The sequence below is a fragment of the Pleurodeles waltl genome, chromosome 2_1 (genome assembly GCF_031143425.1).
Source record: "Pleurodeles waltl isolate 20211129_DDA chromosome 2_1, aPleWal1.hap1.20221129, whole genome shotgun sequence".
Lineage (NCBI taxonomy): Eukaryota > Metazoa > Chordata > Amphibia > Caudata > Salamandridae > Pleurodeles > Pleurodeles waltl.
The window spans coordinates 458,773,277-459,035,796 of record NC_090438.1 but is presented as its reverse complement, the minus strand read 5'-3'; the positions used below and the strand labels follow the sequence as shown (position 1 = coordinate 459,035,796).

Below are 262,520 nucleotides of genomic sequence, written 5' to 3'. Positions count from 1 at the left end.
CCCCTTCCCAGAGAGTAATCCTGTGCACTGGGTGATCTGCAGCTACAAGGGCTTCTGTGCACATTTCCAAGGAATCCTACATGCACAGCCGAGTCTACGTCCCCAGCACTCCGTCCTGCTATGCTCAGCTCCCTGAGCTGATGTCCGGTGTCGCGGGACCTCTCTTTGTAGTGTTGAGACGACTGCTGTGTTCAGATTTCTTGAACCCTTGTTCAAGGACTTCTGCAGGTGCTTCCTTCCTGTTTGAGGGCTCTCAACATTGCTGAGGGGCCCCTCTGTTTCCTCTCCCAAGTGGCGACATCCTGGTCCTTCATGGGCCCAGGCAGCACCCTTATTCTCCAACCACGACTCTTGCAGCTAGCAAGGCTTGTTTGCAGTATTTTGTCAAGGAAACAACTCTGCATCCTCCAGCATGCCGTGGGACATCTTCTGCATGAAGAAGAACTTCCTACCTCCGTTCGTTGTTGCAAAACCTGCAGCTTCTTCCAACCGGAGGCAGCCATTTTCACCTTCATCCAGGGTTTAGTGGGCTCCTGCCTCCCCTGGACACTTTAGCGACTTGGTCCTCTTCCTTTGCAGGTCTTCAGGTCGAGGAATCCGTCTTCAGTGCTTTGCGGTCTGTTACAGGGTGTCCAAAGAGGAGTTCAAAGGGGCTGTAGCACACTCCTTTCTGGGGTACCTCCCTATAAGCAAAAAGGAGGCATGGCAACAGGACATCCCATCTCCTCCTGAGTTTTTCAGGGAGTCCCATGATCATACCTTTGAGAGTTTTGTTAAATCTCTCAACCAATCCATTTGTCTGTGGATGATAATAAGTGGTGAACTTATAGGTAACACCACACTCCTTCCACATTGCTTTGCGATATGCAGACATGAAGTTACTACCTCTGTCTGATACCACTTCCTTAGGGAAGCCCACTCTGGAAAAGATTCCTAGGAGGGCGTTTGCCACTGCAGGAGCTGTAGTGGTCCTTAAGGGTATAGCTTCAGGATACATAGTGGCATGGTCCACTACTACTAGGATGAATGTTTCCTGAAGCTGTTGGAGGGTCAAGGGGGCCAACAATGTCAACCCCTATCCTTTCAAAGGGCACCCAACCACTGGAAGTGGGATTAAGGGGGCCTTAGGTATGCCACCAGTCTTGCCACTGGCTTGGCAGGTCACACAGGAGTAACATAACTCATTGGTGTCCTCTGACATATGAGGCCAGTGAAACAATGGAACAAGTCTGTCCTGTGTTTTACTTTGGCCCAAATGCCCAGCCAAAGGAATTGTCATGAGCCAAAGTCAGAAGAAACTCCCTATAATGCAAAGGGATGACCAATCTCCTGGCAGCTCCAGATTTAGGGTCCCTTGCCTCAGTATAGAGAAGGTTGTCTTCTCAGTAGACTGTGGGTATCAGTGACATCCCCATTTTGCTGTTTGACAGCTTGCTGTCTTAGACCCTCTAGTGTGGGACAGGTCTGCTGTGCCACACTCAGCTCTTCCCTTGCAGGCCCCCCTGCACTCAAAAGCTCAGCAGTGTCAGCTGCCAGCTCCTCTGGTGTAGGTTCTGCACAGGGAGAGGATTCCTTTTCCTCAAAAGGGCAATCTTCTGGAGAGAGAGGGACAGTGGGCAAGGATTCACCCTTTCTACCCCTAGCTTTTGGGAGCACTTGGTCCATTTTTCCAGGACCAAGTTTCACTGTCCTCGTTGCTTCTGGGCCTGAGCCCTTGTGAGAGCAAAGATATACCCTGGAATGCCCAGCATTGCTGCATGAGCCTCTAACTCCACTTCAGCCCAAGCTGATGTTTCCAAATAATTTCCTAGTAAGCAGTCTACAGGTAAATCAGTGGCTACCACAACTTTCTTTGGGCCACCAACCCCCCCCCCCAGTTGAGATTCACAACAGCCATGGGGTGGCTAAGAGTGTTGTTATGAGCATCAGTCACTTGGTACTGCTGACCAAGTAGGTGTTGTTCAGGGGCAACCAGTTTCTCTATCACCATGGTGACACTGGCTCCGGTGTCCCTGTAGACCTCAACCTCAACACCATTTATTAGGGGTAGTTGCTTGTACTTACCCATATTAAGGGGACAAGCAACTAAGGTGGCAAAATCAATACCACCATCAGAGACTAAAACAGCCTCTGTGGTCTCCCTAACTAGACAAACCCCCACTACATTACCAATGGTGAGCCCAGCTACAACCTTTGTCTGGCTATTTGTAGTGTTCTTCCCACCACCACTGGTATTACTACGGGCACTAGTGGACGCAGTTAGGGTTGAGGTGGTGGGAGCCTTGGTGTTTTTCTTTGGACAAGTGGGATCACTTGCCCAGTGGCCTTTACTGTTACATAAATAATACAATGGCTTCTTTTGATTGTGTGAAGAGGATTTGGACCCACCTCCCCCAGAGGATTTTTGTGGGCCTGATGAAGACTCAGAATAATTTTTGTCTTTGTCCCCACCGTTGTCATGAGACTTACCATCCTTCTTCTTGCCGGCCTTGTCACCCCCTGTATGAGCTTTTCTGTTCACTCTTGTCCTGACCCATTTGTCTGCCTTCTTTCCCAATTCTTGGGGAGAGGTCAGATCCGAGTCTACCAAGTACCGATGCAACAAGTCTGACACACAATTATTCAAAATATGCTCTCTCAAAATTAGATTATACAGGCTTTCATAGTCAGTCACCTTACTGCCATGTAATCATCCCTCCAAGGCCTTCACTGAACAGTCAACAAAGTCTGTCCAGTCTTGAGAAGACTCTTTTCTGGTATCTCTGAACTTTATCCTGTATTGTTCAGTGCTTAAGCCAAATCCATCTAAGAGTGCATCCTTCAAAACCTTGTAATTGTTGGCATCACTCTCCCTGACAATAAGGAGTCTGGCCCTACCTTTGCTAGTGAAAGATAGCCACAATATAGGAGCCCACTGCCTTTGAGGGACCAACTGTACCATACAGGCCCTCTCAAGAGCAGAAACCCACATGTTAATGTCATCCCCCTCCTTGTAAGGGGGGACAATCTTGTGCAGATTTCTTGAATCTGTTTCTAACAAGATGATTATCAAGATTGCTGCTGTTGCTGCCACCATGGGGAACTAACCCCAACTTCTGTCTTTCTCTGTCTACATCTAAGGATTCCCTATCTAAGGCCAACTGCTGCTGTCTTAGCCCCAGTCTGGCCTCTTCCAACCTCAGCTTTCTGAGTTCCCTGTCTAGGGTGTTATCCTCAGGGTGGGAGGTTTGGGAATTCTCTGATACAGAGCTAATGTGAGAATGGGCAGAAGTGGACCTTTCTCTTACTACCTGAACCCTAGTGACCTGGCCTTTTGGAGTGAAAGGTGTCCTACTGCTGCATGACCCCCTCCCACTACCAGCTTCACTAGGTGGCCTGATAAGTGAAAGGCATTTGAAAGTAACCTCCCCAGAGTTCTCAGGACCCTCCCCTGAATCTATCTGGGTACCCCCTCCTCTACCCTCTGATCCTGGGTTTGACCAGTCTGACTCTGGTCAATTTCAAGGAGAAGGTTAAGAAGGAGATCCTTAGTAGGGGTCTTACCAATCCCCAAACTTCTTTCTATACAGAGACCCTCAAACTTTTAAAGTTTAGATTATCATAAGTTGTCTTCACAACTTTGGGAGCAGCCTCTACCACAGACATGGTAAAAAGAAAGAGGTTAGGGGTAAGAGAAAAAGTTTTGAAAACTTTCAAAGAAAAGAGAAAAACTTTTTCAAACTTTTTAGAAAGTTTTAGAGTGAAAGTAAGACTGTTAAGTTTACTTGTGTATATTTCTATGTATTAGGAATATGGTTTTCTTATGATAAGCACCAATGACAAAGTGGTAAAGCAGTTACAAGTACTTACCCAGCCGCTGCACTACCAATGTAGGAGGCTGGCCTGGCTTGTAGTGGGTACCAATGGTACTTACACCTTATCCCAGGTCCAGTTATCCCTTATTTGTAGAGTGAATAGTGTTCTAGCTGCTTAGGCTGACAGAGGAAGCTATAGCAGAGCAGCCAAGACTGAACTAGGAGACATGCAAAGCTCATGCAAAACCACTTATATCACATAGGTACTATATCATAAGAAAGACAATACTCATAGTTACTAATAATAAAGGTACTTTATTTTAGTGACAATGTGCCAAAAATATCTCAGAGGATATACTCCCTTAAGGCTTAGGAGGTGAGTAACATAATATACACAACTAACCAAATCAGGTAAGTAAAACAGTCAGAAAGTAGCGCAAACACTGTAGAACACAATGGGATGCAATAGGCCTAGGGGCAACACAAACCATATACTAAGAAAGTGGCATGCGAACCATGAATGGACCCCTAGGCTACTGTAGTGTGTAGAGGGTCGCTGGGAGTGTAAGAAAACACTAAGGGTGTAAAGGAGACCCCACCCAAGACCCTAGAAAGTAGGAGTAAAGTACTACTATTTCCCCAGACACACACTAAAGTCGTGATAAGGGATTTTGCCAGGACCACAACAGACTGCAAAGCACTGAGAACGGATTCCTGGACCTGAAGACCTGCAAAGGAAGAGGACCAAGTCCAAGAGTCGCTAAAGAGTTCGGGGGGTGGGGGGGCAGGAGCCCATTAAACCCCGGATGAAGGTGCAAAATGGCTGCCTCCGGTTGGAAGAAGCTGCAGGTTTTGCAACAACGAACGGGGGTAGGAAGTTCTTCTTCGTGCAGAAGATGTCCCACCGCGAGCTCGAGGATGCAGAGTTGTTTCCTTGGCAAAATACCGCAAACAAGCCTTGCTATGTGCAAGAGTCACGGTTGGAGGAAAAGGGTGCTGACCGGGCCCAGGAAGGACCAGGATGTCAACACTGGGGAGAGGAGACAGAGGGGAGTCCTCAGCAACATAGGGAGCCCTTGGACAGGAAGGAAGCACCCGCAGAAGTTCCTGAACACGGATTCAAGAAGTCTGAACACAGCAGTCGTCTCAACACTGCAAAGAGAGGTCCCACGACACCAGAGATCAAACTCAGGGAGCTGAGCATTGCAGGACGGAGTGCTGGGGACCTAGGCTCGGCTGTGCATGCAGGAATTCTTGGAAATGTGCAGAAGCCCTTGTAGCTGCAGATCACACGATGCACAGTAATACTGTCTGGGAAGGGGAGGCAAGGACTTACCTCCTCCAAATTCAGACAGTTGGACCACTGGACAGTCTGGGTCACTTGGGTCTACCACCTGTGTTCCAGGGGTCACACTCGTCAGGAGGAGACGGGACCCAGATTACCGGTGAAGATGAAGTTTGGTGCCTGCTGAAGCAGGGGGAAGATTCCGTCGACCCACGGGAGATTTCTTTGTGGCTTCCAGTGCAGGGTGAAGGCAGGCAGCCCCCAGAGCATGCACCACCATGAAACAGTCGAGAAAGCCGACAGGATTAGGCGCTACAAAGTCGCTGGTAGACTTCTGGTGTCCTGGAGCAGTCAGCGGTCGATCCTTGGCAGAAGTCGAAGAGAGAAGTGCAGAGGAACCCTGATGAATTCTTGCAAGTCGTTATCTGAGTAAAAGCCCACTGGAGAGACCCTAAATAGCCCTCAGAGAAGGTTTGGCCACCTAGTCAGGTATGCGCCTACCAGGAGGGGTCTCTGACGTCACCTGCTGGCACTGGCCACTCAGAGGCCTCTAGAGTTCCCCCACACCTTTGGAAACAAGATGCCAGAGGTCTGAGACACACTGGAGGAGCTCCGGGAACCACCCCTGGGGTGGTGATGGACAGGGGAGTAGTCACTCCCCTTTCCTTTGTCTAGTGTTGTGCCAGAGCAGGGACTGGGGATTCCTCAAACCGGTGTAGACTGGCTTATGCAAGGAGGGCACCACCTGTGCCCTTCTAAGCATTTCCAGAGGCTGGGAGAGGCTACCCCTCCCCAGCCTTTAACACCTATTTTCAAAGAGAGAGGGTGTAACTCCCTGCTCTCAGAGGAAATGCTTTGTTCTGCATTCCTGAGACTGGGCTGCCCAGACCCCAGGAGGGAAAAACCCTGTCTGTGGGGTGGCAGCAACCGTAGCTGCAAAGAAAACCCCAGAGAGCTGGTTTGGCAGTACTGGGAGTCCATAGTGGAGCCCCTAGGATGCATGGAATCGGCTCCCCAATACCAGATTACAATGCCATATTCGGAATTACCATTGTGAAGCTACATATAGGTATTGACCTATATGTATTGCACACATGTAATGGTGTCCCCGCACTCACAAAGTCTGGGGAAATGGCCCTGAACTATGTGGGGACACCTTTGCTAGTGCAAGGGTGCCCTCACACTTAGTAACATTGCACCTAACCTTCAGCAAGTGAAGGTTAGACATATAGGTGACTTATAAGTTCCTTAAGTGCAGTGAAAATGGCTGAACGTGTGCGGTATTGCAATGGCAGTCCTGTGTAAAAGTTTGTCTGAGCTTCCTATGGGTGGCAAAAGAAATGCTGCAGCCCATATGGCTCTCCTGGAACCCCAATACCCTGAGTACCTAGGTACCATATACTAGGGAATTATAAAGGTGTTCCAGTGTGCCAACTGAAATTGGTAAATGTAGTCACTAGCCTATAGTGACAAATTTAAAGGCAGAGAGAGCATGAGCACTGAGGTTCTAATTAGCAGAGCCCCAGTGACACAGTTAGGCACTACACAGGTATACACATTCAGGCCACAAACTATGAGCACTGGGGTCCTGGCTAGCAGGATCCCAGTGAGACAGGCAAAAACATCTTGACATACATGTAAAATTGGGGGTAACATGCCAAGAAAGATGGTATTTTCCTACACCTACTACAGGCACACTTCCAAGATGCTACATCTCACTCAGTGCTGATAATGCTGAGTCCCCTAGGAAGGCTACTACCGCAGTGCCTGTTAGCCCTTCGCAGGCACACTAGCTTCACGCCTCCACTGATCACAACAACCCTTGCTGTCAACAGGGCACACATGCGTTTCTTCTCTCAAAGAAAATTTAGACTTCAAGTTGCTCTCCATTCCAAGCTCTTTCAAGAAGTAGGTTTTAGATTATATTTTAAACGTTAGAAATGTTAATTTCATTCTCATTGCTTACAACATACCTTCTTGCTGTTTTAATGATATCACGTGTAGTTGTTTTAGACATACTGAGAAACAGTTTATTCCTTTTGTAATAAATGCTAATATTTTAACAGTGGCTATTCTTCTTAGTGCAGTGTGTGTATGTAATATTGCGAACAATTAAATACGTTTTTTTCTGTTTTCCCAGTGTCCCTTATCCCTTCATAGGGATTGTTATAAACCTAAAAGCAATACATCTATTTCAACAATGAATTGGATAGGCTTTTGTGGGTCTACAATAACCTGTCTCCACTTTCAGCACTGGTGCACTGAACTTGTGTCATCCATGGGGGAGAAAGCAAAGCTTGTAGAACTATGCCTAAGTCGCAACACAAAACTGCAGAAGAGAGTGGCTAGAATCAAGTCATGGTTTGTTTAATGGCAGCTCATCCTGCTTTGAAAGTAGCCCGCTATGCCAGCAGCCCACTGGGAAATGCGAAAGTGGCAGAATGTCCCATCTAGAGTTTCCCAATTGAATGGTAACATGGCATGTACTGAGACAATAAAGGTGCTGTATGTAAGTACAAAAGTGTGCAACCAATCCACAATCAGCAAACCATCCTAGCTAATTTTCCCTTGTCCCTAGCAGATTCTCTAGGTTTTTCATTTTTTGGCTGAATTTGTGGGACTTAGAGGCCCCATAGGCTGTTAAAGCTGAAGATCTGGTGCTTGTCAGTGACACTCTTGGTGTGCCCTAAAGAAAGAGTACACAAAAAAGTGATGGATGGAATGCCTTAATTAGTCTCAGCCACTGATAATTACTCAGGCTGCATCCCAACCCATCGTTATTTTGTGCATCATGCCACCTCAGTGTGGACATGGCCATAGACAAATCAGCCTTGCCCCTGCTCTAGTGGCATCAGTCAAGTCTGAACTGCCAATCCAAGCCCTCCCTGAACCAGAACACAAGCAACCCAAGACCTTTTTCACCCTACTTTGGGCTCATCAACCAGGTATAGCCTAGTTCCAGTTCTGGGAGGACCTTGCCTGGTAATTCTGGATGGACTTTTCCCATGAGGATCAGGGTCAAGACTGATTTACATATGGCTGGGTCCAAACTGAGGTGGCATGTGGGGTGAAAAACAATGGATTGGATGCAGCCCGCACGACTGCCAGTGGCTGAGATTAATTCATATAATCCCTAAGTGCACCGAGTATGCCCAAATTTGGGTCTCTGGCTGACTGTGCTACTGAAACCATGCTTTACCTAGCTCAAGAGCCCTTACAAGAGTGAAACCAGTCCTGGGTTGCTTGTGTTCTGGTTCAGGGAAGACCTTGCCTGGAATTTTGGGCTGGATCATTCCTATGAGGAACACGATCAAGAATGATTTGCATATGACTGGATACAAACTTAGGTGGCTTGGTGGGTGAAAAACTATGGATTGGGATGCGGCCAAAGTGATTGCTGAGATGAACTGAAGCATTCCAGCTATCAACGTGATGTTTGTGCTAAAGAAAGGGAACACCTCCCCCACGTGTACTCTGACGTGTACTCTCAAGGCAATAGCTGCGTCTTCAGCCCGTTGCCGCAAACCTTGGCAGGGTAGCAGGTGATTAACTTGTTTTGAGGTGAATAGGTGAATTTAAGTGGTGCCCATGGACAGGGAATAGTGTTTAGTGCTGTGAATAAATGTAGTATATGTATTTCTAAATATTATGCAGTCTATTTGGTGTCACCCTTCTTGGAAATGAGCGTGTTTGCATTATAAAACAGGGTTGCAAACACTGCCAGCTACCTAAGTGATGTTCACCCATAAATATTTGTGAATATTTATCATAATATATGATTGGTGTTGTGCAAGATAGAGGAGGGTAACCTCACCCGGATTTCTGCTTCCTGCTATGCTTTTGTGTGAGGTAGTCTTCAGTGAATACATAGGTTCTAACCAGAAAAGCCCCTAAAATGTTCACCTGGAAACCTAGCATATAGGTAGAGGCTCCCTCTCGCCATACTCGTCTCTGAGATGGATATATTAACCCATCCTGATTAGCTGGACCCTTGCTCTTATTCAATGCTCCGAGCAATGATTTAGCATAGAGCTTCTGTGAACTAATCTACATTTTGTAGGGAAAAATGGAGCCACCCAGCAACTCACTGAACGTTTCTGAGCATTGACCTGCGTGGAACACTTGTTGCTGAACGGTATCCAAAGTGTGGAACTTGCATTCTGCCCACTTCCACATGGCTAGGACTCAGCAAGGCCCTACTGAAACTCTGGTTGTCTGTCCAGCATGAACTACTCAGCCACCCCAAGGAGTACTGTGCGAGAAAGCTTGAGGTTTCTCTACCCTCACTGCAAGGTGCAGGAGGGCGGTTGATGATTCAACCTCATCAGACACCGGAGGGTAGGTCTGGGTTGTTTGCAGGCTGGAAAAAAGACCATACGTGTTGTGCAGAGACTACTCCATGATCTTCCCATGGAAGGTCTTTTGCATCAAGCCCAACATGCTAATGCTAATCTGGAATTAGTGAGGTATTTCCTCTATTCATATGTCTTTGACGACAAACTGACAACATTCAATTGCTGATCAAATGTACGTTATTACCCTTGCTCAATTACTACTACTATTGATTTGTACTGTCACTATTGAAGGCCTAGTTGTTTTAGCTTTGATAAAATTAAGATTCTTTAGGCCTTTCAGTCAACCTATGTTGTTTCTGTATTTTTATCTTATGGTTTTGAGACTAATTTACGTGATCTTATCATTGCTAATATTGTATTGTATTGTATTGTAATAGTATTTATATAGCGCATACTACCCCTGACGAGGCGTCGAAGTGCTTTTCGGCGAGTAGCACGCTACTCCGGAACCCAACAAGAATTAGTGATGGATTAGTATTGGGAAATATGAATATGGTTTTAGCATTACTATGCGTTAATTTGAGCTGCGGATATGAGAGTTTGTTAGTTGGACTGGAGTAATGGAGGGGAGGAGGAGGAAAGAAATCCAGAAGTGTTAATTGGGAGTATATCCCTCATTTACTCATCCGAAAGGCTTGGCATGAGTAAAGGGGGATGGAGGAGGGAAGAGTCTGTGGAAGGGTTAGGGAGATCATAGTAGCAGGGTGAGATAAATGAGGGAGAATTTAGTAGGATTGTTTGGGAGGTTATGGTAGTAGAGTGAGGTTTGGTGAGTTAGATGTGGAAGCAGAGTGAAGAGCTTAGGCAGAGTTATTTAGGAGATAAAAGTAGTAGAATGGATTTGGGATGAGTCAGAGTGGGAATGGAGGATAGATTGATAGAGACATGACATATGATGATGGGTAGATAAGTGTGATAAGATGAGAGCAGGGATTCATAGATATCTAGTATAACAACCCACCCAGGAGCCAGACAATGACCCACGAACATGCCAAGCAAGAACAACATACACACATACATACATATATATGTACCTATATATATGTATATATACATATACATACACACACATATGCACACATATATGTACATACAATACATAATTAGAACCATGGCTAAATATACTTAGTCAAACAGGTTTAAAGAGTGTGTGTGTATTTTATTGTTATGACATAGTAGCAATACATATTTTCTAAAGAACTATACATAACTAGAAATAGACACATAATCAGAAAAAATATTTATCAACATAGGCATATGCAGTCCATAGTTGTTTGAATATGGTGGTTATGAAGGAAAGAGCCAACTTTTGAGTAGTTTTCTGAAGACAAGAAAGTTATTGGTGGCTCTTATAGTTGGAGGTAATGAATTCCATAGTTTGGCCGCTTGAACTGAGAAGGATGTACCACCTATAGTCTTTTTCTTGTATGGTGGTGTTCAAAGGCGGGTTGCCAGTCTTGAGCTGAGGTTTCTTTGTTGGATGTATTTGGTTATTTTGTTTCTGATAAAAAGCGGTTCTGTTCCATGTATAGCTTTGTGGGTGATACAAAGCAGCTTGAAAGTGCATCTTCTGGCAAAGGGTAACATGTGTAGTGCTCTCAAGGCAGGGGAGATGTGGGCTTGCGGCTTTACATGTAATAGTAGCCTGGCTGCGGAGTTCTGAATACGTTGTAGTTTTTTCATAATAGATAGAGATGATCCATGGTAGAGGCCATTGCCATAATCCAGTTTGGATAGTACAAGCGAGACAGTAGCTTGCACCTTGTATGGAAATCCGACGTGGGGGAAGATGCGTCATAGAGTCTTCAAGGTGATGAAGCTTGTTCATTCTAATTTGTCCACTTGGGCATTCATAGTTAACTTGGAATCCATGGTGATTCCAAGGTTTTTAACTTTCTTGGATAATTGAGGAGGTGGTCCGAGATCGTCAGGCCAGACGCACAGACGGTCATAACTTTTCCAGTCACCACAAATGAGTACTTGTGTTTTGGAGGTATTTAGTTTGAGATGGCTCCAGGTCATCCACTGATCAACGGCTCTGAGGCAACTGAAGATTTCTGAGTTTTCAATGTTTTTGGGGCATTCTAATTTAAGTAGTATTTGTGTGTCATCTGCATAGTTGTAGCATGTGAGATGGAAATCATTGATCAGTTCTGGTAATGATATCATGTAGATGTTGAAAAGCAAAGGTGAGATGATAGATCCTTGGGGAACCCCTGCTTTTGTGAGGTAGGGTTTGGACAAGAAGGGGGGCGAGTAGATGATATTAGATCTTTTTTGAAGATAGGAAGTAATCCAGTCGAGAGCATTCCCTTGTATGCCGGCTTCGTGGAGTCTTTGAATTAGGGAGTCATGGTCAACTGTACCAAAGGCAGCCGAGAGGTCCAAGAGAAGTACTGCAGCAACTCCATTGCGGTCGACTGTGTTTTTAAGATCATCCCAGATTGCTATGAGTGCCGATTCAGTGCTTCTTCCTGGGCGGAATCCAGTTTGGAAGTCTGAAAGTATAGAATTGTCTTCAATGAATTGTGACATCTGAGCGAATTCTGCTCTTTCTATCAATTTGCCCAGGAAAGGTCCATTTATGATAGGTCTGTAGTTGTTGGGGTCTTGCGGGTCTAGGTTTGTTTTCTTTAATTACAATCGTATGTATGCCTTTTTCAGGTCTACAGGAAAAGGTCCTGTAGTTAAAGAGTTGTTGATGATTCTTCTTACAGGTGTGGCAGCAGAAGTAGATAGAAGAATGTTCTTGAAGATTTGTGGTGGGCAAGGGTCAGAAGGGCAACCAGAAGGTCTGCTTGCTTTGACCAAGTCCATAAATTCACCTTGGGATATTTGTTGGAAGGACTGTAGAGGCTGGGTTGGTTTATTCTTAGAGGGTATTTTAGGAAAGGGGTTGGTGCCGATAGTTTTCTTCTGTTTTAAATAGGAGTCCAATGTGTCTGCCTTGGTTGTGTAGTGAGTTACCAATTTGTTTGTGAAATCTTGAGTAGTGGGATGACTTCCTTCCATGCATGTAGGATTTTGAAATTCATTGAGAATTTTATAAAATTCCTTGATTGTAGATTGAGCATTTTGAATTCTGTCTGAGTAGTACCTTTTTCCAGCTTTTTTGATTGATGATATGTACGTATATTCTGTTAAGTTTGTGTAGCTGCAGGTTGTCTTGACTGTTGTTTGTTTTGAGCCAGGTCCGCTGCAACTTTCTGATTTGTTGCTTTATCTTTTTAAGTCCTGTGTTTCTCCAAGGTGTTGGTTTTCTTTTGTCGTGTTTAGTTTTTCTGAGTGGTATTAGGAATTCAAAAGCTTCCTGTAGCCACTCATAAAGTTTTGGCACAGAATTAATTGTATCTAGATCTGTGTTGGCTGTTTATGGTGTTTCTAAGTCATCCAAATTGAGTTTGCTCCATGGTCGATAGGTGCGTGTATGTAAGTAGTTGTGGGTGTGTTGATTTGTGGAGTTTTATGTCAGAAAGTTATCAAATGGTGGTCTGATCAAGTGATTGGCGTGGTGCTATGAACGGTAACTAGTTTAGGCTTAGCAAAAATGACATCTAGGATGTGTCCAGCAATATGTGTGGGATTGTGCACAATCTGATGTAGGTTCAATGTGACTAGGCCAGTGGTGATAGCTTTTGGATGGGGTATATGCGGTTTGTCAAACCAAATGTTCAGATCCCCAAGAACGCATAGGTTGGAGTATAGTGTAATAAGGTTTGAGACTGTATCTAGAAAGGCATCTGGGAATGTGGAGTTGTTGGGTGCAGGTCTGTAAAGGAGGAGAGAGTTACAGGAGGAAGTTGGAGTAGGGTGGCATGTGGTAAAGAGGGCATCACAACCTTGTATGGAAATGTCTGTTTTTTCTGAGATTTATTGCCTGTTTGAATATAATAGCTAGTCCACCTCCTCTCTTGCCTATACGGTTTTGTGTGATGGTTTGATAGCCCGGGGGAAGTGCTCCGTGCAACACTGGAGCCATGTCATCTCCCAACCAGGATTCCGTTATGAATAGTAAGTCTGGTTGTGTGTCTGTGAACAGGTCGTAGATGTGGTGCTTGTTTTTTTAGAGGGATCCAGCATTTATGAGCTGGCAGTATAGAAAATATAGGGAAATAAACATTTTTAGTTATACTAAAATGTGTGGTTATTCGTGGCCGAATGGGTCATGCAGTGTACAATTACTGACTCTAATGGATTGAAATGTTCACTTATGGTGATATTTATGTGATGTCATGGTGTGACCATCTTAAACGAGTCAAAGGGTTCATTGGCCTAAGGACGCGTCTCCTTACTAGTTATTATAACTAAACAGATAAGGCTTGACATGCTCACAAGGCACATAGGTCTGCGCTGAGATAGGTTGGTTGGTGAAAAGGGTCCCAAGCAGATTGGTGGACAACCGTGATATACTACTGGTCTAGGGATATAAGCAAAAGGGAATTTGGGATTGGATTACTTCCTGTTTTGTAATTAAAATTTGTAGTTTTGAGTCACATTTGAGAAAAAATGAAAATTTTCAAAGCATTAAAGAGTGCACTAGGGGGATATGAGTATATTCCAGCTAGAGTAGGAAAAATTTGGCCGCCAGAAGGTACTCCAGCATACATTGTAATTGAGGAGAAAGGTACCGGAGTATGTCTTTGGTTACAACATTGGTGCCTTGGACCAATGGAACCTTTAACTTGAGAATATTACAGAATTTGAGACAAGTGCTGTAAGATGTAAAACCTCCACCTAGACCAGCACTATTTGAAGCATAAGCCATTTGGGAATAAGTGGCCAAACAACAAAAGAAATTAAAGTTTGACAGAAGAATGAGAAAAGAAGAAAAGGCTTTAGCAGAAGCTAGATGGGACAACAAGTAAAAAAAAATGGAGAACTGAGACTTTACAGGGAATTAAAATGTTTCCTGCAATTACACAAGAGACAGAGCAGTGTCAAACAGAGGGCTAAGACAAACAACAGAGACTCTTCAGAAGAGGAGGGGTCGAAGTCAGCTGAGGCTAGAAAATCATTGACTTATAATGAAGATTCAGAGGATGAGGAGTTAATATTACAGTTACTGAGGAATCGTTCCCCCACCATATGCAGAACAAGAACCACTGCCAAGTACTAGTATTAATCTAAGTGCCCTGATGCCACTGCCGCTTCAGGGGACACAGAGGCAAGTTCAGGTTACAACTAATATTCCTGCTATAACGGTTACACAGACACCAGTGATGCAGACAGTTGAGCCGCCTAAAATGTATTCTACTATTCCGGCTGTAAGTTCTGAGACAATTATTACAGTACTTGTGGTACAACCACAAGATTACCAGAGGCCAGTGACAGTCCAGATGGAGCTCATACCTAGATCACTGTCCCCAGTACAGGTCCAGAATATTCAGAGATATGCTCAGATTTCTGTATCTCCAGAGCGAGTTCAAAACATTCCAATTTATACACAGGTTATGAATCCACAACCAAATCCTTCAATACTGATAGGCCAGAGTTCAGGACTAATTTACCCAAGAAATCAGAATGTTCAGACAAGTCCAGAAGCATTAACAGTACCAGTAACAATTGGTCCAGTTGTTCTGTTGTTTTCCCAGGGAAATAACAAAAATAGCGTACAGAGTATATTCACTTCAAACACAGAAATGGAGAGATTCAATGTTCATACAGGAGTCATAACTCCACAGAACCAGACCCCAATAATCCCAACCTCTATGATCCAAACACCAGCAAACCAAGCTTTTGACAGGACAGGTCCACTGATTGATTTGAGCTGCTCCAGGTCTCCACATATTCTGGAAACACCAAGAATCACACCTCAAAATATATCCGGGGTAGACAGTATTAACATTTAATTACAGGAGATGACAGCCCAACAATTGAAAGATTGGCTAGAAAAGTTGAGCGAACCCAGGATGAGGACACTTACTGAAAGGGAGAAATCAATGAACATGACAATGCTTAAATACGAATTAGACTAAATCATTGAAGGAGGGATCGATGTAGGTAGGATATATAGAGACATTGAAGATGAACTACGTTAGGCATGCAGAGTGATAATACCCATGGCAGGAGAGACTCTCAGAAAATTAACAGATCTGGCAGAGAAATATGATGTAGATCTTGACAAAATGAAGCAGTTGAGGAGACGTTATCGATTAGAATTTGACTCAAAGGATTTCGAGAACATGAGAATACCAGGTATGAAAATTCATATTAAGGAATTAATTCAGTGTATCCAACTATGGGGAGCATAGCTAAATGGGAAGGCAGACGGGTGAAGAAGAGAGACAAAAAAGAAAGGGGAGCCTTTAAGGACGAATACACCCTTGAATTCAAAAGTACAACAAGTAGATAATAATTCAGATAGGGTGTTTCCGATTAGAGAAATTCCAGGAGGAAATTTTGTACATGTCTCTTGGAGCAGAAGTGATATTTTGTCATTTACAAATGACAACCCGAGATTGAGAGAGAAGCCAGTGGAGTGGTACCAGCAAACAGATAGGTTTGTGAAACTTGCAAAGTGTCTGTGGGAGGACCTAAATACATTATTGGAGATTGTGGTTCCAGCAGACCTGTGGGTCAAAAGTAGAAGGAGTGTAGATTGGCCAACAAAAGAGCCTCTATAAGATCCAGTTACAGGTGCATTGTCACCTGAGGTAATGAATTAGTACTACAGAGTGATTGATTGGCAGAGAATCAATAGGACTGCAAAGGAAGCGAAAGAGTCCATAAATGCTTACTATGAGAGATTGCTGCAAATGCTTAACATTTTAGTAGAACCAAAACAATTGATCCAAAATACATGATTCACTTTGTGTTCAGATTTGTTGAAGGTCTCAGACATGAAATTAGCCAGATGCTTAAAAGTCATTTGATTTGTTGGCAAGCAAAACCAGTTTGTGAGGTGTTACAGTTTGCGAAATACTGTAGTGATGAGATTGAAATGAAGTGGAAGAAATTGAAGGAAAAGGATATAGTAATGCAGATTAAAGTGGCACAATCAGGGATGCAGAGACATTTTCCACAGCAACAGGGAAACATGTTGTTTCAGAATCAGGCAAGAGGTAGAGGTCGTGGTGGAAATGGAGGTGGTAATCACATTGGTTCGAATGTGATGGTCAATTCAATCGATATGCAGGCAATTAAAAGAATGTTACCTTGTCACAGTTGCGGAAATTTTGGGCATTGGAAGAGTGAATGTCCAATGATGGTGCAGGATGGTGTAATTACGCAGATGAATGAAAGCAATCTTTTCCCAAATTTGAAAGGTCCGAGAATGAGGGGTCAAAATTTTAATGTCCAAAGTAATCAGATACAGATTCCTCAGTAAATGCAAGGTCCCTAACAGATGCAACCAATGGAACAAATGCAGATGCCACATTATCAGATGCCACAGACACAGTCAATGAAGCCTCAGGTACAAATGGTACCAAAGCAGCAAATGCAGATACCTCAAGCTCCTATGGTCCAGCAGCAGACAATGCTTCCTCAGTAGAACATGGGTCAAAAGTTAAATGACCAAAATCAAACAGCACACCAGTTTACACTTCACAGTGAGGATGAGTTGAATAATGAAACGATGAGGGAGAGTTCGCATGAGAAAGTGTTGGAAAATGGGTTATTGGTAAGGGCAGGTAGGTACCTACGCTTAGCAATAGGCCACTAACCTCCACTAAGGTCCAGTTAGGTCTCAGTAAATTAAACCCAGCTCAACCCTTGGTAGCTTGGCAACGAGCGTCAAGGCTTAACTTAGGAGACAGAGTGTAAAGCATTCAAATATCACAAAACAGTAATTAAATAAACCACAGGAAACAGTTTAAAAATCCCAAACCAATTTATACAAATAGATTATATTTTTATCTTTAAAATGACACCAAAACGAATAAAATCGGATAAGGAGAACCGGAGATATGAATTTTGAAAGAATGTTTTTTTTTTTCGCGCCTAGAAACAAAAAGCGCCAATCGGGTCATCTGGTTGCACCTCAACCGGGGCAAAGTCAAAGTTTCAGGCCGACCGCGATGGAGCCCTGCCCTACAGGCCGCGGGAGGCCTCGGTTAAAAGTTTACCTTCACACTTAGGGGGTCATTCTGACCCCGGCGGTCTCAGACCGCCGGGGCCAGGGTCGGCGGGAGCACCGCCGACAGACCGGCGGTGCCCCGCAGGGCATTCTGACCGCGGCGCTTGGCCGCGGTCAGTGCAGGAAAACCGGCGGTCTCCCGCCGGTTTTCCGCTGCCCGTCAGAATCCTCCAAGGCGGCGCAGCATGCTGCGCCGCCTTGGGGATTCTGACACCCCCTACCGCCATCCTGTTCCTGGCGGTTCGCCCGCCAGGAACAGGATGGCGGTAGGGGGTGTCGCGGGTCCCCTGGGGGCCCCTGCAGTGCCCATGCCAATGGCATGGGCACTGCAGGGGCCCCCGTAAGAGGGCCCCGCTTGTATTTCACTGTCTGCATAGCAGAAAGTGAAATACGCGACGGGTGCAGTAGCACCCGTCGCACCTTCCCACTCCGCCGGCTCGATTACGAGCCGGCTTCATGGTGGGAAGGTCGTTTTCCCCTGGGCTGGCGGGCGGCCTTTTGGAGGCCGCCCGCCAGCCCAGGGGAAAACTCAAAATACCCGCCGCGGTCTTCCGACCGCGGTACGGTATTTTGGCGGCTCCCGCCGGGCGCGTGGTGACCGCGCCCGGCGGGAGTCAGAATGACCCCCTTAGTCTCTTTTTCGAAGATTTTCTTCAGCGGGACGAACCTGCCAGTCCAATCCGACCTCCTGGAGCCCTTCTCCAGATACGCGATGCTGGAATCCTCGGTGGAGATTTTTACCTTCAGACTTAGTCGTTTTTTCGAGGTGAAAATACTTCGACCAGGGTAAACCTGGATCTTGATCTGACGTCCATGGAGCCCTCCTCGGATACGCTGGCTGGGAGGTCCCGGTCAACTTTTTACCTTCTGACTTAGTCTCTTTTTCTGAGATTTTCTTTACCGGGACGAACCAGCAAATCAGGCCGGGTCGCGGTTGAGGCAAGCCGGCTAGAGTTGCCGCAGCGTGTCGGTCCCTCTATGGAGCTTTTTTTCAAAAGTTGTCCAAACTTCTCCAAACTTCTGGGGCTTCTCCCAGATGTCCTTTTAATGTTCTTTTGAGGTCCACAGCTCACCCCAAGGGTCCAGAAGTTCTGAGATGGTCCTTGGGGGGTGCAGACTACAACTCCCAGAATGCACCTGGCGCAAACTCCTTTTTGGCCACTGGACAGTGGTCAGCTGGTCGCTTTCTTCAGGAGTTGGTGCAGGGGACTCTGGTTAGCAATTTTTCACCTGTAGCAAACAGGGAGTCCCTCCTTGAACCAGTTGAAGCCAGGCAAAGTCCTTCCTGTGGTGAAGACCAAGTGTGCAGCTGGTGCAGTCCTTCTGAGTGCAGGTTCCAGGTGCAGGCCAGGGGTCCAGCAGGGCGGTCCTTCTTCTTCTGTTGTTCTTCCTTGTTGGATGTGGTAGGGAACTGAGGTGTGGGTGCAGGTCTGCCAGTTTTATCCTTTGCTCCTGGGTGAAAAGCAGGGGGGTCCTGGTTCTCCATTCAGGTGCAGGGTCCTTCCCCCTGTGATGACCACTTCCTGGGAAGTGTGGCAAAAATCAATCCCAGGAGGCAACATTCTCTAAAAATCCATCATGGCTGAATCTGATTTTTGGAGGTTACATCTGGCTGAGCCCACCCACTGGTATGGCTAAAAATCATAAACACACCCCTCTCCTGCCCTCTCCTAATCTAATCAAGGGGGCACCTAGTTGTCTGGGGTTGCAGGATGTGGGGGTGTTGCTGGGTGCTCCAAATGTCCTTCTCTGACTTTGAAGACCAGTTTGGCAGCCCTCCCCCTTCCTGCCTCACCATCTGCTGAGGGGAGATTCCTTCCCACAGGCAAATTCCTTTATGTGAAGCCAGGCCACTTCACACCTCATCAAGGCAGCTTGGCCAAGCTGCTAGAGGCTGTCCAATCAGAGCACAGCAGCAAAAACAATGCAGGGCTGAAATTGGCAACTTTTCAGGTAAAGTTTAAAACTCTTTACTTGAACAAGTTATATTAAATCCAACAACTGGAAGTTGTGGGATTTATTACAACAATTAATTTGATACCAAATTCTTGGTATACATAATTTAAGGAGACTTTAAAAATTAAAATAAAGTCTCCCCATTCTAGCCTATGAATGCCATTTACTACTATGAGGGAAAAACCAATTTGGCTGTTTTTACCTCAGCAGGGCTTATAAAACTATTTTTATAAAGTCCCTGCTTATAGTTAAATGGCACCCAGCCCTAGGGGCACATATGGCACACCTTAGGGGTGAACTATATGTAAAAATAAGGTAGTTTAAGACTTTGGAACTACTTTTAATTCTAAAGTCGAATTTGCATATAACTTTAATTTAAAAGCAGCCAGCAAGGCAGGCCTGCCTTTAAAATGACACTGGGCACCTCAGCAGTGCACCTGTGGTCCCTAAACCTACATGCCCTACCATATACTAGGGACTTATAGGTAGGTTAACTTAGCCAATTATAATTAGCCTAATTTGCATATTGATTTTACACAGAGCACAGGCCATGGGACTGGTTAGCAGTACCCAGGGCACCATCAGAGTCAGGAAAACACCAGCAAAAAGTGAAAAATGGCGGCAAAAAGTTAGGGGGCCTCTGCAATCAGCCCTGTTTTCTCACTCAAGCCCCCCCCCCAGCCCACACGCCCAGGAGACTCAGCCCAACCCTGGGAGAGTCTTCCTGGCTTGTTAGGCGAGGAAGACAGTGACGAAAACTGTCTGTCCCTTTGCAGGGCCTACTCTGCCTCACATCCTCCTGCCATGGTCACTCCCTCTGGGTAGTGAAGCCATCCCAACAGTGAAAGGACCCATCTCAAACTGAAACTTCCCTCTAGGGGGGTCTTCCTTCTCTCTCTCTGCCAACGTGGGTGCCCACCTCCCCTACTCCTAACTTTGCTAGGGCAACACCTAGCTTACCCAAAGAGGTCACCCAACACTTGAGCAACCCCACCATGACCAACAGGGTCAGGGGATCTACTTTGCTACTGGCACTGGGGTCTGCCTCCCAGGCCAAGTACAGTGCTGCCAGGAAGGCTAGCACCCAGTAGAGGCTACTGACAGCTGTCAGTACCCAGAACCACACCCTAAGCTCTCCACTGACAGGTGGCTGAGCTGCTTTAGGGGCAACTGTGGGGTCCTGGCACCCCTCTTGCTGTCTAGAGTGGGGGGCTACCACTTCCTGTGGCAGACATCCTCCCTCCACTTTCCCTTCTGTTAGTGCAGGGGCAACACCTTGCATCTGGACAGCTGCCTGACTACTCAGGACTTCCTTGGGGTCAGGTGAGGCCTCACCAGTGCCAACTCTGGGCTCACCCCCTTCTGGGACAGAAGGCCTTTGGCTCCCTGGAACTCTCTTTAAGAGTAGCCTACCCTTCCTTTTCTTCTTTCCTTTTCTTGGGTACCCCTGTCTCCTAACTGTAGGGACTGACTCCCCAGGACTTTTGGTTGGGGGGGTGCCCTGGGCGACTGCCCCATTTGGGACCAGACTCACCTCTGGGAGGTCATTGCCCAGGATACAATCTAGGGGGAGGTCAGCACTGACGACCACCCTAAACCAGTCAAGGATACCCTCCCTCTCTAGGGGCACTATGGCTACAGGTTTGGAGGTGACCTCCCCTGTGGCTATCCTGACTTTCCTGGTCTCTCCTGGGACATACATGTCTGGGGTCACTAACCTGTCACTCACTATAGTGTGACTGGCACAGGTGTATCTCAGGCCAGTGGTAGGGATCCCATTCACCTGGATGGGGTGGAAGTGCCTACTCCCACCCTCACGGATCACCAGCTTACCATCTGGTCCTGTCTCCCAGCTCAATGCTAGGAGGACTTCATCATCTGAGGAATCCTCCTCCATGGCTACACTGGACAGCCCAGTGCTAACCACCTTCTTTGGACAGGCTGCATCTCCTCTGAAGTGACCTGTCTGCTGACAGTCAAAGCAAGCCTTACTGTCCAAGAGCTTTTTTAACCCTGGGTCTCCCTGTCTCTGCTTGTCAGAGTGGAAGTGGGATTTGCTCTCCTCCTTCTTAGGGTTCTGGGGTACAGAGGGAGTCTCTGTGGTGGGCTTACCACCTCCCTCCTTAGGATTTTGGAGACCTGACCCCCCCTTCTTGGAGTCTCCCCCCTGGGACTTGACAACCAACCTGGTTCTCAACCACTCATCAGCTGCCTCCCCTAGCTTTCTAGGTTTGGTCTGCTTAGAGTCCACTAGATGCTGGCGTAACCTTTCTTGGGTACAATTGGTCAAGATGTGCTCTCTCATGATCAGATTGTATAACCCCTCATAAGTATTTACTTTGTTACCAATAATCCAGCCCTCTAGTGCCTTAAGTGAAGTGTCTACAAAGTCAACCCAAGACTGGGTACTGAACTTCTGGGTGTCCCTGAACTTCATTTTATACTGCTCTGGGGTTAGACCAAACTTCTTAGTTAAGCACCTCTTCATACTAGGGTATGAATCTGCCTCCTCCCCCCTTAAGGTTAGAAGCCTATCCCTCCCTGAGTTGGGGACCAACTCCCACAAAAGGGAACCCCAGTATTGAGGCCTAACCCTTCTCATTTGGAGTGCCCTCTCAAAGGCCTCCAACCACTTGTCTATATCATCCCCCTCTACATAAGCAGGAACCACCCCCTTGGGTAATCTGGGGGCAAAAAACCCCACCCATGGAAACCTCAACTTCTCTGTCGCTGCCACCATCTCTTTTCTCTCTCTTTGCCCACTTTTTCTTTTCTAGGGCCAGCTTCTGTGCTTCCTAAGCTATAAATGCTAGCTGGGCCCAGCTCTCTTTCTCTGAGGGACAGGTTCTCTCCTCCTGAAGGGACCCCCTTCCTCCAACTAGCTTTGGGACTGCCTGTAGTGACTGTATGTAATGAGGACCGGTCTTCCTCATCCTTACTTAGGCTCAGATGCCCTCCCTCCCCTGAGTGGGGAGAGCTAGAATCCTCCCCTACTTCTCCCTCCTCTGGAGCTTCCTCTGGGTCTACCTCTTGGGCCTCAGCCCATGCTGTCAGGGATTTGATCAGGGCATGCTTCCTGAGGTCAGTGGTTGCAGGCAACCCTATTTCAGTACACAACCCCCTAAGCTGGACTACTGTCAGTGTGGGTAGCCAGATCAAGCTCCATGGTTCCCTAGTTTTGTGTCAACAAAAACGTTTTGCAAAAATTGGAAACAAGAATTTAGAAAAATCACAAAAATTCAATAATTGAAATTAATCCAAATTAAAAATTAAAAACAATTTTTGCACTAGGACAATGTAAAGGATTTTTAATTTGTTTTACTTAAAACTGTAACGTGATACTGAACACAAGTACAGGATCCCACCACTGCTCACCAAAAATGTTGGAAAATGGGTTATTGGTAAGGGCAGGTAGGTACCTACGCTTAGCAATAGGCCACTAATCTCCACTAAGGTCCAGTTAGGTCTCAGTAAATTAAACCCAGCTCAACCCTTGGTAGCTTGGCAACGAGCGTCAAGGCTTAACTTAGGAGACAGAGTGTAAAGCATTCAAATATCACAAAACAGTAATTAAATAAAACACAGGAAACAGTTTAAAAATCCAAAACCAATTTATAAAAATAGATTATATTTTTATCTTTAAAAGGACACCAAAACGAATAAAATCGGATAAGGAGAACCGGAGATATGAATTTTTAAAGAATGTTTTTTTTTTTAGCGCCTAGAAACAAAAAGCGCCAATCGGGTCATCTGGTTGCACCTCGACCGGGGCAAAGTCAAAGTTTCAGGCCGACCGCGATGGAGCCCTGCTCGGCTACAGGCCGCGGGAGGCCTCGATTAAAAGTTTACCTTCACACTTAGTCTCTTTTTCGAAGATTTTCTTCAGCGAGACGAACATGCCAGTCCAATCCGACCTCCTGGAGCCCTTCTCCAGATACGCGATGCTGGAATCCTCGGTGGAGATTTTTACCTTCGGACTTAGTCGTTTTTTCAAGGTGAAAATCCTTCGACCGGGGTAAACCTGGATTTTGATCCGACGTCCATGGAGCCCTCCTCGGATACGCTGGCTGGGAGGTCCCGGTCAACTTTTTACCTTCTGACTTAGTCTCTATTTCGGAGATTTTCTTTACCGGGACGAACCAGCAAATCGTTCCACGTCGCGGTTGAGGCAAGCCGGCTAGAGTTGCCGCGGCGGGTCGGTCCCTCTATGGAGCTTTTTTTCAAAAGTTGTCCAAACTTCTCCAAACTTCTGGGGCTTCTCCCAGATGTCCTTTTAAGGTACGTTTGAGGTCCACAGCTCACCCCAAGGGTCCAGAAGTTCTGAGATGGTCCTTGGGGGGTGCAGACTACAACTCCCAGAATGCACCTGGGGCAAACTCCTTTTTGGCCACTGGACAGTGGTCAGCTGGTCGCTTTCTTCAGGAGTTGGTGCAGGGGACTCTGGTTAGCAATTTTTCACCTGTAGCAAACAGGGAGTCCCTCCTTGAACAAGTTGAAGCCAGGCAAAGTCCTTCTTGTGGTGAAGACCAAGTGTGCAGCTGGTGCAGTCCTTCTGAGTGCAGGTTCCAGGTGCAGGCCAGGGGTCCAGCAGGGCAGTCCTTCTTCTTCTGTTGTTCTTCCTTGTTGGATGTGGTAGGGAACTGAGGTGTGGGTGCAGGTCTGCCAGTTTTATCCTTGCTCCTGGGCGAAAAGCAAGGGGGTCCTGGTTCTCCAATTAGGTGCAGGGTCCTTCCCCCTGTGATGACCACTTCCTGGGAAGTGTGGCAAGAATCAATCCCAGGAGGCAACATTCTCTAAAAATCCATCATGGCTGAATCTGATTTTTGGAGGTTACATCTGGCTGAGCCCACCCACTGGTGTGGCTAAAAATCATAAACACACCCCTCTCCTGCCCTCTCCTAATCTAATCAAGGGGGCCCCTAGTTGTCTGGGGTTGCAGGATGTGGGGGTGTTGCTGGGTGCTCCAAATGTCCTTCTCTGCGTTTGAAGACCAGTTTGGCAGCCCTCCCCCTTCCTGCCTCACCATCTGCTGAGGGGAGATTCCTTCCCACAGGCACATTCCTTTATGTGAAGCCAGGCCACTTCACACCTCATCAAGGCAGCTTGGCCAAGCTGCTAGAGGCTGGCCAATCAGAGCACAGCAGCAAAAACAATGCAGGGCTGAAATTGGCAACTTTTCAGGTAAAGTTTAAAACTCTTTACCTGAACAAGTTATATTAAATCCAACAACTGGAAGTTGTGGGATGTATTACAACAATTAATTTGATACCAAATTCTTGGTATGCATCATTTAAGGAGACTTTAAAAATTAAAATAAAGTCTCTCCATTCTAGCCTATGAAGGCCATTCACTACTATGAGGGAAAAACGAATTTGGCTGTTTTTACCTCACCAGGGCTTATAAAACTATTTTTATAAAGTGCCTGCTTATAGTTACATGGCACCCAGCCCTAGGGGCACATAGGGCACACCTTAGGGGTGACTTGTATGTAAAAATAAGGTAGTTTAAGACTTTGGAACTACTTTTAATTCCAAAGTCGAATTTGCATATAACTTTAATTTAAAAGCAGCCAGCAAGGCAGGCCTGCCTTTAAAATGAGACTGGGCACCTCAGCAGTGCACCTATGGGTGCACTACCGATGCTGTGGTCCCTAAACCTACATGCCCTACCATATACTAGGGACTTATAGGTAGGTTAACTTAGCTAATTATAATTAGCCTAATTTGCATATTGATTTTACACAGAGGACAGGCCTTGGGACTGGTTAGCAGTACCCAGGGCACCATCAGAGTCAGGAAAACACCAGCAAAAAGTGAAAAATGGGGGCAAAAAGTTAGGGGGCCTCTGCAATCTGCCCTGTTTTCTCACAGAAAGAATGTGTGTTGGCAGCTTCATCAGAAGTGGATCAGAAAGGCCCCTATGTGAACTGAAAGGTTATGGGTCATAATGTCTCATTTCTAGTTGATACAGGAGCTCCACAGTAAGTACAGCAGAAGTCCCGAATGTACCTCTTTCTGGGAAAATGATCCAGATTGTAGGAGTAGCAAATCAGTTCCTGACGACCCCGATTACTAAACCAGTCCCTTTCAAAATTGGAAATTCTGAGGGAATGCAATGCATTTGTAGTTTGTGACTTAAGTCCAGTCTCTTTGCTAGGAAGAGATCTATTGTGCAAAACAAAATGCTCAGTCACCTGTTCAAATGATGGGATTGCAATTCAGACAAAGAGTGATTATGACGATGATTCATCTGTGCAAACCAAATATGATTCAGTTAATGAAGAGTTTTCATTGATTAGTTTCTATCCTGCTTTCACAGTAAAATATTTGCTGACTGATTCACAGGCTACAGTTAGTTTGAAAGTGTGGGACCGATCTGGAAAAGATATTTGTCAGATCAAAGGAGCTGATCCAGTCAAAGTCACAGTGAAGCCTAATGCAGTTTTCCCACAAACCCCACAATATAACATGGCACCAGATGTAATAGAAGAAGTAACTCCTGTAGTTGAGGATTTTGAGAAACAGGGAGTTCTAAGAGAAGTGCCGAGCAGACCATGTAATTTGCCTATTATGGGTTTGCGAAAACCAAGTGGCAAATTCTGAATTGTTCAAGATTTGAGGTAAATTACTGACATAGTAGTGCAATGTTGTCCAGTGGTACTGAATCCAGCAGTGATTCTGTTCCGGATTCCATGTGATGCAGAACGGTTTACAGTGGTGGATCATTCACAAGCATTTTTCTCTGTGCTTCTTCATGAGGATAGCCAATTTCTATTCAGTTTTAAATTCTGTAATAAAGTCTACAGTTGGTGTAGGATCCCACAAGGTTTTTCAGAGTCACCGTCAATATTTAATCAGGTGTTGTTAAAGAATTTGGAAAACATCTACATATGGCGCTAACAAAAATAATCGGTTTGCTTCTAAATGGGAAAACATTAAAGAACCTGGAAGAAAAACAGATACACATTTTTATACCTGTCCTTTATTGGGTTCAGCAGGTGGCGAGGATTTTCTTCAGCAGAGCATCTTCACGGACAACTTCAGATGGGCAGTGACATAAAGGAAATGGCTCAGTAAAAGTGAGCTTAAAGTACCTGAATCATCAATGGCAGTAAGCTAAAGAATAAACATCAGGTAAAGTAGGAAGAAAAAGATTTAAACGCAGTCAAGAAAAGAAAAGCCACCGAACATTAGAAGGGCTGAAAGACAACAGTAAGTAACTGCAGGGGTTTGAAAGATAGAAAGACAACTGGAACAACTGAACAGAAAGCTGAGCAGGAGCTAGAGAGACTGAGACTGCGAGAGACGGAGAGTGAGCGAGACTGACCTGCCTCCTCATCACTCAAGGTTTTTTATTAACGTCTCAGAAAATATCTTAATTGTCTGCCATTGGACAGATACCAAGGTGACTAGGAAAGAACCAATAAAATCAAATAAGTTTCATAATGTAACAGCTTTCTTTGGTGGCATATTCTCAGACTCCTGTTCTCTCACAGAGGTTGTCACCAACTGCTTCACACAGTGTTCAGAGTGTGCAGACTGTACCCCATATTCCTCCACTGGCACACTATCAGCTAAGAAAGTTACAAATATGTTGCAGCTAAGGAACATTTCTCATGTGCTGCGCCATGCTCTGGGAAAGAACAAGATATCATCTTCCCTTCACATCATAAATACGAAACCTTTTCTACATGTCGAGTTAAACATGAGTTTTTGCTGAAAGAAAACACACATTTAAAATGTGCAATATAAACATTTCATAAGCTCTAAACTAAAACATCTTTTTCACAAAATCATTAATCATTCAAGGTGCATAGTTAGTAAAATACGAAATACATTTCATAATGTGTTTATTTCAGTAATACATTCATGTAAAATTGTGCATTTATTAGTAAAGTGTGGGCCACATTTAAAACGTGTGCTCATGTTATTTCATTTGTGAACTGTTTAAACATGCAAACTATATAATTAGTCACACAAGTGGTTAACACAAAATTACGCTCTCTCAATCCCTCCTCTGATAACTAAATATGTCATCACAAATGTTACGTCAATTAATACTTGTATTAATTCTCATTAGTTTAAAATGAAGTTTCTCTAAAATCTCCATTATTTCTCTCATTCATCTTTCTGTTGTTAAGTCTCAAATCGCGATAATGTTTGCTTCTCATTTTTTCAAGTCATATCTCCTCCCTCCTCAGATAATTTCTCGCCCATTTTCTTTTAATCAGTTTGAAAAGATAATAAGATCCTGTAGCACAGATGGCACAGGCAATCACAATCAAGAATGAGGTCAGTATTTTCCCTAAGATTCCCTTTCCAAGGTTGCTTAGCCAATTTTTCACACTTATAACACTTTTTACAATTTTCTCCCAAACTCCAGGCTTTTTCAGATCCTTTAAGTCAGTACTTATATTTGTCAGGTTCTTAATAAAATACCCAATCCCCTTACTATTGTCAGGGATATATGACCAGCAATGTCCAGATTTTAACAATTTACAGACTCCGCTCTCCTTTGCTAAAAGGATGTCTAACCCAAGGCGGTCTGAAGAACCATTGCCTGTACAGCGGCCATTTCAGTATTTATCAACGCTTCAGCTCCAGTAATTTTCGTCAAGATATCATTCATAATAGTAGACAACTTTCTAATGTTTATGGAAATCAGAACAACTCGCACAGAGGGAATTATTGCTCCAAACATATCCCCAATTATCCCAGAAGTACTTTTCCTTTTCGATCTTAGTTTCTGGATTTCCTTCAAATTTGGTTTGTCATCTATTTTGTCAACCTGATATATCTTTGGGAATACAACTCCTAAGTAACAAGTCCCATACCATCCTTTAGTAAGACGATAATAGGCATTTTACCCACAAATATAGTAAACACCAGGAAGGGCTGCATCCTGACCACTAAGCATAAAGTCCCATGTATTCTGAAAAAGGAATACATGTCTGCATTCACTCGTTCCAACAAAGGTAGTATCAGTCTTCGACTGTGGTCTAAATATACACAGCTTTCCTACGTGTAGGGCATCTAAAGCAAGCTTCCCTTGAGTTTTGACTTCCAAATAAGCAAAATCATTCCTGTAGGTTCTCAACACTAATCCCTTCTCTATCTTCTCCTTCAATGATTTTCTCTTGTCATCAGTGTGATCTAAGAAAGCCTTTTCTATTGGCGAAAGCAAGTATGTTGAGTTGTTGTGATGTGCATAAGCTGTCCCAAATGTTTGCGTGGGCTCAAAGGAACCTCCCACTATATCTATCTTCTTCTCTTTTCCCATTTTACACAAGTGCGGGTTAAATGGAAAATAGGAAAAAAATATATTTAGGTTAGAACAGAAATACTGAATGTATTCCTGGTTATAGAATCTTGTTAGTAAAAGACTGCAACTAATACCATACGAAAAAGGAAGACTATGATAGGTAACTCCTTCCTGGACAGAAGAAGGAATTTGCGTGCACACATATCACTCTTTCGCCTCTATTGTTTCAACATATTCATACAGCAAGCAATAGAAAACATTAGAAAGGTCTCCTTGTGAATTGTCTACGAAAGGTCTCCTTGCGAGTTGTCTACGTGTAAGTATCTCTCATCCCTGTTAAACTTCCCTATCTCTGAAAGTCTAATAATTTTGGTAGGACTAATATAAATATTTTCGGGTGTATAATGAACAATCATACTTACAATTATTAGTAAGCACACTAACATGCACACAATTCCCAAAGCAATAAACACACATTTACAACATTCTTTAGGTTTTGATCTAGTTGGTTTGCTATCCATCCTGTAAACAATCAGAAAGTTGAAGTAAGAAAAAGAGAAAAATTTATGCTTTGAAAAAAATCAAAAACAAAAATATCTACTTTGCGAATATTTACAGCTCCTAGCTTTCAGTTCTATTCATGGGCTGTCATCAAAAATCAGTTCAGCAGCTTGTCAAAGTCAGTTTTAACTTGTTAAAATCAGGTCTCAAAGTGTCTTTCTATAGATCATAGTCTTTCAAACAAGAACTTTCCTTTGCACCTGTAGCATCGTGTAATGATATTTGTGGTTTCTCCACTGACTCCCAATTGCACTTAGCCTAGCAGCACAACGTCACATTGGTGACCACTAGCTTCATTTTGCCTATTGACTTTATTTTAGCGTTCGGCACTGCCACGTTAGAGGTGCAGATGTTAGAAGTGCAGAAGTTGCAAGAGCTGCAAGTATTTTTCCGTGCCCCTGTTATGCAATATGCTCATGTTTTTATTCTATGTGTCTGCCTGTTCTTTCTCATCAAGAGCTAGAGCAAAACATGAGAGAGGCATGGAGATAAAGAGGTACTAGGATGATGTTTATGGTACAGAAGGGAACGGTTTGGTTTTGGGAGAGCACCTTGGAAACCTGGCCAGTTCCAACGTGTTCCTTTCAAAACTGACCTGAAGTAGCCAGTATTTTTGAACAACAACTTGCGGAGCGGGAGGAGTTTTCTATAAATCTCCTCTCTGGCTTGTTAAAGGTATATAAGAGACCGAAAACCGGATTGACAGTGAAGTGAAGAGCAAACCTTTGGCCGGATCGGGACACTCAGCCTGTCATCTTTCCTGCGAGGGTAGATCTCTTTCTCTTCACGGTCGATCTTGGGGTCAACGACCTGTTGCTGGTGGGAGAAAGATGTGGTGGATTCAACTGTGCCCCATGGTGATGAATTTTTAACTCTTATTATCTGCTTTGCATTGTGCATGAATATATATATATATATATATATATATATATATACAAATGTGCACTTTCAGTTGGACTGACCTTTCGTTATGAACCTTGCAGAGTGATTTAATAAATGTATTTCCTAGACTAAGAGTTGCATACCAGAGATTCTTTTCAGTGTGCGTGTTTCATCTCGGTCAGTGTAGTGAAGCAAAATACTTAGGCGCGTCTGAAGTCTAAAAGGAGGTTGAAGGTTGAAAGTGTATGATTTAAAAGTGAAAATATGTTTGGCAAGAAGTCAAAGGCAGCACCGCAAACCATTTCTGAAAATGCATGTGAAATTAAAATGCCTTGCAATGTCTTGGCAAATGCGTTTTCTTGTTTATCAGGACTTTCTGAATTTTGGGACGGGTGCCTGGGTAAAACAGAGCTATTGAATGTTCTTATATGTTTAAAACATTTGCTTTTTGAACTTAATGATGACCCTTTTGTTCTTGACAGGAGGGGTTGGATACTCCTCTCTGCAATCAGGAAAATGCATGAGGGTGCATGCAGTTAGAATATGAAAATCAGCAATTAGAGAAACAACTTGTTGACACAAAAAACACTGTAACCATGCTGTCTCATCAAAATAAGTTATTACAAGATAAGGCTGATATCTACCAAGTCGTCACAGGAAAATATGATTTTTCACATTCCAGTGGTGAAGAGGTTAAAAAAGGTGGAGGCCAGTGTGAGCCAAATGAGCAGAATGTAGTTTGTGCTCAGCCAATAGTTAGAGAAATAATACAGAGTAACCCACAGAATTTGGCAGGATTCTCTCCTTGCCTCTTGCGCATCAGTTGTTGGTACTCTCAACAACGCATCTTCCGTTTCTTCTACCGGGTAGGTTTTTTTTCTCCTGTGGCTGGCATGAATCCAGTTTGGGATCCCTACGCACTGCACAGCAGTCGTTGTAACAAGGACAACTTGGTGAGGCCCCTTCCACGTAGATTCCAGATTAGTTTTTCTAATGTGCTTCTTGACCACCACCCAGCCGCCAGCCCACATGTTGTGACACTGGTCTTGTGGTGAGGGCACGTTTGTCACTTCCAACATGCCAAAAAGGCAAAAGCCAGAATGCATCAGTTTGTTGACTGAAAGCGGACCCACAAGGTGCCGGCAACGAGGATTCTTATCCTCACCCTTCACGCCATCTGTGCGTTCAGACTTTTGCATTCTGCGACTTGTAGTTCTTTTCCAATTTAAAGTACGTCACTTACTTCACAGGGCCGCCTGGTTGCTTTGTGGCCTCAGTCTTAGTTCCCTCTCTGTGGGTTATGAGACATTAGGTAAGAACTCACTAGACACCATGATGGGGTCACATGCTGGCCTCACAGACCCCTTTATTGGCTTTCTGGGATGGGAAACGTGCTGGGGTCAAGGCCTGCCCTTACCCCCATCTGGCAGGACCAGGCCTTTTTAAGACAGGTGCCATTCACAGCACTGGGGACTCACAACATTACATTCCTGGAATTCCCAGGGCTGGCATCACTGTAGCTCTTCAAGGGCACAGCAACAGCAGTGGAGCAGAGTGACAGCTGAGGCCACAGGCACCCCTCTGAAAATATGTTCATTCCTCTCGCTCAGCAAAAGACTAAGGGGGTCATTACAACATTGGCGGTAAAAGCCGCCTACCGCCGTGCAGAAGACCGCCAATACACCGCGGCAGCGGCGGGAGACTGCCACAGCTATTATGACACACATCAGGGATTCCGCCGAAATTCAGACACCCACACAAGTCCGCCACACCAAAGGTCAGCGATAAATATGCGGAAACAAATCCTCCACCTCCACGCCAACAGAAACACGCCCATGCTATTACGACACACGAATCCACGCGGCGGTCATTCAACAGCGGTATTCCATTGGCGGTACACACCGCCGCGCTCAAAATACACACACAGCTCCAAAACACCGCCACATTGGACAATTACAAATACACACACCTGATACACATACACACACCACTCCCACACACCCAACACAATATAAAACACACACCCACATCACCCACAAACCCCTACGACCACAAATTAGAGACGAAGGCCAGAGAGAGACAGCACAGAATAGATAACACCATCACACAGAGGCACACTACACCATCACCCACACAACATCCACGCACAAAACACCACATACCACTACACTAACCACACTCATCAACACATACACCACCCCACACATCACACACAACACCCCATGTCACGCCAAAGACACCCCCGCTTCTCCGAGGAGGAGCTCAGGGTCATGGTTGAGGAAATCATCAGGGTAGAGCCACAGCTATTTGGCTCACAGGTACAGTACACATCCATAGCCAGGAAGATGGAGCTATGGCAAAGAATAGTCGACAGGGTCAACGCTGTGGGACAGCACCCAAGAAATAGGGAGGACATCAGGAAGAGGTGGAATGACCTACGGGGGAAGGTGCGTTCCACGGTATCCAGGCACCACATCGCGGTACAGCAGACTGGCGGCGGACCCCCACCTCCTCCCCCACAACTAACAACATGGGAGGAGCAAGTCTTGTCCATCCTGCATCCTGAGGACCTCGCAGGAGTCGGTGGAGGAACGGACACTGGTAAGTCAAATCTTCACTATCATATCCCCCACCCTACCTGCATGCTATCACACCCCCCCACCCTCACACCCTCCCCTATCACCCTAACTCCTCACTAATCTACCCATAACACCAACCACCCATCCCAACCCCAAGACCTGCATGACACAACTAAGCATGGACACCCATCACTAAAGCATGCCCACTGCACACACCCACAACACCCCCCAAACATCACCACACAAGACCCCACACAGGAATGCCTGCACTGGGGTTCACGCACACCCAACCATTGCACACCATGAAACACACACATGCAATAATCATGTACTTATACCCCCGCAGGAACCCAAAGGAACGTCACCACACCAGAGGGTCCAGACAACACCACTCCACCCCCAGAAGAGGCCCACAGTGACGACAGCAGCTCTGCCCTACTGGATCTTGATGAACAGCCCGGACCATCGTGGGCCTCAGGACAGTCGGTTCCCCTTGCCCAGCCACAGCCCAACACCGAGCTTACACCCTCTGGTAACACCAGCACAGCACCCACCCAGCGGGCCCATACCTCCCTACCCAGGACAGGTCAATCAGCGGTGTGTCCACCACTACAGGGCACCCAGGATAACCCACCACCCCAACAACAACAGGGACCTGGGGGCAGTGGTAGTGGGCACACGGTCCAGTGGACGGAGGCACAGGAACACCGGGGAACTGGGAGGGCTGCTGTGCGACAGAGGGAGGACAGGCCAAGGGAACCTACTCTCAACGAGGCCCTATCCTCCATCATGGGAGCATACCACCACTCCCAGGAGACAATGGCAACGGTCCTGGACAAGTTGGAGGAGATCCTGCGTCTGCAGGAGGAGCAGTATTTGGGGTTCAGGTAGGAGCTCAGGACCATCGCCTCCGCCCTGGGCACCATCGTAGGGGTGCTGACGGACATTCAAAAGACCTTGAGGGACACCGTGGCACTCAAAGGGGCCCCTGACACTAGCCACGATGATGAAATGCCCACCACCTCCGCCGGCACTAGTGGACAGGACGCCCCACCACAGGACCAACACACCAGCACCCCACCCCCTGCAGACGGACAACCACCACGAAAGCGGGCCCTGAGATCCAGGAACAGGACAGAGCAAGATGGCAAGACCCCCGCCAGGAAATAAGACCACCCTGATTGTCCCCCCACTGTACCACTTTGTTACCCTGTCCAGCTTGGAACTGCCCCAGCTCCACTTCCAATGGCCAGATGTGCAATGTACCTGTGAGACTAATAGACTGGACTCTGCCATGGACATTCTTCCACCATGACCTCTCCCCATTTCACATCCCCCCTACATTTTTATGCACTTCAATAAACACCCTTGAAACCTCAATAATATTGGAGTCAGTCAATGATTGTGAACTTTGTATTGTCAATTACAGTGTTAAAAAAGGTTACCCATTGGAAGGTCAACATACCAATGTCACACATCACAAGCCTTTCAAGGGTGCAAGCTGTTGACACGTAGGTTACCACATTACTGAAAAATAAATGGAAGGAGACAACTCAGTTACCAAATAGGGAGTGAAATGTAGGTACAGGATAGAGGTAGACGTGTGAAATGTAATATGATGTGAAACATGAAATTGTACTCACCTGTGTCTCATTGAAAATATTGCTGTATGACTGACTCCCTGTTGTCGTTTTCATCTTCATCAGCTTCATCCTCATCACTGTCCACAGGCTCCACAGGCTCAACCGCTGCAACAACACCGTCATCTGGATCATCCTCCTGCAGAAAAGGCACCTGGCGTCGCAATGCCAAGTTATGGAGCAGGCGATGATGATGTTGCACACCTTCTTCGGTGAGTAGAATAGGGACCCACCTGTCATATGGAGGCACCTGAACCTGGCCTTCAGGAGGCTCGATCACCCTCCTAGTCCACCCATGGGCCTCATTGTACCGTTCCTCTGCCCTGGTCCTGGGATTCCTCACTGGGGTCAGTAGCCAGGACAGGTTGGGGTAACCAGAGTCCCCCAATAGCCATACACGGTGCCTCTGGAGTACACCCATCATATCAGGGATGCTGCTATTCCGCAGGATGTAGGCGTCATGCACTGAGCCAGGGAACATTGCATTTACCTGCGAGATGTACTGGTCTGCCAAACAGACCATCTGGACATTCATCGAATGATAACTCTTCCTGTTCCTGTACACCTGTTCATTCCTGCGGGGGGTACCAGAGCTACATGGGTCCCATCAATGGCACCTATGACGTTGGGGATATGTCCAAGGGCATAGAAGTCACCTTTCACTGTAGGCAAATCCGCCACCTCAGGGAAAATGATGTATCACCTTACGTGTTTCAGCAGGGCAGACAACACTCTGGACAAGACGTTGGAAAACATAGGCTGGGACATCCCTGATGCCATGGCCACAGTTGTCTGAAAAGACCCACTTGCAAGGAAATGGAGCACTGACAGCACCTGCACGTCAGGGGGGATTCCAGTCGGATGGCGGATTGGTGACATCAGGTCTGGCTCCAACTGGGTACATAGTTCCTGGATTGTGGCACGGTCAAACCGGTAGGTCACGATGACATGTCGCTCTTCCATTGTCAACAGGTCCACCAGCGGTCGGTACACTGGCGGATTCCGCCACTTTCCAATATGTCCAACTGACGGTGCCTAAGAAGGACAACAGCCAAGAAACTGTCAGCATTCCTCCAGGTATGTACCCACAGTCACACACAAGACTACAACAGACAATTAACCCATCCGGGAAAGGTTTTGAGTGTAGGCCTCGGTATATGTGACGCAGTAGTAATTGAAGCCATGTGGGCCCCTGAAATGGCGGCTGCCTGACCTCTAAACTGGGACATTGGAATTGTGGGGTAACTGCGCTGCCGTTGTACACCGTCGCGGTAGGCGGTCGTAGAGCGTGGCGCAATGCTGCATTGGTTAACATTGGACCCTATGGGTCCCAGGAGCCAATGAACAGGTGCGCTGGCAGTGATGATGCGCACCGCCGCGGACGTCACCACCATTTTTTATCTCTTCAATCACTAGATACCTGACCTTCGACAGGAGAGGACCTACACTGCGAGTGCTGCTGTGACCTCGGTCTGGAAGCGACGATGGCTGCTGCGTCTGGGGAAAGGGCCCCTGCCTTCACTGCACAGGAGTTGGAGAAACTTCTACTCTACGGTCCTCCAGACCAACAGGTTAGTACACAGGGAGCACGTTGTATGGGCTAGGCCTGGGTGGAGAGGGCTGGGTGGATGAGGGAAGGAGGCAGAGTACATAGAACAGTCATGCATGGGGATGAATGGGCCACAGGGATAGAGTTGGGAGGGGGCCAATTCCAACGACGGTGCTGTAGGTAATGACTGTTTCTCTTTCCTTGTGCATGTCATGTAGGTCAGCGCCCACCAGAAGAGGGACATTTGGCGTGCCATCGCCAAAGAAGTCCGGACCCTGGGGGCCCACCAGAGACGGGGCACCCACTGCCGTAAGAGATGGGAGGACATTCGCTACTGCAGCAAGAAGACGGCGGAGGCTCAGCTGGGGATGGCCTCCCAACGTGGGAGGGGTGCCCGTCGCACCATGACCCCCCTGATTTTCCGGATCCTGGCGGTGGCCTAGCAGGAGTTGGATGGGCGCTTGAGGGCATCACAGCAGACACAAGGGGGTGAGTACAACCTCATTCTGCTGACTTTGCGCGTAGTGGAGGAGTCTGGGTGGGGGAGGTGGGCTGTGGGTGTCCCTAGGCCAGGACGAGTTAGGTAGGCAAGGCCCCTCAGTAATGTAGGCCATGTGGCACTCTACCCCAGCTAAAAAAAAAGGCAAATTGATGTATAGTTGCCCCTTTGCCATCCATGTGGGCAGATTTCTACCATTGCCATGTAGGCCATATCCCAGAAATTGCATGTGCAGAGGGCAGGAGCACGGCGTAATGCAGGGGGCGGCTGCGTTTATCTTGTCCGCCAACGGTAGCGGTATGCCACGCACTAAAACTCTCTTTCTTCTGTCTCCACCCTTTTTCTGCTCTCCCTGTCCATCTGTACATCAGCGTCAACAGGCGGAGGTACAGTGGCACCGGAGCACGAGGGAGCTGCATCCCACATGGCCATGGAGGGCCACACCACAGACTATGAATTCACCAGTGGGACGGAGGGCGAGGGGAGCTTCACGTCGGCCACAGGATCACCAAACAGTGACACGGACTGGTCCGCCGATGTGAGCTCCCCTGTGGTGGCGGCACCATCTGTGCGCCCCACTTCTACAGGTACAGCCGCCACCTCCCCTACCAGCACAGCCCTCCCAGCAGCCCCTCAGCGTTCGCCCGTGCCCGCTCACCCAGGAGGGTGGGCATCACCTTCGTCCCAGGCACCTCAGGCCCTGCCCCAGTCACCCCAGCTGCCCTCAGTGAGGAGGCCATTGACCTCCTCAGGTCACTCACTGTTGGGCAGTCTACCATTGTGAATGCCATCCAGGGTGTAGAACGAGAGTTGAAACACGGTAATGCATTCCTGGAAGGCATTCATTCTGGTCAGGCTGTCCTTCAGCGAACCCTGCAATCTCTGGCCTCAGCACTGATGGCAGCCATTGTCCCTGTGTCCAGCCTCCCACCTCCAACTTCCTCCACCCAGACCCAATCCCCTGTACCCCAGCCCATCCCAAGCACACCTACAGACCAGCATGCAGACAAGTCTACACACACACAAGTAGCTCAAGCAAACCTAGGCACCACACACACCACAGGCACTCACATAAGCATCAGACCCATACAGACACAGCAACATCCACTGTCTCCACTGTGTCCCCCTCCTCCTCTTCTCCCTCCTCCCTCCCAGTGTCGTCTACACACACACCTGCATGCACCACATCTACAGAAACTAGGACTCGCACCAGGACACCCAGCACCACAAGCCGCTCACCTGCACTCACCACCTCCACTGCCATTTACACGTCCCCTGTGTCCTCTCCCAGTGTGTCTGTGACGCCCCCTCCCAAAGTACACAAACGCCGGCAATCACTCACCCAACATCCATCCACCTCACGACAGCCTCCAGTACCTGCACCTGCACCCAAAACAGCTAAAGTGACACCTCCTACAACCACCTCCTCTTCCTCCACTCCCAGAGCCCCTCCAGCTACCCATCCCAGTGTACGTCAGAAACTGTCCTTATGTCAAATTGACCTTTTTGCCCCCACCCCCCCCTCCAATTCATCAGTCCCGTCGTAGCGCCTCAGCCAAAAAGCCTCCAGTACCAGTGGTGCGTGTACCAGGTTTTTGGAGTGCCCCGTCCACCAGGGCAGGCAGTAGGACCCGGAGCCAAGGCACTGTCAGCCCACCCCCTGTAAAGGCCCCGAAATTGGAGAGTGGACGACGGAACCGTGTCAAGACTGCTGGTGGGACAAACAGTGACATGGGATCCAAGGCGATTGGTGAGTCATCTGTAACTCAAAAGAAGGTGGGGAAGGTCCCAAGGAAGTCTCCCCAACCTGTTGTGAGTGTCACGGCGGAGAAGTGCGCCATCATTTCTGGTGGTCCAGACACAACCGCCAGCACCGTTGTTACTGGTCAGGAGACCACCGCCAGAGTCACAGCCCAGGAGGGCTCAAGTATCGTTACTGGTCAGGAGACCACCGCCACCGCCGGAGTCACAGCCCAGGGGGGCTCAAGTATCGTCACTGGTCAGGAGACCACCGCCAGAGTCATAGCCCAGGAGGGCTCAAGTATCGTTACTGGTCAGGAGACCACCGCCACCACCGGAGTCATAGCCCAGGAGGGCCCAAGTATCGTTACTGGTCAGGAGACCACCGCCAGAGTCATAGCCCAGGAGGGCTCAAGTATCGTTACTGGTCAGGAGACCACCACCAGAGTCATAGCCCAGGAGGGCTCAAGTATCGTTACTGGTCAGGAGACCACCGCCACCGCCGGAGTCATAGCCCAGGAGGGCCCAAGTATCGTCACTGGTCAGAAGACCACCGCCACCGCCGGAGTCACAGCCCAGGAGGGCTCAAGTATCGTCACTGGTCAGGAGAACAACGCCAGAGTCATAGCCCAGGAGGGCTCAAGTATCGTTACTGGTGAGGAGACCACCGCCAGAGTCATAGCCCAGGAGGGCTCAAGTATCATTACTGGTCAGGAGACCACCGCCACCGCCGGAGTCATAGCCCAGGAGGGCCCAATTATCGTTACTGGTCAGGAGACCACTGCCAGAGTCATAGCCCAGGAGGGCTCAAGTATCGTTACTGGTCAGGAGACCACCGCCACTGCCGGAGTCATAGCCCAGGAGGGCCCAAGTATCATCACTGGTCAGGAGACCACCGCCAGAGTCATAGCCCAGGAGGGCCCAAGTATCGTTACTGGTCAGGAGACCACCGCCAGAGTCATAGCCCAGGAGGGCCCAAGTATCGTTACTGGTCAGGAGACCACCGCCGGAGTCACAGCCCATGAGGGTCCAGAATCCCACAGCCCCGCTGGGCAATGATGGAACGTCAAGCCACACACCAACGTCCAGTGTGGAGTTCGTCATGCCACACACCAATGTCCAGTGTGGAGTTCGTCATGCCACACACCAATGTCCAGTGTGGAGATCGTAATGCCACACACCAATATCCGTACCAGAACCGCCATGGCAAAGCACCGCTGAACAAGGCCAAGACTGCCATGGTGAAGACCGCTGAACATGGCAAAGACTGCCATGGTGAAGACCGCTGAACAGGGCAAAGACCGCCATGGCAAAGCACCGCTGAACAAGGCCAAGACTGCCATGGTGAAGACCGCTGAACAGGGCAAAGACCGCCATGGTGAAGACCGCTGAACAGGGCAAAGACCGCCATGGCAAAGCACCGCTGAACAAGGCCAAGACTGCCATGGTGAAGACCGCTGAACAGGGCAAAGACCGCCATGGCAAAGCACCGCTGAACAAGGCCAAGACTGCCATGGCAAAGCACCACTGAACAAGGCCAAGACTGCCATGGTGAAGACCGCTGAACAGGGCAAAGACCGCCATGGTGAAGACCGCTGTACAGGGCAAAGCCTGCCATGGCAAAACACCGCTGAACAAGGCCAAGACTGCCATGGTGAAGACCGCTGAACAGGGCAAAGACCGCCATGGCAAAGCACCGCTGAACAAGGGCAAGACTGCCATGGTGAAGACCGCTGAACAGGGCAAAGACCGCCATGGTGAAGACCGCTGAACAGGGCAAAGACCGCCATGGCAAAGCACTGCTGAACAAGGCCAAGACTGCCATGGCAAAGCACCGCTGAACAAGGCCAAGACTGCCATGGTGAAGACCGCTGAACAGGGCAAAGACCGCCATGGTGAAGACCGCTGAACAGGGCAAAGACCGCCATGGCTAAGCACCGCTGAGAGACTGTGGCTTTGCACTCCCCAGGATGGCACAGTGGGCAATCCACCCACTGTAGAGACTTGAGAGACTGTGGCTTTGCACTCCCCAGGATGGCACAGTGGGCAATCCACCCACTGTAGAGACTTGAGAGACTGTGGCTTTGCACTCCCCAGGATGGCACAGTGGGCAACCCACCCACTGAAGTGACTTGAGAGACTGTGGCTTTGCACTCCCCAGGATGGCACAGTGGGCAAGCCACCCACTGAAGTGACTTGAGAGACTGTGGCTTTGCACTCCCCAGGATACATCAATGGTCATGGAGCCCCGTCGTGGATCTGGCTTCGCATTCATCTGGCTGAGGTGCCCCCCCTTCCCTTCCCCCTGAGGTGCCTGTATTGTTTCTATCTGATGCCCCAGCAGTGTTCTCTCGGATTTTGGTCAGGTATCTATTGTGGGCGTCGCCCATGCATTTTTGGACTGTTGGTGCACAGACATTGTTGTGTACATCTCTGCACTACTTCTTGTATTGTACATTTATTTATGACTGATTTAGTGAAATATATATCCGTAAATTTTTTGATGAGTAGTATATTGGCACAATACAAAGTTTCACCGCTATTCGCATTGTCTTTGCATTCTTACGGGGGGACTGTGGGTTGTTACTGTGATTTTTGTGACTGCATTGGTGCGTATGTTGTAATATGCGAGGGTGGGGGTGTTTGGTGGGTGTCCCCGTAACTTTTGCCTCCCCGTGTAGTAGGTGCTGTAGTCACCGGTTTGTTCTGCGCCTACGTCGCTGTTGGTCGTAGATGAGCAGGAATGCAAGGGCAGGTAAGATTTGTAGTTCCGGCTCCATGGTGTCCTCGTTCCTCGTGGGATGTGTTGAGGTGAGCGTTTTCCCATAGCACAAGCTGTTTCCGCCGTGTTTTTATCCACGGTGAATCTGCCCCGGAAAAGGTGGCGGATTGGTGTTTTGTGATAGTGTGGGCGGTACATTGTCCTCCGCCTGTCTGTTGGCGGTGACCGCCGCGCTGTTTGTCTGTGCCGCCGTGGCGGGCGATGTGTTAAAGTGGCTGTCTTAGTTGGCGGTTTCCTCCAGGGTCGTAATTCCCTTTTTTTGTCCGCCGGCCTGTTTGCGGTATTACCGCAGCTTTAACACCGTCCGCCAGGGTTGTAATGACCACCTAAAGCCCTTTTGCTTGAGCAGGCTGCATTAACGGTGTATATCTGTCAACTGTCAAGTGATATAAGCGCATTTGAGACAGTCGTGGAATTTCAATGATCAGCACTGTGCATGATGGGACTTTTAGACTCATAGGTATAATGGGAAAATCAAAACTACGATTTCCAGCATGCTCATTGCTGTTGGTAGGAAAGTTCAGGATTGGCTGAAAATCCCCCTCATAACATGGGGTCATATGACACCTGTGAAATTCGTAAGACATGTTTTATTAGATACTGGAAACACACACAAAAGAGGGACACACACAACATAAAGTGATCTGATGGTGCCATGTCACCACAACACCACTTATCCACTCAAGCCACACGTATCAGTGCATCATTTACATCCCACTCCTTAGATATCAGTGCATTCTAGGAGTTGCAGTCTTGGTTCATTTTCCTTGAGCCCACTGGAACAACACATTTCATAACAATGATATGTAAAAGCAAAGCCCAGTAATGGAAAAGTGGTGTCTGGTAAGATGGAGTAACCTGGCCACCCTAACAAAAAAATATTTCTAGGAGAGGGTAGGCGTCCGAACTCTCACACCTACACAGTAGGTAGCAAGACTGCTATGGGCCCTGGTGCAAGCAAGGAAAATGGCCTCTTTGACGGCTGTTGTGGTAGTAAGTACAGCAATTATCAGGTTTCAACTGGCCCACTAGCCTGGTGCCACTGCTCCTGCTGTGCTAATGGCAGCTTCGCCTCTAGTGACATTGATAGACAGAGGGCAGTTTGCCAATGACGCAGATTTCCCGAAAGGAAGTTAGGGCCTACGGGGTGTCCATCACGTCAGGCTCACCTGACATTAAAAGGATCGAGCTGTAATGACCCCCAGACACAGGCTATTTCATTCCCTTGGCAGCCATCAAACCTGGAAGTTCCTTGTTCAAAAACCATCAGTGCTTAATTTGTAAATGAATGAGAACCGATTCTTAAGCCTCTTCTCAGAAGCCAGCACCGAATAACAAAGTTGTGTAGTTTTAAATTCACCTCCCACCCCCTTTATCCTCTCTTACTGGTTCCTGCTTTCTTCCTTTTTTTAAATAGTTTTTCCATCTTTCTCTACCTCTGTCTTTCCACTTTGAGCATTTTTAGGTTGAGTGCGCAGGTGCTTTGACCTACTGTAAGTATTGTGGGCTTTTAACCATGCCCACCACATGCCCATCACTTTCACTTGTTTGTGGATTTGCGTTTCAAAAATCCTTTGTTATCATTGGTAAGTGCTTTATGTTTGTCCCTCCTTGGGGCGGTTTTGTTACCGCCTTGCAGACTGCCCCTGTTACATGGATAACTGCATGATTGTCAATACGTTTGACTGCGAGCAAACTTATTTTTCTTTTTGTGTCCCTCCTTCGCCCTCAAGCTCATGGCGGCCATGGAGCTTTGAAGTGGCTCGCTTATTTCAACTGTTCTACATTTCATTTTCAATTTATGTGGCAAGAAAAAATAAGTTAGGAATTTACAATTCTAATAGCTCTAACTCGAGCAAATGTGACACCCATTGCATTGCAAATGCTTTTATTTTTTTTTACAGGAATAGGAAAATGCCCGTAGAGGCTTGATGGGCAACAAGGCTGAAAAGCACAGGGAGATACACCTATTGTTGGTGAGGTGCTTAGAGCTCCTACAACAAGATTCTAAACTTAATATTTGTGTGGGTAGCTACGTGGTGAAAGAGTAGATTGTCATCACCCACTTCTCACATTCATCATCCGAGTCTTTACATTCTAAGATTTGATTCCATCATGAGAGAGGCCATGAAAATGTCTCTCAAAAATAAAAGCCAACTCTTCCTCCTCAAGCCATATCTCTGTTTCACGATAAGCCATAAAGGAGGGCCACCCCCAACACATCCTATATTTACCCACTCACTGTTGCTAGTACGAGGCCTAGTCTGAGCCAAGGTCACATTGTTTTGAATTGAACTAGACCAAGGTAATTATTGCTAGCCTTACTGAGCATTAGTACTTGCCTGGTTTGATTAATTTTACTTTGCTACCTGCAGGACTGTGCCTTTGGATGCACAGCCCAAAGTAATCGGGACTGTCAGGGCTGTTTTCTGCGGCTGACCGTAGTTGCCCCATGAGCTGCCTTTTCTCCAGATCATGGGGTAGTAAGGGATTACTTGACACTACTTTGTTTATTAACTGCTGTTTATCACCATTCATTGGATACCAAGGCCCAGATTTATGTTAAAGTGGCGACGCGTGGTGCTGCGCCAAAAATAGCAGCGCCGCACTGTGCCACTTTTGAAATGCAGAGGTGCGCTGTGTTTAGAGGAATATGGTGCACCCCTGCGTTTCCCCCTGTGCTGGCACTGAATTAAGCTGTCAAGCGCCAAGGCAGGCATCCTTGCACCATAGTGCAAGGGTGTCTGCGTTGAGGGGATAGATTGTTTATGTGCAGAAAAGTGTCCCTTCCTGCACATAAACAATCTATAATGGCAATTTGCCACTTCTATGTGTGCTGCAAAACGCAGCACACATAGAAGTACCAAAGTGTAATTCTGAATTATTGTTTATGTGCAGGAAGATGTCCCTTCCTGCACGTAAACAATCGTCCATGGCATTTTGCTTCCTCTATGTGCGCTGCAGAATGCAACACTCACAGAAAAAGCAAATAACGAGGAGGAATAAAAGCATTCCTTCTCGTTTTGCCATGCTAAAGCCACCCCTGGGCTGACGTTACTTTTTGGCACTGCCTCAGGTTTACAACAACTCGTAAATCTGAGGCAGAGTCAAAAGCAATGGGTGGTGCGGTAGAACGCCCACCACAACACCCATTGCATGCCCCTCTGGCGCAGAAAACTGCATTGGAAAGGCCCATATTTACAAGAGGAGTAACACCACAAAAAAGTGGCATTACATCTCCTTGTAAATATGGAGCAGTGCTTAGCACCACCGAGCATCATGAAAAGTGACGTTCTGGTGGCACTAGGGACTCTTAAATATGCCCCCAAGTATTCCTATTTTAGTGTTGACATTCAAAATAGTTGTGTGGTTGGGCAGACAAATCTCACTCTCAGATGGCGATGAGGGTATGGAACTGAGACACTACATGAAACCAAACAATAACACAGAATAAATGTCACTATCTAGCCATACCTATACCTTTGAATGACAATGGCTTAATATACAAAAGCAAAATATAGGACCATTCTTCACAGCTGAACTCTGTGAAGAAGCTGTGTTGTTACTCTGTGACGTGGAGACTGTAGAAGTGACTAAGGCCCTCATTACGACCGTGGCGGTCGGTGATAAAGTAGCGGTAATACTGCCAGCAGGCCGTCGGTATGTACCACCAAATTATGACCATGGCGGAAAGATCTCCGAAAGACAGCCAATGTACCACACTGACTGCCATGGCGGAAACAACAGGCACCAAGGTGGTAGCCGCCTAAAGCCTTGCGGAAGTCAAAGTTCCACCCACCATATTATGACCAGACAATCCACCACCTTTTCTGGGGCGGTACCAATGCTATCAAAAGCCTGGCGGAAACAGAGCACAAAAGTTAAAGGACTCACCATTGAAGACACAGGGAAGAACCACGCCGCCATGGAACCAGAACTGCCTGTATTTCCGATTAGATTCTACGTTCTGCTCCACCACGAATACCAATGCCAGCAAAGACGACGACAGTGAGTACAGCTGCCTAGCACACAAGGGAAGGGGGGAGGAAAAAGAGAGTGACACACACACGCACAGCACACACCCCATACGCACAACCAGATGCACCAGGAAACCAGTTAATCCACCTAAATAGGCTGAATAATGCAAGGGCAACACAAACTTACTAAAGTGATTGTAATAAGATAAACACAGGATAAAAATAATTTAGCCATTGTTACAGATATCTACAAATGTACAGAAAAAGGGACATTGCCCATTCCTCAGTTCGCGTGGGCCACATGGCCACAGCGCAAAGTCCAAGGCCCTACTTGTCACCTGCATCAATACAGAAAGAACACTGCAGGGGCATCAGTTGGCAAATAGGAAGGCACTTCGGGGGGGACACCTCAGCTGGGAGCTGAAACACGACCACTGGTACGGGAGGGGGCAACATGCCCTGTGCTTGCTTCTGGGGATTGCAAGGCCACAGTCTCTCGAGTGGGTGTCTTGCCCACTGGATCTGGAGGGGGCAACATGCCCATTGGTCTTGGTCCTGGGGCATGCAAGGCCACAGTCTCTCGAGTGGGTGTCTTGCTCACGGGTTCTGGAGGGGGAAACATGCCCATTTCTCTTGGTCCTGGGGAGTGCAAGGCCACAGTCTCCCAAGTGGGTGTCTTGCCCACTGGTTCTAGAGTGGACAGGCCGCCCAGCAGACCATGGAGGCAGGATCACATAGCATCCGCCGGCGGTGACAGCTGCATTATGGTGGTGCTGATGGTGGTGGTGGGAGGCTCCTGCACAGCCCTTGTACCCTCGGATGGCTGCACTGTGGTGGTGCTGGTTGTGGTGATGGGAGGTTCCTGCACAGCCCCTGCACCCTCAGATGCTGCACTGTGGTGGTGGTGGTGGGAGGCTCCTGCACTGCCCCTGCACCCTCGGATGGCTCCACACTCATGGTTGGTGGTGGGGGCTCCATACAAGGTGCTGGTGCAGGCTCCTTGCTCTTCTTGCATGCTGGTGCAGGTTCCTTGCCCTTTCGGGTGGCAGGTGCAGGCTCCTTGCCCTTCTTGCCTGCTAGTGCAGGCTCCTTCCCCTTTCTGGTGGCAGGTGCAGGCTCCTTCCCCTCCTTGCCTGCTGTTGCAGGTTCCTTGCCCTTCTTGCCTGCTGTTGCAGGCTCTTTGCCCTTCCAGATGGTAGGTGGAGGCTCCTTCCCCTTCAGTATATGTGGCCTGGAATCCTTTCCACCACAAGTAGGTGCGAATAGAACTGGGCCCGTGGACTGTGTGGTTGAGGTGCTTGGCTGGGTTTGTGATACCCTGGCCATACGTGCAGGATGGGGGGAGGGGTAGGGAAGAGGTAAATGGTGGAAAGGATACGTTTCTTAGGGATATTGGGGCGGGAAGAGGGAGAAGGAATGGGAGTGGAGGATGAGGGAGTGGTTGTTGGAGGTGTTTGTCTGCTGGATTTGGGTGCAGTTGCATGGGCTGTATGTTGATGTGAGGTGGATGGCTGTTGGGTGTCTGAGTGCTTGTGTTTGTGTACTTTAGGAGGTGGGGACAGACACACTGGGAGAGAACACAGGGGACGTGTGCATGGATGTTGTGGAGGTGTCTGTCAGTGAGGTCAGTGTTCTGCTTGGTCTTGTGATGATGCAGGTAGTAGCTGATGATATAGTGCATGCAGGTGTGAGTGTGGACGTAACTGGGTGGGAGGTGGAGGAGGAGGAAGAGGGGGAGACAGTGGAAATAGTGGATGTTGTTGTGTCTTCAACTGGATGATATTTGTGTGAGTGCTTGTGGGATGAAGTGTGGTGCTTGTGTTTGCCTGTGACACTCTTGGGTGTTGTGCTGTGTGCATGCTTGTCAGGCTGTGTACTTGGGATGGGTTGGGGTTGAGGAGAATTGGCCTGGGAAGTGGATGTTGGAGGGGGGACAATAGAAACAGGGATAATGGCTGCCATCAGAAAGGAGGCCAGAGCCTGAATCGATCTCTGTTGGGCCGCCAATGCAGTGTGAATGCCCTCCAGGAAGGCATTAGATTGTTGCATCTGGGCTGCCAGACCCTGGATGGCATTCACAATGGTTGATTGCCCTACAGAGATTGATCTCAGGAGGTCAATAGCCTCCTCACTCAGGGCGGCAGCGCTCATTGGGGCAGGGCCTGAAGTGCCTGGGGCGAAGGAGATGTGGGTGAGTGGGCACGGGCAATTCACTGAGGGGCTGCTGGGAGGGCGGTGCTGGTACGGGGGTGGTGGCTGTACCTGTAGCTGGGGTGGTCACAGAGGTGCCCGCCACCACCAGGGAGCTCCCATCAGAGGAGGTATCTGAGGCCCTCATTACAACCCTGGCGGTAAATCCCACTTACCGCCATGCCGACGACCGCCAAGATTCTGTGGCCGCGGCGGTAATCTGCCACGGGTATTATGACCCACACTAAGAATACTGCCACTATACAGACACCCACACAAGTCCGCCACACCAAAGGCCAGTGATAAACTAGCGATAGCAAAACCCACACTGTTATGCCAACAGGAATACGCCCACAGTATCACGACCCACGAATCAACGCAGCGGTTTTTCAACCACGGTAAACCATTGGTGGTACACACCGCCGCGCTCAAAATACACACACACTTACAACACTACACCACATTGGACAATTCAAAATACACACACCTGACACACATACACACACCACACCCACACACTCACAACACTACAAAACACACACCCACATTACCCACAACCCTTTCAATGAAAAAAAGAGACCAAGCACAGAGAGACAAGCAAAGAGCACACACCCAACAGAGGCACAGAACACCATCACTCATACACCATCCACGCACATTTCAGTATACATCCCAACACATCACCACACACATCACCTCACACATATCACTCACACCACATCCATGGCACCTCAAAGACACCCCAGGTTTTCTGAGGAGGAGCTAAGGGTCATGGTGGAGGAAATCATCTGGGTGGAGCCACAGTTATTCTGATCACAGGTGCAGCAGTCGTCCATTGCAAGGAAGATGGAGCTATTGCGGAGAATCGTGGACAGGGTCAACGCCGTGGGACAGCATCCAAGAACCAGGGATGATATCAGGAAGAGGTGGACCGACCTACGGGGAAGGTGCCTTCCGTGGTTTCAAGACACCAGATTGCTGTACAGAGGACTGGCGGTGGACCCCCACCTCCTCCCCCACAACTAACAACATGGGAGGAGCAAGTCTTGGCAATCATGCATGCTGAGGGCCTCGCAGTAGTAGCATGAGGACTGGACTCTGGTAAGTCAAATCTTTACTACCATATCCCCCACCCTACCTGCATGCCATCACACATCCCCACCCGTACCCTCACATCTACCCTACCATCACAGCCCACACATCCCAATACCAAGCCCTGCATGCAACACCAATGCATGGACACCCATCACCACAGCATGCCCAGTAGAGAGACTCACCCAGCCCACACAATCAGCAATCACACAAGGCCAATGCGACAGGGAAACCACTATTATATAAGGGAAACACACTTATTGCACAAGATGGCACACACAGATATAATAACAATGCATTTGCATCCCAACAGGACCCCTACCCAGTGTCACCGGAGAGGAGGTGCCAGCTACATCCAGCCCCCCGCCCCCCCCCCAGAAGAGGCCCACAGTGACGACAGCAGCTCTGCACGCCTGGATCACAATGACCAACCTGGCCCATCAGGGACCTCTGGACAGTCGGTTCCCCTGCCACAGTCCCAACCCACCACAGAGCCTCCCCCCTCAGGAACCACACAAGCACAGCACCCACCCAGCGGGCCCATCTCTCTGTCCCCAGGACACGTCAATCAGCAATGTGTCCACCACTACATGGACCCCAGGCAACCCCACAAATACAGGACGATCAGGGACCTGGGGTCAGTGGTAGTGGGCACACGGTTCAGGGGACAGAGGCACAGGACAACAGGGAAACTGGGAGGACTGCTGTGTGACAGGGGGAGGACAGGCCAAGGGAACCGACCCTCCACGAGGCACTTTCAAACATCATGGGAGCATACCACCATTCCCAGGAGACCATGGGCACGGTACTGGCCAAGTTGCACGAGACCCAGCGGCTGCAGGAGGGACAGTACTTGGGGATCAGGGAGGACCTCACAAAAATCTACACCATCCGGGTCACCATAGCAGGGGTGCTGGCAGACATGGGGAAGACCATGAGGGAGGTAGCGGAACAACAAAGGGCCCCTGACACTAGCCAAACCGATGAACAGTATTCCACCTCCACCGGCGCTAATGGACAGGAGGCCCCGCCACAGGACCAACAGGCTACCAGCACCGCACCCCCTGCAGAAGAAGAACCACCCCACAAAACGGTCCCTGCGATCCAGGCAGAAGAACATTGGCAAGATCCCTGCAAGGAAATAGGACTCTCCTGATTGTCACCCTTCTGTCCCACTATGTCACACTGTCCACCTTGAACTGCAATTACTCCCCTTCCTATGCCCCATTAGACAATGCACCTGTGATACCAAGAGATTGGACTCTACCATGGACCTTCCTCCACCATCACCCCAGCCCCTTGTACATACCCCCATACTATTTGGCACAAAAATAAACCCACTGAGATATAAACCATACTCGAGTCAGTGTAATGATTCGAAAGATGTCTTCCTACAACATTCTCAAAGCGTTGCAACATCCATGTTCATTGAATAATAGCAATGTATGACAGTTGGTGGGCAGCAGTACACATAGCAGAAGCCAGAATAGGGTACACAGATCTGAAAAAAGGAAACCCAAAGGGAACAGTCAGTGGCCATACACAGAGGGTAAGAGGCTGCCATGTACAATGTCCTAAAGTATACTGAAATGTGAAGAGGAGTTACAGTCTCTTAACTGTGTGTCACTGGAAGTACTGCTGGATAATGTTTGTTCTGTTGTCCACATCTACTTCTTCTGCCTCCTCTTCCTCACTGTCCACAGCTCCACTGCTGCCACAAGACCATCACCAGGCTCATCCTCCAGCAGGAAACGCACCTGGTGTCTCAATGCCAGGCTGTGCAACATACAGCATGCCACGATGATCTGGCACACCTTTTTGGCTGAGTAGTACAGGGATCTACCTGTCAGACAGAGGCACTGGAACCTGGCCTTCAGGAGGCTGACGGTCCTTTCAATAATCCTCCTTGTTCGCCCATGTGCCTCATTGTAACATTCCTCTGCCCTTGTCCTGGGATTCATCATTGGGGTGAGTAGCCATGACAGGTTGGGGTAACCAGAGTCACCTGTAAATGTCGAGGGACAATTGTGAGACACACACTAACCCTTAGGGACAACCCTATACCCAGACACCTATATATACTGTGTGGGGACCTTGGGCTCACCTATTAGGCACACCCAGTGCCTCTGGAGTTGGCCCATCACATAATGAATGCTGCTATTCCTCAAAATATAGGCGTCATGCACAGAACCAGGATATTTGGCATTCACATGGGAGATGTACTGGTCCGCCAAACACACCATCTGCATGTTCATCAAATTATAGCTTTTTCTATTCCTGTACACCTGTTTATTTCTGGGGGGGGGGACAAATGCCACATGTGTACCATCAATGGCAGTAATGATGTTGAGGATATGTCCCAGGGCATAAAAGTCAGCTTTCACTGTGGCCAAATCCTCCACCTGGGGGAACACGATGTAGCTGTGCATGTGTTTCAGCAGGGCAGACAACACTCTGGTCAACGTGTTAGAGAACATTGGCTGAGAAATCCCTGATGCCATGGCCACTGTAGTTTGAAAGGTGCCACTTGCCAGGAAATGGAGCACTGACAGGACCTGCACCAGAGGGGGCATTTCGTGGGGTGGCAGATAGCTGACATCAGGTCTGGCTCCAATTGGGCACACAGTTCTTGGATTGTGGCACTATCAAGTCTGTAGGTGATTATAATGTGTCTGTCCTCCATTGTCGACAGGTCCACCAGGGGTCTGTACTCCGGAGGATGCGGCCATCTCAAATGCTGCCTCAGCGGTCGTAGCCTATGGAGTAGAACGGTGAGCAGAAGGTCATTTACCACATAGATAGCACAACTGTGTTTGCATTAATGTCACAGAAGCAGTGTGTTTAATCTAGAGTCAGTATATGTGCCAATATGTGCTGTGATGCAGTTAGATGCCATGCCATGGCCCCCTCTGAAATGGCGTCTGCCTGATCTGTGAGGAGGGACAAGGGGAAATGAGGTAACTGCGCCGGCGTTGTGCAGCGTCGCGGTAGGCAGTTGAAGATCGCTGCGCAACTCTGCATTGGTTATCATTGGGCCCTATGGGTTCCAGGAGCCAATGGTGATGTACGCTGGAGGTGACAGTACGCACCGCCGTGGACGTCACCGCCATTTTCTACCTATTCACTCACTTGCTACCTGACCCTCAGCAGGAAAGGATCTACACTGCAAGTGCTGCTGTGACCTGAGTCTGGAAGCAACAATGGCTAGAGTGTCTGGGGAAAGGGCCCCTGCCTTCACTGCGGAGGAGTTGGAGAAATTGGTGGATGGGGTCCTCCCCCAGTACACGTTACTCTACAGTCCTCCAGACAAACAGGTGAGTACATTGTACATTGTGAGCATGATGCATGGGCAATGCCTGTTTGGAGTGGTGTGGATGTAAGCCACATGTTGGGGGGTGCTAAGGCGTCCTGGCCTGAATGCTGCATGCAAGGTGGTCAGTTTATGTGCGTCAGGTTATGGGAAGGAACTGGTGGGCAATGAGTATGATGGTCCGGACGGGTGAGTAATTACATTTTCCGCTGTCTTATCCATCTAGGTCAGCACCCACCAGAAGAAGGGTATTTGCCGTGCCATCGCCAAGGGGGTGCGGACCCTGGGGTCTATCACAGGTGGAGCACCCACTGCCGCAAGGGATGGGAGTACCTGTGCCGCTGGACCAAGAAGACGGTGGAGGCCCAGCTGGGGCTGGCCTCCCAACGTGGAAAAGGTGCCCGTCGCACCATGACCCCCCTGATGTTCCGCATCCCGGCGGTGGCATATCTGGAGTTGGATGGGTGCTTGAGGGCATCACAGCAGCCACAAGGGTGTGAGTACAGAATCTGAATCCAGATTTTGAGCGCTTTGGGAGGTAGCTGGGTGGGGGATGTGGGCTATGGGTGGCCCTAGGCCAGGGTGATCATGCCAGGGTAGGTCCCTTGGGTGCAGGCTCTGAAGCACCCCTACCCCAATGGTACAAGTAGCCAACTACTACTGGGCAGGGTCCTGTGGGTGTCAGGTGGGCAGGTGCTGGCGTTAGGCATTGTACTCCATGGGCTATTGACTACCTTAGTGAGTGGTTGGGCATGGCTTAGTGCATAGGGCAGCTGAGTGTGTGTTATGTACGCCAACGGTAGTGGTGTTGCTGGCACTGACCATGTGTATCCTCTGTCTATCCCCCCCTTCTTGTTTTGTCACCCTCTCCTTGTGTGCATTAGCATCATCTGGCAGAGGAGCAGAGGCACCGGCGACGGAGGGAGCTGCATCCCACATAGCCCATGAGGGTGAATCCACTGAGGGTGAAGGCACCAGTGGGACGGAGGGCAAGGGGAGCTCCACGACGGGCACAGGAGGGGATCCCAGTGACAGTGACTCCTCCTCTGATGGAAGCTCCCTGGTGGTGGCGGACACCTCTGTGCCCACCCCAAAAACAGGTACAGCTGCCACCCCCCCACCAGCACCGCCCTCCCAGCAGTCCCTCACCGTGTTTCCCATGCCTGCACACCCAGGAGGGTGGGCATCTCCTTCGCCCCAGGCACCTCAGGCCCTACCCCAGTCAGCCCTGCTGCCCTCAGTGAGGAGGCTATTGACCTCTTGAGATCCCTCACTGTTGGGCAGTCAACCATTCTGAATGCCATCCAGGGTGTCGAGAGGCATTTGCAACAAACAAATGCATACCTGGAGGGCATTAATTCTGGCGTGGCGGCCCAACAGAGAGCATTTCAGGCTCTGGCCTCAGCACTGATGGCAGCCATTGTCCCTGTGTCCAGCCTCCCCCCTCCAACTTCCACTACCCAGATCCAATCCCAGATCCAATCCCCTCTACCTCAGCTTATCCCAAGCACAGCTTCAGACCAGCAGGCACACACATCAACACACAAAAGTGGCTCAGGAAAACATAAGCACCATACATCATCACACAGGCACTCACACAAGCACCATACCCATGCACACATACCAACATCCACTTCCTCCACTGTGTCCCCCTCCTCCTCATCGTCTACCTCCCTCCCAGTAGCGTCTCCACTCACACCAGCATGCACTACATCATCAGCAACTACCTCCATCACCAGCACGCCCATCACAACACACTCCTCACGAGCAATCACTACCCCCACAACCATACACACGTCCCGTGTCCTCTCCCAGTGTGTCTGTGAGCACTCCTCCCAAAGTACACAAACGCAGGCACACACCCACTCAACAGCCATCCACCCCACAACAGCCTCCAGCCCATGCACCTTCACCCAAACTCAGCAGACGTACACCTCCTACAACCACTACCTCTTCCTCCATTCCCACACCCTCTCCATCTTCCCGTCCCAGTGTGTCAAAAAAACTTTTCCTGGCTAACGTTGACCTCTTCCGTACACCTTCCCCCCGTCGTTCCCCTAGGCCCAGGATGCCTGGATCCCAGGCCAGCACCTCAGCCACAAAATCAGTATCCGCTGTGGTCCCTGCAAGTCCAAGAGGATCGAAGGGGGCACCCGTCAGGGGTGCCAGTGTGCCATCTACCGATGCTAAGGACCACCCGATTCCGGCATCTGCCAAGGTTAAGAAGGGCCCGGCATGCAGCAGGGAAAAGACACACCACCCACCCAGGCCTCATCCAAAACCAAAGAGGACAGTGCCAAGGTCCCAGCAGCGATTACATTAATGGTGGGGAAGGGAAAGTCACCTCAGGGCACGGAGCCTCCTGGTGACCACCATTTCTCCTGACAGGCCAGCGACTTGTACCACGGTAGACACCGCTGCAACGACCACCATCTGCACCGTCACCTGCACCACCCCCTGCACCACCGCTGCCACAACGACAGTCACCAGCATCCTCCCCAGTGGTCAGCCATTCGAGGCTGCTGGAGACGGCCTGGTGTCTCCCTCCACTACTACAGACACCTGCACCACGGGCAGCACCGGCAACATGTCTGCGGCAGCTACCACCGCAGCCACCACCACCTGCACCGCCATATGCACCGCCACGTGCCCAGCCGGTGCCACTACATCGGACATCAGCAGTATCCCCAGTGGACAGCCGTCTGAGGCTGCAGGAGATGTCCTGGACCCTGCACACACCACATGAGGCACCACCACCAGCACTGGCACTACCAGGAGGTTGCAGCCTAAGTCGCCGCAGGATGGAGTGTGTCTCTGCTTCCATGGAGTATCATGCTACCTGTTCCCTGTTCGTGCCTCAGACACCCAGGTGAGGGAATGGGAAGTGCCCCACCCCAGGTGCAGCATCACTGGGCACAAGGCCCCCTCCAGAACCAGTGGAGAGATGCACCCACTAACACAATCCTTGGTAGGATGAAGCACACTGCGCACAAGGCCCCCTCCAGAACCAGTGGAGAGATGCATCCACTAACCCAATCCTTGGCAGGATGAAGCACACTGGGCGCAAGGCCCTCTCCAGAACCAGTGAAGAGATGCATCCACTAACCAAGTCCTTGGCAGGATGAAGCACACTGGCTACAAGGCCCCCTCCAGAACCAGTGGAGAAATGCATCCACTAACCCAATCCTTGGCAGGATGAAGCACAATGGGCACAAAGCCCCCTCCAGAACCAGTGGAGAAGCCATCCACTTGAGAGACTGTAGCCTTACACTCCCCAGGACCAAGCAGTAGGCAAACTACCCACTAGAGAGACTGTGGCTTTGCATTCCCCAGGACCAAGCAGTGGGCAAACCACCCACTTGAGAGACTGTGGCTTTGCACTCCCCAGGACCAAGCAGTGGGCAAACCACCCACTTGAGAGACTGTGGCTTTGCACTCCCCAGGACCAAGCAGTAGGCAAACTACCCACTAGAGAGACTGTGGCTTTGCACTCCCCAGGACCAAGCAGTGGGCAAATCACCCACTTGAGAGACTTGTGAGACTGTGGCTTTGCACTCCCCAGGACATCGCTGTGGGCATGTTGCCCCCTCGAGGAGCAGTGGCGTAGTACCATCTTCCGGCTGAGGTGCCCCCCCTCTCCTTGCCCCTGAGGTGCCTGTGTTTTTTGACCTGATGCCCCTGCAGTGTTCTCTCCGTTTTGAGGCAGGAGTAAAGTGTGGGCTTAGCCCATGATGTTTTGGCCTACTGGTCCACGGACATTTACAAGAGACACTGTACGGCCTTCTGTAAATATTTGTATATACTGATTTTTTTTAATTCATTTGCTATATCTGCATGTTCCAAAATATCACTGATTGAACTCAATTCCTTTTGTCCTTGCGTTCTTCCAGGTGGTAATGGGGTGTATCTGTAATGTTGTTGGATGTGTTAGTGTGTATGGTGTTGTGGGGGGGGTCTTGCGTGTGTATTTCACTCTCTTTTTCCTCCCCCCTCCCCAGTGTGCTAGGTGCAGTACTCACCGTCATTGCCGCCACCTTCTTTCTATTTCCTGGTGTACTAGTAGATACACCAACATGGGGAGGACCTGCAGCTCGGGCTCCATGGCGTCCTGGTTTTTCGTTGAGTGCTGAAAGGTGAGTGATTCCCCTTCAGTGTACTATTTCCACCGTGCTTTTGATGTCGTTGGTACCGCCCCGGAAAAGGTGGCGGATTGGCCAGTCATAATACAGTGGGCGGTACATTGTCTTCCGCCTGTCTGTTGTCGGTGACTGCTCCGGTGTTTGTTGCTACCGCCCTGGTGGTCGGAGTGTTAAAGTGGCTGTCTATGTTGGCGGTTTCCGCCGTGGTCGTGATCCCATTTTTTTTACTGCCGGCCTGTTTGCGGTGTTACCGCCGCTTTAACACCGACCGCCAGGGTTGTAATGAGGGCCTGAGTCTGTATTGTCCCCTCCAGTCTCCGCCATGGTGCTCCCCTCGCCCTCCGTCCCACTGGTGCCCTCAGCGTCGGTGGACTCTGCCTCCTAGGTCCGGTGGGATGCAGCTCCCTCCATCACCGGTGCCTCTGCTCCTCCGCCAGATGACGCTAACGCACATAAGGACAGGATCACAAAACAAGAAAGGGAGGGAGAGAGACAAAGGATACACTGGGTCAGTGACTGCACACCACCACCGTTGGCGTACACAGCACCCTCACACACAGGCAACAGACCTACGCACTATGCACTGCACTACCAATGATATTGCTAGCCACCAAGGCATAAGGAGGGGCACACACCGCCAACTGCAGCACACTTGAGACCTACGCAGCCCTGGCCAGTAGTGAATGCTAACAAGCTAGGAAGCCATTATTTCCCCTTTAGACCCCTAGCCACCAGAGGATCTACGCTGCTATGTCTGGCCTGGCCTAGGGGTACCCACTGACACACAACCACCACCCGGATAACACCTCACCAGGCGTAAGCTGTAATGATAGCCTCTGTACTCACCCGCTTGTGGCTGCTGTGTTGCCCTCAAGCGCCTATCCAGCTCTGGATAGGCCACCACTAGTATGTGGGCCATCAGGGGGGTCAGGGTTCGACGGGCACCCCTTCATCATTGGGAGGCCATCTCCAGCTGGGCCTCCGCAGTCTTCCATGCCCAGCATCTCAGGTCCTCCCACCATTTGCAACAGTGGGTGCTCCACCTGCCGTAGACCCCCAGGGTCCGCACCTCCTTGGGGATGGCACGGTCATATACCCTTCTTTTGATGGGTGCTGACCTGCAGAGGCAATACAGACAGGAGAACACCATTAGACAAACAGTCCAGCCTGTCACACACATGGCCCACCATACCCCTTTCCATCACCATTGGCACATAAATAGCCAGCTCCCAACATGTACACCGCCAACAGATAATCCCCCCTTACACAATGCCTTCACACACATCTCCATGCATCCATGCCACATGCATGTGCCCACAGTGTACTCGCCTGTTGGTCTGGAGGCCCATACAGCAGTCCATACTGGGGTAGGACCCCATCCACCAGTCGCTCCAACTCCTCTAAAGTGAAGGCTGGGGCCCTTTCCCCGGTCACACGGGCCATGGTAGGTTCCAGACACAGGTCACAGCAGCACATGCGCATCCTCTCCTATGGAAGGTTGGGTAATAAGTGAGGAATATGATAGAAAATGACGGTCACGTCCGCGGCGGTGCATACCGTCACCGCCGGCGTAGATCACCATTGGCCACTGTAACCCGTAAGGCCCAATATTAACCAATGAGGGCTTGCACGGCAGTTCACGACCGCCTCCCGCCACAGCGCACAACGTCAGTGGAATTAGCTCACTTCCACCTGTCCCTACACACAGGACAGGCGAACGCCATTTTGGGGGAGGGGGCAGCCCTATGGAATAATGCTGCGTCACAGGAGAAATAGGCACATAATGGACAAATCACATTGACCCATTACATGTTTATAGAATGCAAACTACTGTTGTGGCTCCATTGTTAAGTTTGTGACAGGCTCCTCACTCTTTTGTCCCATAGATTCCTACTGCTGCGGATGAATAGAAGATCGAGACATACCCCTGTGTAGAGACCCCTGGTGGACTTGGCTACACTGGAGGACAGGCACATAATACTCACCTATAGACTGGACAGGGCCACAATCACAGAGCTGTGTGCCCAATTGGAGCCTGACCTGATATCTGCTATCTGTCACCCCACTGGGATCCCCCCTCTTGTGCAAGTGCTATTAGTACTCCATTTCCTGGCAACTGGTTCTTTCCAAGGGACAGTGGGCTTGGCAGCAGGAATGTCACAGCCAATGTTCTCAATAGTGCTGACAAGAGTATTGTCTGCCCTGATAAAACACATGTGCAGCTACATTGCATACCCCCAGGTTGAGGATTTGGCCACTGTGAAGGCTGAGTTTTATGCAATGGGACATATCCCCAATATAATTGGGGCAATTGATGGAACACATATTGCATTTGCCCTCCCCGCCCTGCCAGAATGAACAGGTGTTCAGGAATCGTAAGAGTTTCCACTCCATGAATGTGCAGATGGTGTGCTTGGCACACCAGTACATCTCCCACGTCAATGCTAAGTATCCTGGGTAGGTGCAAGATGCCTTTGTCCTAAGGAATAGCAGCATCCCAAATGTGATGGCCCAATTATAGAGGCACAGGGTGTGGCTTACAGGTGAGCCCTGGTTCCCACCCAGTATATGTTGGTGTATGGGTATGGTGTGGGCCATATAGGATAGTGTGTGGCTAAATGTTGTCCCTCAATAATTGCAGATGACTCTGGTTACCCAAACCTATCACGGCTGCTGACCCCTGTGAGGAATGCCAGGACAAGGGCAGAAGAATGTTATAATGAGGCACATGGGCGAACCAGAAGGATAATTGAGAGAACCTTTGGCCTCCTGAAGGCCAGGTTCTGCTGCCTCCATCTAACAGGTGGATCTGTGTGCTACTCACCCAAGAAGGTCTGCCAGATAGTAGTGGCATGCTGCATGTTGCACAACCTGGCCCTCAGACACCATGTACCTTTTCTGCAGGAGGAGGAGACAGGAGATGCCCCTGTGGCAGCAGTGGACCCAGTGGACAGTGAGGATGAGGAGGCAGAGGATGAAGATGAGGACAACAGAACATCTGTGATCCGTCAGTACTTCCAATGACACACAGGTAGGACAGTGTAACTTTACATTTCAATGACTTTGGTTGTATTCTGTGTGGTATTGGCATGCTGGTAATTCCCATCTCAATGCCCACTTACTGTTCCCTCTGGATATTCATTTTGCAGATGTTGGTGATATGACAAACACTGCTGGTGTGATCACTACAGCCAGCTACAGTTCATTAATCTATGCTCATTCTATGTACAGTTCATTTTCAATGGTTTTACCTGTTTCAAACAATACATATTTGATATACATGACATACTTGAAATCGATTTTTGGCAAAGGGTGTTTATTGAAGTGCTAACATATTTGGGGAAAGTGCAATGGGATGGGGTGATTATGGAGGAAAGTCCAGGGTATTGTTCCAGTCTGTTTGTGGCACAGGTACATTGTCCAAGGGGACATAGGAAGGGGAGCAATGGCAGTTCAAGGTGGACAGGGTGACTGAGTGGGACACAAGGGTAACAATCAGGAGAGTCTCATTTCCTGGCGGGGGTCTTGGCAAGTGTCTCTGGCTTCTGTCTGGATTGCAGGGAATGTTTACGGGGTGGTTCTTCTTCTGCAGGGGGAGTGGTGCTGGTGGCCTGTGAGTCTTTTGGCGGGGCCTCCTGGCCACTAGCGGCAGCGGAAGTGGATGGCTGTTCAGATGAATGACTAGTGTCAGGGGCCTGCTGGTTTGGGACTGCCTCCCTCATAATGTTGGCCATGTCTGCAAGCACCCCTGCTATGGAGATCAGGGTGTTGTTGATGGCCTGCAAGTCCTCCCTGATCCCCTGGTACCTGCCTGTTCTCCTGCACATTGTCCAACATCTGGCCCATTGTGTCCTGGGAATGTTGGTAGGCTCCCAGGATCTCGGAGAGTGCCTCATGGAGAGTCGGTTCCCTGGGCCTGTCCTTCCCCTGGTGCACACAGTCCTCCCAGTGTCCCTGTTGGCCTGTGCCTCTGTACCGTGTGCCCACTGCAACTGACCCCAGGTCCCTGATTGTCTTGGGTATGAGGTGTGGCCTGGGGTCCTTGTACAGGTGGACACACTGCTGATTGATGTGTCCTGAGGACAGAGGTGTGGGTACGCTGGGTGGGTGCTGTGGTGGTTTCCTGATAGGGGAGGCTCTGTGGTGGACTGTGACTGGGCTTGGTTAACTGGCTGTCCAGAGGTCCCTAATGGGCCAGGTCCAGATCCTGAAGTCCAGAGTCACTATCATCAGTGTGGGCCTCTTCAGTTAAGGGACTTGATAGTGCTGGCATCTCCTCTCCGGTGACATTGGCTGGGGTACCTGTGGGGATGTAAATGATGTGTTATGGTTTATGTGTATGACATATTGTACATCCCTGGCTTCCCCTCTAAGGTTGGAATTGCCCTGCTAGCTTTCACTTGTATATGTTAATGAATGGTGGAATTGTTAGTTCTCTATGGTGTACATGCTTTAGTGATGAGTGTCCATGCAGGGGTCTGAGGGGTGTCCATGCATTGATACAGCATCCAGGGCTTGGCATTGGGATTAGTGAGCTGTCATGGTGGCGTGTGTGGTATGGAGTGGTGTGATGGGAGTGAGGGTATGTAATGGCATACAGGTAGTGGGGTGATAATAGTAGAGAGCTGACTTACCAGAGTCCAGTCCTCCTCTGACTCCGGCCAGGCCCTCAGGATGCAGTATTGTCAAGACTTGCTCCTCCCATGCTGTGAGTTGTGGGGGAGGAGGTGGGGTCCACTACCAGTCCTCTGTATAGTAAGCTGGTGTCTTGCTGCTGTGGAATGTACCTTCCCCTGTAGGTCGTTCCACCTCTTCCTGATGTTGTCCCTTGTTCTGGGGTGCTGTCCCACAGCATTCACCCTGTCCACGATCCTCCGCCATAGCTCCATCTTCCAAGCTATAGATATCCTCAGCAGCTGTGCTCCAAACAGCTGTGGCTCTACCCTGACAATTTCCTCCACCATGACCCTTAGCTCCTCCTCTGTGAAACACGGGTGTCTTTCTGGTGCCATGGGTGTTACGTGAGGTGTGTTGGTGTGGGTGTGTTGGGTAATGTTTTGGGGTGTGTGATGTGGAGTGCGTGAGGGGTCTATGGGTGTGAGTGGTGTGTGGCTATAGTTGTGTCAGTGGTCTTGGTGTAAGTCTTGTGTCAATGATTTTTTATTCGCAAAGGGTTGTGCCTACTGTGGGTGTGTGTTTTATAGTGGTGTGGGTGTGGTGTGTGTATGTGTGTCAGGTGCGTGTTGTTTGAATTGTCCAATGTGGTGTTATTTTGTCTGCGGGTGTCCATTGTGAGCGTGGCAGTATGTACTGCCAATGGTTTATCGCCCTTGAATGTCCACTGTGGTGATTCGTGGGTTATAATGTGGTGGGCGTTGTTCTGTTGGCATAACGGTGTGGGTTTTGATACTGCCACTTTTGCACTGATCTTTGGTCTGGCGGATTTGTGTATGTGGCTGAATTCTGTCAGATTGGTGTGTGTGTGTGTGTCATAATATGGTGAACGGATATCTGCCACCTCCGCAGTAAGTTGGCATCCGTCAGCGTGGCAGTAAGCGGCATTTACCGCCAATGTCATAATGAGGGCCTGTATCTTGTTGCCCACTGTTAGTGATTAAGTGGTGACCAATGTATGGCATGAATTTTCATTCTTTGTATAGTAGCAATCATTTTAAGTGCAGCAGGGTAAAGTCTTGCTCAAAGTGGTTGAGAACAATGACCCTCTACTGCCCAAGCAGTACCTGTCTCCGAATAGAAAGTTGTTTCAACTGGCAAGGCAAAAACTCCAAACAAATTGATCCCCTCTTCTTTCTCCTACCTTGAAAATCAAACTACAAGTGAAGATTGGATACCAGGTGGACTCAACATTACAAAGTTTACTTCACAAAGTCAAAACCCAACTCATCTCCACTGCAAGCTGCACAAACTCAGGTCGATCCAAGGGTGAATAACCTTTTTAAATGCAACCTCACTCCCAGAAGGTGCTATTCTGTTAACTCACCTTATATTACCCGAGACAATGTCCTCTGCTGATCCTGTTCTGTACCTGTATCCAAAGCTTTCTGGTAAAATAAAGGACAAATCATACCCTTTAAAATCCATTAAGCAAAAGCAAACAAACCTATTTTTTAAAGAAATATTCTAAGCTATTTTCAATCTGATCCTAAGACATAAAATTGGTCTATTTTTTCTCTATCAAAACAAGCAGATAACTAAACTAGCATTCTATTCGGTGTCTGTTAGGAATTTAAGAATATCTGCAGAACTTCTGTTGGCAAATGAAGGTCTTGAATTGGTAACTGAGGAAGCCCCACCTCAGAGGAAACTTGAGCAGGCCCTACTTTATCACTTCGGCCTCGTAGAAAAACTAGGTTAAATTACATTCTTCAAAATAGCACATTGATGTTAGCACCTAAGTGGAATCCATTAGGGATCAAGCCCTTTCACGTAAAAGAGGTTGGGATCCCTTAAGGATTGTGTTGAGAAATGTAATCTATTTAGTTGTTTCAGGCATTGTCGCTGAGGAAACTTTGAGAGATTTAGGGATTTGTAGTTCTAGCCAAGAATGCAACAATAAAATTGTAGGAAGACCATTGAGTGATGTATTAAGTCTACTATTTACCAAATATTAACCCATCTTTCCACCTGGAAACTAATTGTCCCCGGGAGCTGTTATGGGTTGCCACAGGTGCTTGCCTCCATTCCCATCCACCTCTGGTCATGGATAATATTAACTGCCATCCTACCCCTTATTCAGGGCATTGTCTCTCAGGATATTATATGTGCTGCATAGCAGGGGCCATGCCTCCCAGGCTTTTGGCTGTCAACTGTGTGCTGCACAGTTGTTACAGCCCCTCACCACCAGTCAAACCTATCCCCTTGTGGGAATCTCAAAAGCTGTGGCCGTATTCCCTATCTAAGTGGCAGGCCACAGTGGGATTTGATGATCTACTGCAGGATTCAAGGATCTATCACATAATACAAAAACGTACTGCAGGATTTGCGGATCCCACAATCTTTAAAAACCACACCCAGGGCATACCCAGGTGCTTAGCTGTTCTCCCGGTTGATGAGTAAAAGCCTCTACTTGGGCCATACTCCTCATTTGTGTTCCTCTGTTTGAGCTCAGTTCTTCACCTCTGTTTCTGGATCTAAAGGCAACATTATCTTCAAACCATATGTCAAGAATATCTTCCCAGAATTTTTCTATTTTCAAAGCTTCTTGAAATTTCTTCTGTGGCATCATCTTGAAGACCTTCCTTGCTTCCTTGGAATTATTGCACCTCTTACAGTGCTGTCTTTAGAGGCATCATCTTACTAACAGCTAGGGAGAGTCACATATTACTGTGTGGATTCTGAGAATCCTATTGGGCTTCTATGGTGTCCCTTGCACCTACTTACTGGAATTCTATCACACTGCCAAAGTTGTGCTGTAACAACCGTCTTCTGAACCTCTACAGTATTAAATGCTGATTCTGTGTGAACCTTTGTTCTTAATGGTGCCTCAAGTTGTGAAGCATTACCAACTGCTAAAGGACATTGGAACAAACCTAGTTTAATGCATGGATGTCAATTAGGGGTCATCAGGGCTCACAGCTGCGACCCCTGGCTTGCTCCTTGCACCATATAACACAAAGCCCTTTTTTTTTGGAGTGCTGGGATAAGGAGAGAGATTTTAAATTTAGGGCAAACATTTGTGCTCTCCCTTGCAACAAATACACACCAAAAAACAAACGTGCCCATAGCAAATGTAACTCAGCTTAGAGACAAATCACCTCAGTTTTGAGAGACTTCTCTGTTACGGGTGATATGTCTATTCCAAAAAGCCATAGGTAGGACCCAACAGACATTCGCTTAAAAAGAACAGCAATCCCTCACACCCCCCCTGCGTGTCTTGCTTCATCCTTGGCCATCTTGTGCTCACCTAAGCATACTTGAATGGTGGGCAGTCCTCGTCAGAAGGCTGAGTGGATATGCAGGGAATGTCCAGGGAAAAGGGAATCTAATTAAAAATCCCTATCACCCGTATACGAGAAAAAAATATATTTATTGAAGAGATGCCACAGTGATGATTAAAATGCAAAGTGGGACATATGAGGCTTGACTATGCTGCTGTAGTCCTGCTCAGGTCGACATGTTTCAGCCCTAGGTAAGTTCTCCATGGGGCCAGACCACCGGGGCTTTCTTCAGGACCAGAACCCTATTTGACCCTATTTATATCCCTGTCAGTGATGCTTATACACACACTCTGTGCACACGCATGCATACAATACCAGATAACTAATCTCTGGTTGAGTCAATCAAGATGCCTTTTATTCTTAATAAAGGGATCCAATGTAGAAAACATAGAAAACCTTTTAAAAATGTTGACATTACTGTAAAACGCAAATGAAATGCAGAAAAATAACATAAAATAGAACAAATACATTTTTTATGCATTTCATTTGTGTTTTACACTAATGTCAATATATATAAATGGTTTTCTATGTTTTCTCCATAGGAGATGTCCCACTTTTTATTTTAATCATCCTTTCAGCACCTCTTCAATAAATAAAGATTTTCCTCATAGGCAGGTAAAAGGGATTTTTTATTGGATCCCCTTTTCCCCGGACTTTCCCTTCATGTTCCCTCAGCCTTTTGACGAGGGCCCACCCGCCATTAGAGTGTGCTTTGGCGAGCGCGGGTTGAGGCCATCCGATTCTTTTTTAAACAAATGCTTGTTGGGTCCTATCCGTGGCTTTTTGAGCTAGACATATCACCCATAATAGAGGATTCTCTCAACGTTGAGGTGATTTGCCCCTAAGTTGGGGTATATTTGGTAAGGGCAAGTTTGTTTTTTGGTGTGTAATTGCCCCTTGTAACTTTTGGCACTACCTTTGCAACCCTTGGCCTCAGGGGTGGCAAAATCAGTGCCAGACAGGGGTAGCTCGTCCTTATGGACCATGTTTGGGGCTGAATGTTCCTTGTTTTCTGTCACTGTTTTATTACACTAATAGTGAATAATAGCATATTATTCACTATTAATGTAATAAAGCATAGAGCACAATTAGCTGGAATATGACTCTCCCTGCAGTGCTTAACTTGTGCTTGTTGTTTCCGGTGCAGAGCACCAGCAGTTATTTTTCTGCCTCAAGCAAAGAAAGACAAAGGAAGAAAAAAATGAAAAAGGTCACAAAGGAAGGAAGCAGAAAGCTGCAAGAGTGAGCCGAAGGGGTAGGGAATGGCTTTAAATAGATTGAAGAGGCCCAAGATGGCTTCAGGATTACGCTGCATCAGTATTCCATGTTCGCACATTTAATTGCAACAGCCGCGTGTTTAAGAGGAGGGCTTTGGGGACCGGCAGGTTTTTATTTACAAATTAAGCACTGTCTCCCTGTCATCTGGGGTAAGCAAAATGCCTCTAAATGTATGTTGTGGGCATGCTTACAGGTGAGAGTGTGCTTGTGTGAGAGACTGGCCTATGTGTGAATGTATGTGTAAGCATGTGTGTGTGAATGAAAGTATATCTTAAATGGCAAGTGATGTTACTTCCGCTACCCCTGGTATTTTGGCAAAGTAACATAATTCTTTTGTATCTAACATGATATAGGTAATGCGCCACTGATATGTCACCAGAGTGCATCACTTACTAGAGTAAATCCTGGTATGTCAGATTTCCTGTAGAATGTTACGACAAACAAAACCAATATAAATTAAAAACCTGCATTTATTTAAGTTGATGTATAAGCAGAGGGTAACAGTAGTTTTGTGTTCTGTTTAACACAAAAAGCTATCACTCCTGAAAGTGTGCATAAAATCCCAGAGAACATTTATCTGATGAGACAAGATGTGTGACTACAAGCCAATGGTGTCTCTTGTATATTTTCTCTCATATTCCAATCCTCATAATACTTCTTCACTGTCTGCCCTGAGTGCAGTTTTAGACGCATTTGGCATTGCCAACATGGAATGAGATAGGTGGGTTCCATGTCGTTGTTGCAGAAACATTCGGACCTACAGGTTTTAATAGTAATTCTAGTGTACGAGTCGGCTGGATGTTAGTGGAACATTCAGGCCTGGACCGCTGTTTCAGCCTGTGGACCGTTCCCCGGAGGTCTAGAGATACACTTCAGCATCAATAATGTTGCTGCGTGAATTTCTGGGCACCCTTCGAGAGGGTCCACCATTCAGTCCTGTGGGTAAATCACATAAATGGGCCATCCCACAAAGTCTGGTTAGTGTTTTGCAAGTTTTCTATAAAGATAAATGGATCCAAGTGGAAACTGCTCTTGATGTTCAGCTTTCACAACACATTTACATCAATAATGGCCTAAAGAAGCAGTGCATTTTGGCCCCAGTTCTTTTTGCTCATTGTCTGGCTGATCTCCCGCAAGCAATGCAAGAAAAATAGTCATTTTCTACAAAGATGAGATGTAAACACATCGGACGCTTGCTGATGATGTTATCATAATGGACTACACCCACTTCGGGCACCAGTGCACGCTAGTGCCATTACAAAGTTACTACTCTTCAAATAAACTTATGGTTAATATCTGACAGGATTAAAACTATGGGCCAGATGTACAAAGAGAAGGATAAGCGAGTTCCAAATAGCGATTTTATCCAAATCGCTACTCCTTATGTATGAAACATTTTGGGCCATATGTACGAACACATTTTCCCATAGACACAGAATGGGTAAAACGGTTTGCTACATCTGGCCCATTTGTTTCATACTTGCGATTCCTACTGGGTCGCAAATCGACTTTCCTCATGAATACTAATGAGGTAGGTCACAGTTTGCGACTCATTAGGAATGCCTGCCCTCACAGGCATGGTGGCCTGCTGAGGTCAGCAGACCACCATGTCTGTGATTGCCTAAAAATAAAGGTTTTTTTTAGGTTGAAAGTCAACCCGTTTTCCTTAAAGGAAAACGTAGTGCATTTCAACAATAAAAATTAAACGTTTTGTTTTTATTTTTTAAGAGCAGGCAGTGGTCACTGCCTACTCTTAAAAAATGTTTTACAACATTCACAAAGAGGAAGGTGATCCCATGGGGACCCCTTCCAATCTGTGAATGTATTACCACCAACTTTGAGTTGATGTGACTTGTTTAACTTCGCACTGCTGGGGAGTAAAGATTCCTATCTCTATTTTATAAAATTATCAGAACCCAAAAATATTGAAGTACATTTAGAGAATGCAGTTGGGTATCAATAGCATTTGGTCAATGTTTTAGTTATCTTCTCATATCAAAGCCCAAGGGAACATGTATATTTGTGGAATGAATATAAAGTCTGAACTCAGTCACATTTTATAGGACAGCTTTATGTTCTTAACCTTATGAAAGAAATGGTTATGTCCTTCATTCATTAAATTTAGTATTAATAATTGAGAGGATGCTTCAAAGGTCGCTTGTAATTTCACTGATAACTCCTGTGGGACAATTTTTATGCAATACAAGAAAACACAATGTGTATTGATGAAAGTAATTATATAAAATGCTTATAATACACTTTGGCCCTCATTATGAGTTTGGCAGTCAGAAAACTCCAACCGAAAAACTCGCGGAGATAAGGCAGCCGTCATACTGGCTGCCTCTCCCCGGTCGTATTACGATGTTCCCGCCGGGCTGACCAGCAGGAACATTGTATTATGACATTCTGGCCAATCAGACCGACGGGAACAGTGCTACAATATTAGTCTTGGCTCCCTTAGGGAGCCAAGGCCAATACCATAGCACTACAGCACCCTCGGAATGCACACTGTCAAAGGTTAACATTGCCCGTACACTACCATGATATTCTGAACCGCAACATATTACTGCATAAACAGGAAAAAGTTTTGGGTCTCAGATTGACCTTCTGGGCTTTGTTACTCAGTTACTAAAGGCACCAGATGTAATGCTAATATTTATCTATTTGGTGATAGGTGATAAGTTTGAATCCAGATAGCTGAAAGGGAGTCAACAAATCTCAAAATCCTAATCCCACCCACCAAAAATGAACTGGGATTCCAAATCATAGAACTGTTTTTTTCATAAACTGGTTCACAACTCAATGTCCTTGTGTTCATTTAGCAAGGATATCTGGTGGTCGGTGACAGGAGGGGAAAGAAGTCGATGTTGAGGAGCACCAGACTGCACCCCCACTAGTTCCCAAACCATTGGTCTAACAGGGCAGCTGCTGAAAAGAGCCTTATTATATAAGACAGGCTCCCTGGGGGCACCACACTTGAGGGACACCACATTTTGGGGCTCAGATCACTTAAACAGCAGGCCACAGTTGAAGCTGTCAGGTGACTCGAGCACCCATAGGATAGGGGGTACACACAGGGCCAGTGGTTGCCTCAATGCAACTGGGATTTAGGGCCAGAGTCCAGCTGCACCTTTGAAATGTCACATATTTACACTGTACACAGATCGTATAAATGGAATGGTTCTAGGGAGGAAGAAAAAATACATGTGCAATCTTGTACTTACAATAAGGCAATACAGCCCCCTTCACAGTCAGAGAGGTAAGGGAGGATTGAGCAGCAATACTGGCCAACCACAAGTGTAATGCTTGAAAGTGTCTTAAATGTTTTTTTAGGCCACTTGGATGTTCAGGTGTTTCTTAGGTTGTTCAAGGGCAACTAGCACACTATATCCTTTTGAATCCTGAGCAACGTCTCTTCATTGAAGTCTTCAGTCAGCTGAGCGTTGTTCCACTCCCTCTGAGACAGGAAAGCTCTTCTCCTGTTCTAGCAGTCCAGCAGCTCTTCTTCCAGTGCAGAGCACAGTCTTGGGGTGGCGCCATTGTTCTAGGTTTGGCTACAGCCTTGGAAAAAAAAGGTAACACAGGGTTTATTTTTTTGGGAAAACCTTTTATTCATTTTTACAACCATGGTGCATTGTTGTCTCACATTACAAGTATAGCATATAGCATTAGCCAATTTTATCAATATTCATCCATTAGGCGGAACTAGAGTGAATTTCAAATCTATGCCTGCATTCCCCTACCTCGCTCCTACACCAGGCCCCTCCTTCCCATGTCAACCCATAATGCATATGTGAATCCATGGTATGTCTTGGCAAGGCTCCAAGTGTGCCTCTAACCTCCACCCTTCCCTTCCATAGCTTGTATAGTTTCTTTGGGCAACCTCTTGCTTTATAAATGATAAATGGGGGATTCCATGCACATGCAACAATCCATGCCTTTAGCCCAATCTCAACCGAAGGAGCAACCACATCCTTCCAAGCCTTTGCAATGTCTCTATTGGCAACTATTAGGTCTAATCATAGGAGTGCCTGATGATAGCGTGTACCACCCAGCTCGTTTGTTACATAAAGCAGCACAAGCCTAGGATCTCTTTGAATTCCCCACCCCAGCACCCTCTCCAATACCTCCAGTCTCCCAGAACCCCTCCCAAAAATTAGAAAGAAGAGGACACTGCCAAAACATGTGGGACAAGTTCCTGGGGTAGCTCCAGCATCGTAAGCACCCCCCATCTGGTATCAATCCCATGCGGTGAAGTCAGGCCCTGGTGTAATATACACAGTGGAGCAGCTTTAGATGGGTGTGCCGAAACTGTGAAGCTATCACTGCCTCCCTAGTAGCCTCCTGTGACTCCCTCCAGTTGTCGTTGTCAAGTTCAGACAGCTCTCTCTCCCAGGCCCTTCGTATTGCCACCATAGGATCTGGTACATTCCTTAGCAACATCTTATACATCTGTGACATCTTGTGCTACTTGATGTTCGTATGGAGAAGCTTAGCTTCCAATGATGAGAACTTTATCTCCTCAGTTACCTGGAGCACCGGTGTTAGTGCATGACGGAGCTGCAAGTACCAGAAAAACTGCATACGATGCAAAGCGTACTCCGCCAGTAACTCTTGGAAGGATTTAAATATCCCATTATGAAGAGCATCTCCCAGGTAGAGATGGAGATAGTGTCCTATGCTGTAAAGCCCCGAAGAGCTACGATCTGAGGGAGATATGTGCCCGTCATAGTGGAGTCCCCAGCGTTAGCCTATCCGTCTATCCAGTGGCCTTCTTGGCTGCCACCCAAGCCTCAAACACCACCCGAGTTGTTGAGGGGAGAGACCTGTACGACGTCCCCATGTAGCAAATGCAGAAGGCCCAACACAGGGTGTCTTGATCATGCACCTTCTCTAACCAGCAGATCTCGTTCTGAGACCAAAAATAGTACAACAAAGGGACTTTAGAGGCCAGGTCTTATTGACCTTTGGCAACCATGGACGGAACCAATGGAAAATTAAATGGTTTGCATTCTTCAAACAGTATAACTCTGGCCAGTTACTGCTGGGCACATGTTCATAGGCAGCTCCACAAAGGATGACATCAAATTAATAATTCATCTTTATTGAGGAGGGCAGTCTCCTCGGCTGGACTCTCTCTTATTCCTAAACAGCTGTCTGCTCCTTACAACATGAAGGCCACATGTGGTCCTAGTGGTGTGTAGTGAACCCAGTACAACTCACTGGCTTCAGCACTTACAATGAATCGCAAATCATTAGCTGACTGAAGGACTGAAGGTAATGGGATTCACTGTTGTCAAGGTTGTAGGCCAGTTTGCATATGATTATTGTAGGCATGGTTCCTGGCAGACAGAAGGATCTGTCTGTAGGCAGTTGCTTGTGTTGTAATTATCTGTAAGCCAAAGCAGCCTCTGAAAGAACCAGTTGCACTGCCCTTTGCTAGGCATAGGGCAGGTGAAACTGATATAGCCACAAATGCATATCTCAAACCGTCTCCCACAAGACCCGGACGGCATCAGTCAGACTGCCTTCGTACTGGGTCCATTTGAACTTCCAATTGAATTGTAGAGTCCACTTGTTCCACCTAGCATAGCTGGCAAGGAGCATGGCAAGTCTCGGAGCTGCACTTACCAAGATCTTTGTTAGAGCCTGAAACATCAGGATCATAGTCCAAAAGTCCTGGACTCGTTGCAGGAGATGGAAAGCCCTGAACTCCACTGCATCCAGGATTGCTCCAATGAATAGTAGCTTCTCCATGGGAGTCATCTGAGACTTTGGTTTATTGATAGTGAACTCTTACTATATTTACCTTCGTCTGGAAGTGGTTGATTGTGGCGAGCCTGCTTTCAAAAGCCAGTCTTCAAGGTATGAAAAAATGAGAATCCTCCTACCCCTGAAAATAGGCAGTGACCACCGTTATCACTTTTGTGAGCACCTGATGGGCGTCCATGGGTCAAAAAGGGAGCACAGCGAATTGAAAATGCTCATGGCCTACCTTGAACCATAGACAATATCTGTGGGCCTGCAGGAAGGGAAAACTGTGCGCTGCAGGTCTAAGGACACATTTGAGTCACTCAGGTACAGGGTACAGGCCTGACAGAATCTGGACCAGTGTCAACATTTTGAATGTGTCCTTCCACAAAAAGGTATTAAGAAGCCAAAGATCCAGAACAGACTGAGGTCTCTGTCATTATTGAGTGAAGAAATAGTGAGAGTATTCTCTCTGAGGGCAGAACTCTCTTGATAGGACCCGGGGAGAGCGACAACGCACTCCCTATATCCGATTAGACAGTTGCTCATTTTAAATTTTCTCTGGTGTGGGAGGGCTAGTGTACGGGGCAGAAAGAAAATGCATAGCTATTTTCACCAATCTGTAGGTGCCATCTCTCTGGTGTGATTGATCCTGCCCCTACCCGTTGAGTATGCATCACTAAGGGCACACTAAAATTGTTGGGTTGGTGTTGCAGCAGATGAAGAGGAATTGGAGGACAGCTGGCCCTGCTGGCCCACATGCTGCCTGCCAGACCCATGTCCATGTCCTTGAAAAGACTGGGTGACTAATGCATCACTGGTTGGGAAGGTTGTCTCTGCCTATATGCCAGCCTTCTGAATAGCCTTTAAACATTCTGAATAGATGCAGGAACTGTTTGGAAGGTGGTTAACAGCCGCAAGGAGTGCACCATAACTATGCTGTTATTAAAGTGCTTCAACACAGAGGTCTGTACACTGCCAGAAATTATTGTGGAATGCACTTATGTGAGTCAACGAAGGACAACACTAGTATTGATTGCTCTACCCAGATACTCTGTTAGTATCCAGACCACGCTGAATCTTGTCCCACATAGATCGTCTGGGTCAAACAAATCAAAGAAGCCCTAAGGTCTTCTGAGACTGCTGGAAAGATCGTACTTGCTTTGTTCCAAAGGGCATGTGTGTAGCGGCCAAGAAAACAAACATCATTACAGGACACACTGCTAAACTAGCTGGAGAAAACATCAATCATTCTGGAATCCCTATCCAGAAGAGTGGTAGGAAATGATTTTGGGTTTACTTTACTGGTAGAGGCCTGTACAAAAGGACTCTGTGGAATTGGGAGCTTAGTGAGAAAACCCAGGTCACCAGGCATCGGTCTGTGATGTCTAGCCATCTGCGTTTTCACAGGGCAGCAGGAAGAAGGCTTCTACAAAGTGGCCAACAGAGTATCAAGGAGGGCATTGTTAAAAGGAAACAGCAGCTCAGAAGTCACTGTTCCAGGCTGCAAACCTTCCGTTAGACAATTTGTTTTAGTCTAAACTTGGGGTAGCTATAACTCTGGTGCTTCAGCTGCCCTCCGGCCACCACTGCAAATAAGGCACTCTCTCCCATTGGTGGCCCAAGTGGGGAGTCAAGCTCTGCCTCTGCTGAGCTGTCCAGCCCACTGGCATTTTGTAAATAATGTATAAGGCTTTGTCAGTGCAGAGAGGGTGAATCAAGCCATCCCCACCACTGTTGTCATCATCATTATCAACATCTTGGGGTGCTCCCTGCTCTGGTATAGGATCAGAGTCAGAACTACAAAGATAATGGAGCCCCTGTGGTACAACATGACAGAGGCATGGGTTAGAGTCAGGTTGTCGGTTTCAAAATAAAGTCGGTTTGAAGTCTGACACTGGGGTTAGCAGCAGGTTATCTTCTAGCACCTGCAGTATTGTCACTGGTGTTGGGGTAGCAGGGGCCGATGTGGATTGTGGGGCTGGAGTGGAAGTCTGTACCAGTGTTGGTAAGAGCTCTGTAGTGGGTCCCAAGTGGGACCAGGCATGGGCCTACCAGCGGTAACCTGACTGGAGTCCCCTGAAGCTCCATGGTGCCCAAAGGTGCACCAGAGGGAGCCTGATGCACACTGAAAATTTGCAGCATTGCCTCTGTAACTGAGCCCGTTGGCCGCTCGTCCCTGTTCTACTGAAATGAGTGAACTCACTTTACGAAGGGTTAACTGTGGTTTAGGTCAAGTATATGTGTGACTTGGGTTACAGGGTGTTCTTCCTTTCCTTCATTCACTGTGGTAATTGTCTTTTCTGTTTTTTTGTCTCCCCAGGTGGCGTTGCTGTCAGAGTAAGTCATACCTCGGTGGAACAGTAAATAGGAACATGGAATCAGGTAAGTGCTTTCTGGATTTTTAGGGAAAAGAGGTAGTGCTAGTGAGGAAAAAATAAGGAAAGGGTTCCACTGTGGTGATGTTGGACTTCTTTGTGCTCCCCAGTGTTTTTATTAAACAAGCTCCAGTGTTATTGGGGTGCGCTTCTTGCATGCAACCTCAGTTGGTCCATCCCCCTTCCCCCTCGTTTCTCCCACCCCTTCCCTCTCCCTTTCCTCCCCCCTAAGAGGGTCTGTACCTTGGACAGTCACGTTCCTCCTGGAACGGGGCTGGGAGTGCACGTCTGTCATTCCCCTTGTGTCCGTTCAACTCTTTCCCTTGCTCTGGCCTCTTGCGGATAGCGCTTCCGGACCTGGATTGTCTCCACCTTGATTCCTGGCTCTTCTCCGGTGTTTAGTCTCCTTGCTCCTTCTTTCATGCTCCTCGTCCCTCCACCTCCACTTTCCTCGCCGTTCTCCCCTTTCCAGTCTTTAACCCAGAAGTCGTAGAGATTTCTGGGTGGTGAACTCTTGGGGTTCCCCCGGCGAACCAGTGAAGTGGCCCATCCTCAGATGAGGCTCCCATTACCGTGTAAGGACCCTGCCACCTGGCTTGGAGTTTATTCTCAGAGGTGGGAAGAAGTATACATACTTTACTGCCAGTTGATAGATGTCAACCTGCTGTTCCTATCATAGTAACGTTTCTGTTGGTCCTGAGTTTTTCCATATTTTGGTGGACCTCCCTCCAAAAAGTGTACATATTTTATCTTTTAAAGTCCAAGTGTATTCTAGCAGGGTTTTCGCTTCATCTTCTTCTTCCTCCTCCCAATGTTCAGCTGCCATGTCTAGTAAGGTTCTGGGTTGCCTAACGAACACTAATTTGAAAGTACTATGGCCGGTTGAAGATTGCACGTGAGTACGCATGGCATACAGGATGAGGTGCAGTTTTATGTCCCAATTCCGACTGGCTTCTGAAGTGTTCTTCTTAAGCAGGGTTTTATTTGTTTTATTATATTCTTCCACCAAACCATCTGTCTGTCTGTGGGTAGTAGACGGAGGTCAGGAGTTGTTTTATCCCTAGTAGGTGACATATTTGTACCATCAGTTTTGACATAAACAGAGTGCCCTGGTGGGTCCGTTGGTCTTTCGGGAACCCTCACCCTGGAAAAGAACTTAACCATTGTTGAGCCACCGTTCTCGTTGTCATACTTTTTTAGAGGAATTGCTTCCAGATATCGTGGTGCGTAGTCCACCAAAAACAAGATGTATTGGGAGCCCTTCAAGGAGGTTACCAAGGGTCCCTCTAGGTCCATGCCCACCCAGGTGAAGGGTACTTCGATAATAGGGAGGGGTTGTAAAGGTGCTTTCAGAGGAATGTGTGTACTAACCAACTGACATCTACTACAAGATGTGCAGTACTTCCGTATCTCAGAATAGACTCTGGGACAATAGAAACGAGAATACACTCAGTCTTATCCTTACCATAACACCCCCCCCCTGTTTGACTGAGGGCTAAATGGGGCACTTGCATCCGGTAGAGTGTGGGGACTACCAGCTGGGTCCAAATTGAATCCTGGACTTTGGTATTCCAATACAATAAGCCATGCAGCACAGAAAAATAAATTCCTACCTTCTCTGGGTTGTCGTGAATGACCTTAGCCCTTGCATGTTTTAGGCATGGGTCCTCCCTCTGACAGGCCCGAAAACTTCCTGGGTTTTCTTTGTCAGGGTGGACTATAAAAGAGAGAGAAAATACATTAACCTGGTGGGTTTGGTTGTATTCTGGAGTTCTCTTTTATTTTCAATCTAGCTTTTGGTTGACACATTTTAGTGTGACCCGGGTCTGATTAACACCCTCCGGGTCTACCCTTCAAGGGGCTGAGTCTTTGTAATAGTAAGAGGAAGTCCCCATAGTCTTTTCCCAGCACCAGGTCTTCAATCAGGTAGGGTATGACTGCCACCTCGAGGGGCTCCTTATATCCCCTCCACTCCATCTCTACCCAAGCTACTGGATATATTTGGTTTCCCCATGGACGCAGGTTATCATTGCCTTTTCACCCTCTACCACTGATCCGGGAATACCAATGATTCTTTTATAACTGAATGTCTACACCAGAGTCCAACTATGCTGTAACCTGTCTATTACTGACTTGGATTCCCAGTGAAAAAGGGGTTCCACAAGTGGTTGTACATCAAACTCTCCCTCAGAAAAGACCCATCTCCATGGGTTTGGCCCTTGACCCTTCTGTGGGCAGTTTTGGGCGTTATGGCCCCATTCCGCACAGTGAAAACATTGTGGAACTTGTCCCATCTCCCTTCCTGGCCCCTGGAGGTTTTCATGGCATCTGCTAAATTCCTAGGAGAACTTTTTGGAACTGCACTAGCTTTCTGTATGGAAGGGGTTAGGGATGACCCACGGGGAAACACCCCCATTTTTTCATTGAGCGGTGGTAAGCACAGGCTAAATCAATTGCTTTGGGGATGGTCATGTTGGTATGCTGTCTCATCCAAGTTCGGGGAGGGTCAGGAAGTGCTTATAAGAATTGCATCTAGCAGTATTTTATTAATTACTTCCTCCTTGGTTGAGACATTAGGCCATAGCCATTTCAAAACCATGTCTTGAATTCTATAGAAAATTACCTTAAATGGTAATGCTCGGAGTCACACCCAAGTCTCTCCTGAATCGCTTTCTTTACTTCAGTATAGGGGTTATCACCCCCTGGATTAGTGGCTTGATATGCTGATTGTAGTTCACTGGGTCAGTAAGGGGGCTACGTACTGACCCCACATGTCTCGAGGCCATGTGGTAGAGGTAGCTACTCTTTCACAATTAACAAAAAATGAGCCCGGATCTTCTCCAATTTAGTATTTCTGGAGCACTGAACTGGGTATGTTAGGATCTACCTTTGAGCTAGCGATAGTCTCTGTTACTTTTTGTATGGCCGTCTCGCAAACAAGTTTGGTTATTGGCTATGATTGTGGATTGGGATTTCAAAGCCTAATGTATCTGCTCTCTTTCTTTCTGGGTGGTTCGAACCTGTTCATCCATCACCAGTTGTAGATGTCTTTGTCCCTCGGCTAACTGCCTTATGAAACTGTCAAGAGAGACGGCATCTTCCATCTTCCTGGTAAGCTGTCAAACTCCTATCTGGCTCGTCACTGTACTTGAGCCCGTGGCTACTTGTCCCTATTCTACTGAAATGAGTGAACTCACTTTACGAAGGGTTAATTTTGTATTTATTTGTTAACTGTGGTTTTGGTCAAGTATATGTGTTTGGTCTCCTTGCTCCTCCCTTCGCGCTCTTCGTCCCTTCACCTCCACTTTCCTCGCTCTCCTCGGCGTTCTCCCCTTTGTGGTCTTTAATGTAGAAGTTGTAGAGACTTCCAGTGGGTCATCCTCCTGGTCCGACGCTTCCAGATTACAGCCTCCTTAAAGGCCTTGATCTGCTCCAGGGTCGATGATGTGTCTTGTCTACAGCTTCATCAGTTCATTATGTCATGACACTTATTTGTCATTATGCTATCTGGATGAGAAGCCACTGTGTCATATTATCTGATCTGTGTCTCAGATTTTGTAACATGACTGATTTCAGTGTCATCACAGAGCTAGGTGAAGTAATTTTATTTACAGGGATATCCGCAATATGATTATTAGCAATTTTCTAACTTGAAAAATTAATCCTCGCACACATCTCTAACATGAGCACCAAAAAAAAGACAATGTCCTCCAATCCAACTCCTGTGCTACCCTATTGCCAGAAGCCCCGGACTAGGTACACAAGGCCCTCACACAGCACTTCCAGAAGCTGGGTAAAATCCCAGATATTCGAGAACAGACAGACCCCTAAGTACAAGAGAAAACAGGGATTTCCCTGTTGTGATTCCACATTACTGGACCGCTTACACTAAGCCTGGCCAGTGCAAAAGGCATGAAAGGAAAAAAATGAATTCATTGTGTGATCCTCATTTCTCATGTTTGGCACCTGAAGTCTGTGAACCCTAGCTCCTCACACCTGGCAGACACCACAAAAAGACACAGGAACAGGCAAAGGATCAGCTAGGTTGGCTAGATTGGCAGCCAGACTTCAGGAATATACCTATACTATTGAATTTTTGCAAGGCTGAAAGAATGTTCAGGCCGATTGTCTGTCTAGGTTGTCATTATATTGGAAAAAGATGGGGATGGTTGCCGGGTACTAAGTTAGTTCCGGCTTGGTTGAAGGAAGTGTTGTGTGCCCATGCGGGGGTCTGGGGTCATGGTGGTGTTAAGTGTCTTAATAAAGGTGAAGTACATGCCAGATTACGGGTGGAGGTAGGAGACTGGGTCAAGGTGAAATCAGGTAGGATCCAGGGAGGTTTTCCCAAGTTCAAGGGTCCTTTTGGGGTTCAGCGAGTTGGTGCATTTTTTGTGGTTTTGGAGAATGGGGAGGGATGGAATTTTCGGAATGTGGCCTTGTATCAAAGGAATGGTATGGCTAAGGAGAATGTTGATGAATGTTGTTTGGGAATGATGCTTATGAGTGATGATGAAGTTGTTAATGGGAGGAGTGCTATGCCTCTAGACGATTGTTTTGTACACAAAGGGGTTGTGAGAGGAATGGATGGTTGTGGCAATGAGTATTGGAATGATTCTGCTCTGGGAAAGAGGATTAGGATGCCGCATTCTTATTTGAGGGATTTTGTTATATAGTAAACTTATTATCATTATTTTTAATATCTTGTTTTTCCAATCCAGTTTCTTGTGTGTTTATTTTCCGCTTTGTGTTTCCTTTAGTTGTTATTTGTTAGTGAACAGGGGAGGATGTGTTGATCCAGGATCATAACACATCCAGGATCATCCAGGATTCCAGGGTTGCCAGTTGATCTGGAACCTCTGGAGAAGCCTGATGCCAGGTTGTGTTGCTCCCGAATAAACTTCGGAATATAAACTACGTCCTGTCCGACCATTATTCTCAACAAACTTCTCATCGAATGGTGAGTGGCTATGGAGAATGAGCTAAAACAAGAAAATAGAAAATATTTCATCTGCTTAGATTTGCATGTGGCTATACACAATTCTCTTCTCCCCTGGGTGCAGTGACATTGCCTACACCCTATTTCTGTGTACAGTGTTCAGTAGTTCCTTGGCCATAACTAAGTTCATTCCTAATAATAATATATCAGTAACATTGACATGCAGTGCCAGCTTCAACCCTTTCACTGCTAGCACCACATTCCCAAACTGCTAAGCCTTTTTTGTAGGGTAGTTTGCGCTTAGGCTCCCATAACTTTTTGTCCACAAAAGGTATGCAGGCCAAATTTGCATCATTTTTTTTCCAACACCCTGGGGATTCTGAAAGTGCCCAGGGTTTGTGGATTCCCCTGTAGGGGACCGAGAAATTAACCAAAATACAGCTAAAATTGGGGTTTTGGGGGAAAATGGGAAAAAAGTGCTGCAGAAAAAAACCATCTGTTTTTTCCCTGCAAATGTTATCAACGTAGGGTTTGCAGTGCTAAATTCACCATATTCCCAGCTTTCAGGATCAGGCAGACTTTAATCACACAGTTTTGGCATTTTACTGGTAGATAGCCCATTTTCCAATTTTTTGAGCTTTCAATCTCCTTCCAGTTAGTGGTAGAAATTGGTGTGAAACCAATGGTGGATCCATTTCTGATATGGTGTAGGGTGCATGTGAAATACACTACCCTGAACTCCCCCAGATGTTTAGTTTTCAGAAATGTATGGGTCTAGTAGGTTTTTCCAGGTGGCAGTGTACCCAAGTCCAAAAAGTGCAGCTGCACACGCAAGTGGGACGATATTGGGAGTTAGCCAAGCTCTCTTGGCTCATATGTAAAATCAGAATCCAAAAGAGTAAAATGCCCTCTTGCTTGCCATTGGGATAAGATGCCTTAGTCCGCAGGGGTGGCTGAAAAAGTGTTGCCTCCTTCAGTTAGGGTGGGAGGCATAACCATGCCCATAGTGGTAGGCAGTTACCACTCCTCTATTTTTAGACAAATGCTTCCCTGGTATCTAGTGGGCTTTCTGCCTGCCCTGGAGGGCAGACTGTGGCTAATAATCCCCATATGCCCCCCCTCAGGTGGGGGGGGGGGCAGAAAGATGTAGCCATTCATTTTGGGGGTGGGCACTGCCATGCCCATTCTAGGCTCCTACCCCTACACTACCAAATAAACATCCTTGGTGCCCAGTGGCTGATTTGGTTTTTTTTTTATGGGGGGGGGGGGGAAGGTGTGGGCATTGCATTGCCCATTCAGGGCAGCTCCCACCACTAGCTGAATAAAAAAAATGTCCCGGTGCCTAGTGGGCAGATTGGGGGCTGTTGCTTCCATTCCCTCCCAGAAAGACTGTGCTCTTTTTTTTTGGGGGGAGGGACATTGTAATGCCCATTCTAGTGAGCCCGCATCCCCAAATGAATCCCTGGTGCCTAGTGGGCTTTCTGCCTCCCGCCACCCCCCCCCCCCCCACACTTGGGTGGGCAGATCAGGGTATATTGCCCCCATTTGCCCCCCTACAGAACCCCCCCTGAGGCAGAAAGACTGTGGCAATTTTTGGGAGGGCAGGGGCATTACAATGCTTATTCAGGGCAGCCCCCACCCCTAGATATTTATAAAAAAAAGAATCCCTTTCTGCCCCCAGAAAGACTGAATATGCCCAAAATATAAGGAGGGGAGCAAAAGCCTTTACCCAAGGGGTGCTCCCTCCTCCCTGGTGTCTAGTGGGTGGATCCCTGCTTGGGGATCACTCTCCTGCAACGATCCCCAAGCAGGGATCCGCTAGGGAGAGGTACCATTGGAAAGGAGAATGTTTCCCCTTTGCAATGATACCTCTCCCATCTGCCTCAGTGCTCAGGGAGCTGAGATAGCCCCCTGAGCACCGAGGCAGTGATGTGAAATGAGCCGATCTGTTCATTTCAATTTTGTTTTCAGTGAAATGACATCAGAGTGGCAGCACGCTGATCATCATTTCACTGAAAACCCAGAACAGCCATGGGAGCTGGGGAAGCTATTTTGGAAGAAAGGAAATCCCTGTGGCACCTGCACCAGAGGAATTTCCAGTGCCTTGTGCGCGAATGACTGGGAGCCATCTGACGAACACAAGCACTGTTGCGTTGGACAGTTCCCGGCCGCCCGATGCTTCGACGGAGTTAAGGCAGTGCGACAGGTGCTGATGCACCAGGCACTGAGCTCAGGGGATCCTGCATTCTGAAATATTTTATGGGTGTAAAAGCACTGTTTTAGAGTTCTTTCCTACCCTATTTCTGTGTACAGTGTTCAGTAGGACCTTGTCTTTAGCTACATTCATAAATATTAATCATACACAATAATATAGCAATGATATTGATGTGCAGTGCCATCTTTAAGGCAGTGCAACAGATGCTGTTGCACCAGGTACTGAGCTCAGACGGTGCTGTTTTCTGAAACATTTTATAAGATGTAAAAGCACTTCAGAGTTCTTTGAGTGCGCAGCAATTTTGAGGAAATAATACAAATGTGAAGATACCTCTGGTAATTCATGTACCTGCTATAAGAATCTGAGTTTTGTATAATAGAAATTTTGAATCATCATGAAGTAGTGCAGAGGGTTAACGTGCTTTCTGCAAAGCATGTGTACCACGCAGATCACAAAATTGTATTATATGTAGATAGCTCAGCGGGTTACTGCTTTTGTCAAAGAGATCTTTTTTTGTTAATTGGAATTTATAAATTACAATCTGTAAGAAATTGGGTTATTGGTTGAGACGGATGGAAGCCCTATTCAAGCAACAGGTACCAACTACAATCCTTGTCAGGTTTTTAACTTAGAGGCAAAGTGTAAAGTATTTATGCTGCACTCAAACTATAATACAGTGAATGAAACACAATGCAAGAAAAATACCAAACAAAGTGAGAACTGTGGTGTATTATACGGTATGCTTATATGACCTTACCATGTAATACACTCACAAAACTCTCTTGGGTCCAGACAGGCTTGTTTGTAAAACGTTTAGGTCCATTGTAGGTAGCTGTGGCTTTGAACAGGGTTAAACAAAGAAACGAGTGTAAACCATTTGGAAGCACCTAACTGTGAAATAATAAAGTCACACAACACTAAAGAAATCCAACACCAATTTATAAAATTAGATTATATTTTTATGAATTTGTAGTCACCAAGATGGGCAAAATCCACTGGAGGGTTCCAGAAATATAGATTTTCTAAATAAAATGTAAATCTCGCTTTTCAGTCCGAAGTGCAAACAAGCATTAGTGACTGTAAAGTTTGTAACATTTGAAAAGTTTGAAAGAGATGTGTTCAACTACTCCAGGCTGAATTAACAGGGAAAAGGTCAGGGGAGGCAATAAGGTGTATTTGGACAGTTATCAAGTCACCAAAGCATCTCAAGTCCAGTTCCACACTTTAAATTAGGACTGCTATAGACTTCAATGGAGTGGTCCTAATGCTGTGAATATAGGATGTAGAAAGGTGCTCTGGGTGCTATGCAGGCAATGGGGCCTTCCAGGGGGTTATACCTTGATCCTCGGATAAGCTGGGACGACTTTGTCCACAGGGGTCGGAGTCCCTCGAAGCCAGTAGAAGCTCAGCAGCAGTTGGACTCCCAATCTCTAGTCACAGCAGACCTAGCAGTATTGTTTGGTGAGGGTTAGTGTCCGTCTTTGATGACCAATCCATACACTGACAACTCAGACACAGGTGCAACTTTTGAGACCAGAATTGTGGTCTTCTTGGCTGTACGTCAGCAGTTAGTCATGATTTATTGCAAGTGGATACTGACTGGCCAACATGAGCGACTTCAGCTTTTGTGGCCCTTGTGCTGGGACAGGGGGTCACCCGACTGACCCTAGGGGTCACGACTTCAGTCTGGGGCTCAGGAGCAACTGTTCCTCGAGCCAGGCAGCAAAGACACAGTCTTGCTTTGCTAGCCCAAAAAGCAGCAGTCCAGCAGTTGGTGCAGCCTCTCTTGTGAGGTGCAGGGGTCGGCAGGGCAGACCTTCCTTGGTTCTCTCTCCAGTCCGAATGTTATCTGAGGTTCTGGGTGCCAGAAGTGAAGAATTTATGCCAGAAAGTGCCCTCGGGGTGATGCAGTCACTAGTCAGTCGACTACTAGGATCCACCCCATCCTATGACGACTTCCAGCTATGTGTGGCATTTATCAGACCGAGAATGTATTATTATTCTCACTCTCAAGATGCCTGAACCCTTCCGTGGATGCTATGACCTTGGTAGCTCCCCCTGCAGGTGTGGCTACTTGTGGGCTACACTTTAACAGAACAAAGTTTGGCAACTGTTTTCCTCTCCCTTTTCCCACCACCAGCCCAACTATCTGAACAAAGGGGTAGCCCTACTTGAGAGTGATCATCATCTGCCCACCAAAGGTGGCTTCCCTTTTGAAGTTCGCCTTTTGGACCAACACCCTAGTTTGCTTCCTGCAAGGGGGAGGTAACACCTCCCTTGGCAGCAGGCCTCTATTGTTCTTGAGCAGGGGAGTCATTCACACTCTTCCCCAGGAGGGCAGAAGGCTGACTGGTGGTCAGCAACTGTGAAAGGCCACTGGATAAACTAGGCAAAAGTTACATTAAATTCGACTTGGGCATCAAGTCGGGTTAAATTCCACAATTAATTTGATACCTTGAAGTACCCTTTTTAGTACTCACATTCAGAAGTTAGCAGGACTGAGATGCCAGCCTAAGACTCCGTATTAGCCAATGGGGCTACTAGCTTTTCCACAGTAAAGACAAAACTTTGGAAGTTTTACTGTTAAGGCATATTAAAGTATGTGCCCCACTTGATAATATACAGCACCCTGTTGTAAGGCTTAATAGGCCTTCCTTAGGGGAGACATATATATTGTTAAGGGAAGTGGAGGCTTTGTCATTGGTTTAAATAGCAAAGTTGAACTAGCAGCTGCAGTGGCAAGCTGGGAGCCATTTTGTACTTTGTCACATGCAGGGTAGCGCAATCAGAGCTGCAGCCTTGGGTGGACACTCTAATGTACATGCCCTGGGTGACCTTAGTACCATATACTAGTGACCTATAAGTAAGTCAGTTTATGCCAACTGGAGATAGCCAATTCAATGTACATTTTGCAAGGGGTTAGTACTTTGGCACGGAGGCCTGGTTTGCAGGCCTCCAGCACCAGATGCTAGTAGTCCAAATAGGGGAAAATAGTGTGTGGGGGAGGAAGAGGGGCCTGGGGGGAAATCTGCAAAAAAGCCTTTAGCCTCACACAAAGCAATTCAGAAAATCAAGTCAATTTCAATAACTAAAATAATACCAGACCAACAGAAATCCACTTAGTAGAACCAGAGATGAGCACTTTTTAGTTTTAGTTAAGTACAGCACCTAAAAGCACAAAGCGTCACAGGTGTACATATGGTTGTGCAAAACAGGAACCAGGTTAGTCGCGCTGAAAGAGCTAGCTTCTCAAAGTCCAGCACAAACAGTTCAGTTCGAGGTGGAGAAGGCCAGGAGGATCAGGGAGAGTGCTGCAGATCGTTGCTGCTGTAGCGCAAAGAGCTGGCCTGGTGTCGTAGATGGTTGTTGCTGAAGCGTGGCGTTGGCAATCACTTTGGGCTATTGTTGCTGTAGCATGAAGTGGAGATCACGTGTTGCTTGTAATCATTGTAGTGAAAAGAGTTGGGTACACCTAATTTTCACATTGTCTGAACAGGGCTGTTTGTGGCTGCGAAACACCCCGCACTTTAGAATTTTTCATTTTATTGAAGAGGAGTATACTCAGCTACCAAGGGTCCAGGACCTTGGGAGGCAACTCTTGGGAATCAGGGACTCCCTCTAGCAGAGGCATACAGGGCTCACACAGGTCCAGCGGCAGCAGGATAGCTGAGTAGTTGTAGGGAGGCCTCTGGAGATAGTTGTGTCCCTGTAGTTCAGAACAGGTCAACCAACTGACACTTGTAGTCACACAGGGTAACCTGGAAAGGAAAGAGGAGATTCAGACTTCCTTCTCAGACAGCAGGTCAGGCCTCAAGCAGCAAGGCAGACCTCTGGGGGACAAGGCAGGCCTCATGAAACAGGGTAGACCTCTAGTAGCAGCAGGACAGTCCTCTGGGGAACAAGGCAGTTCTGCTTCTGTAATACCCTTAGTCCCAGGAGTGTAGTGATTGGTGGCCCTGTAGGTCCAATATTTAGCATTTGAAGTGGAAAGACTCCATATAATACCACACATCTGGTTCTAGAAAAGTTTTTTCCCCTTCTCCAGTCAAGGCTCCAAAAAGACTGGGGTGACAAAAGACTAGTGTCAAGTTCCACTGTATGTTTTGGAGCAAGCACTTTGAAATGTAAGTAAGACAAGTAACAGCTCCACCCCAACCATCCAGGCAGGATAGCTCATCCGGCCACATCCAGTTCATTTTGTCTCGCTGTCTGACAGGAATAAATAAATCCTAACATCAGAGCCATTCATTCATTTGACCCAGGATACTGATAGAAGGCACAAATGTTTAGAACAAGTGGAATTTTCAGAACTGAGACTTAAAATCCGACTATACAATTGAAGAAGATTTTAAATTACAATTCATTTGAGTCTAAACAGTATGTCTCTATTTGATCCCAATCAAAAGTTATCACTTATTAAGTGGAATAAGGCAACCCCTTGTTAGTCAAAGGAGAGATGGGCCTTACAGTAGTGAAAGACTACTTTACAAGTTTTTCACTACCAGGGCATGCAATACCTGAATCCACATGTCCTCCTCTTTCAATACAAGGCAACTTGCCCTATGTGTCTTCAGCCCCTACCTTAGAACTGACGTATATGTATGAAAAAGGAAGGCTTAGGCCTGGCAAAATGCTTACTTTGCCAGGTCGAAATGGCAGTTTAAAACTGCACAGCAGGCTGCAGAGGCAAAACTGAGACATGTTTTTAAAGGCTACTTTAGTGGGTGGCAAAATGAGTGCTGCAGGCCCATTAGCAACATTTAATTTACAAGCCCTGGGTACATGTAGTATACTTTACTAAGAACTTTAAAGTCAATTATATGTGCCAATTAGGTGTAAGCCAATTTTACCATGTGTTAGGGAGAGAGCGCTAGCACTTTAGTACTAGTTAGGAGTGGTAAAGTGTGCAGAGTCCTAAAACCAATAAAAACGAATTCAGCAAACAAGAGAAGGGACGGCAAAAATGTTGGCAGAATACTAGGCATGGATGTCAGGTCTAACACAATCCTTTTATGACAGTGAGCAACCAAAAGGCATCAAAGAGCTGCATGTAAACTGCACGGCATAAGTTTAGAACTTTATGCCCCTCGACCCCCCCTCCCCCAGCCTTTCATTATCTTAAGGTTGCTTAAAAGGGTTTGTTTGGGTAGAAATGAATTCCTATTAGTAAAAAACAGAAAGCAGAATATGCTGTCCCTATTTACAATCCAGGCAAACACCACCAGTGTACCTAGATGGAATACAGGGTGTGTGGATATTTAAATTTCAGAGCAAGAGCCTGCCCCTACCAACAAGGTTGGCACACTTCATCATCAGGCAGCCCTGTGTTGGGCCGGTGCTGCAATGCCCAATGGGCCCCTAAAAGGGGCTCCTTGCCAGGGTTCTTTTACTTGTCTAGTCGTTAATGAAGATTACTTGAAGGGGAAAGGCTTTTTATGAGCTTAACATTTTGGCTATAACGTTATCATCATAGCCAAGACCTTGGATATTATCCATGGTCGGTACATTGTATAAAGGTAAAGTTGGTCAAAGTCAGATTGTAGGAGGCTGGCCCTCTATGTAGTGTGCAAAACTAGACACACTATGCAGGGGGTCTAGGCAACCACACGTTGGTTTCCAGAGGTAAAAATGAGACCACCTAATGCTCCAGTTTTTAAGGTGGCTGGTCGAGCAGTTAGGCTAATCCAGGAGATGTGCTTAGTATTTGCTGCACTCATAAATCCAATCATGCACCACACACACTCAATGAATACCTCGAGACCAGATTTTATATAAATACTTCAGACTTTTATATACATTTTAAGACCAAGATCTTTAGAATATGTTAAGTACTTTTTGAGTTATGACTTTTTGAAGTTTTAATAAAGTTAGTCCTTCTGTACGTAATGGCGCACCATTGGAATCAGTGCACAGTCACCTTTTAAAATGCATTAAAAATCGTACATTTGGGTTGCCAGTCTCTTCTCTTGCAGGGTGGCCAGAGTAGTTGGTGGGCACACTGTGCCAGCTGGAAAGCCTTGGGCGGCTCCAGGTTCCGGCAGGAGCAGCGTTAGAAGACCTCTTTGCACAGGGCCACCTGGAGGGGCCACTTGGAAAAGGAGCTGGTTTGCAAGATTAAGGTGGGTGCTTAGGGGTCCCCTTGGGCTGTAGAGGTCGCAAGGGGTTGGGGGCCCGGGCACACAGCAAATCCTGCGATGCAAGGCTCAGGGCAGCCAAGTGAAGGGCATTTTGGAGGTCTTGGATGCTGTGTGCAAAGGGACTCTTTGGAGCTGGAGTTGAGTCTTCTTCTTGGGGTCTCACAGGACGTCGCAGGCGCTCCAGTGGGAGGTCTGGGGTGTCATTGAAGTCCCTCGACTGGGGCTTCCTCCTGGTCCAGGTGCAGCTATGATGGATCTGTTGTTGGTAATGTCCGACGTGCACTTATCAGTACCTAGGGTATTGCCACAACTCGGCCACAGGAGGGCGCTGTGCCACCAAGCTGGACACAGTTGCAGGTTACGTCCGGGCTGTCGGTGTGTCGTCGGGTACAGCTGCTACTTCCAGTTGCGGAGATATCATCCCTGGAGTGTCCCTCCCTGGTTTGTAGGTTCTCTGTAGGTTCATGTAGTTTCTTGAGTGGTGCCTCCACTCAGGAGGGAGATCTTGGGCTATTTTCGAAGCCTGGAGGTCCTCTGGGTCTTTTGAGGTTCGTCCAGTGGTCAGCTCCTCTGCATAAGCAATTGTCGGGACACTGGTGCAGCAAGCAGGGGTCTTGGAGACTCTTCTGATGCAGCAGGACCTCTGTTCTCGTCTTGGTGGGTCCTTTGGTGCTGTCTTCTTTTCTTTCAGATGAATCTAATTTCTTGGTCTAGGGGAGCCCACTAAATACTGAATGTAGTGGGTGTTTCAGGGGGAACCTAGTAGTGTCCAAAAGGACACTTACCCTTGGGTGGCTACACCCACCACAGTGACCACTTCTCTAAACCCTATTGGATATTTTCCTACCATCCAACATGGAGGAAAGTGAGATGGAGGGTCCACTTCGCCTGCAAGCCCATAGGGGTGGTGCACGCTCAGTGAGGCCACTCTTCCTACCCTTTGTCTGGTTTCCCACCAAAAGTGGGGGTTTGCCAAGGGGAAGCCATCTGCTGCTAGCAGCAGGCCTGGGGGCTCGAGTTTCAGGGGCAGTAGCCCTTTGAAGCTCACCCCCATGGTGTTGCACATTCCTGAGGGAGGGGGTGTTAGCTCCTCCACCCAGGAGGGACATGGTTTTACAAACCAGAGCGCCATGGCTCTCCCCCAGGTTTGTATATTGGCCGTCTGGAGTGGCAGGCTGGATGGAACCAGTCAGAAACTATGCCAGTTAGGTTCGCTTTTGCAGGGGGCACCTCTAAAGTGACCCCTGGGTACATTTAGAATTAAATCCAACACTGGTACCAGTTTGGATTTAAAATTCTGAGTTGCTTGACATCAAACAACCCAGGGTACAGAGTGGTCATCATGTAACTGGGGAACTCATGTTTGACCAGTGTCCAGTACATGTACTTATAATAGCTACTTTGTTCACTCACTATTTCCCAGGTCTGGGAAGGACACAGTGGGGGCACATTGCTCATGCAATGATGCCCTCACATATAGTATGCCGTAGGGCTGTTAGGCCTACTATAGGGGTGACTTACCGATAACATATGTAGTATGGGATGGACAGGGCACACAGGGAGTGTGCCATCTCGAGTCTGACTTTTTAGGTTTGCCCCAGTACACTCAGCCTGCATTGGCAGTGCTGAGGGTATCTGGGTGCAGGGGCCTAGAGGGTGGCACAATCAGTGTTTCTGCCCTCAGAGGCCTACTCCTACTATCTCATGCCCTGGGTACTGGGGCACCCATTCACTAGGGTCTTACAGGGATATGTAAGAGTGTTTCCAATTGTGCCAAGTATCACAACAGATTTACGGAAAGAGCTCTGGCCCAGGGAACCTGGTTAGCAGGGGCCCTGGGCACTACCAACTTCTAGAACACATCAACATCAGGCAAAAAGTGGGGGTTAACCATGCAAAAAGAGGTCTCCTCTCACACAGATAACCTCTTAAAAATAATTCTCAGATTTCTTTGGTCCCAAAGCTGAGCAGACGGGGAAATAAATATCTGCAATTGGAGGGACAGAGGGTAAGTAAGAACCTACATGCACACTACCAATCGTATCAAAAATGCAGAAAATGCTTTTGCTGTTTGTACTCCAGGTAAAAAAAACTCTGATAAAGAGCCCCTTACAGGGGCACGTTATGCATTGCAGGGCCAGCCCAGTGAGGAGCTGTCTGATGATGAAGCTGCCACCCTTGTTGGTGGGTGGCTGGCTTTTGCTCTGAAAGTTCAATATTCTCACTGACCTGTATTTCACCTAGGTACACTAGTGGTGTTTACATGGAGTGTAAATAGGAACAGCACTGCATTTTTGATAGCATTGGGAATGTGTATGCTGGACATTCATTACTCCCTTTCCCTACAATTGTCGATTCTTATTAGTAAAGTCAACATCATCCTTTGTATTACATTTTAAATCCTGAGTTTGTGCTTCTCAAGACCAAGCTCTCTTAAAATATACTGCTTACCATTATGGATGTTATATGCCTCCTACACCTTGAAGTCCTTATTGTCATATATAACATTTCCTATACATTGTATATACACACTTGTATGAGTCATTGTCTCTGGATAATATGTGTGTGATGTAAAGCGCTCTGACACTCTACATTGGTAGTGCTATAAATGAACTTAAATATGAGTGAGAGGGGCTCTGGAGAGATGAGGGACACGCTTTGAAGATGGTAGTGAAGGAATCAGTGGAGGAAGGGTCAATGGGGGCGCCAGCAAAGATTGTTGCACTGGGTGCCAGCAGTGCTAAAGCCAGCCTTCTTGGCATGCATTTATAAAATCAAACCAAAATCTTGACCTGGTCTTTAACCTGGAATATATATAGCCAGAATGGGAATAATAAATTATCCCGCCACTTTTATGTTGATGATAAAAGAGTGCCCAGTAATTTGATATCAAGTGTCTTGGTGCTGAGATGATGACTTTTAAGAGTCTCCCCAATCCCTATTTTTCTGAAAACTGCATGCCAATTGCTCCTAACCACCTGGAGCACAGTTGCCTCTTATTAACTATGCCCGCCCCTGCGCCTGCTCTCTGCCTGAACTTGCTGAGGTTTACTTTAATCTAGTGCAAGCTGCACACACTTAATATGGGTACATCCATTTAACAAATTAAAAATTGTTGCTTATTTTATTTATTTGTAACAATTAGTTGCGCCTTTGAAGTATTTTTTGGAACCAAATCTAATGTATTTTCCCGTTACATAAATATAATAATTGAAATGCTTAGGTCAACTGAGTGCTTTAAGTCCAATTTTGTTGCATTTTTGAGATCGTTACTATATTTTTCATATTTGCAATTCCATAAATCAGCTTACAAGAATACAATATAAACTCGATCACAAACCCGAGTTCCATATTCCTCCAACCACATTTGACATCTCTCACCAGCGGTTTAAAGACTCAGTCATTCCCAAATAACTTTTTTGTAAATTTCTCTTTAATGGGTTTACACATATATTTCAGGCATTATATAACAATCAGGTTTGGATTGGGGCCACAATTAGACCCGGGCAACCAAACAAATATGGCCCACAAAGCTTATAGTGCTAGTACTTAAATAGGAAATTAATATTCCTATTAAAAAATATACTTTAGAAGCACAGAATTATAAAAAATTATAGGAACCCACTTTCAATTGCTTTTTTATTTATAAGTTTGCTGTGGATTGTTTTTATTAATGCCCCCTAAAAAACAGGTCATGGCATAGACCTAGAGTGCCTTTTACACTCACCCTTGGCTTTTCAGATATTTATTATGTTTTTTTACAGTACTTAAGAGAGGCCCTCCAATGCTCAGAGGCTGGTGAAAGGTACATCTGTTTTTTCTGTTTTACTTGCTGCTAGCATCAAGTGCATGTTCCACAAAGGAATTATATTAATGTGTAAATGGAAAAATAGTGTCACTTTCCTCACATGCAACAGTTTTATATAGCACAAACCTGGGCTAGACGCATTGGATCACTTTACACGAGCACCAGAAAAGATTAGAGGTCATATACATTTATTAGGCTCAGATAGATTAAGGGATTTGCCAAGAATCACAGGAAGTTGAGCTGACATTGCAACTTGAACCTGGTTTCCCAGATTCAAAGTTGGCTAAGACCACAACCTCTCCCTGTTGCTGCAGTAATTGATATATGGGAGACAAGGGAGAGGAGTAGAAACTGATTTATCTCTGCCTGTTCAATGGAGAGAGGGGGAAAAAATAACTTGAGGAACTCCCTTGCTGACCCTCACTAACCCTCCACCACCCCTCCAGTCTCTCCTCTGCCTGCCTGCAGTCCCATGCAGAGCAAGTGCTATTGGCTTCCCAGCAGCAGCTCTGTTGTGGGTACACTCGCTGATCCAAGAGCTCGAATACAGTAAGATGCTGTTGCTTGCAACATTCAGATTTATTTGGGTATATTCATTACATCGTTGAATATCAAGTTTGCAATAACCGATGCCTGTTAAATGTCTCAATAACCAATTCCTGTTGAATATGCACATTGTATCCCACCTGCTGAACTTGTGCCAACTCTAACAGCCAAAGCGTGCTCTTCACAATGTGATCTATATTGAACAAGTGCCACAATAAGGAGGATAATTGCTAATTTCCTGAACAAGCAATCAACTGTCAAAAGGCCCATGTGCACATTTGACTATTTAAGGATGCTTGTGAGTCTGAGGCCTTGCTTGGCTTCGTACCTATTGCTCTGCTCACCTATTTCCAGTCAAGTTCCTTGTCCTCCAGCCTGCCTTTAGACGAGTTCCAGAGCATGTCAAGTTCCTTGTTCTCTACCCTGCCTCCAGCTGAGTTCCAGTGTTCCTCGTCCTCCGACCAGCTTCCAGTAAAGTTCCAGCATTTCTCGTCCTCTGGACAGCCTCCAGTAGAGTTCTGGCGATCCTCGCCCTCCAGTCGGCTTCTTGCGGAGTCCCGGCTCTCCTCTTCAGTCTTCTGTTGACGATCCCGTATTTCCTGTAAAAGAGAGAAAATAAGAAAGGTGAAAAAACCCGGTCTGGGTTCATCTGAAGTTTTCAAGCAAGTAACTTCATTTCCAGGTAAAGAAAGATTATTCACTTAAATCAGTGGTTCCCAAAGTTTTTTGACCCGCGGCTCCCTTGACCTATTGGCCACTGGCCACGGCTCCCCATTATGTTACTTTTTTTTGGCGGGTGGAGGGATGTAAGCCCGGCCTCTGGAGTAGTTTCTTTTTTCACTCTAAAAAATAATTGGGATGGAGCCGATGAAGGTACCATATTCATAAATATAACAACAACAAAAATGTAACAATTGTTTGATTAAAAAAAAACAAAAAAACTTTAATTTGTAAAGTCAGAAACAATACTCTTCAACACTTGGGTGTACATTTGGATTTTTTTAAAACAATAGACCCAAACTGGGCCTAAGAATAGTGGCTAACATGACAGAGGAATTTTCTCAGTTGAGAAAAGCAGATTGTTACCCATGCGCAGGAATGGGTTTGCTCAGTGAAAAACATAAAGGTGTTTACACAGAACCTGTGGGAAAATCTATGTAAGCAGTTTCCCCCTCAACCGGCAGTTTGCCCACATGCTGAGCATTGGAATAACCAAGTTCATTAGGTAATAAATAACCAACCATGCTATGTATATCATACAGAAATAAATGAAGTAGTTTAACATGAAATATTCAATCCCTTTCCAGTAGGTGGCGTCGGAGCCTGTGAAATGCTGTCTATGTAACTAGCGTAGTCCTCAACCTCTGACTTAAATGAAAGAAAACAGAGCTCTGTCTGTTAAATAATTTATGACAATAAGAACTAGCGTGATTTATCATTTGGGTGGGAATCCAAGATACCGCTAAACATACATAAGGGAAAGACGTATTTCTTGTACCAAGCACTCCCCTGAGAATTAGGAGATTGGAAATAGAGCAAGTTTATCAAAACTATTATTGGCAAGAGATTACGCCAGGACATAAAGAAGTCTTTTAGTCAAGTTGATTGTCAAGTTGATTGTATTTGAGTTTGGACATTGCTTTAGAAACTCTGAAAGTATTGTTAAAAGAGGAAGAGACTTGTTCAGCCTTATAGAAACATATGCACAATGTGTCAACAATAACTGACATTATGCAATGTATAATAGTTTATGCAATTCAATGTATTAATGAAGTAATTCTGTTGCAGCCCAGAACCCTAAAAAACCAAGAACCAAGTATTTTGAGAAATCAGAAGTCCTAACAACCAATATGACATACAGTCCAGGGTCCAGCAGTCTGATTTTGCAGTCCACGAAGCAGACACTGGTGTTTTCTCCTTTTCTCTTTGTAAAACTCCCTTCCCCTTCAGGACTTGTGAGAGGGCAATGTACTCTTCATCGCAGTCATGTTAGTCCTCAGCGGGATTGGGGAACTGTCATCGCCCCATCAGAACACCTGGAATTCAGGTGAGTGGCTCACACAGAACAAGCTCTTTGAGGTCTCGGTCACACCTGGAGGAAGCCTGGAGCAGACACATCTCTTGCTGTGATAGATGTAGATTCTGAGACTCCTTAGTCTCATTAGTAGACAAAAAAACAAAAGGCCTACTAACTGGCAACACAATCTGAGGCTGATAACGATACATTGGCAGTGCCCCACAAAGGGGGACCATATTGTAGAAGTAAGAGGACGGCGTGAAGAGCAGTAGAGAGAAAACAGACTAGCGGGATGCAATTGACTAGTGAAAGCTTTGTCGGGGAGCACGTACTACATACACCATGTATCACAAAGGCAACAGAGGGAGATAGGTGGCCCATGCTGTGATTACCGTAGGTCTTTCAGCCATGTGTCTCATGCATCTGAAAATATTGTCTTCAGCCTGGGCCGATTTCACAAGCTCCAACCTTCAAGTTACTACAGATGAAGGGAAACAGGATTTCCAACCAATTGTGATAGCACGTTTTGGCAAACACAAGGCAAGGTCAATAAAAGTACTGTGGGCCCTGTCAGATTAGGCATGGGGTGTTAAACCTAGGATGGCACGTTCTGGGTGTGTAAATGTGCTGCCTGCTTCTCAGCTGAGACACCAGTTTGCACGCACTACTTTACAAAGGTCAGAGGGCGCTGCATGCCCAGGTCATATCGTAGAAATCTGCCTTATTTCTGCCACATCTAGGACATCCAGGCAAAACCTTTGTGAATAATCGGTGTAGTGTGGCTGGAGTGAGGTATGTTCAATGCACGCAGTTGAATCAAGGGCGACTCCTCCGCAATGAAGAGGGCGTCGCCTCACTGGCTGAGCCAGCAGCTGTAAAATAAAAAATATTTTACAACTGTTTTATTTTTCAGCTGTTGGCTCAGCCAGCATGTGCAGGGAGGGGTGGCGATGGGTCATGGGAGGGAGGAGGAAGAGGAGTGGCGTGAGTACACTAAGGCGGTCATTCTGACCGCGGCGGTCGCCGCCCGCCATGCGGTTCCCGCCGAAAGACCGCTCCGTGGTCAAAAGACCGCGGCGGCCATTCCGGCTTTCCCGCAGGGCCGGCGGGCGACCGCCAGAAGACCGCCGGCTGGCCCTGCGGGACAGCCCCTTCAACAATGAAGCCGGCTCGGAATGGAGCCGGCGGAGTTGAAGGGGTGCGACGGGTGCAGTGGCACCCGTCGCGATTTTCACTGTCTGCACAGCAGACAGTGAAAATCTTTGTGGGGCCCTGTTAGGGGGCCCCTGCACTGCCCATGCCAGTGGCATGGGCAGTGCAGGGGCCCCCAGGGGCCCCACGGCACCCGTTCCCGCCATCCTGGTTCTGGCGGTGGACACCGCCAGAAACAGGCTGGCGGGAAGGCGCTCGGAATCCCCATGGCGGTGCTGCAAGCAGCGCCGCCATGGCGGATTCCCTGGGCCAGCGGGAAACCGGCGGGAAACCGCCGGCTTCCCTTTTCCGACCGCGGCTTTACCGCTGCGGTCAGAATCGCCCAGGAAGCACCGCCAGCCTGTTGGCGGTGCTTCCGCTGCACTCCGCCATGGCGGTCATGGACCGCCAAGGTCAGAATGACCCCCTAAGTGTGCATGTCAGTTTAGTTGGCTGTCTTAGGCCGGCCACACTGACATGCGCACTTAGGTTTCTCCAACCCGGACGGCTGTGTTGCACAGCTGGGCTGGAGAAACTACACAGACTCCAGCGCACTGTCTGAGCGACAGACCAAGCCACTCAGACCAATACTGATGATGCGGCATGAGAGTGGTGCCTGGATTGCATGGAGAGCCTGTGCTTGTGTCCCAGGGACTGCTGGTACTCGAACACCATTGGAAGAGGAGCAAGGTGGCCGGCGACGTCAAGAACAGTTAAGTTTTTTTTGTTTTTAATTATTTTATTTCCCCCTGTCCCACCCTGCACTCCCCACCAAATCCCTCCCCTTGAGATTTGCAGCAGCGGCCGCTGAGTTGAACGGCAGTAATCTGAGGTGTGCGTTCTTGGATCCCTTGCATATATGACAAAGAAGAGTCAACCAGTCCCTGTGAACTAATACAACCTCAAAATCTTGGTTCCATTTAGCTTTGAGACCTATGAATCCCAGGTTACTTCATCTGACACATGTCATATTTTTGAATTGTGTACAACTCTGGTATTTTTGCTTTCTGTTCCAATCTATGTCTGTTGTTGATGGTGGTCATTCCAAACAGGAAAATATACATTTTAAGGGCTAGCTGTACTTTTTATTTTTTATTTTGAATTCCTTGTTTTTCTGTAGTCTATCATTTCCTTGATATTGTGATTAGGGGTGTAAGCAAAAGTAGGTTGCTGTTGAAGAATCGTCTGAATTTCTTCATCATTCAATACTATTTACAGTTTTTTAAAATGTTCCTCCTAATATTGTAACCTTATATAGAACATTAAGAGTTAAATGCCAGACAATCGTGCTTCTTTTTCACAGTGGATACAATGATTTAGTCAGAACCCTCTTTACCAATTTTTTTTTGCAGTTTGTTTGGTCATATAGTTTTTATTACATTTCAACATAGCATACACCACCACCTCAATTCCATGTTTACCACATACATTGTATGATTGATTAGCTGACAAATCCCCCAACTCGTTCCTCCCCCTGTTCTCTATGGTCGCCGTCATACTTGCACCCTACAATTTCAATAATTGCAACTATCTTTATTGAGGGCCGCCCCAGTGCGTTTGTTCTTAATGCCCCCATATGAAGGTGGTCCCAAGTAGTCAAAGCCGGCAAGAGTCCCCCTGCCACTGTGAATTTAAACATTCAGTTTCTCCCATCACTCTTAAGCTGTTCAGTGATTACATCTTCACGGTGGCTGGGAATCAGGGTGGGTCCCTCAGTGCATCTAACATGGCCGCCCATGCTTGTAAATCATCCTCAACCTTGCTGTCACATTTGGTCTGCTTCATATGCACCTCCACCGCCACCGCCCACTCCAATATGTCCTTGAGCCACTCTCCTACTCTGAGAGGGTCCTGAGCCAACCACCTGATAGAGACCTGCTGTTTAAATAAAAGCAGTCCCACAAGCTTAAATCTCCTGCTCGGTGTCCGTCCCATTGGCTTCAGGAGCAAGCCCAACAATATCGATTTGATGTCCAGCTTAAGGTTCCACCCCATGTTTCCCTGAAGCAACCCTCTGTACCTATTTATTGCTTCATTCTACACTACCTTCAGCTACACCAATTTCTTAAAGCGCCCAAACATTTTTTTCTTGTTTTGTAATTGCTGGTGTTTTACCCGACACAATAGGTTTTTCCCTCTGAAGTCTTAAATACGGAAGACAGTTAATTAGAATTTCTTCATGAAACCTAACGTACATTAGTAAATTATTACAATATGTACGTGTTATAAATTAAATAGTGCTCAATTTTTTATCCTTGATTCTTATACTGACATCTAAGTGAATTTTATCCTCCCAGGGTCCTATATACCACTCTATCTCTCTGCCTCTGCAGCCCCCATCCTAGAGACCTAGGAGAAGAACTCTTGTTAAGGTTAAACAGCAACAAAGTTCTTCTACCCTGTTTCTGGTTGCAAGCTACAGGCTTATCAGACCCTAAACTGTAGTAGACTGGACTTCTTCCACTGATCTGCATGGATGCATTTAACATTTTGCCAGTAGTTGGTGTTACTAGTTTGCTGCAGTGGAGTGGGGGAAATTCAAGGCCCTAGTGTCTCCCAGATCCACAAGCTTTCCACCCACATTCTTGGTGTGGATGCAACACGCAGCACAACCAGACAGCAAAGCTCTAGGGACACAGCACACAGCATCTTCAAGTCTGTCCAGCCATACCGATTTCCCAATCATTAAAAAAGAGCTTCATGTTGCAACATGATTGTAACAGGACTGTGTTTCCAGTTAATCCTACTGTGGAAAGATGGATGTGACAGAGCTGGGTATCATTTGCTTTGAGAAAGTAAGTGAAATCATGAACAAGAGCGCTCAGAATATGTTTTGGTTACTGAAAAAGGTAGTGAGTCTGGAGACTAAAAGATACCATTAAAATATAATGTGGGAGAGTTGGCCCGCAGCCTGCTTGCAGGCATTGTGCAGACACAAGAAGCATGTGACTATCTTTCCATTTTATTTTAGGAAAAAGGTATATATATGTACGGCAATTTTGAAGGCTCTCTAAATTGCCAAGCGGCTTAAAGTTCAGCCCCTAAAGGAACAACACTGTCTGTCTTTTCCCCACTGTCAAATGAAGATGCAAAAACTTTTCTTTTGATGACTTAGGCCCTCATTCTGACCCTGGCGGTCGGTGATAAAGCGGCGGCCAAGCCGCCAACAGGCCGGCGGTCCAAAATATGCAATTCTGACCCTGGCGGGAACCGCCAACACAGCCCGCCGCATTAACACTCCGACCGCCACGGCGGTACAAACAAACAGCGCGGCGGTCCCCGCCAACAGCCAGGCGGCAGACAATGTACCGCCCACCCTATCACGACCCACCAATCCGCCACCTTTTCCGGGGCGGGAGCACCGCCGATAAAAACACGGCGGAAACAGACTACGAACGGGAAAACGCTCACCTCTACGCACTCCACGCGAGATTCCGGCAGTATGGAACCAGAGTTGCAGGTCATCCCCGCACTCCTATACCTGCTCATATACCAGGAGCACGCCCGGCGGCGCGGAAGACATCGGTGAGTACTGCACCTACGACACAGGGGAGGGAAAAGATTACCGGCACACACCCACCCACCCATACCCACTACAACACACACATCAATGCATTCCCACAGATCACTGTCACAACCCACAAACCCCCCCCTCCGAAATAATGCAAAGACCAAAAGAAGAGATCATAAACGGGCAGATATATTGAAATATGGACACCAGTAATCCCAATAAATAAATAAACTATGTACAAAATATACACAGCTACTAAATGTAGTCCAACCACTGTCCGTGGACCACAGGGGTCCTGTGCAAAGGGGCAAGGCCCAGTCCCACGACAAGAACTCCACGGAGAGAACACTGCAGGGGCATCAGAAAGAAAATAGGACAGGCACCTCAGGGGGAAGGGAAGGGGGGGCACCTCAGCCAATTGAGTACACGACGCCAGATCCACGAGGGGACTCCATGACCACTGGGCCATCCTGGGGAGTGCAAAGCCACAGTCCATACAGTCCATACAGTGGGTGGCCTGCCCACTGGGCCATCCTGGGGAGTGCAAAGCCACAGTCCATACAGTCCATACAGTGGGTGGCCTGCCCACTGGGCCATCCTGGGGAGTGCAAAGCCACAGTCCAAACAGTCCATACAGTGGGTGGCCTGCCCACTGGGCCATCCTGGGGAGTGCAAAGCCACAGTCCATACAGTCCATACAGTGGGTGGCCTGCCCACTGGGCCATCCTGGGGAGTGCAAAGCCACAGTCCATACAGTCCATACAGTGGGTGGCCTGCCCACTGGGCCATCCTGGGGAGTGCAAAGCCACAGTCCATACAGTCCATACAGTGGGTGGCCTGCCCACTGGGCCATCCTGGGGAGTGCAAAGCCACAGTCCATACAGTCCATAACAGACCCCACTGCCACTGGAGGAGGCATGTTGGCCAGAGGACATCCTGCAGCCCTGCCCGAGATAGATCCTGCCCTGCCACGTCTGCCAAAGGGCCAGCGGTTCTTGCCTGGAAGGGCCCAGTTCAGCGCCTCATGCCTTGAAGGGCCCAGTTCAGCGGGTCTTGCCTTGAAGGGCCCAGTTCAGCGGTTCTTGAGACGGCGGGCCCAGCGGAGCGGTGCTTGAGACGGCGGGGCCCAGTTCAGCGGTTCTTGAGACGGCGGGGCCCAGTTCAGCGGTTCTTGAGACGGCGGGGCCCAGTTCAGCGGTTCTTGAGACGGCGGGGCCCAGCGGAGCGGTGCTTGAGACGGCGGGGCCCAGTTCAGCGGTTCTTGAGACGGCGGGGCCCAGTTCAGCGGTGCTTGAGACGGCGGGGCCCAGCGGAGCGGTGCTTGAGACGGCGGGGCCCAGTTCAGCGGTTCTTGAGACGGCGGGGCCCAGTTCAGCGGTTCTTGAGACGGCGGGGCCCAGTTCAGCGGTTCTTGAGACGGCGGGGCCCAGCGGAGCGGTGCTTGAGACGGCGGGGCCCAGTTCAGCGGTTCTTGAGACGGCGGGGCCCAGTTCAGCGGTGCTTGAGAGGGCCCAGTTCAGCGGTTCTTGAGACGGCGGGCCCAGCGGAGCGGTGCTTGAGACGGCGGGGCCCAGTTCAGCGGTTCTTGAGACGGCGGGGCCCAGTTCAGCGGTTCTTGAGACGGCGGGGCCCAGTTCAGCGGTTCTTGAGACGGCGGGGCCCAGCGGAGCGGTGCTTGAGACGGCGGGGCCCAGTTCAGCGGTTCTTGAGACGGCGGGGCCCAGTTCAGCGGTGCTTGAGACGGCGGGGCCCAGCGGAGCGGTGCTCGAGACGGCGGGGCCCAGTTCAGCGGTTCTTGAGACGGCGGGGCCCAGCGGAGCGGTGCTTGAGACGGCGGGGCCCAGTTCAGCGGTTCTTGAGACGGCGGGGCCCAGTTCAGCGGTTCTTGAGACGGCGGGGCCCAGTTCAGCGGTTCTTGAGACGGCGGGGCCCAGCGGAGCGGTGCTTGAGACGGCGGGGCCCAGCGGAGCGGTGCTCGAGACGGCGGGGCCCAGTTCAGCGGTTCTTGAGACGGCGGCCGGTCTATGGCCAACTGCTCATTGCCTGGTGGTGCCCTCCTGGGCAGCGGGGATGGTGCTCCTTCAATGCCCACCTGGGCTGTGGGTGGTGGGGCCCTCCTGGCCAGCTGGGCTGGGTCCTCCCTGGGCAGCGGCTATGGGGGTGGTGGGCTCTCCCGGGGCAGCTGTGCCGGTACCTCCCGGGGCAGCGGCTATGGGGGTTGTGGGCTCCTCCTGGGCAGCATGCCTGCTGCCTGACCTCTCCGACTTGCTGCCCTTGCCCTCCTTAGTCGTGAGTCTGTGGCCCTTTCCTCCCTTTGGAGCTGTGGCTGGTGACTGTCTCTGGGTGGTGTCCGGGGGGGATGTAGAAGGCGGGCTCCTGCGGCGCCCCTTCCGCCTTCTGCTCCTCTTCCCAGGGGGTGGGCTGGCTGTCCCCTTGCTGCTGGGCGACGATCCAGACATGCGGGCTGGCGGGCTCCAATACCCCTGCACCCTTGTCAAGGGGGCTGCAGGGCTGGTGGTGGCTGAGGTGCTCTTCTTACCCCGACGAGAAGGAGGGGGGGGGCTCAGGGTCAGGAAAGAAGTTAGCAGTGGCGAGGAAGAGTTTCTTTGGACAATGGAGAGTGGTAGGTACAGTGGGAATGGGAGTGGAGGGAGAGGATGTGGTTGTAGGTGAGTCACGTTTGCTGTCTTTGGGTGCAGGTGCAGGAGGGATAGGCTGTCGTGAGGTGGATGGCTGTTGGGTGGGTGGGTGGCTGCGTTTGTGTGGTGTGGAAGAGGGGGTGACAGACACAGTGGGAGAGGACACAGGGGACGTGTAAATGGCAGTGGGGGTGGTGACTGCACGTGTGCGGACTGGAGTGGAGGGTGTGCTGGTGATGGAAACACTGGCTGATGGTGAGGTGAATGGAGGTGTGAGTGTAGACGTCACAGGGAGGGAGGAGGGAGACGAGGAGGTGGGGGTCACAGAGGTGGTAGTGACTGTTGGCATGTCTGCATCGGAATGTTGCGTGTGTGAATGTCTGCGTGATCTGTGGTGCTTATGTTTGGATGAGCTTCTCTTGGGTGTTGAGGTGTGTGCAGGCTGGTCTGATGGTGTGGGTGGGACAGGCAGAGGAACAGGAGACTGGGAGGAGGGAGTTAGTAGAGGGAGGCAGGAGACAGGGACAATGGCTGCCGTCAGTGCTGAGGCCAGAGCCTGGAACGATCGCTGATGGGCAGCCTGACCCGAATGAATGCCCTCCAGGTACGCATTGCTGCGATGAACCTCCCTCTCCACCCCCTGGATGGCATTCAAAAGGGTAGTCTGCCCAACAATGAGCGTTCGGAGGAGGTCAATGACCTCCTCACTGAGGGCAGCGGGGGTAACAGGGGCAGGGCCTGAGGTGCCTGGGGCGAAGGAGATGCCCGGCTTCCTGGCAGAGCGGGCACGGGCGAACGCTGAGGGGCTGCTGGGAGGGCGGAGATGGTGCGCTGGGTGGCGGCTGTACCTGTAATGGCGGGGGGCACGGATGGTGCCACCCCCGCAAGGGAGCTCCCTTCCGAGGACGTGTCCGTGTCGCTGCAGGGTCCAGTCGTCCCCGTCGTGGAGCTCCCCTCGCCCTCCGTCTCACTGGTCCAGTCTGACTCTGTGGCATGGCCCTCCTGGGCCATGTGAGATGCAGCTCCCTCCTGCCCCGATGCCACTTCTCCTCCGCCTGATGATGCTGATGCACACAAGCACAGAAAGACAAACAAAAAGGGGGGGGGAGAGAGAAATAAAGGGATATTGAGTACATGGATCTCCGGTACAGTTAGCGGACATGACAGACACAGATGCCCCCTGCACTAAGTTGCGCACTTGTGGTCCGCTACGCATTCCGTGGAACATGCCCTACACGCCTAGAGTTGACAACTGCACCCATGGATGACACGACCCAGGGATGGCTGTACTGACAAACTACTGAGGGTGGTGGCTGGGGACACAGGGGCTTACGGGGGTGCCCAGCCTACAGATATCGCCCTGGCCTAGGGAGACCCACAGCCCTCCTCCCCCACCCAGACACCTCCACTGCGCGACAACAGAGTAGATAATGCTTGTACTCACCCCCTTGTGTCTGCTGTGCTGCCCTCACGCGCCCATCCAAATCAGGGTAGGCCACCGCCAGGATCCGGAACATCAGGGGGGTCAGTTGACGGCAGGCACCCCGCCTACGTTGGGAGGCCATCCCCAGCAGAGACTCGGCGGTCTTCTTGGTCCCGCGGCGGATGTCCTCCCACCTCTTGCGGCAGTGGGTGCCCCGTCGATGGTGGACCCCCAGGGTCCGGACTCCCTTGGCGATGGCACGCCAAATCCCGATCTTCTCATGGGCGCGGACCTATGTGACACGTACAGGGAGGGAGAAATACCACGTTCAAGTTTGTCTGCATTTTCCCTGCCAGTGGCCCAACGCCCCCCATCCCCGCCAGGCCCCCCGCCAGGCCCAACATGCCCCCCATCCCCGCCATGCCCCCCGCCATGCCCCCCGCCAGGCCCAACATGCCCCCCATCCCCGCCATGCCCCCCGCCAGGCCCCCCGCCAGGCCCCCAAGCCAGCCAGTGGCCCCAAATCCAGATTGAATTGAACTCACTTGTTGGTCTGGAGGACCGTAGAGTAGCGCATACTGGGGGAGGACCCCATCCACAAGTTTCTCCAACTCCTCGCCAGTGAAGGCAGGGGCCCTTTCCCCAGGCGCAGCAGCCATTGTCCCTTCCAGACCGAGGTCACAGCAACACTTGCAGTATAGGTCCTCTCCTGTGAAAGTTCAAGTCGCAAGTGGATTAGTAGATAGAAAATGGCGGTCACGTCCGCGGCGGTGCGTACCGCGGCGGTGCGTCCCGCCACCGCCGGCGCCCTTCGCCATTGGCTCCTGAAACCCATAGGCTTCAATGTTAACCAATGCGGCTTCGCGCCGCGGTCTTCGCCCGCCGCCCGCCGCGGTGTGCCACGCCAGCGCATTGACCTCACATCCCACTGTCACACTTCACAGGTCAGGCAGCCGCCATTTCCAGGGCCCACATGGCTCTATTTCAACTGCGTCACACAGGCCTAGGCCTTGCATAGCCACTCAGACACGCCATTCACTGCATAGAGAATCGTTTACTGTGCTAGCTGTGAGTACGTACCTGTGGGTTGCTTGACTGTGTGCTCCATGTTGTCCTTCCTAGGCACCGTCCGCTGGGTTTGGCGAGGAGACGGATGAATCCTCCCGTGTACCGACCGCTGGTGGACCTGTCGACAATGGAAGAACGCCACATTATCCTGACCTACCGTCTTAACCGTGCCACTATACATGAACTGTGTGCCCAGCTGGAGCCCGACCTGATGTCCCCCATCCGCCAACCCACAGGGATTCCCCCTCTGGTGCAGGTCCTGTCAGTACTCCATTTCTTGGCAAGTGGGTCATTTCAGACAACAGTGGGAATTGCTTCTGGGATGTCTCAGCCCATGTTTTCGAAGGTGTTATCCAGAGTGTTGTCTGCCCTGATGAAATCCGTGAGGAGCTACATCATTTTCCCTGAGGTGGGCGAATTGGCTACAGTGAAGGGTGATTTCTACGCCCTTGGACATATTCCCAACGTCATTGGTGCCATTGATGGGACCCATGTGGCTTTGGTTCCCCCAAGAGACAGGGAGCAGGTGTACAGGAACAGAAAAAGTTACCATTCAATGAACATCCAGGTGGTGTGTTTGGCTGACCAGTACATCTCGCATGTAAATGCCAAATTCCCAGGGTCAGTGCATGACGCCTACATCCTAAGGAATAGCAGCATCCCTTACGTGATGGAACAGCTAGAGAGACACCGTGTATGGCTAGTGGGGGACTCTGGGTACCCCAACCTGTCGTGGCTACTGACCCCAGTAAGGAATCCCCGGACAAGGGCAGAGGAACGGTACAATGAGGCCCATGGGCGTACTAGGAGGGTGATCGAACGCACCTTTGGCCTCCTGAAGGCCAGGTTTCGGTGCCTGCATATGACAGGTGGATCCCTAATGTACTCACCTAAGAAGGTGTGTCACATCATCGTGGCCTGCTGCATGCTTCACAACCTGGCTTTGCGCCGCCAGGTGCCTTTCCTGCAGGAGGATGGTCGAGACGGTGGTGTTGTGGCAGCTGTGGAACCTGAGGAGAGTGACGAGGAGGAAGACGACGGGGCTGAAACAGACAACAGGGACAGAATCATTGAACAGTACTTCCAATAGGACACAGGTAACAATTCAAAGATAATTTAGTAAATGTGAACTACTCTCCTGCATCTCTGCTGCCTGTCTATTTGCCCCAGTGTATGATGACTGAGTTGTGGCTTTTCCCTCCCTATTTCAGATCTGGGGTCCCCACTACGAGTCCTGTGCTTCGTTTCCCCATGGACTACAGCTTTGTGGCAGCTGTTTGTTGACTTCACCATGTACAAGGACATATTTGCACTGTCATGTCAATTACAATATATTGAAATCACAGCCAGACTCCAGATAGTTTTGTGCAAAATAGGTGTTTATTGAAGTGCTCAAAATGGGATGGGTGGTTTCAAGTGGGTGGGGGCTATGGTGAAGGAATGTCCATGGCAGAGTCCAGAGTAACAGTCACACAGGTGCATTGTCCAGAGGCCTGTGGAGAGATGGAGCATGGGCAGTTCAAGGATGGACAGGGTGACAATGTGGGACAGTGGGATGACATCAGGTGGTATCCATTGCTGGCGGGGGTCTTGACATCCTACTCTGTCTTCTTGCGAGATCTCAGGGCCCTCTTGCGGGGTGGTTCTTCTCCTGCAGGAGGTGGGGGTCTGGTGGGCTGCTGCTGTGCGGGGGCCTCCTGTCCACTAGCGCCGGCGGAGGTGGTTGGCTGTTCTTGGTCCAGGCTAGTGGCAGGGGCCCTTGGGTGTTGTTGAGTGTCCGCCCTGGTGTTGACGAGGTCCTGCAGCAGCCCTACCATGGTAACCAGGGTGGAGGTGAGGGCTCTGATGTCCTCCCTGTACCCCCGATAGTGTTCCTCCTGCAGTACCTGGATCTCCTGGAACCGGGCCAGTACCGTCGCCATCGTCTCCTGGGAGCGGTTGTATGCTCCCATGATGGTGGTGAGGACCTCGTGGAGAGTGGGTTTCCTGGGCCCGTCCCCCCCCTGTCGCACAGCTGCCCTCCGAGTTGCCCTGTTTCCCTGGGCCTCTGCCCCCTGGCCGGTGTGCGCACTACCACTGCCCCCAGGTCCCTGTTGTTGTTGGGGTGGTGGGTTATCCTGGGTGCCCTGTAGTGGTAGACACACCGCAGATTGACGCGCCCTGGAGACAGAGGCATGGGCCCGCTGGGTGGGAGCTGTGCTGGTGTTCCCAGAGGGGTTTGGGTCTGTAGTGGCCTGGGCCTGTGTGAGGGGAACCGACTGTCCAGAGGTCCCCGATGGTCCGGGCTGGTCATCGGTGTCCAGGTCGACAGAGCTGCTGTCATCGCTGACGGCCTCTTGGGTGGGGGGTGTGGAGAATTCTGGGCCCTCCGCGGCGGTGTGTTGACGGTCGGGTCCTGCAGGGGTATAGAGGTATGGTTATAGTTTCAATGTGTGGCATATGGGTGTATCTGTGGGTTCCCGTGTCCCCAAGTGCTGGCATTCGTGTGTGGGGGCTTTGGTGAGGGTGGCTTGTGGGGGGGATGTGTATATGCATTGGGCATGCTTTGGTGATGGGTGTCCATGCTTAGTGGACGCATGCAGGCCTAGGTTTTGGGATGTGTGGGTTGTGATGGTGAGACATTGGCGGGGAATAGGTGTAGTGGGGGTGAGGATGGTGGTGGGGGTGAGGATGGTGGTGGGGGTGAGGGTGGGGGTGAGGATGGTGGTGGGGGTGAGGATGGTGGTGGGGGTGAGGATGGTGGTGGGGTGGGGGTGAGGGTGGGGTTCGAGGATGGGGGTGAGGGTTGGGGTATGATTTGGCATGCAGGTGGGGGGGAAGCAGTAGTGAAGCTTCAACTTACCAGTATCCATTCCTCCGCCGACTCCTGCGAGGCCGTCAGGATGCAGGATGTTCAAGACTTCCTCCTCCCATGATGTAAATTGTGGGGGTTGAGGTGGGGGTCCTCCGCCAGTCTTCTGCACGGCGATGTTGTGCCTGGATACCATGGAACGCACCTTCCCCCGTAGGTCGTTCCATCGCTTCCTGATGTCTTCCCGATTTCTGGGGTGCTGTCCCACAGCGTTGACCCTGTCGACAATCCTCTGCCATAGCTCCGTCCTCCGGGCAATGCTGGTGTATTGGACCTGTGTGCCGAACAGCTGGGGCTCTACCCGAACGATTTCCTCCACCATGACCCTGAGTTCTTCGTCTGTGAAGGGGGGTTGTCTTTGGGGTGCCATGGGGTGGTGTGTATGATGTGTGGGGTGGAGTATGTGTATTTAAGTGTGTTGAGTGTGGTGGTGTGTGTTGTTTTGTGTGTGGATAGTGTGTGGGTGATGGTGTGGAGTGGCTGTGGCTGCTAGTTTGTGGATGGTGGTGTCTCGCTCTGGCCTTCTTTCAGAATTTTTTTGCGTAGGGGTTTGTGGGTGATGTGGGTGTGTGTTTTATATTGTATTGTGTGTGTGGGAGTGGTGTGTGTATGTGTATCAGGTGTGTGGGATTCAAATCGTCCAATGTGGCTGAGTTTTGTTCGTTTGTGTGTATTCTGACCGCGGCGGTGTGTCCCGCCAATGGAATACCGCGTTTGAATGACCGCCGCGTGGATTCGTGGGTCGTAATGGCATGGGCGTATTTCTGCTGGCGTGGCGGTGGAGGTTTTGTCACCTCCACTTTTCCGCCGACCGCTGGTCTGGCGGTCGGTTGTGGCTGTCGGATTTTCGGAGGTTTGCCTTCTGCGGGTCAGAATGACCGTGGCGGGTTTCCGCGACCGCGGCGGGATTATGGAGGATTTATGACCGGCGGTAAGTGCATTTTACCGCCGGGGTCAGAATGACCCCCTTAATCTGTTTCTCCTCTGGGCAGCTGCCTTTCATGTTTCTCTGCTCTAGCTGTGGATGAGTTGTCTTTCCCTTTAATCACCTTATGTAAATTATCCATTAGTACAGAAACTGTCCCTGAAATCTGGAAACACACTAGAGTTTTCCCACTTTTTAAGAAAGTTCTATATTGTGTCCCATTTCTTGACTGCCTGTACATTTGAAAATACTAGAAAAAACGATTAACTCCCAGCTCTGAAACGTCTTAGAGCTGAATGGCCTACTTGACATATCACAATCTGGCTTTCGTGTTAACCATAGCACTGAAAAGGCCTTGGTAGAAGTAATGGGCAGCTTGCCTAAGATTTGAAACCAAAGACGATATGCAGTGTCCACAGCTTTGGACCAGCTTTCTTTCTCACTGCTTGAACACTGGCAGTAACTCTTACCTCTTTCAGCTTGGCTGCTGTCTCTGTGGTCCACGGTGTACCTTAAGGCTCGTCTCTGAATCAGACGCTTTTTAATGTCTATATGTCTTCTTTAGCGGAGTTGGTTCACTCCTTTGGCTTCAAGATACTGTCATACACGCATGATACACAGATCACTGTCGCCATCTCCCACAACATGACTGCTATTCAGCCTAACTTTACAGCATCTATAAGGGCAGTGGCACCCGGAAACTTTCTAATTGCCTTCAATTAAATTCAGATAAAACAGAGGTTTTCCTGTTTAGTAAACAAAGACATATTTGGAATAATGAGTGGTGGCCAGCAGAATTAAGAGGCTCCCCCATTCATGTCTGCTAGAAACATGGAAATCATGGTGGATTGTGATTTTCTAATGGCCACCCAAGTGAACCAAGTAGTTGGAACACAATTTTCGATCCTGAAAATGCTGTACACATTTTTTAAGGTTCTTTATATTCAGACACGCAAAACGATCAATCACGTCTTGATTGTATCCAGACTAGATTATAAAATGTCATTGTACGTGAGGTACTCAGAAGGCTTGGTGTCCAAGCTTCACATGGTTTAAAATGCGGCCGCCAGACCGGTCCTTAAGCTGCCTACAATAGCACACATAACTTCCTCATTAAAATCACTTCTCTGGCTTCCCACCCATAAGAGGACTAGCTTCAGATCTTTATGTTTAGCACACATGACCTTGCATGGAAGGGTCCCAGATATTTGACAAGGACGATTGCTCCTTATCGTCCTAGAAGTAATTTTTGCTCCGTAGATGCCTGCATGCTCACTGTACCAAGGATACCACTTAGTAGGGCAGATAGCCGTGCTTTTTACTGCCTTGCTCTAAGAAAATGGAATGACTTACCGAACTCTATCAGACGTGAGACTTGCTTTTCTCTCTAAAAAAAACAAGACCTAGCTTTCTACATTTGTAATTCAGCTTTTTTATGCAGGGCATGCAGCTGAACTGCCCATAGAGCCGGGGGACCTTATCTTGGATAGCAGTGCGCTTTATAAATACTTTCAACATAATATAAAATAACATAACTTATTGTAACTATGGAGTTGTAAGGAAAACACAGTGGTGTGATGGTACTGTGTCAAGTACGCCAGCAAGAATGATGAAACAGGATAAAAAATCATAATGTATCACTTTTCAAATGCAGAGCCTCTGCTTCTGTTGACAAGTTTACTTGTAAAGTTTGGTTTCAATGGATATTGTAATGCCACATAATCTCTTTCAAGCTTTGTTATCAAACAAACTGAGTTCCTGAAGATTGGGAATGTAATGATAGGTACATCTTTTTTCAGTTTTCTTGTTCTCTTTCTGACAGAAAAAGAAGATCTGAATAACCATGAACCAAACAACATATGTACTTAATAGCTATATATTGTACACACACAAAATAAGTATGCTGTGTCTCTGTTTTGCCATTTAGTCTGTTCAATGTGCCTTTTATTTCTGCTGTGCCTCTAGAAAACAACTAAAGAACTGAATATTTCTTTTTTCTTAACAAATGTTATCACCATGTCTTCTCTCTAGTGGGTATTTTCACCTCAATATCCATAAAGTTTAGACCATCACCCTCAAACAACATCCTGATCATCTTGTTCCAAATTACCTAACCCCTATCAAGTTATATTAAAAAATCTCAGATTTTTATTCTGCACAATCTGTTAAGACATGCGCATCCAACTCCCTATCCACACTCCTCCACGAAGGTTATTACACTATGAAAGCTCCTACATCATATCTTCGGACTCCTAATTGTATCCAATCAACGAGAACCCACTTGATTTTTTAGCCTCTCACTGTGTAACTTCCCCGTTTCCATTGTCCTTGGGCATCTTTAGAAACATCCAACGCGGTTCAAGAAGTGATGTTCCCCTGAAGCTCTTGTGGATATCTTTTCTACTCCCATCTCCTTCTCCAAAAGTGCTTCATTTCAGTTGACGCAAGAAGCACTTTTGGGACATGTGATATTTTTCTCTTGCCAGTGACAAGCTAAATGTCAGAGAATTAACCGTTTTGTTGTACTTCTTTCTTTTTTATTAACATTATTCAAATGTATCAAAATTCAGAAATAAAATGAAACCACATACAACATGTCTTCTGATGTCTATAGGGTACCTCTGTGTAATCTTGCATTCTTTCAATAGTTATTTAATTTTTACTTTGCACACTTGTAAAATGAATGACACCAGAAGACGTGAAAAGGTAAGACCCACGATGAAGTACTTCTCTGCATGATTTTTACTGTTTGTGATTCCTCCAGTTATACAGTCTACTTCCAGATACCTAAACAGCGGCCACTTCTCAATCGTGTTCAGCCTTGTAACACGTAAGGCTCACCAATACTATTTTCATCTTTGCTTGCATTGTATGTGGAAAGTATCCTTGACCATCTCTACACCAACATGCACAGAGTTCACCTCTCGAAAAGCAGCACCAGTTCACAGTGGTTTGTGTGTGGAAACATATCAACTGGGACGGCCATCTTTAGAGTAAAAGGTTCTCCAGTGAGCTTTTTGCGATCATTTGTAGGACAACACAGCCTGGAATCAAAGGTAATCCAGAAATGTTAGTTTTTCTATGTTCAACTTCCTTTTGTAAATATTTACAACTGTTATGTAGCTCAGCATACTCATAGTGAAATCCAGTTACTTAAGGCAACTGTGGAGCAATTTGAAAAATAGAAAGTGATACTGACTGGAACATACTTGGAAGAAACAAGAAAAGGAAGACATAGGAAACAAATATGCAGACAGTGAATTAGGAACACTATACACTGAAAACTCAGACTTACCCTCATAGGGGCTCGTGGAAAGCGGCAAGACCTTCTTCGCAAGGACAAGGCAAAACTACAGATGACAATACTGAACAGCACAAACACAGATGAGGAGGGAGGTCAAAAGACCCAGTCAACCCCATCTACGGAATACCTCCAACAGGGAGACTCACAGCCAAAAGGCAACCATTATCACAGTGACAGATGATTTGTGAAAGGCTGTAAGTACCCCAGAATACAAACCAAGTGAAAACCTTAAACAATCATGGCCCGTACTCACAATGGCCAAGTTATTAGGTCAAAAGCCACTGTACATCCCATAAAGAGCCAGTCCACTTGCAAAACACAAAGCCTGCAAACAATAGTCTATAATCTGAGATTCCAGCAATGCCAAGAAGCCATGGAATCCAAGGGCACTCCATCAAACGTTTAGCAAAGACAGAGTGACAAAAGACACCAGAGTTGATTCAGATAGATTATAATAGTTTTAACATGTATTTTATATGGGGCACGCTGCCCCAGTGTCTTCGAAGCTAAGTAACCAATAGCTCTGATATGCAACTCATTGATGCAGGAGAGAGAACTTATGGAGATATGGAGGGAAGGAAGCAGGCGTGGAAACATGAGAACCTAGCAACACAAACAGAAAAAAATATTGAAAAAAAGGCCTTACTCCAACAAATTTCGCATGGCTTCTCCTTGAGGCTTACAGGATACATAAACCAGTGTCCTAATCCTCCTGCAGTTACGGATTGCTCTTGTTACACGATAGTCTAAAAAAGAAGTGTATAACTGACAGTTAATTTCCAAGAACAATCTTATGGAAAACGTCTTGGCTAGTTCTGCGATTCAGTGTGAGGTGTTAACTTGTCATCTATTGTAGGATTTCTCAAACACTTCATGGGCATAACCTAGTTTGCCTTTGGTAATCCACGTTTAACAGTGTCTTGATCCTGCTGGCAATATTTTTACCATTTATAGGTTGGTCATGATGTATAATTAGTTGATAGTATTAGTTGATCAATTTTACGAGGTTAGTTTGAAGTTTCTCTGTTCCAAATCAAACGCTCCACATTTAAATGGTTAAAGAATTACTGTTTGAATTGAGAAGCAAATTGGTTCGAATCTTTTGGTTCGGATCTACTTTGGTTTAAATACATTTTCTGCACAAAAATGTGGGTTGTGCCTCATTAAACCAGTTTTTTCGTTCTTGCTCGTTATCATCTTCCAATTCAGTACTCTTTCACTTTTGCTCTATTCATTTTTATTTTTTACTAATTCCCTCCTACGTCTGTGGTTAATCTTTAATAAATGGAAAGTGGCCCCAATACATCATGCTTTACACTGTACACCCTTGCCAGCTCCATCCTATGCACTCACCCTCCACTCTGAGCCTATTTTCTCTGTCTAGCTCTCTTTTACCCTACTGCCCTTCTATGTGCTTTCAAACATTTTTTCTGTTGGGTTATGTTTTCAAGTCAAATCATACTTAATTTCGACCACAGGTCATAAAAGTTACACATAAAATAGTTAAAAAAAGAAAGTGTTTTCGTTATTATTGTGCTTTCACACTGGCTTAAAATAAAGTTTAGGATAAAAAATTGCTTCTCTAAAATCTTCAAATACTAGCAATAAAGAGTCAATCATAGGCCATGGCCTAGTATAGACCACCATTTTTCCCAGTACATAACTTAATATTTAGATGCCAAGGTTTCTAAAATGTCTGCATCACAATGTTAAAATAATACAAATATTTAAAAGCTAACAAAACAGTGAAAGGTGGTTACAGATTCAAATAACCCAGATAATACCATCATCAAGATAAAAACAAACAGTCCAACCCAAGATTTAAAGTGCTAAGTTGATGTTATAAAGTGATAACAGTTTCGTAATAATTTAAATAACATACTTTGACAAAGAGAGCCTACTACCTGCACAATCATATAAGCAAATTTAAGCACTGTCAAATCATTAAAGACACATGAACAGTGTGATAGAAAGCTTAAATCATAACTTAAAACAGATATCGGATTCATGTTAAAATGGCACGAATACCAAACAAGTACATAAAAATAACTCTTTGCGGCTAAAACTCGTGATAAGATAGTAGAAACACAGGATTATCCAGATACTGTCTGAAAGAAATCTATTCCAAAGCCCTGTCCAAACCACATGGTCAAATAGTTCTTTACCCATGATGCGGGCTAAACCTGGTACTGTAATAGCCCTATGGCGAATGGACCAAACTGCTGACAAATATTTAGTAACCGCACTTACTACCAGTGTGGACGGGTCATATTTGCATATTGTATGAGCATTGGCACAATCGCATAAAAACAAAGCCTTGCACAAAGGAAGAATCCATTTTTCCCTTGGACTCTTATATAGGAGACAGAAGAAAAGCACATGTTCGGTTGACTCCACGCATGAATTGCAATTTATGCATTTATTGGCCTAAGAACTATTCTGCGACCATCGAGCAGTAAAATGTTAACTGGTAGAATCCCATATCTGAACTGAAGGAATAGAGCACGAGCATGTGCAGGTATTGGGAGATCAAGGAATTGCTCAGGCCATGGCTCCTGTTTGACGAGCAAAAATTCTGATGTTAAACGGCACACCCCATTACTATGAAGAATCTGCTCGTTGGCCTTCTCCCAACATCTCAGTTTGACCAGTGAAATAACGTTAGCTCAGATCGACTCGGGCCTCTCCCAAAATTGGGGAAGCCCAAATCATCCCAGACTGATTTCATCTCCCTCAGCCAACTGAACTTTTTCCAACTACATTGATTCCTTATAAGGTCTTTGCCTCCCGAAAAGGTACCAGTTCCTCTGTTCTCCAAAGGCGGATCCAATCTAAGAGAGGCCTTAAACCCCCTACATCTTTAATGCTATTTATCCCAAGATCAAGTCTAAGGGGGAACATCAGGGTACCCTTCCCCGTCCTGGCTATATATCTAATAAAATTGTTCTCTTTAATTTGTAGGACATCCAGCTGTCTTTGAAAGCCCCATGCATACAGTGCAGCACCCCAGATCTGAGCTTTGTAGATTTCTGCAATGAGGTTTAATGGGGGGCTAACTACACCTTTAGCTTTACGTCCCAAAGCCCCTCCTCTTTGGCATAATATATGTGTCCATCAACCTAATCCCCAAATAATCAAACTCATTGACCCTTTTCAATGGAATAGAATTCATTAATATACTAGCTTTCACTTTCTTGTTTCGTGAGCTGCAGACCATAAACTTAGTTTTCCCGACATTGACTTCCAGGTCAAAGTTTCTACAAAATAAACAAAATTGGCCAACCAGATTTTGCAATCTCAGGGGTGATTTTGCCAAGATGATGGTATCATCTGCATAAAGCAATCATGGGATTTTCTTACCTGCCAGCCTAGGTGAATCGCTGTTACAATTAGTTAAATACATAATACAGTTGTTTATAAATAAAAGATAGAAGAAGGCAATAGCCTTGCCTTACTCCTCTCTCAATAATAACTGGATCTGTTAATTTACCATTCTTGCCACTCCTGATTCGGGCAAAAGTGCCTTTATGAAGTCAGACAATAAGGTTCAAAAGACCTTTAGGGACTCCCATTGAGGTCAGTAGCAGCCATAATGTATTCCTGGGTCGCAGGTCAAAGGCCGCTCGAAGGTCAATGAAGTGCACATATAGGTTTCCACCTCCGATATCCACAGTCCTCCATTTAGTTGCCAAAATCCTCAGGACTTGATCTATTGTGCTAACCGCAGGTCTAAAACCTGCCTGTAAATTAGAAATGGTCCCACTCTCTATAATCCACTCTTCTAAATGGAAAAAAATTTGCTTCGTAAAAAGTTTTTGAAAGTTGTCGTGTAGGCTTATTGGACGATAATTAAAAGGGTTGCAAGGACTACCTTTCTTAAAAAGGGGACCTATCTCAGCTCCCCTCCATGTGCAAGGAATAGGTGCTCCTGTGGCAACTGCGCTACAAACCTTGTTCAAGTAGGGGGCCCAGATATCGCGTTTTGATTTGTAAAGATCGCCAGGTATTTTATCGAGGCCCGTGGCCTTTCCCCACTTGAGGGAAGCTATTGCTGCCTTAGTTTCGGCTAGGGAGAACTTGATTGGAGGAACACCAATTTCCCTAATGCTGATCAACTGAGTAAAGTAACCCAAAATGATTTACCCATACTGTCGGGAGAAATGAAGTATCAGGCAAGGGCCAGGTATCACCACTGTCATTTGAAATCAGCTTCCAAAACTTGGAGGCATCATTAGCTCTTGCGGCCTCCAGGAGAGCAGCCCATCGATTCTACTCCCAACTTCTTTGTGCCTTGGAAAGTTCCCGACTATAGTTCTCTCTTGACTGTCATCCTGGCTATCTGATCCCCCTTCTCAGGTCCCTCAATAATTTGTGCTTGGCTTCCCTGCATGAATGATTGATCCACCTTTCGCTACACCTGTTTCTTGTTTTAGCGACAGCTTTTTTAGTAAAAAGTTTTTTAAAAGAGTTGAATTGTTCCATATGAGCAACCAGGAGCCTATTATCATCCACAAGTTTATTATTGGTCATGGTAACCTGCTGCACATAGTCCTTGGAATTAGGGGCCTCTACTGTGGGCAACAGACCCCTGATAGATAGAATCAACGGGTCGTGGTCGCTTTCTTCATGTTCTTTTACCATCATATCGACCATATGCCCCAACAAATGAATTTCTAATATAAGGTAATCAATATAGCTCCTATAGGCTCCATGTCTGAAAGTGGGACAAGGTTTAGCATCTGAGCAGGAGCGACCGTTACAAGCGCAGAGACCATATACAAGTGTAGTATCAACAATTTGGTAAGCCATTCTGCTCATTCTGGGACTTTTATTCATTGCTAATTGCGAGATACCCCCAAAAATGTCCTCTTCTTGGTAAAGCTCTTGGGCCAGAAAAAGTAGCATTGAAGTCCCCTGAGATTAAGATGTAATGGGTAGTGGATCTACTGGATAAAATATTATCAAGAACAGTTAAAGCATCAGACTCGCAGTTACTGCCCACACTCCTGCTATATATATTCACCAATAGTAGGGGTTTTTCTCTATGGGTGAATAATGTTAAACCTTTGCAAATCAGCACAACCCATGGCCACTTCCTCAACCTGACACTTGAGGGAACTGCTAACCCTTGTAAGTAAACCACCCAAGGGTCTTCCAGAAGTCACCTTACGCGTTGTGGCCCAAAAACTCTCAAAACTGAATCTGTGCTTGGGCTCCAGGGCCCATGTCTCTTGCAACAGGCATATCTTGTGCTCATCTATAAAAGAGCCCCAGTCTGGAATTAGTTTTTTGGACTCCAGCCCGGCTATATTCCAACTAAGGACTGTAACCAGCGCATCATCCTGGGCTTGTGGTGCATCATCCTGGGCTTGTGGTGCAATCAGTGTGGGGCTCATAGAGTTCGGATTGCCCATTAGATCTATCGCTGAACTACCCACTCTAGGTCCCCCAACTTCTTCATCTCCAATGGTATCGCACATCCCAGTGAATTCAGAACCGGCCATGTTCCAACCAAGCACACAATGGCCGGTGTATCATTTTGGGCTAGCAGTACAATTTGTGTAGGACCCATGGAGTCCACGTTTGCAATCCGTTCTTCTCTCAGGCTGCTTACTCTAGGTTCCCCAAGTTCCTTACCTCTAGAAGTAATACACCCAGAGTGGTTAATCTCTCCCCATTATCCCAGGGATACCCGGTGTAACTTTGACGATGTGTCAATCCACGTCTGGGAGGGAAGATGGAGGTTGCCTACATTCAGACTGTGATACATGGTTCACAGGGAAACAAGAGGGACCTCTAGAGTCAAATGTCAAGCTACTTGGGGCAAGTTCAGATACTGGGAGATAGAAGGTTGAGAGTCTACACAAAGAAACACCTCCAGCTAAGGGGCTAGCTCAGCAGGAGTTTAAGAAAATCTGTTGGACCAGGGCAGGTGAGTCAAAGTTAATAACAATACAATCTCCCTCTCCAAGCTTATTCAGCAGGCCCACCCATCCCACCCTCCTCACCATTAATATTGAAGGTACCATAAAAAATGCTAATTTAGCATTAACATGCTGCCAATGGATGACCTTATTTTTCAACTCTATATAAGTCTCCACTCTATTTGTTCGGAGCCTGGGAACATTTGTAATTACAAGCACATATGGGCAAGATTCCGGGGGTAGATGTAAAACTTCTAACTGAGCCCCATCGTTATCAGGTCTGGTTGTGCTAGACTCCAGGTCCATCACTAGAGGGCTTACTAATTGATGCTCGTGGATATTGGAAGCTATAGGCATCTTAGACACTAAATTAGTTATCAGAGCAGCACCACATATTCCCCTATTAGCAATGTCTACATCACTGGGACAGTCTTCAGCTAGATTACGGCCCAGCCTGACATTCTAACCCACCTCGAATTGACAGGAATGAATACAACAACCCTTAGGTGATGTTGGACCCTCAACAGAATTTGAGGGAGCCTTGCCACCAGTGCCAGCAGATTGTCCCAGAATTGAAGAATGGCTGTGGGGTTCTGAGTTAGCTCGAGGGGTGGTGTCGGGCACACGGGTCTGAGTAAACCCCCCTAATTTCTCTTCAATGGCTTTTAAATGGACTTCAATAGGACACAACCTCTTAGTGAGCTCCTCCATTATGTACTCAAGAGCCAGTGGACTAATAGTAATCTCCTGTGGTTATTTGGACCCATCATTACCAGGTTCAAGTCCGGAATTAGTTGAGCTCATTGTACGAGCTTGTTTGTTTCTTAAGTTAATATCACCACGCTTTCCTTTTGGCTCAGGAACTGGCACACTAGCCAAGGGGCCCGGTGATGACAATGCAAGTTCTGTTGCAGTGGCCTCATCCAGGGCCGCAGGGATAATCTCCCGGGAGTTGTCTGAATGGTTGGCTGGTGGGAAGGCCAGATTTAACTGCGTGTACTGGGGCAGTGGAGACTGAAAGCTGTGGGGGTAATTGTGATTGGGGTGGAGATAGAGAAATAGGAGCCGGTGATACCGGGGTAAATAGGCGACGCTCAGCCATCTCAATCTGTTTGTCTAAAGCTCCAACAGCCTTTTGTAGAAAGACGTCTAAAGTTTTGTTGATTTTAAGATTATCTTGGGGGAAACCACCTTCCGTCTGCTCCTTTACCCTACTTTATCCCTTATCCTGCTCCTACTTGCCCTTTATATCTCACCCCTTTGTACTCTCCTCCCTTGTACTCTCTGGACCCCCTCCTCCTCCCGCAAAGGGTGCAACACTCACTTTTGCATCCAACTGTTGCCTCCAGCTGTCCACTCAGTATCCACTTACTCTTGGAAATATTAAATTATTGAGTTGGGGGGCTCTGGAAGCCTAACAGATTAAGATTCGCTAGCCAGCACAAGGATCCCACCAAGAGAGGCCGCAGATATACTTCCTCCTGCTGAATTCGCCTTGTGTGCCCTTGCGCCAATCGGCTCAGAGAAGAGTAGATAGAGAAGAGGGAGTGGAGAGGCCAGTCTCTAGGTACTGCCAAGACTTTACTTGTGGATTCCTCTTTCCCCCACCTGGGAATAAAAGGCGCGCAGAAGGCACATGGAGTGGGCAGGAGCCCATAAAACACTACATAAACCGGTGAAACACTCAGCTCAGCTCATCAGATGAGGCTCATCAGATCCAGCTCCAGCACATGAGGATCATGCCAAACACAGGACGTTGATGCTTAAAACAAAACAGTGCAGAAGATGGACAGGCGGATGCTGCCCCCAGGGCTACTGCTGCACTCTGTATTCTGTACTCTGTACTCTCCAGCTGCACCCTTCCTGCTCATCACAAAATGGGGTGGGTTGGATTGCCAACCACTTGCCGCTTACAGTCTGTTGCAGTTGCAGCCACAGTCTACTGCGAATTGCCGCTGCTTACCACTATTGCTGCCGCTGTCAGCCACCGCTGTTTAGGAGGCACCCATTTTCTGATGCAGATCTCACGGGAGCCGGGAACTGAACCCGGTCAGCACCATGCAGCTTCTTTCTGCAGCTCCTCGCTGCCCACTCCCCACACAGGCACCAGCACTTAGCTTCTAGGTGCCAGGTCACACTCAAGGACAAGTACGGGGGTCAGAGGAAAGGAAAAGCCTCCAGGTCATCAGGCCTTTGGCACTTGGAGCATTCAAATCACCATGCCATGCTCCAAAGCGCTAAAAAAAGTGCTCCCCCTGTGACCTCCTGCGGGCTCCAAGATACCGGGTACCGGGAAAGAAACACAGGGAAACACAGGGAACCACCGTGCTCTGAGGGTTATGTTTTACTAATTGTATTTCCGGATTTATAGCTAGAGCTACTTGTAATTCACACCAAACAATTCAAATTATTCACTAAGCACCGGTGCAACTGGCCCCAACAGGATAGAAATATTTTTCTATAGGGCGTAACCCAGGAGAAAAGAAGCATTCTCCATGCTCATTTACACCAAATCCATACCCATGCATTGCCATTTGGTAATTGTTTGGAAACAGATGGCCAAAAAAAAAAGTAGTGTAATACTTACGCAGTCCAGCCCTGGATGGGTTCACCACAGCAGTAAAAGGATGGTTTCCTTGGAGCGTCAAAAGTAACTCTGGAAGTACCACCTCTGCTTTCCCAGAGTGGAACTTGCAATTAGAGATCCCTGTACATCAAAGACACAGCAGTCAGATAAATATTTTGCTCTAGGTCATTATCCTTACAGAGGATGAGTGGTAACATGAGCGGCAGCTTTCCAAGAATTCAAATATACTGCCCAATACCAGGTACAGAGCAGTGTTTGGACAAAATATTGAATTTTAAATATCGACATACAGAAATATCGGGAACAAAAATATTGTGATGCAGAACTATCATTGACCAGAATATTGATTGTTTTTTAGGTAAGTAATATCGTTTTCAAGAATATCTGCGTTGTTAATATCGCTTTCAATAATATAGTTATAAAAAATATCATTTTTAATTATCTTTTGTGTTTTAGTTCATATGTTAATTTTGTAGGTTAACTATTGTTTCGACAATTATTGACAGTATTTTTCAATATAGCTTGGAATTTTAAGTGATTTATAATTTTTAATTTAATTGTTAACAGTAATGTATATAGTTGTGGCAGGTTTTGAAGTTTGTAGGGGTACACGGCGGAAAGTTAATTTATTATAATTAATTAACAATGATTATTTTATTATTAATTACTTAAATGTTATGTAAATTGTGTAGTTATATTTTTTAGTTACATATTAGGTGTGGGTTGCTGGGTCTGCAGGGGTATAGGGTGAATAGGTAATTAGGTAATAATTATTCATTAATTTATTAATCATTATTTTACTGCTTATTAATTATGTAAATTGTGTAACTGTAATAATGTTTGTAGGGGGTGTACAGCGGGAAGTTAATTATTATTAGATTATTAATTATTTAAAGGATTGTTAATTTTCTAAATAGTGGAAAAATTATATATTGGGTTCGGATTGTTGGGTTTGTAGGGTTATAAGGTGGGAAGTTAATTAACTAACTGATGATTAATTAATTTATTAATTTATCACTAATTATTTAACTGATTGCTAATTATGTAAAGTGTGTAATAATTAAATATTTTTAAATTATATATTAGGTGGGGATTGTTGGGTTTTTAGGGGTATAGGGTAGGAAGTTAATTTAATGATAATTAATCAGTATTTATTAATTATGTAATTATTTGTTATTAATTATGTGAACTGTGTAATTATATTTTTTAAGTTATATATGAGGTGAATGCTGTTGTGTTTGTAGGAGCATAGGTTGGGAAGGTATCTAAGTACTAATTAATTAACAATTACTTATTCATTTATTAATAAATATTTAATTGATTATTAAATATGTTAATTGTGTTATACTTATTTATTTTAGTGAAGTAAGTGAAGTACTTTCCCTACTGTTGCACAGACTGAAGTGGGAATAGTACATTTTACACCTCCGACTTCCAACACTGTCCCTACTGTTGCACAGACTACAATGGGCATATCAAATTGTACCCCTTTAAAGTCCAATGCTTTCTCTACTGTTTAGGAATGGCATGTATATTATTCATAGACTTCTAATATTTTTAAATATTGTTTAAATAGATGTAATATTATCTGATTATTTGTTCAATTTTTTATATTATTTGTGCATATATATATATGTGTGTGTGTTGCATATAAATATATATATATATATTTATAATAATATTTTTAGTGAAGGTGTTTTTATTTTTAATTTTTAATTATTGTGATAGGTTATTAATGTTTTGTCTTTGATCTTGTTAAGTTTTATGAATTATATATTTATGTATATAAATATATTTGCGTTTTTATAGTAGCAAATTGGAAAAATAATCAAAACATAATATAATGTAAATTATGTATATTGAATACGAGTGGTATAATATATATATATTTTTATTTGTGTATGTTTCTATAATTATATATTTGTATTTAATATTAAATGTTACTTACTTTTTTTAATATACACTAAATTAATGTTACATTTTAAAATATTTAAGATTTACTATTTTAATATATAAATTGAAAAACGATATTTTTTGTAGCTTGTTAATGATATTAGTGTGAAACTATTTTTTTGCTATAATTGTACTTACCATTAAAAGCATAGGGAAACACTATTTGTGTCATCTAGATTTTTGACACAATATATGTGTATCACAATACTGCCTTTTTGCCAGACATGTGCTATAGAAATACCTTATAATACATACAGAAAGACCGACTACTGTATGATGGTATGGCACAACAAGAAACCCGAAATCTTGCTAACTTGTCCTTTCTATGTAATTACTACTTCTTTTCCCTTTTGGCACACCAACATACCAAATAAACGTTCAAATGGCTCACAAAAAACAGAAATAGCTCGATAAGGGATTACTGAGCTTTGATTTCAGAATTGAGTTGTGCATTCTAGTATCCATTCTCATTAACCAGACATGCTGCTAAATGTTTAACAAATCTTTTTTCTGTTTTTTGGGTCATTTTTTGAAACGGGATAGGAACATCCTGCAACATAAGAGTGCCAGTAAGCACTAAGGGTATTTATACATTCATTCATTACATGCTCTCTACCAACATCCCAGCGCTGTTGTCAATGCGTTGCTTCTCTCCTAAAACGACTAGCCTGGTGACTTCAACAGTTCATCTTCCAATCTACCCACAATGGCAAGTCTATGTGCTTTGAAATCACGGTTTATGGTACTGCTTTCATAGGTTTCCGCAAATGTGCAACAGTTACATTACAGAGTGTTCACAATTTGGCTGCTAATTTTCTGGTGAACACTGAAAGTAAGTACCATATTACAGCACCTCTCTGCATAACTCAATGCTTGTTGATCGAGCTGACTGTACATTTTAGAAGTATGCACATGATCCAAAGAAACATCTGCAATATGGTTCAGTTACAAAGGGCCTGATTTTGCCAAACTTCTGACAGCGAGGCTGCAGCCATACTGGCTACCTCCCTGCCAGGCCCATTACGACTTTCCTGCTTGGCTGACGGGCGGAAACCAAGGTTTCTGCCCGTCAGCCCAGCGGGAAAGTGGTGGCAGCATTGTCGCCTGCTCATAATCGGTTTCCGCCCATCAGCCCAGCGGGAAAGTGGTGGCAGCATTGTCACGGCTCATAATCAAGTCGACGGCAATGCTGCCACCTGCAGGGTGCACCACCACCCTCGCAATGCTCACTGTCTGCAAAGCAGACAGTGAGCATTGCGAGGGTGGTGGGCAGTGGGATCCTTGCACTGCCCATGCCAAGTGAATGAGCAGAACAGGGGGGCCCCTTTAGCCCCCTGCACCGGTTCTCCAACTGCATTTTAATGGTGGTAAAAAGGCCATGAAAAAGATGGTGGAGAACCAGATTGTAATCAGCAGGGCGGCGCTGACTTCAGCGCCGCCCTGGTCGATTGCGACCTCCACCACTGTCAGCCCATTGGGAAAGAACATCCCGGCAGAGATGGAGGTAGGTTGGCAGGGCTGCCTACCAACCTCGGAATGTGGCGGTCGGACCTCCACAACCGCGGGGGTCCGAGGACCTCCACACTCGTAATCAGGCCCCTAAACTTTGTTACTGTTAGTCTGTAGGCTCTTTTTCATCAGCAACTTGTGGGTATTCCTACCGTCTACTGTTGGAATTGAAAACCGCTCTGCTTACTTTTTAATATAGAGCTATGGATGCCGGTACCATGTTTAGATACATCATATCTGACATGCCTTCATCCTTCCACATATGTGTGATCTCAATGTTTTGTTCTATTTTAAAAAAGGGGGCTGGTCATAAGTGACTTCTTAGCGATTGATGAGGGGTCATCAGGAGGATGTTGATAACAGGAAGGAATCTACAGACTAAGGATAACCAGATCTCCATATGTTTAAGACCTGACTCTTTCCCATTACCAGACTGTAGAAAGATTCCACTGCTAATGCAAATCAGAAAACAAGGATAAAGACAGCAATGAACAGTTCAGCACACGCAAATAGATTTTGAAGACCTTCAAAGTAAACTTTTGCATTCGTCAGAGAGCAAGCCTCAAAAGTGTAGTGTAGAGTGTGCAAAATTTGTTTGGGATATCCCATGTAGCCGCATGGCATATATCTCTGACTTGAATAAGCCCGGAGAATCCACCTTAGCTCTGGTGGAGTATGCCTTTTTATGGAATAGAAGATGAATCTACCCAGATTGTCACAATGGATTATATATATTACTCTTCTGGCAGTGGTGGACTTAGTAGATGTTTGACCACATCATTACTCCCAGAAGGTCAGAAACCAATTGGTTTGGTTCAGTTCAGATACAAATCTCACATGTGCTTCATGTTCAAATTCTACAGGAATTCCTCATCTGAGGATGGATGGGGAGTTGAGAAGAAAGAACATTCTCTTCATTCAGATGGCACTCAGCAGTTTGGGGATAAGGAAGACCAATTGTAGAGAAGGAACTCCCATGGCCTAGTCTGATGGGCCACAGAGGCTACAAAAGATGTCTTGAAGGTATCCAGCTTCACACCTATTCCATCAAGCCAAGAATGACATCGCACCATCTACCAAGCAAGTCAATATTTGATGTTCTTCACTGTGCCAGAGCCAGTCATTTGCCCTTTACACTGTGCTCGAGTGAAGGACATTCTAGCATGCACCAGAACATTCAAATTCTCTCAGGACAGTCCTCAGAAAACATACACTGAAGCGGAGTGATGGTGCCACATTCTCCCTCCTTTTAAAGACATGAGGTCTGTTCTCTAGCAGAGGCCAAAGTACTCCCTCGGTGGAAGATGGCGAGGCCTGTCCCACTATGCAAGCACCATGGGCTCCACCTGATTTTCTAGAGCACTCAAAACGACAGGATCATTGGAAAGGCAGAAAAAACTCCTGCTGTACAATGTCAGTCCATTCTCTAGAGAACAGGGCCCCCAGCCTAAGCAAGGAAAGGACTGATCAAATTTAAAGTTGAGTTGTGTTTTAAAGGTGTCTACAAAAGTTCCATGCCAGGCCTCTGAGACAGAGTTGAGGGCTTTCTGGAGGACCTCTCACTCGTGCAACAAATTAAGAGGCCAGTTTAGGCTGTCAGCTCTGTCAATCAGTGCAAAGAGGGGGACCAGCAAGGACATGCCTTGTTGCACTGTCAATTCTCACAGAGCTACAACCACTTGACAGAGCTATTGGAAGTGTGTTTCCAGTGATGCAAAAGGGGGCTTTAGTATTGACCTTATAGGCCACCACTACTTCCCTGTCTCTCCGCTTAGACGCTCCGGTTATATACAAGGACACATCTGATTTATTGAATGCAACACTGATAGAGAGTTCCTGGTAATGTTTTCCCCAAGCATACTCTGAGAAGTTAGTTGTGATCATGAACAGTGGCGCTGCAATTCAGCAATAGCTCAGGAAAGTTTGGAAATTGGGATGAATAGACTTTGATGATTTCAATTGATCTTTTGCAATTGGAGCTATTGTTTTACCCAGCAGAGTTTTATCTAGTGCACGTGAAGCCTGGAGAGGGTATCATACTTATATAGGGTGCTTGGAGTCCTGATAGCCTTTATCCCTTCTGAGGGAGGGAAGAGCTATTTCAGGCTAGGGTGCAGAATTGGCCCTATGAGCTACATCCTTTTGAAAAGAACCTAAAACAACCAATAGTGATTCACTGTACAGGGTTTCTAGTGATAAGCAGCGTTAATATGAACTCCACACCCTCCCAGGACGTCACTCAAAGGAGACAACTGTTTAAGGATGGGTAACAGTTACCTGCAGGTCAACACAGAGACCAGGATCTAGATAAAGACCTGGGGAGTAACACTGACATGAAAGGCACAGTCATCTTTTGATACTTTTCTGTGTTCATTGAGGGCAGGTATGAGGAAGTAGAACTTCCATACAGCCTTCCTTTACTCTGCAATGCTGCTAATAGCTGGGCCAAAGTCATCAGTTTGATCCTATACAGGGAGAGGCATTGGTTTAGACCACACACCTCATCTAAATTAGGAACTAACTTGAATGATCCACAGTACAGGAGCATATTTGCCACTTGAAGACAACACTTCCTGGAATGTGGACTGGGCAGAGATAGCAAGGGAGCTAGTGGTCCTTGCGGCTGCAGTGCAAAGTCATTCTACACTACTTACAGGATTAATGCCGGTTTGATACTTTGGAACCATTTGTGGTATTGGAAGTAAAGCCATTCATCCCCACAGGCATAGAGTAGACCTTTTTTTAGATGATGAAGAGGAGTTTTGTAGTCCAAGGAGAAGTCACTGGTACTCCTTGGTGTCAACTAAGGCTGGGGAAATGGCCTTCTTCTTGTCAATGAAGCATCTTCACTTCGCCTGCCTGAGGCTTGGGAAGTGAATGCATTCATCCCCAGGAAGGATCTCCACTTGGCCTGCCTGTCTCTTGCAGAAGAGGAGGCTAATGTTAGAGTCTAGGACAGTATGAGAGCAAATCCTGTAATACGAGAGGTGAGGCCACTTCTGTCCCAAGTGCTCCTCGTCTAAAGGATCAGATAAATCATTAAAGGATGGGCATTGAGAGGATGATCCACTGTGGACTGTGTCTTGAGAATGCTGATATAAGGACAGTCTCTTAAGGGACCAACAGCTGTGCTGGAGAGAGCAGTGCCACGTCTTGCTCCTCTAAAAAGTAGACCCCTACAGCAGGTTGAAGAGTCACATACTCTGTGGCATGGTATGTCTCAAGTGTTTAAGTGACTTGTCAATGAGACTGGTGGAGATGATGTCCAGAAATGCTAGAATGGAAGGGGCTGATGCTTTCCAGTGTTTTCTTTTGTATTTCAGAAGAGACTTTATATGCATCCAAACACTGAATGAGGATATTCTCATGTCCTCTTCCTGACCTAGGCTCTCTCCTCATTGCCTGGGGGTGCTTCCCTTTTCAACTGCCATTTGAACAGCACAGATGCTGGGCTTAATAAGAGGAGTAATGGGATTGGGAGTGTGACAGAAACCACCCACAGGAGAAGATTGTCTGTTGTGTAGCTGCAGAGGGAGGAATCCTAATGTGTTGGTCTATGCTCATGGAAGACGGAGTCAACCTCCTGGTGACGCAGATTTTCAGCACCACAAACTCAACCCACTGATGCAGTGGATGCTTGGTGGTTCTGAGCCAAGATGTGGAGCTGAGCTAGACCTGAAGGTGCAATGGAGTTTCAGGTGCAGAGGCTGATCTAGATGCCAAAGGATCCTCTGATCCTAGGCACTTCACATAGCTTTCCTGAACTATGACAACATGGTCTACCTGGAACAAACCCTCAGGTACTGGAGGACAGATGGTCTTTAAACCAGCTGTTGCCAGCTTGTGACGCCTGCTTCCCTGAGGCTTCTTGCACCACTTGTACAGACATGACCTATAGGCAGGAGATACCTCACTGAAAAAAGGTACTTTTCACCACATCCAGGGGCCAAAATACTGTACTTAACTCTTGACAAACTTGTGCACCGATGCTTAGCTTGCATGCCAGTCAATTTTGGAGTACCAGATAGCAATGGTAGCAGAAAAAGCTTACATACATAGGAAGAATATTAACTACACACAAGATGCAGGGATTAGGTGGGTTAGCTGTTGTAAATGTTTGCAGGCACAGCACACATGAACTGAATCAGCAGCACTGCAGCCTAAGCTATCTGATCTAAAGGAAGGAGATGGAGGTAAAAAAGTGAAAAATAGTTCAAAAAGACAGAAGGTATGAGGGTGAGGCCTAATGTAGGAAACTGACGTATCATGAGAAAAGTAGGTTTGAACCATACTGTTGAGAAGAAAAAATGAGCAGGCGAGGGTGCGCATACACAGGGATGACTCTGTGGCGTATATGACAATTCCATGTGTTTGTGTATGTGGTAATGAGAGCATTACATTTTAAATCACTACAGAAGCAGTTTCTGGACTAGCCACTAGGTCTTAGTCATGCCAACAGGTAAACTCCACACGTATGTTTTCAAATGTTGCATAATAGTTGCATGATAATACTCACACAAGATAGTAAAAGGGTGAGGACTCTGGCGATATCTGCTTATGTGAGTCCAGCATAACATTAAAGAATGAGTCATTATATACATAGATATGGGATGCTGTCTGTTTAGTAACTGGGTTTAATACATTTTCTGATGAGTTCCCAGTAGACATAAGTACAGTTGTAATGAAGACAAGTATGGAGAAATGTAGTACCAGATGAACATCTACAATTACACCAATGCATCGAGATGGTTTGAGGAAGGCTATTAAAGCCAAAGTGCACATCCGGAAAGCATTTTTGATTTTTGGAGGGCAGTGACAGCAAGGGATTTTACAGTCATTAAAGAACAAGCAGCAGAAAAAGTGTGTGGTAAAGAAACAAGCAGCTATTACTTCTGAAGACACATTGATGGAAAAGATTGATGTTCAAGATGCAAAATGGTGTGCAAAACACCAAGATGGTCACCTGTAAAGACTGTATTCAGTTGTCAAAATATCATCATTATGATGGAAAGGCAAGGAGCCACCTGAGGACCATTGCTGCAAGAGGTGATAGCAATGAACTGAGGAGAAGGATTAGACAAATCAGGATGTGTGGTGTGGATACACCTATAGAAGTTTTCTGTGAGACCGGGTGGCACACCATTGCCCAGTTTTTGCTTCAGTGCAGGTCAAGTGCTGCAAGTGGGGTAGAGGCAAAACTGAACTGCAATAAAATAGTGCAGGAGATGGCCCAGAGCCAATGAGGAGAATCAGAATACAGAAGATAATCACCCTTAGAGTTAGAACCTGTATACTTTTGTTGCAGTTCAGTTGCAAAAAGACAAATGTGCAAAGTTTATCCAAGTTTGCCCAAGCTAAAGAACAATTCCATAAAAAAACTCGAGGTGATCTGAAGCCCGAGAGCTGCAATAGTGGAGATTTAACACACAAATTAAATGATAACTTATCTGCTGAAACAACATTCGGATATTTTGGGGTGTCTATTGACAAATGCCTGGAAAAGAAATGGAAGACAGATTCTCTCGAAGAAGAAGAAGGCTGATCCCCCAAATTTGCACAATGGTAGGCAGATTTTGATGGGGCATGGTAGTGGTGGAGACATCCTGTGAACTGCGGGATAATACATAAAGACAAACACTGACCAGTGAAGGCAATTCTTGCTGTAGTGGAGAAAAGTGCACTATACCAGGAACTGAGAGAGAAGCCATCACAATGAGAAAACATAGACCCAGAGAAGGTAGGGCTATGGAGCTGTCTGTGCAGTGAAAGCGCTATTTGAGAAAAGTAGAACCCACCACTAGCCACAGAATGATGGTAGCCCGCCCTCTCACTCATTCTAAGTAGTGTGGGTGATCCTAAAATAACACATATCATATCTCAGGAAAAAGGTCGTAGCCCATATCACAAATAAATGGATTCATTTTACCAGTAGTGAAATAAATTAAGGCTGATTTGACTTTGCTGGCATTTTAAGTAGTGACTTCCAGATATTCTAGGAAGCCTTCAACAACTTTAATACAGGAAGCAAAGTACATGGTTGATAAAGTAGAAGGGCTAAAAATAAAATTTTTCAAAAGAAATGAATAAAAACTGTTCTTGAGAAAGATAAAAAGCATGTGGTGTAAACTTATGAACTGATCTTTGGCCCAGAACTAAAAGTTCAATTAGCCTAGCAAGAGCCTGGCCCACCTTAGGTCACCCAAATCTGAAATCCTGGCACTATGCCTTTTACAAGGTTTGCCTTAACTATTGAGGGTTTATCGAATTTGGCATTAATTGTACTTTTGGGGTATGTGATGTGATATACAACCTATGAGACATGTACAGCTCAAGCATTTTACTGAGAGAAGGAGGAAAATATCATCTCTCAGATAAGGGCAAAATGACAAATCATGTTTTAGGCAGACACAAATATAGTGACTTTAACACATCTGTGGGAAGATGCATAAATGGTGGAGAAGGTCACTGATTGATTTTGTAAGTTACATTATAGAGGGGGAGTTTTTAAAATAGGTTAGCTTTGTTGAATGCTGTGCATCATGAACAAGAGATCACTGTGACTCAGAAAAAGGCATATACATCTGTGGGATATAAGGACAAGGGAATGAGATGCAAATTCCATGCTTTTATCATAGGCCATCAACATTTTATTGGCAGACCCTTTGCTGTTTCAGCTTAGGTGCTGTCCTTAGGGTCCCAAACTATAAACCAACATCTTTATGAAAATTCATGAAAAGAGGCATTTCAAACTTGTGCAAAGTTAATTGACTCAAGGACAGGCAGTTCCTGATTTATTACTTACCATTGAAAGATGCATTCCACTTGGCATCCTCAACTGCATTTTCTATCAGTTCAATCCCCAGCACCTCTGACACCTGGTTGGCCATTGATAGGCCAATAGTACCTGATAATACAAAACACAATACAATCTTCAGGTTTTATGACTAAAAACAGAAGAACTGAATCATATCTGCTCCAAGAAGATGTACTTTAGAGTGATTTTATGAAAAACAAACTTTGCACCTGAAAACCTGTTTTATAATTTGCGGCAATCAACAAACTACTAGATCATGTGTGGAAAGGAAACAGAATAAAATACTTGGGCCATGCTCAACTGTTAAAGGAATTTGGAAAGGATCCAGCCTACTAAAGCAAGTGTAAGAAGAGGAGAGGAGAGCAACATGTATACACTGAGGATAATGTGAGATCGTGTCTGATAGCGGGCAGGAGTGCCTGTGGCTTTGCAATGTTGCTATTAGGAGGAAGTCCTTTGCGTACAGGAGAAAGCCTGGTGACAGAGGAAACAAAGTAATACACTTTCTAGTAGCGTAAAGGATATGTGGGATTCTTTCCTCACCAGTTCCACAGCAGACATCAAGGAACACTGTATTTCTGCTGACATGGCTCAGTTCTGCAATGGTCTTGTACAGAACTTCAGCTCCTGCTGTATTGACCTGAAAAAATGCATCGGGAGATATACGGATTTTTAGTCCTAGTAATTCCTCGAAGATGTGTGGCTCACCATGAAGAAGTTGATAAGGGGACTGCTCATGGGTGCAGCGGGTCATCGTGCTGGAATGAGAACACAAAGTAGAGTGAATCTTGGATGTTCAATGTTTGAAAAGTGGCTTGAGATACCACAATAGTTAAATGCAGTCACAATTTTGTCCGCCTCTTGATTAGTTTATCTAAAAAGTACCTAGGTTTAGGCATAAAAATCATTTACGATTCTAGCATTCTGACAAATATTTGCAGTCAGGATAAGTGGGACTTTATAACTGAAAGGTGCACTAAGATGGTGGAAAATCCACTGTTGCAAATTCTAGATTGGGAATCCGGAAAGTCAGCCAGGGAACAATCACAGGCTCCTGGGCCCTTGGTATTCAAAAAGATCTTGCATGGCCATTACCACATGTAAAGTTACTTCTGAAAATGTTGACATAACTTTGCTCCAATGCTGGGACTGTATATGGAATACCACCAAATTTCAAGTTAATTTAGGAGAAGGGCTTCCTCTACAGGGAAACACAACTTTCGTATGAAAAAAAGTAAAAAGGTGAAGTTACTCATGTTGAGTTTAGACTTAGCTGAAAATAGCCAGGAGTCAAAATAGCCCTGTACGAATACTTATGGAAATGTATGACTTTACATTGAATTGAACTCTCACAAATACTTACGCTGAAGTATGTTTTTTAACACATATTTGCAAAATCCTATACATATATATATATATATATAATGAATCAATAACAGTCATGCAATTACACATAAAAATATACTTATGTAAGGACATTTTCTAGGATCTGTGTATTTCTATGTGCAGGAATGACATGGGCCTTTAATAAATGCTGATATTTCTGCATTGTGACACCCAGTAGGTGTTAGCAGCTAAGTGTTAGCTGAGCGATCCATGCAAGTGAAGTGAATGCCTTTCATTCACTTCTCAGCACTTCTAAACGTACACCTAAAAACATTTCAGTAGTGGCAGGATAGTAGGCAACTGCAAGGCACACCTCCTTTTTCACAGTGGCTAGAGGCAAAGACAGTAGTTCACATTTTATGTCAGGAATATTAATAAAGCGTGTAATTCTATTTCCAGGCTCTCTGGATTTTGGAATCAAATAAAAAAAATTACACCCCATGCAAATGCATAATTCAAAATATGGAGGGATTTATGATTTTCTTATTGTCTGGTTAAAAAAATCTTTCGTAAGATTTTATTTTATGTTCTTGGATGATGTTACACAGTATGGCTAGAGCCCAAACTATGAATGATTAAAAACTATGGAAATTATAACAAAATACTTATAATAACAACAATAACACATAGTTTACTACTTCCACAATTGACACTGCTCTACTATCAATAGTATTACTAATAATGCTGATGAGAATGGTAAACATAATTGTAACTACAATAATACTAATAATGATGATGATGATAATAATGATAATAATAATAAATAAAAATAACAGCAACGCATTTTACCTAATGGGGGATTTGAACTAACCGCGTTTCTAAAGTTGCCTGATCTGACAAAATGTTTGATTAATTATGAACTTTTTAATGTTGTACCACCAATTTATGGTGAGCGTTATGCTCATACATGCACTGTAAGATATTCGACACACTAAACAACAAAAAGGGATTATGACTGGGCATGCGTAATGAGGAATGTTTCTGTCCACATGAGGTAAACCGTGCTGGTCCAGTTATGATATACTACTTTCTTTTTCTTAGAGAGCCTGAACACAGAGTCCTAAATATCGTGCTACAGAACTTTCCTAGCCACAATATCATCTACAGAAATACTGTGAAGATTACTATGTGTGGGTAAGCAGGGACTGATTATACTTATCCCCACGTATAAGTACCCTGATATTCATTTTTAAGGTAGATAAATGTGGAGTTGAGAATATTAAATCTATACGTAATATTATCTTGGTAGTCGATGTTCTGCCTATGATATTTTTGCAGCACAAGCTTTTTGTAATCGATATTGTGGTATACAGCTGCTTAAACATTTATGGTATGCAAGCACTTTACCAAAACTGTTGCTCTTTATTTTATTTTCTCTACAGGGATCAGTTTTTAAAAGCTACAGTGAAATTGCTAAAGCTGAACGCAAGGACAGAAAACAACCGGTTTCCCTCTGTAGCAGTCGAGTCTTACCACTAATGGGACACAACAAGTACTTGAAAATGGGCTTCTTCAATTACAGGACAGACCACAGAACACACGTGAAATGCAGCTGCTTGTGTTCCACAAACCAGGCATGTAAAAGTATTAATTTACAAACTCGTGCGGTACAAACAAAAAGGAGAATGTATTAAAATAGAGCACTACCAACATACCTTCCTGGCACATAGGAAAGACGATTCTTCTTGCACATATATTAAAGCAACAATCATCAATAAATTAGACTAGAGTATTGCAGTGACGCAAAATGTATCGCACGCATACAGGGATTGGATGAAAATGATTGAAAAAGTGCAAATGTAGCAATACCTGTTTTGACTGCAATCGGGCACAAGTGACTTTCACAAAGGTGAAAATAACGCCCTTCTGCAAACCTACTTAGAGACCCTATATTGTTACGCTGTACGTCACTTGAAAAAAAAAGTGCTAGTAAATAAAATGTTTTGTGATTTTAGTAATCAATGGTTTCAGCAGTTTTTTCAAATATGAGTTGGACCACCAAGTCTTCCTTGCACTCTTACGGCATAGGAGCTTCTGGATATCAACCTCCTTTTCCTTTCTAGAAAGTTCAAAATGGTGCCATGTGCATAAACTGAACATCTTCATCCAATTACATCACCTGTCAGCTGAACGTTTTGCCCCCAGCTATGGTAAGGCTGCTGTGCGAGTACAGTATCCTCCAGAAAGATGTGCCTGTGTCTTTGTGGATAGAAAGTAATACAGACCATAATAACTCAACAGAGTTTGGCAGGCGGCAGAGGCCCAGCGGGAAATTACCCACAACATTGACGCTGGCTCGTACTCGACAATGATGTGGTGCGTCGGGTGCGACAGCACCCGTCTCGCTTTTCACTGCCTGTAATTCAGACAGTGGAAGCGCAACAGGGCTGCCCAAGGGGGCTCCTGCTCTGCCCATACCAAGTGTGGGGATCCCCAGGGGGCCACCCAGCACCCCGTCTCTGCCAGCCTTTGCGTGGTGGTGGCAATGCCATACAAAAGCTAGTGGACACATGAGTTGTAATTCCCAGGGCAGTGCTGGTCTGGTGTATTAAGACTGCCGACACGGCCAGGCCGGTGGCTGGCGAAAAAGTGGAAGTGCCGGCAGTCGGACCGTGGCTCTTTCGCCACGGTCATAATGTGGCTATTGGACCACCGTCCAACCGCCATTGCGAGTCTGGCGGTCCAAGGACCACCAGACTCGTAATGAGAGCCTGAGTGTTTACGGAGCTTGTTGACCTGGAGATTTTTTTTTCTTTACACACTTGGGCATTTTTAAAAAGGCTTTTCGGAGTCTGTACAGTAAGTCTCCTGTTGTACTCTTTTATGCATTCTTACATGCCTTTTCAATTGGCCCTAAAACATCTAAAATGGGAGTATTCATATACAATTAGTAGAAATACAAAAGTCTGTGCCCTCTTTGTAGCTTTTACTAATAGGGTGTTCGTGTTTCCAAGTCCTACGTCCATGTGCTGATTCTTCCTTCTCCTAATATTGCAGCACTCATTTGCCTGACAACAGACCTATCTAACACCCTCAGGAACATTATTCATGCACCACACTAGTTCATAAAGTTATTTGAAAATTTAACAGGCTAACTTCAGGTCCCATAAAAAAAAGCCACAGGCTTGCTCACCTACCTGCACCATATTTACAAACTACAGCATTGTCTATAAGGTAGTCAGCAATAGCACCTTACCATTCCTCGAAACCAAGATCAAGAAGTCTGGAGGCCTTAGTAATATGTGCAGAAGCAGCATCACCAGAGTGGAATCCAGATGTCCACACACTCCAGACACCCTCCCATTTGCAACCAAGTTAACGCTATAGTAATCCACATACATACATGAACAGAATATCTTTTTATTCAAAAGAACTGCTGTTTGTGCAAGACAAGAGTTGGGCACTACAGGGACATATCTAACTCTGAAGTATATACTTATTATAATTATGGCACATGCTGAGAAGTGTTGGTGCTGCTTCTCTACAAGCAAAATAGCCAGATGGAGAAGTGGAAATGCTCTCCTGTTAAAAGCATGACATCCTCTTCTAACTTGTGATTTTGCAGTTCCAAATTAGGTCTCAAGAAAGAATTGGAGCTTGCTCATTTTAGGTGGAGCAAATCAATCCAGCTGAGATGTGCCAGTGCACCCCTATTCAGTGTCCCATCCCTTGAAAGAAAAGCCTGTAAGATTGCTCTGCTGGAGCAGCTGGATTTGGGAAGAAAGTCCGTAGAAGGACATTGGAATAAATTTTGGATCAGTTCTTAGTATAACTCCTTCATCTGTGAATCTGAGAAAGGGCTGTTGAGTTGTGAAGGCCTGGATCACACTCACCCTTCTAGTGGACGTCAGCGCCGACAGTGTGGCCACCTTCTAGGTGAGGAATTTTAACTTTACTTTGAGGATTGGTTCAAATGGTGGTCTTATTAACTGAGCGAGGATGACGTTCAGATGCCATTCTGGAGGAGGTGGTCAGACTAGAGGGATAAACATGGAAATGGTCCTTCATAAATTGCTTGACTATCCTTGTGAAGCAAAAGAAAGGAACTTGCGAAGAGCATCTATATCTGGATATTGCTGCGAGGTGTACTTTCACAGACGCATGCACTAAACCTGAGCGAGCCAGGGAAAGGACATAGGGCAATATTTGCTCTGGAGACACCTTCAGCAGGTACAAGTTAGTTTTTTGACACCATAGGCCGAATCATTTTTATTTCAATCTGTAGGATTTGTTGTTGAGTCTGCTCCTGCAAGGATATCTTTGCATTCCTGAGGAATATTTATATTCTGGAATTAATGGAATTCAGGAGCCATGCATATAATCTAAGAAACTCTGGATCCGGGTGAAGAACTTGGCCATGGTTCCTCATCAGGGAAGACGAACCGGGTTGGTCTCGGACAGCAGGAGGAGTTCTGTGAACCACTGCTGCCTGACACACCACGGGCTATCAGGCTGCACTTCTCCACCTTTATCTTTCTAAGCACCCTCAGTATCATGGGGATGGGAGACAAAGCGTATGCAAATATCCCAGACCATCTTTTTAAAAAGGAAATCCCCCGTGATCCTGGGAGTGGGTGCTGACTGGCATAGAATCAACATTTGTTGTTCTCGTTCATGGCGAAGAGGTCTAGTTCTGGTTTGCCCCAAAGGTGAAACAATTTGTTCATTTCTTCTTGATCTAGTTCCCAATCGTGGCGCCCTTCCAGTGATCTGCTGAGCATGTTTGCCACGGTATTGCTTGTCCTTGCTTCATGTTCTGCCTTCAGAGTGGTGTTGTGGGCTGTCAGCCAGTGCCATAAGTCATGTGCTTCTTGGAGGAGAGCCAGTGACTTTGTACCTCCCTGTTTGTTTATTTAGTGCTTGCTTGTGGTGCTGTCCGTGTGTACTAACACTGAAGATTCTTGTACGTGAGGTAAGAAGGCCTGGAGAGTGAGAAAGATGGCATTGAGTTCTATGTGGTTTATATGCATAGAGCGGTGAGCGGGGGACCATTTGCCTTGGATTTGCAGTTCCTGGAGTTCTTCCAGAAAGGCATCTATTGTGATGGTGAAGTCTGGTATTAATGGTAGGAACATGAGTCCTTTGGAGAGATGAAGGATGTGAGACCACCACTTCAAAACTTGAACCATTCTTGGTGTCATCTTGATGAAGTCCTTGAAAGACCCTTGTGACTGAATCACTTTTCTTGGAGTTCCTCCTGCAAAGGTCTAATTTTCAGGCGTGCTAGGTGAATAAGGTTTATAGCGGAAGACATCATCCCTAGTAATGATTTGCACTGATGCACTGAAATTGACTTTTTTCTGGATACTGGCTAGCCGGGTTAATTTCTGCTATCTTTCCAGGGTAAGACCAGCTTTGTCCTGTTTGGTATCTAGGATGGAGCCTAGAAACGTTATCTTTTGTAGAGGTACAGTAATTGATGTTTGAAGGTGTATAGTAAGCCCCAACCTGTAGGACAAATTCACACAATACCTTGTCGCTTTGGTCACTTGTATGGGTGTTTGTGCCTTTAGCATCCAATCGTTCAGGTATGGGAAAACTTCATGACCTTAAGTTCTGAGGGCTGCTGCCACAGCGGCCATACATTTTGTGAAAAATGCTGGGTGCTGATCTGAGGCCAAATGGGAGGACTTTGAACTGGTAATGGGTGCAAGCTACAGTACATCAAAGGTATTTGCGATGTTTTGGAAGTATGGGAATGTGGAAATATGCATCCTGTAAGTCGAGAGTGGTCATAAAATCTCCATGGTTTAGGAGATGCAGGATATTCATTAGGGTGACAATGGGGAATGACTGTTTTTTAGAAATTTGTTGAGCTCTCTGAGGTCTATAATGGGTCTCTATTCTCCTGATTTCTTTCTCATCGGTAAAAATGCGATAAGAAGCCTGTGCCTCTTTGACTGAATTGTATTTTCTTGATTGTTCCCTTGGGGAGCACTGTGAGTGCTTTTTCCCTCAATAAGTGAAGATGAGGGAAGGGGGAGAGCAACTTATAGTGGCATGTTTTGCAGTTTCTATATGAATTCCACGTTATGACCATAGGTGATCTGATCTAGTACCCATTTGTCCAAAGTTATTTCCTGCCATTGCTGGAGATGGTTCGAAATATTTGCGCCCACTGATATGGTCAGGTGGTGGTAGCTGGCGCCTGATTGAAATCATTGTTTAGGGGCAGCATCCCTGGGTTGTGCGGATTGTCTTTGTCGCCCTGCCTGCTTGGTGTAGGTCACTGATGGTGGTGGGTGGTATGATTGCTGCTGATAAGGAGGTCTATATTGACATTGAAAGGGCTGATGGTAGCGATGGCAACCTTCCCTGTAGGTAGATGACATTTACCACCTGCTCTCCAAAAGGGAAACCTACGGAACTGCAATGTGCCTAAAGATTTTGCAGTGTCTGTGTCCGTTTTAATGGCGAGTAATGCATCGTCATGTTTTCCAAATAGTGTCTCACCATCGTATGCCATCGAGGATTTCTGATTGCACCTCTGGCCTAAAAGATGTTGATTTGAGCCAGCCTTGTCTCTGGAAAACAGCAGCTCCTGCCAGTTGCCAAAACCACGTGGTGGAGATATCCACTGTACAGTCTATTATCTCTGAGGATGTACTTTCACCTTCTTGTAGTATCTTGCGTACGTCCGACTTCTTGTCTTCAAGCACTAGGTCTAGCAGAGCACCTCTATCTGACCACATTTGCCTATCAAAGTGGCCCAAAATGGCTAAGGAGTTTGCTGCACGAATTATGATGGCCGACATACTGGAGAAACACTTTCTAATGTTGTCTAGGTGCCTCGCTTATTTGTCAGGTGGGGTAGAAATCAGGAGTTTTGGAGCGCCTTTGCGCTGCGTGTGAGACCATTGAATCCGCCGCAGGAGAATCCTCAGGACCTTGATACTTCTTATCGATGCGTGGAACCACTGGCTCCACAGTTGCTGGAGTTCGCATTAGTTTGAGGCATTTTTCCCCAAACGTGATCTATTATAGGAATAGCTCTAATAGACTTCGTGTTTGTTCCTTGAAGTCATAAAGGAAACAATCTGAATGTTACACCATAATACGTAAGTCAAATTTTGCTGCAGCTCTTTCCATTAAATTGTGGAAACCCCTGATGTCCTCAGGAGGGGAATCTGAGGGATGTGGTGCTAGAGAACATGGCGTGAGAATGAGATAATCATTCCATTTGTCTTGGGGTGGATGGGTGTCCTGTATCTCACCCTCTTCCCTGTCATTGTCAGATGACGAAGGGTCATCTCTTGGTGGACCTGCAACTGAAGAAGCCGGAGTCATACTTGGCATTCTTGGTGGAGAGATAGGCCTTGGTGTCTCAGGGAGTACTGGAGGAGGAGGTGGTTTCTCTGATGATTCCAGAAACCACCTACCGGAGTCCTGCAGCATAGCCTGTAGATCGTGAACCAGTGAAAGTGGCATCTCTACCTCGTCTCGTGGATACTCTGTGTAGGCAAGGCAGGGTGGATATCCATGAGTGACTTGTGGGGTGTAATATTGTTCATAATAGAAGTCACCTCCTTCATCGTCATCCTCCTGATATTTTACTTGCAGCTCAGGGGGGCTGCAAGCGGGGCGAAATGGTCCTTCATTCTCAGAGTCTTCCAGACCATGCAAGGTACTTGGAGGATATGGTGACACCTTGCTGGGTGAGGTGCCCTTAGGTCTAAAAAAAAGTTTTGCTGACTTTAGTGAAGGTTAAAGGTAACGTAGATGAGGGAATAAATTGCAATGTTGTGGCCGTCGTCAACAATGGTGGCATTGACGTTGATGTTCTCATCAATGATGGTGTCGATGATGTCTCATTGACAGTGTTGTCTTTGTCAACGAGGGGATCTTCGTTGATGGAATAGGCGTTTCAACAGTTGTTGTTGTCGTCATAGTTGAGGGTCCCATCGACGACACAGTAGTTACTGTCGTTGTTGTTGTCATCGACTACAACATCGTCAATGGAGAAATTTACGTTGACGGTGTCTGAGTTTTTGAGGTCGACGATGGGTCAAAGGAAGCTTGTTTTGTAGATTTCACAGAAGGAGTGGCCGGCCCAAAGGAGACACTTTTATGGAGACTTTTGAAGCTTTCTCTTTTTTTCCACTGTCTGTGAGAGACCTATGATGAAATCTCTTTAGTGTCTTTCTGTCTGCCTCAGAAGTCCCTTTGTTGTGGAATCTTGACATCTTGTGAGAGTGAGTTGAACTGTCGTTCTCTTCCTCTGAGGGAGTATCTTTTTGTGGTTTGGTCTTTTGCAACTACAAAAGAAGTCTTGCTTCACTGTCCTTTAGAGTTTTAGTAAAAAAAAGTTCTGCATACCTTACAATCCTTTGCTTTGTGGTCAGGATAAAAGCAGTATAGGCAGTCTTTATGTGGGTCATTCACATGTAATCTCTTCTTCCCACAAGATTTGCAGGACCTAAAGAGCCCTTTTTAAAAAGTATTCAACATCTTGATGCTTTAGAAGATGAAGTAAGGAAAAAACTGAGTAGAGCTCAGGAAGACTCCCTTCACATGACTTGCGGTAGAAAATTTGAGGGAATCAGCCTCTCTTGGGAGTGTTATAGAGAGTGCTGTCACCTGATTGGTCATAAGTCAAGTGTGGCCTTTTTTTAAAAAAGGCCATGGATTTGTTATTAAAGAGACTGTTCATTGCCATTGGGGCCTATGGTAATGATGTATACTGCTGTGTTAATATACCGTGGGACTCCCACTTCGACGACGGGGATGATTCAAGCATGCGCATCTATGAAAGAACCAATACTTCAGAATATCCCATTACATGCCAAGTCGTTAGAGGTGTGTTGTGACTGTTTCGCAATCGTTTTTCAGCCCAATAAATGCATAGAAGCCTTCCTGAAAAGTGTTGCACTTTTCGGTAAAATGTATGGCAGGCATATTAAGAAATGTAGATACTGTCTGATTGCAGGTATTGCAGGCAGGATGTGATGTGCCTGTATTGTTCTATTAAAAATATATGCTGAACTAGTAATGCACCACTAAAAGCACAACAAGCTTGCTCAACATTGTGGGTAAATGTGTAGTGGCTCTGCAAAGTCCCCCAAAGGAGGGTATAGTGCATTGTTATAAAAAGCAGAGACAATGTAAAAGATGTTTCATATGCCCTGGTAAGGTAAAACAGACAACATTGTTTTTTTTCCTATTGTAGTGTTGCAAGCCCCACAGGCGAAAATGGGAAGGCTTTACTAAACTTAACAAAAGTTTAACTTTTGATTGGAGCTAGCAAGACATATCATCATAAGTATCAAAATAATGGTTACAATAATGCCAACAACTTGCCAAGGTTGGATTTATTACAACTATTACAGGAAAGTAGTTTTAGAACTTACTATCCTGAAGTTACCTAAAGCAGCCCTGAAGCAGACTCGTTTGTTGGATTAGCCTTTTACAGCCTGAGCCAAGGTGCTCCCTGAGTAGGTGTGAAAAGGCCTGGGGCTGCAACAAATAACTATTTGGTGGGAAGAGATTTACTTCCTACAGAAACCAGGGAGAGGTAGGGGGTAGGTAAATAAGCTAGACATCAAAGACAGGAGCCTCTGCAGGATAGAGATGTCCCTGGAACCACAGCATCTCCACTTCCTTGACCACTAGCCAGACGGGAGCCCCTAATTGGATTGGGAGAAGGCTTGAAGGAAATTTGGTCACCTGTTAGTCACAATTCTTTGTTGGGGCAGAGAGATGCACACACCAAGAAGGGAATTTTTCCATTTAGATTTTTGGAACAATAGTGCATTCTGGGTCAAAAATATGACCCACTTCACAGGAAGTTGTCATAGTAGGGGGAGGGACCTTTACCACTACTGGTTGGTGTGTTCCCCAGCAGCCCAGAATGAAGGATAATAATGAGAGCTGCAGGAGCTCCTCAGATCACTGCTTGAAACATAAGAAGAAGGAGGACTGGCCTGCTGGACCCTTGGCTTGAACCACAGAAAGCTTGCACTCAGAAGGACTTCATTTGCTACACTCACAAGGCTCCACAAAGAAAGGACTGTGCCTACCTCAAAGGAAAAGGAGTGGACCACCTCATCAACAACTGTACAACACAGCTGGAAGAAGTCACCTACCAAGCCAAAGAGAGGATCATCACAGCTGACCAGCTGCAACTGGATTTCGTAGACTGTGCAGGTGCATTGTGGGAAATTGAGTCCTAGAGGCAATCCAGAGGTTACGAACCCTTGGACTGAGCTAGTAGACACTTGTTTTTCCCAAACGAATCAAGAAACGTAAGGATTTAAACGTTTGGAAACTATCTGGAAAGTTTTGATGAAAAGCTCCACGAAGAGACCGACTCGATGTCGAGAGTCAAGCCGCCATTGGCTAATCGCGAAAAGGCCTGCTCGCACTGGTTTGACCCACTGAAAGCTCTGGATCTCCTCGCCTTTGAGGACAAAGACTTCCAAAGGCTCGCAGAGGCATTGATTTACAGCAGGATGCCATCGTCGAATTAAACTTCGGATCTGAAAATCACAAGAACCTGCTGCTGAAAGAAAAGCTCCAAGAATAGGTCTAAGGGCCTGACTATGAGTTTGGTGGTTGCATCACCGTACAGACTTGCAGCGGTCCCAAGAAGACTGCTGAGCCAGTGGTCTCCTGCCCACCATATTACAATGTTACTGCTGGCCCAGTGGCGAAAGGTACTTACCTAGATTATTTAGTCTTTATTCTTGGGGGGGGGGTGGAGGGCCAACATCGGGAACTGAAGGGAAAAGAAGGGAATGGGATAGCTACACCCAATTTCCTTTGATTCTGCCATCTCAAACCAGGCAGTCTCCCCACCACAGTTGGCTCGACAAGAAAGCACATTGTGATTTTGACGGCGGTCCCTTTGTCTGCACTACCTTCTGACAGCTGCTATTCACCAGCTGCCATCAAGTAGGTCGGCATATGGTTGGCGGTGTTGGCGGTACTCCAGCAGTTTCTAGTTCAGCAAACTGGCAATATTGTAATTCGGCTGGTGGACCACCTACTCAGTGGTCGGGGGTTCCGACACTGCTGTGAAGGCTATGACAAGACCGCTAAATTCATAATCAGGCATGAAGTCTGAAAGTAAACTTTTGACTGGAACATAGCCATCATCCTGTCCGACACACGCTCCATTGCGATTGACCTAAAACTTTGCCTTAACCTGGTCCAGTGAGAGTAGAGAGCTGTGAGTGGCGCTTTATGCTTTTTGGTGCTAAAATGCGCAACTTCTGAATATGGGGCTGTTTTAGATATTGGCGGATGAGTTACTCCATTACAGCGGTGATGGATATCCCATCTGCCAATATCTAAATCCCATTGTAACTTATCGGATTTAGATTTCGTTGGATGGGATATCCGTCCGCCAATATTTAAATCCCCATAATCTTTAAAAATTCATATCTCTGGTTGCCTACATTAGATTCTTGTTATTTTGGTGTTGTTTTAAATATAAAAAAACATTTTCTATTTTTATAAATTGGTGTTAGATTATTATGGTGTTGTGTTGTTTACTTATTTATTGTTTTGAAGATATTAAATGCTTCACACATACCTGTCTAGGTTAGGCCGGAGTGCTCCTTTGCCAGGCTACCAAGGGTTGGGCAAGGATTATTTTATTGAGGCTTGACTGGACCTATTAGTGATTGTGGTATTATTACTAGCTGAAGATGAGTACCCCCACCTACTAATGACCCACTTCCCTATAGATACCTAGGCAGGCTACCAAACTCTGCCATTCTAGTGGAACTGTTATATCTGTTGCAGGAAGATAACCATTGTTGGCCCTTTACCTGGTGATGTTTGAGGAACACCTGAGGGGCGTGCAGGCAGTAAGATTCAAATGGAAAAGGGACAGTGGTGTATAACTGTTAGACACAGAGTAGAACAGGCAGAAGGTATGCACAGAAAGCATCAAGTGATATTAGATTTCAAATGACACCCTTCAAATATTTAAACTATTTACACAGATCCTACTTGACCCAAATGGCCTTGACAAGGATATATCACACAAGGTCAGGAAGTCTCCTGAGATGCCAACTAGAGGCTGTAGATTGAATACCTATGACTTGTTCACGTGGAGTAGTACAGGTGGTCTGGGTACAGGTGATCCCATATGGAGGGCAGTGTATAACCAGATAGAACTATACCTTTAATGATGGATTCTAGGTCTGCATCCGAGCATGAATAAAATTATTTCCGAATGGTTGCTCTGGGTCTTCCTTTGACAATGACATATGGCAGTCCACTGAAGGCCCTGTATTTGATCTGTGTTGTAGAGACATGCCGGAATAGTATGTAACAGAGAAAATCAGGGTAAAAATGTTGAGAACAGATCTCAAATTGGATGAAGACATGGGAAACTGGAGGGAAATTGTCAGCATGTTTCAAGATGAAGCTGAACCTGTGGCTTCCTCATCCACAGAATGAGGTGAAATGGCTTATTCCTGTTTATAGAACTTACTTAACCCATAATACAATGACATCAGAAGGGACAATAAAATCCTAGCACATGACACCAGGTTAGTTTTGATATAGTACTCAAGTTAAACTTAAAATGCTAATAAAATATTTAAACAACTTTAAAAAGGTAATGTGCTGTTAAGCTTTAAAGAAGCACTACTGATAACTAATGTTCGACCCCCCACACTGGTCATCATCATGTGTCGTGCCTGTTGAAGATGGTAAAGGTGATGATGAAGTGATCTGAGACACTGTAACCAAACAATTCTTGCCCTGTCTAAGACTGCCAAAAGGTAATACTGAGGTCTGTCTATGGCACTACACACCATAATGTTTTAGGCGCTCCAAATTGTTTTCAGATATTGGAACTGAGGCACATGCCAATAATATAATTTTATCAGATCAAACACTGTGAGTTAAGATCACACCGCAGGAGTTTCACCTAACCAATACAAATAAATAATATTCTTTTATGCACCTTGTGTGTCAACACAAAATACATCTTGACACACACACACACACACACACACACACACAAAATGTATCAATTATAAATAAAAAGATAGACCAGTTGATTGTGTCAATGATGTCATACCCCCGTGTTCGTATCTTTTTCCCTTCCCATTTTGCATTTCCTAGTCAACTGTGTCAAACGAGGTGAACCTTTGGTGACTTCATATATTTGTATCTGCCAACTGTTAATAACAGATAGGAAATGCAGAGCTGAAATGGATACACCCAGGAGGAGAACATGTTCTATTATACAACAAAAATGAAATGGTTTCCTACAGCTAGCTTGAAGAACAAACTCTTCTTTGGTAAATGACTTTTTTAGACCCCATACAACCACTTCTTTCACATATACACCTAAGGGCAGAGTAGATCTTAGTCTTTCATTTGTATTCTGCATTATTCCAAAATAAAAGCAGTTAATTTAAATGGCAAATGGTCACCAGAAATGCATCTAATTGCCAGAATCATATGGAGGGACCTACAATATGGGCAGTCCCGACCATGCCAGACCTCCCGTCACCACCTTTGCTACAGATCTGTTTGTTGGACTTCTACATTATCTTGCTGTTTGTTTACCCTCTCCAGGGCCTGTGAGCGTGCACCAGCTATTATTGCTTTCTACCAGCACTGATATATGTAATTCAAAGGAAGCTAACCCCTTGACATCTCACTGCATTTTCGACTTTTGCCAGGTTCCAAAATACCAAGCACTTACATCTGTGCCTGTTTAAAAACACGAAAACACAACCTGGTAAATGGATCCATCAAGCCTTCAAATTTCCATATGGCTTCACTCTTGTTTTTTGTCCAACTGAATCAGTGTCCAGAGCTATCACCTGATCAGGCCAAAGATGCTGTTGTGTGAACAAAAGGAAATCTGCTTGAAGAATGTCACAGTGGATGGGTCAGAAAAGGGACACATTTCTCATGAAATTAGGCTTTTTCAAATATCAATTGATGCTGTTTGGGTTATGTATTGTTCCTGCCCCCATGATCGTAGTATATTTGTGCTGCAGTGTACAATGATAATCTGGTTTAATATGTAACCATGAAAGAGCATATTCAATTCAAATAAGCTTTATTTCGGTAACTAGCACCATAAAAGCACTAGACATAGAGATAAAAACACCACATTTCATATACATAAAAATAGATTCAAACTAAAACAATCCATACAATAATAAATATCACTGGGCCCAAGTCCTAAGATATGAGGTTTGCACACAGATGAATCTAGCACCATACACATAAAACTAAAATATTAAAAGTTATAAATCACTGCAAAGCGTAATAGTTTTTTTCAGAGGTCAACGCCAAATACAGAACTAGAGAAAAAGCAGCAAGCACTTTCCCAGATGATTTACAAAATTGTTTACAAAATGTTCACAGTTTAGGCCACAGATTCAACATAATCAGTTCGCAGCTTCTTTAGCCAGAATGCAGTAAAAACAGTGATTTCTTTCCACAAGGGATACAGTTATCATGTAACCACCAGCTGCTTCATCTCCCTTTTTAAAATTAAACAGAAGGTCTTAATTTTGTGACAAAAGCTACAAGAACTAAAACAATAGACCCCCTCTGTAAAAATACACAACAGCACAGTGGTATTATGAATAATGCACTAGTTAACAATTCATTTCACGGGAATGGGCTAAACCACGTTCATCATCGTAAGAGCAGTCTGCAATTATATGAAGCTACTCATACAAAGCAGTTTCACATAAGTGAAGATAACGTTTTTGCTCTGTTGGTCCACATGGCTCCAAGAAATTTAGCAACAGCAGTAACCAAGGCATGGTGAGTGTCCAACCTAAGAATTCGAAGAGCTATAGCGTTCCTGTGGACGCCAAGCAGTCTACAGGCAGGAGCAAGCCACTTCCTGCAAGGAACTGCATAGGCAGGACAGACAAATAAGACATGGGGCAGGTTTTCAATAGGAGCGTTACCAGCTGGACAGACAGTAGTACCATCAGATGACCAACTGCTAGTAAATGATCTTAATGTTAGGGTTCCTACACAAAACTGAAAGTACAGCTTCCTGTCCTTAAGGGTTGAAATCATATCCCAAAATGCCTCATATCTGTGTGCATCTTTCAAATCAGCAAAAGCATGTTGCAGCTTGGAATGAACTGCTACAGGCAACTCCTCAGAATCTACAATCCTCCAATACTTTATTTTTAAAGTCAAGCTTCAAAGGAAAGGCAGCAGTAGCTGGGCAATCCCAAAGCTTGCACCAGCCAAGCAAATACAGTGATTCCTTAACATATTTTAGCCAAGGGACACTAAGAGAGCAATAATCTTCAACTACTGCCGGAAGGGCTGCAGTATATGAGGCAAGCTCGGGAGTAGTCAAGAGCCGTCTCCAGTTCAAGAGAGGACGCAACTGGGCTCTGGGGCCTATTCCCTTGATACCCAGATCCTTAAAAAGGGGGAATAACCGGGTGTTCAGTGGAAGAGAGACAAGTTTCCTCAAAAAGGTATTTTCAACTATAGATATTTCTTGAGCTTTAACATGAACCCATAGCTCTGCACCATAAGGGGCGGAACTAACAGCCTTAGTCTTGTAGATCTGAAGTACCGGGTGAGTCGGTTTAGTATATGAGGCGCCAAAGTACTTCACTAGGACCCCAGTGTACTGCTTTTGCTTCAACACCATCTTGGTGATATGGGATTTCCAAGACTGGTTCTCTAATATGGTTAAGCCAGGGTAACCAAAAGATTTCACATTTTCGAGTGGCGTGCCTCCAAGTACTGTCTTCCCTTTGAATGATCGGTTAAACATCATCAGTTTAGTTTTGGGGGTATTAATCTCCAGTCCCTGAGAGAGACAGAATTCCTCAAATCACTTTAGGAGTTTCTGTAAACCACTCAGGGTCTTGGAGATTAGAAGAGTTTTGTCTACAAACAACAATACAGGGACTTTACAGGCACCTATAAATGGTGCATCTGCCGCCACCTTGGCTAAAAAGGAGACAATATCATTGATAAACAATGAAAATAAAGTTGGAGCAAGGACACATCCTTGTCGTAATCCACTTTGCACTGGGATTTTGTCAGTAAGTTGACCCTGATTGCCCCACCAAACACGTGCATAGGTGTCCTCATGAAGACGCACTAGTGAGGAAAGAATGTAGGGAGGCATTGCCAAGTCAGAGAGAACTTCCCACAACTTGTTGCGAGGTACTAAGTCAAACGCAGATTTCAGATCTACAAAAGCAACATAATGATTTAGATTTAGACCGTTTTCCAATATAGAAGCAAGAATCTAAAAAGCTTGGTTAATAGTAGAATTTTTTATGCGAAAAATGGCTTGCAGTGAACAAAGGATATCATATTTAGATATCCAATCCTGGATCTTCCCCAAGAGACAGTGGCAGAACATTTTCTGCACACAGTCTATTAAACTGATAGGCCTGTAATTACAGGGCAAGGATCTATCGCCCTTTTTATGGATGTGTACAACAACGGCACCCTTCCACGAATCAGTAATTGGTGCCACCTCCCCCATTGCGTTAGATATGATAAGAATGTATCTGGACCAGGCGTCTATGTCAGTCAAAAACAAGTCCGCCGGAACGCTGTCCTGGCCAGACGCCCTATGACGCTTAAGTGTGCCTAATGAGTCCACGACATCAGAAAGGGTGAACAACTGTAAGGTTGGAAGATTGGGCTCTTGGTCTGTAATAGCAGGAAGAGCCCAGTTCTGCACATATGTCACACTAGAATAATTGGCGGAGTATATTTGACTAAAATGGGCAATCCACTCCGATGGAGCAATGTTCTTTTTTACACGCAATACACCATTATCAGGGGCTTGCGTGGCCAAGGACCAAAATTTTGCACAATCCTTGTCAGATGCAGCTTCATTCAATGCAGTCCACCATTGCTCGTCGTGCATGTGCTGGGCTTTGCAGCTAGCCGCCTTGTATGACTTCCTAGCTATGCGGCTAGAGGCTATATCCTTGGTTTTAATAGCTTTAACCAGCAATTCATTTGCAGCCTGACAGTCCTTGTTATACCAAGGATGTTTCCATTGGAGTCTTGTGCCACCAAAATTACTGCCTACCGTGAGATAGGCCGCAATACTTTTGAAACAAAGAACATGAGATGTTATCAGCTGTGTGTTATTAGTTGTGGAGCCCGCCTCTTGTTGCGCCAACCAAGACCTCAAAACAACATTGACAGAAATTAAAGTATCAGGCCAGGCTGCTACCTGATGCCACTTCAAATGTCTTTTGTCGTTGGTCATACTGATGTCCGTTAGTGGAATAATGAGAATGCTAGACATAGGCAATTGGTTACATACAGCAAGCATTTGGGCAGAAAGTGGGTTATGATCACTCTCTATCTTCTCAATAACTATCATATTGACAACCAAAGCCCACAATCTCAAATCAACTAAGCAGTGATCAATTCTGCTTGTATGAATAATTTTATTATACGTATGACAGCCCTTAGCATCTGATTTAGTTCTGCCATTAAGTGCTCTAAGCCCCAATTCCATAGGCAGCATAGCTACTTGTGACCACCTATTGATGGGAGGGATGTCTGGAACAGACCACATTCGATCCTCCTCATACGGGGAGCAAGATCATCCCAGTCTAAAGCTGGTGACATTGAAGTCGCCTGCTACAATGATTTTGAAATACCGAAGGCACTGCCTAAGAAACGCTTCCAACACTAGGAGCGTACCAGAGGACAGCCCGACCCCTCTTGAATAAATATTAATAATGATTATTCTGGACTTTGGCCCTAATCATAACTGAATTCCCAGTATGTCAGGAGAGTTGATGGATAACTGTGACATACGATAGTTTAATGTTGTTCTGACCCATGTAGTTAAACCACCAGAGGGTCTTCTTCTCTTGCTAGGAAGTGCTGGAATATGGAAATTCAGGAAACCAGACAAAAAAAGCAGATCCACTGCCCATGTTTCCTGAAAAAGGCAGATATTATAACCCTCAATAAACTGATTAAAAGCTGGCAAGGTGGCAGTAGATCTTAAACCTGCCACATTCCAAGAGACGTACCCCACCATTATGAGATTCTGGGTGCAGCATAGATGTAATAGTAGCACCATTGACTGGACAATTAACTAACTGGTTTTGAGACACCTGGCAAGAGCTGTCGGAGGTAGACGGTCTAATGGACTCAGAGACAGGAAAGGAGGAAGCACTAGTGCCAGAACCAGCTACATCAAGCAAAGCAGGAACAAAAAGTGAATAAACTGAAGGGATCTCAGATGATGCACTGAGCCAGTCATTATCATTTAAACCTGATCTGATGAACTACCCCGGGGCAAGGGATAAGTCGAGCGTTATGGTGTGTCGAGAGCCTAGGGTATTTAAAATGGAAACGGGAATACCTTGGTGGACATGTTGTAGCATCTAAAGCCACCAGATTATCTGCCATATCCCTTGTCCCTGAATGTCAACTCAATCATTTCATAAACTGTAGTAGGATCTGGTCTCCTGACTGCCCTAATTATGTCCACACGGATCACAGAATCACAACCTCTCACGTGACGTATCCAATGAATCGCCTTGTTTTAATGGTTTCTCTGCCCTTCCTAGATACAGCAGGATGTGGCTTAGGTATGTTGACCATCAAGACGGTATTGGTAGATTTAGGCCTGTCAGCAACAGAGCCATCTGTGCAATTGGAGGTACCATTATCCACAGGCATAGAAGGTTGACAATAGACTCTAGGTTCCTTGACCATGCCTGTGCCACTACAACTGGGAACCTGGTAAAGATTCCCTGACCTACCACCTGCTGGCCATTGGCCAACACATAGAGCCAGACTAGCACTAATGGGGACGGATGAGGGCGTAAGACTCTTTACAGACTGGCAAAGGGAAGTTAGGCAACACGGATGATAGACCAGGGGAACTAGATGCAAGGCCATGAGCACCAACCAAGGTAGTCAACACATCTGATGGAATCATCTGCCTGACCACAGAGATTAAGGTAGAAACCATAGATTTAAGTTCAGCCACCTTAGTCTTTAAATCTCATATGTAAGAGAGATGTTGGAACTCAACCGCAATGGGGGTGACAGTTGTAATTATAGTCTTACCTGCCATAGTTTTGGTGACAGGATCCATGTGTAGGTCTAGGATGTCTCTTAAGAGACTGAAGCAATTACTGTAAGGCAGAACACTAATGCCGTTGATTGACGGCGTGTTCGCCCGTGACGGTGTGGAGTGAGTGACATGACCCCCCTCACCTCCTTCCCTTCATGTGCAGACCCCTGCAATTCTCGTGTTTTAAACATGTCAGGAATTTTCCTGCGTTTAACCCACAAATTTAAGGGGGAATACACACTCTGGGTAGTTTTGGGAACATTATCTAGGGAGGTCAGTATTTCCTCGCATTCAACTAGAAGATTATCAATCCTTGTCAGTACACGGTTATCTGCTGCATGCTTCTGACTTTTACATTTTTTTGGTCTGCACTATCCCAGCTCCCGCCCTCTGCAGCCTTTCTTTTACCCATATGCAATTTCACTTTTAATGGGCAATAAATAAATAGGCCCGGGTCAGACCTGCTGGGTCAGTAACTCCCCCCTACCAAAATATAACAGCAGTAGCCTATGAGGCCAGTTTGACTGAACAAAACCAAAAAAACAAAAATGTTAGCTTGGTGGCCCAGCACAGCCTCCTTCAGGCTCCGACGGGCAAGGACAGGCCTGCCCTTGGCCTGGGCTTTGCCAGGGTGCATCCTGCGCAGCAGTGATCTTTCTAGCGCTATATAGCGGTCGTCATCAGCACAAGTGTGAGCAGCTGAGCAGATAAGATGGCCACCTCCATGTGGGTCATTCAACAGTGCCTTTGTAAGCAATGTTTATGCCTCCTGAAAAAACTGTGAATTCCAGATGTCGTGGGTGAAATATGTAGGGTTCCTCCTTCTCTCTCTTTGAGAGGAGTGCAGATGGATCCAAAGAAAGTTCAAGCAATCCTAAAGTTTCTGTCTCCAGCCAGAGTGACATAGGTTAAGAGGTTTCTTTGCTTTGACAACTTTTATCCCCGATTTATAGAACGTTTTTTAGTAATGACCTTTTCTGGTTTCAATTTATATTTGCAATGCATTCCACTGCAAAAGGAAATGCAGGAATAGAACATTCCTATTTCAATTTCTATTTGCAATGGGATGCATTGCAATAAATATCAGACAAAGCAAAGGCTTCTGAGCCATTTTTTGGCAGGGACAGATACAACAACCTAGCTGCTCCACTTGTGACAGCCTTGAATACTGGACTAAAAACATATTCACCAAGTTACATTTTGTGATTTTCACTTATCATAATGTGTGCTGGATTGAGGTCTATGACAGGGATTAACCCTATAATGGTTATTCCTTAATGGTTACTTATGTTCATTACCTGATCTCATCCATGGCTATAACCTGACTTTACAATTACATGCAGACAACATCCATACCTAAAGCCAGCTGGACAGCCTTCTGTCTTTATTGTGGAATCGCTCATATGTGGTGTGTCAGATACACTCACTTTTGAACTGGTTCCATTTTTAAACCACATCCATGAAGATAAATACCCTTGCAATAATTCCTCTTCTCTTCTCTGCCTGACCTTAGTCTTTGTAGAACAAATACACCATGAACTTGGTTGCGCACAGGTATTTTAGTTGTACTTTCTGAAAAAAAGAAAATCATCATCATTGTGTGCGTAATGAATATGTGAGCACACTAGGAAGTATTGTTAAGTTGGACCCATACTATCCATACTATGACATATGTTAGAAATGGGGTCTTTAGTTGGCAGTCAGGTTGCCCCCTGTCCAAGCAAGGACCCTCACTCTAGTCAAGGCAAAGGAGAAACACACCCGGTTAACTCCCGCACACCCCCTTGGCAGCTTGGTACGAGCAGAAAGGCTTAACCCAGAGGCAGTGTGTAGAGTATTTGTACCAACACACCCAGAAATACAGTGAAAACACACAAAAATAGAAACCACACCACACCACACCACTAAATCAAACAAGACCAAAACAACAAAAACCCAACATACACAAGCAAAGTTATGAATTTTCAAAGATTAAACTTCAATATAGCAGTTAGAAACACAAGTACTTCGATTTGGTAATATCATGGCATCGTGACAGATTTCACACGGACACCCAGGTACAGTACCTTGCAAAAATTGGAAAACAAGCCGGTGTACGGAGTCGGGTATCGAGGCGTCAATGGATCCGGTGCAGTGCTGGTTCCGATGCTGCAGAGCGAAGGATTCGGTGCAAGGCGTGAGATCCTTGCTGTAGAGGTGGGGTAGTGTCGGGCAAAGCGTTGGATCCCCGCACTGCTGGCAGAGTCAATATCCGGTGGTCACTGCGTGGTGTTGCAAAATCGGGTGTCACAGATGTCGGTGACATGGTGCTTCGGGACTCATAGAGCCGTGGACTTCAGCGAGGCTGTGACGCCGTTGAGACAGCGCGGTCATCGCACTCCAGCGAGGACCATGGCTCCAGTTGCGGGTAGCGTTGTGGGATCCCGCAGTGGCGTCAGTTCCGAGTCGTCCGAAGTTAGTACCCTTGGTTCTTCTTGGCTTTTCACAAGCTTCTCCTTTCATCGCCCAGGGCCTGAATTAGGCACCATTTGGCAGGGTAGAAGTCCCACCAGAGAGTTCAGGCACTGGCAGAGGAAGTCTTTGATGGCCCTGAGATTTCTGAACAGGGGGCAAGCTCAGTCCAAGCCCTTGGAGATACATCTCAAGAAGGAATGTACCACAAAGCCACGTCTTTGTCTCCTGTCTCTGGCAGAAGCAGCAAATGTAGGATAGCCCAACAAAGCACAGTCACAGGCAGGGACAGCACTTCTCCTTCAGCTCTTCTCCTGGCAGAGGTTCCTCTTGAATCCTCAAAGTCATCTGAAGTCTGGGGTGATGGTTCCAATACTTACAGTCCTTTCTGCCTTTGAAGTTGCCCAACTTCAAAGAAAAGTCTCTGTTGTTTCCAGGATCCTGCCTTGCCCAGGCCTGGCCCTAGACACCCACCGGACCCACAATTGGAGACGGATTTGAGTAAGGAAAGGCACAGCCCTTTCAGGTGTAAGTGATCACTCCTCGCTCCACTCTAGCCCAGATGGCCCATTAGGATATGCAGGTTACACCCCAGCACCCTTTGTGTCACTATCTAGTGGAGATGCACAAACAGCCCAACTGTCAGTCTGACCCAGACAAGGAATCCACAAACAGGCAGAGTCACAGAATGGTTTACGCAAGAAAATGCCCACTTTCTAAAAGTAGCATTTTCAAACTAACAATCTAAAAGCCACCTTCACTGAAAGATGTATTTTTAAATTGTGAGTTCAGAGTCCCCAAACCCATAATTCTATCTGCTCTCAAAGGGAGCCTGTACTTTAAGGACATTTAAAGGCAGCCACCCCAAGTTAACCAATGAGAGAGATAGACACTGCAACAGTGAAAACCAAATTTGGCAGTATTTCACTGTCAGGACATGTAAAACACATCAATACATGTCCTACCTGTAACATACACTGCACCCTGCCCAAGGGGCTCACTAGGGCCAACCCTAGGGATGCCTTACATGGAAAAAAAGGGAACATTTTAGCCTGGCAAGTGGGTACACTTGCCAGGTCGAATTGGCAGTTTAAAAACTGCATGCACAGACACTGCAGTGGCAGGTATAAGCCATGTTTACAGGGCTACTCATGTTGGTGGCACAATCAGTGCTGCATGCCCACTGGTAGCATTTGAGTTTCAGGCCCTGGGCACACAGTGCACTTTACTAAGGACTTATTAGTAAATCAAATATGCCAATTATGGAAGAGCCAATTACACATACAATTTCACACAGGGAGTACTGGCACTTTAGCACTGGTCAGCAGTGGTAAAGTGCTCAGAATAACAAAAACAGCAAACACGGATTCCAGCACACATCAACAACCTGGGAAGTAGAGGTAAAAAGTTAGGGGAGACCACGCCAAGGATGCCAGGTATAACAACATACATAAGTGTACTAGTATAGATAAGACAAATCCTAGCTGAATGTATCACTATACATCTCTGGACCAATAGTTTATATGATTTACAGTTGAAATTACGAGCATGACTATGTTTGAGTGTTAAATTATCAGCTAGCGAGCAGTCTTGACATCTTATGGCTACTTACATAGCAGTAGATTTGCAAAATGAAGACAAGTTAGTCCAAGTTTATTACCCATAAGAGAAGTGAGGGTTTATATTCATCCTCGTTCCCCTACTGTCTTTCGAGAATCATCAGTGCAGCAGTCGGAATACAGCTTAAACTTCGGCAAGATTATCATGGCTTAATATGGAAGACAACCATGCACTCAAGCTATAGGTGTTTGGAAATACTTGGTCTTTAACTGCACGGAGATACTACAATAGGCAAAGTTAGTTAGCCAGTGGTAGAAATTGGAAAATTAAAGGTTGTTTTCCTCTTCCAGTTCAGATTACAAAAGATCAGCAAGGAGAAAAAGTTACTTTCATCTAGCAAATCTTTCTGGTAGATACTCTTATCTACCTGCAGATTCTGCATGTTTAGAATAACCCTAGATATTAGTTTGGAACCAAAAACTTCAAAGCTTTCGTGTCACTGGTATGGGTCCTGGGTTTGTACAGATAATGGAAGTGGTGTCATGGGATGTCACTGAAGCCATATAGGGCCCTCCCTGGTGCAACAATGTCAGTTTGCATCCATTTTTTCAAGCCTTTGAGGTGGATGGGCTGACATCCACAGAGTAGTGCAATGGCAAAACATATTTTGGGATCTTATTAACTTTCCCTACAGCAATTCATCAAATGAAGAGCTGGTCATCCAGGTGTGTATCCCTGGTGCAGTCCAGGTAGTGGTTGACTGTCTGCCTAGGATCCAACCTATTCAACTGCTCCTCCTCCTTCAAGGGATGGGATGGGGGACATAAATTTGAAAGAGTGATGGACTGATCTAGATGGAAGGGAGTAGCCAAGTTATGCAGGAAAGCAGTCCTGGTCATCAACATCAACTTGTCCAGGAAACAAGGTGTAAATGGAGGAAGAGAAATACGAGCCTGTAATTTGTTCACCTGTGGAGCTGAAGTTATCATCAGAAAAAGAAAAAAAAATTCAAAGTCAATATCTTTAAGGGACAGCTATATAGGGGCTCAAACAGAAACGCTATAAATAAATTAAAGTCCAACTTTGGAACAATAAAGGGGGATGAAGGATACATATTAGTGAACCCATTCCGAAAACATCACAATTTGAGATTTGTATAGGGGTGACAATTCTAGCAGACTGAGAAACACCAACAGTGCAGCTAGGTCCTCCTTTACAGTACCAAACGCACACCTTCTGGGCCAAAAGTGAGAACTGCAGTACCTAAGACAACTTGGCCTGCAAGGGGTCTTTGTTGCTGTCCCGGCGCCACAAAACAAATTTGCTCCATCTGCTGGAGTACGCTGACTGTGTGGAAGGGTGACACATGGATAGCATAGAATCAACCACCTCAGATGTCCCTGCTCAATCTCCAGGCATGTATGTGGAGCCCTCAGACACTGGCTTGCTCCACCATCCCTTCCGACTGGGAGAGGAGGTCTAGTCTGAATGGGAGCTTGAAGGGACGGGGGCTTATGGAAAAGTGCAGAAAGTCCACATACCACAATGTCCACATACCACAACCTTATTGGCCAATCCAGGGTGATGAGAAAGGCACAGTTTTGGCAAATTGTCCACAGAACCCAAGGAATCAAGAGTGTGGGGGAAACGTGTGATGCAGCTGAATGTTCCAGCTCAACTGAAATGTGTCTCCCATGGCTACCCTCAATGGATGCTGGAGGGTGCAGAAATGCTGTCATTGAGCGTTTTCTGAGGTGGCGAACGAGTTGACCTGAGGAGTGCCCCACGGGCAAAGAGTACTCTCTGGCAGAAGATCTCACTCAGGATTGGCAAGATAAAGCTAACTCTGGCTGTGGGCTCTGACTTCCAGAGACCTGCTGGCCTGGAGCCAAGTTCCTTGGCGGTATGTCCAAGACCACAGTCTCAACACTTTCATGTGAAGGAAGTGGGATCCCACAGTCACTTGCTGTTGTGTTGTTCAGCAAGCTCTGGATAGACTGACATTGGATGGAGGGAAGGAAGGCCTTGAGTGCCAGCCGAATTACGCACAGTTCCAACATGTTGATATCAAGACACTATTCTTCCGGAGACCTAGGTCCTCTGATCTCTAGATCCTCCAGGTGAGCTCCCTATGCTAGGGTGGAGTCAATCACTTCTGTAGCTATGGCTAGGGAGGTGGGGAAGGAAAGGCCATCCCCACAGGTCAGACACATTTCGTTCCCCTACCAAAAGCACTTTCGCTGCATCGCCTGGGGGAGATCACAATGGACTTTGCCAGGTGTCTCTCACACTGAAGCCACTGCCTGCAGAGGCACCACTGCAGTGCCCTCATTTGCCAATGTTTTCGTGTGTGACTAGAAGAATACAAGAACCCAGCAGACCTAGGAACCTCAGGATCTTCATGATCGGAAGTCATTCACAATGTGGAAAGGACGGGCTCATCTCCTGAATCTCTGCAATCCTCTGGGGTGGAAGAAAGGAAAGGAAAAGGGTGGTATCTAGCGCTGACCATATGAACTGGAGTCACTGGGACTGCCTCAGTGAGATTTTGGCTAGTTGACTAAAAAACCCAGGCAGACAGAAACTGCACTGTTGACTGCAAATGTTGCACGACCCTCGCTGGCGACCTGGCTTTGTCCAGGTACCTGACCTTCTGGGACAGACCGCGACCACTGCCATCATCTTCGTGAAGACTCAAGGTGCTGATGTCAAACCAAATGAAAGCACAGCAAATTGGTAGTGCATAGAACCCAGTACAAAAGTGCAAATATCTCTGATGTGCCTGCAGAATGGAGATGAGGAAGCATGCACCCTGCAGGTTGAGTGACACCATCCAATCTCCAGCTTCTAGAGGCAGTAAAACTTGAGCCAAGGTAAGCATTTTAAACGTGCCCTTTCTGAGGAAGAAGTTCACCTCACTGAGGTCCAGGACCAGAGGCAAACTACCATCTTTCTTAAGCACAAGGCAACAACAGAAAAATCAATCTTGGCCCCTTTCCTGCTAACTTCACAGTCCCTTTCTGCAGGAGTGCTGCCACCTCCTGCTGCAGGATGATAAGGTAATCCAGAGTGGGAGAGGACAATTGGGGTGGGAAGGAGCTGGGTCCCAAAGGAAGGGAAGGGAATAGCCTCTTTCCACTATTTGGAGGACCAACAGGTCCACGGTAATGGCCTTCCAGGCTGGCAGAAAGAAGGCCAGTCGCCCTCCCACAGCCTATATATGTGTTAGTGGAAGAGAACTAAGACTGTTTTCCTGGGAGGTGGCAGGGGAGGAAAAGACGAGGTGGCTGGCTGGATGGATATGTCCCCCTTCCCTCTGCCTCTACACTTGTATTGATGGATCAAATGGTTCTGAGGTGTGTTGAGCTTACCGCTGGTTGGGTTGCCTTTGCCAAAAGGAGAATCCCCTTGAAAACTCCCAAAAATTAAGAAACTGCCTATAGTCTTTTTGGAGCTGCAGATGTTGAAGACCTAGGGATAGAGACTGTTGCTTTACAGGCCTTGTACGTTTCTCAGCCTGTATCCGCTTTTCTCCGAAAAGACAGGCACCATCGAAAGGTAAGTCCATGAAATTGGCCTGTACAGCGCTCGGGAAGCCTGAACTCCTAAGCCAGGTATGGCATCTGATGGAGACTGAGTTACCCATTGCTCTTCTCACCAAATCTGTTGTATCAAGGCTTGATTTGATTTTGAGTCTGGAGGCATTCTGCCTCTCTTATAACAATTCTTGGAAATTAGCATACATTTTCAAGACATGCACTGCAACTAGCTGTCCCATAACGCATGGGTATAGAGAGCTAGCAAGCAATTAGTAATTAATGATTTAAGGGCCATACTACCAGCTGAGAAAAGCTTCTTCCCTAGAGCCCTGAGTCTCCTGGGTTCTTTATATGAGGGGTCTTTAGGTAAAGTCCTTTGCAACTGTCTCTCTCAGTCTGACTCTCTAACACTCCACATCCTGCAACCATGCATATAACATTCCACACTGTCATGAAGGCACCTTTACACCTGCTCACTCACCAAAAACACCACCGATATCTGGTACCTGCTGCTCGACGATGCCCCTGACTATATTTTCTTGCAGAAAAGTGGCTGAACCCTGCATTAGCACATGTCATTGCCAGAGCCCTACCCCTTGGCTACAGGAGTGCCAGGCAAGACACACTTCAGAAGCCCAGGGACAGAATCGCCATCATCCACATTAACACCATCTGCTGCATCACATCCATGGACATGCCATCCTCTAACCAGGAACACCTGTCGTTCAAGCTCCACGTCGCAGCCAAATTCACCCTAAGTGTCACTCATTTACAGACCTCCTGGCCTTCGCACCAACTTCATCAACTCCATCACAGACTTCTTTGCACCACTCGCACTCAGTGCTTGCAATTACTTCCTGCTCGGAGACCTGAACTTTCACCTGGAACACCATGCTGACCCCAGCTCAAGATAACTCACTGAAGGAAGTCCTTGGAAGCCTGGGCCTCACCCAACGAGTAAATGGGACCTAACCACGTTGCCAGACACCTCCTGGAACCTATTGTCACCAATTTCTACAACACTGGAGTGGACTATCCCAATGCACATGTAGCACTGCCAGACCAGCCCACTGAAACTGGAACAGCATCACTGACTAGGACTGGAATACCACTCTCAATACCCACCTACTCAAACACAGCAACAGCATCCCCAAAGCCATCAAGAATTTCAACAACTGGATCACCTTCTGTGCAGACTCACTGGTCCCCCTCAAAGACACAAATATAACAAGATCCAGACCCTAGGCCAAATGGTACATGGAGGAACTCAGACTGATGAAATACCACTGCAAACAACTGGAGCACAAATGGAGAATGAGCCAGGATAATGCAAATAGGGTTGCATTGATATCTGCCCTGAGAAGCTGCCACCAAATGATGCAGACCACCAAATGTGCCACTCTTGTGCACCGCATCGATGTCAGCACCAACAGAAACAGAGCACTCTTTGCCATTATGAAAGATTTCACCTCACCATCATCCTCATCCAACTCGATCACTCCCTCGCAGGACTTCTGCAACAATCTCTCTTAATTCTTCAGCAGTAAAATCATAGCCATTTCCAGCAACTTAAGCCCACAGCCGGACCCACCAGATATTGCCAAACCCCACTTAATCTTATCCAAACAACTAATGCTAACCACATTGCCTATCACCCCAGAAGAAACTTCTGCCAGCATGAAGTCCATCCACTCAGGAGCCCCATCAGACCCCTGCCTTCACCACGCCTACCAAAGGGGGATACAATCCATCATCGCCATGCTCACACTCATTATGAATGCCTCAACCTCTTTCGCGACCTTCCCAGATACTTGGAAACACACATCTGTCCTTGCATTGGCAAAGAAACCCTCTGCGGACACTTCAAAAGTCAGCAACTACAGACCTATCTCCCTGCTAACTTTCCCAGGAAAGCTCGTAGAAAAAATAATCAACAGACACCTCACTGAATACCTCAACAACTACCATTTAGTCTGGTGTTAGAACCAACCACAGCATAGAAACTGACCTCATTGCTGCCATGGATGACATTTGCTTGACTCTGGACAGAGGAGACGCAACAGCCCTCATCCTCCTGGAGCTCACTGTAGCATTTCACAGTCTCCCATTGCATCCTCATCCAATGACAACATGACACTACAATCAAAAGACACACACTTCAATGGATCTGCTCCTTCCTGACTGGAAGAATCCAGTGATCCCGCCTGGCACCATACAACTTGGGTGCCTCATCTGCGGAGTTCCACAAGGATCTTTCCTGGGCCCGATCCTCTTCAACGCATACATGCCTCCTCTAGACAACATCATCCACTCTCACAATATCAATGTCCTCTCCTACACTGATGACACCAACTCAATCTCTCCCTCACAGACAAGACCCCCAGTAGCCAGATCAAGTTCAGTACCTGCATGACTGAAATGACTCACTGGATTAAGATTGACTGTCTAAAACTGAACACCGACAAGACCGAAACTGTGATCTTTCATAAGGGCACACCTCCATAGGACTCCACCTAATAGCCAACAGAGCTAGGACCTACACTCACCCTCTCGAGCATCACTGACAGCAAACTTGGCATGATCGCCCAAGTCAATGCCGTCACCACCTTATGCTTCCATACTTTTAAGGTGCAGGAGAAGATTTTAAAATGACTTCCAATCAGCACCCAGAAAACCGTCATGCTCACCCTGGTCACCAGCAATCTAGACTATGGGAACACTTTCTATGACAAGATCAACAAGAAACTCAACATAAGGCTACCGACTATTCAGAACTCGGCAGACAGAATCACCCTCAACCTCCCACACTACACTCACATAGTACCACACCAGAAGGAGCTCCCTATTTAGAAAAGAGCATGATTTAAAAGTCCTCACCTACACTTTCAGGGCACCAATTAACACTGGTCCAGCATACCTTGATAATTATATCTGCTTTCAAAAACCTTCCAGACACCTCTGCTCATCCCAACTCCTACTTGCACATGTCCCACGCATACAGAAAACCAGATCTGGAGGTCGAGTCTACATCACTCTTAAAGTGTGGAATGACCTGCCGCTACACATGAGCCTCCTGCTCACTTTTTGAATTCTACAAGTGTCTGAAGACTTGGCTTTCTGAGTAGTCCCACTGGGCCTGAGGTGTAGCTATACTCACACCTGCTCAGCGCCACGTATACATATCTACGTAACATAATATAACACAGGACAACATAACATGACATAACATAATAACTGAAATATATTCCATGGTGGTGTGGCTAAATGGTGATCTCTTGGCTTGACTATGCCAATGATTATTCCGGTCAGTATGCCAGCATACTAATTTATATGACTTGTGTAGAAGTCAGAGTCACTGTTAGCATGTGCTGCTTCACATTCAAATACCTGAATGGCTTAACTAACTTCTATTTCAACGACAATATCAAACTATATTATCAGCACATGCAAATCTTACACAAAAAGACTGCAAATACAGTAGGGGCAGCCACTAATCCTATATCAATTCCACCTCCAGAACTGCCTCACAATGCACACATACTGGGCCCCAAGTCTCCGGGAATTTAGATTAAACTGTAAATACATTTTGTCTGAGATATGTACGTGCTAATGATAATCCCAACCAACTAAATAACAGCAGGCCGATATCATGAATGCTTTCCCCCTGGCACTGGTTGTCCCATTTACATAATGACTCATCATTGATGACTGTTTTTGTTCATTTCCATATAGAGGTCCAAAAATTGTGTATGGATGTAACATAGATACATATACACAAAAAGTGAATAACACAATGAATATTAAATTAACAAAACTCAAAGTGAGCTATAGCATGCTGCACGATGCACACTTCGAAAATGGAAAACTGAACAGTCAAGAATGAAATACCTGTTTGCACGGACTAGCAACCAACACAGGGCTTTCTTTAGAATCCACCCATCACTTAAGCCGGGGGATAATGTTATTGCCATATGGCACATGTATGTTTCTGATCATAGAAAGATGTCAAAAACAGAATAGGTTATGAATCAATATAATCAATTTTTGGGAAGAGTTCACAGTCTCTCTGCTAACAGACAGTGTCTTCTGGCAGCGTTTTTTATAGAAACTATTTTTATTATTTTATTCAAGTTAACAACAATGTGAACAATTGCTCCTCTGAGGTAGGAATCATATGTGTGGTATCCTCCCTTCCCCAAACCGCATTCTTTCCCTCAGGCAGGCACTCAAGTCTGAACAGTCTCAGCCCCATCCATCCAAGTAATAGTATGGCCACCATTTCCTCCAGAGTTTCTAGGACTTACGGGGACAACCCCTGACCGCATGTAACGTTTCCTCTATTTTGGCACACTAGTCCATGCCATTTGTCCATGCTATTATAGACGGGGTTCTGGCAGCAATTTAAGTTGGACATTGGTCTACTTGACCTGCAAAAAGTGAAGCCTTCCTTTCATTTAAAACACGAATGCGTTTGCTTCACAAAACCTTCTGGAATCGTCAAAGAACTCACAATATCTTTGAACAATGTTGTCAACAGACTAGTTTAAATGATATGTTTATTGGTACTGCAGTTTTCCCTCAGGGCTTGTAACTAGATGTGTTTGGTGCAGGGATGATATATTTGTGGATAGATTGTAACTAGATGTGTTTGGTGCAGGGATCATATATTTGTGGATAGCTTTTCGGTTGTGCATATTAGATGTGACCCATGATCAGTTTACCTGAAAGGCCTTTAGCCAATAATGCTACCATTTCAGCCCTGTCACCATGATTAAAAAAAATGTTTTTATTTTTTTCGTCTGTAATGTAGACATTACATACCAACAAAGCCATAAAAAAGACAAACATTGGTCCAATACGGTTCCAGCAAACTTATCCAAGATTCTTTGGCAAAATCATTCAATTTAGACGGTACAGAGCGTCCACTGGGGCCCACTGATGTACTGTTAGGAGCAGCACAACTCCACTCCCTTCTCATAGGTTCCTTCGCCCTTTGCAGGTTCTCTGTACTTGGCTCTGGGGAAGTTTTGGGTTCAGACCCTGTGTCTTCAGTCCATTTCTCTGAGTGAGTGCCCTCCAGGGTCCTCAGACTTTCTCTGGCTTGCATGGCCAACCTCGGCATGTGAAGACTGTTTATTCCGCCTCATGAACTAGCCTATTGTTAGAAATGGGGTCTTTGGTTGGCGGTCAGGTAACCCCCTGTACCAAGCTACCCAGTGGTGAGTGGGAGCTAACCAGGTGTGTTTCTTCTTTGCACTGACTACAGTGAGGGTCCTTGCCAAGTCGAATTGGCAGTGCAAGATTGCACACACGGACACTGCTGTGGCAGGTCTGAGACATGTTTACAGGGCTACTCATGTGGGTGCCACAATCAGTGCTGCAGGCCTACTAGTAGCCTTTGATTTACAGACCCTAGGCACCTCTAGTGCACTTTACTAGGGACTTACTAGTAAATCAAATGTGCCAATCATTGATAAACCAATCAACAATACAATTTACACAGAGAGCATATGCACTTTAGTGCTAGTTAGCAGTGGTAAAGTGCCCAGAGTCCTAAAGCCAACAAAAACAGGTCAGGAAAAATAGGAGGAAGGAGGCAAAATGATTAGGGATGACCCTACAGAAAGGGCCAGGTCCAACATCTATGTTTTGAATCCAGTCTTCCCCGCTCAGTAGCCCTGGACTGCCAAACAGCCTAATTGTGTATCTTTTTGCCACAATCAGAGCCGCGTTGCAGAATAGCAGTGTATATCTTGGCAGGGTCATCTCGACCCACAGTTCCAGAGAGACCAGTGCTGGGGTCATGGCAATGTTTTCTCCCACCAACCACGTGATCACTTCTTCCACTTGCCCCCAGTTTGATTGCATCTTCCGACAATCCCAAATTGTGTGCAGCAGAGTACCCGTTTTACTGATGCACCTCAGACACTTGTCGCTGTCTTTATTCTCGATGTGCAGCAACCTAGCCCAGGTAAAATAAGCCCAGGGAGAATCTTGAACTGGACCAGACAGAACCCGGCCCTAATGGCCACCTCTCTGGGGTATTGTCATGCTTCATTCCTGCTCCCTTCTTTTAAAATCCTTTTCCCAGCTTTCATTCAGTACCACCAGGCTGGGGGTTTAGTGTGTGCTATGTCTTGTATACCTGGGAGACTGCGTGCGTCCTCAGCGGCCCTGAGAGCAGTCTATATTCTAAGGGCGTCTCCTCCGCTATGTCCTGCAATTTATCCTCATTATTATATTCATTATTATACCCACGTAGGTAATTTGAAACGCATATGTTTCTCATGAATTATCTCCAAAATATTGAGACGCTGTGGTGTGGTTGCCCATAATGTTTTCTCTTTCTATTGACTAAGGGTCTTCCGTATCATGCAAACTTTATCATACGTAATATAAATTTTTCCAGCCTATCAATTTTTCCAGCATTTGAATCGCCTTAGTATGTATCTATATTTAACAAAGGAGTTACTGCTTATATGAACCTTAATGTACTGTACATCTAGGAAGCGACCAAATGTAAAATAGGTGCATCGCAGTCATCAATATCCTGCTGTGATTACCCATTTTGTTTTCAATATGAGTTAGAAAAACGTAGATTAGGAAAGAGCAAGTGGTCAAGTGCCTATTCCTACCAGCAGTTTTGAAGGCCTACATCCATGTTAGCCAGCAGCAGGAATGGATCAGAAATCAGGAACAATAAAACATACTGTTGCAAAAAAAATTACAAAAAAAAAAAACGTATTTTAGACTTCAAAACAAAAAGGCATATTCTTGCACCAGCTATCGCAGTGAATAAAGAAACGTATGGGAACTGTGATCCTGAGTACAGTGGAGGTGAGGTCAGCCAGTGTAGGAAGCGGGATCTGAGACGTGGGCTAAAAGAAGCCAAATATTCTCTATTTTAAAGACCTTTCAATCTTTAACCTACAACTAACTGCTTATTAAATATAATAATGTACAAGCCTTCAATGAAAAATAAATGCAATTTAGTTTTATCTGTGGGAAATGTTTTTTTGTTAAGAAAGTTCAGTTGGGTAATGCAATCACTCCAGGTGTCTGTGGGTGTAATGGGGTGGACTCTGATCTGAATCTGTCAATGCACTGGGGAAATAGGCACATGCATATATAGTGCTCAGAAGCTCACACCTGTGACAGAAGGCTCTGTGAACATGTGTCCTTAGTTTAAAAAGTATAAGTTTGCACACAGTATCAATAGGCTGTCACAAAAGGCGCAGAAATATTGCTAAAATGCTCACAGTGCTTTCAAAAGTTGTGTTTTTAGTAAGAGGCTGACTGTACCTAGTGTAAATCTTTATTATAGGTTTCCATTAGAGGATACATACTAAATCTTATCAATTAAAATCTGTACTGGACCCCAATCAGCCTTTAGATTACCCAACTGCACACATTCACATTTCTTTCAGGTGGTGAGCACCCTGAAAAGCAGGCTTCTTTATTCTTCAGCTGCCTTGGCCTTCTCTCACTTCATAGTAGAGCAAAGGAGACGCACCTTCTCCCCTTTCAAATAACGGGAACTCAACCATTCAGAAACTTTTTAAAATAAAAATAATGATAACTGTTGTGTTCAAATTAAAAAAGCTTGGGAATGTCGTTCCCCTACCCACTTCCATCTCTGCTTTGTACCTATGCATAGCAATCGTGTGAAAACCTTGCATTAAAATGGGACTTTCAGGTCCTCGAGGTAAGCATTTGTGAGCTAAAACCTTCTGTTCCGTTGAGTTCAACTGCATAGCCACTGATACAAAGTACATGCAGTCTGGAGTACACACCTTATACCAGTGGTCTTCAAACTTTTTAATGCCGCGCCCCCCCCAGTTGAAAAATAAAAATCATTGGGCCCCCCTCAGAATTTTTCACAATTATTTTAGAAAGATGGCAATGTTTAAATATGTCTAAACCTATTTAAACATTGCAGTTAAGTACTGTTACCTTTTTAAAACTGCAATAACATGCTTCTGCTTAAAACAAAGGCAAGCTATCTGTATAACATTTCTTTTGGCCAGAGTTTGGCGCCCCCCCTAGGATCACTTAAGGCCCCCTAAGGGGGGCCCGCCCCCCAGTTTGAAGACCTCTGCCTTATACCATGAAAAGTGTACGTTACCTCTCCTGGAAATAGAGGGAGGTTAAATTGCAAACTGCGCCTGGCCCACGGGTGAAAAATTCCTTCAAAGATTCCTTTTGAAGACAAAGCTCCTCCTGTCAATGAGAGGACACAACAATATATGAGTGATCACCACAGCTCTTAAAATGTAGAAATTACTGTTGGAACTTGGTGCCTGGGCCCAGTACCACATTGATGTCCAATGATTACGTTGTTCATTGTAAGCATAATATGCATGAATGTAGAAAACATCCGAAAGAAAGCATGATTTGAAAGAAAGAATAAACATCCCACAGCTTCAAAGCAACAGATTTGCACTGCAAAAAAAATATATAGGGACAGACCATATTCCACTGAGATATAAACTAAAGAATGTATGTAAACTGAGCAAAAATGCAGAAGAAGATGCACTTGTGTAGAGATAGTAAGAGATGGTTCAGAAGACATGAAGAAGATAGGTGAGCAAGGAAGGCAAAGACTAGAAGGGATGGTGGAATACCAAAATAATTTTAGAGGGGAGGGGATATCCAGTCTGGAGGTGGTTTGTGTATGTCGTGGGGATGAATGGAGGGTGAGGCAATGCAGACATGGTTTTCAGTTAGCTATGGATGGGGCAGCTCCTTCTGCTGCCACTGACTATGCATATGTTCAATTGACAAGGCAATGCTCCTACCTGGCTTAGATCCTGGGGATGGAAAGTAACGATTGCCATGGTGTCTCCGGTGCGGTTTGTGCGCACTGTGATTTCACGCCAGTGCCCACCCTGATGAAAAAGTAAGCAAGCATCCAGAGGCGAGAGCTTGATATACTCCTCATATAGCTGTGAGGAAAAAAGATAAGCACAAGCAATAAATAATGGTGGACTTGAAGTGATATTCTTTGCTCTTAGAGAGTAAAGACCATGTTCTCTGTATATAGTTGTTTTTCTGTAGTTCTATATATAAATACCTTCTACATTCAGAGCTCTGTACCCCTTTCTATCCTTAAGGCAAGCTCATATTAACAAATGAGGCACGATACTCGTTAGTAGTAGCTTCAGTAGTGTTCTTTCGCTGTTGACTGAAGGAGCCATTCTCTGATCCCTCATTACCACACATCTGAAATGCCAACTCTCTCAATTTAAAACTTATATCAGTAAGGGATGAAAAATCCATTTTTTTAGCTAAGCTGCTGAAAGATTTCTTGTAAAAAACATACGATTAAACAGCACAGCCACAAAGGGCACGCAAATCCTTGTTCGTTCTGACAAAAGGTTGTCGCTTTCTTTGATCAGTTCCTCTACCTTTCCTTCTCGTTCTGCCTGTCTGTTGGTCTCTCGCTCTTCCTTTCTCTCTCACTCTTCTGTCCCTTGGAGCTCCAGAATCAAGCACTCCATTTATAGAAAGGTTGAGTCAACCTTAGATTTCAAATGTTTTATACTGGGTTTCCTTATTGTAACTTTTAATGTTAAATGGAACTGACAAGCTTGTGTATTCCCAAGACGTGCGCTGATGGCACAGCCCGATTTGTGAGCACAAACGGAATTAAACCCATTGAAGTAGTGCTAAACATTTATAAATACAATTCCTTTTCACCATCCCATATTGGAGTTCACAGTGTGGTTTGAATGACCCCCTTCGCTATTCTTTACATGGAGAATGGCTTGGCATTAAGCACTACCAATGTTCTCACTTTTTTCGTATCATCAAGGATTCGCATTTGGTTACATTTCCGATTGTGTGTTACCCCTTAATTTGAAGGCTAATGGACAGATCTATGTGGTCCTGGTGAAAACCAGACCTGACAAATCATGCCTTCTGTAGTCCTATATGGCAAAATCTTTTCTGTGAATTATTCTACTAAATGACATTTACAAAGCAGCAAGATCCCACCCCTCTTTCATCCACTGTTCTGGTAAACTTTCTTGGTGGAAACTGTTCAAGCCCCGTCTCATTTGCTGAACTTCCTAATCTCTTTGCCCACATCTTTGCCAGCTTTCGTCGTTATTTCCACAGGAGTGCCCAATCCTGCCCAACCCCATCAACGCCTCCCTTGCATGGCCTGACATCCACCACAACACATTTCCACTTCTGTACCTGTCCTTCTTTCCCACACTTCTCCATCTGTGAGACTTCTCGTTCCAAACTGTTTCTGCCTTTCTCTGGCACTACTGTCTCTTCTCTTCACCCACTTGGTGCAGCAGAACTAGAATGAAATCAACTGCGGCCTTGATGGTTCCTATGTTTCCTATATTTTCCGGAGTTAAACTATCACAGGGCTTGGTCGCCCCACTCACTGCTGCCGCTCCTGCCTGCCTTTGCCGCCTCCTGCCTGCAGATTCCTTCGCTCGCTGCTCCTGGGAATTTCCCGCTGCTTCTTGGTATTTCCTGCCGCTGCCTCCCTGCGGCCACGCCCCCCTGTGATTCCATTCGCCGCCCCGCTCCCGCCACCCAGCTGCTCCTCCCTCCCGGCTCCTTACTTATGACGCCCCCAGAGCGACCGCGCAGCGGACGCGTGCAGCGGGAGCACCGACTGAGCGCCGAAGGTGCGCCAAAGGTAAGCCTGTCTGCACCCGTCCGCGCCTGGACCGCGCCCAGCGCCAGACCCCCTGGTCCTCGCCCTCGCCAGCACACCCTGCACATCTACGATGCCAAAACCCTCCACGCACTCAACGCCGGCCAAAACACCGCCTGCTACCGAGCCACCCCAAGACGCACCCACGGACCCTTCACCTGCCTGACCTGCCGCTTCACCAGCCTCCGACCCAACACTGCACCTACTAAACCGAGCCCCAGCAACAAACACCTGATGTGCATCCTGCTCAACACCCGCTCCGTTCACAAGCAAGCCGTCGAACTCTGGAACCTCCTCGACTCAACAGCACCAGACATCGCCTTCCTGACGGAAACCTGGATGAACGCCTCCTCAGCGCCCGACGTCGCCATCGCCGTCCCAGAAGGCTACAAAATCACCAGGAGGGACCGCGTCAACCAGACAGGAGGAGGCATCGCCATCATCCACAAGAACACCATCCGCATCACGACCAACTCCGATGACACCTTCACCTCCGCCGAACACCTCCACTTCCAGATACACACCAACCCCAAGACCACGCTCAGAGGCACCCTCATCTACAGACCACCGGGACCACGCACACAGTTCAGCGAAGACATCACAGACTTCGTCAGCCCCCACGCCATCAATTCCACCGACTGCATCCTCCTAGGGGACCTCAACTTCCACCTGGAGGACGACAAGGACCGCAACACCACTGCTCTACTGGACAACCTGGCCAACCTCGGACTCAAGCAACTGGTAACCTCCCCCACCCACCACGCCGGCCACACGCTTGACCCAGTCTTCTCATCCAGCAAATACGTCACCTTCAGCCACTCCACCAATCTCCAGTGGACTGATCACAGCTGCGTCCACTTCAGCTTCAGTAAAACGACGACCCACCACCACCAGCTCAACGGACCCCAACGAAGCCGCCAACAACCTCACACAGTGGATCACCAACTGCGCAGATGCCCTCGCACCACTGAAGAAGAACCCCCCCAGCAGACGCAGCAGCAAGAAAGCCTCCTGGTTCACCGACGAGCTCATCACCTCCAAGAAGAACTGCCGCTCCCTGGAGAACACCTGGCGCACCAACCAGACCACAGACAACATGACGGCCCTCAAACACGCCACCCGCAAACACCACCAACTGATCCGCGCCACAAAGAAGACAGCCTTCAAGGAACGACTGGACAACAACACCCACAACAGCAAGGAGCTCTTCAGCATCGTCAAAGAGCTCTCCAACCCCGATGCCGGAAACAATGACATCACTCCCTCGCAAGACCTCTGCGACTCCCTCGCAGCCTTCTTCCACGACAAGATCGCCAACATTCACAACAGCTTCGGCCCACCAACCACGAACCCCACCACCGAACCGATGCCCCCACCGCCACCCTCCGCACCTGGACCCCAGTCAGCACCGAAGACACAACACGCACAATGAACACCATCCACTCCGGATCCCCTACGGACCCCTGCCCACACCACATCTTCAACACGGCCGACCACATCATCGCACCCCACCTCCGCGACATCGTCAACGCCTCCTTCAACACCGCCACCTTCCCGGAGTGCTGGAAACAAGCCGAGCTCAGTGCCCTGCTGAAGAAACCAACTGCAGACCCCTCCGACCTCAAGAACTACCGCCCCATCTCGCTCCTCCCGTTTCCTGCCAAAGTCATCGAGAAGACCGTCAACAGACAGCTAGCCGCCTTCCTCGAGACCAACGGATCCCTCGACCACTCGCAATCCGGCTTCCGAGCCAACCACAGCACGGAGACCGCCCTCATCGCAGCCACAGACGACATCAGATCCCTAATGGACAATGGGGAAACTGCGGCCCTCATCCTCCTGGACCTCTCCGCAGCGTTCGACACTGTCTGCCACCGCACCCTAGTACAGTGCCTGAACAACACCGGCATCCAGGAGAAGGCCCTGGAGTGGATCACCTCATTCCTCGCCGGAAGAACCCAGAGAGTCCGCCTCCCCCCGTTCCGGTCAGCGGCCACCGAAGTCATCTGCGGCGTTCCACAAGGGTCATCGCTCAGCCCCACCCTCTTCAACGTCTACATGAGCCCCCTCGCAACCATCGCACGTCAACACAACCTCAAGATCATCACCTACGCCGACGATACCCAGCTGATCCTCTCCCTCACCAGCGACCCGGACGCCGCCAGAGCCAGCCTACACGAAGGGATGAAAGACGTCACGGAATGGATGAAGAACAGCCGCCTGATACTGAACTCAGACAAGACGGAGGTCCTCATCCTGGGATCATCACCCTCCGCCTGGGACGACTCCTGGTGGCCCCCCGCCCTGGGAGCCACCCCCAAGCCAACGGACCACGCTCGCAACCTAGGCTTCATCCTGGACTCCTCTCTCTCGATGACCAGACAAGTCAACGCCGTCTCGTCTTCATGCTTCAACACCCTGCGCATGCTTCGAAAGATCTTCCGGTGGATCCCCACCGAGACCAGGAAGACGGTCACCCAGGCCCTCGTCACCAGTCGGCTGGACTACGGGAACGCCCTCTACGCCGGCACCGCCGCCAAACTCCAGAAGAAACTCCAACGGATCCAGAACGCCTCAGCGCGACTCATCCTGGACATCCCCCGACACAGCCACATCTCCGGACACCTGAGAGACCTGCACTGGCTCCCCGTCAACAAAAGAATCACGTTCCGACTCCTCACCCACGCACACAAGGCCCTCCACGACCTGGGCCCCAAGTTCCTCAACAGCCGCCTGACCTTCCACAAGCCCACCCGCCAGCTCCGCTCCGCCAGCCTCGCTCTCGCCACCGTCCCCCGCATCCGCAGAGCCACCGCCGGAGGAAGATCCTTCTCCTACCTGGCAGCCAAGACATGGAACTCCCTCCCCATCCACCTCCGGACAACGCAAGACCATCTCGTCTTCAGGAAGCAACTCAAGACCTGGCTGTTCGAGCAGTAGCGTCCTCCCCCCCCCCCCCCCCCCAGCACCTTGAGACCCTCCGGGTGAGCAGTGCGCTATACAAATGCCTTTGATTGATTGATACCCTTATATACGGTATCACAATAATAGGCTTAGTAGCAGTGCTCAATTTGAGCCAGTAGTTAAAGGTGAGCCCAGAGTACTCATTTGCAGGGCCCCACACACATTTCTCCTCATCAGTCTTTGTTACAGAACAAGAGAGAGAAAAACCCAAAAGTGACACAGGAGAAAGAGAAAGATGGCAAAGAAAGAAACAAAGATGAAAAATAACCTGCAAGAGTGAGAAAAAGCACAGGGAGTGCCCTGTGGTGGGTGAAAGTGGCACAGAGGAGAATCAGGTCTGGGTAGTCTTGGTATTCGTCTCTCACAGCATTTGAAATTGCCAAGTATAGGGTCCTGAGCAAGTTTTTGGGCCCAGGATTTATTATTTTACAAATTAAGGCCTACTTAGTGGGTTACACCATGTTACGCTGGGGTGCGTGACTGGTAAGTCACAGATTCAGTTCCCAAAATACCATTCCTTCTTTCTGAGTTAATTGTGTACAATGGGTTGGCAATAGTGCTGCCTTACAAATGCACTGCCACACACCTGTGCTACACTAAATAAACATCCAATAGTTATTGTTACCATGCCATATTGAGCAGTTCCTATATAGCTAGCATATTGATCCGTATCCATGCAGGAATGCACCAGGTTGTTATTGATGAACTCTGAAAGAAAGTTGGCAAGTAGGGAGTATTATGGCGCAGAGGTGCCAGCCTCGATGGTAGAGGTCTAGCTGGAATACAGATGTAAAGTTATTTGTGTAGGAATATTGATACAATTCCGGTAGAGATGAAAATAATCAAAGGCAAGAGAGAGGTCAAGGATAGGCATTCTTGTTCTCCACCTGAATCCACTGCAGTGTTTAAATCATCCTGGGTGGACATCAGTACAGCTTTTGTGCCACAGCTATTCCAGAATATGTTTTGGTATTCAGAGAGGTGGTTACTTTCTTCAATCAATGTAGATTTTTGTCTTGATACCGATCTTTCAATCTTTTTGGCTAAAAACAATTGTCTATTGACCATAAGTTAGAAAGAGCCTTTGTTTGAAGGACTCTTTGTTTTAGATAGTTCTTTTGGGAATAGACCTTTAGCCAAGGAGTTGTTGATATTTCTGGGTGGATTGGCTGCAGAGCTATTATTAAGGATATTCTTGAATACATGAATAGGACATGGGTCTGCCAGTGTTCATGCTGGCCTACAAGCTTTTGCAGCCTTGATGAAGTCCTGTGTGGTCATGAGGCTAAAGGGGAATAACTATGGTTGGTTTCATGATTTGTTTTCTAGTAAACTGCACAGCACTGCTGGAATTGTAATTAAGCAATGGGGAGTAAAGCAGGGGGGTCTAAAATTATTTGGAGGTTAGGAAGACATGTAGTTATCCCAGGCACACAGAAAGGGCAAGCTTGTGAGGCCTCTGACTGTGCTGCCAAGGCATCAGGATGTCCAAAGGTACTGGCAATTCAAATACGGTGGTTGGAGGACCGTTTTTCCTGTGAATTCTTGCAGCATGTCTGTTTTTGTGACCTTGAGGCCCATCATCAGCTCTCCTTGTTTAGATCTCCTATCTTATGTTAAGGTCTGTTGACCACTGTCTTCTCTTTAAGACTCAGGTTAGCCTTCCAGGACATAGAGCAGGTTACTCTGAAGCAAGGCAGCCATCAGGTCTCATGGCATTACTAGCTCCAGTCAGGTTTTCCTGCTACCCACTCCTGGGCTGTTCTTTTGAATAAAATAAAAATAAATATCCATGCTGCTCACATATAATAGTTGAGCAGTGGCTATTCCTGTAGGTGTTTGCTGTACAGACATGGCCAAATATGGGAAAGATTATATATTTAGTTCAATGACTACACGTCGAGGCACAAATGTGCATCAGTTTAGTATCCGTGTAATGATAGATTTAATAGAGTCCACTAAACAATATAAGGAGTGAACAAACCATAAGTGTGCCCATATTAATTGAAGACAAATATAATGTTGCATGAATATGCTCTACTAGATAGGATACATTTTCCGATAACACCATTGTGCACAACCTAGCTCCTTGTAGTCACTGTCATCCCCTTACTAATATTTCAGTGAATCAAAGGCAGAAAGGGTGCAGATAGGAACTGTACAGGATTATTGGCAAGAATTGAAAACAATGTGATTTTGAATAAAGCAGAGTGTAATAAGACCACTGCACTGCTTCTGTATGATGACTAATACTCTGCAACCATTGACATAAATTCATGCGTCCGCCTGGAAAAGTTTTTTTTTTTTTTTTTAAATCTGTTTATTAAACACAACACACGAGCGGCAGTACATATAGCTTGAGTTAGTAAGAGAATAAACATTTTTCCCTTTTCATGTGTCCTTGCACGTACCTGTAATTCCCATACAGTACGGTTACATTTTTAATGTACTGGCATGTAACTTAACTTGATACATTTTAAAACAATAACAATAGGCATATCTATGGTTTTATTTAAGTATATCTAATGGTATTCTAAGTGATTACAATAATATTCAACTGTATAGGCGTGAAATATGTTATTGCTTGTTTACATGCTATATAGTTTGCAATGGGGCAAAGGCTGGGGTAGCAGGGCTTCGGGATCTTTTGTCAGTTTGTATATTCGTGTCTGGATGAAGTTGCGCTTGTTATCCAACTATATATTTCCGGGTTGATATGGCGAGGCTGGCTGGGACGCTACTACGGATATGATTTATTACTTATCGTGGTTGCTAAGTGTTTACGTGTAGGTCGTTCTGTACGTGTCGCGTGTTTCAAGGGGGGTAATCATCATCTCTAGCCTCTATTTGTATTACAAAGTGATCCCACTGTGTGGCTCCCTCCTGTATCTGGCCTCTGAGTTGCAGCTGTCTTAGAGTGTGTGCCTCCGCTAGTGTGGAGCTGTGTAAGGCTGAAAGCCAGGTGCGGAAGGGGGGGGCGTTAAGGGCCTTCCAGTGTGTAGCGATCGAACGCTTGTATATTATAAACGCAAGATCTATAAACTTGTGAGTGTGTTTTTCATTCTTGTCCCGGCGACGTATGCCCAATAAGCAGGATTCTGGTGTGGGAATAAGCGCGTTTCCTATTATGTCTGCAACCGTCTCGGTGATGCGGCACCAGCCAGTATGTATTGTGTGGCATTCCCAAACCATATGGTAGAAATTAGCAGCAGGGGTAGCGCATCTAGGGCATTCTGGCTTAGAGTTTGGGTATATTTTGTTGATGCGGGACGGAGATAGATATGCTTGATGGATATAATTGAATTGAGTATATCTTAGTCTAACATTACGGGATACAGATTTAATCGTGGTGAGGGCAGCTTTCCAGGATTTCTGATCAACTGGTGTGGGGAGGACCTCATCCCAGCGGCTCTTAACTTGGGCCAAAGCAGTGCAGGTATCTGTTAGGAGTATTTTATATAATTTAGTAATGCAGCCCTTAATGTTTCCTATAGTGAGTAATGAGGTGAGTAGGGGGGATTCATCAGGCTCGTTTGGGTTGCTCCCCCAAAAGTTTTGTAGAAGTTTGTTAATAGCATTAAATGTTAAGAAGGCCCCAGGTTGCATGATACCAGCAGTCACGAGCTCTGCGAAAGTGCTTGCTTTAGAGTTCAAGTACAAGTCTCCCATGTTCAGTGCCTTGGTTATCCGTATATCATGGTGATGGGAAAGAGCTCGGACACCTGGTACCTGAGCCAAAGGTATTGCAGGTGAATAAGGGGGAGTTAAGGTTTTGCCCTGGACATATCTCCTCCAGCAGTATCTAGCCGTTACTACTAGGGGATTTCTGTTAGATGGGTAAGGAGGTTTGGACATAAGTGATGACAGTATCGTTTGTGGTGCCACACAAGACATTATCGCTGTACACTCTGGGGTGGGTGGGTCGCTAAGCCACGTGGCTACCCATTGGAGTTGGGCTGCTGCGTAGTATAATTCAAAGTTCGGCATGCCAAGTCCGCCTTCCTCCTGTGGATATTGTGTAATGGCTAGAGCTACTCTTCGTCTGTCTCTGCCCCACAGCAAATCAGTCAGCAGAGAGTGTAGTTTATGAAAGAATGAACGTGGCAGGGATAATGGGAGCGCTGTAAAATAGTATAAAAATCTGGGTAATATTAACATTTTTGCAATGGCCGTGCGGCCCATGGGTGATAGTGGGAGGGAACTCCAAAATGCCATGGATCCCCGAGTTGAGCGTAGCAGCCTATCGAGATTGCCCTTGCGTAGGTCTGTCATAGAGTGGTAAACCTGAATCCCCAGATATTTAAAAGTCTGATATGCCCATGTCAGTTGATGGTAGTGGTAATACCGATTGCTGTTCCGTAGGTATACGAGTGAGCGGGAAAATACATGATTTCGCCCAATTAACACATAAACCAGATGATAAAGCGAAGTTATCCAGGATTTGTATAACTTCTGCGAGGGAGGAGGTATAGTTACGCAAATATATTAGAGCATCATCTGCGTATAGGGAAATAATATGGTATGTGTTGGATTCTAGGATGCCCCATCTGCTTGCCCAGCTACGAAGTTTAATTGCCAATGGCTCCATAGCTATAGCAAATAATAAAGGGGATAAAGGGCAACCTTGTCTGGTGCCTCTGCCGATGGGGAACGCGTCTGATATCATTTGGCCCGTTTTGATGCGAGCTATTGGTTTAGTGTATAGAGTGGCAATCCAGTTAATGAAACCGCTTTGAAAGCCGAACGCCTTCAGAGTGCGGAAGAGATATTCCCATCCGAGCGTATCAAATGCCTTCTCTATGTCCAATGCCACAGCCACTGCCTCAGTTTCTGTGGTACTGTGTAATATACGTATTAGGCGTCTTATATTTAAAAAAGTGTTCCTCCCTGGTACAAATCCAGATTGATCATGATGAATTAAGTCTGATAAATAAGGGAGTAGCCTATTTGCTAGAATTTTCCCCAGGAGTTTACAGTCAGTGTTTAATAGGGAGAGTGGTCTATAGGATTTGACATCAAGTGGATCGCGTCCTGGTTTTGGTAGCACCACTATCAATGCTTCGCGCATGGAGTCTGGCAGCTGCTTTCTATTACGTGCCTCGTTAAATACCTCGGTCAGGGGCTGCAGGAGATGAGCAGATAGTGAACTGTAATATTCCGTTGGTAGTCCGTCTGAGCCAGGAGTTTTGCCGCGCGCCATTTGAGAAAGAGCTAAGCGTAGTTCTTCGATAGTGATGGGACCGTCCAGTATGGCTGCGCTGTCAATGATATTCGTATTTTGGGGAATCAATGAGAGGAGTTCAGAAAGAAGTTGTTCATTTGGAGGGTGAGTGGGCTGATATAGGGAACGATAATACATATGAAAGGACTCATTGATTCCGGCTTGTGTGTTAATCACTTCCCCTGAGTGTGTTCTTATCGCGCCTATGGGTGAGGACTGTAATGGTTGACGGACCAACCATGCCAATAGCTTGCCCGATCTATCGCCTTCTGCGTGTTGACGGGTTTTAAAATGTCTATAGTCATGTCTGCTGAGCCTGTCATCCGCTTCTTTGTAGTCAGATTTCAGCGAATTTAGTGTTTCTAGTGAGGACCCGCTAGTGGTGGTCTCGGTCTCTGCCCTGCGCATTTTTAATTCTATCTCTAGTAATTCCTTATTAAGCATTCTTTTGACCCCCAGCGAGGCTGCAAGGCAGTGGCCGCGTATAACCACTTTATGAGCGTCCCATTCCGTGGCGCGCGCTGTTGTTGTGTTTTTATTTAAAGCAAAGTAATCCGATAAGCACTTAGCTAGTTCAGCATGATAAGGGGGATCTATGAGGGCATCTGGTTGTAGACGCCATGTGGGAATGCACGTGTGTGTGCGGCCCGTTCTCAGGGTAGCTTGAAGCGGATTATGATCAGATATGGTGCGAGCCAGATAGCCTGATGTGGTTATTTTTGGGATTATATCTTTTGACACAAACATCATGTCTATTCTAGTGTGCAATTTATGCACAGGGGAGTAGAAAGAATATTCACGGTGTGTGGGGTGGGCAGTTCTCCAAATGTCTCTTAGCCTATTGTTGGAGGCCCACTCTGCAAGTTCGAGTGAAGCACGTTTAGCTAGGGTATTATCTAACGGAGGGATAGAGCGATCTCTGTGAATGTCTAATACGCAATTAAAGTCACCGCCCCAAATAGTATCCATCTCCGGATCATTAAGTTTACTACTGTTAAGTGTCTGTAGGAATTCCCATTGATTTGAATTGGGGGTATATATTGATGCTAATGCCATGGGTTCCCCGTCTAGGGCACCTTCCAAAAGGACATATCGGCCATCTGGGTCACATTGTATGCGGGACATAACATAAGGGACCCCGGGGGCTATCCAGATCGCCGCTCCCCTAGCATATGTTGAAAAAATGGTACCATATAATTGCCCCTTCCATTTTACTTTTGTGTTCTCCAAAGAGGACTTAGCCAGGTGTGTCTCCTGTAACATGGCAAAATGTATTTGATGTCTCCTGAGGTATGCGTGGATCTGTTGTCGTTTACGCGGGGATGCCATGCCCCTTATATTCCATGTGAGTATTTTATATTGCGGGTTATACTGTTGTCTTTGGATTGCCATGGAACTTTTGTACTTGTATGTCTAGATTTTGTGGGTTTGGTGGGCCCACTCCTTTTACAACTATAGTGTATTTCACGCCCATTATGCTTGGCCAATTTATACTGCAGCTGCCTAGTATGTACTTATCATTAGCAATCAAACAGCTTTTACTACGAATACTATAATCTAAATTATGCCTCATAGATATGATTCTGCTAATTAAAACAATAACATTAACTATATCTAACAGTAACTGTGGTTGTGGCAAGGGCGTTAACGATACAATACTTGCCAACCAGATAGAACGTTCCATATGGTGCGGGGGTGTTTCAAGTAAATAAGTTCAAATCAATGCTGGTTCCGACCCGTTATGTTCTTGTTGAAGCTGCTACTTTCTGGGACCAGCCATGAGTCTTTTGCTGCGGTCGGGGGCAGCAGTGCGGCGGAGATGAGGTCAGCGTAGTAGACGATTAGTGACTACTTCTGTAGGATGTCGTGTGCCGTTGTGTCCGAGATTGGTATATATTAGCAGATGTCGTCTGCTGTTCGTGGAGTGAGATTGGGGGCACAGGCGGAGTCTGTAGAGTCAGAGAGTATCCCAAGCTCGGATTCTAATCCCGAGTGCGACGATACAGACCCCGGGGATGCATTGGCGAAAAGGGATGTGGTTTGCAATAATAGAGAGCGTTCCACGCGAGACTGTTCAGGAGTAGGTTTAGTGTCTGTTTGCCTGCTGGGTTTGCGTTTGCCACTAGGAGGGTGATTTTTATCTTTGGAATTTCTTGTATTGGGAGGGTCAGCGAGTCCCTTGGCATGTAGCCAAGTCCATGCATCTTCTGGTGAGGTGAAAAAGAAAGTGCGGGTGTCGTCCTGTATTCGAAGTTTGGCCGGGAACAACAGAGCGTATTTGATATTGTGGTCTCTTAGTCGCTCTTTGACCCGAAAAAATGAGTTACGCTTTTTCTGTACCTCTGCTGTAAAGTCTGGATAGGCCGATATGATTGCCCCTTCGAAGCGCATTGGGCCTGCTTTTCGGAACAGCTGCAGTACGAGGTCCCTGTCACGGTAGTTGAGGAGTCTTGTTATTAGTGGGCGAGGCTGAGTGCCAGGTGGTGGGGGGTTTCCGGGAACCCTGTGGGCGCGTTCTATTGAAAAGAATTTCGGGACATTGTCCTTCAGTACTGTTTCTATTAGCCATTGCTCAATGAACAGTTCTGCACAAGGGTCCTCAACGCGCTCAGGAAAGCCCACGAAGCGGATATTATTACGTCTTGACCTTCCTTCTGCTTCTTCAGCTTTGCGCCTCAGTATCCCTAGTTCAGCTGTTACAGCCCCCATTTGCGACTGGAGTTTGGTTATCGCTGGTGAGAGGTGTGACGTGTCTGCTTCCAAGCCTGCGACCTTTTCAGCTAGCGTATGTTGGTCTGCACGCAATATGTTAACGTCTTCGATTACCGAACCTATTTTTGCTTCCAGAGTAATTTTGGTGTCCAGTATGGCTTGTAAAATCTTTTCAAATTGCGTTGTGTGCGTTTGGAGTGTTATTTCCATCTTTTGTAGTGCTTGTTGTGTGGTCGAGGCCTCCGCAGGTGGGGGTGGGGCATCAGAATACATATTCCCAGAAGGTACGCGTGGGGTCTTTGGTTTGCCCATTGATTGTTTACGTGACGGTATTGCTGTTAACTATTGTTTTTGAAGTGGCTTCGATTGATTAGGACTGCTGAGGCTTGTTCCTGAAAAATAGAAATCTTGCTGCGTATCAGGCAAAGAAGTTATACCGCTTACGGGTTCTAGGGCACCGTGACCGTCAGGATTTCGTGTTGTTTGCAAAGAAGCAGGGCCCCTAACTTGGGGTCAGCAGCACTGTTTGGAGTAGTGAAGATAAGATAGCAATACTTTGTTTGTGTGGTGTATCCTCTTTGTAGTGGAGAGCCTCCGGGCTTTTATGTCTGGTGAGAGCCCTGGTGGAAACGCTGCGGCTCGATTAGCGCCGCCGGTGCAGTGCCGCAGGAGGATATACTGTAGTGCCCTGTTATACGTATTATTTTCTGAAGGGGTCCGTTTTATTGCTGTGTTGCTGCTTGGAAGCTGGGATTGGTAGGGCTCAATTTACTTGAACTTTGGTGGTCCCAACTCTTCTTGTTTCTTTTTTTTTTTTTGTTTTTGTTTTCTTTAAATTGTTATTTATTTGCTTTCCCAATTGTCTCTCCTCCTTAGTACTTGGTTATTTGTTAGCCCAGGCTTAATGCGCAAGGAAACGCCTGTTCAATGCCATCCGATTTGTTTTTTGGGGGTGTAGAGCCAAGATTCAAGGGCAGCCGGTGGGATCCCCTCCCCTCTCGCGGGGAACGCAGCTCCAGCCCGCACGGCACCCCCGAGTCTCAATGGTGGCCGCACGTCCCAGCGGTACCTGTCATGTGGAGCCAGCCGGCTTCACACGGGAGTGTGGCCGTATCGGGCCGAGCGCATCGGGTCGAACGCGGCCCCCAGGCGCGTGGTCCCGGAGCAGGGGATCAAGCGCCTCCTCACCTTCGTCGGCGCCCGCCTTCCTGCCCCGGGAGACGGGTCAAGTCCCAGCGCGTCGGGAACCCGTCCGTGTCCCGCGACGCAGCTGCCTCGGCACTAAAGGTGCCGCGTCGCATCGGCCCCGGCAGGAAAAGTCCAGGCTCCACGGGCCTCGTCGGCCGCACCCAGGACCGCAGCCGACCCCGCGGCACCCGGAACGCCGCGGTCGGATCCAGTCAGAGCAGCGCCGGCATCTCAGGTAGAGCATACGGCGTCTCGCACAAACAGTAGTGCGGGCGCCTGTTAGAGGATATTTGACACGGGCCGGGATCAGAGCTACGATCTATGCGACCAGCCCGGTCGCCATTTTGGCCACGCCCCCGCGTCCGCCTGGAAAAGTTAAGGTATTTTCATAGTGTTGTGATGTACTTTTTAAAAGCACCGTAGTTAACGCATGTGTTCCAGAACATCTGAGATTCACATTTTTGCTTTTTGGGTCTGGATGCACATCGCAGTAGTCACAGGACCATATGAAATCAGCAGAAAAACATCTTCAAGTAGCACACCTTAGAGAGGGGCTTTGTCTCCGCACACATGTTGGTTACCTTGAGTACAATATTTGACTGTGCTGTCATTGAGAAACAGTGCTTGTTGTACTCCTGTTGGATACTGAGGGGAGTTCAGTCACCTAAGAAATGTAATGATGTGGCAGCCTGCAATGGGAAGACTCCTTTCCTATGTGGTAATAGCATTAGCTAATAATAATCCTAAAGCATCATGACATGCTCACTATGTGCATTAATCACACTGTAGACCATACTTTTATTGACAGGCTAACACTACTGGAGAAGGGGTTTTTATTGAGGATGTTCCCTCACTCAGAATGGCTGTGTCATCCACATAAATGCTGCAAAAGTGTCTGCAGACGCTTTTTTCTTCTGCATTTATGCTTGTGCTATGAAGAATAAGCAATTGGTTCTACCCTTCCATCCCAGTTCACCAAAGGGCATGCCTGTTGCTTGAGCCCCAACATGCCTCATGCTGATCCTTCCTGCTGCATCAATGCACTGTCTCAGTTTGCTCTCCTAACTGCGGCCACCTGCACACGTGCCGCTCCCCAAAGCCATGGGAGACAGATTCACAGTTATACAGTTATTGGGATAGCCTAGACCACGAGGCTCACTTTTGACTATAAATTGGGAAAACGTACACATAGGTTAAGAGAGTGACAGGCTTAGCCACTTTTTAATTATACGCAATTATAGCCATTTCATGATTAGACAATGCTTTTATTTCATTACGAAATCTCTGCTCCTGTCCTTTCAGCAGAGAAAGTGTGCACTCAAGCCTTAACATGATCCCTATGCAGCCTGCAAATTCTGCTCATTAGTGCAGACTAAAGATCTATATGAGTGGTGGGGTGTGATGCTTCCCCCAAATTCAAGCAAGGAAAACACGTTAACAGATTTCTTGTAGGTGGTTTAAAGGGGAATGGGCTTCTCCTCTTAGAATTTGTTTTAAACCTTTTGGGTCAAATTTGCTAAAACTCCCCAGACCCTTATAAGACATTCATGAAATATTCCAATACTTTCATGGTGCACCAGGGAAGCCTGGTCTTTCCTAACAGTAGATCCCATTTTTTATCAAATATTGTAAGTCACAAATGACTTCCACTATACCAAGGTCAGCATTTGTTTCATGAGTGAGTTTCTTTCACCAAGGAGTGGGTACAATATGACAGTGCCAGAAATTTACCATGGATATTTCAGCCATAGTCATGGGTACCTGTAAAAATTCCCTCCAGTATCCAAGGGTAAGCATTTTGCCATTGACAACTCCTATCAAATGAATACAGGAAATCTCATGCCAAGAATGACCTCAATTATCAGTTCCAACATTTTGCTATGGATCCACCACATACGCTGAGAATTACGTGCATCATGTCAGGGACTTTCGCCAGGTGTGGTGTTGCATGTCCTGTGTCCCTGCTGCTGGGTATGACTGGGCTAGCAGCTTTCTCAGTTAGACAGTTTGAGTCTCTACAGCCAATAATGGTGTCTTAATAGCAGCATGTCAGGGAATACAGGTTTCAAAAGGTAAAACCCCACACACATATGCTATTAGTGCCCATGTCCATAAGGCAAGAATAACCATTAGTCAATCTGCTTCTATTGTGCTAGAAAAGCTTGCCCTGCTCCGTCTGCTATTCCTGTCTTGCCTTTTAGTGAAGCTTAATAAAAAGATATCCCCTATACACTATTAAATAAATAATATATTGCCTTGTCATTATTTCTTACAAGTACAGTGTGAATGGAAAGTGCACTTCCTTAAAATAGCTTTACAGTTACAGAATCGGAAATAACTAATCCACTTTCTAACATGTAATATCACAGCATCCAACTGATCTTATGAAATGCTTGAAGTCTTCTGCAACCATTGATTTTATCCAGCAACATTTTGCATTTTGGGATTTTCAGACCCAACTTACAATGTAAAAAAATCTACATGCCCTGGGATGAAGTATTGTGGTAAATGGAAAGCCAGGCCTGGCTGAAGGTGTCACATGATCCTCAAACCATCACTATAGCCTAAAGCCTCGGCCCTATTCTCTCCCCTTGTGCTATCCCACATTCTCAGTCCACTCTCCCCTCTTGCACCAGCCCTCCGCTGCAGCTAGAATTAAGTAGGCATCTAGTAATACAGAAAGAGCAGGTATTCTCTGGGAACCTTTGTAGCAATATGTGTATATTCATTAGAGTTGTGTATTTTTTACATGTGCAGAGTAAGAGGTGTGCTCATGTAAGTGCTGAGTGAAGGTGAATAGTGTGAGTGAATGGAGCATGGAGTGGTGTGAGTGTAGGGTGAAAAATCTGCCGATGTGAGTGTCGGGTGAGCTGCATGAATGCAATGTGAGAGGAAGGCCCGCGTGAGTGTTGGGTGACAGTAGTGCATGCAGAGTGAGAAGAGTGAGTGCAGGGGGTTTGTGAGCAGTGTAAATGCAGAGTGAGTTGTGTGCCTACGTGTGGTGCAGGATGAACGGCAAGAGGGAAGGGTGATCTATGAGAGTGACTAGTGAGTGCATGGTGAGAGGAGTTAGTGGAGGGTGATGGTGTCCCCATGAGTTCCGGCAGACTACTGTCCCTGTGTGCAGGCAGGGTGAACAGAGTGTCTCTATGAGTGCAGGCTGAGAGGTTTGTAAGTGTGGGTGTCAGGTGAGAGGAGGGAGTGCAGGGTTAGTGGTGTGGCTCCAGGGTGAGTGATGTGCTTGTTTGCATGGCGTGAGTGCAGGGTGAATGCTGTGCCCATGTCAGTGAAGCGGAGCTGCTTGAGTGACAGGAGTGCCTATGTGCATGCATGGTGAGTGATGTGACAGTGTAAGAGTAAGGTGGGAGGAGTGACTGCAGGGCGAGTGATGTGATTGTAAGAGTTTGGGTGCAGGTGAAAGTGCAGAGTGGTGCATGTTTAGTGATGTGCTTGTTATGAGTGAGATTGCAGAGTAAGCAGTGAGAGTGACAGGTGAGTGAGTGAATAAATAAATAAAAGCAGGAATTGTAAAGCGTGGCAAATCACCCGTGAGGGTCACAAGATGCTGAATTGTAGGCACAGAGAGATTAAGTGATTTGTCCAGAATTAACAGGATGTTTAGCTGACACCGAGACTCAAACCTGGTTCTCCCAGCTCCCAAGTTGGCAGCTCAGGCTGTTATGCCACATCTTCTCCTGAAGTGTCACATCAGTGTTCCTGTGTGACTCCAGGGTGAGTACAGGGTGAACAGCGCAAGTACATGGTAAGTGGTGTGAGTGCAGTGTGATCACTGTGAGGAGGGTGAACAGCATGAGTGCAGTTTGGTCTCTGTGAGTGCAGGGTGATTGCCCCATCATGTGAGCGCATGGTAGGAGGAGGATGAATGGTGTGAGTGCAGGAGAAAAGCGTGAGTGCATAGTGAGCAGTGTGAGTGCAGTGTGATCACTGTAAGTGTAGGGTGAGAGGAGAAAGTGACAGGTGAGTGGAGTGCCATTTTCGTACAGGGTGAGCGTTGTGCTCACGTGTAGGAGGAGGGTGAATGACGTGAATGCATGGTGAGCATTGTGAGTGAGGGGTGAGCGGTGAGAATGAGGACTGAATTGTCTGAATGCAAGATGTATTCCCAGACACTTGAAGTAACTCAGCATGTTACTGACAGCTGCGTAGGGTTTTAGATATATGTTAAATTTAAACCATTGCTATTATAGCACCAATCAGGGATGGAGGGTAGGGGAAACAAATAATGTGCTGATCCTGCAACAAATTTTCAGTCTCCAGATTAGGGTTGCCAGCTAAGTATTTTGATGTCCCAGCCTGGCATTTTTAGCACTTATCTGTGCATACTTCAAACAGCAAATACAAATAGCAAGCACTTTTAAATGTGTTCTAGGACTACATTAATGATCCGTGGCTAATAATTGAAGGCAACAAAGATAGAAAAGTCATGTTCCAAATGAATAGATAGGAGTTTATTTATAGCCCTATTTAGTGTCAAGGTGAGGCTTTTGCAGGGTCTTAAATAACAAATGGCTGGTATTTTCCTTTTAGAAATGTGGCAGTCCTACTGGTGATATGCCTTTTCATGAAATGCTTTCTCCCACTGTGGCAGTGAAACCAAAATCCAAATTTAAGGAATAGTCAAAGCGGGGGGGGGGGGGGGGGGCATGGGAAGGGGAAGGGGGAGGCAGCGTGGGTACTGGGACCAATGAAATAAACAAAGCCTCCTTAACCTGTTCACATAGGTATGTAAATGGTCTTTTAAATACCTGTGAAAAACTATGGTGGGGGAGAGGGGTGAACCAAAGCCCTTTTAGCCCTATGGGCATTGCACACCACTATCATATCACATGTAGCACTGAATATACTTTGCGCTGGCCGCAATGCGCCTCAAGCAGTTCAGAGAGGAGCTAAAAACAAGCATTTACAATGCATCGGGTCTCGCGTTTGCTCATGTTAGAGCTGATCGCGATGTAAACTCCTAACCCGACTTTTCACCTATCGGGCAAAAGTGCATTTATGTACATAACCCAAAAAATTGAAATCAAGTATGTAAATCGCTCGACTTCTGCCAAGCGAGATCGGGCTCGTAAATTAGAGAAAAAAAAGTCCACAAGCCCGATGGAAAACAGCGAGCCTCGCATGTTTTCTGTACTTGGTCGCTGCGCTGGAGGAGGGCTAGCCACTGGAAAAGGCATGACATATGCGTGCCTTCGACTAATGAAAGCAAGCAGATTTTATTAGGGAAGCCCACCAACCAATAAAAAACACTGACGTGAAGTTGACAGGGCTCCGAGCCCTTTTCTAAATACAAAAGAGTCTCGCTGTGAAACGCATGCGCGAGCGCATGCAACGCAGGCTCGACCCTAAAAAGCGCGACACTGCCTTTTAGTGTAATGAAAAGGGACTAAAATGCGTTAAATTAACCTGCGATATGTGGCACTTGGCAGGGCTGCCTACAACAGCACATCGAATTTTGTAACAACAGCAACAAAAAATACCGAAGACAGTATACTCCAGAGTTCATACAATAAATCCAAAGTCAGCACAATCTCTCAACATGTTTCCAACTTCCAAATGTTTCTCCCTCAGTCAACATTGTTCAACACTTTAAAAAGTCTCAAAACAACGGCCCAATTCAGTATCAACATGATAACTTCGCTTTTATACAAGCAATATTAGATGTGTAATTAGAAGAAATACTGCTAGGTATACAAACAGTGAAAATTTGTCAGATAATTTACCTGTAAGAGTGAGGCAACTAACTTGTATATGAATGACTCCTGGTGCAGTAGTTAATGAAAACACAGTTTCAAGAAAACAATTAAATGAAGTACAGTAAACAGCAATCTCAAAGAGGCCACCGTGAATCTACAAACAGGAGAATCACGGTGCCTAGTTTGCACATAGGTAAAGCAGCATGAACACTAAATATAGATGGAAAACGTGATGCATTCACGACCCGAAATCCGAAGGCCCCCCACTCTGTCACACTTACAAAAATGTTTCCTTATAAGAACAAAAGCAATACTAGTCAAAAGTGAAACAGAAACACTGGAGGCGATTAAAGGTCTTATTTAGAGTTTGGCTGACAGGGAATTCCATCGCAAACATGTTGCATGTCAGGTCTTCTGTAGTACAAGAGCATATGACATCCGCCGTATTTGTGATGGAGTCCCTGTCTACCAAACTGTAACGAAGGCCCTACCTTTGCAGTAAATACTATGTAAAGGTTCACTTACCTGTTGTCCTTTCAGAATCAATGCCATCAGAAAAACATGGCTAGCTGAACAAAACTAAATAGTATTTCCTTCCTGTTTACCATCCGTATTCATTAACACAATGTCTAGTCCGGGGGTGGCAGGTTGTACTAGCTAGTCTCTCGAGCTGCTAGCTGTTACACAAACTCCCTGAGGTATGTTCTGTCCAGAAAGGAAGACTAGATCAATATGTGATGTAACTTGTGAATCAGAAGATTGCTCCCGATCCTACCAAACGTAGATTTGGATGTTATTGATAGTTTAGGCTAGTTTTAGTTATTTAGTTTTGTTCAGCTAGCCATTTTTTTCTGATAGCATTGATTCTGAAAGCATGTCATATGCTCTTGTACTCCTCTAATACAACACTAATGACATTAATGATATTATTAACTCTGCATGAGTCTCATTACCATAAGTAGCATTTACTACAGAAAAGGTTGTAAACCCATGTGCTAAACTCAGCTAGAACAGGAAAAAGCAATAATACATGGAAGCATTGGGAGCAACTAACAGATACAATTTGAAGCAGAAAGATCAAGTGAATAGTACTGACAAACTACAGAAAGTGACCTTTCTGAATGCAGCTAACTTTCCACTGTACATTATATATGTATGTTTGGGTATTTAGAAAGCACAAACCTAGCTACACAGTAGTTGTGGAGGAAGTCCTAGTGTGTAGAGATTATAGATTCATCGAAGAGGTGCGCCTACATCATCTTTCAAACGTGTAGGTGGACTGGAAGCAGTCAGATGTTGACAGATGTGTTGTTCCAGCTGCTAGGCTAGAGAAGACAGAGATGGCCTAGCTTTTCACTTTCTGTATTTTGTTTGTCTATAGTCTGACAATATCTCGTCATTTTCTCAGCCATGTAAACCAGTGTGCGGTACTGGGTGCCTTGTATCTGATATATCTTTTTTTGATGATGATGATGATGCATGTTTGAAGTGGGAGCCAGAGTAGTTATTTCAGAACTGGAGTGGCATGGGTGATGTTCTTCAGGCCTTTTATGACGTGCTGCACAATGCAGGACACCTTTCACATGTTCCAATGCGTTTTCTGCCAGAGTCCAGGTGTGAGTGGACTAAGGCTTGTTTTGAAGCTGGTATAAGGGTGGAGGGGAAGTTTCTTCAAGAGGTAGAGCTGGTACAATGCAGTTTTCTGATGTGTAGGAGTTGAGGGAGAATTCAACTAGTTTAGTTTTGAGTGTCAGCAGAAGGATGAAACTGTTCAGGTTCATCTAAGACAGCCTTGCTTGACTTAGTGGTTGTTTGTTGCGGTTGGCAAATAGGAGGTATTCTGTGTTCGCTGAGTTGCATTTTAGGTGGATGGTGGGTATTTGGCTTCAAAGGGATTGAGACAGTTTGTGAGTCGCTGAATGTCACAAGAAGTGGGGTTTTTTTTTAAGTGCTGCTGATGCTGTCAGTATATTCATGTAACTTGATGTAGCTTCAGTGGCTACATCTCCAAACGGTTCTGAGTGAAGGCTGAAGATGGTGAGGGACTGAATGGGCCCATAAGGTATTCTGCAGGAGATGCAGAGTTCTTGGGATTTCAAGTTTCCATTGAGATGAATTGATGGTGATTGTCAATGTAGGAGTTTGTGTACCAGTGCTAGGTGGTTCAGCAGGTCAAAGGCTGTAAAGAGATAAAATATGGTCAGGCGGCATGGGTGACCAGGAGGTTATTGCTGATTACCTGAAGGGCAGTAGTCTCTGTCCCAGAGCTTTGTTTAAAGCTGGATAACTCGTCCCGCAGTAGAACTAACATTTGCTGTCAACCACTAAAGTAATTTTAGATGTATGCAATCCTGCGCAAAATTTAACACGAACCAGCTTTACCCACTCTTACTTATTCCACAGAAAGCAGATGTGTCTTTAAACACTAAACACACCTACTTCTCTGTTAAAACGTCTATGGAGTTTGTTAGACTTGACATTCTTGGTGTGGTTCTTCTCCCAAAGTTTTGCCTTCTCTCTACAAGTTTCTGAATTTATTTTGTTGGCTTTAGGACACTGTGCATTTTATCACTGCTTCACAGTGCTGAAGTGTTTGTGCTCTCTCCCTAAATATGGTAAAACTGGCCTACACCTGATTGGCACATTTTATTTTATATACATATAAGTCACCAGTATATGGTAGTAGATGATACCTAGGCCCTGTAAATTAAAAACACTTTAAAAGTTGTCTTGTGTTCCCTGTCCCACTTACACTTTAAAGGGCTTGCCTCTAACACACACAACGGAACTTAATCCTAGCCTTTTGTCACCCTAGTCTTCCTAGAACCCTGGCAAGGGGGTGGAAAAACTTTCCTGAATCATATGTGGGGGTAACCCAGGATGTCACCCTACTTTAAAGACTGGAACCTCAGAAAATCCCTTTAGTACACTCAGGGACCTTTGGAAGTCTTTAGAAGGAATGTATGGACCACCAGTGGATGGCTTGCTGCTAAGAGGATGGTTGACGGACCATCTCCTTGAACCCAGGATCACCAGAAACGACTCCAAGGGCTAGTTGGCTGGCCTACTGTGTGAGCTACAGGGACATAACAGAGACCTTGAACCCTGCACATGGCCTCTGTTAGAGTGAGTCCTAACCCCAAGTGGTGTTGCCCAGGTCCTGGACTCTTGGAAGTGGTGTTAGAGTTGCTGTTCCTACCTAACTTTAAAATATGGGACTTAAAAAACTTTTCACCAAAAAGTGCCCTGAGAACTGACAGAAGACTGGGGCATACCTGCCAGCCGATCTGCCCAAAGTGCATTGCTGGTCGGTCTGACTTCACTGTAGTTCCTACTACATTCTTCTCTGCAGCAGCAAATCCTATTCAGCTGGAGCTCTCTGCAAAAGTATACAGCCTTGTGGAGCCCTCATTGGATATAGCCTTCAGTCTTGTCCCGCTGGAGATTTTTGACTTCCAAAAGAGTGACGAAGTCGACTGGTAAAATCTTCACCATGACTAAATTTCCTCCTAGTCCGAAGGAAAGGTGGGACCAGGCCGAATCCTCCTTGTGTATCCGAACAGCTCTCCATCGCGGTCAGCCTTAACATTTGACTTTGCCCCAGCCTCATATGATCAGATACTTGTGGTTCGTGCTTTGATCTTTTAGGCACTATTTTGCACTAAAATCTTTCAAAATTTATAACTCATGTTCTAATGATTGGATTTAATTTGTTTTAGTGTCATTGTATTCACACAATTTAATGTAGGTTTCTAAATTGTGAGTTTTCTTGTGTTATGTTCTTACTATATTATTGTTTCAGTGCTGCAAAAATACTTTACACGTTGCCTTTATGTTAAGCCTGACTAGGTTTCCACCAACCTACCAGAGGGTTAATCACAGGTTAATTTAGTGACATTTGTCTTTCATCCTGACAAGTTGTCGTCTCCGAAGGGTTTTCAACCCGCTCAACCAACAACCAGATTTCTTACACAGTCTAATGATTTTAAGGTTGAATGATTCCTAGTATACTATGCATCAACAGCTACAGCCACAACACAAATACACTGACCATAAAGGCGGTTTGGTGTAGACTTTACATGACACCCTATTTCCCAGAGGCCTGATGTTCTGAAAGAGAGCATGCAACCACTCTGTATCCAGCAAGGCCATTTCAGACAGCTGTTGCAACAGCCATTCATCGCCAGTAACTCAGTCTTGATGCCTTCTGGCTCACTAGGGTACTTTCTGGTCAATATAAAAATTGCTAGTTTGTGTGCTCACGCCACCCACCTTACACATCTTCCCCTCCGCCTGCAGTACTGGAGGAGATTTAAATATATTAATCGTACACATGATGCACAGCACTCGGGTGAAAAGCCTTTAAAGTCTTTCCTGGCAATTCATCGTCAAGATGAAACTCTTGTTAGCTGGCAACATTCCATTTTGAAACAACAGCTGCCAGTGTTTTTTAATCCCTACTTTAACACCTCTGTTCACTGTTCGTATCTGAAATCCAAACTGTACATATACGTAAACTTTCAGCACACTATTTCTTGTATTCTGCCAAAAGCTTTGTCGTGTATGCTAGTACTCAGTCCTCATGCAAAGTCATGGTGCTAGCAGAACAGGGACATCAGGCAGGTCTTGCAGCCAGTGCAGTCTAATTACCACCAGAACCTTTGGTTCTTTGAAATGACATGGCCCAAATAAACAGAAAATGGGTTAAGAGGAAATGTAAATGGCTCGTTTTTATCACTGACATTTTGCAGCCGTTTTGTCGCAAAAAGTAGTCGGGTATATTTTTGCCTTGAAACCATTAAATAGAGTCCACTATAAATCCATTACTTGCTCTTGTCTTTGTCAATTATTGAAAACATTCTGAATTCCCACATGAAATATTCTTCATTCCTATGAAGTGCAATACTGGGAAGCACTGGAGACTGAGGTTTACGGCTTGGTTGTCACGGACAAAGTTTTTGGAATTCTGCACTGGGATTGTAAGCGTCAATTATCAGAGTTAGCTTTCAGCAACACCTTCTTACCAACCATCTCTTGAAAATGGCCGCTGTAGAAGTAAGTAGTGTTATTATTACCCAACTCAATGCGTTCCTCCAGGTATTCGAATATGTGAGAAGGGAATGCACATCAGTTTCTGGAGCAGGTGCATTAATCATTAATGGGTTTGTTTAATCCAATGCAAATTATGCCACAAAAGGACCCCTGTGGCTCATCGTCTCTTCTGTATAACTAGAGGTCTTTTCCAATTCCAGAGGAATTGGCAACGGTAAACCACGCAATCAGTGATCAGTGCTAATCTGTATGTTAATTTGTAAGAGTTATGCATTGTGGGCTACTATAAATACATGCATTAAATCCCTGCAAATACATCCCAATACACCAATTTTTCCATCACAAACCACTACTTTATTCCATGACTTCTGCATAGTTTACGATTGGCATTCTGTTCTGATAAATAATTTTATAATAAATGTAGACATTCTCATTGAGTCAAAGAGGATTTAAAAAAGAACTGACTATTAAATATAACTGTGAAACCACAGCCTTCTGTACAATGCTTTAAACTAATGGGTGGCAGAGTTTTCAAAACACCCTGGTATCGACGTTCATCTGGAAACAGACACAAACGCTTAATACACATTGCAGAAAATACTGAAGAAATGATGCCTGTGAATTTACTAACTAGATAATATTTGAACACATGATTTCATCATTTAAGAATCTGCTTCCACATAGTTAATAATATAATGCATATGTAGGCAAAAGTAGGTTTACGGTGAAGTGTTTGTGTCGTTTACGCAGTCTTGAGATCTGGCATGGAAGCAGTATAATAAAAAGAACAATGACAATCTTTAACCCCGAAATTCCAGCAATAAAAAAGTGCATGCTTTAGTTTCAATAAGTGTTTATTCATTTTATAGAACAAAGATGTTCATACTATCCAAGAATACCTGTATAAAAATAAATGTGAAGGCTTTAGATCCTCATTCACCCTTTTCTATTAATGTAAAGGAGTCCACAGTCTGAATCTTCACGTCAGTATACCACTATTGCTCAAGTACAACTACCTTTTTCTAAAAAAAAAAAATGTTTAACTTATAATTTTTATTGCATTTTTATCATCTTTCAATGCAATCTGTTCCTGCAAATGTAAACATCAATGTCCACATGTACTGCCCACATCTTGAACGAATATTGCAGTATTTAGACAAAACATTGAGTTTTAAACATCGAGATACAGAAATATTGGAAACATAATTTTGTGACACAAAAATATTGTGATGCAGAAATATCGTTGACAGGAATATCGATTTTTTTAGGTAAGTAATATAATTTCCAAGAACACCAGTGTTGTTAATATTGGTTTCAATAATATAGGACCTGGTTACGACATTGGCGGTCGGACCAGCTGGCTGCCAATGCTGCGGGGAGGACGCCACCATCATACAGTGGCGTCCCCTCCACCCTATTACAATTTTCCCGCCAGGCTGACCGATGGGAACATTGTAACAGACCGTTTCCGCCATGGTACGGTATAGGACCAGGCTCCCTTAAGGGAGCTGAATTCTAAACGGTAGCACAGAGGGGGCCGACCAGTACCCTCAGAATGCGCACTGCCTGCCTGCAAAGCAGGCAGTGTGCATTCCGAATGTGCTGGGCAGGGGGATCCCTTCAGTGATCATACCATGGGCCGTGCAGGAGCCCCCATGGCCCCCAGCACTGTGTTACACAAGCCTTTTCAAAGGCTAGTGGAAAGTGGGGTTGTAATCAGCCAGGCAGCTCTGGGTTCAGCGCCGCCATGGCTAGTACAAGCCTGACCGCCGTCACCACATCGGGATCTATGATCTTGGCAGTCTTTAGGCGGGTCCACCCGCCAAAGTTGTAATTGAGCAGTAAGACTGCCTGGAGTGCGGCGGTTCGACGGTCAATGCAAGTGTGGTGGTTCTTAGACCGCCACACTCGTAATGAGGCCCATAGCTGTAAAAAATATAATTTTAAATTATTTGTATATGTTGTAGTTCATATATTAAATTTATATGTTAAATATAGTTTGTAAATTTAAGTGATTTATACTTTTTAATTTAATTACTAATAGTATTTTATAGTGTTGTAGCGGGTTGTGAGGTTTTACAGGGTGGAAAGTTAATTAAGTATAATTAATAATTAATTATTCATTATTTGATGATTAATTACGTAAATTGTGTAGTTATTATATTTTTTAGTTATATAGTAGGTGTGGGTTGTGTTTGTAGGGTTATACAATGGGACGTTAAGTAATGACTAATTAAGAAGTTAATAAGTATGTAATAGATTATTAATTATGTAAACTGTGTAATTATATTTTTTCAAGTGAAATATTAGGTGTAGGTTGTTGGTTTGTCGGGCATATGGTTTGAAGTTAATTAAGTAATCAATAACAATTATGAATTTATTATCAATTACTTGAGTATTAATTATGTGAATTGTGAAATTATATGTTTAAGGTATATATTAGGTTCAGGTTGTTAGGTTTGTAGGGGTAAAGGGTGGGAAGTTCATTAGGTAATAATTGATTAATACTTTATTAATTTATTAGTAATTATTTAATTGATTGTTAAATCTGTTAATTGTGTGATACCTATTTATTTCAGTTATATTTTGAGTGGGGGCTGCTAGGTGTGTGGAAGTATAGTGTGGGAACTTAAATAATAAAATAATAACACTTTAAATTAATAATTACATGTATTAATAATCATGTAAATAGTTTTTAAAAAATCATTTATTTATAAATAATGTTCCTAATAAGAGTTTTATATTTTTGGTCGAACTAATAGGGTTATTAAAATAATTTATGTGTTGGAAGTTGCTAGACCTGTCAGCTTGGGGTCTCTGAACTCACAATTTAAAAATACAGTAGGACAGTTGGGCTGGTTGTGCATTCATTCTAGACAGTCACACAAAGTGAGCTGAGATGTGCTCTGCATATCCTGATGAGTCTTCCTGAGCTAGAGTGGTGGGAGGAGCTGACACATGCGCTCGAATAGGGTTGTGCCAGTCCTCACAGAAAGCAGTCTCCAACCTCCTGGAGGGTGTCTGTGGCCAGGGCAGGGGAAGGCAGAGTCTTGTACACTACAAAGACTTTTCTTTGAAGTTTGCCTACTACAAAAATAGAAACAGGTAAAAGTACTGGACTTCAGACATCACATAGTTAGAATCCTTCTGGACTGAGGAAATTCTGCCACAAAGAAAAGGTGGATGCTGTAGGAGGAACTGCCAGTCTGCCTGTTGCTTGCTGCTTCTGTGTTGGGAGTGAAAGGACTGGAATTGGCTTTCTACATCCTGCTTCTAAAGGTTCTCCAAGGGCTTGGACTGAGCTTGCTTCCTGTTAAAAAGTCTCAGGCACATCAAAGATTTCATCTGCCAGCGTCTGGGCTCTCTCGCTGAGAGTCCTGAGTTGCCAAGTGGTGCCAAATCCGGCCCCTGGGCCCATGAGAGTGAGTTCTGGTGCAACAAGGAAAAAACCAGTACATCGAATTTCAGAACAGCTTTGGAGCTGGTGCCGCTGCCTGCACCAGAGCCGTGGTCCCCACTGAGTGCAACGACTGTGACCTTCAAAGCCACTGTAGCACCTCCGAAGTCTCAGCACAGTGTGAGCCCAGTGTGCTGGGTCACTGATGTCTGTGGCATTTGAATCCAACTCTGCCGCAGCACCTGTGGCCCAGTGTTGTGATCCTGACATCATGAAGTCGACGCCTCGCGTCTTGACCTGCTGGATTCATTGACCCTGCCTTGTAGTAAGGAACCGACGCCTCGCTGCCAATGCTGAATCACCTCATTTGTAACCGCAACGAACCGTCGCCCCTCCCCAGTCTAGCAGTAAGGAACTGACAGCTCACCTGCATGGTAGCAGTAAGGAACCAACACCACACTGGCTGCAGTGACCTCATGACTCCATGCAACGTCTTTGTTTTCTCATCGTTTTCCAAGTTACTGTAACCAGGGTCTACACGACTACATGGCCTGCTGCGCTCCCTCGTGGGTAGCGACAGACTGATTGGAAGCGACTCCTTAATGCCGTTAGAATAGGCCCAGTTGGAGCTATTGTGTTTCTAAGCGTTACACTACATTTAGGGGGTCATTTTGACCCTGGCGGTCTTGGACCGCCAGGGCGAAGAATGACGGAAGCACCGCCAACAGGCTGGCGGTGCTTCCAACCCCATTCTGACCGCAGCGGTAAAGCTGCGGTCACCCTGCCGGGGCCGGCGGTTTTCCGCCGTTTTTGCCCCGGCTGGGAGAATCCGCCAGGGCAGCGCTGCAAACAGCGCTGCCCTGGGGATTCTGACCCCCTTACCGCCAGCCTGTTTCTGGCGGTTTTCACCGCCAGGAAGAGGCTGGCGGTAAGGGGTGTCCTGGGGCCCCTGGGGGCCCCTGCCCTGCCCATGCCACTGGCATGGGCAGTGCAGGGGTCCCCTAACAGGGCCCCGGCCAGCTTTTCACTGTCTGCCTAGCAGACAGTGAAAAGCGCGACGGGTGCAACTGCACCCGTCGCACGGCCGCAACACCACCGGCTCCATTCGGAGCCGGCTTCTGTGTTGCAGGCCTCATTCCCGCTGGGCCGGCGGGCGCTAACATGGCAGCAAAATAGCGGTTCCCGCCTGGCGGGCAACTACTGCCGCCCGCCAGGGTTGGAATGACCCCCTTAATCTTTGAAAATTCATATCTTTACTTGTGTATGTTGGCTATTTGTTGTTTTGGTCTTGTCTTACTCAGATAAATATGAACTATTTCTATTTCTTTCTAAACTGGTGTGAAGCACTTTTGAGGTGTTCTCACTGTATACTGTGTGCGTACAAATACTTTACACATTGCCTCAGAGATAAGCCTAACGGCTTGAGACAAGAAGCTACAAGGGGGTGAGCAGGGGTTATCTAAGCTGTGTCACTTTCTTACCCTGACTAGAGTGAGGGTCCCTACTTGAACAGGGTGCAAACCACTGCCAACAAGAGACCCCATTTCTAACAGAAGTGAAATACTTTCCCTATTGCTGCACAAACTGGAGTGGGAATAGTAAATTTAACCCCTCTGAAGTCCAACACTTTCCCTACTTTTGCACAGACTGGAGTGGGAATAGTAAATTTAACCCCTCCGAGTTCCAACGCTTTCCCTACTGTTTCACAGACTTGAGTGCGAATACCGAAGCCCGTTTACCTACTGTTGCACAGACTGGAGTGCCAAAGTAAATATAACCTCTCCAAAGTCCAACGCTTTCCCTACTGTTGCACAGACCGGAGTGGGAATAGTAAATGTAACCCCTCCGAAGTCCAATGCTTTCCCTACTGTGTCACAGACCGGGGTGGGAATAGTGAATCTATTATTTCCAGACGTAATTTTTTTTAAAAATATTCTTTAAATATATATTTGTATTATTTGCTTTTTTGCTTAATTTTGCATTATTTGTTTATATATATTATTGTTTACATTTGTTTATATTGTTTACATTGTTTATATTATTTACATTTTTGTAATATATTTAGTAATTATTTTGATTTTATAGATTTTTATATATTTAATTTGGTAATTTAATGTTTTGTAGTTGATTTTTTAAAATATTTGTATGTTTCATATATAAATTCATGCTTTTTACAGTGATAAATTAAAAAAGAAAAATCCCAAAAATGTAATATAAAGCAAAATATATATTTTTACTAATAGGTTACATTATATAAATGTGTGTAGAGACATATACATATATATGCGTGTTTATATAAGTATATATTTATATATAGTATTACATATTTTTAAAAGTATTTAATGTACATTATATTTATGTTATATGTTAAAATAGTTAAAATATTTAAGCTATACTATTTTAAACTATATATATATATATATTTCTTAACAATATTAGTGTAAATTATTTTTTTCTGCTATATTTTTGTACTTATTATTAGTACAGGGAGACAATATTTTTGTAATCAATATTTCTGACACAATATTTCTGTACCCCGATATTGTTGGTTTCAATATTCTGTCAGACATCCAATGTTGCAATATTGTTGAAAGATTTCCCTCCCAAAAACTTGAAAGAGTCACAAGGATATTTATCTTTATGCCAATCATTTGGTTTGTAATACTGAAAAGCTTATCATAGTACATAGCAAACATATTGCTTTGATATGGCTGGAACAAACTCAACATATGTAAGTAGTTTTCTCCTTTAACACAGCCTACTAAATCTGTACAGTTGCAGACTCGTTCCTGGTAATGAAGCAAATTCAGAGGTCTTAGTCACAAAGCCCATGAAATCAAGGTAGTACCTTGTGACGGGATCTCCAACAGTGGACCTCATATTGTGTCAAACTTTTTGTAGGAGTCTGTAACTAGGTGTGATATCTTCTCCACAGGTAATATGTTCCATAGTCATTCATACCACAAGGCTATGGGTGGATGCTCTTTATTTTTTCCAGAAAGCCACCAGAGTGGGCTTCAAAGACCTTAAGCATTTCCATATTATTATCTGATCTGCTTGTGTTTGCTGTTGCAGCATGATGGGGCAAATGTCCAATAGTATAGAGAATAAATCGGCTTGTAGGTTGGTAACTCAGTATTGATTTCATAGCCACCAGTATCTCAGCCCAGTATGGCTTGATCAGTAGGTTTGATGTATTTGAAATCTCCAGGCATGCTACACCCTCTTCAGCATAATGCACCTCTATGGGGTAAGTATTTATATAATTTTGCTGCCTATAAGTACCAATTATAGACCTACCTATAGTGCATATAGAGTACTTCCCTGCCTGGTACACTATGACAGCTTTTGGATTTGACCTGCATTACTGTATACCACTGTTTATCATCTATTTTACCCCCAAAAATGTTAGCCCTACATGTGGTGTCTGAAACTGGGGTGAGAAACTGAGGAAGCAATCTACAATTAATATTCTAGTGCATTACCAGTGACTTAGCTGTGCGTAGACATTAAACATTTCTGTTTGTTGGACCACTAAATAGGTTTGAAAAAGTCAAAGTCTCCTAGTTTCCGTTTGCCAAAAGGGAAAGGTTATAGAGCTGGTTTGAAGGAAGGGTAAAGGTGGATAAGGGTGAGAGGCGCGAGAAAGGAGAGCTCCTCTGAAGGCACGGTAAGATAATACCACACTTCTAGTGTAGGATTCATGGGCATGCTTAGGCACACATTCCAGTGTTTGTCTGTCTTGGGTTTCCAAATGAAATCCCATATTGTTCTACCAACTACAGTCATAGCCATATGTGCCCAATGTTTATCAGTAGCTCTAAGGGAACAGTGTGCAATGACACTGAGTTGGGATGTCTGCAGTATAATAGAACGTCTGGGAAGGATAATCCCCTGACCAATTTGGAGACTCGTAGCAGTTTATAATGAAATCTTGCCCTATGTCCCTCCCAAATGAACCTTAGTATCACCGATTTGAGCTCAGAGAAAAAAATTCTTGAAGACCAGGCTTAGAAGTGCATGAAACAGGTATAGAACTCTTGGCAACACAATAATTTTAATCCATTCATCCTTCTTAGCCATGATGGAAACATTGGGGCCCATCTATATAAATCTTCCCAAAGGGCCATAAACAATTGGGGATAATGATGCATACGAAGGTGTAATATGAGTACCAAGATACTTGATGGACTTGCTTGTTCACCGAGAGGGGGTTGGGCATTTAGGGTGTCCATCTCAGCATGAGATGGTGTCAGAGTTAATGTTTCTAACTTGTTGATATTTATTTTAAATCCAGCTACTACTTCACAATCTCTTAGTTAATTTTACAGTAGTTCTAGACAGGTAAACGGTTAGGTTCATGAAAGCAAGATATACTTAGCAAATAATGTAATTTTCCAATTGATAGTGGGGAGAACAGGCAACCATGCCTGCCTTGAGTATTTCCTGTTCACATTTATTCTTGAGGCTAGACATTGATATCTAGCTGTCACCACAATAATGAAAGTTGGTACAAAGATTCAATATTGTAAAGTTTTCAGTAGATGTTTAAATTCCTGATCAAAAGGTTCTTTTTTTTTTTTTTTCGACCAAGTGGACTATGCTTTTCATGCTAACATGTCTGCCTACCTTGAAAAAAAAAACGTATCATAGTGTATACATAAATATTCTAACCTCACTGTTAATATTTTGGTACTGACTGCTGCATCTAAATGTAGTAGTGCAATGACATGTAGGAGTCTATCTGCCCTGAGCCTTTCCCCTGTTTTCAAATTAAAGAGAAAATGTCTTCAGACATTGATGGGTTACGGTTACTTTAAAAGAGTAGTTAAATCGGGTGCTGGTTGCTAGAGAATGCTTTGCAGAAATTTGCAAGGACCAAACAGGGCCTGGTAAGTTTGACTGATTTAATGACCACTAATAACTCCTCTTCCGAAATAGGGGCCTTAAGAGTTCCCATTTGTTCAAGGCTGAACTGCTTAAGACTAGAAAATTGTAAGTATTTTAATTGTTCTGCATCTTGGAGAGAATATTATGTAAACGGGAAGCGTGAAATTATCAGAAACCTAGTTTATTATTCTAGGGTTATGCTAGATGACCTGATGAAAGCGTTATTGCCCCAGTGTAGCTGTGTTTCAATTTGTGTTTGAGTTGTCTGGTTAAATGTGTACTCACATTGTTCCCCTGATTTTAAGTCTCAGAAGGGTGAGTTCTACCTTGGAATTATCTTTTAAAAATGACTCAAAAGCCCTTCTTGTTCGCCATCATGGAGAAGATGGGATTCGTGCCTCGTTTTTTTTAGGTGAATCCGCCCCTCCTGTACACCCATCCCAAGTCTAGGATGAAGGTAAACTGGATCCTCTCCTGGGATTTTCTAATTGCAAGGGGCATGCGCAAGAGCTGTCCATTCTCACCGATGCTGTTTGCCATTACTACAGAGACGCTGGTGGAAAGGATCAGGGTGGAGGCTGGCGTTGGAGCAATACCTTGGAGGACAAGATCTAGCTGTATGCAGATGACATTCTGTTGTACATTTCGGGCCCAGAGGTTTTGTTAAGGTACCTGGGGGATATCTTTGCAACGTACGACACTTACTAGGGACTGAGGATGAATTGGGAGAAATCCCGGACATTCTTGCTGGGGGTATGGTCAGTGGGAAGCGGTCTCCCCTTGCCATTACATATAAAACTGATACATTTTAAGTTCTTGGGTATATGGATCTCCTGTGAGGGTGATACACATTATGTGGGTAAAAATGGGCCCCTGTTAGACTAGATCGTGACATTATACAGTGGAGGGCTTTGCTGTTCTCACTTCTGGGGAGAGTGGCATTGTTCGAGACGATGGCACTGCCACGATTCACATACGTATTGGAGGATAGTCCCTCTGTGCTTCCGGATGCATTCTTCTGGGCCACGGATGCACAGGTGAGGTCCATTCGTTGGCTGGGTGGCCCGGTACGGATAGCAATGTCTACTTTGTGGAGATCATTTTTTGAAAGAGGCATCGCTCCAGAATGTCTGAAGTTATTACGAGGTGGCGCACGTGCAGACTGTTAACAAATGGGCATACAACCTTCTGTTGGGCCTCGCGTTCCGCATGGATCAGGAGGTACTGGGACTAAAGGGTTATCTGCATGGGTTATATGGGGGCGGTTGCTGCAGAGCGTGCCCTCGGCCACTGCTATATCCGTTTGGCAGAAACTGGCAAGGGAGGTGGGATGGGAGTGGCATTTGACATTGTACACCCCGTTGAGGGTCGGCACGCAAACTCCGTCCGTTCCAGATTTATCAAGGTATAAGAGATAGGACTTTATCAGTCTTTCTGCCCTGCAGGACATCTGGGACACCTTTGAGATGGCTCTGTTTCCACAACTGCAAGCGGAATACGATATGGCCTCCCTCTCAAATATTTGCAGTTGAGGAAAACACATTACAGGCTAGGATCCCTAGAGAGAAAGAAACAAAGGAAGAACCTCGCTGGAGTTAGGGCTCCTGGATGGTCATTTGACCACCAAGCCTATCTCCCTCATGTATGCCACAGTACTGAGAAACATGCAGGGGGACCTCACACATTTGTGGGACTGCTGACAGGCCGACATGGGGGAGTTGGAGGATGAGAACAGGAGGGATGCCTTACAGTTCCTATCGGGGGTGGCCAATTGAGCCAACTTTCGTCTGATAGAACTGAAAATCCTACACAGGACATATTACACCCAGGTCCTGTTACATAAAATAGGTAGTGTTGTGGACGATTGTTGTCTTCAGCGGTGTGGTCAGCAGGGCAACTTTTTACATATGTGATGGGACTGTCCAGTGCGTTGTCCCTTCTTGGAGGGGGTAACTCCATCCTTGGTGGAGGCCTTAGGAGTACCCTCACCACCAACTGTATCAAAAGTGTTGTTGGTGTTCTGGATAGACTCTGGAGGTCACACCTACGCTAGGCTTTTGGTCAATTTGGGAAATATCATGGTTAAGAGGGTCATTGCAAGCCATTAGGGCAGCCCGCACTTCCCGGAGTTGGAGGAGTGGCAGGAAGTAATGGAACTGTGGAGAGTCAAGAAAAGAATGATATATTAGAGTTGTGAGTGTTTGCACAAATATGAGAAGATCTGGGTACTCTGATAAGGAATGGAGCTTGGTGTGAATCCTAGGGACAGACAGACCAGGGTGGATTGAGGCATAGGCGGGACAGGGACACTGGGTGGAGGGGTTGGTCCAGGGTCGTGTCAATTATCCACTGGTAAGGAGGGATGCGGGGAAGCAGTGGATACCCAGACTTTGGTTGTTCCATAACGGCTGCTGAGTTTGTTTTGTATGGACATTTTTGAGTTCCATATAGTGTTTTAACCTTTCAAAATTAATAAAATGTATTGTAAAAAAAAACATATTTCTGATTTGCTGTTCAGTCTTCATATATCACTGCTTTATACTTACTTGTGACACTTGTTTGTGCTTCTCAGGTATGTTTTCAAGGTGATCCCCACGCACACAGATAATGTTATTTGCTGTGGAGCAATTAAAGATTAAAAAATATATAAATATCTAGGGATAGCAATTCATTAGCAGGGTCTAGAACTGACAACAGGAACATTCTCTCTGCATGTTACTACTGATTCTAAAAACAAACCTTCTTTAAAGTCCGATATACATTAAAAAGATTTTAATATGTTTTTGGCACCACATTAGTGCTTTTTACTGTGTTTAATTTTGCACTACTGATTTTGCTTCTATTCTTTACCTCAGCAACCATACTTTCTCTTTCATAAGATGAAGCAAGATACTAAGGGTATAATCCGTTTATGACATGGCTGATGGTGTGACCATATGTTATAATAAATAAAATACCCTTTGCCTTATGTTAAAAGGTTGTTGGAAGTCGCTTTTGTGTTCCATGACCTCGTAAAAGAACTCAGCCTTATGCCTCTTTCCTCTATATGGTCACAAAACTTCTTGATGATCTGAATAAAGTTTAACTTTAAAACCTGTGCTTTTGCACTTATTTATAATCGCTTAGTACTTGTGGTCTGGAGCACATTATATTTTTCAATCAAGTGTTATTCTTCTTAACAATTTGCAGGCTATTCAGCAATCTTATAATTAACTATCCCACCTAGATTTTTGGGGAATAGCCTCTCTTATCAGACCTGTTTACATGTGCTTTCATCTTAAATATGTATATTCGGGGCACAATAACACACAATAAATGACTAACATCTATTAATCATGCCACATTTTAAAGAGAGTGGAGGCAGGTGCGTACTATGAATAGTTTCTGTTTTCCTAAGTATAAATGAGCCTAGAGACTGTACATGGTCCATGGCTTTAATTCAATGTGAAAATTTAGACTTCAAAAATAAAGGCTATACAATATTCAAAATCGTACACTGTATAAACGCTAGAACAGCTACCATCATAACTTTTCACTTTAGCCACAGCTGTACCATACCTAGGGGAGCTTGGGCTTAGGAGAATGTTGAAACTATTTTTCTCTGTTATTCTTATGATCTTTATTACTGCATTTGATGCTCATGTAGTCTATACATCCATATACATCTACATAAACCAGATGATGCATATTTTGACAGTTGATTTAACTGATGTCATATCTCATCCCAGGAACAAGCAGGTGTGATTTTTTTATACCTCTATTATACACTTCAGAAATGTATTTTGGTTAAAATGAATTCCATTAAAATTATCATGCTCCAATCATATTTTATGAAAGTAGGTTTGTACCATTCATTCTGAAGATTCTTAAACAATTTGGAAACACTACCTCTGATTCTACAATAGAACTGAATTAATCAGTGGCCACAGCCGCTTTATATAAATATATTCACCACCTTTCCTGATCTAGAATGGTATCTGTGAGTAATGCTAAGAGCTCAACTGTTTGACTTCGATCCTGTAAAAGATTCACTCATATTCAACTTTCCCATTAAAGTCCATTTTCCTCAGGTCCTGCCTGAGGCATGGATGAGCTTAGTACCTGCCCTAGGCAAGGGGGTGGGTTGCCCTGAACTAAAGGCACAGCAGTCTTCCTTTCTGACAACAGACACCAAATAGATCTACTTTTGTTAGGTCTCTCCTGTACAGTCCATGTGCTGTCTCTTCAAGACCTTTTGTTTTCTAACAGAGGGCTTAGAGGTGGTCTTTCCATTGGTAGGCTTCAATGTCACTCTTGTTTGCTTGGTTCTTATTGGTCACCTGTTATAGGCTTCAGTCCTCTTCATGTGTTTGTTCCTCCCTTGGAGCATGGATGCAATGCTTGTATCCTTCCACTGCTCATCTTTTTAGGCATAATTTTTTTCTTTGCATCTAAACACTCTACCAAAGTGTGCGTTTTTCATCTGGATCCCTTATGTACTTCTGCCTCCTCTGTATCTCTCCTTCTCTCATCCGTGTTGCTTGCCCCACCCAGCCACATGCCAGCTCTCATTTATCTGTGTTGTCTGTCCCCTTCTGCCCTCCCTTGTCCGTGCTGCTAGTCCCCACCCGCACTCCCTCCCTCCTTTGTATGTGTAGTCGCTTGCCCTCACCTCCCTCCCTCCTTCTACTGGTGGTCCATATTGTTACTTGGCCTCTCCTCCTCCACCTCCTTCTGGTGCTGTCCATATTACTGCTTGCCCCCCACACGCCCTCCCTCCTATGTTTTTGTCTGAACTGCTTGCCTACACCCCCATCCATCTTCTGTTGCCAATCAGCTTGAGCCCCTCTCCCACCCTCTGTTGTCTGTGTGCTTGCTCCCGGCCCTTTGCTTCAACCCAGTTATCCTTGTTGCCCCCAGACTCAAATTCCATGTTGCCTTTTGACTCCCTCCCTCCGTGTTGCCTCTCTCTTCCCTCCCTGCCTGTTGCCTTCTAACTCTCATTCAGCAATAAACAAAAAACCTCTATGACTGGCAATGTCATAGCGCTTTTTTCCCCACATCCTCGTTATCTATATTGCATGCTTTCCCTCCCTCTGTGTTGCCTCCCGTCCCATTAGCAATAAAAAAAAAATATTCTGCAGTCAGTGCCAAGTTATACCGCATTTGTTCTTATACATTTAGCCACACTGCCATAGCTGCAGTACAACATGACTGAAAGACATTGGCAAAGCCAATAGTTCTCTCATAGGCGAGACCTACTGGTTTTGCCAATACTTGTTTCCCTTTGAGTTCCAGACGAACAGCAATCATTGTATCATCATTGCTCCTTTTCCCACCTCACACTAATTCCTTACATGCTTGTACTCGGGTTCCAAAGGTGAGGGCAGGTGCAATACTTTGGCTGATCTCCTCAGGCCACTATATATTTTTATTTTATTATGTTTCTTTCAAATTAATTGTCATTTTAAGGCAATGCCTGTTTCGTAAATGCTGGACTGTGAACAATCTACATATCAAAGACAAAATCTCTACATCCCTCAATTGGCTGGTCAATTTCAAGAAAAGCAAAAGATGGAATGAAGTCTGCTAATAAAGAAAATTATTGAACAGGGAATTTTCGGGCAGTGCGTGGTAGTCCTTGCAACTCTCCTGTGATGGTTATCAAAAAACACAAGTGGTGAATGGAGAATAGTTCAGGAATTGTGAAAACAAAATAGTGATCCCATGTTGTCTAGTAGTACCGAATTCAGCAGTAATCTTATTCCAGATTCCATCTAATGCAGAATGGTAAACAGTCATTGACTTATGCGAAGCATTCTTCTCCATTTCCCTACATGAAGACAGCCAGTATCTATTTGCCTTTCAGTTTCAAAATAAAGTTCTCATTTGGTGTCAAATCCCACATGGGTATACTGAAAATCCTTCAATATTTTTAGCCAAATCCTAAAGCAAGATTCAGAAAAACTACGGTTGCCCTGTAACTTAGTCTTGGTGCAATATGGATAAGATTTGCTAGTTGCATCAAAAATGAAAGAAGATTGTAAACTTGGCACAATTGCCCTGTTGAATATGGTCACAAGGGCTCTCCTACAAAAATGCAATAGTATGATAAGGAGGTGGTTTGCCTTGGTCATCACATTGAAAAAGAAACAAGGAAAGTCTCTAAAGAATGCTTTTCCGCAAATCTGAAAATAAATCCTCCTACTACCCAGATGGAGTTGAGGATGTTCCTAGGAATTTTCTAAACCTTTCCCTGATTGCAAAGCCTTTAGTAAGAATGACCCATAGTGATAGTGAAGATGCAGTACCAATTGATAAAGAATGTTTAGAGGCCTTCTGAGTGTTGAGATAAAATCTGTGTATAATTCAGAGTTTTTCTTTTACTGTCATGATAGAGGCGGATAGGCACTTGCAATTTTAACATAAAAACATGGATGAATCATGAGGCCCGTGGACTCTTTATCAGCTGTGTTGGATCCAGTAGCTGTAAGTCTTCCTGGCTGTTTGAAAAGTATTGCAGGTCTTCGCATTGCAACTGAACAAAGTGAGGGGATTGTGAGTGGTGCATACACTAGGCCCTTATACATCTGTCAAAACCATGGTTACCGCTGGAGTCCCACATGTCTCCTCCCTAAGTCCGGTTCTAATTAACATCTAAGTGGCACCTTCAATTTCCCTGATAACATCTTTCGGAATTCATACCATTTCTTATGCTGACGATACCAGGCTGATCTTATCCCTTTACAAATCATCTCTGGGATCAGAAAAGAATTTTAAAAACTGCTTAACCGCCATCATTAAATGGATGCAAGTCAACTGCCTAAAATGTAATACAGACAAAACTGAGATCATGCTAATGGGCAAATCTAATGATTTTATCCCCTCTCTTTGGTGGGCAGATTTCTTCCCCAGCCCCACCCCTCCGCCATGTTGGAGGTTGCTAGAAACCTGGGAATCAAGTTTGATTCTTGGCTGTCGCTCTGGCCTGATGCCCTTGCGGTTGCAGGAACCTGTTTTAACTTAAAAGATTCCCTAAATAAATTTTGTGACCGTCTGCCCCGACAGCTAGGAAAACAGTAGCATGTGCATTAATCACCTCTAGACTGGATTAATTCAACAGTCTGTACGCTAGATCTTCTAAACAAACTCTACATAAACTTCAAGTAGTAGAGTTGCAAGGACAGTTCTCAAATGACTGATAATAACTTTCGCCTCTGCTGCCTTAAAGGCATTGCATTGGACGCCGATAAACAAAACAGTACTATATAAAAAAAATTGTGTTCACCGTTAGAGCATACAAAGAGATCAGACCAAAATTTCTTTCTGGCAGGTTTGCACACTATTCTACAAGCAGTACCTTCAGATTTCCACAGGCCAAATTACTCAAACCCTTCAAGTTTAGACTAAAAACGAGAGGGGTCAAATCATTCACGGCCCTAGGGACCAAGGCTTGGAACTCTCTTCCCAGTTCACTGACTCAGAATCAGCATTTAGAAAATGTCCTAAAACCGGGGTCTTTGGGATATCTGATCCCCCTGCTACTTATACCTTCTGTCAGATGTCCTTTACTTGTCAAAATTGGGAACGTTACAGGAACTCACCCGTCACCTGTCTTCCGTTTTAGCCCCAGGATGCTCCTATGGGAGTGACAGTTGCGCTTTATAAGTGACAAATTCAAATACACTGATTGTGTTTGTTTCACACTCTGTTGAGATTTTGATGACTCATACACAATCTCAGCACATGGCAGCCGATTGACTAGATATGAGCAAGTCATACTGGCAGCTGAAAACATCTCCATCAGAAGGTGTCATTTCTTAAATCGAGCAACACTGCTTCCTGTTAAAAAACAAAAGCTGTGTAGACAAAACCAGGAGTGATGATGATGAATTAGAACGTGACTCCATCAGTTTTACAAAATTATGCAACAAATGATGACCAGATGTTTAAAGAATTCCACCTAATATGGCTGCTCTGACGTTGTTTTTGATGGTTTCTGTTTAAGAGATTATTATAGAGCATTAAAGGCTGCTTATACAGTATGTTGCATTTCTGAAGTTCTTGAAGCATTACACCTGCCAGAAGTAACTTCAGCTCAAGTGGCAGAGTTGGTTGCAGACAAAAGCTTATTGTCTGTCAGAAAGTTTAAATGTGACAATCTAAACAGACAGACAATATTCAAATGCACTGCCAATAAGGCTGGAAAAAAATACAGTCACTCTTAGAAATCAATACACTGACCACGTGGCCAAATACTGTGCACTTGAGAATGAAAAAGTGATTTAAGGAGCAAGATGTGATCAAACAAAAGGAAATCCTACAGTAGACACAGAAGATGCGAGTTGTTTCTTATTAAGTTCAGTTCTGACTTCTTCAGGTGAGTTGACATAATTCCAGGAGGATGCTCCAGTGAAAAGAAAATGGGAAATATTAAGGTTATAAGAAAAATTACAATGACCTATACATTACTCCTGAATATAAATATGTATTGCCTGATGTGATATTACATCTCTTGGCCAGATATATTTACATAATCAATCACAAACAGGAAGATATTCATCTGTGCATACATTTACTAAGTATTAGGCATACAAAAATTTAGAAATGATGCAGAAGATTGGTGATGGTCATTGTTTAAACTGTCAAATAAATAATCAAGGCAGAGGAACTAGAGTTCTTATGAGTCACACTGGCAAATCAGAGAGCCCGTTTAAAGGACTTCAGGCAGATATTGATAAAAAGCCAGTTTATAATGGCATTAAATACATTCTTGTGATTGTCTGCCTGCTCTCTGAGTGAAGGCCTAATCCACCAGGAGATCTGAGAGTAGGATAATTGGTAAACTCTTTTTAAGGGAATTAATTCAGAAATTTAGCATATCAACCTCTACTGAGACAGATCGTGGCTCCTATTTTAAAAATGAGATTTTACAAATGATTTGTAAAGCTCTCAAAATTGACCAGAGGTTCCACTGTAGTTATGCTACTCAATTTTCTGGAGTAGTTGAGAGGGTAAATGGACCAACCAAAAAACAAACTGGCCAAAGTATGTGCTTCCAGTGGTTTGAAGTGGCGAGGTTGTCTTCCATATTCCTGGCAAACCGACTAGTCTCTCACCTGATGAACCAAGATATATCTGTCTGATGAGCCTTAAGAGAGTGAAACTGGTCCCAGGTTGCTTGTTTTCTGGTTCAAGGAGAATCTGGCCAGGCAGTTCGGGTTAGATTGTTCAAATTGGAGCTGAGTCAAGACAATGTACATTTGGCTGGGCCCTGATGTGGCACTGTTTGCAAAATAATGATGGACTGGGATGCGGCCCGACTGATTGCCAGTGGTCAAATGCTGTTTGCATGTGTTAGCATATTAAAGGCACACCTGTTGGACTTGCTGATGTGTGTTTTCATACTGGCTCTGAGGATGTCTCAGCCCCCATTGTGTGAAAAGGGAGGCCCACCAATGTCTTATGTACTAGTAGCCCCTATGCCTCACCCCTGAAGTTCAGGTCTAGTGGTGCTCCCGATTGAAGATGTAAGGGCAATGCCAAGGGTGGTGGGAGTGGATGGCATGAACACCAGGAAGTTTATTTTTGAATATGTGGGACGGGAATGGAAATGTGAATGTAAGTTTAGAACAGGTGGGATGCCAGTTTTTTTTTTAGGTGGATGGAGGTGGGTTAAGAAGACCAAGGATTGATACTGTGGGTTGCAAGACACCAGGTATAAATATTGTAATGCATGCATGTGACTAATACCCTGCCACTTCATGTGACTTGGCTTGTCAAAACCATAACTCAGTCCTACGGTGACCCAATCGCAGTCAGGTAATGCCGTCACTTTGTGGTGCATTCAATGCTCACTCTCCATGAATGACAGGTCAGACCTTGACCAATAACAGCTCCTGCTTCATGTTATTAGGTTAGAAAGGGAGCTGGTACCAAGCACTGCCAGTACAACTCCACCACCATGTAATTTTGTTGGTACTCACTCTCCACATGCACCGGGAGAGACATGTACTGTATAAGTTTATTTCAGCGGGAGGCAGCAGTTTTAGGAAGAAGTCGGATCCGGCCTTGACTGTGTCAGGAAAATAAGATCACACAGCAGAATTAGATGTGACAGTTCTGGTATGAAAAAACATAGCCTGCATATAACTGCGATGAGGAGGGAAGGACAACTAAACAAAGTCGGAGGAGTGAAGATGGTCCGCAGTTCAGCATCTGCAATCCGAAAACAATGATTAAATCAGAGGAAGAACTAAAAACACCAGAGCCCATTCAGGAAGGTTGCTATAGGAAAAGCCAAATAAAAAGCAGTCCACACAAGCAGTGTGCAGAGGTATGATCAGCTGCTGCGAGTGATAGAGATGACCACACTTTCTTGTCCTCAAGGTCTCCTGCTAAATTATGCAGACCAGGCCGAAATGAGTAGGACTTTCCTAAGGCACGCCTGTAGCAGGACACTTGGAAACAAACAAAACCGGAGTCTCAAAATAAGTTGGTGCGTTTATTTCATCGTAAAAAAGGGACCCACGTACGTAGCTGCCTCTCCGTCCACAGTCTGGAATCACGGCTAACTCAGACTCGAGCCCACCGCACTCCAGAACCCAGAGGGACAGCCAATGAAACAAAAGTTCTATTGAAGCCACGTGCATGAGTGAAAACATACAAGAAGAAATTACATACAAGAATATATTACAACATCTCCCTTCCTTATAATAAATTAGAGAAAAAAAAACAAAAACATTAAGACAGAATAAAATCTCGAAATTTAACAGTTAAGTTAATTTGTCTTGAACTTCTAGTTGTAACGCATTTTGAATTAGCATCATCAATGTTTTTGTCACCATCATTACCATCCGGATCTGAACCATTAGCACTGGACTGATGATAAGGAACATAACCTTGAACCTCAGAATCATTCATGTGACCAGAATTTACATTATAAGATTTCAAAGACCGCTCACATGCAATTTCTTGCAAATCTGTTGATAACATTGAATCCTCCTCTTCCTTTAAATGAGACATGTTCCTGAAAATCTTGAGTTGCTCAGAATTAATAAGAATTACACAACTTCTGCTCCACAAACCTCGTCCATCTAATAATACAGAAGCTCTGGTAACTTTGAGAACTTTAGATGGAAAATAATATCTAGATTCTCCTTTCTTTACTCTAAAAGTTTTTTTTAGTAAAACCCAATTATTGACCTTTAATTCAACTATTTTAGTAGTGAACTTGTGATCAAAATTACATTTCTGCTTAAGTTGTTTATCAAAAACAGTACTTGTCATGGTGTTATTAAACCCCAACTGAGATTTTTTGTCAATATCACTTAAAACATGAAACATCCACCTTGGCACGAGTTTGGTTCTGGGATCCCTTCCCCTCAGCAACTTGAATGGAGAACAACCTGTAGTTGAATGGGGAGTAGATAGGTATGCCCAAATTTTCTTTTGCAGAAATTCTGCAACATCAACTTTTGATGCTAAAGCTGTTTGAATTCCTTCCTTAAGAATCCGATTGACCCTTTCTATTAATCCATTCACTGAAGGATTGTGAAGTGCCACTCTGAGATGTTTGATGCCATGTAAAGTAAAAAAATCTGAAAAATTGTTAGACAAAAAATGTGAACCATTGTCCGTAACAATTGTGTTGACAGGCCCCTCTGACCTAAACAATTTGCTTAAAAAACTGATAACCACATCCGACTCAGTTTCAGAAGTGGAAGAATAATAAACCCATTTTGAAAAATAATCCACCACCACCACTAAATATCTCATGTGCCTTGGTAACAAATGAAATGGCCCGAGAAGTCTAAAGCAACTTTATCCCACGGTTTCTCTGGCAAAGGAACAGGTTATAAAGGCTTAGGGACAGTCCTCCAATGTTTATCTGAAACAATACATTCGGGGAACCTGTTGATAAAAGAAGTAACTTGCTTATCTTAACTTGGCCACCATTAAGACATTTTAATTTTTCCGGAGGTAGCGGAAATACCCAAATGACCCTCGTGAGCTAGTTTAATTATCTTGTCCCTAATATTGGTAGGAGGAACAATGAGATCACCCCTCAGACAAATACCGTTTTCAACTGTGAGCTCATTAGACACATGATAAAAAGCTCTAAGTTCCCCTGACAGACTTCTCTCCGCTGGCCATTTGGTCTTCAAAAATCCTACTACCTTAGACAAAATAGAGTCAGAGGACATAGCAGACACCCATTCTTGCTTCGAAACATGATTGTTAGACACAGCCAAAAAGTCCAACAGGGCTACCACACATTCTTTTTCTGCATCAATTTCCACTGAGGCCTCATGGGGTAAAGGCAAACGAGACAAACAATCTGCACGAAAGTTCATGCCTCCTTGCACATATTTCAGTACCACGTTGTATTCTTGCAACTTGGATAGAATACGAACTAATCGTGCCAATGCTTTACCCAGACCATTACCATTCAACAAATGAACTAAAGGTTTATGATCTGTGAACACCTCACACCTATTGCTCCAAATATAGGTTCTAAATTTCTGAACTGCCCACACACAAGCTAGGACCTCTCTTTCGATGGTGCTGTAATGTTTCTACGCCTCCGATAACATCCTAGACGCAAAAGCAACAGTATTTTCACCACCATTCACCCACTGGCCAAACACAGCTCTAATTCCAATTAAACTGGCATCTACCATGACAAACGGATTACCCTCAGGATCAAAAGGTTGTAATGCAGGAGCATTGATAACTAAATCCTTAACTCTATCGAATGTAGAATTTAAATCATTTGTCCATTCAAATTTAGTTCCTTTTTAAAGCAATGATCTAAGAGGTTGCACTTCCATGGCATACCCCGGAACAAATCTAGCGTAATATTCACAAAGCCCTAGGAAGGATTTTAACGCATCTTTGTCAGAGGGTGGACATGCCTTTCTAACCGCATCCACATTGCTAAATTTAGGTCTGATTCCCTCACCAGAAATGACATGACCAAGCTATTCTACCTCATTGACAAACAATTTACACTTCCCAGGCTTTACTGTCATACCCTTTTCCCTAAGGATACTTAAAACCTTTTTTAACATTTCTAGATGTTCTTTCTCTGACACTGTGTGTATCAAAATGTCGTCTTGGAAAGCCAAGACCTGAGGCAAGTCAGCAAATAGATCGTCCATCAACTTTTGAAAAACGCTTGCTGCTGAAGCCAGACCAAAAGGCAAGCGTAAATATTTGAATACTCCAAACGGAGTTACAAAAGTGGTTATTTCTTGAGAAACTTCACTCAACGGAATTTGGTGGTACGCAGAGTGAAGGTCTATGGTTGAAAATACTTTGGATGTACTCAGACTCAATCATTTCTTGAATACGTGGAAGAGGATGACTATCTATGACAATGTTTTGGTTAACCGATCTCAAGTCAACACATAGTCTCAACTCGCCATTTTGTTTCTTAGTAATTACAATGGGTGACACCCATTCTGAGGCATCTGCAGGAGCGATTATCCCTTAAGATTGAAGTTTATGTAATAAGGATTTCAAATCTGCTCTTACACTCAGGGGTATGGGTCTCACCTTATGCACAACGGGAGTTGCACCTTTCTTGAGTTTAATACTATGCTCATAACCCAGAACTTTCCCAATTTGGTCTTTGAAAACTTCTGGAAACAAATCAATAATGCTTTGCGTAGTGTCTTTATATATGCATACATTGGCTACCGAGTCTGATAGTAATAAATCAGGTAAATCCCCTAAAATCACAGGAACATCATGGCCAGGACGCAATATTATTCCCAAACGTGCTAAATCCTTCCAGCCCACAATGTTACGCCCTTTGACAGTAACATAAATTTCCGTTACAATGGATCTACCCAGACATTGTAGATCTGACACAAAATAACCCAAAAGGTTAATGTCTTGGTCCCCAAAAGCTTTGGGAGCAACATCAGGATATTGTAAGTCGATTGAACCTCTCCACAAGTTAAAAAACGTGTGATCTGCCAAGATCGTAATGGGGGCTCTTGAATCGGCCAAAACAGGAATGGTTTGAGAACCACCCACCCTGACCAACCGTAAAGTCAATGGTTAATAACATATTAGAAAATTGATTAGAAGACTGAGAAATTTCTTCATCAACATCAACACTGTTGATCTTAACCTTACTATAAGAGCCTCTATTTAAGGGTTGTGACTGGCACACAGCTTGAAAATGCCCCACTTTCTGACAATTATTACATTTTTTGCCATGTGCCGGACAGGAAGTGTCATTACCAATATGAAATTTTGAGCCACAACGGAAACACAGTTTTGAATACTTAACCCCTTTAGTCTTTGCCTGTTTGGTCAGTTTATTATGAATGGCACAAACATCCTCTTTGTCACTAATAAGGTGAACAGTGCTGTTCTGACTAGCTAAAACTTTGGAAGTATTTATGGACCTTTCAATCCCTTTGGCCAAAACCAACACTTCATCCAAGGTTGGATTACAACATGACAGAAGTCTTTCTTGAATTTTTTTGTGAAAACAATGAAACACAAACTGATCCCTAATATAAATATCAATATTTGCACCAAATTCACGTTTAGCTGCTAAGACTCTCAGATTAGTGATATACTCCTCAATTGATTCATCACTCATTTGTTTGCGCATGGCAAAATTAAACCTTTCTAGTAGTACATCAGAGTCCCCAGAATAATGCTTTGCCATACGTTCTTTCGCTTCAATATAGCAGTTCTATAATGCGTCGCCTCCAGCAGGAGCTGAAATAGCGGGTAGATTATCAAATATTCTTTGAGCTGAAATTCCTAGATGGTTAAATAATAAAGCCTTCTTTCTGTTAGGAGAAAAATCCACAGCATCAATGGCTGCCATATAGTTTTAAAAAATGTGGATCCATTCAACCCATTTAATGTCAGGTTTACCTGCTTTCTGTAGAAATACCGGTGGTTGTACAATATTTTGATTGGATGCCATTATAAATTTGAAAAATTAAACAAATGTATATATATATATATATATGTGTTTTTTTCCTTTACGTTATTTTTTTATTTTTATTAGAACACAGTAGCCAAGGCAAAGCCTGAAGAACCACGTAGGGGGTGCGTGCACCAACACGAAGAATCCATTTTCAAGAAGACGCTAGCAGCTCCAGCTTAAAAAAGCTACGTCGTTAAAGAAGCACGAGAAATCCGTTACCAATGGCAACCACAAAACATTCCAGCATAGCGCGGTGAGACGCGAGTAAACGGTCACCAAGGTAACTTTAAAAGCGTCTCCGCATGACGCGTGTAGAGCGAGAGGATTGCATCACCACAGCAACCATGGCCTTCACAGCAACGCAAAGCGCAAGGCCTGTCCAATTAAAGAAAATAATGTGCCCCTCCTACTCACACCTTCCAGCGTAGCCAATAGCTTTGCAAGTCTCTTCTTCAAGATTTCCCTTTTCACAAAAGATGAAAAGACACCGGAACACCGGACACCAAAAGGCAGCAACTTCCTGATGGGTCCCGTTTTTTGGCAAACCCCACTCCTGGTACCAAATATGTAACAGGAAACTTAGAAACAAACAAAACCGGAGTCTCAAAATAAGTTGGTGCGTTTATTTCATCGTAAAAAGGGACCCACACACGTAGCTGCCTCTCTGTCCACAGTCTGGAATCACGGCTAACTCAGACTCGAGCCCATCGCACTTCAGAACCCAGAGGGACAACCAATGAAACAAAAGTTCCATTGAAGCCACGTGAGTGAAAACATACAAGAAGATATGACATACGAGAACATATTACAACGCCCAAGAGGTTAAGGATACCAGCCCTCTCATTAGGTCTGCCTTTAGATAAAAAAAATATATATATGTATATCATATACTTTCTTATAGGGTATGTCAGTCAGGTTTTTTCATCTATTAGTCAGTCAATGTACCATTTACAATTTTATTCCACCCACCACAATATATGGCACAAGGTCAGCACCTTTCAGAAATTAGCGTACCTCTTGGTGAGTGACACCATTCTGCTTTTGCACAATATGCATTTACACACAAAAAAGTAGTCCCTCTATACAGCTGTAAAATAACCACACACAAACACTGGCACAGACAAAGGTTGGTAGCCAATTACAGAACTAATTGACATTGCCAATGCTAGTTTATTGTTATTATTAGGAAGAACACACAAACTGCTTCCTGATAGTATTAGTACTGGAAAAGAAGTGCAAACAAACACCACCAAACAACATCCTATTATTGAAACAATACATACAAGAAAGAGTAAGAATAATATGTTCGGTGTCTTTTTTGCACCAAGCAATTACAATACAGCATGCCTCAAGGGGGCTAAGCGAGGAGAAGCCATGTTGTGGTCCTTCATCTGTGCTGCTGATCTCAGCATGGGTAGAAGACTGGGGCACCATAACAAACCTGCAGATGGAAACTGTGGCTAGAGGTGATGGTTGCTTATCCATGAAGTTTGCAAGACAGTTTAGACCAATTGATCTTCAATCTCGACTAGCTGATGTCACATAGAAACACTCAGTGAAAAACATCGCCATTACTCACAGTTACCCATCTATAATTTTAAGTATCAATGAGGACTTAAGGATCCCAGGCAAGCCCATATAGCTATAAGATATCCCAAAACCACCATAAATGAATTGCTCTTCTCATAATCCTTTACCTTCACTTACATCTGTCTCTTAGATAGTATCCTACAGTTTTCGGATCCCCATCTGGGCCTCTGTTCACAGAAAAGGTAGATTTGTTCCGGTAACCATACAATACAGGCTGTTGTAATCAAAACAAGGAAAATAAATATGTTGCACGTGAATAACACAAATATAAAACAGGCCTCATTGATCAAACTAATGATCTCCATTTGTGGCAAGTATGGAGTGGAAATCTGCATGGGGTGTTTCATTCTTTTCAATGAATTACTGACCATTACACTGCTCTGGTTATGCCCATGCCCTCCTATTAATACCTTGGTTTGTTCCCATCAACCTTTTACTTTCCACAAAGACTGATATGAAGAAGGAACACTCGTTTAACTGTACCAAGACAAGCTCTACTATACTTTCAGCATTGTATGCTCTCTCAACTTTCTGCAAATGTTTGACTATTTTACCTGTAAGGTTCTGCTAGAATTATATACCTCACTTTACACGCCTGCACTGCCTTTTACGTTTCCTAAAAGAATAGTTTTTTCGTCTTCTTCTCTTATATTTCAACACTCTTCCGACGTCTTAACCAACATCTAGGCTAGGAGTCAAATGTCACTTCAGTTCCCCAAAACTCCTTCACCTCTTTGCTCCCAAATCTATTAATTCACATGTTTTTACGTTTCTATTGTGCTCGAGGGTAAGCTTGAGCAAAAGACAATTTTCTTCTTCCCTGCTGTGTCCAGGTGTTCTTCTCATTTTCAGTGGTGCTGGAACACTTTTGAAAGTGAGACGCGGCGCATAGTACATATTTACCATTAAAACGGCCACTAAATTTGCATACACATGCAGCGTTACTGGTAAAAATGTATAGCACACAAACGATAGTGTGTGGAAATCAGGCTTCAGTGAATATTTATCATTTGCACATCATCAAGTAAAATGTCTTGATTTAATTTGATCCTATTAAAATCTGTGTTTCCATCACACTTGCGAATTATGAAAAAAATGTGCATTCCTAATTGCTGATATATTTTGAAAAAATCGTAAAGCTCAGATAGATAGGTTTTTTAAAATGCTGCTATGTGCTAGAAAACAACTAACACCCTATAACCTTTCTTTTCACTTCCTGTACCCCAGCAAGGTGACAGATACATCACTTTTACAAAACCTTCTCAAAACCTTCTCACATTGCAGTCAGAGAAATAAAAGTAAACACCAGTTTTCCAATAAGTACCATTTTGTCACAATACATAGCCTGACATTTGACCTTTGCCTTTGAATGTTCAGCAAATGTAACAAGATAAACATACAATTTAAAAAAACCTTTATTACTCATTCACCTTTGGAGCTCCAGGATAGTTTGTTTTGGGAGAGTGGTGCAGCACCCCCGCAACTCTACTTCCAGTGCCTATGCTCCTCTTGTGGCTTTGCTAACACCACTTCCACTGGCTCAGCAGTATATCTTGATATGAAAAACCAGCCACTCTCCAGATATCGTTTACCACTTAATTATGCCATCAGCAATCAATATTTCACAAGGTTTGTCCTTTCGTCAAAATTTCCCCACCAATCTTCGGATTACAAAATGTATCTTTTCCTGAATAGATTTTTGATGGCTCTAACCCCAGAACAGGCTTTCACCCTGTTTCAACCTTTACTGAAATGCACTTCCTATAGCAATTTGACCCATATGTATGAAGCATTTTTACAGTCACAACTCTTATTCAGAGTTTGTGACTGTAAAAATGCTTGCTCAAATTTACAAATCCAATCTAAGATAAACTTTTACCGACTCCTAAAATGGGATACCAACCTCTTACAGAATCGCTGTTTGGAAGGGACATATTGCAAATACCGATTTAGTATGTAATCTATCAATAGTTTGCAACTATAACATGGTTGCAAAATATTGAAAAAGTTACCACCTCCCACGTTGGTATGGTAATCCAATCACAAAGGGAGGTTATCTTCTTGGGATCCCTTCACCTTTAATTGTCAACCTAAAAAGTTTGTTGGGGAGTATGCCACAGTCAAGGGGACTACTGCAAACTCTCACACAAACGTTTACTAAAAAGTAAAACAAATTCTATAAAACACAGCCCCATTTCCTTTCAAGGAAAAGGGTCTTATTTAAAGAGAAAGTGTACTTTTATGGTGGTATGTTGACCTTATCAGACCATCATTCCTGTGATAGCTACCAATCGGAGTAAGTCGCAAGTTGTGAACTGCCTCATTAATATTCATGAGGTAAGTCAGATTATGACCCACTCTGATTCTGACTTTTACAAAATGATCTATTAGTACATACATTGGTTCATAAAGCTCTTTACTGGTCGTAAAAGTACTGGAAGCTAATTGCAAACATATTTTTGCGCCCACATCTTTGTACCTGTAACCCTTCATTTTTTTGTCTCCTCTTGACCACTCTGTATCTTGCTAAACTTTAATCAGTAACCATTTTTCTCCTCTTCAATTCTTCAGTGCTGATTTAGTATCTCATCTTGAACCCGCTGTCAACCGAGGACTTTGAACATATCCTTGTTGTAGCCTAACAACATACTTTCCACAAGTGCTTCTTTTCTTTACTTGAATATAGACTCAGAAAATGTTTCTCTTTTCCGTCCATGAAGCACTTTGCCTTTTGCATCTTCTTTATTTCCACACCGAACCTTCCCTTCTCTTATTTCCGCACATCTTGTTACTCATTAATAATTCTTCTGTTCTGTCCCTTACTGTGAATAGTCTAAAATATAAAGTAATTTGGATAACATACCATATGTATTTGTACAGCACTCGTTTACTTAGATGGGTATCTTGGCATTGAAATAACAGCTGTTTATTGTTACTCAACTCAATAGTACTAATTTTATTGACTTTGAAAGGATGAAAGAATGAGGGGTTCTGCCGAGATTCAAACCCGCGACCATAAGGATTAAGGCTCTAATTAAAAGACACAAGTAAAACAAATACTATTGCAAAGTGTGTATGAAATGCAGATAGCAATTTGATCTGGGACTGGATTTTCACATTACACAGTGAAATTGTATGCCAGGTCGGTCTACGGTTTAAGATCATAGTAGAATGTGAGCATAGTAGGTTTGTCTTTGTAAGGCTAGGATATGTTTACAGTATGAAGTAGGAAGTAAAGTTTGTGTTAGTTCTCCTATGACACAAATGACAGTTAGTAGTTTGTGACACTTACAGAAGGCACAACAGGTTGAAGAGGGCAGCAACTGTCTTCTCTTGTTGATGGACTAGTTATGTGTTCACCACTGACTTCTTTTAGACGTGATACCAATGTCTGCAAAATTTTCTTCTGACCATCAAATTTGACCTAAAAAACAGTTCAAAATGTTCTAGAATTACTTCAGCAAGAAATGAAACCTAATAATTCACAATGCATAGAAAGACAATATTAGCTGCTATAGAAGGATCTTTTAAGTTGTTTGAGAAGGGAAGATGAAGACACAGCTAGCAAAGATTAAATAATATGTTTTCTACCAGAAATTGAATGAAAAAACACTCAATAGGTCTACCAAAGGCCAGTATGGGAAGATGAAGTGGACACAAAACAATTTGTCATACCTTCAACTGATCTTCATATCCGACTGTCCACAGTGGCGTCACAGCATGTGACAATCTGAAAAACAAAACAAAGGGCATAGGGTGGTATGTGCAAAGATGCCTTCTTCCCTTCCTTCTATTCAATTCTATGTTGAGTGTTGGCATGAAAAGTTTCACAATAAGGTTTATAATCATGTTCAACGTTTGTGTATAAGTAAGTGGAATTCTAAACACTGTAAATGCAGTCAGCTTCTTCAATGAACTATCAGAGACTGTCTTATCTATTCCAAGTTATGCAACATTGAATAGGATGACTTTAAGCCATTTTAGGAGAGAGCAATAGCTGCTCATTACTCATGGAGTAACAGAGAAAGTTAGCAAAGACCTGGGAAAGATATACAAAGACACCTTTGTTGCATAATTAGTATGTAGTCTTGATGTATACTGAAAGCTCAGTTTACGCAGAGGGGGGGGTATTACTTCTTTTACAGCTTTTTCATACAGACAGCAATGTGCCTTGTAGCTTTGCTTTATAATAGGATTCCATGCAAATGTTTATAGGTGTAGAATGTATTTCAGCAATAACATAGGTTCATTTAGACTTGCTCAGTATCAGTCTGGCCAATGCACTGAGTGGAGAACAACATACTGACCTGAAAGGTTACCAAAAATGGTTACCAAAAACTAATCTGCATAACAAATGGCTGGATCCAGGCAGATGCAGTTGGTAGTTTATGCCCGTTATAACCATCTCTACATTATTGTCCATGTACAATTTTGGAGCCATATAGTGTGGCATCTCTACAAAGAAAGGCTGCAGCATTCTATAGCGGCGTCTACAAACTTCACTTGACTGATCCCCTGTTCTATACTTCACTGGAAAGGCGCTTAAGGAGATGATCTCCTGCAGAACAGGTACTTGTTACTATGTGTTTAGTCTGAGAAGTTAAAACAGCAACCCCACGTTATTGAATTTGAGAGAGTGGTAATGTTTAAGTAGGACCACCAGGACCACTTAAATAACACACCAGAAAGATCTTCAATACATCTCTGTATGTGCATGAAGTCAAGTATTATCATATGACTGCGTATTATGATCATATTGTTGAATGGTGCTATACATAATTCCTTCATCACATTACATCAAGAGTTGATCTTGTCAAGGTTCTTAGGCAAAAAATGTTTTGTGCACAAGATGCAGGATTGTCAAAGGACATGTAGGAAAAAACTGCTAGATTTGGAAAACATGGCAATCACTGTTACTTTCATTATGGAAGCTAGCCCACCTTATTAGTTTCAAACTCCACAACTAATTAATAAAGTCCCAACAAAAATAAATAATCACATTTGCTTTGATACAATGTAGTTTGAAGTCTAACAGAATTAAAATGTCATAATAGGGCGGCATTTCTCATTCCTCACATCTCCATTTTTTAACCATACTCTATTGTAAGTTATTGAGCACGGTAGGGTTCATATCATTTAAATGTGGACAACACAGTACACGTCCATTATACAAACCATTCGTCAGTACATGGATTCTAAATAGGCATTCCTATTATAAGTGAATGGTCTACAGGATCTAATATACTTTGTTCTATATGCGACTGTGCTTTCATAATTTATAAAGAATAAACAAATGAAAAACACTCCCCCCGATTCTGATCCCCCAAACTCCTCACATCATCATTATACACAATTTTAAAAGGTTAAATTGCCTATTGTGTAATTTAGTTTCATTTCAGTTGTATTAACACAAAGGTACATCAACTTACAACAGTCAGTAAAAACAACTGGTTGCTTATTTCAGCAACTCAGTTTAATACTTCAATTACACTTTACTTTCACATATATCAACGTTAATCTAAAATCTCATTGTTTCCAGGGTATATTCAACTACTTTGATTTCTCAATCAAGTTAGTCCAAAAATAGAAGAATCAAGGACTCCAATACAAACGTTATGCATATTTTGAATTCATTCAATTAATATGAAGCTATGATTCACAAAAACAAATGCTGCTCTGAGACAGGTAAGTAAGAGATTACAAAATACGTTTCATTATTAGTTTTACTTTAGCTTGTCTTGAATCTTTTATAGTCAGAACCTTCCCTTGTCATTAATTATCAGTGTCTGATGAAATAGAACACAAAATCTTTTCTATATATATGATAAAAATATACAGAGTATTGACAAGTTTAATAGCATTGTTGGGTTCAGGTATCCACAGCTATCAATAAATAGTTATGATGTGAGGGCAGAAGTACAAAGACCAGGGCAGCATAAAGAAAAGACTTCTGATAACATTAAAATACATCTCCAAAGAATAAGGCGGGACAATCGTTTTAGCTTTTTTTCCACTCTGAACAAAATGATAATCATCTTTGTATTCTGACCTTGTTGCAACCTTCTAAATTCTAGTCAAAAGTAAAATAAACCACCACACACAATACCAAATTCCCTCCAGGTTCCAGTTGTAAAAGCTTGGTTTCCTATATCAATAGTCAGGGGTGCTTGCCTACTTATGGAATCGAAGCAATGCTATTGCTCTGTAAGAAACTGACAAGGATGTGCAGCTGTGCACGCTTAACAGACGAACGGCCAAGCATTAGCAGTACTCTTTGTCAGTAGACATTCACAATGGAAGTCTCATCACTGATAAACTCTGTGAATGGTGTCACTGTTGTCCTCTTTTCCATGTGTACTCTGGGTATTCCAGTGGCATTGGTAGCTGGTAATATAGTATTAAGACAGCAAAAGTTGAAAATATGATGCCCATCATCACATTAGTGCCAGTTCTCAACTTCTCATTGACAGGTGGTGACAATCAGGAAGAAAAACAGAAAGTGAAATGGAGCAAAGAGAAAATTATGGTTGCTAGTCAATCTTATTTGAGTTTGCTGGCCTGGTATTTATTCTCACTCCTATGGAATATTTTTTAAATACAAGACTAAATATTCCAGCCATCCTAGGTTTTCTTTTGTGGAACATTATCAATATGATGAAGGTACTGTCGATGTTTAGTCTAGTTAGGAATAGTTTCACTTTTACATTTGGTTGCTCCTCTGGCACTCTTTTTCTGGCACCTATAACAGTTCCTTCCCTGGCAGCAATACATTTGCAAGTGAATTAAACAGTTGTTCGGACCTTGCAATGGATGTTAACATATTCACATTTATGGGAACTCTGCAAATTAATTAACAAGTGAAAAGGGGGTGTCCTGGCATAAAGTCCTGCTACTGATTAGTTTCAGTATTACTGTCTACTTTGATTTTGAACCTAAGTTCTGCTCTCAGATTTCACTGTGTATATCTTGAGCACACCTCAGGTACTGCATATTCTTTTTTAAGGCATGGTTACAATAAGCTAGTCATTGGATACCCACTAACGTAGTTTCTCTGTATCTCGTTTCAGATTTCCCACCCGATGTCACTGTTTGCTTCCTCCCAGTGGTGTTATCATTGATAAATGTCTGCACTAGAACCTTGGTGATAACACTCCAGAATTCACAGACCCTGTGCTGGAAAGGTTTGTTTTGCACTTCAAATGAATATTCCTGGTGCCTTCTGGTCTCATTAGTATCACATAAGGCAGTATGCAACAATATTGTCACTGTTATTTTGACCCATTGGTACATCTTCTGCGGCTACATTATCCTGATAATTTTAATATGTACTTTACTACATTATTAACCCTCATTACAATAAACACATTCCCTAGCCTACATTCTACCGCAAATCTTTTTATTTTTAGTGTTTTTTATTGTAGCATCTTTCTTTTTTGTGCCTTTTATTTATGTATTATATAAAAACTAACCCTAACTTCTAAATATATTTGATACTTATTTGAATTTAATCTTCTATATAAATAAATGTAAGCACTTTAATAAGTATTTATTATACTAACCGTAATCTACATTTTTCATTTTGCAAGGTTATAATTGTAATAACAGATCCCATACATTTCATTATGAGTATTCAATTGATAATTCATTTTAATAAGAGCTTACCCTTTACCTGTGTGTGTGTGTGTCTGTGTGTGTAGCATATCCAAGACGTCCTTCTTACCATAGGCTATAACATAACGTCATATGAACCTTGCACATAAGAAGGGAGGAAACCTCCCTGTCATCTATAAGTCCTCCTTGTGTTGCACACTAGGCAAGCAACGTGCAACACGCCTCCTGATCCACTCACTCTAAAAGAAAGGTAAACTACACCCTACAAAATGTGTTCTCATGGATGTAGAACATTTGGTGATAAAGAAAAGTTCCAGGGTTGGCATGACTGTGTAACAAAGCATTCAACTTTCAATTGAGTTTTAGTCTTTTTTTTTTTTTAACTTCATCTGTGCTGACTTCTGGTAGGAATATGAGACTAAATCAACTGTGCCATTGAGCTGGAGTATTGGAATGGCTCTCCTTGACTTCCTGAAATAGGTGACTCTACTGCAGAACTGCCATGTCCTAAAAAAAGGAGACTGGTGCATTCTTTTAATGAAACAATGATCAGGCACCAATGATGTTTTCTGCATGTTCTTGATTAACCAGAAATTATATGCATTCTTTAACATGTATTATGTTGACGTAAATGTAGGTTACACTTGCAGGCAAATTTTAGGATGAGACCTCAAACTTCTCATTCAACAGTCTTTTTAAAATGTGTGTGTTTTGAATACTTAAATGCACGGTCCTGTTTAATTCTTGTCACATTTAATTTGATATAAAAGTTTAAAATGTTATTCAGTAACCCCAATATTATCCACAAGTGTATAAAATAAATTTGGAGTAGCCTGAATCCCCACCCTCTAAGTATGAATTTATGTTCCAGCCTGTTTTTGTAGGTTTACATTTGGCACTTGTGAGTTCTAAGAGCATTATACTCAGGGATTTGAACATGGGGTATGGAAGTTCTACTTACCCTTTGTTCTAAAATCTGATAGATACTTCTAGCCACATATTCCTCACCTTCTGAATATTCCCCAGGCGTCAGTCTGGGTCCAGAAACATTTCAGCAGTACCTCTGTGCATCGTAAGGTGGGGCCTTGCGGCTATGCACTGTTCTGCTCTGGAAATGAATTGTGGGATCTACAAAGGTGCTACAGCTGCGCACTGACATCATCTCCTTTGTTTTAGCGGGACCAGGCGCAGAGCAGGAGCTCACTCTTGTCTCTGTAAGACACTAACCTCAATATATTACCTCAAAATGTCTAAGAGTGTTTAAGGGGTGTCACCAACTAAAACAACAAGCCTTGAAGGGACTATTGCAAACAAATGTCTGTAGAAGATCCCAATGAGCTGTGCCCGTGGTGCCAGAGGTCGAGGCACAACTCCAAGGCCAGAGGCCACTAAGCATCAATGAACCCAAAGGCCATCAGGGAATGTGGAGCAAAACCTTACATTGTCATGCATAAGAAGACTCTGCCCCAGGACCTTTCCAAGTTCTGATCCGCGTCTAAGACTCAGTCCCACTCCAGAGGTTGTTTGTTGTTGCACTCTAAGTTCTCTGGTAAGTGCAAGAAACACAAGAAATCAAAATGGGATTCTGCTCCCTTGTCCCACACTCTTTTGCCTGAGCATGCGCGGGGGATGTGGGAGAGACAGCCACGTTTCTCAATTTCACTCCTAAAGTCGTCCGACTTCAGAGCCGATTCTGTAGCTGGTTCCAGCACAACCTGAGTTTCTGGGGCCTTCAGCCATGCTTCGTCAGAACGAAGATTTCAGCGCAGCTACACTTTGGCTCTATGGATCTCTGCAGACTTCCTCTGGTGCGCCTTCTAGCCCCAAGGAGCAGAGAGGCCTTCCACCTGAGTTGCCTCTAGTGGGTTCACCCTCGGCACAAGCTCGACCCTTGGCACTTGTCTTGCTCCATGACCCACCCCAGCCTGAGCAAGATAATGCCGACTTTGCCACCTGAACAAGTGGTCTTGATTGTCATCTCTGATGCTGACTCAACGATCCTCCAACCTCGACCGACGTTGCACCCCATACCACTGAAGGTGCAGCTTCTTTCACTTGTATTACTAAAGGTTGGTTGACACTCTTTGCATTCCCTTTTTGAGACTGATGGGAATAATGACTGTGAATGGAGTGATACATTTTCTCAGCCCTGCCAAGATAGATGACAACTGGTGTGAGTGCTTTCAGGAGGCCAGTGACTTTGATACCTCCCTTTTTTCTCCACATGGACCAGCAACAGAGGAATCTGCTTCCTACACCATGGTAATGCATAGGGCGGCGAAAGTTCTTGACCTCCAACTCCCCATCTTGAGGGTTAACACTAATGTTCTGACGGATGTCTTCCAAAAAGCAGGAACATCTTCTGAGATCCTTCTTACCTTTAAGAAGACGCTGACAGATTCCATATTGTGGGCTTGGGTCAAACCTTGCTCTGAGAGCTCAGCCAATAGCAAATTGCAGGCGCTATTGCCCTACCCTCAGCAACCCAGCTTTTCTTTTGCACATCTCTTGCTGAAAAGCCTAGTGGTGAAAACTTCCACCAGCCGCTTTAATACAAACACATTTCCTACCACTCTCCCAGATAGGCAATCTAAGCAAGTAGGAAATGTTTCTACCAGCTTGGCCCTCTGATTTGTTAATGTCTGTTGTTTGTTCAAATACTACTCACACACCCTTTGGGATTCAGTGACACAAGTGCATCCTGTTGTGCCCGAAGACCTTCACCCTATGTTATCTCAGGCAATTCAAGATGGTCATGATGCTCCCATGTTCATGTTCCGTTATGGCTTGGACACCACTAATTCCATCAAGCAGGCCATGGGCACCAGCAATGCCATTCGCTGCCATGCGTGGCAGAGTTTGACTGGGTTCTCCGGCGATGTCCAGTCCTTAGTGATGGACACGCTCTTTGATGGGACTCACCTGTTTGGGGACAAAGCTGATTCCTCTCTCGAGCTTTAAGGAGAGAAGGGCTATCGCTCGCTCTCTGGGCCTTTGTGCCCACCTTGCCAACCCCAAAGGTTCCACTTTTCCTTTTGTAGCTTTGTAAGATGCATCCCTTACTCCCAACCTGTCCAACCCCCACAGTGAACCCAGCAGTTTTGCTGTAGAGACAGTGGTACCCACCCATCCCTGCAGCCCAGCGTACCACTCACCACTCCCCGTGGGCACACCTGCCAAAACTCTTAAGCAGCCATTACAGGCAGGGTCGGACCAGGACAAAAAAAGGCCCGGGCATCAAAATAAAAGTGGCCCACATTAGCGAAGCATATAGTTAAAAAACTGGTAAACTCAGGGAAATCAAGGGTCAAAAATGGCCCATCTGGCCATAAAACAGTCCTTAAACTGCTAAGAAAAATAAGGCCCACACACTGATCTGTCAGACCAGCCCATCGGGTATTGCCTGACTGTCCTATGGGATTGTGCCACTGCTTACACGGACACAGCCACCTGGCAGGAGGCAAAATCCACTGATTCTCACAAGGCTGGCAAGCGATCAGTTCAGACGGGGGTGCTACGAATTGTTCGCAAGTGGGATACTCTATCCCTTACTCTCAACTTTGCTGCACCTTCCACTGTCCACACAGTGACTGACAGAACACCATCTCTCCATTTTGCAGCAGGAAGTGCAAGCCCTTTTGGCAAAAGGGGCTGTCGAGAGGATGCCCATGCCAGATGTAGGACATGGTTGTTACTCCCACTACTTTCTTGTGCCCAAGAAAGATGGCGGTCTTCAGCCTAGTCTAGATGAGTTGGATTTGAAGTCTCAGTGGGCTTAAAATAAAAGGCACCTCTTACTTATTCCATACCAGTCAGTACTAAATTTGTCAACAACTGCCAAGTGCAGATCCACAGAGATTATATTTTATAATATAAATATAATTTCTGTGGATCACACCACTGCTACACAAGCATTCGCAGAGCCAACAGGTGTCATCTTTGAAACTATTGGCTCTGCCATTGCCTTTTGTTCATGTGTACAGTACAGGCATTGCTCACTGTGGCAGTGATGTGTAGCTATGCTGTAAAATAAAATGGCTGCTGTGCAAAATAGATATAAATAAGAAGTAGTAGTAAAGGACTCTAATGCATCCACCACTAATGCGCTTTTTTAATTAAAAAAGGTGAATTAGCCCTAGCAGTATCGTAGCACTTTATAAAATGAGTCTTTGCTGTATTGTAAAGCATTCACGCTGCTGTACAGTATGGCTACTAAACATTGCCAATACCAATAGTTCTCACAGGTGCGACCTACTGCTTTCCCAATGTATGTTTCTTTTTTTGCATGCCACTGAGACAACAAAAACTCTCCTCATGTGGCACCAAATCTCCCTCTTAATGTTCAACATCCACCAGCAGTGCTGTACGATTATTATGTAATGGAAGCCTGAAAGGGGGACGCAGATGAGTATTGTGCTTGAAGAACTCAGGCACACTGTAGCAGTGCAATAAAACAGGCTTCCTTGTTGTTGGTGCTGCCCCACGGGGAAGTGAACAGTGAAGACCAAGAGTGCCTGCCAAGGAGGAGAGCGAGGGGCCCCTGGTTTGCATAGTAATATAAGAGACTCCCTGTGAAGGAGAAGAGTTAAGTGTGGAGAGAGAACAGGGGAAAGAGGAGAAAGTAAAATCTGGGGCAATTCGGGTTCCAAAGAAATGCGTTGTCTTGTTGAGGGATTATTTAACTAAATGACGTTTAGAAGAGTCTGCGGCTGAGGGGCACAAGTGTTTGGTTTATTAACTAGGATGTTTACTTACTTTAAACCTTCATGGGTCTTTGAGTTGCAGTTTGCATCCCTCATGGTCAGTGTCACAGGCATACCTTAAGTTTACACAGCTGTAGAGTGCTACTCCGGGTTCTCAGCTCGCATCATAAACAGAACTATGTAAGGGAGGCGGGGTGATGGTTGGAGGAGGGTGGAGGGGGGATGTCTGCAAGTAGACAAAGAGAGAAAGTGGAGTATGCAGAAAACATGCAGACATGGTCTCACTATTTCCACGACCCTCTCTTACTTTTTATTTTCGGTTTAGTCCTACAGATTAAGAAAGTGGGTCCAAGACGGCCAATAATTGTGTAGGGGAAGCATTTAGTGGAAGATGTTTCATGGGCACATTATTCCTTCAAATTATAAATCTGCACTGGCCCCGTTTTTCAGGGTTAGTCAAATGAAAAATAAAAATCCACAATGGCTGGTGTTATGTTTTGAGACCGGTGAGCCCACACTAGCAAACAGAGAGAAGGGAGATTCGTAGTAGACCCCTCCTCACATCACCATTGTGATTCTGACCATCATGTGCGTGATGATATTAATAAATAGGTCCAGGGACTTCCTACCGCAGGTCAGAAAAAGTAACTATTGTCTAGAGCAGGCTTCTCCAACGGGTAGCTCTCCAGCTACCTATAAGTATCTCTTGGGTGTACATCACAGCCTTCTAAATTAGAAGCTTTTGATTGGTTGAATTAATGTATTTATTCCAAATTGAAAAGTGCGTAAACAAGATGAAAATGTGTGCATTTTCAGAACTCGGATGCTGGAGAAAAATAGATGAACTTCCAAAATATATTTAAAGCTAATATTAGAGTGATAAATCAGGCATAATTAGAGGAGGCTTATTAGTCATATTATCTTGGTACAAGGGACATTGCACCTGTGGCTGTTTCATAGTACCCAGGTAGAGGCATTCCAAATTTACAAAGCCTTTTTGACGTTATGACTCATAACCCTTCATGACCCCATAAAGTGACCAATGTTGGTAATCTGCATGTGGTGGCCACCTTGATGGGGTCACTATTACCATACTAATAATATTAGTAGCTTGGGATGATTTTCATTGAGCTTAAGTACCTCTTAGTACAGAAAACATTAGAGACCCCTGGTCTAGAGCTTTATTGCGCTCTGCAACCTCCCCTACCAAAGCACATGTGGCGCAGCCTACCGGAATGCCAAGTGCCCCTGGTTTGGTAACACAACAGCTGGGTTTCACTGAGCAGATTCCGGCGTGATATGTCGGCTGCATGAGCAAAACTATTACCCACAACTCACAATCGGTATTGACTCAAAGTATTATTTTAAAGTAGGAGCTCTTATGTTGCTTGGCCACAAGTGACTGATTGAACTACAAGCTATCTCCACAAAAGCCCAGGCAGACCATAGAGTAGTATTGTCCTCAAACCACAAAATGTCAAAACAAAGACCCCAAAACAATCCAACAGGATTTCTGAGCAAGAGACAGCAACGGGGGAGGGAGCAATGAGAGAAAAGCGTGAAAGAGCAGAGGCATGAAAGGCAGGAGTGAGAAAGAAAAGCATGTTTTTCAGCAGTGGGTGGGCAGAGAGAACAGTTACATCGTCTAGTTCGGCTGCAATGTTATACACAAGCATTGGCAAAGTCAAAGCGCTGGGGATGAGGGAAGGATGGAGAAAGTAGCGGACAGGGGCAGGAGGAGTGGGTGAGTGAAATAGAAATATTACCTCAATCACAGCATGAGCAGCGGACACACACTAATTAAGTTATGTCAATCTGTGGTTGGTCCCTGCTACACTGAAAGGAATGTAAGTGATGTCTGCCCTGCACTGGCCAATCAGGAGGCTGCAAAGAAGTGTGTCACTCAAGCCAACGAATGGTAAAAAAAACCTTTTAGTGTCTTGCAAGCAAGAGCGCATGGCTCACGCAGGCTCACCCTAAAAATGCAAAACTCCAGTCCACACATCCCGGTTAACTCTAGACGCATATATGGATTACAAACAACTACAAAAATTCTTGAAACAGTTATCAACTCATAATTTTCATCCCACCTTGAAACATGCAACATCCTGAGCGACTGCCACACTGGCTGCAGACCACTCAGTGAACATTAGGGAACAGCTACTCTTCAAACTCCAGACTGTGCCATGATCATCCATAACCTATAGCTTGCAACACAGTAGATTCAGTGCCGTTTTAAGGATTTTTGGGGGATTGGGCAAGACATATTTTGGGGTCCTCTTTCGGACAATGTTGACTTTTATAACACATTTTCTGCTAATTCAAGCTCACAAGATGCCAGACAATATTGATTTGTACTCGAGGCACACAAAACAAAATAAATGTCTTCCCAAACATCCGTAGAAAAATACTGAGTAGAGATAGAAGTTGAGAGGTAGGTATAGGCAGTTAAAGTGGTTGAAGTAAAGCAATAGACATGACAGAAAGACCACTTTTGCAGGGGCCCTTTTGGAAGGTGGGTGCCCTGGGCAATTGCCTACTTTGCCCATGCCTCAAAATGTCTCTTAGTAGATCGACACTTCCAACTGAACAATTCCAAGTTTTCCTGTGGAAATGAGGGCATTGTTAACAATACGGTAAGTCATTTTTATAAAATTTTACTTAGCAGCTGAAGGGCAGTAATTTCCTCTCTGGGAAGACTGGAGTGGACTATAGCATGCCTTAATGGCCATCATTGGCTCAGCTCTTATTCAACAACTAGACACTTCCTTTGACAACACTACAATGGTTACAATATTATGCCGGAGTACCCAGAATGGTTTAAGGATCTGGGTAATTAAAGATTATCTACAATTGTCTCTCACAGACACAGCGATGAATAAACCAAAACTAACTTTGCCTCAATGCCGAGAAAAACAAAGACCACGCTTTCACAATTAGGAGACACTTCATTTCTCCTGTATGATTAATACCCCACCGGGGGTCTGGTCTGATTTCCCCATGCAAGGTTAGAAATTGAAAACTTTCACTATTGCTTCATAAGACAAGTTAATAGCATGAAAAACAATATGATCACCTTTAATTCCATCTGAGAAAATTATTTTGCAAAATCACTACTGATTCGTCAATGCACAATGACACTTTCTTGCGTGGATTATTGCAATGAACTCTATCCGGGACTCTCTGTCAAAAGAGTCTGCAAGCTTCAAAAAGCACAGAAATGTGGTTGTAGCCTTACATCCCTCCTGAAAATCACTATCCACAATTTTCCTACTCTTCTGGTACTCTTGAGAAGGTCCAAGCCTCGAAAAATCATAAAAATATTACTAGACCTGCAGGTCGAGTAACTTGAATAATCTACTCTACCTAACTGCAATGTACTTGACCCGTAAACGGGCCTCAAATTGTGTGATCCCAGGCAAATTTTTTAGTTTACATAGTTGCCTTTTGCTTCATTCCCACATATAAGTGCACGTTCAAATATGTGAGCTCAGCATTTCTGCAGTACATAAATAAACTATTTTGTTTGATTATATAGACTAAGCGTTTGCTCCATGTATAAAAATAATCTAGCCCATATATAGGGGACACATGATCCATGACTTGCCTCGTAGATTACTAATAGCATTGCCATCTGGCAGGAGTATTTCTCAGTTTAAACACTCACTTTTAATAAATATATTAGTAAAGCATGATGTGGCAGCATATTGTAATTTACAGACAGTAGATTTCCAAGAAATGCCTAAAAACCTTCCCACTAACTTGTAGCTTTGCTGATAAAGCTATATAGTGAAATAACAATAATCGGTGAAAACTGGATTTCAGAAAACATATTCATCCTTTGCACATCACCACGTAAAGTGTTCTGATTTGTTTTCATCCTATTAAAATATTTTTTCATCACATAGAAGTACAAAAAATGGCCTCTCACAACTACAGATTTATATTTTTAAATAAATTATTGTAGAGTTGACTTGGTTATTTAAATGGTGTGTGTTAGGAAAAACCTAACACACAACAGCCTTTCATTTCACACTCTTTGCACAGCAGGTCAGAGTTCCCCTTACAAAATTCTGGAACTCCACTGTGAGAAGGAAAATCAATTGTAAGAAGACAAACTGACTTTTGACCTCTGTCTCTGAACACAGAGCAAATGTCACAAGATAAGAACAAGACTTAAAGGTGCCTTTATTGCTCCTTCACTTTCTGAATGAAGAGAACACCTGTTCTTTGTCAACTCGCCAGAAGGGGCGAGTAAGTACTAAAAATAGCTTGACCTGATCAAATATAACTCGCCATAGCGAGTGGGTAAGTTGATTTCTGGAGGCCTGTGGTCAGTTCCACAGAAGGTAGCCTGCAAAAACCTCTCTTTTATTTAGAATATTCTGCATAGTGCTGGCTGCATTGGAGCATCAATTCATGTCGGTGCTTCATTACTATTAGACTAGGCACCCAAAACCAGCATCTACGCGATGGAGCAAAAAGATAGTCACTAGATCGTCAGCTGCCCATGAAGACCCCACTTTGATGTGCCACCCGACTCCTGGAATTGCCAATGCTCTGGATGAAAACAGACAGTGTATAATGATGTACCTGAGTGCACCTAGCTAAGGAAATACATGAAGACGTAAATGAAGGGAGAATGGTAGCACCAGTGAAATGTGACCCTGGTTCTCTGGCTACTTTGTAAGGGTTACGGGAGGAGCACCACTGAAGAGTGGGTGCAGTTACAGAGGGAGGTAGGAGCAGACAACAGGAAGATTGCACAGTACAGCACACTGGAAGGACCTTTTGCTGTGAAGCTGTAAAGGGAGAGGAAAACAACACTCACCTACTCCTGACCTTTCCCTTAGGAAGCACGCCTACAAGAATTCAGGTATGCATATACAGTATAACAAGGACAGATCCTCAAGGTTCCTCAGGCACAATATGTCCCGTAAGAGGCTATGTAGGCACATTACCATACTGGGGTCTCCATCTCCTGTAAAGGTACACCAGGGATCCCACAGAAAAGCAAATGAATGATAAAAAGCTTAAACTATGCTCTAACAAAACACCTTTGAAGAGCCCTAAAAGAGGCTACCGCTGAGGAATCTCAGGCAGAAAGCGAGATCCACAGGTGAAACACTTTTCCGCACTCAGACTGCGGTATTACAATGGAGAAGATAGGGAAGCTAGTCAAAACAGCAGAAAAGAAATGTCTGCTAGTGTTTGAGAGTAATGTAATGTAATGTAATGTAACATGGATTTGTAGAGTGTGAACTTGTCAACGTGAGGGTATCCAGGCCGTGAGGGTATCCAAGCATAGAACTATCATAGGAGAAATAAAAAGCATCTCCCTCTTTCCAGTTGCAACATTAGACTGCTACTCACTCTACAAGCAAATGCACAATTTAGAATGTGATAGGGTGGGAATTTTTATCAAGAGTTACCAAATAAATCACAGTGTTCTTTTTTAATCCTACTACTGTATGTAGGCTTCGACCATATACAGAGCACGTTCTTACCTCTCTTCCCATGAAGAATTCTCTCCTTCAAGAGCAGAAACATTTCGACTTTTCTTCTTCCTACTTTTTGGCTCTGGTGGACATACAGTGGCATTACGTCTCAATTCTTCATCTGATGCCAAACCTGAAACAAACCGTTTTCTGGCCAGTGAGTGCCCAAGATGTTGGCACAGCGATCGCATCCACACAGGAGAATACATGGTCTAGAAGGTCATATAAACATCACAAAATTACTCCACTGACACAATAACAACTACGAGGAGCTTGTCCATGGGCAATAACGCAGAGCGAAGTTGTATTCACACAACTTTAATGCCATGGTGGTCTCTAAGGATAATGTACATTTTCCAACACAGCCCAATGCAATGCTCCCGAAGTCTTGTCTCAAAGGTATTTCCATCACATAACACATGATGTACTCCCAGCTTCTTAGACTGAACAGCGTTGATAACTGAGCTTTAAAAATAGAGGACTTGTTTTAAACAGGGGTGTATTTAAAAGCCATACATTCTAGTTTTATGATCCGACTTTTAGTTAAATCACAACAATTATCCTTTAGCAAAATCTGCTCCCTCTTCCCATTCTTGGGTCAGCCTCTTACATCCCTATCCTACCTTTCTGTAGCCTATTCCTATGACACAGCTGCTTCTACTCTCTTTCCTTCTCTAAGCCACTTATTTTCTTCTTCTTCCTCTCCCTACACCGCACATTTTTTCCCAAAGGGTTGAAACTAAAGTAAGCTGCATAAACAGTACAAAACATTAACTATGCTAGTTTAGTATTTTAAAAAATCATAAGATCAGCAGCACACATAAGCAGGCAAATTAAAACAAACTGAGATCTCATCTCTGTATGAATAACTGTTTTCTCTACAAAAGTCCACACACATCAAAAAACCTGCAAGGAAACAATGAGCAATGTTTTTCACTCCATGTGCTTAACTGAGACACTAGCTTTCTCAGACAACTATTCTGCCTGCCCTTTAAAACAACTTTTGAATGCCTTCGACCAGCATGTCTCTGAGGCAAACCTACTCCATAGATTTCTTTGGGAAACGAAGGACACAGAGTCTAAATATAAACAAAAGAATAAAGGTCAGAAGTTGTGAAAGAGACTCCCAGACACCAAGAAGGATTTCCTGTAACATCTCTTTTCTTGTAGTGAATAAACCCATTCGTAGGTCCAGCTGATATACCATGGAACTCATGGATGGCCACTTTAAAACACCTAATTTTGAGAAGTGGCTTAATCCATAAAAAATACATTGTTTTGCAAGCATCCAGGACACAATATCTGTTATCACCACAACAGATTGTGATGTTTATATTATCCACTGCCAAACAGACACAAAGCCCTGCATCACACAAAACCTTTGAATTCCAATTTACAGCCTGCAAAACGGTGGTGGGGATAAAAGGATCGCCTGCTGCTAAGGTAAGGCATGCATCCACATCTATAAGATGTTCTAATATGTATATGTGGTTCATTAATGTAAAGCCTTTACTACTAGGTTGTGAAGTCTAGAGAAATGGAATGGCTGTTAGCTCAGCTTGTGCAACCGACAGTGATTCCAATACAAAGACATGTACTTTTAACATTTTGTGACTATTTATCATGCCCCTTGAATACATGCATACACACACACACACACACAGAAGAATCAATGCAACATTATGGGCAATATGTAAAAATAAATAAACAGGAGCCACATTCTTAAAGAAAGTCACAAAAGTGTACCCATAGATCTATGACCTTGCATTGGTGCAGATTTACGGCTTCCAGGAATCCACAAGAGTCTACAGAAGTAGACCAAAAAGGCATACACCTAAACATGTTTATGAAACCTATGTTGGTATGAGCAAATAAGCACACATTGTAGGAAGTTGGCTCTGTATGTGCTATTTCAAAGTAAGGAATAGCATGCACAGAGTCCAAGGGTTCCCCTTAGAGGTAAAATAGTGGTAAAAATAGATAATACTAATGCTCTATTTTGTGGTAGTGTGGTCGAGCAGTAGGCTTATCCAAGGAGTAGTGTTAAGCATTTGTTGTACATACACATAGACAATAAATGAGGTACACACACTCAGAGACAAATCCAGCCAATAGGTTTTTATATAGAAAAATATATTTTCTTAGTTTATTTTAAGAACCACAGGTTCAAATTCTACATGTAATATCTCATTCGAAAGGTATTGCAGGTAAGTACTTTAGGAACTTCAAATCCTCAAAATTGCATGTATACTTTTCAAGTTATTCATAAATAGCTGTTTTAAAAGTGGACACTTAGTGCAATTTTCACAGTTCCTAGGGGAGGTAAGTATTTGTTAGGTTAACCAGGTAAGTAAGACACTTACAGGGCTTAGTTCTTGGTCCAAGGTAGCCCACCGTTGGGGGTTCAGAGCAACCCCAAAGTCACCACACCAGCAGCTCAGGGCCGGTCAGGGGCAGAGTTCAAAGTGGTGCCCAAAACACATAGGCTAGAATGGAGAGAAGGGGGTGCCCCGGTTCCGGTCTGCTTGCAGGTAAGTACCCGCGTCTTCGGAGGGCAGACCAGGGGGGTTTTGTAGGGCACCGGGGGGGACACAAGCCCACACAGAAATTTCACCCTCAGCGGCGCGGGGGCGGCCGGGTGCAGTGTAGAAACAGGCGTCGGGTTCGCAATGTTAGTCTATGAGAGATCTCGGGATCTCTTCAGCGCTGCAGGCAGGCAAGGGGGGGATTCCTCGGGGAAACCTCCACTTGGGCAAGGGAGAGGGACTCCTGGGGGTCACTTCTCCAGTGAAAGTCCGGTCCTTCAGGTCCTGGGGGCTGCGGGTGCAGGGTCTCTCCCAGGCGTCGGGACTTTAGGTTCAAAGAGTCGCGGTCAGGGGAAGCCTCGGGATTCCCTCTGCAGGCGGCGCTGTGGGGGGCTCAGGGGGGACAGGTTTTGGTACTCACAGTATCAGAGTAGTCCTGGGGTCCCTCCTGAGGTGTCGGATCTCCACCAGCCGAGTCGGGGTCGCCGGGTGCAGTGTTGCAAGTCTCACGCTTCTTGCGGGGAGCTTGCAGGGTTCTTTAAAAGCTGCTGGAAACAAAGTTGCAGCTTTTCTTGGAGCAGGTCCGCTGTCCTCGGGAGTTTCTTGTCTTTTCGAAGCAGGGGCAGTCCTCAGAGGATGTCGAGGTCGCTGGTCCCTTCGGAAGGCGTCGCTGGAGCAGGATCTTTGGAAGGCAGGAGACAGGCCGGTGAGTTTCTGGAGCCAAGGCAGTTGTCGTCTTCTGGTCTTCCTCTGCAGGGGTTTTCAGCTAGGCAGTCCTTCTTCTTGTAGTTGCAGGAATCTAATTTTCTAGGGTTCAGGGTAGCCCTTAAATACTAAATTTAAGGGCGTGTTTAGGTCTGGGGGGTTAGTAGCCAATGGCTACTAGCCCTGAGGGTGGGTACACCCTCTTTGTGCCTCCTCCCAAGGGGAGGGGGTCACAATCCTAACCCTATTGGGGGAATCCTCCATCTGCAAGATGGAGGATTTCTAAAAGTTAGAGTCACTTCAGCTCAGGACACCTTAGGGGCTGTCCTGACTGGCCAGTGACTCCTCCTTGTTTTTCTCATTATTTTCTCCGGCCTTGCCGCCAAAAGTGGGGCCTGGCCGGAGGGGGCGGGCAACTCCACTAGCTGGAGTGTCCTGCTGGGTTGGCACAAAGGAGGTGAGCCTTTGAGGCTCACCGCCAGGTGTGACAATTCCTGCCTGGGGGAGGTGTTAGCATCTCCACCCAGTGCAGGCTTTGTTACTGGCCTCAGAGTGACAAAGGCACTCTCCCCATGGGGCCAGCAACATGTCTCGGTTTGTGGCAGGCTGCTAAAACTAGTCAGCCTACACAGATAGTCGGTTAAGTTTCAGGGGGCACCTCTAAGGTGCCCTCTGGGGTGTATTTTACAATAAAATGTACACTGGCATCAGTGTGCATTTATTGTGCTGAGAAGTTTGATACCAAACTTCCCAGTTTTCAGAGTAGCCATTATGGTGCTGTGGAGTTCGTGTTTGACAGACTCCCAGACCATATACTCTTATGGCTACCCTGCACTTACAATGTCTAAGGTTTTGTTTAGACACTGTAGGGGTACCATGCTCATGCACTGGTACCCTCACCTATGGTATAGTGCACCCTGCCTTAGGGCTGTAAGGCCTGCTAGAGGGGTGGCTTACCTATACTGCATAGGCAGTGAGAGGCTGGCATGGCACCCTGAGGGGAGTGCCATGTCGACTTACTCGTTTTGTCCTCACTAGCACACACAAGCTGGCAAGCAGTGTGTCTGTGCTGAGTGAGAGGTCTCCAGGGTGGCATAAGACATGCTGCAGCCCTTAGAGACCTTCCTTGGCATCAGGGCCCTTGGTACTAGAAGTACCAGTTACAAGGGACTTATCTGGATGCCAGGGTCTGCCAATTGTGGATACAAAAGTACAGGTTAGGGAAAGAACACTGGTGCTGGGGCCTGGTTAGCAGGCCTCAGCACACTTTCAATTGTAAACATAGCATCAGCAAAGGCAAAAAGTCAGGGGGCAACCATGCCAAGGAGGCATTTCCTTACACAACCCCCCCCCAAACGAAAGAGGATGAGACTAACCTTTCCCAAGAGAGTCTTCATTTTCTAAGTGGAAGAACCTGGAAAGGCCATCTGCATTGGCATGGGCAGTCCCAGGTCTGTGTTCCACTATAAAGTCCATTCCCTGTAGGGAGATGGACCACCTCAACAGTTTAGGATTTTCACCTTTCATTTGCATCAGCCATTTGAGAGGTCTGTGGTCGGTTTGAACTAGGAAGTGAGTCCCAAAGAGGTATGGTCTCAGCTTCTTCAGGGACCAAACCACAGCAAAGGCCTCCCTCTCAATGGCACTCCAACGCTGCTCCCTGGGGAGTAACCTCCTGCTAATGAAAGCAACAGGCTGGTCAAGGCCATCATCATTTGTTTGGGACAAAACTGCCCCTATCCCATGTTCAGAGGCATCAGTCTGCACAATGAACTGCTTAGAATAATCTGGAGCTTTGAGAACTGGTGCTGAGCACATGGCTTGTTTCAGGGTGTCAAAGGCCTGTTGGCATTCCACAGTCCAGTTCACTTTCTTGGGCATTTTCTTGGAGGTTAGTTCAGTGAGGGCTGTCACAATGGATCCATATCCCTTCACAAACCTCCTGTAATACCCAGTCAAGCCAAGGAATGCCCTGACTTGAGTCTGGGTTTTTGGAGCTACCCAGTCCAGAATAGTCTGGATCTTGGGTTGGAGTGGCTGAACTTGGCCTCCACCTACAAGGTGGCCCAAGTAAACCACAGTTCCCTGCCCTATCTGGCATTTGGATGCCTTGATAGAGAGGCCTGCAGATTGCAGAGCCTTCAAAACCTTCCTCAGGTGGACCAGGTGATCCTGCCAGGTGGAGCTAAAGACAGCAATATCATCAAGATAAGCTGTGCTAAAGGACTCCAAGCCAGCAAGGACTTGATTCACCAACCTTTGGAAGGTGGCAGGGGCATTCTTTAAACCAAAGGGCATAACAGTAAACTGATAATGCCCATCAGGTGTGGAGAATGCTGTCTTTTCTTTTGCTCCAGGTGCCATTTTTATTTGCCAGTACCCTGCTGTCAAGTCAAAGGTACTTAGAAATTTGGCAGCACCTAATTTATCAATGAGCTCATCAGCTCTTGGAATTGGATGGGCATCTGTCTTGGTGACAGAATTGAGCCCTCTGTAGTCCACACAAAACCTCATCTCTTTCTTTCCATCTTTGGTGTGAGGTTTGGGGACTAAGACCACTGGGCTAGCCCAGGGGCTGTCAGAGCGCTCAATCACTCCCAATTCCAGCATCTTGTGGACTTCCACCTTGATGCTTTCCTTAACATGGTCAGACTGTCTGAAGATTTTGTTCTTGACAGGCATGCTGTCTCCTGTGTCCACATCATGGGTACACAGGTGTGTCTGACCAGGGGTTAAGGAGAAGAGTTCAGGAAACTGTTGTAGGACTCTCCTACAATCAGCTTGCTGTTGGCCAGAGAGGGTGTCTGAGTAGATCACTCCATCTACTGTGCCATCTTTTGGGTCTGATGACAGAAGATCAGGGAGAGGTTCACTCTCTGCCTCCTGATCCTCATCTGTTACCATCAACAGATTGACATCAGCCCTGTCGTGGAAGAGCTTAAGGCGGTTTACATGGATCACCCTCTTGGGGCTCCTGCTTGTGCCCAGGTCCACCAGGTAGGTGACCTGACTCTTCCTTTCTAGTACTGGGTAAGGGCCACTCCATTTGTCCTGGAGTGCCCTGGGAGCCACAGGCTCCAGAACCCAGACTTTCTGCCCTGGTTGGAACTCAACCAGTGCAGCCTTTTGGTCATACCAAAACTTCTGGAGTTGTTGGCTGGCCTCAAGGTTTTTGGTTGCCTTTTCCATGTACTCTGCCATTCTAGAGCGAAGGCCAAGTACATAGTCCACTATGTCCTGTTTAGGCTCATGGAGAGGTCTCTCCCAGCCTTCTTTAACAAGGGCAAGTGGTCCCCTTACAGGATGACCAAACAGAAGTTCAAAGGGTGAGAACCCTACTCCCTTCTGTGGTACCTCCCTGTAAGCGAAAAGCAGACATGGCAGGAGGACATCCCATCTCCTTTTGAGTTTTTCTGGGAGCCCCATGATCATGCCCTTTAATGTCTTGTTGAATCTCTCAACTAAGCCATTAGTTTGTGGATGGTAAGGTGTAGTGAATTTATAAGTCACTCCACACTCATTCCACATGTGCTTTAGGTATGCTGACATGAAGTTGGTACCTCTGTCAGACACCACCTCCTTAGGGAAACCCACTCTGGTAAAGATACCAATGAGGGCCTTGGCTACTGCAGGGGCAGTAGTCGACCTAAGGGGAATAGCTTCAGGATACCTGGTAGCATGATCCACTACTACCAGGATATACATATTTCCTGAGGCTGTGGGAGGTTCTAGTGGACCAACTATGTCCACACCCACTCTTTCAAAGGGCACCCCCACCACTGGAAGTGGAATGAGGGGGGCCTTTGGATGCCCACCTGTCTTACCACTGGCTTGACAGGTGGGGCAGGAGAGGCAAAACTCCTTAACCATGTTGGACATATTGGGCCAGTAGAAGTGGTTGACTAACCTCTCCCACGTCTTGGTTTGTCCCAAATGTCCAGCAAGGGGAATGTCATGGGCCAATGTTAGGATGAACTCTCTGAACAGCTGAGGCACTACCACTCTCCTAGTGGCACCAGGTTTGGGGTCTCTGGCCTCAGTGTACAGGAGTCCATCTTCCCAATAGACCCTATGTGTTCCATTTTTCTTGCCTTTGGACTCTTCAGCAGCTTGCTGCCTAAGGCCTTCAAGAGAGGGACAGGTTTCTTGTCCCTTACACAGCTCCTCCCTTGAGGGTCCCCCTGGGCCTAAGAGCTCAACCTGATAAGGTTCAAGCTCCAAAGGCTCAGTTCCCTCAGAGGGCAGAACTTCTTCCTGAGAAGAGAGGTTCCCTTTCTTTTGCTGTGTTGCAGTTGGTTTCCCAACTGACTTTCCTGTTCTCTTGGTAGGCTGGGCCATTCTTCCAGACTCCAGCTCTACTTGTTCACCCTGTGCCTTGCATTGTGCTCTTGTTTTCACACACACCAGTTCAGGGATACCCAGCATTGCTGCATGGGTTTTTAGTTCTACCTCAGCCCATGCTGAGGACTCCAGGTCATTTCCAAGCAGACAGTCCACTGGGATATTTGAGGAGACCACCACCTGTTTCAGGCCATTGACCCCTCCCCATTCTAAAGTAACCATTGCCATGGGATGTACTTTTCTCTGATTGTCAGCGTTGGTGACTGTGTAAGTTTTTCCAGTCAGGTATTGGCCAGGGGAAACCAGTTTCTCTGTCACCATGGTGACACTGGCACCTGTATCCCTCAGGCCCTCTATTCTAGTCCCATTAATTAAGAGTTGCTGTCTGTATTTTTGCATGTTAGGCGGCCAGACAGCCAGTGTGGCTAAATCCACCCCACCCTCAGAAACTAGAGTAGCTTCAGTGTGGACCCTGATTTGCTCTGGGCACACTGTTGATCCCACTTGGAGACTAGCCATACCAGTGTTACCTGGATGGGAGTTTGGAGTGGAACCTTTCTTGGGACAGGCCTTGTCTCCAGTTTGGTGTCCATGCTGTTTACAGCTATGACACCAGGCCTTTTTGGGATCAAAGTTTTTACCCTTGTACCCATTGTTTTGTGAAGAGGCTCTGGGCCCACCCTCCTGTGCAGGTTTTTGGGGGCCTGTAGAAGACTCTTTACTATTTTTAGTTTTGGTTGTCTCATCACCCTTCTGCTGGGGAGTCTTTGTGACCCCTTTCTTTTGGTCACCCCCTGTTGAAGTCTTGGACACCCTTGTCTTGACCCAATGGTCCGCCTTCTTTCCCAATTCTTGGGGAGAAATTGGTCCTAGGTCTACCAGATGCTGATGCAGTTTATCATTGAAACAATTACTTAACAGGTGTTCTTTCACAAATAAATTGTACAGCCCATCATAATTACTTACACCACTGCCTTGAATCCAACCATCTAGTGTTTTCACTGAGTAGTCTACAAAGTCAACCCAGGTCTGGCTCGAGGATTTTTGAGCCCCCCTGAATCTAATCCTATACTCCTCAGTGGAGAATCCAAAGCCCTCAATCAGGGTACCCTTCATGAGGTCATAAGATTCTGCATCTTGTCCAGAGAGTGTGAGGAGTCTATCCCTACACTTTCCTGTGAACATTTCCCAAAGGAGAGCACCCCAGTGAGATTTGTTCACTTTTCTGGTTACACAAGCCCTCTCAAAAGCTGTGAACCATTTGGTGATGTCATCACCATCTTCATATTTAGTTACAATCCCTTTGGGGATTTTCAACATGTCAGGAGAATCTCTGACCCTATTTATATTGCTGCCACCATTGATGGGTCCTAGGCCCATCTCTTGTCTTTCCCTCTCTATGGCTAGGATCTGCCTTTCCAAAGCCAATCTTTTGGCCATCCTGGCTAACTGGATGTCCTCTTCACTGGAGTTATCCTCAGTGATTTCAGAGTTGTTGGTCCCTCCTGTGAGGGAACCAGCATCTCTGACTATTATTTGTGGAGTCAGGGCTTGAGAAGCCCTGCTCTCCCTAAGTAGGACTGGAGGGGGGGAATTTCCCTCCAAGTCACTATCTTCATCCTCTGAGTTGCCATCCTCAGAGGGGTTGGCCTTTTCAAACTCTGCCAAAAGCTCCTGGAGCTGTACTTTGGTAGGTTTGGGGCCCATTGCTATTTTCTTTAGTTTACAGAGTGACCTTAGCTCTCTCATCTGTAGATGGAGGTAAGGTGTGGTGTCGAGTTCCACCACAGTCACATCTGTGCTAGACATTTTGCTTCTAAAAGTTGGAATACTTTTTAAGAATCTAAAACTGGTTCTAGAATCTAATTCAAACTTTTACAAACTTTTAAACTCTAAAAGAAATGCTAAACAGGATCTAACACAAGGCCCTAGCAGGTCTTTTAAGAATTTAGAAAACTTTTCAAATTGCAAAAATCAATTTCTAATGACAATTTTGGAATTTGTCGTGTGATCAGGTATTGGCTGAGTAGTCCAGCAAATGCAAAGTCTTGTACCCCACCGCTGATCCACCAATGTAGGAAGTTGGCTCTGTATGTGCTATTTCAAAGTAAGGAATAGCATGCACAGAGTCCAAGGGTTCCCCTTAGAGGTAAAATAGTGGTAAAAATAGATAATACTAATGCTCTATTTTGTGGTAGTGTGGTCGAGCAGTAGGCTTATCCAAGGAGTAGTGTTAAGCATTTGTTGTACATACACATAGACAATAAATGAGGTACACACACTCAGAGACAAATCCAGCCAATAGGTTTTTATATAGAAAAATATATTTTCTTAGTTTATTTTAAGAACCACAGGTTCAAATTCTACATGTAATATCTCATTCGAAAGGTATTGCAGGTAAGTACTTTAGGAACTTCAAATCCTCAAAATTGCATGTATACTTTTCAAGTTATTCATAAATAGCTGTTTTAAAAGTGGACACTTAGTGCAATTTTCACAGTTCCTAGGGGAGGTAAGTATTTGTTAGGTTAACCAGGTAAGTAAGACACTTACAGGGCTTAGTTCTTGGTCCAAGGTAGCCCACCGTTGGGGGTTCAGAGCAACCCCAAAGTCACCACACCAGCAGCTCAGGGCCGGTCAGGGGCAGAGTTCAAAGTGGTGCCCAAAACACATAGGCTAGAATGGAGAGAAGGGGGTGCCCCGGTTCCGGTCTGCTTGCAGGTAAGTACCCGCGTCTTCGGAGGGCAGACCAGGGGGGTTTTGTAGGGCACCGGGGGGGACACAAGCCCACACAGAAATTTCACCCTCAGCGGCGCGGGGGCGGCCGGGTGCAGTGTAGAAACAGGCGTCGGGTTCGCAATGTTAGTCTATGAGAGATCTCGGGATCTCTTCAGCGCTGCAGGCAGGCAAGGGGGGGATTCCTCGGGGAAACCTCCACTTGGGCAAGGGAGAGGGACTCCTGGGGGTCACTTCTCCAGTGAAAGTCCGGTCCTTCAGGTCCTGGGGGCTGCGGGTGCAGGGTCTCTCCCAGGCGTCGGGACTTTAGGTTCAAAGAGTCGCGGTCAGGGGAAGCCTCGGGATTCCCTCTGCAGGCGGCGCTGTGGGGGGCTCAGGGGGGACAGGTTTTGGTACTCACAGTATCAGAGTAGTCCTGGGGTCCCTCCTGAGGTGTCGGATCTCCACCAGCCGAGTCGGGGTCGCCGGGTGCAGTGTTGCAAGTCTCACGCTTCTTGCGGGGAGCTTGCAGGGTTCTTTAAAAGCTGCTGGAAACAAAGTTGCAGCTTTTCTTGGAGCAGGTCCGCTGTCCTCGGGAGTTTCTTGTCTTTTCGAAGCAGGGGCAGTCCTCAGAGGATGTCGAGGTCGCTGGTCCCTTCGGAAGGCGTCGCTGGAGCAGGATCTTTGGAAGGCAGGAGACAGGCCGGTGAGTTTCTGGAGCCAAGGCAGTTGTCGTCTTCTGGTCTTCCTCTGCAGGGGTTTTCAGCTAGGCAGTCCTTCTTCTTGTAGTTGCAGGAATCTAATTTTCTAGGGTTCAGGGTAGCCCTTAAATACTAAATTTAAGGGCGTGTTTAGGTCTGGGGGGTTAGTAGCCAATGGCTACTAGCCCTGAGGGTGGGTACACCCTCTTTGTGCCTCCTCCCAAGGGGAGGGGGTCACAATCCTAACCCTATTGGGGGAATCCTCCATCTGCAAGATGGAGGATTTCTAAAAGTTAGAGTCACTTCAGCTCAGGACACCTTAGGGGCTGTCCTGACTGGCCAGTGACTCCTCCTTGTTTTTCTCATTATTTTCTCCGGCCTTGCCGCCAAAAGTGGGGCCTGGCCGGAGGGGGCGGGCAACTCCACTAGCTGGAGTGTCCTGCTGGGTTGGCACAAAGGAGGTGAGCCTTTGAGGCTCACCGCCAGGTGTGACAATTCCTGCCTGGGGGAGGTGTTAGCATCTCCACCCAGTGCAGGCTTTGTTACTGGCCTCAGAGTGACAAAGGCACTCTCCCCATGGGGCCAGCAACATGTCTCGGTTTGTGGCAGGCTGCTAAAACTAGTCAGCCTACACAGATAGTCGGTTAAGTTTCAGGGGGCACCTCTAAGGTGCCCTCTGGGGTGTATTTTACAATAAAATGTACACTGGCATCAGTGTGCATTTATTGTGCTGAGAAGTTTGATACCAAACTTCCCAGTTTTCAGAGTAGCCATTATGGTGCTGTGGAGTTCGTGTTTGACAGACTCCCAGACCATATACTCTTATGGCTACCCTGCACTTACAATGTCTAAGGTTTTGTTTAGACACTGTAGGGGTACCATGCTCATGCACTGGTACCCTCACCTATGGTATAGTGCACCCTGCCTTAGGGCTGTAAGGCCTGCTAGAGGGGTGGCTTACCTATACTGCATAGGCAGTGAGAGGCTGGCATGGCACCCTGAGGGGAGTGCCATGTCGACTTACTCGTTTTGTCCTCACTAGCACACACAAGCTGGCAAGCAGTGTGTCTGTGCTGAGTGAGAGGTCTCCAGGGTGGCATAAGACATGCTGCAGCCCTTAGAGACCTTCCTTGGCATCAGGGCCCTTGGTACTAGAAGTACCAGTTACAAGGGACTTATCTGGATGCCAGGGTCTGCCAATTGTGGATACAAAAGTACAGGTTAGGGAAAGAACACTGGTGCTGGGGCCTGGTTAGCAGGCCTCAGCACACTTTCAATTGTAAACATAGCATCAGCAAAGGCAAAAAGTCAGGGGGCAACCATGCCAAGGAGGCATTTCCTTACACACATACACTCCATCAAGAAGCAGACAGTTCAAATTAACTTTTTAAAACTTTTTTTCCTCATTTCTCTATTGGGAAATATTTCCCATCATGCAGAAAAATGTTCCCATACATCTTCTCTTTACTTTTGGCAGGGGTATTCCCTTCCCATCCTGGAAACATTTCATTTCTTCCCTTGTCAGGACTAAATCCTCAATCTTTTCCAAGATGGAACTGGGCTGAAGACAAGTTAGTGAATCCCCTAAAACATGTAGGTTTGTGGTGAGTGTGCACAAACCAACAGGGAAATCCATCCCTAAAAATACAACATCCATCTGCTTCCAACCTATGTGAGTAGATTTGCTTACACACAAAAATTCTTCATGCAAAACTACTTTTTGCACATGTGCTATGCTTAGATGAGTAAATATGTTGGGAATGTTAGTCTTTAGTCTCCCACCCTTGTTGGTGCAGTCAGTGCTGTATTTCTCTAGACACCTGTTTCCGACTTTAGTCCTTCATCAGTAGAGGGAAGAAGGCTTTTTTTCTGGGGTTGCAGGAAATACTACCAAGGTGTTCTCAGGTCTCAATTCCACTCACTAGCACACAGGTGCATCAACCAGAGCTAATCAGACCATTGACTCAAGGGAGCATTTTTAAACAGAAGGAGGGTGGCAGCACAGTCCCTCACATCCCAGAATTCAGTCCCCCCCCCAATGCATTATGGTAAATGTGGTACAAGTTCATGCTTACTTCAGTCGTAGTCTGTGGTTTTTCACCCATGCTGGTGCACCAAGTGCTGTATATTTCTAGATACATGTTTTTGGATTTAGCCCTTCATCAGTAGAGAGCAGCAGGGCTTTTTCTATGGTTGCGGGAATTACTACCAATGTGTTCTCAGGTCTCAGTACCACTCACTGGCACACAGGTGCATCAACCAGGTCTAGTCAGCTAAAGGGAGCATTTTTAAACAGGAGAAGAGTAGGAGCACACTCTTACATCCCAGCATTCAGTTTGCCCCAATGCATTATGGTAAATGCGGAACAAGTTCACGCTTACTTCAGTGGTAGTCTGTAGCTTTTCAACCTTGTTGGTGCAGCTAGTGTTGTATATCTCTAGACACGTGTTTCTGGATTTAGCACTTAATCAGTAGAGAACAGTAGGCTTTTTCTGGGGTTGCTGGAAATGCTGCCAGTGTGTTTTAAGGTCTCAGTACCACTCACTGGCACAAAGGTGCATCAACGAAAGCTTGCCAGATTGTTGGCTCGAGGGAGTATTTTCAAACAGAAGGAAGGTAGGAGCACACTGCCTCATACGCTAGCATTCAATCTGCCCCAATGCATTATGGTAAATGTGGTACAAGTTCACACTTACTTCAGCGGTAGTCTATAGTTTTTCACCCTTGCCGATGCACTTACCATTGTATATCACTAAACAGGTGTTTCTAGATTTAGTCTTTCAGTAGTAGAGAGCAGCATGCTTTTTTTAAAGTTTGCTGGGAATGCTGCCAATGTGTTCTCAGGTCTCAATACTGCTCACTGCCACACAGGTGCATCAACCAGAGCTTGTCAGCTCGTTAGCTCAAGTGAGTATTTTTTAACCGAAGTATGGTGGGTGCACACTCCCTCACATTCCTGCATTCAGTTTGCACCAATGCATCAAAACATTTTTTTTTTTTAGATTTTCTTCATATTTTAATGTGAAATATAAATGTAAAATAATTTAAAATAAATAATATAACTTGGAACATACAAACAAATGTATGACATATTACCTTCTCAAATCAGTTCTGTATTAAAAATATATTAATTTAAAAACATTAATTTATAAATATTCCTAACATTTAAAAATACATTTACCCACCCTCACTAACATTTCTAGTTTTGTCCAATTTGTAGCAAACATGGTTGAAAGTTATGTATTTAATTTAAATGCATGTTACAAGAATAAAAATAATGTATGTTTTTAAATTAAATATGGATTAGTGGGAAAAAAGTAGTAGCATGAAATGAAATGTCTGATCAGAATGTGGAACAAATTTAATGTGACTACATTAAGTAAACAATCTTTATATTATCTAGAATGGGGAAGAGAATTGCGATGTCCCATGTAGTGTAAAGACGAACCGCAGACCATAACTGTCTTGAAATGAAGATTTATTGGATCAGATCAACATCGCAGACAATAACTGTATTGAATTGAAGATTTATTGGATCAGATCAACACCGACGCCCTCAGCAGCCGTCCCAAAGAAAACAGCCTCTCAATTGCCAACCATGGAACGCCACGCCTCGGGCATCAGAACTCGCAGACAGCAACCTTCTCATAAAGGTGCACTGTGAGAATCCCTTAGAATATAACACATCTTTACCCTTAACAAATGCACCTAAAACGAAACAACATAAGGTTACAAAATATAAATATTGCCCAACAAGAAAACAATTTAATACATCACATACTGACTTAGATGTTTGGATCTAACAATGTTCCTTTTCGATCTGTGAGCACTTGCCTCCTGGTCTTGTCTCTCATTCAGTTGTCCTCTGTCACCCTGATCCTCACATCCCCAAACCCTCTCACCTAAACACACATTACAAGCACTGTCACCTACACCCATGGAAAAACCCTGCACCTCACCACTCTCAGCCCTTCCACGATAATCACCGAAACTGTACCCTCTCCCAGCATGAACACCTGCATGGGGATTATCAGGAACCACATAAGGGTTATCAGGAACTACATCAGGTTCCCCTGTAACTTTCACCACATTTCTTTTGTTCCGCCACTCCCATTTTCTAACATGGCGGCATGTTTAGAGACTCTAACAACCTTAAAGTCGGATAAAATCGTGACCCCTCACTTCTTCTGCCTTGAGGACTCTTCACTCTCACTTTCTCCCCACACAAAAGTGCACATCCAAAACCCTTTTTAGACTGTCATATCTTATTTTACTTCTAGCTTGCAACTTCTCCACCCTATCTTTACCATGATCAATGTTTGGAATAGACACACCCTTCATCATTTCTTGCACAACCCACCCAAGAGTCAACTCACTGCAAGAGTGTCTACCCTTTAATAAAACGAAAGGGGCAACCCCCATCGTGGTATGTGGGGTATTGTGATGACACCAAATCCTTTCAGCCACCAACTCTTGAACACTCCTCCCCGCACGAATTGCCAATTGTATTGTTTCTTTGAAGATTCTGTTCACCCGCTCCACCAGACCATTGCCTTGCGGACTAAACAAAGTAGTAGTTAAATTCTTGATGTTATGCCCCTTCAAAAACTCAGTTAAACGACGCGACACAAATTGAACACCATTGTCTGTAACAAGACACTTAGGAATTCCTTCACAAATAAAGATCTCTTTTAAGAACTCAATTACATTAATTGTGTTCAGCTCTCTCAGAAATGTGTAAGAAATCCATTTAGAATGATAGTCCACAGCAACCAACACATACTTTTTTCCCCTCATTCTGACCCCCGATAAGACCAATGATATCTAAATCTAGTTTTTCCCCATGAGCTATGAGGATAATGTACTGGACTTAACTGCACCTCCCTCGTACATAAACTCTTTTCAGCCCCCTTGCACTCACTACAGTTCTTGACCATCATCTCCACCTCAGAATCCATGCCTGGCCACTGATATTACAAACGCATTTGTTTCCTTGTGCCAGTAATCCCTACATGTCCTTTATGAGCCAACTTAATCAATCTGTTTCTTAACTCACTAGGCGGAACCAAATGCTCCCCTCTCATCACCAAATTATCTTCCACATTCAACCCATCCTTCACCTTCCAAAAAGGTGTAATCTACTCAGCTACACAACGTTCCCCAGGCCAACCTTCACAAACACACTTTTTAACAGTTGAAAGGGAATTATCCCTACTCACCACTTCCTTCCAGGACTGTCTGGAAATAACCCCTTCTGAGACAAAGACTCCATCAATCATTCCTACAGCAACATCCTCCTCCTCTGCTTCATCCTCTTTACCGGTATTAGTTACCGGACACCTAGAAAGAAAATCTGCCCTGCAATTTCCCCCCCTAGCAATATGTTTCATTTTCATATTAAATTCATATAATCTGTCCAACAATCTGGTCAACCTGGGACTTGTTTTATTAAAAATGTTGTCATTCCACAGGTACACTAAAGACTTGTGATCTGTGACTACTGTAAACTCTCTCCCCCACACACAAGTCAAAAAATGGTTCGAACCCCATACACAAGCCAAAGCCTCTCTCTCTATAGTGCTATAATTCTTTTCAGCCTTAGAAAGACGTCTAGATGCATATGTAGTGGTATGTTCCTTGCCATCAACTATCTGGCTCAGTACAGCACCCAAACCTATACCACTGGCATCAACCGTAATAATGGAAGATACATCATCTGTGAAGGGCTGAAGAGCCGGAGCGTCCATTATAAGAGCTTTGCGTGTAGAAAACGCTTGCACCTGCTCTACATTCCATTCAAACTTTGCCCCACTCCTCAAATGTTTTCGCAAAGGTTCAGTCTGATAAGCAAAATTCTGTACAAACCGTAAGTAATATTCCCAAAGCCCCAAAAATGATTTCAATTGGTCTTTATCTTTTGGAGAAGGTAAATTGTCAATTGCATTTAGCAGACCTATCTTAGGTAAAGTTCCCGGGGCAGAAATTCTGTGTCCCAAATAATCTACAGACTGAACCATAAATTTACACTTTTCTTTCTTGACTGTCATCCCACGATCCTCCAAAATTCCTAACACCTTATTAAGTTTATGCACATGCTCTTGAACTGACTCAGAACCAATCAGGATATCATCTTGATAATTACAAAAAAGGAGGGAACAGGGAGATTAGTGGTCCAGTGTACATTCTCCCAACTACAGTAAGTGAAAACGATACAGAGTACACTGTTTCATAAATGAAAAGAATATGCAGGGCTAATGATAGTCAGTGGTTAAGGAGAGCCCTCACACACCCAATAGGATGTCAAGCTTCATCACTGGGCAAATGGTTCTATGTTGGTATTTAATCTGCTCATTAAAATAACCCATCATGTCTAGTTCCCGAACATCAAACACAACTGTCTTTATGTCTGGTGGTTGTAACTCAACGTCCTTCCAATTGAGATAACAAATCTTATCTGACACTATGGTTATAGGTGAGCCAGAATCCACTGTCATTGCTAGTATGACATCCCCAATTTTGATTTCACAAACTGGATCTTTTGAAGATTTGCCAACAGAGTGAAGGTTAGAAATAGCGTCTACGACTAAAACACACCTTCTCATCTAATCAACTTCATCATCATTTGCTTGCCATAGAGGTTGTTACTGCTGCACTAACATAACCTTTTGAGACTGCTTACATACTTGTGCAAAATGACCAGTTTTCTTGCACTTCATGCAAACTCTACCAACTGCAGGACAATTAGTCGCATTAGCTACATGTGACTTAGAACCACATCTAAAACATGACATACCTTTTATATTGCTTTTCTTTGTATCTTGCAGAGCAGACTTAGATACTTTACTTTTAGCCAATACTATGCTCAAATTCTCTACCAGATTCATTTTAGTTCTACTTAACTCTTTCAATACGATTACAGACCATTCAATACCTCTGGCTATTTCTAAAGTTTCATTCAATGTAGGGTTTCTACAACAAATATTTTTTTCTTGAATTCTTGAGTCATAACAGCTAACCACTAATTGATCTCTCAGATATATGTCCAATGGACCTAAAATCTCACAAGTTGAAGCTAAAACTCTAAGTTCTGCTAAGAAGTTGTCAATTGACTCATGTTGAAACTGCTTCCGAGTGAAAAATGTGTGCCTTTCAACAATAATACGAAGATCATCCTTGAAATGGTTTTCAAGTCTGCTAATCACCTCCGTCAAAACATCCCATTGATCAGCCGACAAAGGTTGTGCTTGAGGTTGATGGTCAAAAATTCTTTGTCCTTCTGTTCCAAGACAATTTTATAAAATAGCTTTTTTCATAATGGCTGAAAAATTCCACCCATCAATAGCTACCAAGTAGCTTTCAAAGGATGTGTATCAATGATGCCATTTAACTGTAGAAAAGCCTGGTTCAGGCAGAAATGGCACAGGTAGATTTGCAGGTTGCATGGTTAATGAAGTTACGCTACATCACTTAAAATAAAAATAAAAACATACATATATACTACGTTACGCAATATAACCAAAGTAACTGCTTCAACACAATCCTACTACAATAACATTTTGACTATATGTAAAATAAACATTGCAGACAGTGTGCGAGTCACCAATTTGTGCAAAATTATCAAATGTCATAAGTCGCTGTCATTTCAGTGACTGTGTTCTTCCTCAATTAAAATTCGCCAGCAGCTCAATTGTGCGAATCACTCTCGTCCGCATACACTGAATAAAATCAGTAAAATCAATAAATGGCTTTGAAGAAGATCCTCGTTCAGGCTAAAGAACTTCAAGTGGGTGAATCACTGTCATAAAGTAATTCACAAGTGGATGAATACAATGAGTCATCAGTTAAAACGGCTCGTTCAGGCTCAAAAACCAAGAGCTAAGCAAATACGCGTTGCCACGGTAACGCTGATTTCGAACGGCAGCACCCTGACAGATAAAATGTTAAATTCCAAATTACAGCAGGGAAGAAGTTTCCTGGTCAGCTCTTATCAGCATGCCTGTAAACAGCTCTTTTTATAATGACAGCAAAGATTGCGAAAATACCACTCAGTAAACCCAGTAAGAAATGAACTACGCAAGTACGTAATCCATGCCGTGATGCGTAACCACGGCAGTGCTGTTTGAGAAACCAAGCCAGTTGATAAGTAAGATTGAAAGTCTGAAAGTCACACACGCCTCAAAGAAATTCCGTAGTTCTTTAATACGGTTGAAACACTGCTGTTCGTATTTCCATATGAAAAAATCACCTTACCCGGAAGAAGAAACAAAAATGTGCTGTGAGGGCCTTAACTGGAACTTAAAATGTGTAGGTTCGTGAACAGAAGGTGTTGATTAATGCTCATCGCCAAATCATGTGATGTCCCACGTGGTGTAATGACGAACCGTAAACAATAACTGTCTTGAAATTAAGATTTATTGGATGAGATCAACACCGATATCCTCCGCACCATCCCAAGGAAAACAGCCTCTTAACTGCCAACCATGGAACGCCTCGGGCATCGGAACTCGCAGGGAGCAACCTTCCATAAAGGTGCACTGCGAGAATTACTCAGAATATAAAAAGAACGAATTTGAAGAACAGTTCAACAAGCTCAGAGAATAATATGAATCTGAAATTCACACGTGAAACAAGCTTAACTAAAGTCACATTTCTTGACACTAAAGTTTACACCCAAGACAACATGAATCAAAAAACTCTCTGCAGAAAAATTACATCCACGAATATCATACTACATGCAAAATTCTACCATCTGAAATCACTCTATGAGGACTTGCTCAGAATAAAAAAAAACTGCAAAATGGAGAGAGAATTTCAGGATCAGGATGTGTATGAAAGATTTAGACAAAGAGAATATACGGAATAAGTATTGAAATGTGAAAAAGCAAGAGTAGATAAGATACAACTATTAGATACTTTTACATGGAATTAAGTTAAACACAAAGAAGATTTTAAATATTTTGTGTTTCATTACAAAATATGGTCAAAGTTTTAAAAATCTAAAAGGAATGTTGGATAAACACTGGCCATTTCTATTCTGGAGCTGGATGGGAAGAACACACAAATAACTTTCAAGAGAGCACCATCACTGAGACATAAATTGGTGAGAAGTCATTACTTAGAACAAAAGAATGCTATCACTTGGCTCAAAAAATGACAACAGTGGATTCTGGCCATGCAAGAATTGCAAGGCATGTAAACATGGGGGGTACCCTGACAGAGTGGAAAAAGGAAAGAAGAAATATACGATGAAAAATAAGCTATTGTGATAATGATTAATATGTGGCGAACAAAGTCAGTCAAATAGCTGAACAATACGATTGTCAAAGAAAAAAATATGTACAATTTAAAGAAGATGACAATGGAACATTGCAGAGCCTTTAAGAATAATTATTATGCCACAATTTCCCAAAATGTTGGTCCCGACCCACAGGTGGGTACTGGGTCGATTTGTGGCAGGTCAGGAAAGTCAAAGCAATAAATAAAGATGCCTTTAGCTTCTGTGTTTATCTTGTCACATTTGCCGGTACTTTAAAGACAGGGGTCAAATGTCAGGGTATGTCTTTTCACAACTTAATGTCTATTCTATTAACAAGGAGATCAGTGCTTACTTTTCTTTCTTTGACTTCAAATTGAGAAGAGCTTTTAAAGTGAATTATGTGACAATCTTACTGGAATTCAGGAAGTGTGAAAGGTAAGACTGTAGGAAGTTATTTTTTGTAACACACAACAAAATGTAAATACCTGTAAATGAACTGTATGCATTCAGCAATTAGCAAAGCAAAAATGAAGCACATTTTTTGTGATCTTGAAGTGTGCTGAAAACAGAGATCTTAAAAGGATAAAAAGAAATCAAGACACTTTCCTAGGTGACACAGCAATGATAAATATTCACGGAAACCTGATTTTCACACACTGTTCTTTGTGTGCTATATAGTTTAGCAGTAAAACTGTATGTCTGTGCACATGAAGTGGTAATTCCAAATGAAAAAAAAAGTGGTATCTGTAAATGAAAAAGCACTAGTTACATAAAAAAAATGTCCAGCATAATTCCATTACATGTAGGTGGGTTTTGAATGTTGTTTGTTTTAAGAATTGGGTTGTGGTTTTAAAAGGTTTGGGAAGAAATGGATTAAGCATATCCAAAAGGAAGGTTAATTTTGCCTGAGTTATCTTACAAACTACATACCCCACAACCCACGGTAAAAACGTGTCAAGGTTTTGGAAGACACCCAACAGAGAGCATTAATAAGTGATTAGTGCTGCATAAACAAAAATGAGCTAAAAGACTATGGATGAAATTGAGGTGAAGAGTAGTGAAATTCTAAAAACACTGCACACTTTATAATTCATTGGAGTAATGGTATTAAGGGATTGATAACTGTCTGCAATGGAAAAGGCATTAAGACTTAGCACCAAAGATAAAAAACGTTGATTAGATTAAACGCATTAGGTTTTTGAAGCTTTGTTGCTTTTTATAGTTTTATTGCAATAAAAAGAAATGGAATATCAACTTTGTGTGGGGTGCAGCTTGAGTGTTTTGACTGAAGAGTTAAAGTTATGTGAAGAGATACATACATTTATATTAATTTTAAATTAATTACTATAGGATTTCACTTTAATTACCTGCCTACATTGTTTTCTACAGGAGTGTGTTGCAGTATCAGTGGATGGCCGTGTTTGGTACTGAGGTTACTCTACGGCTGGGTTGGAGACTATTTGAGCCGGGTTTAACACTATCAAGGCAGCAGTAAATTTAGATGTGTATTTTGTGAACTGCAATGGTCTTACTCTTTTGTGGGTGTATGTTTGTATTAGCATGTCCCTCCCTAAATGGCTTCTTAGTTTACCATTAAACTCAGCCATTTTGGAGTATTTATTCCACTTTTTTCATTTCTCCCATGATACCTCCTATATTTACTACGAAATAATATACTTAAATGTGTGGACACCTCTACCACCTAGATCAGTGATACTGAAACTACAGCCCAGGGGGTGCATGCAGCCCTCCTGAGCTTCAAATGTGACCCCCTGGTCAACAGCAGCACTAGGCTGCTGTTTACTTGACTCAGCACTAATACTAAAAAGATGCTACATAAATTGACAAGCATCTATTTAAAGGTTAATCAAAGTTTAAAAAAGGAAGTAACTGGGGTGTCCTACACCGCTTAACTAGGAACACCTTCAATTTTAAAGACATCTTGCAGCAAACATGTACAATTATGATAAAGTCTCTTGAAAATTCAAAAAGTGTATTTCATTAACATATTAAACTATTTCACTTTAGTACATCAGATTATATCAATCATTGAGAAGTATTTTTGTGAGAAAGAGTGGTGGGGAGTTGTTGGTTTTGGGAAATCAAGTACTCTTTGGTTAGTTCGAATAAATCACCATTGGGGTGCAGACCAAACTGATGCATCGTGGCAGGTGAAAAAAAAAAAAAAACTTGCTGTACTGAAATTGACAATGAACTATAAGCCAAAGCAGATATCCTGGAAGCAACTCAATAATCAACAGATTTTTTAAATATGCAGTGCAATCTTCAAATAGAGAAATCTCAGTCTTTTACCTAATTTGTGCACCCCCAAAGACTTGTGTGTCATACACCTGTTATACTACATTACACAACATTACATAGGCTTACCACACTTACACAGCCATTTATTTAATGATATTTATTTAATCTAAGGGTTTCATATAGAGCCAATGATGTTATCTACGGACCGTCTGGCACGTAATTCTCTGCAGAGGTATGCTCGAGACCTACACAGCTGTTTATGTAAGCCCCATGCGCATTAGCAGGGCCTAAAGATAGCCTGCGGCCCACAAAAGAAGTAGAGTAAATTTCTTGTTTGAAATTATTCACTAACTAAAGGCCAATCCAGTTACTGGATGTAGAATGCGTGATTCACAGTTTCATGTCAATTTGAGATTGGCGGTCTCAGCCTGGGGTCCTTTTCATAAGCTAAAGTAAACTTCAGCTGTCAGATTCTTGACATGATGTCACGTTCAAATGTTAATTACTAAGATGCCACCATCTGCTTTCTTTTTCCTTCACTATCATTCTGACTATTTCTGACCATGTTACAATATGACACCAGTTTCCTGGCACAAAGTCACAATTTGTGTTAGTTTCTTTCTCCCATGATACTGGTGTGAGGTTTCAGCCTGAACGGTGGTTATTATGTTGATTTTACTGCACAGTGTTGCATTTTCAGAGCATTACCACAGTTGAAGGTCAGGTTTGGGGGTGGGATCCTAGTCTGATGACTGTTACAGGGAGTGATGTCAGAGATTGGTATTTTGTTTTTGGGATAATGCAAGTGTTTGATGCCAGCTTCTGAAAGTGGTGTCTCAGTCAGTTGTTAGTTTCTTATAGTGATGTCAATATATGTGGGTCTCTATTAAGAGTTCAAAGTCTGATGTCAGTTTCTTGGAGTAATGCATAGTATGAGGTTATGGTGCTGTTGTAGTGTCACAGTATGATACTGGCTTATAGTCAGGGCAACCGTAATTATGGGATTGTGCTGGTGCTGCTATTTGTGTAAAACTTTAGATTTTCTGCATTTGCTACATTGGTCATGATCTCTTGCATAATCTGCAGATCTTAACAAAAAAACTGTGTGTAGCTCAAACGGTACAAAAGTTACTAAAACGCAGCAACACTGGTCAACTTTCTGTAGCTTATTGCTGTATTTAGGTGCTAAACTGGTACTAAGGTGCAACTAATGCCCATACAGTGTTAATAAGTTTTAAAAAATGACACAACAATGAAGTAAAACTATTACAAAATGTGTGCCGCAAAATGTTCCTTTTTTGAGGCATAATTTACTCTTCCCTGCTGTATAATTTAGTCCTCCCCCGCCGCATAATTCCAGGGGCCCTACTTATAGTTCTTGATGTGATAGTACAGGATGAGCCCAAATTTGACGAGTCCAATGTCAAGTTACCTGTGTGATGCCACAGATTGAGGTTTGGAGGTTAGTTACAGTCAGTTCCAGACTTCACAGTCTGAAATGAGGTTCACACAGTATTATTAATTTTTGTGTAGGTAAAGGTACTGTAATGTATGAATTGTTTCACATTTTCTTATTTCTAATTGTATTGTTATATTTGTTCTGCAGTGGGTATTCAACGTATATATATATATCAATAAGGACAGGTTTGAATTGAACTGAACTGAGTGATGTCACACTATGATGCATGGATTGATATCAGGTTCGTGAATGGATGTCACAGTCTTGAGGTTAGGACTCGTGAGTCATGCGTTGGCCTGATGTTAGGTTCCTTGAGTGATATCGTAGTCTGAAATCAGGTTCCTGGATCGGATTGCTTTCATAAACTGTGGTCTGGGGTAATGGCACTGAGTGGTATCAGGTTGTGGAGATTTTAAGCACCATAACTCTGAATTCCAGGAAAACTACTGCAGACTGACATAAGCTTTTGGAACGACGGCACAGAGTGATCAGTTTCTTGCTGTAGTGCTTTAGTTTGACGTCAGTCTCTTGGACAGTCCTCACTGTCAGATATAATTTTACTGAAGATGTGCAACCATCCAAGCACTGTGGCTTCACTAAATAAAAATGAAAACAATATATTGTTGACTTGGATTTTAACAAAGTTTCCCCATCACTACTTTCTTTGGTTGTCCGCAACCCACAGAGTGTGTTTGTTGCACTGTATAAACCTGCATGTCATGAGTTAGAAAAAGGAACGAGTAAAGTTTAGAAAAGAAGTGAACAATTAATTTCCTCACTGATTTGCACTAAAGAGGAGGATTTTGAAGCCAAATAAATTTGAAATAAAACCATGTTTGGCTTTAGGACTCAAGAGTTACCTGTTGAAAATCTGAAAAGTTGGCATCTATGCACATATCACTGTCTGTTTTTTCCATTAATACAGCACCCTCGATGAGAAGTGTCAGTAGGTGCTGTTCATAAGAAGTGAGGTATAGCAGCACCACTGACAAGTGCTTCTACTATTCACCACTAGGATTACGGCCCTACTGACAAGTGCATGTACCTTCCCAGGATTGTATAGCAACTGGCCAAACATTCCAACATGCACAATTCAGACATGAGAGTCCTGGTTTTCAAAAGCCAAAATGGCTTTATTTCAGATTTATCCACTTCAATGAGAGTCAATGGGGAAATATGTTTCTCTGATTTGTTTCCAAACCTTCTTAATTCTGTTCTCAACCACAGTACAGAAACCACACTTTTCGCTGCTACAGACAACATTTGCATGATCCTTGATGGAGGAGACATGGAAACGTTCATTCTACTGTACCGCTCTGCAGCATTATGACATTGTCTAAGACCCCATTCTCATGAGGCACCTGCACAACATTGAAATTCATGGACCCGCTTTTAGCTGGATTAGCTCCTTCTTAAAGGATAGAACACAAGCTGTCAGCCTATCACCTTACTCCTCAGAAACCCTCAAACTCATCTGCAGAGAGTGTCTAGGTTTATCAATCAGCCCAACCCTCTTAGTCACATACATGATCCCTATGGCCAAAATAGTTCGGGCACCCAACATCAATATCCTCTCATACGCTGGTGACACACAACTCATACTTTCCCTCTCGGATAAGACCCTTAAACAAGAAACAAGGTCACCACCTGCATAATTGAAGTTGCTAATTAGATTAAACCTAAGCTCAAAACTGACAAGACAGAAGTAGTGATCTTCAGCAAGCACGCCTCACCATGGGACTCCAACTGGTGGCCAGTTGAACTCAGATTCACAACCAGCACCAATGCCTGGAACCTCAGAATAACTATTGACAACAAACTGAATGTGACCAAACAAGTCAACACTGTCAATTCCACACCCTTGATATGTTGAGGAAGATCGTCATATAGCTCCCAAGCAACACAAGAAAAACTGGCACAGCAATTTGGAAAATGGAAACATCTTCTATGCAAGGCTCCCCAACAGTGGCATAACAAAGGCCCCTGTGGTCCCCCTCCACACAATTCACTGTGCACGGGCGGCAGGCCAATGACAGGGCCCAGGGGAAGGGGTCCCTATAAGTACTTAGCAGGGGGCCCCCCTTAAGTTTTGTTACGCCACTGATCACCAAGCAACTCATTAGAAGAGTACAAACCATCCAGAACTCCACAGCCAGACTAATTTTTAACCTACCACACAAAATTCACATAACATCACCCCACACCTGAGAGAGCTCCACTGTCTCCCAAAACACAAGTGTGCTCATTTCAAACTCCTCACACACACATTTAAAGCATTACACAGCGTAGGCCCCACCTACCTTAACAGTTGCATCTCCTTCCACCAACCACCCAGACACCTCCACTCTGCAGGACTCCTACTCGGACACATCCAACGCATACACAGAACCAGATCAGGAGGATAGGCGTTCTCTTATGTAGCTCCTATAGCATGGAACGGCCTCCCATTCCACATCAGAGCATCCTCCTCTCTCTTCAATTCATGCAAGAAGCTGAAGACCTGGCTTTTCAATTAACCACCATATATATATATATATAGGCAAGGCTAGCCACACACACTTGCTCAGCTCTAGGATACATTTGCGAATGACAATGTGCTTTACAAATACACATAGCATAACAATGTTAGCACGCATTATACCCAGCTGAAGCTGGACTTCCAAAGCTCCACCTTCTCCCCACTAAAAGCATGACACTTGTACTGAGAAGTGCTAGGACTCTCCATTACTAGCATAAGAACCCAAAGGAAAAATGTCCTTAACGTAAATGTGTTCATTTGAGAGGACTCCGCTGTAATGTAGTTGTGACATAGTTATTCCTTGCAGTTCATCTCACCTACTCCTTGGCCGCTTATTATCTGGTTTACCGCTGTTAGCTCCACCCCTTGGCGGATTCGCCACCTCCCTACCCTTTCAATGTTAAGGCTCCTAGCTAGAAGTTTTTATTTTCGTCCACAACTAACGATAGCTTGATGTGCTTACACTGAACAACTGATACTTGGGACCATTCAGCGTTAATGAAAAGTTGGCATTTGTGATGCACATATATATTTTCAACGCAGTCATTTAAAGCATTTCAGAAACCACTGTTATTTATTCAACCCGCTTAGGTATATTACAAACTGACCGATTTAAGCGGCAGCACAGGAAACCAGCCCAACAACACTCGGACCCAAACCACGACCCGGGCCCTGGCAAAGCAAACAGCAACCTGCAAAACAGCGAAGAAGGACTAGAACCTCGGTCTCTCCGCACAGCCAGTCTCGACAGAGGCACGAATATCGCTGGCGCAAAAGAAGGGGTGAATCAAATAGATAAAAGACAAAAAAATACAATACTTTGTTGAATCAGTAATTGTGCGTATGGAAAACTGCAAACTAATGACATTTTGTCATACATTAGTCATTCCTCAAAATATTGCTGTCCGACAGTTTTCAAAATGAGAAACTTTCAAACAGAATCTATATTCTCGCTTCAGCGACAGTAAGTTTCTTTTTTAATTTTAACAGCGTATAAAGTATACAAAGCATGCATTTCAAACATGTCCGCCGGACATGAGGGACTAAAAGGACAACCTACCGCAGAATGATCTCTTTTGTTTCTACAACCGCTTAACTGTTTCACACTACCATTGAATCCGTGAATAAAAGCGGAACGACGAGTGTATTGTGAAATTACTGCCATCTACTGCTCAAATGCGATAACAACAACATGACCTACTACACGCGGCTCCAGTTTTTTTTCTGAACCAAATGTGGCATTTTTTTTTACCATATCTGTTTAATTACTGCACACACTATAACGGCTACAAAGAGCTCGAGTTGTACCGTGACAGGGTAAGAAACTAACCTGCCCTAGTATTTTTTTCTTTGTATACTGCTACTCGTAATTCTGCGTTTATAATATAAAAACAAGTGGCTGCAAGTCGTAATGAAGACAAACTACAGTGGGTGTCGCAAAATATTTATTCAGCCATCAAGATATGCATTTTTTTTTAAGATGTTTTTTATTGAGTCAAATACAAGAACATTAACTTAACATTGTGATGTAGGAAGAATAGGAATACATCACATACAAACATAAGTTCCCCAAATCTCAATACAAACATTTTAGGCTAGTCAGTTGTAAACCAATGTAAGTAGTGAAAGGCTTTATACATGACATGTTAAAAAAAAGACAGACTGTGGGTTCAATAGAAAAGGCAGGTCATATTTAGGACAAACAAACACTTATTACTTAGGAAACTTATACACATGCTGCATTGTTAAGTTAGCTGTGCTGAAACACATAAGAGGCCCAAGCCACATTAGAATGAGAGTTTTTCTTTAAAGCTGCACCAACTATTGCTTTCAAAATGTTCACTTAGCATGAACAGGGTGAAACAGAAGGGTGTATCCTTCCTTAGCACAGGGGTCCTAAAAACCACAAGTCATTCATATTGTGTTAAGGGGAACTGTGTAAAGGTCAGATAAGTATTTGCAGGGCAGGGCTACCATGAGCAGCACGCAACATATAATCTCTTGTTGTGCAGAAAGATAGATATGGTGAATGACTTCATTGTAACTTACCCACCCATGAGGCCAACAAGTGCAAGTGCTTCTTTCCAGAGGCACCTCATTATCTTATCTGTACTGCTTGTAGTTGCTTACGTAAATGCTGAACTCTTGACCACAGTTTTTTGTGGTTTTTACAGTATAAATGCTACTGGTGTTTGAACCAGAACTTTGAACTTCAGTCATGGCCTCTATGTGAGACTACCTGTTGTCCCCAGCTGAAAATCGATTAAACCTATATTATTGTGTCAAAATGATTTGTTTTATTTTATTAACAGATTTCCCTCTAACATATTGGCGAGCCAGCCAGGAGCTCTACTTTGATCTCACCAACTGTTGGACTGGGGGCCCTGCCTGTCTCCACAAGGTGATTTGTGCATATTTTAAAGAGGTAAGGGAGATGCCAACATTTATGTAAAAATCTCTGATTTCGTGGGGACAGATGGGTCTCAGTGGAAGGTAGTGAGGTGGACAAAGTACGAGGTCTGTTCCTATTTACAATTTTGACACTGTAATGTGTGTAATTTTTGTGTTTGCATGCAAGATTGTTATGAATTGAGATGATATTAAGGGATCCCGGTGGTAAGTCCGGAAGATACAGGGAGCTTGACTAAGTAAGTCAAAAGTGGTCAGGAGTAGTGTTGGACTTGGGGGCTGAGCAATCAGTGTATGTTTTGAAGAACACTCCTGTCAACCTAACCCAGATATTAAATCTGGAAGTCACCATTTTTTTTGTTGAAAATAGTGAAAAGTTGTCCCCTCTATGAATCCAGAGGGAAGTGACCAGTAGTATTTTGTTTGCCCTAGTATGAAATTAAGAATTACTGTGTATATATATTAAAATTTACTGTGTATGTATATGCATGTATAGACAGAAATGTGACCACATAGTCAATATATAAGTTTGTTATTTAGTGTATAATTAGGGATAAGTATCAGACCTCCTATTCTTATGAAAGTTAAGTTATAACAGTATACTCAAAAGTAAAGTAATTGACTGGATTGGGCAGGTCCCAAAAAGTCAATTACTTCCACATCCCTGAATTAATTATTCATTTTTATAACAGTCAGGCTGTTGCCCTCTGCAACAGAACTGACCTTAGTAGATTAGCAATATCAATACGATAGAATAATTTTTTAAGTCAGAAGGTTATGTATTTATAGTATATCACCTCTAGGCCTAAAAACAACCTACATTGACATAAGAGAAATGCCTATTAGACAATTATAAAAAAATATTCAAAGAAATAATACAAGGACATTATCCTTCAAGTTAAAAGTAGTGTAGTAGCCTCATGAACCCCATAACAAATATTGACACTATAGAGCCTCAAGATTGGAGGCTAGATGAATTATCAAATAGTATAGACTGGGACATACACACATATATTGAAGGTATACAAATAGAAGGAGAATTATCAGCTACTATACATACAAATATATTTAACTACCTTTCAGATAGATGTGAACAGGATCTTC

The 262,520-nt window shown here is 45.0% G+C and overlaps 1 protein-coding gene across 1 annotated transcript; it reads right to left on the bottom strand.

Moving 5' to 3' along the window:
- Window positions 1-65,356: 65,356 nt before the first annotated feature.
- TRMT2B (tRNA methyltransferase 2 homolog B) lies at window positions 65,357-259,708 on the bottom strand. Its single transcript, XM_069213328.1, has 14 exons — window positions 259,616-259,708; window positions 232,535-232,737; window positions 218,389-218,443; window positions 218,006-218,137; window positions 214,831-214,927; window positions 200,729-200,799; window positions 165,165-165,311; window positions 164,492-164,586; window positions 128,935-129,149; window positions 128,380-128,481; window positions 118,116-118,235; window positions 110,251-110,350; window positions 91,020-91,274; window positions 65,357-68,465 (listed from the first exon to the last, which is right to left on the bottom strand). The coding sequence occupies exons 2-13, from the start codon at window positions 232,732-232,734 to the stop codon at window positions 91,094-91,096; spliced, it is 1,515 nt and encodes a 504-aa protein (XP_069069429.1). The 5' UTR covers window positions 232,735-232,737; window positions 259,616-259,708; the 3' UTR covers window positions 65,357-68,465; window positions 91,020-91,093.
- Between the last annotated feature and the right edge of the window lie 2,812 nt (window positions 259,709-262,520).

What these genes read in the sequence shown, in the direction of transcription:
- TRMT2B (XM_069213328.1), bottom strand. Translation starts at nt 232,734, where the DNA reads ATGTATTCTCCTGTGTGGATGCGATCGCTGTGCCAACATCTTGGGCAC. An exon ending in ATACTATCTAAGAGACAGAT is followed by an intron (nt 200,800 to 214,830) that starts GTAAGTGAAGGT and finishes ATTGCTCCACAG; the next exon opens with CAAATAACATTATCTGTGTG. An exon ending in TGATGTCTGCTGTGGAACTG is followed by an intron (nt 128,482 to 128,934) that starts GTGAGGAAAGAA and finishes TTGTATTATCAG; the next exon opens with GTACTATTGGCCTATCAATG.